This window comes from Polistes fuscatus, unplaced genomic scaffold (assembly GCF_010416935.1).
Source record: "Polistes fuscatus isolate 324 unplaced genomic scaffold, CU_Pfus_HIC Scaffold12, whole genome shotgun sequence".
Lineage (NCBI taxonomy): Eukaryota > Metazoa > Arthropoda > Insecta > Hymenoptera > Vespidae > Polistes > Polistes fuscatus.
In genome coordinates this window covers 3,841,617-4,096,038 of record NW_025113020.1, presented here as the reverse complement: position 1 = coordinate 4,096,038, position 254,422 = coordinate 3,841,617, and the positions used below count along the sequence as shown (strand labels likewise).

At 31.0% G+C, this 254,422-nt stretch overlaps 20 protein-coding genes, 1 long non-coding RNA gene and 1 other non-coding gene across 45 annotated transcripts in view; 10 read left to right on the top strand and 12 right to left on the bottom strand.

Moving 5' to 3' along the window:
- LOC122513243 (ATP-binding cassette sub-family G member 1) overlaps window positions 1–4,090 on the bottom strand; it is a 16,513-nt gene extending 12,423 nt beyond the window's left edge. The window contains exon 1 of the mRNA XM_043629510.1: window positions 3,762–4,090. Within this exon, the coding sequence (XP_043485445.1) occupies window positions 3,762–4,008 (247 nt within the window). The 5' untranslated portion in view covers window positions 4,009–4,090. The remainder of the gene's footprint in view (window positions 1–3,761) is intronic.
- Window positions 4,091–11,520: 7,430 nt separating this feature from the next.
- On the top strand, window positions 11,521–25,650 carry LOC122513456 (ATP-binding cassette sub-family G member 1). 2 transcript variants are annotated; one of them, XM_043629815.1, is made up of 13 exons: window positions 11,521–11,604; window positions 19,468–19,779; window positions 20,515–20,698; window positions 20,831–20,954; window positions 21,909–22,054; window positions 22,350–22,473; window positions 22,893–23,007; window positions 23,288–23,416; window positions 23,720–23,841; window positions 24,017–24,185; window positions 24,372–24,628; window positions 24,769–24,902; window positions 25,410–25,650. In XM_043629815.1, the coding sequence occupies exons 2-13, from the start codon at window positions 19,545–19,547 to the stop codon at window positions 25,630–25,632; spliced, it is 1,962 nt and encodes a 653-aa protein (XP_043485750.1). In that variant the 5' UTR covers window positions 11,521–11,604; window positions 19,468–19,544; the 3' UTR covers window positions 25,633–25,650. The 2 variants fall into 2 exon arrangements, with proteins under 2 accessions (XP_043485750.1, XP_043485749.1); XM_043629814.1 differs by lacking the exon at window positions 11,521–11,604 and adding an exon at window positions 11,830–11,992.
- Window positions 25,651–27,046: 1,396 nt separating this feature from the next.
- LOC122513455 (toll-like receptor Tollo) lies at window positions 27,047–30,126 on the bottom strand. Its single transcript, XM_043629813.1, has 2 exons — window positions 29,940–30,126; window positions 27,047–29,014 (listed from the first exon to the last, which is right to left on the bottom strand). The coding sequence occupies exons 1-2, from the start codon at window positions 30,124–30,126 to the stop codon at window positions 27,135–27,137; spliced, it is 2,067 nt and encodes a 688-aa protein (XP_043485748.1). The 3' UTR covers window positions 27,047–27,134.
- Window positions 30,127–35,532: 5,406 nt separating this feature from the next.
- LOC122513404 (heparan sulfate 2-O-sulfotransferase pipe) lies at window positions 35,533–57,803 on the top strand. 3 transcript variants are annotated; one of them, XM_043629739.1, is made up of 9 exons: window positions 35,533–35,795; window positions 35,872–35,935; window positions 42,415–42,563; window positions 51,962–52,032; window positions 55,703–55,903; window positions 56,106–56,185; window positions 56,487–56,768; window positions 57,246–57,400; window positions 57,568–57,803. In XM_043629739.1, the coding sequence occupies exons 2-9, from the start codon at window positions 35,886–35,888 to the stop codon at window positions 57,759–57,761; spliced, it is 1,182 nt and encodes a 393-aa protein (XP_043485674.1). In that variant the 5' UTR covers window positions 35,533–35,795; window positions 35,872–35,885; the 3' UTR covers window positions 57,762–57,803. The 3 variants fall into 3 exon arrangements, with proteins under 3 accessions (XP_043485674.1, XP_043485673.1, XP_043485675.1); XM_043629738.1 differs by lacking the exons at window positions 35,533–35,795; window positions 35,872–35,935; window positions 42,415–42,563 and adding an exon at window positions 43,933–44,278; XM_043629740.1 differs by lacking the exons at window positions 35,533–35,795; window positions 35,872–35,935; window positions 42,415–42,563 and adding an exon at window positions 45,987–46,047.
- A 6,487-nt stretch (window positions 57,804–64,290) lies between these two features.
- Window positions 64,291–77,531, bottom strand: LOC122526759. 3 transcript variants are annotated; one of them, XM_043650279.1, is made up of 2 exons: window positions 73,822–74,646; window positions 64,291–67,975 (listed from the first exon to the last, which is right to left on the bottom strand). In XM_043650279.1, the coding sequence occupies exons 1-2, from the start codon at window positions 73,894–73,896 to the stop codon at window positions 65,204–65,206; spliced, it is 2,847 nt and encodes a 948-aa protein (XP_043506214.1). In that variant the 5' UTR covers window positions 73,897–74,646; the 3' UTR covers window positions 64,291–65,203. The 3 variants fall into 3 exon arrangements, 2 of the variants coding, with proteins under 2 accessions (XP_043506214.1, XP_043506215.1); XM_043650280.1 differs by lacking the exon at window positions 73,822–74,646 and adding an exon at window positions 72,470–72,559; XR_006306211.1 differs by lacking the exon at window positions 73,822–74,646 and adding an exon at window positions 76,775–77,531 and having other exon boundaries at window positions 67,796–67,975.
- A 644-nt stretch (window positions 77,532–78,175) lies between these two features.
- Window positions 78,176–83,602, top strand: LOC122526760 (divergent protein kinase domain 1C). The gene is made up of 5 exons (XM_043650281.1): window positions 78,176–78,987; window positions 80,158–80,318; window positions 80,547–80,882; window positions 81,712–82,063; window positions 82,360–83,602. Exons 1-5 carry the CDS (start codon window positions 78,838–78,840, stop codon window positions 82,588–82,590), a joined length of 1,230 nt encoding a protein of 409 aa, XP_043506216.1. The 5' UTR covers window positions 78,176–78,837; the 3' UTR covers window positions 82,591–83,602.
- A 76-nt stretch (window positions 83,603–83,678) lies between these two features.
- On the top strand, window positions 83,679–85,205 carry LOC122513183 (tRNA:m(4)X modification enzyme TRM13 homolog). Its single transcript, XM_043629451.1, has 4 exons — window positions 83,679–84,176; window positions 84,292–84,518; window positions 84,952–85,048; window positions 85,142–85,205. The coding sequence occupies exons 1-4, from the start codon at window positions 83,995–83,997 to the stop codon at window positions 85,203–85,205; spliced, it is 570 nt and encodes a 189-aa protein (XP_043485386.1). The 5' UTR covers window positions 83,679–83,994.
- Window positions 85,206–86,071: 866 nt separating this feature from the next.
- On the top strand, window positions 86,072–88,412 carry LOC122513460 (rabenosyn-5). The gene is made up of 8 exons (XM_043629821.1): window positions 86,072–86,212; window positions 86,283–86,476; window positions 86,549–86,668; window positions 86,739–86,879; window positions 86,967–87,128; window positions 87,232–87,586; window positions 87,692–88,082; window positions 88,169–88,412. The coding sequence occupies exons 2-8, from the start codon at window positions 86,344–86,346 to the stop codon at window positions 88,391–88,393; spliced, it is 1,527 nt and encodes a 508-aa protein (XP_043485756.1). The 5' UTR covers window positions 86,072–86,212; window positions 86,283–86,343; the 3' UTR covers window positions 88,394–88,412.
- Window positions 88,413–89,055: 643 nt separating this feature from the next.
- On the bottom strand, window positions 89,056–91,223 carry LOC122513150 (hydroxysteroid dehydrogenase-like protein 2). The gene is made up of 8 exons (XM_043629423.1): window positions 91,130–91,223; window positions 90,729–90,892; window positions 90,430–90,643; window positions 90,136–90,341; window positions 89,830–90,027; window positions 89,520–89,735; window positions 89,325–89,453; window positions 89,056–89,234 (listed from the first exon to the last, which is right to left on the bottom strand). The coding sequence occupies exons 1-8, from the start codon at window positions 91,141–91,143 to the stop codon at window positions 89,122–89,124; spliced, it is 1,254 nt and encodes a 417-aa protein (XP_043485358.1). The 5' UTR covers window positions 91,144–91,223; the 3' UTR covers window positions 89,056–89,121.
- A 507-nt stretch (window positions 91,224–91,730) lies between these two features.
- Window positions 91,731–93,209, bottom strand: LOC122513147 (RING finger protein 212B-like). The gene is made up of 4 exons (XM_043629421.1): window positions 92,575–93,209; window positions 92,252–92,433; window positions 91,972–92,177; window positions 91,731–91,900 (listed from the first exon to the last, which is right to left on the bottom strand). The coding sequence occupies exons 1-4, from the start codon at window positions 92,681–92,683 to the stop codon at window positions 91,738–91,740; spliced, it is 660 nt and encodes a 219-aa protein (XP_043485356.1). The 5' UTR covers window positions 92,684–93,209; the 3' UTR covers window positions 91,731–91,737.
- A 69-nt stretch (window positions 93,210–93,278) lies between these two features.
- LOC122513146 (ras-related GTP-binding protein C) lies at window positions 93,279–95,585 on the bottom strand. Its single transcript, XM_043629420.1, has 7 exons — window positions 95,172–95,585; window positions 94,926–95,074; window positions 94,380–94,786; window positions 94,163–94,299; window positions 93,945–94,087; window positions 93,732–93,880; window positions 93,279–93,652 (listed from the first exon to the last, which is right to left on the bottom strand). The coding sequence occupies exons 1-7, from the start codon at window positions 95,172–95,174 to the stop codon at window positions 93,453–93,455; spliced, it is 1,188 nt and encodes a 395-aa protein (XP_043485355.1). The 5' UTR covers window positions 95,175–95,585; the 3' UTR covers window positions 93,279–93,452.
- A 72-nt stretch (window positions 95,586–95,657) lies between these two features.
- LOC122513149 (60S ribosomal protein L9) lies at window positions 95,658–97,203 on the top strand. Its single transcript, XM_043629422.1, has 4 exons — window positions 95,658–95,755; window positions 96,333–96,478; window positions 96,663–96,990; window positions 97,080–97,203. The coding sequence occupies exons 2-4, from the start codon at window positions 96,341–96,343 to the stop codon at window positions 97,184–97,186; spliced, it is 573 nt and encodes a 190-aa protein (XP_043485357.1). The 5' UTR covers window positions 95,658–95,755; window positions 96,333–96,340; the 3' UTR covers window positions 97,187–97,203.
- Window positions 97,204–97,293: 90 nt separating this feature from the next.
- On the top strand, window positions 97,294–103,087 carry LOC122513145 (anaphase-promoting complex subunit 5). 4 transcript variants are annotated; one of them, XR_006302692.1, is made up of 13 exons: window positions 97,294–97,750; window positions 97,830–97,879; window positions 97,983–98,359; window positions 98,431–98,590; window positions 98,667–98,848; window positions 98,920–99,033; window positions 99,095–99,224; window positions 99,285–99,587; window positions 99,670–99,791; window positions 99,879–100,146; window positions 100,227–100,601; window positions 102,680–102,818; window positions 102,883–103,087. XR_006302692.1 is itself a non-coding variant. In XM_043629419.1 (12 exons), exons 1-11 carry the CDS (start codon window positions 97,630–97,632, stop codon window positions 100,596–100,598), a joined length of 2,199 nt encoding a protein of 732 aa, XP_043485354.1. In that variant the 5' UTR covers window positions 97,294–97,629; the 3' UTR covers window positions 100,599–100,601; window positions 102,883–102,977. The 4 variants fall into 4 exon arrangements, 2 of the variants coding, with proteins under 2 accessions (XP_043485354.1, XP_043485353.1); XR_006302691.1 differs by lacking the exons at window positions 102,680–102,818; window positions 102,883–103,087 and adding exons at window positions 102,207–102,313; window positions 102,402–102,482; XM_043629419.1 differs by lacking the exon at window positions 102,680–102,818 and having other exon boundaries at window positions 102,883–102,977.
- Window positions 103,088–103,447: 360 nt separating this feature from the next.
- LOC122513144 lies at window positions 103,448–104,570 on the top strand. The gene is made up of 3 exons (XR_006302690.1): window positions 103,448–103,761; window positions 103,856–104,150; window positions 104,396–104,570. It is a non-coding gene; the product is annotated as an uncharacterized LOC122513144 (long non-coding RNA).
- Window positions 104,571–106,239: 1,669 nt separating this feature from the next.
- On the top strand, window positions 106,240–115,803 carry LOC122513445. 11 transcript variants are annotated; one of them, XM_043629803.1, is made up of 9 exons: window positions 106,315–106,547; window positions 109,086–109,134; window positions 109,347–109,422; window positions 111,647–111,749; window positions 112,160–112,291; window positions 113,124–113,566; window positions 113,835–114,060; window positions 114,496–114,757; window positions 115,067–115,803. In XM_043629803.1, the coding sequence occupies exons 3-9, from the start codon at window positions 109,348–109,350 to the stop codon at window positions 115,500–115,502; spliced, it is 1,677 nt and encodes a 558-aa protein (XP_043485738.1). In that variant the 5' UTR covers window positions 106,315–106,547; window positions 109,086–109,134; window position 109,347; the 3' UTR covers window positions 115,503–115,803. The 11 variants fall into 11 exon arrangements, with proteins under 11 accessions (XP_043485729.1, XP_043485738.1, XP_043485736.1 ...); XM_043629801.1 differs by having other exon boundaries at window positions 109,086–109,255; XM_043629797.1 differs by having other exon boundaries at window positions 109,050–109,134.
- Trnat-ugu lies at window positions 112,775–112,847 on the bottom strand. Its single transcript has one exon. It is a non-coding gene; the product is annotated as a tRNA-Thr (tRNA).
- A 3,090-nt stretch (window positions 115,804–118,893) lies between the features above and the next one.
- LOC122513143 (myosuppressin) lies at window positions 118,894–125,759 on the bottom strand. Of its 2 annotated transcripts, XM_043629417.1 has the most exons (4): window positions 125,645–125,759; window positions 125,297–125,383; window positions 120,033–120,234; window positions 118,894–119,119 (listed from the first exon to the last, which is right to left on the bottom strand). In XM_043629417.1, exons 3-4 carry the CDS (start codon window positions 120,226–120,228, stop codon window positions 119,025–119,027), a joined length of 291 nt encoding a protein of 96 aa, XP_043485352.1. In that variant the 5' UTR covers window positions 120,229–120,234; window positions 125,297–125,383; window positions 125,645–125,759; the 3' UTR covers window positions 118,894–119,024. The 2 variants fall into 2 exon arrangements, with proteins under 2 accessions (XP_043485352.1, XP_043485351.1); XM_043629416.1 differs by lacking the exon at window positions 125,645–125,759 and having other exon boundaries at window positions 125,297–125,455.
- Window positions 125,760–130,898: 5,139 nt separating this feature from the next.
- Window positions 130,899–137,906, bottom strand: LOC122513382 (acyl-CoA synthetase short-chain family member 3, mitochondrial). Its single transcript, XM_043629704.1, has 13 exons — window positions 137,830–137,906; window positions 136,447–136,567; window positions 135,131–135,296; window positions 134,558–134,847; window positions 134,391–134,487; window positions 134,071–134,279; window positions 133,768–133,996; window positions 133,562–133,672; window positions 133,287–133,486; window positions 132,854–132,999; window positions 131,970–132,192; window positions 131,125–131,300; window positions 130,899–131,045 (listed from the first exon to the last, which is right to left on the bottom strand). The coding sequence occupies exons 2-13, from the start codon at window positions 136,556–136,558 to the stop codon at window positions 130,950–130,952; spliced, it is 2,055 nt and encodes a 684-aa protein (XP_043485639.1). The 5' UTR covers window positions 136,559–136,567; window positions 137,830–137,906; the 3' UTR covers window positions 130,899–130,949.
- A 2,312-nt stretch (window positions 137,907–140,218) lies between these two features.
- On the bottom strand, window positions 140,219–142,307 carry LOC122513240 (muscle-specific protein 20). The gene is made up of 4 exons (XM_043629505.1): window positions 142,145–142,307; window positions 141,057–141,268; window positions 140,825–140,945; window positions 140,219–140,461 (listed from the first exon to the last, which is right to left on the bottom strand). The coding sequence occupies exons 1-4, from the start codon at window positions 142,172–142,174 to the stop codon at window positions 140,270–140,272; spliced, it is 555 nt and encodes a 184-aa protein (XP_043485440.1). The 5' UTR covers window positions 142,175–142,307; the 3' UTR covers window positions 140,219–140,269.
- A 6,448-nt stretch (window positions 142,308–148,755) lies between these two features.
- LOC122513507 (ATP-binding cassette sub-family G member 1-like) lies at window positions 148,756–155,279 on the top strand. 3 transcript variants are annotated; one of them, XM_043629905.1, is made up of 12 exons: window positions 148,756–148,959; window positions 149,119–149,874; window positions 151,068–151,381; window positions 152,105–152,278; window positions 152,368–152,578; window positions 152,684–152,794; window positions 153,403–153,548; window positions 153,685–153,853; window positions 154,174–154,274; window positions 154,356–154,511; window positions 154,722–154,840; window positions 154,909–155,279. In XM_043629905.1, exons 2-12 carry the CDS (start codon window positions 149,685–149,687, stop codon window positions 155,129–155,131), a joined length of 1,914 nt encoding a protein of 637 aa, XP_043485840.1. In that variant the 5' UTR covers window positions 148,756–148,959; window positions 149,119–149,684; the 3' UTR covers window positions 155,132–155,279. The 3 variants fall into 3 exon arrangements, with proteins under 3 accessions (XP_043485840.1, XP_043485839.1, XP_043485841.1); XM_043629904.1 differs by having other exon boundaries at window positions 148,756–148,977; XM_043629906.1 differs by lacking the exon at window positions 148,756–148,959 and having other exon boundaries at window positions 149,076–149,874; window positions 153,685–153,757.
- A 1,693-nt stretch (window positions 155,280–156,972) lies between these two features.
- Window positions 156,973–161,718, bottom strand: LOC122513506 (inner nuclear membrane protein Man1). Of its 3 annotated transcripts, none has more exons than XM_043629902.1 (11): window positions 160,946–161,710; window positions 160,156–160,814; window positions 159,996–160,101; window positions 159,722–159,900; window positions 159,014–159,231; window positions 158,817–158,945; window positions 158,567–158,696; window positions 158,022–158,295; window positions 157,691–157,912; window positions 157,401–157,585; window positions 156,973–157,332 (listed from the first exon to the last, which is right to left on the bottom strand). In XM_043629902.1, exons 1-11 carry the CDS (start codon window positions 161,128–161,130, stop codon window positions 157,181–157,183), a joined length of 2,439 nt encoding a protein of 812 aa, XP_043485837.1. In that variant the 5' UTR covers window positions 161,131–161,710; the 3' UTR covers window positions 156,973–157,180. The 3 variants fall into 3 exon arrangements, with proteins under 3 accessions (XP_043485837.1, XP_043485836.1, XP_043485838.1); XM_043629901.1 differs by having other exon boundaries at window positions 159,722–159,930; window positions 160,946–161,709; XM_043629903.1 differs by lacking the exon at window positions 156,973–157,332 and having other exon boundaries at window positions 157,402–157,538; window positions 159,722–159,930; window positions 160,946–161,718.
- A 7,392-nt stretch (window positions 161,719–169,110) lies between these two features.
- LOC122513505 overlaps window positions 169,111–254,422 on the bottom strand; it is a 339,389-nt gene continuing 254,077 nt past the window's right edge. Inside the window, 8 exon segments of the mRNA XM_043629900.1 lie at window positions 169,111–169,785; window positions 173,602–173,823; window positions 176,767–176,987; window positions 179,094–179,228; window positions 180,518–180,631; window positions 180,634–180,674; window positions 201,711–201,728; window positions 230,151–230,229. Coding sequence (XP_043485835.1) covers window positions 169,690–169,785; window positions 173,602–173,823; window positions 176,767–176,987; window positions 179,094–179,228; window positions 180,518–180,631; window positions 180,634–180,674; window positions 201,711–201,728; window positions 230,151–230,229 — 926 coding nt within the window. The 3' untranslated portion in view covers window positions 169,111–169,689.

The following is a 254,422-nucleotide window of genomic DNA, read 5'->3' as shown; positions in this document are numbered from 1 at the left end:
TAAAAAAAAAAAAAAAAAACGTAACATTTAACATTAAATATATATATATATATATATATATAAAACGTGTTAATTAATTACGTAAATATTCAACGAGAAATCTCGTTTAATATTTTTCGTTTAAAGTCGAATAAACAAAATTCTGTCGATGTAAAACAGGAGAATAAAAAAAATCAACGAAATCTATAAATAAAAAATTATCAATATCCGACGATTAAAATAGTTTCGAGGATAGTCGCGAATATTTTTTTTTTCACTTTTTTTTCTTTTTTTCTTTTTTTCTTCTCTCTCGATACCGAAAAATAAATGTTGAAAAGTTCCCATAGATTCGTTCCTTTGTTTGGAATCGTTAAAAATAAAAAAAAATAAAAAAAGAAAAAATAAAAGAGATGAGCAAGTGAAATGGGGTGGGGGAAATATAGGAAATAAAAATATTATGATAAAGAAAAAAAAATAAAGAGAGAGAGAGAGAGAGAGAAGATAAATAAACGTGACGTAACCAAAATTTTAACTCGAACATGGAACCACGTTAGAGTCGCGTTCACGCGATGACCTTTTTCAACCGAGACGTTCTAACCTAACTAACTTAAGTATAATTTGCCATTATGTGTTACTTTCCCTAGATAATTTCCGAGAAAGAAAAAAAAAATAAAAATGAAAGAAAAAAAAATTAAAAAAAAAAATAAAAATGAAAGAAAAAAAAATGAAAGAAAAAAAAAAAAATTAGAAACTTCTACCGACGAGAACGTAACAAAGGTCCTATCATTTTGAAGAAAAATGTTCCAAACATATTCTACACGAGTTCATCGATCAAACAGTTACACACACACACACACAGACACACTCATCGTTGAGATGATTTTTATTCAATCGTTATATATAAACGAGTATTATGAACGATTACGTGGGAAAAGAAAAAGAAAAAGAAATGTCTACGATAATTATTCTTAACGGTTACTAAGCGCCTGTTGTCTCATTTATTTTCTTATTTTTGTTTTTTTTCTTTTTCCTCCTTGCCCTCAATTTTATAAAGAAAAACATAAAACGTAACGTTATAAAATAATAATAATAATAATAATAATAGATTTCTCGTATTAAAATGAGATTAATTTTTATATCGGTTCGTAGTTCGAACTAAATCATGTTTTTCTTACTTTCATTTTATTATTATTATTAGTATTATTATTATTATTATTATTATAATCGAAATTGGATAATCGCACATATGCGTTTTTAATATTTAAAAAGAAGAAAGAAAGAAAGAAAGAAACGACAGATTAACAAGTTGCACACAATAAAATGAGCCGTTTATTTTGAAAGTGGCCTAACTCCATAACCTTAAATTGAGATATTTAAAGGTTTGCGTTTCAATGCAATTAAAAATATACGTAAGAATAACAATGAGTTATGTTGCTTAAGTGTATCTAAAGGTGTTCAATTTACAGTTCTATTAAAATAATGGCAATTATTAAGTGAATAATATGCGTTTTCTTACCAAGAATGGAGTTAGGCCACTTTCAAAATTAACAACCAGATTCGTTATAAAATTTGAAGGAACCGAAGTCCATTCAACATAATTTAAGATGCTTCAAATTGCGAAAAAACAATACTTATTTTATTTTACATATCTTTATAACACTTTAAAAACATAAATTATGCGATTCAAAATATTTTTTACAAACATAAATTACAAAACAATTTTCTACTCATCTACATTTTGTGTATGTGAAAGGGATTTAAAGAAATCATGATGTTCCGGTGGTATATATCGTAATAAGTCAATTATGTCCTTGAATTTTGCGGTTGTAATTTGTCTTATATTTTTATACAGTGGTGTCAATACAATATTTTCGAACTTTCTTGGTCTACCCCGACGTGGTATTAAATTCAGGACTTTCAAATTTTCGTTCTCATTCATTGATGTCTTATAGAAAATCTTATTCATTTTTGACAAAACGCATCCAACATATTTTTAACCAGTTTATTGGTTCTCCGTTAGAATTCTTGACCCTTTTAAAAATTGCGTCTTCTAATAATTTTGTTGATACAAAATCTTCTTGTCTCATTTCATGTACAATAAAGTTATTACCTTTCCGACACTTTTTGATAATATTGTAATACTCTCGGGGGACAAACAGTAAATTATTTTTTTTTAATGCCATTTCTACCACACCAAAATCTCTACTCCTAATGGAGTTAGGCCACTTTCAAAATAAACGGTTCAGTGATTCAACTAACTCTGAAAACTTATGTGTCCAGAATGACCGTATTTACTCGGAATATAAAAAATCTTAAATGCTTTATTGATAGATAATTTGAAGCTGTACATGTTACCGTGGGTAACCGGAAAAAAATGAAAAATGGAGTTAGGCCACTTTCAAAATAAACGGCTCAAATGTATGATTCAAAGAACAAACACATTTTAATATTATTATTATTATTATTATTATTGTTATTATTAATATTATCAATCTAATATAATATGAGTAATGGAAGAATACGTTTTAAAATAAAACAAATAATGGAAACAAAGAATTCTTTTAACGTTCAGCAATTGTTGTTAACAAACTCGTTATAGCTTAGATATAATAAAACCAATGAAATATTGTTGATTAGAATTTCATTCGAATTTAGATTGCATATATATTTAATTATTTACAATACATCTAACATTAATAAATATATATATTTAATTATTATAATAAAATCATGGACGTATTTCTTTCTAACTCTGATATGATATATATATATTTTCATATAATTTAATTATTTAAATATATAATATAAATATATATAATTATTTTTTTTTTAATCAAAATTAGGATATATTTTTCATTCTAACATTTGAATTATTAACGCATTTATAATCGAATATAATAATAATAATAATAATAATAATAATAATAATAATAATCATCATCATCATCTTTTCTTCTTCTTTTTATTAGAACTTTGTTCTGTTATAGCTTTTATTACTATTTCCGGGATAATAATAATAATGATAATATAATAATGATAATAATAAATTAATCGTAACAAGAGCACACAAAATGATGACAAACGTATAATACACTATCAATGAACTTGATACTATTTATTGGGTTAGCCAGCGGCGTAAGGGGGGGGACAGTGGGGCGTGGTGGGGGAAGACAGTTGTTGTGGGGGAAGCCAGTTGTGGTGGGGGGGAAGACAGTTGTGGCGGGAGGGGGGGATCCGGATAAACTATGAATCTATAATAGATTAAAACGAATTATAAATAAATAAATAAAAAAGTTCGAATAATAATCGAATAATAATTACGAATATCTCTCATTATGTGATTTCATAATTTGAATATAAAGAAGAAAAAGAAAAGAAAAAAAGAAAAAAGTAGAGAAAAAAAAAAAAAGGTAAAAGAAAAAGAAAAAAAGAAGTTGACTTTCGATAAGTGTCTCCTTGATCTTTCTCAAGGTTGACTATATAATGATTTATTTAAAAATAAACACCGATGATCGATGTCACTGCGTGTACGTGTGTGCATCTGCATGTGTATGTGCGCGTGCATGTGCATGTGCATGTGTACATATAATTGGCATGCATTTAATAACGTTGAATAAAATAATAATAATAATAAATTGAATAAATGGTAATAATTGTAGGTAATTAAACGAGAAGAAAAAAAAGAAAGAAAGAGAAAAGAAAAGAAAAAAAAGTAAGAAGTATAAGTTGAAAAGAAAAGAAAAACAATGATATAGGTTATAATTAGAATAGTGACTACTTACTAATTGACAGCTTCCTGAGGTTCCATTCCTTAACGCGAAATTTGATGTCCTTGAAAATAAGGTCAATTTCCGGTCTCCTTGGAAATGAATACTTTTCCTGTAAGACGTACGTGGTGGGGGGTGGCAAAGTATCGGTTGTAACCATACCAACTGCTTCTACATTTTCTTGACTATTATTATCAGTTTGACAACAACTCAAGGAGGATCTGGACGGCGAATAATTTCTCGTATTGCAATTTGTTGTCATGGTGAATATTTAGTCTTTTTTTTATTTTATTTTTTTTTTTAATTTATATATACATATATGTATATATATATTTTTTTTTTCTTAATTTGTTTTGCTTTCTATATTATTATTATTATTATTATTATTATTGTTCGTCTTTTATTTTTTATCTTTCACTTTTTCTTCTTCTTCTTCTTCTTTCGTTTCTTTAATCAGTCAATTTAAATTTATTTCGATGTCGAAATGGATAAGGTCATTTTTCTTTTCGTCCACGTTCCACCTGCGAATGAAATAAAATAAATTCGATGAATTAGGGCTAGGTTTGGTTTGGTTTTGTATTGTTTTGTTTTGTTTTGTTTTGTTTTGTTTCTTTTTTTGATCGTCTAGAAATTTAATATTTAATTTTATTAGCGTATGACTAATTAATATTATTATTAGTATTTAGTTAATTTGAATTTATATGTATTTTCGTATCTTAATAAATTTCGTCGAGAAAATTATTTGTACACTGTGTGTGTGTGTGGTGTGTGTTTGTGTGTGTCTACCTAGAGGGAGATATTATTTTTCTTTTTTCTTTTTTTTTTTTTTTTATAAACACGTCACGAATATATTATGAATATATACGATTGATTCGAATTTTTTGTTGTTGCTTCTTTTTTTCTTTTCTACAACAACGAGCGAGACAAGTGGTTTGAAATTTCAATCGAAAAATAATAAAAGTCAGCTCGACTCGTGATACTTCGTTCATTCGAATCAAACTTAAACGAATGAGACTCGTGGTTTGAAATTTGGACCGAAAAATAATGAACACGTGCCTGACTCGTGATGTACCTCGTTCATTCGAATTAAATGTAAACGAATGAGACTCGTGGTTTGAAATTTGGATCGAAAAATAATAAAAGTCAGCTTGACTCGTGATACTTAGTTCATTCGAATCAAACTTAAACGAATGAGACTCGTGATTTGAAATTTGGACTGAAAAATAATGAGCACGTGTCTGACTCGTGGTACTTCGTTCATTCGAATCAAACGCAAACGAATGAGACTCGTGGTACTTCGTTCATTCGAATCAAACTTAAACGAATGAGACTCGTGATTTGAAATTTGGACTGAAAAATAATGAGCACGTGTCTGACTCGTGGTACTTCGTTCATTCGAATCAAACTTAAACGAATGAGACTCGTGATTTGAAATTTGGATTGAAAAATAATGAGCACGTGTCTGACTCGTGGTACTTCGTTCATTCGAATCAAACTTAAACGAATGAGACTCGTGGTAAAAAATAATAAGCACGTGTCTGACTCGTGATACTTCATTCATTTGAATCAAACTTAAACGAATGAGACTCGTGATTAGAAATAATTTGGACTGAAAAATAATGAGCACGTGCCTGACTCGTGATACTTCGGAAAGAAACGTAAGCAACACGAGTCAGACTCGTTACAGATTCGATGTACAGTTTATCACGAGATATTATTTTACTTTAGTTAAATGTCATTTTTCGTTAGATTTACAGGTTTAATTTTTATAATTTCTTTAAAGAATTAATCATGTCAATATAAACAAAATAAAATCTAATGTTTATCAAATTAATGTTTTTGTTCCATTTCTTGTGGAATAACATTCGTAATTCAAGGTTGGCATGATTGTATTTCTGTGAAATTACTCGATATAATATATTCATAGGTTATCTGTGTTATTTCTTTCTTTCGTTTTTATTTTTTGTTTTTTCTTCTTTTTTTTTCCTTTTGTCTTTTTATCTTTTTTTTTGTAATAGGAATATATAAAATAAAAGTAATCAAATTTATATATTAAAAATTGATTGATCGTGCATTTACCACGTGTGTGGAGTGAAAAATAGAATTATAATAGAATTCTATATGTAAATGCAATTCACGAATATTTACATATTAGTATTTAGCAATGACTGTATTTAATAAAAAAAATATATTAATGCCGCGTTTTTTGTTTATTTTTCTCCTTATTACTAATCATTTAAAGAGCTAATGGTCTCTTATAAGAGTAACCGAGATTTACGAGAATCATAGGATAAATAAAATTACATAGAGAGGAATATTCTTTGATTTGTCGTCTGATGACAAAAGAAAATTTCTTTTTTTCTTTTCTTTCTTTTTTTCCTTATTTTTTTTTTGTATATTGTTATATTTCTGGTGGCCTTGAAAATGTCAACGTTCAATTTATTATAATTTTACGACGGTTTTTATTTTATATATTAATATAAAATATTATTATAATATAATTTTTTTAAATTATATTTTATAATATAATATAATTATAATTAAATATTAATAATTATTATTAATTAATATATTTATTATTTTTTGAATCATTTTCTTGGTACTCCCAATGAACGAGCCTACTGCAACGTGCAGCAACAAAACTGCAAATCCTTCACCTCGACATTTCGCTTGGATTTTTTTTTCCTCTTTTTCCCCCCCCCCCTTTTTTTCGATTACGAAAATTCTCTTTCACTATAAGCAAACTCTTATCACGTACAAGAGACGACATAACATAATTTTTTTCGATAAGGGTCACTTAAAGGTGAACGTATCAGTAACAACAATAGTTCAAAATGGAGTCTCACGATTGGTTACTCAATGCAGTTTGGTTGCTGCACGTTACAGTAAGTCTCCTCCTGTTCAGTAGGAGTACAATTATATGATTAAAAAAAATAATAATCGAATGAGTCTCTTTTTTTATTTGCAATTTCGGATGTTTAATTGTAACGCGTATTAAATTTTTCAATAATCATTTCGAATATAAAATATTTCAATGTTGTTGATAAAACATCTTAAAATTAAAGGTTAATAAATATTCGATGATATAGAAAAATTAAAATGAAAAAAAAAAACATATAAACAAAAGGATAAAAAATAAACAATAAACGAATCCCTCAACATTATCGTCAGAAGTTCGTTGTTGTTGTTGTTGTTGTTTAGGCTTTTATAACTTTCCTTTCTTATATAGATTCGATACGCAATATGCATGTAGGACATTTACTCGACACAACTAGAAAGTTTATTTCAAATAAAACTCTCGTTACTGTTAAATACTTTTTGTAAAAGTTGCCGCAAAGTATATCGTAAAAATGAAATAATAACCAACGCAGATTTATATTATTGAATTTAAATATTTTTAAAAATGGCCGTTAAGAAAACGGACAAAAATGATATTTAAATATTAAACTTTGTGTGTGTCCGGGATAATTTATAAAAAAAAATGTATAAATTGTAAATAAAAGATGAGAAAATATATTGTTCGCATTATCCAATACACTGAAATCTTTATTCTATGTATTATATATCGTACATGTATGTTTTTTTTTGCTTTTTTTAAAAAAGTGTGGTTAGGTTTAGTTAAATGGTATATATTATTATCTTTGGTATTACAGTGAGAGAAAATAGAAAATTATTGAATAAGATTAACCAGAATAAATGTAACACGAGTTTGCATAGCGATGATCTACACACCATTACGTCATATTTTTTTTATTATCTCTTTCCAATGTACTCTCGACGAGATAATATTAATTACAATAATTAAGCTATGATAAGACAAAAGAAAAACTGGTCTTTCTTACGAGAAAGATTTCTCGTAAAGTAAGAAAATGTGAATATGTTTTATAATGATTTTGTTATCGTGGTTATTTGTTTGTTTCTTATAAATAGGATTCATTTAATGGTCATGTGAAATCATAAAATGGTAGCTTGTAAAACATAATACAAATAATAATACACTTTTTATCCTGACGGGACGAAACCACAAATTCAGGGTCAAAACTAGGGCGCCACAGAGGGGGGCGGGATGAGTTCGAAGATGAAACGGGGGGAGGGGCTTGACACATTTGTTAATTTATTATTTTTATAATTTTGTACACTAAAGTTATTCTTAATACAATTAATTCAATTTACGAGTATAAAAGAAAATATACATAGTATTTGTTTGTTTGCCCCGAATCGAATTATTAGGAATTTTAATCGATTTAAAAACAATTGAAAAACATCGAAAGAAAAATTGGACATTTAAAAGCATCGAACAGAAATATTCCAAATTTTGCATTTAATATAAATTGTTTGTTTTTTTATGTAACATAAGTTTTCTATCTTTATATAATTTATAAACGTTGTTCCATTTCCCGGGGGGGTTCCCCAAAATTATAATTTACAGGAATAACGGAACATTTGTATATCCGCCATTGACGCAATTAAACTGACCAATAGAATTCCTCGTAAATCTGCGATTGCTTGTTTTTAATCATTTATTCTTTTTTATTTTTTTTTTTTATCTATTTTAATAGATAAAATATTCTCCAATGAAATATATTAAATATTTAGATTAAAAGAGAAATTGATTTGTTTTAATTTGCGTGTATTTATCTGCGTACAAAATACCACAGTTGACTATATAAATATTAATACGGAAAAGAGAAAAGAAATAACGACAAGAAATAACGACAAGAAGAATACCTTCATCATAATAACGACCAAATGTTCTACTTTCTCAATTACGAACTACAAGACGAATACGAAATATACAAGACGAATATATATATATATATATATATATATGTATCACGATTAAATACATTCACGAAAAGAGGTTAGAATGTTAGAATAATATTTTAAGGGAATGGATTACTACGTTGGTCAAGTTAACGTTACGCGAGTTACTACGTTGTTGTATATAATCGATATGTTCTATTCGAATAGAGATACTTTAACCAATGACAAATGAACGAAAATATTATATTGTAGGAATTATATATATCCATGAATACTTAGATATCTATTACGTACCAATCAATAATCGAAAAATATATCATATGATAGAAATTGCCAAAGAGATTCCGTCAGCCAATGAACAAGGAGCCAACACTTTAAATAATACTAATTGTACGAATTAATTTAACGTGTACGAAAAATGGAAACGTCACTTGACAAAACTTTTAATTTTTTTTCGATTAACTCGACGACAATCCGTCCATCATTGTTGAAACTTCATAGTCAACTGTAGGCAACGGTAAAAATAATTTTTCCATTCTCCTCGGTGTTCACACCCGACCCACCACCACCACCCGTTTTCTCCGTTATCCGCATACACGCATACATATGCATTCAATTTCTTTCTATCTTTCGCGCATGCGGTGGCGAACGATCAAATTGCCGCGATCCGTTCATTGGTCTATTTTAAATTACGCGCGGCTCGTACATCTAACGCGAGATATCGTTTCACGTTTCGCGCCATAATCGATAAGATACTCTGTTTTTTTTTCTACCATCGATAATCGAATATATCTCATATTTTTTCCATTAGATTTTTATTATCACTTTGTTTATTCTAACTGGTATCGTATACATTCGTATTACGATACATATGACGTTTAATTAATTTAAGAAAATATTATAGCTAACCTTGGATTGCGAGTAATCTCGTCCGTTTATGCGTGTTTCGTATATTTTGATTTTATAAACGAACTGTGTATTGAAATTCGAGAATTTTCCGTTTGCCTAACACATTCGTACTATTTAAAAAAGTTTAGATTGACTTGTTTAATTATCCGATTCATCTGATATTTCTTTCATCATGTCTTTCTTATATGACGAAAATCGTTACGATATACGTGTGTTTTGGACGAACTATGCACGCAAATGGTGATTACATCCTATGTAGAGACAAAAAACAGCTAACAAATATTATTAAAGTCGATAATATAGTTTACTGCAATCGTCTGTCGATAACACAGATTACTGTAATTGGTCGTCGGTAATACAGTTCACTATAACATCGGCCGATAATTCAGTTCGCTGTAATCAGCTGCCGGTAATGCAGTTCGCTGTATCACCGATCGATAATGTAGTTCGCTATAATCTTCTGTCGGTAACATAGTTTACTGTATCCATCCGTCGGTAATGTAACTTTGTCCTTTATCGACAGTTACATTATTAAAAGTTTCAAAGGATAACTCATTGATGGCCTTACATTATCGGTAATACAGTTTCCTTCATTTCCATCACTTTCATGTTTTAATTGTATTTCGTTAATATATACTAAAAAATGATTCATTTATTCAAATGAAGCGTAATCGTTTAAATACGATCGAATAAACATGACACGAATATAAATAGGATTATTAAAATTTATCTAAATGTAAATGTTCATTGAAATATTTCTAGAATTTTGCTAGATAATTTCAGCTTTATATTCCGACAATTTTCAATATCCATTTCGTTAATTCAATAAATAAAATATGAATAAGAGTATAAAAAAGAAAGGAAGTAAGAAGAGGAAGAAGAAACAAAGCGATCAACTTTTGGAACAGATCGTCTCGACTGCTTGAACATTGCCCTTTTGAATCATTCTCCGAGCAGATGATAAGGAAACGAGTTATATTTCGTTGTATTTTCGCTCGCGTTTCAATCTAATCCAACGGGATCGTTATTAAATCTAAATGGAAAATTTATTGCAAAATAATGAACAATAATTTGTTTAATCTAATGATTTATTAATACCGTTACATAAAAACATTGTATTATTATTTTCAAATAAATAAACGTAATATATAATCAAATGAATATCATTCGTATAAAATATATAGTTGTGCAAGTATAACGCGTGCATAAATACATATGCATAACGTAATAACCGCTAAACTATTAGATGAAAATAAATGCGCTGTTCGAACTAAACAAATTGTCCAATAGTTTTACTCGTTAAAAGTTGATACACTTATTCTATTATATTTATTATTCGATTATCGTTATCGATATCTAAAGAATGTAGAACAAAACAGGAACATAGTGGCGGCCGCGGGGCGGGGCGGGGGGGGGGAGGCTGGAGTGGAGAAGGTAAGAAAATCAAAAACAGAAGAAAAAATGGGAACGTGAAAATAAATGTCGGTAAGATTGACGATTATAATAGCCAACATTTTTCGATTAATTCTTATTGATGATATACAACAAAAAAAAGTTCAGCGCGTTGAAGAATATTTTTTGTGGGTTGTCGCGTTGTTGTTATTGTTGTTGGTTGAGAAATAAGAAAAGAAAAGAAAAGAAAAGAAAAGGAAAGAAAATGAAATGAAATGAAAAATACACGGGAAAACACGAAAACAACGATGATATTGATGATTAAAAAAAATAATCGAAGATAATGATGGACAATGTGTGCCAAGTAATACGTCAACTCCGAGTACAAAGTTTTAAATGCTGGTTTATAAGAGTGGGGAATGGAGAAGGGGGGCGAGGTTTGTGCGGGGCGGGGGGTCGGGGCAAGGGGGAGGGCGAAGGTTTTACAGCACATTGTTCTTCTTAAAGATCAAAATGAAAGAGAGAGAGAGAGAGAAAATGAATGATAGGGGGGCATGAAAAAAAAATAAATATAATCTAACGAAACAAGTTTCCTATGGGGAGAACAAGTTACTCGGGCAGGGAAGAAGTGGAGGGGGCAAAAGGAAAAAAGAGAGATTGGAAAAGAGAAAGGGAAAAATGATTTGTACGGATTCAGTCAGTAAAGAAACAACGTTTGAAGCGATTAGTTGGCTTATAGACGCGAGCAATGTTTCTTGGATGGAATTAATCACGATAGAGAATATATAATTACGTAAATAATATATTATAAACAGTAATAAATTTTATTTAACTTATACAAGTGCGTTTGAGAGTTTTTCTTTTTTTTCTCAAATTGAACAATATTATGCAATAAACATTTGAAAGTCATAGTTTTGAAACGCGCTGTTACACGTGTGACTTATGTTTTGTTAAATTATATTATTATTTTATTATTTATTTTTTTTTTTTTTTTTTTGTGTTTTTCGGAAAAAAATTTATACCTTTGTATATAGTAGTCCTTGGTAATCAAGTTTCTTAGAGATTTCGTTGTAAGAGAAGTATTACGTAAAGGAACAAAAAATATCAGAAAGAAAAAAAGAAAAACGAAAAAATTAAGATAATATTAACGAATGACATTGAACGAGGAGAATGCTAGAAAGGTAAGAATTATATTTATATTTTGTGGTTGTTTTTTTTTTTTTCTTTTTTTTTTTGTACTATTGTATTTATGTATATGGAATTTTGTGTTTATCGATTGAAATGCAATTATTTTTTTTATTATTATTATTATACGTGCGCGTATAATAATATAAGGAATATATAAAGATCTAAAAATTGATAAAAATTGAGTAGGAAATGAATCGATTAGTAATAATAATAATAATAACTAATCATAATAATACTAAAAAAAAAAAAAACAAAGGAAAAGTTCGTTCACTTCTCAATGACGTTTCTTAAACATTCACCTTTCTTTCGAGATGTAAAAGTTTATTTTATTTATTGATTTATTTATTAATTTTCTTTTTTGTTTTTTTTCTGTTTTCTATTGTAATTATCATCTTCTTACCGTCGAATTAATTTCGATGTGCACTTTTATTTTTTTTTTTTTTTTTTTTTTACAGTTTTACTGTATAAAATTCATTTACACGCGAAATATTTTTCCTATCAATGCGAGAGAAAAAAAGGAATAATAATTTTTCTTCTAAATTATATAATATTATTATACATTATCCTATCATACTTTTTTCTTCGTCGAGACGGGTGTGTGAAAAGAAAAACGTTTAATAAGAAAACGAAACGAAACGAAGCAAAACAGAACAATACAATACAAAACAAAACGGAACAAAAAAAAGAAGGAAAAAAATTGTAACGAGTTAATTTTCCAAACGATGTGTCAGATATTAATGAATTTTTTTTTTCGTTATTTAAATAAGACGTAGCATAATTAATCTGTTGTTTTTTTCTTCTTTTGTTTTTATTTTAAATTCTACTAATATAAGTATGACATCAAAAATTTCCCCGTGAGGAGATTGTCTTTATCCTTTTTTTTTTCTTTTTTTTTTCATTTCTTTCTTTTTAATTAAATATTAATGTTACACGTGACTTTTTTGAAAAAAAAAAAGAAAAAAAGAAGAATTAAAATAAAAAAACAAATCGTTTCTCTTCTACAAAACTATTCCAAGGATAAACAATATTTTTTTTCCCTTTCTTGGAGGGGGGTTTTTTTTTTTTTATAAAAAAAAAAATATTTTTATTTATTTTATTTATTAAAAATATTTTACATATTTTTTTAAAAATATAAATTCTTAATGACTAATAGTTTAGTTACAATTTGCAAGAATAATCTGCCCAAGGATATTACTAGGAATGTCTTTTTTTTCAACTATCCTGTTATCTTAAGTATTTTGACCTTGTATCGAAAAACAGGTTTCCTTTTTATTACATTTTAAAACGTAGGGCTAGATTAAATGTACATATTCATTAAGTATACTTGCCATCGGTTTGAATTGTTGATTATCATTAAAGTGCCTCTCCTCTCATATTTTTATTACTCAAATATCTTCTTCTTCATTCTTTAGTTTAGGCAAGTTGCCTGTTTCGTAACGACGTTTTTCTGCCTATTGCACTGTTAATTTCGTCGCATCATCTTTTTTGTGGGCGCCCCGTACTTCTGCGGCCAACGCGTGACTTTCCCGTGCAATTCTGACGATTCTTCTGTTTTCCATTCTGCTGCTATGTTCGTTCCATTCTTTTTTTTTTTACTTATTCCGAGGCAGAGTGTCGTTTCTATGCGCCGCAATTTTTTTTTTTACGTTGGGTAGGGGTAACCTGATCCAACAACTTTCCTCTTTTCCCGGGCTTAGGACCGGCAACATGATCGCTGATCTGCGATCATGCAGGCGGAGTTATTACTCAAATACAAATCTATTTATTAACTCAAAAATACGTAAATAAATATATTCATTAATTTAATTGGTTTTTATTTTGTCCAGTAAATAAAATTATTTAAATAGTAGTTTAAATGCTATAAAAAATTATTAAAATCTGACGTAAACGTTCAATAAGCTTTTTTAACCCGTCCAATCTTCCTACGACACCTACTATTAATATTCATTAATTTTAATTATAATTGTTTTGATGTATTGAAAATGATTCAAATGTATCAGACATTTTATTATTCAAGTATCGGTACTTGGTAAATAAAAATTAATTAAAAAATAATTAAATTCAATTAAAAATAATCGGATATAATGATCATACTTTTCATATTTATGCATATTCAATATTTTTATATCTGTGATCTAGTAGAAAATTTGTTCTCGCTTGATTCGCATCCCCCCTCCCCCCCTTCCCCCCTCCAAAAATGAAGGATAACTATATTTAAAATGAATATAGAAGCCTAACAAAAAATGTTGTTGAAATTTGTTGATTCATTTTGTTGTTCCATGCAATAGAAATACATTTCAATATTTAATTATAAGAATTACCTCATATTGTAGAAATTCAAGATAGTTTATGCATTATTAATATATACTAGTGACAAATAAGTATATATTATTTGCCAATTAAATGTGTTAACCGTAGATGCGTACTACATAATTATTTAATTTTTATTTATTATTCAAAATTATTACGTAGTTAATTGATTGGTTTTTAAATACATTCGGACAAAAATATATATATTGCTAATAGAAACGAATAAAAAATAAACATCTATATTGGTTTGATGTGTTCGATACGAGAACCGTGCAGTGTAGGGGTGTGGGGGGTGGTATTAGGTGGAATGGCTTGACAGAAATTAACAATGATATAATTTTTGTTTTGTTTCGTTCGACATCTTTCATCGTATTAAAAATACATTCTATAAACGTTCGTGCAAGTAACGTGCAATTATTTATTAATTATGCGATACCTAGTCTATGTAATAATAATGAGATTTTTATTATACGTCTATCAGTGCAAATCTGGAATTGATGGATGTCATCTCGAATTTTTTAACTTAATTACATTATATCATGTATAAAAAGATATTACTTGAAAGATCAGTTTTTATTCGTTACAATGTTTAACCACTACATCTACCGACAATACGTATATATCGATTCCTTAAAAATAAAAAAAACCATATATATCTTATTATAAAATGAGATTTTAGTCAATTGAACAGTGAATAAATTATTTTTATGAATAATATTTAGATTTTATATCTTTTTTCCCGCCTTTTTGTATAAATTACAGAACGGCGGCCATTTTACGTCACGTGGTACGCGTTTAATTTCAAACCGAATAGGTTAGAAACAAGTGAAAGTAATGTAAAATGGCGGTGTTAAAGTAAATACGAAAAATCTATAGGATAAAAATATATTTTGATTGACAGAACGAATATACGGAATTATTCTTTCTACCATGATCGTTACGAGAAGTATAGTTCTGTTGGTTAATTTTTTTTGCTCGTTAAATATTAATTCAGGTATAATCAGTTTTGAAGTGAATAAATTTATTGAAGTATCTTAAAGAAAAATAAACAATGATTTCATCCATTTCGCCGTTCCTTAGATGTTTTTTTTTGAAACTTTATTCATTCGTTGGGTTTCGTTAGGATTACACATTACAGTTGAGAAATAGGTGTACTTACATAACCCTTTCTAAGATATCAATGTCAAATAGCTGAAACCGGTTTCGAACAAATTTTCGTTATTTGGGACGTAACAGTGCAGCATTAAAATAAAATAATTCGCAAGAATTTCAAACATAAATGTAAATTAAAAAATATCTATATATATATATTTTATTTGTTGGATTTTATTACGAATGACATGATACTTACAAATTAGCCACGTTGCTTTTTATTTTTACAAATTGCCACGTTTAACAAATTACCCGTTCGGATCATTTTATTGTCAGTTTATCGTTTAAATTACGAATCTTTTATTTCGTTCATTATAATACAAGTTCGTTAACATGAAGAATTAAACGCATAGTTTAATATCATATCAAATCTACATAGGAATGTAAATAATAATTACGAATCTTATGTAAAATTCTAACCTCAATTTACAAAGGAGGAAAAAACAAAACAAAATAAAAAGTAACAAGCAGTTATTTAATCATATTTTTCCATAACATTTTATTATCTAGTGTTGCAGTAATATAATTTGTCCATTGATCGTTTACTTAATCCGTTTTATTAAATTACATGTTGCGTGTATGCATGTGCATGTGCATGTGCATGTGCGCATGTGTTGTGCGTGTGAGTAAGTAAGTGCGTACGGTGAAAATGCGTCAGAGAAGTTGTAAATGTTACAACAACATCAGTTAGAAAATAAATTATTAACGACGAAAATAAAATAAGATGAAAAATAATAATAATAATAATAATAAAAAATATATACACACACACACATATATATATATATATATTTTTTGTTATATTCTTCCAGAGACATGTCAACACGATAAAACTGAGCGATAATTATCGTCACTTGTATTATTTATTTCTTTTTAATACTCGGTTATTGCACATATATATTGAAAGTTTTTTTTTTTTCTCTTTTACGTTTTTATCGTATAATTTTTATTCTTTTGTTTTTCCTTTTCATTTATAAGAATACACATGACAAAGTTTGAATTGTTTCTTCCTTTCTTCTTGGTCGTTTTTCTTTTTTTTTCTCATCGTTCCTTTTTTCTTTTTTTTTTTCTTCTTCTTATCTTTTTCTTCTTCTTTTCTTTTTATATACTATTCGTATTATTGACGATGTTTTGTTGATGATATCGTGTACTTTGCTCGATTGTCGTCATCTTGATTATTCATTAATAAAAATTTATTCCAATTTTTTGTAAGATTTTATCCAGCTTTTATCCTTTTAGATAAATATTCTATTATTATTATTATTATTATTATTGTTATTATTATTATTATTATTTATGTTTTATTTTTTTTTCTATTTTACGTAGGAGCAAATTGAGCAAATCTGTGCGCCTGACGAATACAATTCTAAGCGTTTTTTTTTTTTTTTTTCTTCTTATCTCTTTATCTTTTGTTTTTTTTTCTTTTTTTTTTTTTTTTTTTGACGGGGTTCTTTTTTTCTTCGTTTGATAAATAAAGAAAGAAATAAAAACCACGCGCGAACGATTACGTATTAATCATTGATTGCCTCATGGTCACTCTCTTTCTCCTTTTTCTTTTTTTTTTGCCAATCGTAATGAAAAACTTGAAGAAACGTTTTTTTCTAGAATTTATTTTATTCTTTTTTTTTTTTTTCTCTTTCTTGCTTTTTTTCTTTTATTCCTATCTTAATTAATTAATTATTATGGGGGAGGGAGACTTGATTTTATTATTTTCTCGTCGTTTTCAGTTGAAAAAAAAAAAAAAGAAAAAAAAAGAAAAAAAAAAGATAAGAAAAAGGAAGAAAAAAATCTGGTTATAAAAAACACATTCGTAATTACGACGACGACTACGACGAAGACAATTTTGTCGAATCTTTTTTACGATAATCGAATTGACATAAATTATTTATCGTATTATTGGGTTGATAGAAAAAAAAAAAATAATTGTGATTCATGTAAACTTGTTTCAATGAATTATACATGTTCACTTAATGGACTGTTCTTTTCGTAGCATTTAAATATAATCATGGACACAAGAGTCTTTTGTAAGAGACTGCGTGTTACTGTGAAATCGTAGAAAATAAAACAAAAAAGAAAAAAAAAAAAGATTATTCTCTTATCTGGTAGTCATTCGTGGATGTGATTTTACGTTCCCAATAGTAATAACAATAACGATAACGAATTAAACGTTTTTATTTCTCTTTCCTCATTCCCCCTCAGAAAATTAATGTCTACGAGAATGGATCCTTTATTTAACTTTTTTTTTTATATTATTTTTATTTTTTATATTTTTTTTTTCTTTGATTCTAATTAATTTTAATCAATCAAAGTCAGTCATCTCGGTGATATGCATTTTTAAATTTACGATATATCCTTAATTGATAAATAATAATAATAATAATAATAATAATAATAATTAATTATATAATATTTATAATATAATTTTAATAAAAAGTAAATAATATATAATAAATAATAAAAAATAATATAATATATATATATATATATATAATATTTATTATAAATATTTAATATATTTATATTAATATATTATATTATATTATTATATATAATAATAGTAATTATTATTATTATTAGAGTATATAAGATAAATATGTAATTAATCTATATAATTAACCAATTGCGGTGCAAGGAAATTCTCGGTTGAACGTGCCACGCACGTCATTTATCTTTCTGTAACAATTGCTCAACGACGTGTGTAACACGTCGCTGGCGTTCCGGTAACAAAAGCATGTTGAGACGTGCGTGGCACGTCTTTCCACCGCAAGTGGTTAAATAATATATATATAAATATGTTGATATGTGTTGAATGTGTGATAATGTTTATCAAAATGACAATAGATATCATGATCTCTAATCTTCTATCGTGTTCATAATTAATAATTGAAGTTTTCTTTTTTTCTTTCAATGTTTGTGCGTTATTATCACATAAAAATCTTACTGACCTACGCAGATTTGTGATAAGTTGAAATAAATTAAAAAATAGAAAAGGTTTTTTAATTGTTAGATATTTAATGATAATATATAAAGAATAAAGTGATAGTTTTATTAAAAATTTTTTTAAATTATTTAAATAATATTGTTATAACAAAATATTGTATTTCATTTATAGAAACATAATTGATTTTCGAAATATTCAAAACTGTAACACCTTTACAACAACAATAACAACAACAACAAAGTAAATACATTGTACAATGTATTCCTTGAAATCATGCAACATTTGTATACAAAATACAAATTTCATTGCAATCCCATATTTATTAAAATGATTGGAAATGTGTTCTTTGATAAATCGGATTGTTTTTTTTTTATATACTTTTATACTTTTTTATATACTAATCAATATATTCATTAGTTTTAAATGTAATTATTTTCATATCATTTCAAATCATTAACGTGTTGATAATATTTGATTAGAATCTTAATTGACTATGAAAAAATTAATTAACAATTGAAAATATTTAATATTTTTTCATTTATTTATTTATTTATTTTATTTTTCATTTATTTATTATTTCATTTATTTTTCATTATTATTTATATTTTTTCATTTCAACGTAATATTCTCAGCAGGTGTGTTTTATTATCATATATTTTATAAAATACAACGAAATATAGGAAAAACTGGTTTTTACACTTTAAACTTTAATTCATCATCTTAAAATTAAATAATATTACTAAAAAAAAAAAAACAAAAAAAAAAGATAAGAAGTTCGTGTTGATTGTCGTAATCATTGGAGTACGACACAAGATTGTCGGAATAAAGAAGAGACAAAGAAAATACAAAGTCCATTGATGTGTATTGCAACGATTATTACAAATATTTTATCTAATCTATTTAATAATACGTCAAAATAATTGGCATACCGAAATATTTTTCGGATATGAAATTTTTTCCGATGATTAAACGCGAGGAATTACAAATGTGTGTGTGTGTGTTCTTTTTGTTTTATTTATTTTTGTTTTATTTATTTTTCTTTTTTTTTCTTTTATTCATTTCCAGATTCGCGTTAAAGGAATTAAAGGAGAAATAACGGCAAATAAAATAACAATATTGCGTAGGAAAATAAAAGACAGATAATGGAAGTTTTAATACACGAGGCCTCGAACAAACGAGAAATTATCGACGGAACTTCTTCCGTTAATAATCATAATGATACCAATTTAAATGGCAACAAAATGTCTACGTTGGATCGAATGGAAAAGGAAGAAAATGATTTGAACGTATCATATGGGAAAAAAATTAACGAAGTTAATATGGTTAATATTATTTTTGAAAACATAACCTATAGCGTTTCCCTTGGATTTCGAAAAGGTATGAAGATAATATAATTCATTTCATTGTTAAACGATATATATATATTTATATACGTGTTAATATATTTCGAATATGTTTTAATATTATTTTCAATTTATACAACACATACATGTAATATATACAAAAGTAATATTTATTGAAAGTATAATTATAATAATTAGATAAAATATCTTATTTTTAATAATTAGATAAAATATTTTATTTTTACTGCGATTAATTTCATTTTTAAACGATACAATGTCTTTTAATATATTTAAATTCAAACAAAATAATACATAAATATGTTTTTAATATTATATTCAATGTATACATCATACATCTACAAAAATTAATATACCTATTGATATTATAAATAATTAGAAGATTTATTTGTGTCGTTTAACAACGTATTTGTCGACAATTTAACGAGGTTCTTATAAATCGCGTAATTATATAATTTAACAAAAAAAGAAAATGAAACAAAGAAAATTGACCTGAATGTTTAATTACTTACATTTACTTGCTGCCTGGATAAAAAGAGAGAATAAAAAGAAAAAAAAGAGGAAATTCGACGAATCAAACGATTTAATTGTTTAAGTGTCTTACGTCATTTTTCTTATGTACGTGTGTATGTTATATCAGACCTTTTTTTCTTTTCTCACACCGCATATTCTATTGAAATTCATTCCGATCTAATCTTGATCATTAAATTTTTTTCCTTCTTTGTTTCATTATTATTATTATTATAAAAAGGTCGAAAGGAAATTCTTCATGGGATTAATGGTAGGCTAAATGCGAAACAATTGATTGCATTAATGGGACCCTCGGGTGCTGGAAAATCATCGTTACTCGACGTTTTATCTGGTTTTCGAGAAACCGGAGTAGACGGGGTCATTTATGTCAACGGACGAATCAGAGAACGTCGTTCTTTTTCAAGGTTAAACGATTATTAATTTCTAATTAAATCGTTGAAAATAATAATCAATTAATATTTAATAATCCAATGATTTTTTTTAATTTGTTTGTTTGTTTTCTTTTTTTTTTTTTTTTTTTTTTTATAAACAATCAGATATTCGGCTTACATAACTCAAAACGATTGTTTGGAACCATTGTTAACGGTTTTGGAAAACATGAGAGTAGCTGCTGATCTTAAATTGCCAACTAATACGCCTAAGTATCAAAAGGAGACTGTTGTAAGTGTTGGTTAAATGTCTACATTTATTCGTACGTTGGTTAATTACAATGAAAAATTATTTTTAATTAATTGAGTGATCGAATAACCTGTTTTAAACAACAACAACAAATTAAACACATATTTATATATCTTAAAACCTTTGCACTCCTGCTTCGAGTGTGACTCGACATCAATTTTTATCTCAAGTGATATCATCGTACACTTGATAATTACAAAATACAACAATAGTGTAAATAAAACTGATATTCAATTTGATATTTTTCTTTTCTTTCTTTTTACATTTCATTTAAATTGTTTTTATTTTTTTTTCGGTCAAATAAAACATTTAAAGAAGCGTTGAAATAAGATTTGATGCCAATTGGATAATGGAATATAATATATTTTCTTGTGTTTATTTATAAACGAATAATATATCTATTTTATACATTTACATTTCCAAGGAATTTTTGTAAATATTTTAGGATTGTTACAAATTATTTACAATTAGTTACATTAGTTGAAAAGATTTCTAAGAATATTTATATAGGTTATATAGGTTATACAAGAAATTGGAGAATGTCGAGACTCACGAGATTCGTTTGTTGGTACATGTCCGAAATATTAATGTACAAAAATAAACCTAAATAATTCGATCTTTCACCTAAACTATTGACATCTGTTAACATTTCACGGTAACACTATTATAAATATATTTCTTCAAAATGTTCTTTCCAATTTCCCTAGGAATATAAAAAATATCACTAGGGAACATTTGGCACAAATTGGGGAACAAAATGGCACCCTAATTAATTAAATCACTTTGCTTACTCATATATATAATAATAATATATTTTGTTAACATTTTTCTAACAACGAATTTTTGTTCAAATCGACTGACGTACGAATAATTAATTTTTAACATTCGTTGTATATTATCGCGAAAAAGAAATTGCAAATTGATGAAAATTCTTAGATAGAAGAAATACTCACGACGTTGGGATTGTACGAGCATATGAACACGAGAACGGAACAATTGAGCGGCGGACAAAAGAAAAGATTGTCCGTGGCATTGGAATTGGTTAATAATCCTACCGTTATGTTTTTGGACGAACCAACAACGTAAGCAAACAATTATTTTCAACGATTATTTATTTACATTAAGAAAAAGAAAAAAGAATAAACGGAACAGATCTGTCTTTGATCTGAATTTGAGTGGATCGATTGATATGAATTAATTTTATTATTATTTTACAATAATTTTTATAATAATTTTTTAAATAATTATTATAATAATAATAATATTTATATTTTTTATTTATATATTTTAATATTATATTAATAATAATAATGTATATAATAATAGTAATATTTATATATAATTATTTTATTATTATTATTATTTTTTTTTTTTCAGAGGATTAGACAGTTCGTCGTGTATGCAAGTTGTAAAATTATTGAAACTTCTTACCAAGCAAGGAAGAACGATAATCTGTACGATTCATCAGCCCAGTGCGTCCATATTTAAACTCTTTGATCACGTAAGAAAGAGAATAATTGTTTTTATTCTTCTTTTTTTGAATGCAAATAATGCAATGTAAAAGGTTTCCGAAGGGTGTTATGACCTACTTAAAAGGTTGCGTCAACGTTTTCGAATTGATGATAGAAAATATTTGTTGTGCACAACTTTTTCGGCCAATTATCTGTCCTGACTCTATGGGAAGAAGAAAAATGGGTAGGGGGGAAGCGGGAGGGGAAGGGGGTACGTTCTGTAAAAAAATAATTCTTTTCAGTATCCGTAAATTGTAATTTGTCAAAAACAAATTCAACTTTTGGTTTAATATCGTCGAACAACGTGGGTCACGACACCGTAAGGTTACCTTATTTGTCGGAGTATTTGTTTAATCTAAACGATTCTAACAAGTTTGTTTTTTGTTTGTTTTGAATTTTTATTTCATAGATTTACGTACTCGGTAAAGGGAATTGTCTTTATCAAGGATCTACCGAGAAATTAATTCCGTATTTGGAATCAATGAACTTTCATTGCCCGATTTATCATAATCCTACGGATTATAGTAAATATTATTTATTATTTATATTTATATATTTATACTTTTTTTTTTTTATTTTTAATTTAAAAATTCTCAAACGGGATTATATTCTAGCGCGAACAAATTCGTTTACGAGTTGTTGATTTTGGACAACAATTTATTTCTAACCTCCAAATTTTGTTCTAAATAAATTTTATTGCACATTGTACGCGCGAAAATCAACTGTTCGAATTATGAGACACGCTAGAATAATCCCTTAAGTTAACAATTAATATTAATATTTCTTCGCGTAATTATCAAACAGTGATTGAATTGGCATGCGGCGATTATGGCGACGATAAGCTAACGATATTGATAAACAATTCGGAAAATGGCCGAAATCTGCAATGGTTCGAAAATTATCAGGCATTGAAAGATGCGAAAACATTAAGAGGTGAGATCTGTTTACGCACATTTCATATATAAGTACACACCTATACTAGATTTAATCTATTTTACAACAACGAGTGAGACTCGTGGTAAGAAAATTGGGCAATAAAATCATAAGCACGGGCCTGATTCGTGGTACTTCGGACCAATAGGAATCAACACGAGTCATACACGTGTGGTTCAATTGTTTTCAATATTTTGACAGAATAAATGGAAAATATTATAAAGATAATGACTGATATTTGTTTAATTGTAATATATTAATTAACGTAAATATATAATTATAATATGATTTGAACGATTTTAGCGCTGCATCCATTAAAGGAATTGAAAATGTTAGACAAAACTACCAAATTACAGATTACACCGTTAAACAATCAAATCTATACTTTAATGAAAAGAGGATTATTAATGTACAAAAGAGACGTGGTAAATATTTTAATATTGATATTAATTTTTTTTATAATTTTCTAATATATTTTATAAATAATCTAAATTAAATAAAAAAAAAAATTAAAAATAAAAAAATTTCTAAAATATTTTATAATAAATGTATATATATAGATCCCAATGATTTTTTATTAATAATTTTTATACGTTACAGACATTGATTTATCTTCGTATAGTAGTCAACGTAATGATAGGATTATTACTTGGAATGGTATTTACTAGTTCCGGAAATGACGGTAATAGAGTATTGGACAATTATAATCTCTTGTTTTCTATACTTATACATCATATGATGACCACTATGATGTTGACTATAGTTACGTGTAAGTTTTCACATTTAAAAGTACCTAAAATATTAGGATGTATCAAAAAATCGTGCGTTCATTCTATTGAAACTTCAGCTTTGAAACTACATAATGGATTGTTTTTGTGAAAATGTACTTGTTTTAATTAATAATATTACATATCTTAAATATTTGTTAATTGTAATAATCTGTTTATTTTTTCAGTTCCAATGCAACTTGATAAACTCATTAAAGAACATTTTAATAGATGGTACAACTTAAAAGCATATTACACAACAATTACGTTATTAGATATACCAGTATCAACGATATGTTGTTTTTTATTTTCCGTTATAATATATCCAATATCGTCTCAGCCGTTAGAAATTGGAAGGTTTTTCATGTTTTTTACGATTAGTTTATTAGTTTTGTTCATTGCTCATGGTACTGGCCTGATGATTGGTGCTGTATTAAATGTAGTCGTAAGTTACAATATTTTTATTAGTTGAATTTAACATGATGATAATATAATTGATAGGTTTCATTCGAAATGATTAATTGTTAATTAAACTGTGTCACAGTTGGAAAAAATTATAATCAATGTAATAATAAATAATTGTAGAACGGTACGTTCGTGGGACCAGCTTTATCGGTACCTTTGATGATGTTTGCTGGATTCGGAGTATCATTAAAGGATTTGCCAAATTATCTCAAGTGGGGTAGTTATGTCAGTTTTTTGAGATATGGATTGGAAGGGTACGCATATTTATATATTATATATATATATATATAGTTAATCTATATAATGCCTTAGAAGGTTATGGTCAATCTATAATATATGCTTCAGTTGTTTTAAGCTCGTGTAAGTGAAACACACCATGAAATTTTAAACAATATCTTTAAACAGGTTTTAATTAATCTATAATAACCTATAAAAGCTATGGAAATTAAACAATTCTCCCCTCCCCCGGTGTTTCAAAAGCAGCCAATTGGAGTACGTTTTATAGATTGACCGAAACCCTTTGGGTATTCTATAGAATAACCAGATAATCTATGAAATACATGATCATTATATACATTATCTGGAATACATACATAACTTATAACATATATTATATGTTACAGGTATTATATATTATATGTTATAGGTTATGTATGTATTCCAGATATGTTATATTATGTGTTATAGGTTATGTATATTTGTGTTCATGTTGTATACATGTTCTACACTAATAGTTATGCAAATGATTTTGATAATTTTAGGTTTGTCAGTGCTATATACGGAATGGATCGTGCAATTTTACCTTGCAGAAAAAATGAGGAACTTTTCTATTGCCATTATAAATATCCTAGTAAATTCTTATCAGACATAGCAATGAAGGGCGATCAATTTTGGACCGATGTCATTGCTTTATCGATAATACTCATGATAACACGTGTTTGTGCATTTTTCCTACTCAAATGGAAGATATTTTCTCTAAGATAAAAATTTAGAGAAAATGTATTTTTTTGTTATTTACTTTTGTTAAACAACATCGTCTCCCCATACTTTGCGAACTCAAATGGACGTAATATAAATCTCGTCATTTATATTTTCAAATCATTTTTTTCATAATCATTATAGATAGGATTTTTTTTATTATATAATAATACTTTTTTAATTATCTATCTAACTTATATCTTCTCACAATAATTATATTATCAGCATCTCATAAATATGTCTCGTTTTCATTAATAATTTATTGTTGGGAACAAAAAACGACACATATTTGTTCATAAATTGAATAATTACGTATATCATTGGAATCATTCAAATATACTTATATATTATTTCAAAAGTAATTGTATTATATTAACAAATTTTTCATTTTTAATTGCATATATATATATATTTTTAACGTTTTATATATTCTCGAAAGTAATTGTATTATATGAACAAATTTTTCATTTTTAATTGTATTTGCACATATATATATATATTTATATACGTAAATATTTTTCTCTTATTTTACTATATTCCTATTTTTGTTTCCTTCGATATAAGAAATATAATTTAACTGTGATAATAACGTTAACATTTTTCAAATACAATATACGCCGGTCGATACATTTTCTTTGTAAATATTATGCATCTTGTGTTAATTGTTACAATTGAATAAGCAAACCAAACCATGTATTTATATTTCTAACGTCAAACGATTGGCCAAGTGAAGTATTTTTCTTGATGTTCAGTAAGTTCAGTAGGTTAAAACGAATCCTATCCAATATCATGGGCGTTCCTTCTCACATTCTAAATATGAAATTAGAGTGGATGGGATAAGGTTGCAAAGTTTTTATAATATTTTCAAGTTGTATCGTATATAATCTTTTTCAAAGTAGTTCATTATTTATCTACGACGACATCTTTTATTAATTTGTTGATAAAAAAGAAGGTATTTTTTAATCTCCTTGTCCTACAACAACGAGTGAGACACTCGTGGTAAGAGATTTCGTGATATCACAGATCAAACGTAAATAACACGAGTCAGATTCATGGTTCAATTATTATCGTCGCATTTTTTTTTACTTCAGTTAATTAATAATGATAATTAATTAAATTCATCGCTCATATGTTGATATTATTTTAAAACCTTATCGTCAATTTTTTTATGTAGAAAAAATAAAAATATAAAACATGAGAAACTATACGACATTTGTATTTTACGTTTGATGTGGAAGTTTTATTCTTAAATGATGAACTTGGATAAGAAAAAATGTCGCGTTATATTATAGATTATTTTATTTATCAACATTTCATTTTACAATAATAAAAAATGATGATAACAAAAGTAAACAAATAATATACATGGATATAAAGGTTTATCAACTAATAATATATATATATATCACATTTAATCTTATATATAAAACATTTTCAATTATAATTATCAAATGACATTATTATGATGTGTCTTCGAATCCAAAATATTATCAAACAATGTATAAAGTTTAAACATCTTCGAATATGCCAGCTTTCATAGATTTTAATTGATTATTCTCAACTTCAACGAAGTTGCTTTTGCCTATGGTTAAACCATAAAATGCAGCGTTGTCGAGTCGTTGGAAGGGATTACCAGAAACGTGCAAGTTTTGTAAACTGGCCAAATGTTTGCAAGAACCTTTTTCGATGTTGTCAATTTTATTATTAGAAAGGCTAAGTTGCAGTAACTTGGGTAAACCTTGATAACTGTCACCGTTTATGGTGGTAAGCGTGTTATTTCTCAGATACAAATTACGAAGATTTGGAAGTTGGAATGCACCAGGTGCTATATTAGATATTTGATTTTGATTTAAGGATAATGTGTGTTCCGGTGCATCGACGAAGCTACCCTTTTCCAAACTTTTGATTTCATTCGCGTCGAGATTCAAGGAGGCTAGTGACTTTGGTAAAATGGGAAAAGTGTCCTCGGATATGGTGGTAAATTTGTTCCCCATGAGATTCAATTCTTGAAGATTGGTAAGGTCGGTGAGTACATTTCTGGGTAATTTGTTGATAAGATTTTGATAAAGATAAAGTGTCGTCAACATTTTCAAATCGGAGAATGCTTTAGGTTCGATCTCGCTAATGCGATTTCTCGTTAAAATCAACACCGGTAGATTTTCTTGGCCCTCGAAAGTGTGATCTCTTAATTTAGTGATTTTATTATGTCCCAAATTGATGTAAGTCAATCGTTTAGGATACAAAAAGGTGCCACGTTCTATCGAAGCTATTTGATTGCTGGTCAAAACGAGATGACTCAAATTCGATGGCAACGTTTGAACGAAATCTAAATTGGTCAATTGATTGTCGGCTAAAAATAAACTAATTAAATTAGTTTTATCGAATGTATTTTTATCGATGTCTGTTATGACATTGGCCTTGAAATTAAGTCTCTTCAGATAAGGATTTTCGATAACGTCCTTGCGCAAATGATTTATTTCGTTATTGGCAAAATTAACGAATTCTACGTTAGCCGGCAAACCGTTTAACAATTCCTTGGTTATTTCGTTAATTTGATTTTCGGATAAATCGATCGAACTTATCGGCACATTTAATTGATACCAACCATTTTGAAATGATTTAATATTCATATTACGAAGATCGAGTTGTCCGGTATTTTGATTGATCGTAACTTGTTGACATCCTCTCGGTAAAGTTTCCTTATCGTTTAAACTGTTTACCAACGTTACAACATCATTCATCGTGCACAGTTTAACCTTGGGATTTTCCGCGAGTTGACCGCCGATATCTCTTTTAAACCTTTGATAAATTTCTTTTTCCTGGTTAGATTCTATCTCACGTATTTTCCTTTCTATCGTTTCAATCGTACTTTCTCCATCTTTATTTTCGTTAGTTCGTTTATCGTCATCGTTATTATCGTTAACGAAAAGATCTGTATTTATGCTCGATAATACGTTACCGGATGTTATTAAATCGGTATATTTGTTCAAACCGTACAAATTTCCTCGTTTCAATTGGTCGATCGGATTGTAAGAGATATCCAATTCGTTGAGTTTTTCCAATCCGACGAATGGCGTGCCGAGATTGTCGATTTTGTTTCTAGCCAATGACAATTTTATCAAGTTTTTCAAATCAGAAAAAATGGCGGGAGGCAAATTGGTCAAAGAATTGCTAGACAAGTTCAATATTTTGATGTTCGTAACGTGTTCGAAAGCGTTCCTATCGATTTCGCTTAGTCCGAGATTGGATAAATCGAGAGTATCACTAAGTTCGATGAATTTTACAGATTTTAATTTACCATTTTCTATGGTTAGATCATATTTATTCTGGGCACTTTGTAAAGGAATCGCTGCCACCAGCGGTAGGATGAGAAGTAACAAATGCATTTCTGTAAAAGATAAGAAAGATTATCGTGGAAAATTTTTGTAAAATAATAATTAACAATAACAGATAACAATCCTTATTGCAAAACAACGTATATATATGTATATATATATATATATTGATTTATTTCGACGTTATATATATATAATATATTATTATTATTATTTTATATATTTTATTTTATTTTTATTTATATTTAATATTTATACAAAAATCTATTGCACATATTTACATTAATTTGTTTTAACTTCACATATATAAATATATATTATTATATTATTAATATTATTAATATTATTATTTTATTATAATATTATATTTTCAAATGTACATATAACGTCAAAACTATATACATATATAGAATGTTGCTATAACTGTAATCACTTTGAACATCTTTTTTATTTGTGATCGTAAAAAAACTAGAAAGGAAAGAACTGCACTATTGCCAGAGGGGAAGTTCTATATATTGAAGGAATTTGTACTCAAGGATTTCTTTTTTATTACTAGATTTCAAAATTGTCAATGATTTCTTATTAATTCTAAGTAAATGCACCCGTAATTATATGAAAGTGATTTAATGGTAAGAAAAATTATCTATAATAATAATAATTATATTATTATTATTATAGTTTATCAGTTATTCAACATTACATTATTTTAAATTACAATTAATACGAATTGAATTTGAATGTTATGTGTCAAATCGTGTTTGTTATTTCAACACGCATTATTTCATATTATTTATTTATTCACATGTTATATATTCACACACATTATTTATTTATTCACAAATGTAATTCTTTTATATAATGTCTCGAGAAAAAAAAACAATAATATATATATATATATATATAATTTATAATTAATAATCACTTTCATAAAATTATATAAGCTTATATAATATATTTGATTAAAATAATATTACTTACCGTTTTTTTTTTTGTTAACAGTTTCGTAAAAAAAAATGGTTCGCGTAGCTTTGTTTTGAAGAAAGAAGGTAGCAACAAGAGAACTGGCTTGAGAATGATCAAACCCGACGAGAAGAATGTTTGCTTCGACAAAGGACAAGGTAATATCAGCAGAAAACAGGTCTTCCAAGCTTTTATACATATACATACTATATACACACACTTGTAAATCGTTAATACAAGCATAAATATTTTCATAGATAGGCAGAAATAGAGAAAGAGTGGTGGTGGTGATGATGGTGGTGGTGGTTAACACGTAACCAATGGTGGGAGCTTATTCAGAAGTTGAGGAAAGATAAAACGAAGGAAAACCAAATACACGAGAAGACGAGGAAAGTATTAAGAAGAAAAAATATATGAATCTAGATAAAAGGGAAGGTCATTAAATAATAAGTTTGATCTTTGGTTTATTTGGTTTACCAGAACGTTTGATATTAACATTTGTTTTTTTCACTTTTCTTTTCAGAATTTGATTATCTTTGTTGTAGTATATGATGCACATTCTAAATCGATGTCCAGTATCTCGTGTATCATACTCTTGACTCTACTTCAAGACGTTTATTAAAGTGCAAAGACCTTTTCCCTTTTCCCATCCTTTTCCCTTTCCCTTCCCTTCCCTTCCCTTCTCTTCTCTTCTCTTCTCTTCTCTTCTTTTTACTCCTTTTACTATTCCTGCTACACCGGTTTATTTTAAACTTATTTCTTCTTCCTGTTTCTAACATCGTAGCACGAAACGTCATTCTTATGCGATAACAAGCATTAACTTTAACGTTATTTAGGTCTAATCATGAGGAAAAATATCATTGTAATACACTTTCGATTATCATTCAATGGATTGTTTACGTTCATGATGGATTTGACCTTACGTAATTTCTGGGTTTAAACGTTGAGTAACATTTTGACCACTCCGTGTGAATAATTATATGAGGAAAAGAAAGTCAAATGTTGACATGTGGAAGGATTTGCGACGAATAAGAATTAACAGGGAAAACGTGTATGAAATAATAATAATAATAATAATAATAATTTTTAGTTAATCGAAATATAAAAGAGAGAGAGAGAGAGAGAGAATGAAAATTGTTTGAAATATTATATTCGTTTTTGTTGGATAAATTTTGACATGGAATGATAATAGTATGCAATAATCTTTAAACTAATGTTTACTCGGAATAACGCGAAGGTTTTTTGATTTTATCTTGATACGTAAACATTTAGACTGATTGGATTAATGTATTAAATGATTAAGTATGAAATGTTTGATTTTTTAACTGACAATTAAGTGGAGTAATCAAACGTTTTATATTTAATACAAATTTAATACGTTAAAATAACGTTTCATATTTAATACAATTCTAAATACAAACTTAATACAGAAAAATACGTTTCGTATTTAATACAAAACCTAAATATAAACTTAATGTAAAGAAAAAAGGTTCATATTTAATAGAAAATTAAATACGAAACTTAATACAAAGAAATAATTGATATTAACTATACAATCTGTTAAAAAACTGCTCAGATTAAATACAGTAATCTAACATTTCATATTTAATATATATTTTATACAGTAATCTAACATTTCATATTTAATACATATTTAATACAGTAATCTAACATTTAATATTTAATATATATTTAATACAGTAATCTAACATTTCATATTTAATATATATTTAATACAGTAATCTAACATTTCATATTAAATACATATTTTATACAGTAATCTAACATTTCATATTTAATACATATTTAATACAGTAATCTAACATTTCATATTTAATACATATTTTATACAGTAATCTAACATTTCATATTTAATACAAAATTAAATAGAAACTTAATACAAATGAATACCTAATTCAAATCATACAACTTACTACAAACCTATTTATACTTCAATTAAATGCAGTAATGCGAAATTTGTCATACTTAATACAAACTTAAATACAAATAAAACATATGCAATAATTACAAACTACAAAAAAAAATACCTAATAAATACCATGCATGCAAGAATGCGCATATAAAAAAGTATACAAAATAACCGTGCGTGTGATATCAGTGCTTAACGAACATATGACAGATTTTATGAGTGTGTGTGTGTGTGTGTGATATGATGAAATATAATATACGTGAGTCGATAATTATTGCAAGATACAAAATTGTACCTGGAAATACGTTAATTCAACTTATAACGATTTTCATTGGTCCATTAACCTGTCGCATAACTTCATTATAATTACTATACTTATATACAATTTTCACATATTTTATTATTTTTAATTTGATATTTCTATTGAAGTTCAAGGTACACGTTCGTAGACTAGTTAAACGTGATTACTATTTTTTCTCTCTCTCTCTCTTTCTTTAATTTTTCTTTTTTATATTTCTCATATAATCTTCTCTTAAAGAGGAGGAGGAGGAGGAGGAGGAGGGGGGTCATTGTACTTTAAAAGGAAACGTATAAAGAAGACACAACGAAGAATTATCTCTGAAAGTATCATAACTTATATTACGTTGTTGCTTCAGGGTCATAGGTAATCTTTCTCACGACGTTGTTTCGTGGGAGAAGGGAAAAAAATGATTAATAATTCCATTCCTAGAATTTTTCAAGTTAACAATTTAATATCTTCTTCGTGTTTTAATTATTCAATTTATTAATTAATTATTTAATTTATTATATATATATATATTTATATTATATTAATTATTATTATATTATATTAATTAATATATTTATTTATATTAATTATTTATATTATATTATTATATTAATTATTCAATTTAATTATTCAATTGTTTATTATTATTATTATTGTAATTAAAAAAAAAATAATTGTACAATGGTAATAATACTTTTATTGCAACGATTATCATATTAATCTCGTTAAAAGTAATCCTTGTAAAAATGATATTCAATTTAAATCCATCATTATAAGTTTATTCACGTAACTATTATAAAAATGATTTTTGATTAGAAAACATTTTATAACATAGATATCTATAAAAAGCCTTCTGAATTCTAAGAAAATCATAGTGATATTAATATACTGATAATAAAATTTCATATTAACTCACGGAATGAAGAAACTAATTCATCATTTGTTTTTCACTCTCACTTACATGAGAAACCAGGATATCCTTTCATTCTCTTATCTCTTTTCATCTTTTATTTATATACCTTAATAATATTTTTTTTTTCTCTCAGACACACACACATACTTTTATGTACCAATATACTTTGATTGTATCAACGTATTAATTATTAGAGACAAATTTGATATAATTTGCGTATTGTATCGATCAATTAATTTTATTCGTCGTGGGAATAAACGAAAAGAAATAAAAAAAAAGAAAAGGAAATAAATAGGAAGCCGATATTCATTAAATAAATGGTGAAAGGAAAAATTGAATAAAATAATAATAAAAAAAAAAAATATATATATATATAGATATCGTGAGTTTAGTTTTATGAATAGATGTTAACGAACTGTAAAGTGAATAAAAGTATTCATGGGTTAAAGATCGATTTTATGGGGGTCGGTCGTTTAAAGACAGCTGTGCATGCCGACAAAGCAACCTCGTACGATTCATCGTTCTTCTTTAGTTTAGTTCTTCCTATCACGGAACCAATCCTTGATTCCACTTCTCCCCTTCTATTTCTTTCATAGAAAAACAAAACAAGTAGAAGAACAGGTACTGGCGTAACGAATTTAGAGTAGAAATGGTCGACTTTAATGTAACGTTTACGTACAATGTTTTATCTTCTTGGAAAAATAATGAACAATAAGTAAAATTATGTTTATACGTTGGTTTTTTTATTCATATTGGGATCATTCATTTCATTTCATTAGTTTTGTTCGTATTAATGAATGAATTAAATGATTCAAGTACTAGTAGGATTCAATTATTGGTATTAATGAATGAATTAAATGATTTAAGTACTAGTAAGATTCAAGTATTAGTATTAATGAATGAATTAAATGAATTAAGTGATTTAAGTATTAGTAGAATTCAAATATTAGTACTCTTCATAACATAATATATTTATTAGTTCTAAGTATAATTGTTTTGATGTATTTCAAATTATTAAGGTGTATCTCACATTTTAGTACTCAAGTATGAGTACACAGTAACTCAAAATTTAATAGATCTACATATAAATTAGTTCTAAGTATAATTATTTTGATATATTTCAAATTATTAAGGTGTACTTTACATTTTATTATTCAAGTATCAGTACTTAGTAACTAAAAATTACATAGATTCATATATTCATTAGTTCTAAGTGTAATTGTTGAATGTATTTACAGTTATTAACCTCTCTTCACATTTTAGTATCAAAGTATTAATACTTAGTAACTCAAACTTAGGTAAATCTACATATTCATTAATAAGAAGTTTAATTGTTTTGATGTATTTCAAATTATTAAGGTGTATCTCACATTTTAGTACTCTTGATGAGTACATAGTAACTCAAAATTTAATAGATCTACATATAAATTAGTTCTAAGTATAATTGTTTTGATTTATTTCAAATTATTAAGGTGTACCTCACGTTTTATCGTTAAAAATATAATCGTTTGAATGTATTTAAAATTAAAAACCACTGTCCACACTTTAGTACTCAAGTATTAATACTTAATAACTCAAACTTAGATAAATCTACATATTCATTAATAAGAAATGTAATTGTTTTGCTACATTTAAAATCAATAAAGTATCATCAAAAATTTACTAGATCATCATAAATATAAAATCTATGATTTCTAAATAAAAGTAATTAAAATAATCAGACTTGTCATACTAATAACTACTTAATATTTCATGCACATGTGTTAATATTGTATATCTAAGATCTATGATATGATGGAAAAGAAAATGAATGAAATTAGTCATATTGAATTCAGCATTTAAAAATTAGAAAATAAAAATATATATTTGAAAGAAATGAAAATAATTAGACTGTGTTAGATTATTATTATTAAACAAATGTAGATAATTACACACAGAAGGCAAGAAAAATATGTTTAAATTTGTTTAATCTCATAAAAACGTAGTATTGAAATAAAATATTGACGTTTCTATTAGAGATAGGTGATAATTACGTAATGAAATGAAATCGATTGAAGATATGGGCCCAGAAAATCGGAACGCATAGAAAGAGAGGAAAGAAGAGAAGAGAAGAGGATAGGAGAAGAGAATGTGTGAGAGGAATCGTGTGAGAAGCACCTTCCTGATCACACACCGGATGAGACGAAACTTGGTATGAAAACGTCAGTCGCGTGCCGACCAGCAAACCAGTCGGATCATTCAACCTTTTTCTTCGTAACATACTCGTTCATCGTCTCGTCGTCCCTTCAAAAGTTTATTTATTACCGACTATTAATGTTTATTAACCAATTATTGAAAACAAAACAAAACAAAACAAAACCAAGAAATAAGAAATGTTCATCTCGTTGTCGATTGATTATTAATTGAAAAAAAAAAAAGAAAAAGGTGATTATTTAACCCAAGAAAAAAAAAGGATGAACAAAATTGTATCAACATTTGTGAAAAAAAGATTTGCAATTGTTAACGAATAAATAATATAATTATCGAATAAAATATAACGCATTAATGTAATTCGTGTTTCTCGAAAGAAAAAAAGAAAAAAAGTGTCAGTGAGAATAAATGATCGTTTGAATAAAACATAATTTCGATATATTCAGTTAAATTAAAAGTTTTTCATATAGAATAAAACAACCGGTCAGGATTAAACGAAGCATGATCGGTGATAATTCAATTATCGCGAAGTTGATAAATAACGTTGGATCGGTAAGGATCTGACGTTTGTATTATTGACAACGTTTCAAGGAGGACAAACGTTATCTTTCATTATTTTTTTCCTGAGGATCGAAGAAGAGGATGCCGAAGAACAGTATGTGGAGACAAAGGCGAGTAGTCGTTCCTAAGAGGTAAGTAAAAACATTTTCAAATTGTTCATCACGTTTACCTCTTTTTTTTCTTTTTACCTCCAATATCAACATATTATTAATAAATATAATTATATTAATTTATAATAAATTAAAAAAAATAAATAAATTTTATAATTAATAAAAATATAAAATATAAAATATAAAATATAAAAATATAAAATATAAAATAAAAAATAAAAAATATAAAAAATAAAAATATAAAAATAAAAAATAAAATATAAAATAAAAAATATAAAATATAAAATATAAAAATGTTATTATATATTAAACAAATTATATTCTTATGTAATTGTATTATTATTATATATATTATATATATATTTATTATTTATAATAAATTATAAATAATATATAAATATATATACATAATAAATTTTTAATAGTTTTATTTTCTGGACAAGATAAAAAATCAATTATATAATAAATTATATTGTTATATTATATATATTTGTTATAACAAAAAACTCGTAATATTTATACTGTAATTCATTGTTTCTTATTCATTAATCATTCATTCATTCCATTCGATGTAGAAATAAGAAAAGTTGGTCAAACTCGCGGAAGGAATGCAATTATTTAATAAGTAAATAAAAGTTAATATTGTAAAGAGAGAGAGAGAGAGATAGAAAAAAAAGGAAAGGAACTTTCTATGTAAAGATACTTTAAAAGTTAGGAATAAAAAGAAAAAAAAATAATTTCCCTGGATGAAAGCGAAAGTCAATGAGACGAATCGGTTGGAATAGGATAGATTCGGCGAATATTCCACCTTTCTTCTGTGTTAACCATGATCGCGTGTAACAAGGTTATCATTAACTAACTACTAGGTTCTTTTCTGCATGCCTGACTTTTCGCATAATCGTTGATTTTGCCGAAATCACGCAACTCCTTAATTATTGATTTTACGGGAAAACTTGATGGTATATTTATTTTCTAACATAGAATGCATTATTTTATACACATTTATGATTAACATTTGATTTACATGAACTTATTTGATTGATTTGATTAATTATTTCTCTTTTAAATTTAAATATTATTTTGTTAAAACATATATTTTGCATTTATTACGAATTCATTCCTAACGTTAAATTTCATTTAAAAATAAAACCTATCTCCGTGGATTGATTTTTAATTTTAATAATAAAATTAAATTATTATTTTATAATATTTATCTGTTGGTTTTTAATATACCGTTATGAAATATTACGTAAATATTAATTTACACCTTCTTCCACGTTTTTCTCACCCCCTCCCCCTTTTCGTTTGAACAACGTTTGTAAGTCTTTACAAAAAAAAAAAAAAACAAAACAAATAATAAACATACACGTTTTAATCTAATATAAATTACACAAATGATATATTATTTGAAGGTTACTAATTATTAATGAAATATAAAGTAGTTTAAGTAATACTGTAAAATAGAATAAAAGAGATGAAACCGGAATGAATACGCGTCCAGTGGTAATAGCAAAGTATTCGTTTTGTTTGTTTTTTTGTTTTTGTTTTTTTTTTTTCATAACAACCAAGCTATTTACGAGGCATGCGACAAGAGTATCGGTCTACTGCATTTCAATTTATCTTCTTACTTCTCGTAACTAATATCGATACCGTGAGCGAAAATAAAAGGAACGGTTAACGAACAAGTTCGAAACGTTTAACGGCATCGTTGTACGTTCCTGTGTTCGTTATTTTTCATTTCTTCGTTTCTTTTTTGTTCACAATTCTAAACTCCTCGTTAGTATTGGATCAAAATCTGAATCATCGCGACAGGAATTACGATGATAAAGAAAAATTTTTTAAATTGGCCGCTGTCGGATAAGAAATTTCTCTCGAAGTTATTTATTTTTAACAAAATATTAAAAATACAAATTTAACAATGTTCTTGGTTAACACCATAATACAACGTGTACTTAAAGTTCATGCAAAATTTGAAGACGATTGAATAAATAGAACTCGAGATATCATGTCGACCAGTTTGAAAAAAGTACTTTCGAGAAAAACGCATGCGGGCTGAAGCGGTATCCGATCTTACCGTATTGGATTGTTCCATTTCCTTTCGGGGACATATTTTGAAAGGTCTATACTTTCAGAGAACGAAGAAAGAAAAATAATAAAAATTGAATTTTGTTTAAAAATTCTAAACCAGACTAATACCTTCTTAAACGTCTCGTGCTAAGCATAAAAGTAAGGTAGAAAAAAGAAAAAAGAAATAAAGAGAAAGAGAGACCACAATTTATGCCGCATGAGAACGTTCGAATGATCGTCTACGTGTCTCGAAATAGAGATCAAGCTTGGCCCCTTAAACAACTATCGAATGGTATCGATACTCTCTTGTGCAATAGAGAGAACTTGAAAAATTGTCTGATATCGTGTATCATAATCTATTCCATCCATAGAAAGGATAAATAATAATAATAAATAGAATCAGATCTCGTGTATTACAAGGTATCGTGTATTATTACACGATGACAATAATAAAAAAAATTTTTTTTTAAATTAAAACATTCGTAGAAAATAAATTTTCACAGTCGGGGACCCGTTAATTATTCTAACAACGATATATATATAACAAATAAATAAGATAGAAAATATACAGACAGGTGATTAATTAAAGGTACGAGGATGCCTATTCGAAGAAATATTTTATTCAATCGCGTATCCCCGATAGGATGGAAATGGATTTTCCGGAATGTTTTGTTCATCAGCTGTTTTCTAGAAACGAATTGACCTTACGTGTCTCTGTACTTTCGTATCTATCTTCCTTCTTCTTTTATGTTTGCCGTTACAGAATAGGTACGCGTATATTATTACACGATGACAATAATAAAAAAAATTTAAAAAAATTAAAACAATTGTAGAAAATAAATTTTCACAGTCGGGGACCCGTTAATTATTCTAACAACGATAAATATATATAACAAATAAATAAGATAGAAAATATACAGACAGGTGATTAATTAAAGGTACGAGGATGCCTATTCGAAGAAATATTTTATTCAATCGCGTATCCCCGATAGGATGGAAATGGATTTTCCGGAATGTTTTGTTCATCAGCTGTTTTCTAGAAACGAATTGACCTTACGTGTCTCTGTACTTTCGTATCTATCTTTCTTCTTCTTTTATGTTTGCCGTTACGGTATAGGTACGCGTACCTTCTAGCTTACGGTTCCTTTCTCCCTGTGTCGTTGACACTACTCCGACCGATACCGTTCGTTTCTCGATTTCTTTTCCGGAGAATCTTTTTATACGTAACTATTCTTCTTTGTGCATGCTTACCTATAGTTAATCCATGATAAAAACTCTCTCTCTCTCTCTTTTGATTTTTAAAGCAACAAGAGCAAAACATATACATATGTGTGTGTGTATATATGTATATTTTGTTTTATTATTATAATAATAATAATAATAATAATATATATAGCGAACGTGTCGATGACAGATGATTTCCTTGCGTTAACATTTATGGGCAAAATCCTTCGCGGTGTTAAATAATTTTTTTGAAATAAGCCTTACGCCAGTAGAACGGGGCACGTGGTTGTAACCAATAAGGATTAAATTACGCGAACGAGTATTGCGTGTTACAAGTATGCAACCATATACGTAGGGTACTTAATAATACATTCGTAGTCGTGATTTAACTGTTGTCCGTGACAACGGGGGTTTTTTTTTTTTTTTTTTTTTTATTTTTCTTTCTCAAGTACTTTTTTCTTACTTTACTCTGTGTCAAATGATTTAATTTATTTAATAATGACATAGGTCTTATTATTTAGTTGAAAGGTTCGAGAATAATATGAATAATTATTTTCTAGTGGTTTATGTTTCAGGTCGTTTACATTTTATATTTTATATTAGAAAGCATGATGTCAAAAAGTAATTATCTCGAAAAGGTCTCGGAACGCATTTGACTTTACACCAAGAGTTTATAATTATTTTTGCTTTATTCTTGCCTTTCTACTCTCGATAATGAAGCTTCGTAATACCGTCAGTATTGCGGAAATGAACGACATATAATAAAGGTGTCTATGTAAATGTGTTTGCTATTGCATCAATATTTCTTTTATTTATTTTACCGTTATAACGCATATTTTCTTTACAAAATAATTATTATAATATATTATTATTATATATATTATAATATAAATATAAATTAAATTATTATTATAATATAATATAATCTTTATTAATTTTTTATATATATATTTTTTTACAGTTTTACAGTCCATTCCTTTTTCAATCGTTTAACAAAAATTCCAATACTATTTTTGCAAATATAAAACTATATTAACAAACAAATATATATATATATATTATATATTTATAATGAACAAAATTATAAATCAGATTTTACAGAAGTATTATTTAATTAATTAAATATAATTATAATAATAATTATTTGTTTATAATTTTATTATTACATGACTGATCGTACGAGTTCTGGATTCGAGTATTGTAAATTGAAAATCAAATCTAAATAACATAAAATACAAAAATTATAAACTTTCTAATTTTTCGTGGTCAATAAGTTGCAACGTTGTATAGTTCAATGGCAAACCCCAAAGATCTTCGAGAACTTGGATTAAAACTATAGAAAGAAATTACAAAGATGAAAAACTTCATCATCGTCCTAGAATTTGTTGATATTATAATAAACCGCAATGTTTCTCGTTACGAACAACTTCGAAAGTAGCATTCAGCTCGGTTTCCTTTTGGTATATCTCTCTCGTTGAAATACATCGGAGAAGTAAAATATCTTTCTATTGTATTACAATGATATACAAGAACACGCAATATATTTACGTATATGAAAGATTTCTGTAAAAGGAAAATACATTTGTTTCATATTTCGAATTGTATGAAATTTTGAATTACTTTTAATCGATATACACACGCATACAATGTTTTTAAATATAATATTCTGATCCCAGATATATATTTTAATATATTTTTCTAAATTTCCATACATATATTTAAATAAATATTTAAAGAAAAATTTTCAATTATTCAATATTATTAATAATTATATTTAAATAAATATTTAAATAAAAAATTTCAATTGTTCAATATTATTAATAATTATATTTAAATAAATATTTAAATAAAAATTTTCAATTATTCAATATTATTAATAATTATATTTAAATAAATATTTAAATAAAAATTTTCAATTATTCAATATTATTAATAATTATATTTAAATAAATATTTAAATAAAAATTTTCAATTATTCAATATTATTAATTATTAATTTAAATAAATATTTAAATAAAAATTTTCAATTATTCAATATTATTAATAATTATATTTAAATAAATATTTAAATAAAAATTTTCAATTATTCAATATTATTAATAATTATATTTAAATAAATATTTAATTAATTTGCATTGGTAACAATAAGATTCTATTGTAACTTCAAACGAAAATAAGAGTCGATAGAATGTAACGCAAAAAAAATTTTGTATACACGGGATATGAATATTAATTTTGTACATGAATGATCTCGTAAAAGTATGGTATTTTTCAAAACAATCGAAAATATGTAGTACCACGAGTTATTTCTTACATTCCCACGTAGTTTCACTGCGTTTTTTTTATTTCTATTTAACACATATTCCACACCTTCTTTTTCTACATTTTCTTTTTTCAGCTTCTCCTCGTCAGGGAAATATTTCTCGAACACTTTCGTTTTCTATTTTACGATATTTACGATTACACTAAACAAATAAATTTATTTATTTGATTTATGTACAATATCACCGAACAAGAATTATACGAATATTTATTTTTTTGATTAATTTTATATTATTTTTGATTAATATTAATTTTTTAATATTTATTAAATTAATTATTAATATTTTTGATTAATTTTAAACAACAAAATTTAAACACACACCAAGCACAATTGTGTGATTTTTAATCTTTCACGGTAACCATATAATAATATATTTAATTATTATTAATAATTAATAGTTATATATTAAAATATTAAGACCAACACAACAGTTAGATGATTTTCTACGTGAAATTTGCGTGTACCCTATGGCATAACCTTATTACACCATAGCGAATAAAGTTATACGTATTTCATGGTGGAACAACAACGAGTACCCTTAACGTGAAATTTATCTTACGAGGGTAATCAAAGTATCCTCGCAGTCTTGTAATTTACGAAAGGGGCCGACAAAGTTTTTATTTCTACATTTCTACATTCCTATTTGTATACGTAGAAACCTACAAATAATAATAATAATTCTCGAATAAGGATACTTTCGTAATTTCATTTATAAATGTTTACATTTACGGAATCCAAAGTTACGTTATATGATTTGAAAATTTGTTATAATTTTTTAAAATAAGATTTTATATATTGAAAAGGAAACCAAAAAAAGAAGACAAAAAAAAACAAAACAAATATATTTTATACAAATTACTTGTTTCATTGTTCGCTCTGATTGCAGAACCATCGAGCTTATCGCACTGGTCGGTATTTCCTGTACGCTTTTTCTTTTTCTACACACGAGAGAACTGCATTCGCGTCTTAGAAAAATGGAGGTACGTTTGCAACCGGGCGAGGATGAACTAATCTCTGGGAAACAATTGTCATCGGGTAAGTATGGTCATTTCTTTGATTTCAATTTTAATCGTGTAATGGATACTCATAGGTAGCGGGTAGATACTCAACTATGAACCCGATAGTTGACAGATCTACTTCAGGGACGCGCCCCTGCCTACGCGAGCCTTGGTTTATCTCCCAAAACCATACGGGTGAAACCATTGTCCTATCCCTGACTCTCCTTTCAAACCCACTAATTCTCCTTTCTTAATATCCTATAATTTTATACTCGCCAACCCGTATGGCCAGCGTGCCGAGTTATGGCCAAAAAAACCCTTAACATGCGTTAAGGGAAGCCTATGCTCAATATTGGGCGCAAACGGGCTACAGAAGAAAAAGAAGTCCAGAAATAGGTGCTAACAAAATACTAGAAAAGAATAATAAAATATTCCCATCAATTCGTCAAACCCACTTAACAAACTTAACCTCTAAATTCTTAATACTTCTTCAGAAATCAAATACGTCATATTTTAGACGTAATTAGAGGAAATTAAAATAGGCCTAAGTCCAGTAATAGGTGCAAACTAAATATTAGAAAAGAATAATAAAATATTCCCATCAATATGTCGAACCCACTGATCAAACTTAACCTCTAAATTCTTAATACTTCTTCAGAAATCAAATACGTCATATTTTAGACGTAATTAGAGGAAATTAAAATAGGCCTAAGTCTAGTAATAAATGCTAACAAAATATTAGAAAAGAATAATAAAATATTCCCATCAATACGTCAAACCCACTGATCAAACTTAACCTCTAAATTCTTAATACTTCTTCAGAAATCTAATACGTCATATTTTGAACGTAATTAGAGGAAATTAAAATAGGTCTAAGTCCAGTAATAGGTGCTAACAAAATACTAGAAAAGAATAATAAAATATTCCCATCAATATGTCGAACCCACTGATCAAACTTGGCCCCTAAATTCCCAATACTTTCTCAGAAATCCGTATGTCATATTTTAGACGTAATTGAAGGAAATTAAAATAGGCCTAAGTCCAGTAATAGGTGCTAACAAAATACTAGAAAAGAATAATAAAATATTCCCATCAATTCGTCAAACCCACTGATCAAACTTAACCTCTAAATTCTTAATACTTCTTCAGAAATCAAATACGTCATATTTTAGACGTAATTAGAGGAAATTAAAATAGGCCTAAGTCCAGTAATAGGTGCAAACTAAATACTAGAAAAGAATAATAAAATATTCCCATCAATATGTCGAACCCACTGATCAAACTTAACCTCTAAATTCTTAATACTTCTTCAGAAATCCAATACGTCATATTTTAGACGTAATTGAAGGAAATTAAAATAGGCCTAAGTTCAGTAATAGGTGTTAACAAAATATTAGAAAAGAATAATAAAATATTCCCATCAATTCGTCAAACCCACTGATCAAACTTAACCTCTAAATTCTTAATACTTCTTCAGAAATCTAATACGTCATATTTCAGACGTAATTGAAATAAATTAGAAAATGTTATATATTCGGTGTGGGCTAGGACAAAAATTAGGAAAGAAAAAGAAAATGAAAATGGTAGTTGCACGGCACTTGTTTGCCACTTCCTTGGCACTTGATTACAAGGTACGGCAAGGAATATTCTTTGTAATGGTAAACGTGAGTCTCGACTTCCCGCTTGAGGAAGGTCAAGGTGTGAGAGTGAACGTACGAAGGACTCAGACAAGTTCAAGAGACGCCGCTAGTGGTGAGTCTCCATCCCCGTTTTTCTTACCTTTCCCTTCCCCACCCCTAACCTTCCAACTTCCCCTCTCAACCTTCCGAACCCTCTTCCCTCCTTTCCCCTTTTGTGTACCTTTAATACTCGTTTCGCTTCATCGAAACGTAACTTCTCATTTATAAACAAACTAACTCGCTTAATATTCTACAATCCAGTTATGTTAATTCTCGATATGTTATAATTAACTAATAATAGAAAAAGAAGTAAACCGATATATCCGTTAGTATCGTTTAAAAAAGCAAAAAGGAAACATTAATCGAAATAAGTTTATATCATCGTTGTGTTTGATCGTTGGATTCGTAGAATTTATCTGATTCAAAAACTAGACTACTCGTTGACTTTGTTTTTAATGTATCGTTAAACTAGTTTTTTTCTTTTTCTTTCTTTTTTTTCTCTCGATTAATTAGATTACTTTTTTTTTAGCGAGTCTTCGTGAGAAAATTTACGCTTTAGAGGTTAGGTTTAATTTAAAACGTGTTTTTTATATGTTCGTACATGATTATATACTTATATGTTCGCAATTAGTTAGTATACTCGCGAATTTAATACTAATATACACGAGAGAAAAGAATATTTTATAATAATTAATAATAATAATAATAATAATAATAATAATAATAATTTATTTATTTATTTAGTTATTTATAGGCTTAAATTATCCGTTTAAAAAATTATATTGTAGAAATATAATTTAAAATAACTTTATATAAAATAATATAAAATAATAATAATAATTAATATAAATAAAAATAATATATAAATATAAATTAATATAAAATAATATAAAATAATAATTATAATTAATATAAATAAAAATAATATATAAATATAAATTAATATAAAATAATATAAAATAATAATTATAATTAATATAAATAAAAATAATATATAATATAAATTAATATAAAATAATATAAAATAATAATTATAATTAATATAAATAAAAATATATAAATATTAATTAATATAAAATATATAAAATACTTATAATTAATATAATAAAAAATAATATAAAATTAATTAATATAAAATAATATAAATATAAATTAATATAAAATAATATAAAATAATATAAAATAATAATTATAATTAATATAAATAAAAATAATATAAATATAAATTAATATAAAATAATATAAATAATACGATATCAATATATATAATACATAATATGATATATTTTACGTAGGAATACAGAAATACGATAATGGTGAAAGTAAGTAGTTTTTCTTTTGATGAAAATAAAAAAAGGAAAAACATGTACTGCACCCAACTAATACATTTACCAACGATGCATAGGTGTGTTCCTGTTTGAACAGTTTCTTTTTTAAAAGGAAAGCCTTTCACAGGAAACGTTTAATGATCGATAAACGCATCTTTCGATTCTTCCGTACCGGTTTAAGCGATATTCGATCAGAAAGTTGGTATTCATGAAAACCATCACGTACTCTTTATGATTATATCAAGTTTTATTCCTTGAGAAGAATATTTTTTTTTTGTTCTTTTTTATTTCCTTAATAGATACTGGAATTAAAATTCTCTCATCTCACCTGGTTAAGTTACTTGTGTGTGGATAGATGCAATTAATAGTTTCACGAATGCAAATCGTTGCAGTTACTTTGCCGTTCTCTTAACTAAGTATTAAATTCATTACAGTTAGACCAAGCGTATGACCTCTATTTATGACCGCAACTACCGATACCTTACCTTACGCTGCCGTTTTAATTAGCAATTAGGTAGGTGTTCGTTATGTGTTATTATGTTCATATATTTTGCTTTGTACCTTTTTTTCTGTTTTTTTTTTCTTTTTTTTTTTTTATTGTTCGTTCAACCGACCCAGTATACGAAATATCAACTATTGTCTTCGCATGTTTAATGATTAACAACACAATTTAACCTAACCTTCAAATTATTATACTTTAAAATATAATAAATATCGAAACAGTATGTTTAAAGTAATTTCATTGACGGTTACTTCGATTAATTTCTTCAATTAATGCTGTGAAATATATATTATTAAATTATTTCATTATTTCATTCGTTTAATTATTGTTCATTAACATTAAATGATATAACAATGCATAATTTCGAAATAAAAATGATTACTTTTCCATGTTTGTTCAATTTTTGTTTGTTTAATCGTTGTAATTGCATACGAACGAAGAAAAAAAATCTCAAAAAGGTTATGGGAACGTTAATAAATTTCTTGCGACAATTTTAATTCGATTTAGAATTATCGGAGAGAAAGTAAATGTATATTGTGAAAAGGTTATCAAGATTAATACTTAATACTTAAATATTATATTTTACAAGTACTCGTGAATGTAGGTTTCTCTTCGTTGAATTATTTCAACGATGAAAATGTAATAAGATTTAACAGTTAAGTTTAACGAGATAAATAAATCACATTTATATCGAAAATTCAGTGTCCCGATGGGAGTGATAAAACTGGAGCAAATCTGATACGGCAAGATTTAACCTACTTGTTGGTAGAGAAATTACCGACACGCGTGTGACTCGTGTTATAACATATTGCAAGTATTACATGTATATATGTATGCATAAGCAGTTAAAAAAATAATTTATATACCTATAAGGTGTTTTTTGTGAAATAATATTTTTGATATCGCATCGGGGAAAAAAAAACAACACGTTTTACAGTATACTCTACGATATCAACGATATTTGTTATTAATGCAAATTTTTGAAAAGATCATTCAATTGTACTTAGTGTCAATCAAAGATTCCATATTTATATGTTGAAATCGAACAAATATTAACTGCGCTGTGCGAGTTTAAACAGAGCCTAAATTTTGGGTTGCAACGAGTCACGAATACGCACGTTTCGATTAATAATTTACAAATTAAATGTTTATATATTTGTCCATAAAAAATGATCGATAAAGATGATGCAAAATCAGTTAAATATATTCCATGGTTTAAAAGTCAAAAGAAAAATGTTTTTTTTTGAAAATCGCACACGTTTACGTGCGCCATTGTGAATTAAACCATCATGTATATATGATGTTATTAAGTTGACCACAATTGACTGTATAATAAATTGAAACAACAAAAATCTTCATTTTATACAATAAGAAATGTAATTGTATTCGATACAATACTTTCCCTTCGTGACAAGATGTCAGCGTGGGTCGAATACGCCCTACATGGCACGGAACGTATTAAACGTTGACTTCCTGCAGCAGCAGCCAATCAGAAATTGTCTTTCCAATTCGTAATTTATTGCAAAGAAGAAAGACTTTTGAAGGATCGTAAAAATGTATGACGAAATAACGAAAAAATTATACAAAATGTCATCTATTGTAAATGATCGTACAAATGTGGATTTTCGTGAGTAATCGATTAACAAAATTTCATTGGTTGTTGTTTTTAAAATTAGAAAGATCAAAATCACTGAAATTCTCTTGGTCTCCATTTCTGAGAAAGGTCATTAAAATGTGTGCGTGGGTCTGTGTTCGTGAACCTTTTTGACTTATTCAGGTAGGAGACTACACAAACTATAATTAAACATAACCACAAAAATACCTTTGTTTGAGAGAAAGGAATTGGTATCGTGCAAACGAGTAAAAGGCGCATATAAACGCCAACACACACGCAAGAGCACAAACACGCGAGGACCATTTTTACGGACACGTCGCGTCGCTTTCACGACTTCTGGGTCAGTAGGGCTTTCCCTCTCTCTCCCTCCTCTTTCCCCTTCCCCTTTCTCATTTAAAAAGAGAGTAAAAGGTCGTCGGTCTGATCGGATCCGGTCCGGTCCATGATCTCTCGTGCAACGGCATGCACGTCCGTTACTTTTTTTCGAACGTCTCGCGGTTCAATTCCACGAGAGACATTCCGACTATCTCAATCTTTTCCTATCTATCAATTTTTTTCGATAAAATCTTTATGACAATCGATCGTACGTTTGACAATCGTTAATATATATACATTATTGTTTAATAATAAATGATTGACATCATATTATTTTATATGTATTCTAGGATTTAATACGATCATCGTAAAAAATTGTGAAACGTTTTTTAGGTTAGATTGAAAACTGCATCTAATCTCGTGGTCCAATTCCAATACGTTTCAATTGACTGGATTTTTTCCTATCTATCAATTTTTTTTCGATAAAATCGATACGATAATCGATCGTACGTTTTACAATTGTTAATATATATACATTATTGTTTAATAATAAATGATTGACATCATATTATTTTATATGTATTCTAGGATTTAATACAATCATCGTAAAAAATTGGGAAACGTTTTTTAGGTTAGATTGAAAATTGGATCTAATCTCGTGGTTCAATTCCAATACGTTTCAATTGATTGAATCTTCTTATCTACCAATTTTTTACATAAAATCTTTATGTTAATCGATCGAACGTTTTACAATAATTAATACATATTTTTCCGTTTAACAATAAATGATTGACATCGTATTATTTTATATGTATTCTAGGATTTAATATGATCATCGTAAACAATTGTAAAACGTTTATAGGTTAGGTTGAAAATTTGATTTATAAGAGACCATAGATTAAAACAATTTTTTATCATAAATTCTGAAAAATTATCTCGAAAATGAATGGTCACATTAAAATACGTCATTTAACAGCAATTTATTATTAATAAAATTCTTAATCGTTCATTTGATCGAATCGTCAATAAGATAGCATGCAATAAAAAAGACATTCAGATTATGATTTTGAAAGGCTTTCACCGACGTTTAACTCGTATCGTTTACGATCGTCTTCGATTTAACGGAATTTCGATTATGTGATTCATTTGACATTACGTATGAATATCCACACGCTTATTCGTTTAAAATGATTGATATTTTGTAGAAATGTTCACTATATTTCCAACAATTGATTATTATTACAATTACCTGTATATAGTTTATTATTTATTTATTTATTTATTTATTTATTTATTTATTTCTTATTCCATCCCTTTCGGGTTTGGAGGGTTTGTAGTTTATTATTACAAAGTATTATTATTACATACAAAAAAAGAAAAAAGAAAAAAAAAAGAAACAAAAAATAATTAGTTAGAATTTATTCAACATTTTAATAATATTTTATACAAACCCTATTTAATTATTTATATCGTCACTATAATTTTTTGACTCATCCTATTTTCACAATTTTACAAATCAAGTTGAAAAATAATAAAAAATAGTCTGATGATAATTATTCCGATACGTTAGATAAAATAAATACGAACTAAATCTTCAGTTAATAATTAAAGAAGCGTAGTTCCTTTCTAAGATTCACGTGCACGATTATGACCGTAATGGTCAGCACGAATCTCGGCCAAGATCAACGATATGCTAACCTTATGGGGAATAGTCCGGTTTGAGTAAGCTTCTTTTAAAGGCAAACAACGTACCCGCCTTCTTAACGGACCCATACACGAGAGTACATACACACATACAAAAGCAATACAATTTTTCATTCCCAGAGTTGAAATTCCGACAAAGGTAATACCGACTTATTCTCCAGTTACTAGAAATTGGCAAATTTTTATACTTTTTCTTCTTCTTCTTCTTCTTCTTATTATTATTATTATTATTATTATTATTTTTCTTCTTCTTTTATAATATCTTATATTATTTAATATGATTATTTAATATTTATTATATATATTTAATTAATTAAAATATTAATTTATAATATTATTATTAAATAATATTATTTTATATAAATATTAAAATATAATTTATAAATATTATTAATTTAATATTTATTTATATATTATTATTAATATATAAATAAATATTATATATATTATATATAATATTTATTATATATTATTTAATTATTTAATATGATGATTATAAATAAAACGAACGTTATTTACGTTTGGTAACGGATTAAATGGATAAAAGAAATAAATGATTCCCGAATAAACCACGATGTCATAAACATTTCTTTTAGGTTTCGAAAAAAATTAGTATTTTTTTTTCTAATAAATTTAATTAATGTTTTATAAGTATGAATTTTGTCAATACTTTTATTTTATGTTAATAAATCAATGAACAGCTTTTGTTGGTTTTTTTCTAACTTCACAGTTTAAGGACTCAGAAATTTGTACAGCTTTTTTTTGGGGGCGGGGGGGGGCGGGGGGGGGGGGCGGGGGGCTCAAATTTAATTCGATACGTCGAGAGATTAAATGTAAATTTAATGTTAAAATGTAAATCTCTCTCGACGATGAGAATATAAATCTGCAAAGAATACGAAAGTTTCGATTTATGTTTCGACGTGATAAAAAAAAAGGAAGAAATAAAATAAATAAGAGCGGAAAAAAATGAAATGAAATGAAATAAAATAAAATAAACATGATATAGAGAAACATATTTTCAAGATAAATCGGTCGGGCATTATTATTATTATGATATTATGAGAAATAATCATCGTGGATGTTAGATGAACAAAATTGAAGAGCAACGATGCAAATCTCGTTCACCTAGAAAGTTACCGACTCGGTTGCTCCGCAGTAATATAATGGAAAGGAAAAAATATAAGAAAGAAAGAGAGAAAGAGAGAAAGAGAGAAAGAGAGAGAGAGACAGACAGAGAAGTAAAGAAAAAAAAAACCCAATTGCTTCGGGGCACCAAGTATTTTTTGTTCTTTCTCCCCTTGATTGGTTGCAGTCTTTCCCTTTCTCTCGCTCTCTTTTATTTCAGCTTTCTTCAATGATCTCGAGCATCAATCGTTTTTTTTTCTTGCCCGATATCGAGCAACTTCAGAAAAGTGGATGATGCATTTACTGGTTGCATTTTTTTAAAGGGCTATTCCAATACGTTAGAGTTCTGACTCGTGGTTCAATTCCGATTACGTTCCAACTATCTTGATCTTCCTATTTTCCAATTTTTTCGATAAAATCGATACGATAAACGATCGTACATTTTATAATTGTTAATACATATTTTTTCGTTTAATATTAAATGATTGACATCGTATTATTTTATATGTATTCTATGATTTAATATGATCATCGTAAACAATTGTGAAACGTTTTTTAGGTTAGATTGAAAATTGGATCTAATCTCGTGGTTCAATTCCAATACGTTTCAACTATCTGAAACTTCTCATTTACCAATTTTTTCGATAAAATCGATACGATAATCGATCGTACGTTTTACAATTGTTAATATGTACATTATTGTTTAACAATAAATGATTGACATCGTATTTTTTTACATCTATTCTATGATTTAATATGATAACTGTAAACAATCGTGAAACGTTTTTTAGGTTAGATTGAAAATTGGATCTAATCTCGTAGTTCAATTCCAATACGTTTCAACTATCTGAAACTTCTCATTTACCAATTTTTTCGATAATATCGATACGATAATCGATCGTACGTTTTACAATTGTTAATATATACATAATTGTTTAACAATGAATGATTAACATCGTATTATTTTATATTTATTCTACGATTTAATATGATCATCGTAAAAATAATTGTGAAACGTTTATAGGTTAGATTGAAAATTTAATGTATAGAAGTATTCCTATAAATCAGGAAGTAATCAACTTAGATGAAATTTGTAAAAATCATCTCGGATGCGAGTTTTCATATTAGAATATCTCATTAACGATCGAATGTTATTTTGTTTTTTAGAAGGAGTTCAAATGGAATCTACACCGAGCGGGAACGATCATTATCCGAACTTGCAGCGCGTTACCGAGAAGGTAATATTTCACTTACAATTAAATTATCTTTCGAAGAAGATAAAAAAAAAAAAAAAAAAAAAAGCAATAAGACGAGAAAGATAAAAATACTCCGTCTATTTTATTCGTTGTTTTCAGAATAATTATTCTATGGTTTCGTATAGGTAATTAATTTTTTTTTCCATTAGGAATGAAATTCGATTATCATTCGGTAGGACGATCGATGAAACTTTTTTTTTTCAAAGGAAATAGTGTTACGCTAGGATCTAACGGGGAATTCTATCTTATATATATATATTCCAGTGAATGCACTCGAGTAAATACACGGCATCGAATAATTCAACGATACGATTCATTGCACTTGTAAAACGTTCAACCGATTATATTTTTTTCCAACTTACGATTTGAGGCTCTTTGAAAATCAGAATGAACGAATCGCATTAGCTGTGATTTTGAAAATAAATGCTTTAGACCAATTTTCAAAATGGATCCTTACATTTCTACCTTTCATTTCTTTTTACTAACCTCAATAGCTGTGATTTTGAGGTTAGTTCAACAATATTTTGATCAAATTTCTTTGTAAAATGGATATCAACAAATATTCAATATTTTAATAGAAAATAAACTAATCTGAAATACTTCACTCTGATTTCTCAACGTTTCAATTAGAATAATCTCGACAATCCAAAAAAAAATATAAAATAAATACTAATTAGAAGAGATAAAAATTGCCAGCATGATTGATGAAAACGGTGATCCTTGACGAAGGTCGAGGTAAAAAGAACATAGGAGAAAATGATTTGGAAAGTTTTTTTTCTAGTTTATTGTCTAGACTACTAACATAAGAGCTCGTTAAAGATCTTGGTTGAGGATGCATCTATGGGTGTAATTATTAACCGGACCACGGTTCGCAGGCTTTGCGACAACGTTGGTGAAAAAAAAAAGTCATTAGTGTACGTAGATAATAAGTAGAGCACGTGAATGAACCAGATTGAACAAAAGAATATCTCGATTTACTTAACAACCTTTTGTTTCATTACAATGATCTATTACAATTAAACAGTTAAATAATTAATATACCTCCCATTCGGTAGTTCCGTAATTTTACAAGAGGAAAATCAAGATGCCAGGATATCAATCTTTTTTTTTTTTAATTACAGTTGTAATATCAGTACAGGCATCAGAATCATACACCGTATAAGCTGTAAAACTCAAAATTTAACCATAGAAGAAATTTCACATACATTCTTATATAACATTTCATTCCAATTGACAAAATATATCATTTTTGCAGTTTAAAATTGAATTGTTTACAGTTTAAGCTCAAAACTTTTCAACCCTCCTGATGTTCGTAATCAAAACTTTTCAATGTACTTAAGTTTGGTTAGGTTAGAAAATTTTCAATCCACCCATGTATATCTTTTCTAAAATATCATTTCATTTTAATGAATATTTTCCCATTAAAATATAAAACATAAAATTAATATATAAAAATGCATGTGAAAATTATGCCTTCGTTTTCTAAGAGAAGGTTAAGTATTTACGTTTTATTACTTGAACGGTGTATAATCTTGATGGACCCAGACAACTGTGTAAATATAATAAAAAGAAAAAAATCAATGTCAACTTAACTTTCCCTATATAATTTTGTAAGAGTTGATAGATCATATTGTTAATAAAGAAAACGTAATGAATCGTAATATATTTGATTGATAATGTTACTTGTGAAATACAATATGAAATATTTTTTAGGTTAGATACAAAGTTAAGGTTAGAAAAAAACAAAACACAATTATGGTTTTAACTTTCCTTTTGCAATATTGTAAGAGTCGGTAAATATTATTGTTAGTAATGAAACGTAATGAATCGTAATATATTTGATTGATAATGGTACTTGAGAAATTCAAGAGCAAGTATTTCTTAGGTTAGATACAATGTTAAGGTTAGGAAAAAAAAAAAATAAGAAAAAAAAAAACAAGTGACGTTCTAAATCGTTTACGGTGAAAGCTATCGAGACACGACAACGACATCATAAAATGAAAAATAGTTTTACCAGTGGCCATTAATCGTACGAGTAGAAGACGTTCGCACCGTAATCGGAAATAATTCACTCGCTTGGGATTCTCTCACTTACATTTTAGAAAAAGAAAAAGACTCCTTGACTTTATTGACTCCTGACTGAATTAGTCTTTACACGATTTATGTTTCTTTCGTTCCATTGCAAGAAAATCTGCACCTTTCTATACTTTTCAAGAAGACACGCACACACTTTCGATCTTTCGAGAACAAGTAACCACGATTAATCGTAATTAATTAGAAAGTAATTGATCTTTAAGAAATAGATACTCGTTCTAGATTCTTAGAAAATAATCATTTGGAAAACATGTTCAAAATAACATGGAGAATGTTAAAACAAACATGGGTCAGATATTTGTTATACCACCCTATATATTATATACGTATAAAAATAGATCAAAGCGTAACTGTGCGATAACGATATCGTTTACCTAATGACTTCACTTTTCTTAATCCTTTCCACTCCTACGTCGAGTGTGACTCGACATTAGTTTTTTATCACGGGATATCCTTTGTCGAGTCTTACTCGACAATTTTACTTTTATCTAACCGATCGAATTACTTTATTTCTTTTAATCAAAATAAATTTCATATAAAATATTTAAAAACGTTTGGGAGCTGTTGGTAAAAACATATAATAATTGAATTATAATTTAGGATTGCAAATGGTTGAAAAATTAGAATTTTATTTGTCTATTTTTGCTTCTATGTTTCATTGCCGATATTTTTCTTTGAGTATATTGTAACGATACTAAATCCCATTTGTCAGGGATGAAAGGTTAGAAAGGGGAAAAAATTATTTCGAAGAGTCTGTTTCTCGAGTTTCTAAGTCAGAAAGAATGACTTGAAAGTTTTCCGAATGATAGTAAATGTATCTAGCTAGTAGTATAAAGCTGTTAAAACGCAACTAATGTAAGACACGCATCAAGAATGTACATACTTCCCTATGATCGGCATCGAGTACGTTGACCGATCGGTAGGACTGCCAGATGCTTGAGACTCTTCAGGAAGTGACTGTATACTGTTTTCTTACCTGTCTCTAGACTTACCAGAAATGGATTCGATCTTATTTTCATCTTTTTTCTTTTATACTCGAGTTGAAAAAGCTTTGCGAACTCTTACTCGTCACGATGCATTGACGTGTACCATCCTAATCCTATATTATCCCACGGTTTTCAATTTATTATTATTGTTAAGTGAATAAAACGTAATGGTGAAGATTTCAAAATTTTATCGTATTAAATTTGTATTTAGGTTTATATTAAATATGAAAAAATTTGATTACTTAATTGAACCGAATGGCTGACCGAAAATGGTGGACAAAAAAATGGTGGACAAAAAAATGGCGGATGGAAAATGGCGGACAAAAAATGGCGGAGGAAAAAATGGCGGACAAAAAATGGCGGACGAAAAAATGGCGGACGAAAAAATGGCGGATTGTTTTATTAAAAATTCATTCAGTCTTTTTGAACATTTTTGTTATTAAAAATTTAATTGGAACGAAAAATCCTATATGACTAAGCCGTTGAATTGATTTTTCTCGAATTAGGCAAATAAAAAGTCAAATAAATCGTATTACACTATTGTAAAAAAAAGTTCGTTATTTATTTTTTAGTACGAACAAACGGAGGACATCGATGGATTGAATAACACGAAGAGAACCGACAGATTGGTACTTTTCTTCAATCGCGTACCAAAAGTTGGTTCTCAAACGTTCATGGAACTTTTAAGAAGGCTTTCCATGAGGAATGGTTTTTCCTTCAACAGAGATCGAGTTCAAAGAGTCGAAACGATACGTCTCGCCCCGATTGAACAGGTACGAACCCCAACCTTCTCCTCTTTACCAAATATTCCACTCGATTATCACGAATCATTTCAACTGAATAGTAATTGTTTGCCTCAATTGAAAGTTGGATGTATGCTTGCTGTCAAAATCGCAAAAGCTCAGCTCGAATTGGACAGACACGTGGAGGATATAGGTAGACAAATAAACAATAACAATTTGTCATTTGTTTTAGCTTCAACTAGCCAGAATGGTCAGCAGTTATTCGGAACCATCGGTTTACGTTAAACACGTGTGTTTTACGAATTTTACCAAGTGAGTCTTAGCCGTTAACTCTTTAACCTTTTTTTAACAGATAAATTCGTCAACCATTCTTTTTGACATACAAATAAAATTGAATTGGAAAGCATTAGAAAAATACTATTTCATTAGTTCAACAATTATATTTAACACATTCCGTATATTTAATTGAATGCGTCAAAAATATGTCAAAGTCTACAAAGACACATGAAATTAATGAGATCTCGTCTGATCTTATTGTATGTCAACGAGGATTAATAATAATGAAAAAAGAAAAAATCCCTACCTGATTTTCAATATTTTTATAATTCCCTAGGTTCAATTTACCAGAACCAATTTACATAAACGTTGTTCGTGATCCAGTTGAAAGGGTTATATCTTGGTATTATTACGTCAGAGCACCCTGGTATTACGTGGAAAGGAAACAAATTTTCCCTGATCTACCCTTACCCGATCCGAATTGGTTAAAGAAAGACTTTGAGACGTGCGTGTTGAAGGGTGACAGGGAGTGTCGTTATTTGGAAGGAGAAATACACGAGGGTATTGGTGATCATCGTAGACAGACCCTTTTCTTTTGCGGACACAGCGAAAAGTGCACGTGAGTTGATTTTTAATTTTTCATGCATCTACAGGGTGTACAGGTCATCCCACCTAACTCATTTATTATCATCCGTTTTAATACACCCTGTATATGTGTTATCGTGAAAGACCGAAATTGAAGAATGTCAGGATTGACATGGTGAATGTCGACATATACCAAATAAATATATATAGGTGAAAGACCGAAATTGAAGAATGTCAGGATTGACGTGGTGAATGTCGACATATACCAAATAAATATATATAGGTGAAAGACCGAAATTGAAGAATGTCAGGATTGACGTGGTGAATGTCGACATATACCAAATAAATATATATAGGTGAAAGACCGAATTTATGAATTTATTCTCATAGATTAATGCTTCGGACATACACCAAGTGACCATGTGAATCCTGACATTGTCAAATTTCCGTATTTCGTTGTCACGTTTGTTTCTTTGATAAAAACCATTATAACCCGAATTGCTATTTAAAGTCCTTTCAACACGGTGGGAGCCTTGGAACGTGCCAAACTAGCAGTCGAGAAACATTACGCGGTTGTTGGTGTCCTTGAGGATGTGAATACTACGCTAACCGTCCTGGAAAATTACATACCTCGATTTTTCCGAGGTGCAACAGAAGTTTATCACGGTATTAAATTATTATAACGTGTTAACGTTAATAATTATCATTCATTTTCATATAATAATTCGAATTAGTCGTTATATTATATAAACGTATTGTATATATTCGTATATTTTGTTGTTGTTGTCTGTCATTATGGTAGTTTTTTTTGTTTTTTTTGGTTTTGTTTTTAGATCAAACACACGCGTTCACCAGTATCAACCGGAATTTCTTCAAGCCGCCCGTTAGCGAGGAAGTTAAGGATATAGTTCGTCAAAATTTTACTCGCGAGGTAGAATTTTATCAATTTTGCAGGCAACGATTGTACAGACAATTGCGTGCATTGAAGTTTACCAATCAGGATATAACTATGAATAATCGTTTATAAAAAAAGAAAAAAGAAATTAATAAAAATCAAATCAAGAAACAATTATTTTCGATTATCGTTCGGGTGAAAAAATAAAATTCGTTCGATTGTTTAACATTTAATCCTTCGCAATGTTATATTTATATTTCAATTTTGTTTACCAATTTTGTTTGACAAATTTACATCGAAACGTTTTATTTGAAATGTATTTTGATTTGAGAAAAAAAATAGAATTGAATTAGAAATCAAATTAAAATATGAATAAAATTGTCGAGTGAGGCTCGACAAGGGAGGGTTAGCATTCGATGGCGAGTCACGCTCGACATCAAAGTACAAAAGGGTTAGAAAACTTTAGAAAAAAATTTGATTTTTTAATTGTTTTAATTAATACGATGAACAATTGTCAACGGTGAATCCTGTCAAAGACTGACAAAGAGAAATTATTTTGGATCATGAGTTTTTGTACCGATTTATTAACTGGGACCATTTATAAACTTCATACACAGGGTAATATATAATTATTATTGATAATTTTATTAACAAATAATAATTCAATTGTCACCGACAATGTCCTCTTTCCTTTTTTCTTTTTTTTTTTGCTTTATTTTCCCTCGAACCCCCATAAATAAATGACTGCCATTTTTAAAATGTGTTCTAATGTGTGTTCGTTCGTTTAACAAAATTTCGCGAATATTTAACGTTTTACGTGTTGGTAAAAATATGCTAGAAAAAAAAAAGAAAGAAAAAATTGTATAATTAATAAAAAAACGTAGGCCAATTTTTTACGCAATAATGTTGAAATATTTTTCGTGTTGAAATAAAAAATGACAAATGATAATATGAATAAAATTGTAAATAACTTTTGAGAGATCGAAGTACTTGATAATGTACTTAAATGTTAATATTATGACATTTAATTATTATTATTATTATTATTATTATTATTATTATTATTATACTTATTTTCGATTATTTTCATCGAATGATATGATTTTTAATGTTAATCATTAAACGCTGTTAATTTGTTTTTTTTTTTTTTCAATTGGCCACACTGTATATTTGTTTCATACATAATTGAGAATAAATACACACACACACTTGCTTTTCGTATTGTTTAAATATTAAATTGTTAAAATATTATTTTCTCGATAACTGTTTAACGAATTACAATGAAAACAATGTAAAATTCATTTGAAAATAATTCAAATTATATCCAATCCAAATGAATATAAAACAATTGATAACATTTGATCGTATATTATTTAAATATTTAATTAGTTATTTAATCAAATCTGCTATAAAACAGCACGTAAATAAAATAAGAATTATAATTATAAATTGAAATAATTCGTACAAAATAATGAAACGAATAAATTTGAAATGTTGACGATAATTGTAACATTAAATGAGAAACATGTTCTTCAATTTTCGTTAAATTCTGACATAAGGAATATCAGGTGTTATTTTATTTTATTTTATTTTTATTTGTTGAGGAACCAACGTGAAATAAAAAATGAAAAAGCTGTAAAATCGAATATATCTCTTATTGTATTAATTAGCACATAGTACAACAATACAGAATACAGTTATTTATATATATGTACACATATTTTGTGTATATATATATATATATATATGTATGATGTATAATATACCTAAATTATCAATGTTAATGAATGAATAATGTACTTTTGACTCGTTAACAGTATTTCGTACATAATAACACTTTTTATTCTCCTTTATTACGCAACATTTTTGTTTAAATATCATATAACATTTATAATTCTCTAGGCACCGTTAAACGTTTGTTTAATCATTTAATCTACGAAAGGTAAGGGATTTTCTATGGAAAATTTATTTTCTTTTTTTTTTTTTTTTATCAAATGTCTATGGTAAAAAAAGAAAAAAAAGAAAAAGAAAAAGAAGATCGTTGTTTAATATATATATATTTTTTTTTTTGGCAAAAGTATATTCATAAAATTAGAAAGAGAATATAATATTTAATTAATTGTATTCTTTCGTCCAAAAAAAATTCTATAGAAAAATATTATATATTAGATCTTAAAATCTCCTCTACCCCCCTCCCCCCCCAAAAAAAAAGAAACAAAATACAAATATATATATATATATATATATAGAATAATATATTACAATATAATATATAATTTATATATATTATATATTATATATATTTTTTTTTTCTTTTTTTTTTTAATATTATAATATTATAATTTAATATATTATATATTATATTGTAATATATTATTATTATATATTTTAATTTGAAAAGATCTAAAGACATATTAGTTATAATAAATATATATATTTATGAAAAAAATATGTGTTTTGATTTATGTTTATATATATATTATACTTTTATTGCAATTACTTTTGAAAAAAAAAACATGTAAATGGTTCGTGATAAATAATCTTATTCTTTCTTGTGAAAACTATATATATATATATAATTTTTGTTATTATTCAGTTTGTTATGTTTTATTGTAACGCGTTACGGAGGACAAAATTTATGGTTGCAGTGGACAATCAGTCTTGACTAAATTACTTTGTTTTTTATATTTTGTTTTATTTTTTATTTTTTATTTTCTTTCTTTATGGTACCGTAATCCGAGAGATACGTAAGAAAAAAAAAAAGAAAAAAAAAAACAATTACGTTATCTCTCTTCTGAGTAAGCGCATTTGTTAATAATAATTAATTTCGTATAATATAATATAATATATTTTTCTTATTATAGTAACGCGATGATTTATTTTTTTTTTTATTTTTTTTTTTTTTTTGATAACGATTAATTACATTCATATATTTTATACATATATATTTATGATAGCGAGTTAACAATAATTATTTTCCCTCAATAGTAATATACATTATCATATTATTACGAACGATAACGTTTGTTTTCTTTAGATATAATTATATCAAATTTCGATAGTAATTTATATCTATATATATATATTTGTTTTTTCTTCTTTTTGTATTTTTTTATCCTTTTTTTTCTTTTCTTTATTAAATAAACGACACCGAGACACATCAATCGACTACCAGATAATAATAATAATAATAATAATAATAATAATAATAATAATAATAATAATCGATGAGAGATAAAATTGATTAAAAGTTATTGAAGAATATATATTTTTGGTTTTTTGTTATTATTGTTTTTGTTTATAATAAATAAACGAAATTTAACAATTAAATCATTCCTTCGTTTAACTCTTTGAGGCATGACAAATTTCAAAAATAACAACAATAACAATTTAATTTAATTATTATTCTTGGTATTCTCTTAAATTACGTTATTCTTTTATTTAAAAAAAAAACATAAACAAAAAACAAACTGAATCAACGTGGTAGTGCAATTTAAAAAAGAAAAAAAAAAGACAAAAAAAGAAATAAAAAATTTCTCCTCCACACGATGGGGGATTATTTTATTTTTTTTTTTTACATTCCAAGCCTCAATGGGTTAATCACACCATAATTGATATAAATAATTCATACATAATTAATAATATCCGAATTGATATCTCCGAAAGAAATAAAAAGTTCTAGAAAAATCAGTCTAACGGGGATCGCAGATTAAAATTACAATCACTTTTGAAAAAATCAAATTAACAAATTAAAATAACAATTAAAAAATAATAATAATCATAATATAACAATAAAAAAAAAGCAAACGACGAGTCTCGAGGATGCGCGTTAAATAAAATCGCAAATAAAATCCCCTTTCTCCCCCAACTCCAACTTAAACCTCAACCCCAACCCCAAGCCCGAGCCCGAGCCCCCCGTTTGTTTTTGTTTTTTTTTTCTTATTTTCTTTCTTTCGAACTTTAAATTTGTTTCGCATTTGACTAACAATTCCGTAATCGTTTCTTCTTTCTCATATTTTTGTTTTTTTGTATTCCTCACAGCCGCAAACAAAATTTATAACAATTTTTACTTTTTCTTTTTTTTATTTTTGTCTTTGCAATCTTTTATTTTGTCAATGCAATAAAACAATGTGAACGTCAATCGATTAATATTAAAACGTACGAAAACGAAACGGAAGAAAAGAAAAAGAGAAGAAGAATATTTGTTAACAAAATCTTGTGCTTGATTTTGGGGGGACGGGGGGAGGGGGAGGGGGGTTGTGGTGGGGTCGGGGTGGGGTCGAGGTGGGTTATAAAAAAAAGAAATAAAGTTAAAAGTGAAATCATTTAGGGAACAATTAATCAGCGAACCCTTTTGAAAAGAAAAAAAGGGTTCTAAGGACTAGAAAAAGGTACGCGACAGATGCGTTCCTTACGCGTATAAATACGATTAGAAAAATATTCTATATGTATATATATATTTTAATTATTAATAATCTATATATTATATTATTTTTTTACTGAAGACTCTTAGAAACTGCCCAACCCCCCCGCCCGCTTTATCGTATCCTTTTTTTTTCTACTAGCAAGCCCTACTCCTTCACTTTCTTTTTTTTTTATTTTTATTATTCTTCTCAAACAACCCACACATTTCGAATATATATATATATATATATATTTTTTTTATATATTATTATTATTATTATTATTATTATTGCGTTAGGGTGTAAAAAAAAAGAAAAACGTTGCGTTTGATAAAAATAAAAAAAAAGAACAAAAAAAACAAAAGAAATATCATCGTTTACGAACGGAAACCCATATCAATATCATTAACAAAATTAAATGCGTATTTTATTGATAGATATTTACCAAAAATTATTATTATTATTCACTCCTTGATATCCTTTTTTCTTTTATTCTTATCAAAAAAAAAAAAAAGAAATAAAAAAAAAATACGCGTAACCCTAACTCTCTCTCTCTCGATATAAATCAATCGTTTTAATTAAAATTTAATTATTATTTCATATCTTTGAAGGAGGGCTTTTATTTTGTTCCTTTTTTCGTTTAATTATTGTATATACATTTTTGTTTGTTTGTTTGTTTGTTTGTTTTCTCTCTCTCTCTCTCTCGTTGTTTTCCTTTAAACCGCGATTTTTCACGCATTTTCTCAATTCGTTCTTTCTTTCTTTCTTTCTTTCGTTTCATTTCGTTACGTTTCGTTACGTTTCGTTACGTTTCGTTACGTTTCGTTACGTTTAGTTCTTTCGATAAACGTTGCAATTATTCAAACAATAAAATAGGAATAAACAATGTTCGATTTCTCTCTCGGTTCGTGTTTTCATGTTTTTTTTTTTTTTATTATTTTTTTTATTTTTTTATTTTATTCTTTCCATGTCGGAGATTAACAAAAATAATTCGCTCTTTTTTTTCCTCGAAAAAAGCATATCACAGGGTGTCTCGTTTGAACCAGTTCGTCGTGTCATTTCGAATTTATAACGCTATACAATAAAACACCTTTCTTTTCATTTCTTCATCATCATCATCATCATCAACATCATCATCATCATCATCTTCTTCTACTTCTTATTGGTCTTCTTGTTTTTTTTCTTTATACTTTTTCTTTTCTTTATAATTTTTTTTATTCTTTTCTTTCTTTTATTTTGTTTAAAAATTGTTCACAGAGATATACGACTCGATAAACTCGATTTGTGGTTATATTTGTTTCTTTTTTTTTTCCTTTTTTATACTTATATATATATATATACGTACATATAATAATATATTATATTCTATTTACAAAAAATTTTACGATTACCTATGTAATAAATTATTCCTTCTATCCTTCCTTCCTTCCTACCTTCTACTTTTTCCTCATCATCATTATCATCTCGAATTTATCCACTAATATTAGCTCCCCCCCCCTCTCTCTCTTTCCATATATGGCATATATTATGTAAACATATATATTTGTTTCTTTTGAATCCGCTCAACTATACTATAGTGTATATGTTTCTATGTGTGTGTGTATATGTGTAGAATATTTTCCTTTTTTTTTATCTTCTTCTTCTTCTTCTTCTTTTTTTTTTTTATACTTATAAGTATATTAAAATATACAACATAATATTTCGACTACCAGATAACACTCTTTGTACTAATCTTCGATCCAACGGATATTTTTTTAAAGCCTGCAATTACAATATAATATATATATATGTGTGTATGTATGTGAAATCGTGCACTTTCATGTCAAATACATAAATACGTATTCGTGGGAAGGTTTACTACGAGCTCCGGATAGCTCAGTGGATAGAGTGGTCATCCACTAATTAAAAAATCTTGGGTTCGATTCCCACTGATTCCAGTTTTTTTTCACTTCCCAACAGTTGCAATTTTTTCACGAATTCCTACATACATATATATATAATATATTAAATATATTTGTCCCCGTTAGGTTTTGGACACGCTCGTGTGTTAATTAAAACATCATTAATCGGTGAATTAATTTAAAACAAAAATATTTGCATGACTTTTTGAACGATGCTAATTGTAAGATTAGTCATTAAATTGAAAAATTATTTATAATAAAATTTAATATACAATATATTATATATAATCATCATCATCTCATTTCCATAAACTATATCTTAAAATTTGCATTTAAACAAAATACGTTTATATTCGATTTTTAATACTCGCCTTTTACTATTTATACGCGTCACAATTTTATGGAACATTTACCGATAAGTATTGACAAAAAAAGTATGTGTTCGAGATAACGAACGAATCTACGTCTTTTTATTATCGATGCTTAATAATATTGTCATCGTAATGGGGAGAAGATTATCCCCCCCCTCCTTCCCGTGATTGATCATTGATTTAAAAATTTCTTCGTTCAAATCATTTTCATTTAAAACCTTGCCACAGAGAGGTACGAGTTACTCGCATGATATCGTACCCCCCAGGTGTGTTATGAACGATTATTCGAAAAAGGAGTTTGCTTTTGAACTTACAATTAATCGTAAAACAAGAAATGAATTGTATTTTTGTTTGGTGTGCTACCTTAGGCACATAGAAGAAAATGCAAATAATAATAATTTATCGAGAAGAAAGAAAAAAAAAACAACTATACTATGTAACCACCAGTCTGCTAACACTTGATAAAGTAAACCCCTTTTTCTTGTTTATTTTCGTCGTTTGAGTAAAAACGCAAAATGACCTTTTTTTTTACATTTGACATTTGTTCTTCTCAGTTTGTCAGTCTTCCTTTACAAATATATGTATATATATATATATATGGCATCGAATTTTTTCAAGAATATTTACGGATTCGATCGGACGATTAGTTGAGTATTTAGTATTCTTCACAAATTGGCAGGAAATAATAATTGACTATGTCGTCGTCGTCGTCGTCGTCGTCGTGGTCGTCGTGGTTGATTGAGTTGTTGAACGTTGGGAGACATTGCGTGCCCGATATATTATTTAAATATCATCTCTCGGTAATGTGTTTAACATTTATATGAAATGGTCAGGAACTCAAAATCAGTATTGAGTTTTTAAAAAGATAAAGATTATTATTTGATATCGTAATAGTAAGATCAATAAAATATAGGTGACCAGTCTCTGTCCCTTTGTTTTTCTCTCGCAGTGATCGGTACGTATTCGACTCTGGAAGAAACTGGTAAACATTGAAAACAATAATTCTTGCCGTCGTTATTGTCCCAAAATTGTGTACCCTTGCATTGAAAGCGTACTGCAAATTCCAATCTCTGTCCTATCGTTAACGTATGACAATAAAGTACGAAAGAAAATTTGTCGCTGAAACCGTCGCAGGAGTTTGATATGTAAGTTGCTTGTAAATCACTGAAATTCTTCCAAGAGTTCAAAGTATATCTAATGTGTACCGATTTGTGAAAGTCTAAATTGAGGACTCTAACCGTACCATGAATGCTTAAACTTATCGGATCCTGTACCAGAACATTTTCCAAACAGACTTTTCGTTCTCTGATGAGATCGAGGAAATTCAGAAGACCACCGGGTTGTTGGAACAACGGTACCAATGTTCTATCGACGATAGTTGGTACGGACGAGTTACGTCTGTCGGGATATCGATTGTCCCAACTCGTAGACAAGCTCAGATTTAACGGGCTGTTTTCTTTTTGAAAATTATCGTCGTAGATCAAATCGTTGTACGCTGAATTTGGTATCTTTGGTATCTCGTCTAAGAAAGTTCGTACATCGGCAAGATCCAAGCCTAAAACATCGGCAAATCTGACGATCTTTTTTCTTCCAGGTGTCCCAGGTGGAGTCTTGCCAGTTTTCAACGAGGAACTTCGCCTAATCCTTCGCGGTCTACCATTTAATTGTTCTTCCTCTTCCTCTTCTTCCTCCTCTTCCTCCTCCTCCGCTTCTATATTAACCTTCCCCTCTGGCTCCCTTTTCCTCGGCCCAGCCTCGACCCGTTCATCCCCATCCTCCGCTTCTTTTTCTTCCTCGTCTTTGATTTCATTCGAGACGACTCGTTCGTCCAGCAACATCTGTTTCCTCGTCGAAATATCATCACGATTATTACCGTTGCACTTGTCTCTGTTAAAAATAAGACACGTTTTCTCGTCCACCTTATCGTCTAATACTGTTTCATCCTCGATTTGCAATGTAACCTCGTTAATTACTAAATTACCCGATTTCTCCGTCAGTCTTTTACCCGTGGGACATTCGACCACGAGTTCATCGGCTAGGTTTAACGTGCTAACGTAAGTGGAGTGGTCCCCGTCGCATTCGACAACTTCCGGCACGGTTAACGAATCTTCCAAATCTGTTTCTGATTGATCGTTAACATCATCGGTAGGACTTAGGTCGTTAACGGTATCCGACAATTCCGTGCTGACATTTATAATCGGTTTGTTATTGATAAAATCGTTAGAAGAATGTAATTGTTCGATCTTCTCAACGTTGATAGGTTCACCCGAGACACTGGCAAAATCATTAACGTCGTATCCTTCATCCTCGTTTCTTTCAACGGTTAACGGTAACGTACTAGTTGCGGTTAACGTTTTAGTTAAGTTGTCCGGTATCTCGGAATCCGAATGGGATTTGATAAGACATTTTCGTAAATAATTGTAACTGTTTTTAGGCGTAGTATCATCTTTAAGGGATACGGTACTGTCGTCATCGAACGTACTCCAAAGTGATTCGTGACTGGGTGACGTTGTTTCACGAGAACTCCTACCGTTCAACGAATCTTCCGAACTGAAGACTGCTTCTTTTACGATGGTTTTATTCAGACGAGTGGTTTTATCGAAACGAAACCTATCCAAAGGTTTGTTCTTATTCGACGATAAACTAGAATCCGACGAATCCTCGCGATACATTGACGAAATATTCCCGATCGGTATACTCGACAAAGAATATTGTCCTTTTATCGAAACATCCTCCAAATTGTTGGAGATTAATTGTTCGCTTTCCGAACTGGTTATGGGATCGAAGTAAACCTCGTTTTTGTTCTTTTCAACGTCGGACGATTCGGGATCGAAATAATTTTCCGATGATTCGCTGACCGGCGAGGTACCACCGACCGGTGACACGTAAATACATTCGGATTCGGAATCTTGATCGATACCTAACCTAGGACCGTTAGGCGAACAATGACAAGTGTCGTGATGATTGGTCTTAATTATTTCGGTGTTTACCAACAGATCGGCTAATTCAGCTGCGGTAACTACTTCCCCGGGCGAACTAGGCTCGTGTTCGAAATCTGATTCGTCTTCGAAATCGTAGTAATGCTCGTTGTCCGCTTGGTGTCGCGGCTGCCGTTGGAAAACACGGCCTCCCATTGGATTGTTACCGACAGCTGGGACGGTATTGGTGGTTGTTTTCTCGGTAGGTCCGTGCAACCACGAAGCAACCTCGCGTGTTATCGGTTTTGTAATAACCGATGCACCGGCAACCGGTGATGATGGGTTGTTGTAACCTTCCGAACTGTCATCCGCATTGCCCAATGACGTAAGCCGTCGATGAAGGCGCCTGGCAAATGCTTCGGCACGTCCCCGACAACCACCGGAAAATATTGAACCCACCAATCCGCAAGAACTATCACCATGACCACCATGACCACCTCGTCCTCGTCCATATTCGGTACCTGCCGTGTTAGTACTACTGCTCATCTCAAACGTTTTATCTTCTTTTATCTCTCTACTCTCCGAATTATCACCGAATGTTGTTGCTGTTGTTGTTGTTGTTGTTGTTTTATCGATGTTAATAGTGGATAAATCCTTGACCGAGCTCGCGTCCAAGTCCAATCGTGAACTTGAACTCGAACTCGAACTCCCCGACCCGTCCAACTCCTTTGGTTCCCGATTACCCGTATTGATCTGAAATATCAAATTTAATCGTTTAATGGTAATGATTCGTTGTATCGTTGCACCGATTATTAGGGTCAAACCAAAATTCGTACGTTTATTCTCTCGTTGAAAGTTTAGCTTTGAAAATGTATAATGGATTGTTTGTTTGTTTGATTTTATTTTTTACTTTTTCTTGATACGGAAAATTTACTTCGGTTGGAAATATTAATGTTAAAACGAACGCGCGAATTTATTTTATATTGCATATAAAGCTAATAAAAATTAGCTTGAAACAAATTGCACTAACTGAAGCAACACAATCAATAAATGCACGTAACTTTTGGTTGTACCTAATAATTGCAATATTATTCAAATTATCTATCATTGATAACGAAAAACGAAAAAGATCAGGGAAACCTTTAGCGAGAGAAGAAAAAATTATAGACAGAGAGAAAGAAAAGTAAGAGAGAGAGAGAGACAGAGAAAGAGACAGGCTGACTGTTTTCGATACACACGTCGACAAGGAGAAAAGTGGAGCGGTATAAATACGTCTGGCTCGTAGTCAAGTACGCCTACATGCCGTACACGTGATTCGTACTTTCAAGAAGTCGTCGTAGTCGTCGTAGTCGTCGTCGTTGTCGTCGTCTGGCGTGTCTTAAATACCAAACATTTTGTTATCAACATTTAACGGAATATTACTGTAAGAAAATATTTAACATTTTTATAAGAAAAACTCGTATAAAAATTGTATGGTTATATCATTTAATAATAATCATCAATTTTTCTCTCTACTACTTTTTATTTTTATTTTCTTTTTTTTTTTCTTTTTTTTCTTTTTTTTACAATCGGCATGTTTGTTTGTTGTTTCGAATAGATCAGGACTTTAGCCGGTATCTGTTAATGCAAATAAAATTTATTTATCTATCTCTCTCTCTCTCTCTGTCTTTCTCGTGTTTAAAATTGCGACTTATCGATAGATGATCGAGCAAGGTTGTTTAAGTATTACGTAAATTATACATAATATAATATATATATATATATGTAATGTGTATGGATATATTTAATATTTTATTATTGTATAATATATTAAATATTATTTATTATTATATTAATAATATTTAATTAATTTAATTTATAATATTAAATATAAAAAATTTATATAATATTTAATTAATTTAATTTATAATATTAAATATAAAAAATTTATATAATATTTTATTAATTTAATTAATAATATTAAATTAATTATATATATATAATTTATTATTATGTTAATAATATTAGTAATATAATAATATTTTTAATTAATTATTAGTTACTCTATTAATAATATTTAATTAATTTAATTTATATATTAATTTCTAAAAAATTTATATATATAACATTTTATTAATTTAATTAATAATTAATTAATATAATATATTATATTATGTTAATAATTAGTAATAATAATATTTTTAATATTATATTATATTACTGTTATTAATATATATAATATATATTATATTATCGTAATTATCGTATATTATCGTAATCTGTTTTTAAACGTTGAAGAAATATTAACGTTTATAATAATTGATAGTAATCGAAAAAAAAAGATATTTTCTTATTAAATATATTCTATTAACATTTATATAATAATATTTTATTATAATTATTTTTTATTTATTTAATTTTTTTGTTTTTAATTATTTAATTATATAATATATTAATTCGATAAATATATTACTCGTTTAATTTTTTAATTATTCCGTATTTTTATTATAATAATTTAATAATATTAATAAATATTATATTTTGTTGACAATGAGATAACACGATTATCGAACCATCCTTCCTGTGTGATACTATAATTAGTTATTCTATTTATTATCGTCATCACACACTATGCATTAGATTTTTATTAATCGTTCGTATTATATTTATGACACATTAATCGATCTACGTTATTCACTTATTTACCGTCAATATCATCGATTACGAATTCTCCGATTAAACCTTGAACTTGTTCATTTGTTATTGATAATAATGGTAATAACGTTACCTCGTTAAAATCATCTATTCACTTGATAAAACTTTATAAACAAAACTATGTCAAACGTAACTTTAACAATATAACTTTCTTCTTGTTTCCTAACTTAATAACTTAAATAAATATTAAATAAATATTTTCAATTTAAAAATAATTAATCTGTATAATAATATTTAATTAAAATATTTATTAAATATTGGGATATTAAAAATGATGATGGGATAAATTGTTACGAAATAAGGGGGGCAGGGGGGAGGGTATAATAGAGCATAAACCAAACATTGTAAGAAAATATATAAGTAAAGTAATGATAAGATTAAAAAAAAAACCTCAACTAAATATTAAAATATATATTATTATATTATATTTATTATAATTATTTATATTATTATTTATTATTAATTTAATTCTATATAAATAACATATCTATAATTAAATTATATAAATTATATAATTCTATATTATATTAAATTATAAATATTCTATAATAATATTTAATTAAATATTTAATTAAAATAATAATTAATAATATCTCATAAAATAAAATAAAATAAAATAATTATTTAAACTTGGGATTGTATATATGAGTTTATCAGATTTTATAAACGAAATACGTGAAATACTTTACGAATGTCAAGTTTAACTAACGTTTCATTCTGATATGAATCAAGGAAGGTAATAATAAATGTATACTATATATATAAATGTATATATATGTGTATTTTGTTTGACGTATTACGACTTAATGAAAATTCAAGGCGAGACTACAATTCGCACGAGAAGAAACGTGCGTATGTATCATGCTCTCGTGTGCAAACACATTTCAACGATCATGTAATCTTGTTAATAAAAACATACGTGCCATGTAACCACGTGAGTATAGTTAATAACTAAATAAATGAAATTATGAAGAATAAAATTTATAATTTTGCAAGTATGTATGTGTGTGTGTGTATGTGTGTGTGTGTGTTTGAATATGTCAATGAAAAACACGATGATTAATTCTACAACGTATAGTTCATTCATTTCTTCGATATTTTTAGAGACAATATTTGCACGTTTATCATATCGTTTCGTAAACAAATAACAATTCGCGCGTGTGTTTGTGTGTGTGTGTGTGTGATAAATTATTTAATTTTTTTTTTATTTAAATTATTTCAATATTAAGTCGAATATTTTAAGATTGAATAAATACGAAATGAATGAAATTGAACGTTGATGAATAAAATAATTGTGTCGTATTGATTATATATCCTAATAAAAATTATTTACAATTGACGATTACATAAATAAATATTATATATTAATAATAAATGGTTTTGTCTTTCGACAAAATATGAGAATGGAAAAAGCAACGGAGGAGTCAGTCATACGATGAATAACGAAACGTTATACTAATAATGCTAGCGATTGTTACCCCCTGAATAATCGTAATCGTAAAACACAATACGTAAGGTTATCGGGGCTATTAACGCTTCACTTAGAACAACTACTGCAAGGGAAAAAGTATTGCAAAGAAAAAAAGAAAAAAAAGAAAAAATAAATCTGGAGAAATAAAACACATTGGCGAAGTATTTTTTTGAATAGTCGAGCTCGAACAAAAGTTTCGATAAGATAAAATCTGAAAGAAATAAAACAAAAAGAATAAGAAAAAAATAGAAATAAAAAATGAAAACGATAGGCGACGACGAATGGTTAATTATGCGTTTAAAAATCCTTATCGAACGAATTGTTCATCGCAATTGGAAATATTAATTAATTCCAAGTAAGGAGGAATGAAGATTTTTATAATGAAGAAAATTCAAACAAGTTAACAACGTTGTCTAGTTTTTTAAAACGACTTTTCTAGATTTCTTCTTATAAATTTACGTTATCGTGTCGTGAATGGATTAAATTTAAGATCAAAGTACACACACGCATACACACATAATAATAACAATAATAATAATAATAATAATAATAATAATGATCTTGTTGAATGTAAAAGTTTTGTTTTATACTTGACATTACTTTATTGAAAAAAAAAATAATAATAATAATTGTCGAATCAATAATACCCGATAATAAATAATGAAGTTATATCTTATAACTATTATTATATTCGCATCACTTAATTAACTTAACTTAACTTAACCGAACACTGACGCAATCCCTGTTCGAGACATTAGATAAACTAATAAAAATAACACAATATAAAATATCGTAACTGTAGTTACGAACGAACAAACAAATAAACTTCACATACATACACACACACACACACAGCACTCGTGGTCTTCTTCTATCCGTGCAATGTTGTTACGCAAAAAGGAAAAAAACCCGGAAGAAAAGTCAAGAGAGTATTTAAGCAACTAACGTTGGTAAATCCTCCTACTACTTTTCCTATCTATCTCTATCTATGTTTATGCACGTTAGATATATATAATTATTTTCTAAAAATGATTTGCCCTTTCGATCGAGAGGAAGGAAGAGGAATAACACTGCGAGCGCACCTGTCGAATGTGCAATGGCACTCCTTGCTGCCGTCTAAAGTGTCTCTCACAATCAGAAAGAGAAAGAACGATATAAGATATAACACACGCGAACTAACGAACGAACGAACGAACGAAGAGTAGTAGGAGACAAAAGTAGAGAAGAAGATCCTCTTCTTCTCTTTTCTCTTACTTCTCCTCGTTGGCTGATTGTGAGACGCAAATAGAATCTTTCTTCGGGCTCGCGAAGTACTACGACACACACATAATACTCGACGAAATGTGATGATGATGATGATGAGGAAAGCTCTGCTTTCCTGTTTGGCGATTCACCTAATGCAAAATGCCAACACGGATTATATACGGAATTGAAAGGGATCGATTTTTCATATTATTAATATTTCTAATGATAATTATAAGTAACATGAAATATTAAGTAAATTGAAATATCTCGTGTATTGGAGAGAATAATAATATGAGAAAGGGAGATTATAAAAGCAAGGTTAAAGAGCAAACACCCGAAGAGAGAGAAAGATTTTCCTTTCGGTGTCAAGGCATTTCAAACAAAAATCGCATTATCTTTGGCCGCAACCGAGTGCATCGTCATCATCACGACCTTCGGGGAGGTTCATGGTGAAATATTCATTCATTAGGACGGGGATGGAATAAAACAATTAGGGATTTAGATGAAATATTTTAATTATACAGATTATAATAATGATAATTATTATATTACACAGATTTAGGATTAATTATACAGTAAAATTATTTGGTTATAATTTCATATATTATTTTTACTTAATATTATTCATGCATTGTGTATGATTATCCGTGAAAAAATTAGAAACCGCTGGACTGAAAAAACTCTGGAGGACCGGGGGGATTCGAACCCAGGAAAAATCTTTTTTCACTTTCCGGTCAACTGCTCCTACCCATTACACTATCGATGACCACTCGTTAATTATTCCACGACTGTCTATTTAAGTATTTGGCATGGAAATACTCGATTCCAAATTATTTATAATCATTAATATATTATATTATTTTATCTAAATTTGTCTGCAATAATTTTATAAACGAAGGTCTTAAGCGCGTAAATAAATAAATAAATAAATAAATAAATAAATAAATAAATATTATTATTATTATTATTATTAATAGATTTTTTTTTATTCTATCGGAATAAAAGAAAAGATGGTCGACAGATTGAAAGAAAAATCAACCGATGTATTTTTACCCTCCCACCTTTTCGTTTCCGCCCGACCCCTCCCCCAATCGAGACTTCGAACTTTCATTGGCGTATATTTAGAAACTTGATCGCATACAGGGTCGATTTAAGAAAGAGAAAGAAGAGGAAGAAGAAGACAAATTACCGTCATACTATGTCCGTTCAATTTTCCCGACTCGAAGATACTCGAATTTCCTTCCATCGTAGGCGCTAAAATCATTTTTCCTTTCTGAGTCGGATAATACGTATTTAAAGTCGGAAGACAAGGAGGACCACCTCTGATTGGTTGGTTGAATGGTTGGTTGATTTCTTGCTTGCTTGCTTTCTTGCTTGCTTGCTTGCTTGCTTTTATTTTCCTTCACATTGAATTTTTTCCAATGTTCTTCTATCTTGCCAGGTTTATTTTAGTATATCGTAAAATCCGAACTTTAGGAAAATTTCATTGCCGAAAAAATTCAAGGAATACCGAAAGACGATAAGAGAGAAAATAAAGTCATTTCCTTGTGGGTAATTTAAATTTGTTCAGGACGGGATTCTCGAGTAATCGATAAACTCCGCGAGCGGGGGAGGAGGAAAGAAATAAAAATACACCGAGTTTATCGGATAGATCGTAAATAAAAGAAACAAACAAATAAACGAAAACATTTAAGAAAAGAAAAATCGAGGAGAAATCATAATTCTTGTCATCCGATCCGGACCCACGTCACCGTCACCGTCACCGTCACACTTTCGATCGCGTTGAAATTTTTCGTACACCGGTATTGCCAAGAGGTTCGTTGACGTTGAATACAACGATCATCCGGGATCATGAAAAATTCATGAAAATTCAATTTTCTTACGATCATTCGATAGATTCATCGTCACCGAGATATGAATGAACGATTAACCCAACCAACGAAATATTTTCTCGTCTGTTAATAATTAACAAATAATATTTAAATTTAAAAAATTAAAACCCACCCACCGGCACTATCATCGTCATCATAGTCATCATAGTCATCGGGAAAAAGAAAAAGGATAAAACTTTGAATAAAATTGACGAAAATGTTGTGATTTCCAATTGAAGTAAAAGAGACAAAAACAAAAGTAATAACAAGTATTGCAATTTTTGGGGTTGAGGAGGAGGGAAGGTGGGTGGGAAGGGGGAAAGCACGTAACGTTCGCGAACGAGAATACAGAAAAGGGGCCAGCACGACCGGCCGGTTCACGCATACTGACTTCTGACTGGTCGAACTAGTAGGTGACTCGAAAAGCCCCTTCCATATCGCATAGCAACCGCACGTAAGCCTCGCGACTGATAACCGCTTGCACTTACTCGACCGGAGTCAGCGGATCTGCTGAGACGTGTAATATCTTTCCTTCGGATGCCTAATTCATCTTCAAAGATGTTCGATTAACAAATAAAAACAAACAAACGAGAAATGAGGAGTAGGAGGAATAAGAAATGAGGAGGAGAGGGAACACGAAGCAAAACAATTTTCTTCACGTCAAACACAAATGTGTCAAACCTAGGACAAATATTTTATATTTTTCAACTAACCATCAAACAATCGTACTAATTAATCAGGCTTAATCAAAAGTTCGTGAGTTAATTCCGTTGAAACTCGTTAGCTTTGAAACTGCACGACCGATTAGTTTTTCTTCTCTTTTCTTTTTTTCAATTTTTTTTTCGTAACATTAGGGCAAACCAACAAAAAATTTCGTGCAGTTTGTGTTTTATTGTGTTAATATTACCGAAGTAAATGTTTACGAAAAAGAAAAGAAAATAAACAAAGACAAAAACAAAACAAAAAAACCAATCCGTCACGACGTTTCAAAAGTAAATGATCAAAACAATAAACGAACGAATAGTTTTTGAATTAATCGTGATAGTTAGCAAGGAATAATTCTACCGACGCCACGCGGGGTGGGGGGGGACTATGTTGCTGAACTTACGCGGGATGGGTTTAGTGACGATTGACCATAATTCACAATTAACGTTAACCGAGTCATTGTTCTCTGTTCGAAATACTTTCGTTTAAAACTGTTACCCTCCTTGTTTCTTTTTTCTTTTTTTTTTCTCCTCTCTTGCGAGCATTAAGAAACAAATTCTTTTTTTTATTTTTATTTTTATTTTTATTTTTCGATAGATGTATCGAATGTATCAGAGTCAACGCGTGAGTATTGATAAATACTATGATTCAAGGGGGCCAGGGGCCGCGGGCAGGGGGCAGGGGGTGCGGGGGAGGGGGTAACTATTAAATTTAATACTATCGAGTATTGAAGAACTTTAATTGACACAAACGATGAATGAAATATTAATACAACGACGACACAACTATTAAACATTAAATTGACACTATAGTGTGACCAATGACGTCACTAATCTCTACGTTTCATACTCGAATATTTTTATTATATATATATATGTATATATGTATGCATGATCAATTAGATTTTTAACAAAGACACATATTTTCAAATCCTAATGTTCATTCGAGAAATACAAGAGAGAGAGAGATACAAAAAATAGAAACAAGATATTTGCAAAATTATTTCTACATATATGTGTATATATGTATATGTATATTTTTATATAGATCGCGTTCTCTTTTACGCCGAGGACCTGTGATCGTGATTGAAATAGCTCAGAAATAGCCTATACTGGATGGCGCAAAGTCAAGAATTTTCGCGACGAGTTTTAAAGTGCGCGCGCAATTTGAAATAAAATGATCCCTTGCGTTAGATTTCGTTTTCATTTCTTTTTTTTTTTTCCTTTATCTGATTGGTTCGTCGGATTGTTTATTCCATTAATTCGCGACGAATGTATTCCAAAAGAAATATATTATATTTAAACAATTTGTCAAATAATTAACAATAAATAATGAGAGAATGATCGTGAAAATTGAATAAAATTGATTACTTTTTTTTGGTCTTATTTTGTTTCTCAAATAAACGTGTATCGTTTGAAAAGAGAATATTAAAAAAAGAAACAAAAAGATTTGACTCGTTTGACATCCCTGACGAATAGCACGTAGTACGCGAAATCCATTGGAAAAGGTCATGCGAGAAGGTCAAAGGTAAATGCAATGAAAATATACGTCAGAAGTATAACTCACCGATTTTTTAGATCAGTATTATTCCCCTAAATATACCCCTTCTCTCGAATACTCGAATCACCTAACCGTAGATTAAAAAAACGTTGTTTTTGTTCTTCTTCTTCTTCTTCTTCTTCTTCTTCTTCTTCTTCGATAGAATTTGAATGTGACTGCACTGAACTGCGCTGTCTATCAACGCACAGCGCCGCACGCACGGCGCCGTTTACTTTGCCCGCCACTGCACCGCACCGAACCGCACCGCACCGCACCGCACCGCACCGTATCGCACCGTAACTCACCGCACCCGTACTTTCCTAAATTATATTTTGATTTTTTCCTTTTTTTCCCCTTCCACTTTACCATTGAAACTTTTTCCCTCTCTCTTCTCTCACAAATAAATATTTTTTTCTATTGTATTTTTCGAGATCAAAGAGATCAATTTACGAAAAGAAGAAGAAGAAGAAGAAAAAAACAAAACAAAGAAAATAGAAAATTATCTTTATGAATAATTAAACGTGCGTGGGCGCATTTTTTTTTAATATCTCGAAGAGATAAAATATAATTAGAAAATATCTTATGTAGGAGGATATCGGAGAGTACGATGATAGCGAGAGTTAAAGATTGCGAGAGATAAAAGAGAATGAGAAAAAATAAGTAGAAAGAAAAATAGGAAAAACGTCGCAACAGCAGCAGCACCAGCAGCAGCAGCACCACGTTTAAGTGCGTCGCTCGTGAAAATGATGAATACGAGTATCTCTCGTACGGCATACAACCGGTGGGACAAGGGCGACGAAGGTCGCAGCTGCGCGTGGCGTTCGCGTCACGCAAGTGCGTCCTATCCTGTGAAAGATGAAAATAAAGAAAGGGAAAGTAATATGTAATTAAAAAAAGAAAAAAAGACAAACAAAATTCACGGTTAACAATATCTCGGTGAAAATAAAAAATGCACATTTTTTTTTCTCCCGATCTAGAATATAAATCCAATCAAATAATTCTTAAATTACAACGATCGTTGAAATTTGGAAGTATATGTTAAAAGAAATTCAAAATGGTTACGCGTTTGCGCTCGCACAATTATCGACTGATATCGAAGGCTAGGGGAGCAAATAATAATCGATCGGTCACATGACGTCGATACCCTCGAATCTTGCTTTGATATATTTTTTTTTCCTTTTTTTTCAATACGATTATACGTTATCGCCGATAACTTTCAATCCGTTATTTTGCGTATATTCATTTTGCGGAGAAAATTCACAGCTGACTCGTTGAATAATAAAAGAAAAATCAAATTTCTAGGAGAAGTTTGGAGGGTATGAAAGTAAGGTAGGGTGACAATTGGGGTAATGTACGATCCTGAAACGTACGGACCAATCGGAAAGAAGCAGTAGTACCATGAGCGCGCCACGAGAGGCGCTTTCGGCAGTAAGTGATGACGCGTTGTGGTGCGCGGTACACCACTTAGGGGAACCCGTGTCGCAGATTATGCCGCATTGCCACGAGTAGCCTAAGCTCTCGAACTATATCTCTCCTTCTTTATCTTAATCTTTCTCTTTCTCTCCCACTAGTTAATCCTTGTTATATATATATATATATATAAATCTATTTCAATCTATCTATCTCTATCTCTTTCTCTCTTATTCTTTAATTCTCCCACGCTTACTCTACTGGTTGTACTACACGGAAGGGGGTAAATTCGTGCGTGGAAGAAAAAAGAAAAAAAGAAAAGAATATAAAAGAAAAGAAAAGAAAAAAGGGAAACAAACAAAAAGAAAAACACGCGCGAGTTAGTAGCACTGGCAGACGACAGTCAGTCAGAAAAAGGGGATCATCATTGACGTGAAGAACTCGACATGAGACGACATGCCGGCAAAAACCATAACGATTGATACAACGATAAAGTTTGATAAATTTGTCGAAGAACTAAAAGGGTGCTGGTGGTGGTGGTGCTGGTGGTGTTGTTTTTCTCAATTCATTCTTGCCGAACAACAAAATAACATAATTGTTCGTTCTTGATACTAAAAGAAAATAATAATAATTATTATAATTATAATAATAATAATAATCAAAGAAAAACAAGGTTCAAAATGAACATCCGGCGATTGCCCGGTTTCTTCTATCACTACAAGATGCTAGGTGGTCTTCTAGTATCGGCATTCCTGTTTGTCATCTATCTTCTATTTCACTGGGGTATAATGTGCACGAACTTAGAAGCTTGGCGACACGTTATCAGCGTGGTAAGTTGTTTCCCAAATATTTTCTTCCAAAATTGACGAAATTATTCTTCTATAGAATTATTACGAAGAAATAATGGCGATGACAAACGAGAAGAAAAATGATAAACGTTTTTGATCATCGTTGTGTCATATGATTTTTAACGGTTTCTACGTTTTTCTTCTTATTTTTCTTCTTTCTTCTTCTTCTTCTTATTATTATTATTATTATTATTATTCTACATCCCTCTTACTTGTATTGTAAGTCGCGTGTTATTCGTTCGTTGTGTATTTGCTCACGTATAATACATAGAAGTGAATCTGGATTAGCGCGAATTTCGAGAACGGATGCAAGAACACGGGAATGGATCGAAAGAACGGACTATGCGCCAAAGACGATCAACCAATACGCACGCGCCTTTCCAAATTTTCCCTTTCGCAGAAGCGAACCACATTTTTTACGAGGGATGAATGAACCAACCGGGTAACTCCAGTTTTTATTCGGTTACGAATTAAAACTGGAACACACGGTTTAACAACATATTTTTCCAATAAAAATTAAACCCCGTTTATTTCGTGAGTCATTGTAGATTTAAATGTTTTAATATATGTTGCGTTTAATTTATTATCAGATTATTTTATTCGTTTAATTATGACCCCCATTAACATTATATTATATATTATATATTTTTGAATATATATTTTTTTACAATTATTTTTTTATAACTAAATTATTTTTCATCGCGATGACGAAAAATATATTTTTTTGTGTCCGATTACTTTTTACGAGAGATAAAACAAAACGTTGTTCGAGTATTGAAATATTGTAATTATATTAAAAACATTACTTATAGGGAATAATCATATTCACATTTTGTATGATTTCAAATAAATTTCATTATTTTTCCAATACAACATTTCAACAATGTATTTGTACGATCTTGAATATTTTCCAACAACGACTATAGTGTTCTATATCATAGTTGTTTGCATGCATTGTCATCGTGGTAATTACTATTGAAATGCTATGATATGATATTAAATGGAAAACATTTTACGTAATGAGAGACTTTTCACGTGATGCACGCGAGTATTATAAAATGTAATCTAATTATTATTATAAAGAATCAAATGTAAAAATGTGTAAAAAGAGGAAAAAAGAAAAAAACATAGAAATATCGATACGATTTACAGTGCAGAACACACAACGATGGCACGGCTATGGGAATTTTATGCCAACCGCTTTGCACCGAAAAAGGCATACATTCTTTGGCATGTGAAACATTGCATACCGGCAAGGAAGCTGTATTTTCTGCACACTGGGAAGCCACAAGACTCGTATTTAAAGCTTACAGGTTTTATTTTTAAATAGAAATATATTTTGCAAAGATATATATATATATATATATATTGTTTATTTATTATTCCATCATATTTTTAATATAATTATATAATATTATTATGTTAATTAAAATGTCATGTTTATAAAAAAAAGAAAAAAACAATGAAACGACTTATTCATTTACAACATATTATCAATTGTAATTATTATTATTATTATTATTGAATAATATTATTTATAGAACTAAAACTACCTCGGAAGAATACGAGTCACTTTTTTGGATCGACGCGTTCGACGCTAAACATTTTCCCACGGAAGAAGATTTCGGGACTATGATAAAGGATCTAGTTGCTAATAAATTAAATTACACGGTGACTAAGCAACAAATGCAAAGACTAGCGCGTTTGAGAACGCACAAGATCGAGGTTGACACCAAGAGACGACAATTAGAAATGGAAAACGTTTGGCCACTTTTACAGGAAAACGAATATCTGATAACAATTTTATTCGAAGATCATGACGTTTTTCCACAATTAATTGGCACCTGTGGAACATTTTATGCCGTTGAATACGTAAGGTAAAAGATTTATCATTAATATTACAATAGAATTCAATTCGGATTATTTAACTCCGGATAATTAACCACCACGGGTTGTTTTTGTTATTGTTATTGTTAGTTTTATATTAAAAATATTGATTTATTTTCTTTTAAATACACCATACGTAGAAATGCTTTAGGATCGATCGCGCACAGCTATAGTATTAGTAGATAACAAGTGCATGTTTTAAAATATATATATATATATATGCTTGATCACTTTATTCAAAACTTGATTATCGTCGGGTTAAATAAAAAAAAAAAAAAAAAATGAAAAATACCGTTATACATCCTCCACAACACAATAATGAATGGCTTTAAACCTCTAAATCGTGATTCGAAGGAAAAGAAAAAATAAGTTGGTAAGTTTGAAAGGGTGCTAGCATTGAAATATTTCGTAGTATGCACAATAATATGATCAATTGATAGGAAAAAGAAAATATGTCGTGTCGTTTACGATCAGAAAGATAAAGAAAGAAACTCCCCGCGTCATTGATACTGACCAAAGTGACATGGTAATTCTCGGTAGGACGACTTCTCGACGTAAAAGAAAAAAAAAGAAAAACAAAAAGAGAAAATAAAAGTATAAAACAATAAGTTCAGAGAAAAAAATAAAAGGTACACACAATCGTCCAGACAGGTGTCTTCTTCTTATACCTCGGTATTCTACACCGGGGGGTGGTACTACGTCGTACACCTACTTGATCACGAATTATCATATCAATTTCGGATGGCATTAATGACATTTTTCCGATCGTTTAGACATTAAATGACAGACGCGAGACTGAGGTTAGATCGCTAACGTCAGACCTATAGAAACACCTACGACGGCATTGGCACTATCCGACTCTAAACCAGAATGGGCCAAGAGATTGAAGTTAGCCGTTATGATCATGGATCTCTTGGAAGAACTCGACACCAATTTTCCCGAACCATTTTATCTCTGCGACGTGAAGATAAATCATTTCGGATTACCACTCGGCGGACAAAAGCTCAAGTTTCTGGATTTGGACGCGGTATTTCCTAAAACCATTATCGGACGCATCACGGCTGACGGGAAGACCTGCAAGAGACACGAGGATTGTGATTTTTTCGATTGCAGATCTTTATGCTCGAAAAATCAACGATGCGAATCACCGGTCGTTAATAATAATCTACAGGTACGACCTGTAACGAATATAAAACATTTGTTTAAATATATTATACTTTGAAAATATATAATATTAGGGTGAACCACAGACTAAATTAAAAAGTACGTACGTTTATTGTGTGTTACAATGAATTGTTATTTTTGTTTATTAATATATATTATATTATTATAAATTTATTTATTAATAATAAAAAAAAACACATACGAATTTTTGGTTCACCCTGATAATATATGTGTAGAACGATAAGTTCTAGTATTATTATTATTATTATTATTATATCGTTCACATTCTTACTCTCTTTCTAGATAATATGCGAGAAAATATTTCTCGGTTGGACCCTCTCAGGAACTATCATTCTACCTGGTTTATTGATGTCAGAACATACCACTAGTTCACTAGCTGTTCTTTTAAGACAGTGTGCCAATCCAGCCGGGGACACTGCTCATTTGCCACGTGCATCTGTTCCGGATAATTTGAAGACACGATTGTACAATACTTTGAGCGATATGGAACAAGAAGTATCCGCATCCTTGTGAAGTGAACAATTAAGAATAAGATACCCCCTGTTAAATAATAAGCCACGCACATTACTTTACTCCTCCCTTAGCACCCACCACCACTCCTATTTATTTTCTAATATAGAAACATTGTTGATAATATATATATATATATATATATTCGATAAAGAACAAGAAGAAAAAATTAATGACTCGATAATGAATATATCAAACATAGATACGTGCGTAGATTATCGCATAACTATTTCTATTTAACATATACAAATGTACCAAACATTTTTCAGGTCTATTATATAGAACGTTTATTGACCCATGCGTAAGGAAGAGTTTGACCTTGAAAAAATATTACCCAACTAACATTCTAAGATATATCAATTTCTTCAATTAATCATTCTCTTTCCTTCTTATTACGTATTTCAACTATTTCGTAGGCCTAACAAAGAAACATCACGAATCTTTCATTTGTCCTTTTGTTACCTTCAACAGGTTTCGTTGGTGTCCTATTCGTGGAAACCTAAATAGAAATATTCTTTTATATTTCACATACAAACAAATTAAACCTTCTAACAATGAACAACAGAGAATGATTGATACTTAAATGTAATATCTAGTCTTTCTGGTCCTCTTATTTTATACTTGGGTTAATAAACTTTAGCGGGCAGAAAAATAATGTATTGTTAATATTAAAAGTAATTCTAACATAGGGGTGGGCCAGGGAGGGTATGAGGGGTGTAATTGTAGAAATTATTTCAATTGAAATCTACAAGTATGGAAACGGCACTAATTCTAAATGATTTATAATACTATTTGAAGGACCATGAAAAAAACGTTACTTATAAAAACGTTTCCTTCCTCTATTTTTCTTCAAATAATGATATAATTAAATACCTGTTTCTCGAAACATCTTGTCTATCTTCTTATTGATATCACCACGAACATACACGTGAAATTTTTTGTTTAACTTTTAAAACACTTTATATCGATATTGTTATATTAATTTGCAATAAACGCGAAACCCAACTGACTGATATTTCTACCATCTTTTATTTTCTATTTAAATTAACAATTAATTTTTCCCGCTATAGATGGCGCTGCGATAGCCGGCCATTATTGGCGGCAAATTTGAAATTATTTTCGAAAAGATAACTCGTAATTGTTCTTTTGTTTTTAAAGGAAAAAAAAAAGAAAAAAATATTACGGTAGTGTTTTTAAAAATATCGCTACGATATTACTTCTCATTTCGATCTATTGTTTTAATTATGATCATTCTTGTCGCGCGAGAAAATGTAATAACAGGTTATATTTATTTTACTTTAATTTGCTTTCTTAACCTACACTTTAACACCTGTGCCATATCATTAAGACTACACTTAAGTTTATAACAATAATTAAATATTTATATATAAATTTAAGAAATTAATCATGGAAGAGGAAGAATCGAGGTGCATGTATTTTGTAAAACGAAAAAATCGATATTGTCGTATGACCGTTAAAAAAGGTAACAAATATTGTGGAGAACATCAACAGGATTCATTCAATTCCAATGATATAGAAATTATTGAAAATTGTAAGAAAAGGATACAATGTCCTCTTGATCCTACTCAGTATGTTTTCTCTATTGTACGATCTCCAATAATGCAATAAGAAATTCAATAATTAATTAATTATTATTATTATTATTATTTCTCTTTCTCGTATTAAATTATAATTTATTTTCAGTACATGTTATCAATCAAAATTATCTAAACATTTGACGATATGCAATGCCCGAAAGATGTTAGATGCTCGACCAGCATATATAATTAAAAATATTAATTTAGATAATGAAACGGAAGAAATACCAAGACTTTTACCTCTTTCTCGACTTGATATTTCTATTGTAGATAATGTAATTTTAAGAATTAACGAAGCGGGGAAAATAAGGCAGCTTTTATTAATAAATAAAAGTAAAAAAAAAAAAATGGGGGCGGTTAAAAAATTAAAAAAAAGAATTGTTGTTTAAAATTAAACAAAGTATTTTTTTTAGAAAAAGGGGGTTTTATATACGATTGCAGTTTAACTTTCCCATTATAACATCATGAGTTTCGGTGTCTTTATTTCAGCCCATTAACTGCACATTCCAAATGCTGTCTTCCATCGCACGATATATGCACCAATGCCCAGTGCCGTTTCATCCCTGTGGTCAATATGGTCCCCCCCCTTTCACACACACTTCTCTTTGCGGGCCGCCTTTAGAAAACGGCGGAAACTTGTACACCCATACTACTTAGTTCCATTGCAGTTTGCGCTGGCCACGGTGCTAATTTTAGCCACTGTGTGTCCGGCCTTTGAACCTAGATTGTTTACAACCTACAGATCATTGTGTTGTGTATTTCCCAGGTGAATTTACCTTCCTGTTAGCCCACGTTTGCCCAGACAACCCCAGAGGCTTGTCTATTGTTCGTACGCTCGTTGCGCAGTCATTCGGCAAAAACAGGTAATACACTTAAAAAAAGCAACAACTAAAATATGATATGTTAAACGAATACGCGCAGATATAGCAGATTTACAACTTGGTAATGATTACCAGAAATCAAACATTGTGTTATAAAGTTGGAATAGCTAAACTCTATGCGGGTACGAGGACCAGGTAATCTATCTGTTTAATCATATGCTGTATATTATGATGATTTTGCTAATGATTTATATATGAACTTTTAATAAAATTCGTACATCTGGCTATACGATGTGTGACCCAATCAATAGATAGAATCTATCGGCAGTAAATATAATGGATTAATCAGAGCTTTGCTGTGGCCATCAGCAATGTGCATATAAACTCATATATTGTCAAAGAATTTTGAACCAAGGTACGTCGCTTCCAACGAATTTCAATTTTAGGGAGCATAGCGAGTTTGGGCGCCTTTGTGGTTGTAATATAAAAAATGATACCGAATTGACAAGGATGGAAAATGAACACCCAGGTAATGCGACTCTTACACATGTTACTTAAACTGACGGTCATAATTTTTCAATTAAAGAATAATAAGTAAAACGTGTGTTGTAGCTCTAGCCGCCAGAAACATGACTATCTAAAGGAACGACCCTTAATTGGTTCCACCGTTCCACAGTAGTAAATGGGGGACGTTTTAGGGAATTTTTAACAAAACCGCTGGCTTGGGAAGGGTCAGTTCAAGTTCGGTACAATGTGCAATCAGAAGTTCCTTGGAGAACGGGTGATCGCGTGTGGCCAACATATTACGGGTGCAGATAATACAATGAGCGTATGTTATTCAAATAAATCATTTAACTATATTATGTATTAATTACACTAAAAACAATGAAATAGTCTTTGATCGTCTGTTTACATCGTGCGCAACTCGACTTTTGCTCAAGTGGATTGTCAAGATGTACACCGGACAAAAATGCGTAGGTTATATAGATAGACATATAAATAGGTTACGTTAATTTTTCATTGATTAAGATTTGAAAATATAGTTGATATTATTAATGCTTAACTTATATTTAATAATTTACTCAACGAAGTGTACTATTTAATTAAGCTTTTTGAATTAATGAAAATACTGTTAAAAAAATTATTGTATTTTTGACATTTCTATCAGCTGATCAAATTCAATATGGCCGATCATAATATACATATGTAAGTTTTCTTTCGATAAATTGCAAAACTGCCAACAATTGAATGTTTTAATACAATATTTTGTATGAAGGTAAAAAATATATCAAAAGAAAATCTACTCGTGTAAGAAATATATCTCTTGTTCTTCAAATATGGCTGGAAATGCTCAAATATTGGAAGGATTTCTATGCCCCGTATGCATGACCGATTTAAAAGCACCAGATAATTTGACTAAACACTTTGAAGAATTTCACAATAATGAACAATTTTTAAAATCTCTTAAAGGTATAAATCAATGAAATAATAAACACATCGTACAGACATTAATATTAACTAATTCGACAATTTCTTATGTAGATTTACTTGGCAAAGCTAAGAAAAAAATTTTAAAACAAGATGAAATGCCAGAAGTATTTTCATGTACGCCAAATAATCAAAAGCACAATATAGAAATTAGTACGGAACAACAAGAAGCAGGTATATAATTGCATATAATATTTATATTTATCTTATCTATCTTATATTTTTAATTACAATCTATCCATAGGTGTAATTAAATCACACACGAGATATTTCAAAGAAGTAAGAAACATGAGATTGGAACGTTATACATCGGAAACAAACAAATTATTAATAAGACTAGATAAACTATTAGATAATTTGCCCCTTGATCCAAGCAAAAGAAAAGGTATGCGATTAATATCCAAGACATATTTAATCTTATTAATTATTAATGTATCAATGCATTTGTATAAAATTGATTATCGTTAAGCAGTACACGAACAGAGTATCGTACCATGGATAGATGAAACTGATGTCAAGTTGTGTCCTACTTGTGCGAAAAGCTTTCATGTTGCAAGAAGGAAACATCATTGTCGGCTTTGTGGAGCTATAATGTGTCATAACTGTACCCTTTATTTGTCCCTATTGGATGCTCGTAAGTATCAATAAGAAAATTAAAATATGTTTCTGGCTAAACTGGAAAGAGTAATTTTACAGTTCTTACTACAGATGCTGGATATAAAAAAACTATTTTCTAGGAAAAATGACAAGTCCTGTTTCTATACAGGATGATTCAGCTGTTTCTCCGACATCGTCAGAGAAAGGTTTTTCAGAACGTGTTGTACGCGCTGGTATAGGACTTACAAAATTGGCAAGATCTCCATCCAGCGGTAGCTTGAACAGTGTTTTAGCTTTAGTCAATGATTCCACTGGGGCTGAACAACACTTCAAAGTTTGTACGCATTGTATGAATTTACTTGATGCGAGAGAAAAACAAAAAGAAAAGCAATTTCACAAACCGATAGTATGCCAATTTTATGAAAAAATGAAATTGTACATGGAAGAAACTATGCAGATATTAGCAATGTATAACAAAATGAGCGAATCTTTGAGGTATTTAATTCTATTTCTAATTCTACGTTCCTATCCAATTATTATCTATAATATATATATATAATAATATTATCTATAAATGCAATAATATTAATATCTGTTTAGAGAAGGAGAGTCTACCTATGATTTACAAGATGCTCAAACGTTACGTCTTAAGATTGCTAAATTGGGGGAAAATATAGATGCAATTAGTAAAAGAATTTTAGTTCTTGGTACAAGAGATGTTGATAATTCGCCCCAAGGTCAAGAACTTAGATTGCATCAAATGGTTAGGGCGAGTGCAATGATATTTTTAAAAGAACAATTACTCTCTATACAATCGTTACCTTCGATAGAAGAATATGCCACATTGAAAGAAGAACGTCAAAGACGAATAGAACTCAAGGCTGCCTATGAACAAAGATTAGAAGAACAGAGACAAAAATCTAGAGAACAGAACAAAAGAGACACGCGAAACTTGGAAGGTGTCGTCGGTCCATTAGTAAAAGAAAATCAAGTAAGATTTTAAATAATATTTCATTGCGCAATATTTGTTCAATAATTTTTGTTGATTTTCTCATAATCTAACACGTATTTTTCAAGCAACAAATGACTATGGATCAATCGCAAGGTTGGGGCCCATCTATTAAAGCTCCTATGATATCTTCTTCTACGAATCCGCTCATCGAACAAATGAATAATTTAACAGCGTATATCGAACAAGCTAGAGCAGATTGTAAATTTGATGAAGTGACCACTTTAGAAGATAATCTCAAAGAATTGCGCAGTGCCTATTATGCTAGTAAGGAAAGTAATAACAGCGAATAATAAAGGAAACTATAACACATTCCTTTTACGTTCCTACAACAAACTTTTAAATAATTCTTTTATACGTAATACGTGCTTCGTTTTTTTTTCTTGGCAAGCACGCTAAATGTTTGTTTCATTAGTAAAGTTAAAATGTACGTATTATAAAGGAATTATATTCTAAATAATTATGTTCAATAATTAGTAACATATTAACTTGATAATTGGGGAAGATGAGTTAACACGACGCAAAGATTTCGCATTTTTCTCATTATATATTAAAGAATAAATATTAATTTATTTATCATTTATCGAAAATTTCCCCAATAAACAAGTTAATCTTCGTTAAACTCGGCTTTATGAAGTACGTGATTTTGCAAATTGATACAAAATATATATTGTATTTCTTACTTTTGGAATATTTATATAATATGTTAGTGAAGTAATTGATATACTTAATGCGCATATAAGTATATAAAATATATATGAAAATTTAGTTAACCATATATATATATATGGATATATATATATGTGTGTATATGTATATATAAAATGTATTTTTCTCTCTCTCTCTCTCTCTCTCTTTATATATATATATATATATATAACAAATAATATAATTTTTTTAAATTTCGGTATATATCGTCTGAAAAAATATATAACCATATATGCATTCGATAAAATGCATTAAAATTTGTATATTCGTAATATTGAAAAAAAAGTATATAAGATGAAGAAAGATCTCAGTCTTAAAGTTTAGATTTTAAAGAAACCATTAATTTTTCTAATTTCATAGCTTTTTGAAGATTACCACTGATCTTCAACTTTCCTGTCATGAATGCAGTAGCTGGTTTTAATTTACCTAAAATGAAAAATAATAAATAAATGTTAAATATACATATAAGACAGAAAAATAATCCAATTATTTATAAAAAAAAGAAGTTTTGTTTACCAGAAAACATCTCAAAGAATTGTTCCGAATTCATTGTAAGAATTGCATCTGCTGGATCTTTTGGTTCACCTTTGCCTGTAGAACCAGTACCACTTTTAAGATCTAAATACCACGTACTAGCTTCCTCTCCTGAAAATTAATAGAGAATAAAAATATTATGCATAAGAAAGAATAGCAATAAATGAATCATTTTACCTTTAACATTGAATTGAAATACAGCTTTAGTTTTGTTTACAAGTTCTGCACTCAAATTATCATTGATAGCAGAAAATATATCTGCAATTTTTCCGCTACCTAAATTATCAGATTTCTGAGATGATTGTTTAGCGGTATCCTTTGCAGCATGCAAATTGAGTGGGAAATTAGCGTGATCATCCAAAAAGAAATCTAGCATCAAATTATCTGCATTATCTGTAAAAATTTATTCATACGATAATCCAAATAAAAATTGAATATTATTAAAAGAAAATATAAATGGCAAAAGATATTATGAAATAATAAATACCTGGATTGCAAGCGTAACTTTTAAAATCTGTAATTCCTTCTTTTCTTAATATTTCTTCGTCAACTAAAAATTGTCCAGTAACAGATTTACTATCTTTACAAATCAAAGCGTAAACCGCATCTGCCACAATATCAGGTTTACGACTGTGATTACTAGAGTCTGGACCCGTTAACATTTCTATTGCAGCAGTAAAGATAGCTGAATAATAATAAAAATACAATAATAATTATTTCATTGGAACAAATATTTTCAATTTTCTTCCAGAAATAAGATAACACGAGTAATTAATGCATCTTTATAACATACCAGTTTGTGGCCACACAGCATTAACAGCAATACCATCTTCTTTAAACTCTTCTGCCATACCAAGTACGCACATGGACATTCCATATTTGGCCATCGTGTATGCCACATGATTTTGGAACCAAATTGGTTTCATATTCAGAGGTGGACTTATATTCACTATATGAGGATTAGTGCTCTTTTTTAAATAAGGTATACACAATTTTGACCTAGACCAATTTCATTCTCATTATTACTTATTATTATGTAAAGGTATTATTATTATTAACAATGTAACAAGATAAATTAATTACTTACACGAGGAAAGTACCCCTTGCATTAATATTATTCATAAGATCATACTTTTTCATATCCGTAGCCAGAGTACCCGTTAAAGATATAGCACTGGCGTTGTTAACAACGATATCAATCCCACCAAATTTATTAACTGCATTTTCAACGGCAGATTTAACTTGTCCTTCATCTCTGACATCGACAATGCAAGGCAAAGCTTTACCGCCTGCTTCTTCGACTAAACATTAATAAATTAAAAGCATTAGCGCGGGGCAAATATATTTGTTAACATTTATATATTATTAATATCGTTATATAATTACTTTCTGCTACTGCTGTGTAAATGGTGCCCGGTAATTTAGGATGAGGTTCTGCGGTTTTTGCTGCGACTACTATATTTGCTCCATCTCTTGCCGCCTTTAATGCTATACTCTTTCCGATGCCTCTCGATGCACCCGTTATGAAAATAGTACGTCCTGCCAATTTCCTGTATTTATATACAATGATTCCAAAAAAACTTTAGATATTAACGCAGACATATACTACTAGTTAATTATAAATACAATGAATAGATAAATGTAAAAAGAACAGATTGTACATGTTTAACCATATACATACACATATATATATGATTTTAACCTAATATGTGTATATATTATATGTATATATATATAGATACTTGTATAATATTAGAATTATTAGAAAAATATATAAAAATGCATACCCAGAGTTTATCATGTTGCAGATAGTATATAAAATATAATTATAATTACGAAAACGAGTGATATAGCTACGCCCTGATATAGCAATCAAACTAAATTGGAAATAAATTCAAAAACTGTATAATGTTTCAAGAAATAAAATACACATTTAACGTTCTTGATAATCGATCAACACAATACGAGAATATGATAAAACTCGTTCGATTTTTTATATCTAATAAACATATTTATATCTATATTATGATCGACCTTTGATCGAAAATTAGCATTACGGTACGTATCTATCCACGCAATCACTTGTAACCTGAACTACAGTAATTTCATTTTATACATTACTTTTAACAATTTCAAATCTATAATCATATATTTGCACTCGATTATATCTATTTCTATATATAAAAAAAGAACAAAAAATAAAACTATAATGATAAGAAACTAAATAACCTCTACAAATACGTATTTACTATTGTCGTATAAATATAGGTTATGTAAGCATAATCGTGTAATATATTATACATATACGTATGTATTTATTTATTTTGTCCCTAGAAAAAATGAGAAAGTTTCGTTTAATATTGAATACATTTTATTATTGAGAGATTATTTCGTTTCAATTTTGTTTATTTTGATTATTATTGATTGAGGGTGTATTATAATAACGAATTGTTGGAACGCATGACGTTATTGTTGTTTTACGTAATTTTTCATATACGCTTTGATTAGTCGATGGAGTAAATCTTACACTCTTGTACGATTTTGAATTTGGAGTTATACTAAAAAATTAAACGTACATGTGTAATTATTTTTCTCTAACGATATAATGAAATAAAAAATATAATAATACCTATCATGATGCATTCTTCGTGCATCAATAAGCATCTCTCTGCGATTAAAAATAGTTTGAACATTGGAACATTGTTTATTAGAATTAATTAATTTCATATTAATTGTTTCCATTTCTTCTCTTAATTTGCGATATTTTTCAGTTATTACTTGCGTATTTTGAGCAAGCTTATGATATTCTTGCTTTAATAGATTATATTTTGTTTCCTTCAAAGTTAAATACAATATTAGATAAAAAGAAAAAAAGAGAAGTAAGATATTGAAGAATAAGTAAGATGTACAATTTGATAAAAACGACGTAGAATAATGTTATTTTGAGTATTTTGGAAATTAGCTATTTCAGGTAATGATTGTATAGCTTCATTTAATGGAATAAACAAAGATGATACTTTGGGTAATAAAGGTTCTTCCAATTGTAACGATGCCACATCCCCATTATTGCATCTTAGACAAGGTCTCAAACCTACAGTAATAATAATAATAATAATGTATAAACATATACATATGTATTTACAACTAAAGAAAGCACATTCATTTGTAGTAAAAAGATATTATCAATATATGCTTTCTTTTTTATATCCTGTGCCAAGTTTAACATGATTACCTTCACTTAAACAATTATCACAGAATATATGCCCACATTGAGTTATTCTAAATGGTTTCTTTCTTCTGTTTTTCGTAGAATAACATTTATTACAAATGTAAGTATTCATTTGTCAAAATAAAATATAATATATTTAACTCGTATAAGACAATTAGTATTTAGTGTTTTGTTAAATAAACTTACTTATTTTTCAAGAAATAATTTACATTTGAATGTTAAGCATGAAGTATCATTCGTATGAGATTCGATAATTCGATATTTTAAGCAACCAATCATTTGAAGCCAATCATTTCGAATTTTGACCAATTAACTATCAATATTTAGGCGCAATTTTATGAAATATTATTCATTTGTATTATACATAGTACACATATATAATGATAATGTTGTATGCGTTATAAATCGATACACGGTACGAAAAAGTTTCTTAATAAACAAAATTTAACCTCATTCCAATGGCAGAAAATGTAAATTCAATTTTTAAATTGAGAATATTTATCCAAATTTCATGTTTTATAAAAATTCTCAAGGTTTGCATTTTCTGCGATAGAAATTTGGTCATTAATAAAGTTAAAAAATTTCGAATTATAACGCCGTAGATACGTGATAAAGAGCCATGTACAAAGAAATACATAAAATTAATTTTATCATAAATTGAAAGTATATAGATACATATTAAAACTTAACAAAATAAAAGAGTTAAAGAAAGTTTAGATTTAATTGTTCAACTAATATTATTGCGGAATATCCTTAGCTACTTATATAAAATTATACATGATCGAAGATGTACACAATGATAGATCACTAAAATAAAATGAATATATTTAAAAGTAAAAGTACTCTAGTTGCGGGTAAAGCTCGCAATGAGAAAAACCTAGTTAACTTTGCGTAAGCGCTATGACACCATTTTGTCCGATCATTCCACCTTGTGATACTACTGACAAATTTGAAGATTCATTAATGCTAACAGGAGATGTAGAGTGATTATTTACACTAGTAGCAGCTAATGCTTTATTGCGCAATTCAAATACTTGTTGTATTGCTTTGCGAAAGCATAAGAAATTGTAATCTATAACACCTGTAATTCCATCAAAATTCATAAGCGATATAATATTGATTTATACATTTTATGCCATAAAAAGGAAATAATATCTTACCTTGTCTGTCAAAATTATCCTCTCTCAAAATGCAAACCAAGGCTAAAAATTTATTCACTTCGCGCAAGAATAAAATTGTGCCATTATTTAATTTAATTAAACTAGAACTTTGATTATCAAATGCCGCTGCTTCCAAATCTTCTCTCAATCTAATAGAAAAGAAACATTCAATATAATAATTATTAAGATAATTATAAAAATATATTTATTTACCCATATATGCAAGAGACATCGATAACTACGTCAATCATATCGCAGCAAAGTTCGTAACTTTGCATATCTACGGGAGAACTGTCCGTTGCAATATAAATTTTGGACACCACATCGAACAGAAACGCTTTCTCAATTGCAGAATTCTATAAAACATTATTCATATTTTACATTTAATAAAAGTAATGTTAAAATAATAACTATGACGAGTTTATACGTACCGATATAAGTATATTTAATAAATTTTCCAATGTTGGTAATTGCGGTATTAATTTTTGAACGACTTTACTGAAGGCCTCGAATATGCTGTGATCATATATAGACGTCAAATGAAAACTAAGATGTATCTGATCGCATCCTAAAAACAAATTTCTAACAATAGATTTACACGTCTATCAATAATAAGCGATATTAATTTTTTGTCTTTTTATGACTTACCAGAATCTGCTAAATCATCGTTAGCCCTGGTGTGTATGTCCCTTTGCGTTTCCATTTTACAATCATCAGATAGTCCATCAACTTTATGAATGAAAACTTCAAATTTAATAGCTTGATTGACCTTATATGCTTTTGTGACTGTTAAATGAAGTTTATTAAGAGCTTCCATATAGTCATCCTGCGCATCTATTACAAAGACTAATGCACCGCAACCACCGAATATCATATCGCTATCAAAAGTAGGATCAAAGAAATCAATTTGTCCAGGGAAATCCCAGATTTGAAATTGAACGAAGCTAGAATTACTTATATCGTCTTTGATCACTTTGTTTGTACTTTCCAAGAATAATGTTTCGTTTGGGGACATTTTGTGAAAAACTACTTTTTGTATAGACGACTTTCCGCTTCTGAAATATATCAGAGAGAAAATGAAATACATAAATACATATTGACGTATTAACATAAAGAAATATGAAAATTTTTATTACGCGTGGTAACAGATAAGTCAGATAGATTCTTGGGTGAGTTATTAAAAAATATATATACCTTCTAAGACCCATTAAAAGTATTCTAGGTTTTTGTTCTCCTGCTAAAGGATCCGTAGATACTTCGGCTTCCCCATCGAAGGGGGCATATCCAAAATCCTTTGGAAATGAATCAACATCATAACCTGATTGAAATTGATCGTCATCATCCTAGAGAATACAATAGATCATGATGAATAAATAAATAACGTCTATAATCTATTCGATAACAAAATAATAAATGATCATTTAGTATGTTCATTCTTACCATATTTATTTCACAATATTATTGCCAAATCTATTGAATTTCCTATAAGGTTAATTTTAGTTGATATCATTCAAATGTAAGAAAATAATCAGACTTGCGATAAAGAGGGCAAGCCCAATGTTGATAACAAAGAGAAACTACCAACTGACAGAAAGTACTGATCGCGCATATGATTCTTTAACATAATCTTCTATTTTCAGATGGTAAATAGAAAAATCAAACTACATGCAATATTGATGTTTTTCTACATTTATCCTGTTTTGCTATCTATCGATAATATACGGAGAAAAAAGAGAGATAATTTTTATAATATTTTCTTCTCAGAATGAATAATAAAAAGAAAAATATTATAATTATGATAAATTAATTGCTTCCAAATATTCTCCAATTATTTTACAGTATAGCTTTATGACGAACAATAATATAACACGATATTTCGATCTTTCGATACTTCGATATTTCGATATTTCGATATTTCGATATGTCGATGAATTTTAAAATGGCGGACGGAACGCGTGGTAGTCAACCAGAGGAAGAAAGGGCGCTTCATGGTTCTTTTCCGGTTTTGGAGTTTCGTGACGAAGGTAATGCAATTCGAACTAGTTTGAATACTTAAGAAAATCTATAATAATCCAACGATGCGTCGAGTCGAATGATCTGTGATTAATAATATTTGACGTATTTGTTTAGTATATTTTCGATAGAGTATAAATTTTTTGAAGAAAAATTATCGTTCATATGGAGATCGTTTTTAACCTCAACAAGTATCACTTTGTGCAATTCTCTTTGGTAGTTTTAGTTTATTATGTTATTCTATTTATAGGACATTTGTTTTTATTTAATATAGTTTTTTTTTTATGTGAATGAATCCTATTAATTGTTCGTATCGGTTGATGATTATTTACACGAAAATACGAACATTTGAAATATTGATGTTGTCTAATTAAAACTTGTATTGTTTTTAAACTTAATCCAAATATCGTGTGTGTATTATTCTTTGTTTATATGATTTATTAATTAATACGTATATACACGTATCCATTATCAAATATTCTTGAGATCCTTAAGAATTTATTTTGGTTCGATGTGATGGATTTGAAATACTCGTTACATATTTAAAAAGGAAAAAAGTTGCATTAAAGTAATTTTCTTTTTTTTTAGCATAAAGAATGAAGCAAATTGTAACCAACCAGACGGTAAAGATCCCTGAGGGATTGACCGTTACAGTCAAGTCTCGCTCTGTAACGGTTAAAGGACCAAGGGGTGTTCTTAAGCGCTCCTTCAAACACCTTGCCCTGGATATACGTGTAAGCATTATTTATTTAAAAAGTAGATCTGAGGAAGAAATATATTTTTTATGATGATTTATATTTGGATTCCCCTTCATTTTTTATAAATGACAAATTTATTCTGATACGAATGATTAAAAGTAATAAATGAATTTCTTGTATTAGAATATTATTACATATTTTTTCTTGATATTAATTATAGATGATTAATCCAAGGCTATTGAAAGTGGAAAAATGGTTTGGGACAAAAAAAGAATTAGCTGCAGTGCGTACTGTATGCTCTCACATAGAAAATATGTTAAAAGGAGTAACAAAAGGGTATCAGTATAAGATGCGAGCTGTATACGCTCATTTTCCTATTAATTGTGTAACAACTGAGAATAACACGGTAATTGAAATTCGAAACTTCTTGGGTGAGAAATATATACGACGAGTTAAAATGGCTAATGGTGTAACTGTTACGAACTCTGCCAAACAAAAGGACGAATTAATAATCGAAGGAAATTCGTTGGAAGATGTTTCACGATCTGGTATGCAATAAATGCATTGCACATTGATATTCTATAAAATTTTGGTATATAATTGAAATAATTTCTAATCACATATATTTTTATTTTAGCTGCGCTTATTCAGCAATCTACTACCGTGAAAAACAAAGATATAAGAAAGTTTTTGGATGGACTTTATGTTTCCGAAAAAACTACCGTTGTACAAGATGATGAATAAATGTTCTTAGACGAAAATTGACATTTCATTTTATTGTACTATTAATTAAAATAGATATTATTTATAATACATTTCTAAGTCCACATTGTAATATCTACAATTTTATTGTACTACTATGTCATTTGATAATCAATTTTATAATACATACGTGAAACATAGTAATTTATACAATTTTTAACATAGCAAAGATAAAATAGAATGCATTAGAATACATTGGATTTTTGAAAATTGGCGCTTCTTTTATTTAGTTGATGTACTTGCCACAGGAGAGCGTTGGTAACCTATTATTATTTCTACATAAATATTTGTTTGTTAACATCGGAATTCATAATTAGAATGAATTGAATGAATGTTTTATTTTTATAAATGTTTACCTCGTCGAAATAAATTGAGATATATATATATATATCTATATGTAATAAATTTCGAATAATATTAAAATTATGTCGAAAGAATTAGTGAATATTGACGGGAATGTTAAAAGAGTTCAGAAGGAAAACCTAACCCCATACAAAGTTGCTATTGTTATGTTGATAAAAGAATATTGCAATGAAAGTCGTAAAGGTAATTAATTTTAAAAGATAGATTTTATTTCTTTAAATGTTTATTATTGTAAAATAATACATGTTTAATTATGATTCAGCTATCGTGGTAAGACGTGATTTTTGTTTAGCAGCAGTAAAGTTGATTCAGGTAAGCTATATGTTTATTATAAAATAAACAGTAAATAATATAGATTAGATTTAAGTCAAAAATGATCTCCTCTTAAAAATTATTTTCTTTTTCTTTTTTCTAGTCACCCGATATGGAATTGTATACCTTATTAAATATATTATATAGTAGCGAACATATTTATTCTTTTGGACACGAGTTAGAACTTCAATTAAATACATTGTTAGAGAAAGGTATTGAGGGATTGTTAGATTTATTCGATAATCTTGGAAGATTAATGAAATCTACGTTAGATCATGCTATTGCTGTGCCTTTACTAAATAAAAATTCTGTTCTCGGGTTATATGTAAGAAGAATAATAATATTTTTTGAAAAATTGCCCTTCGATCAATCCATTTTGTTATATGAAGATCTTAAGAACTATGTTAAGAATAAATCTAAAAGCCCTGAAAATACCGATATATCCTCTTGTTTAAAATTTGACGAACCCTACATTTACAAGTAAGTTTTTCTTTGTTAGTATACGTCATTCGATAGATGAGAAATATCTCATAAAGTATTACAATTGATAGTGATAAAAGTACTACCGTATGGAGTGGAAGGCAAGCAGAATTATTAGTCGCGCAACAAGCGCAAGCATTAAAAATGGACGAACACAAGGCCATGTCACCGGTCGATCTACAAATTCTTATAAAGAAACTTCTCCGCTCTAGTCCTTATTACGCCGAAGCTGTAAGTATATTCTTTTATAATTATTTGATAAAAAGTAAATATTTATTATTTTTGCACACATATTTACTTTTTTCAGCATTATCTGAGCTATTTGAATTGCTTACGCATAAACGAATACTGCAGTGCAATAGATAGTCTTTATCATTGTTTCGACAGATTAGCACCATCCGAAAATCGTTCTACGCCTGAAGACAAATCGAGGATGCTGAGATATGCAGCGTTAAATCTTGCAGTACTCCATGCTCATTTTAATCATAAGTTTGTATAATATTTTGTATAATATTCTTACTTATTAATGCAATGATCAATGTTATATATTTGTTGCGAAGGAAAGTAGCGGAGGAAGCTTTGAAAGAAGCTATTATGATGGCGCAAGAAGCAGGGGATAATGTTTGTTTGCAGCTAGCGCATGCTTGGATGTATTACCTCACCAGCAATAAGAAGTATGTTTTCATAATATTATTTTTATTATAAAGTTTTTATAATATTTGACAATTTTTGTAGAGGTCCTTTAATAGAAAGATCTCTTGGAAAAGCTAGTATGTTAGGAATTACATATACCACGGGCTTAGGATTAATTGCTCTTTCTCATTATTCTGCTTTGGAAGCTAAGCCTCCTTCTCAAATTTTTGAGGTATGTAAAAGTTAAATATGACAAATGTTTGATATTAAATGTTGGTGCATTTATTTGTAGACATTAATGAAATCGGATGTGTTGAATTGTCAACATTCTATGATCGATCTAATGTCATTGACTTATTCTGAAAAATCAGCGCTCTGGGCGTATTATGGAAAAATGGAACTCTCTTCGGTTTGTTCTCAACTTCTTCTTTTGCATAACGCAGGAAGTAAAAGGCAAAATGTATTCAATGGAACTTCAACTTGTCAAGCGGTTGTAAACGTTGCTAATATTTTAGTAGAGTTTGGCGAATACAATCTCGTCGATATAGTATTAGCTCATGCAAAAGAAAGATTTCCTAATCATCCGTCGAACAAGGTTTAACAAATTATTGACTTTAGGTATATTAAAATAATTAAATGTTTATATTTTTTAAAATTGCATATAAAAATATTTACAGACATGGATGTTGTGCGAACAATTATATGAATTTACAAAAATGATGAGACGCGAAAGGTGGAGCGAAGCTGATGCAATAGCTTCTCGCATATCTAGTTTAGATCCATTGGAATCTAAGTTTAGGTAATGTGAATGATATGCTTTATTATATAAAGATAATAAAAGATTAATCAATTTTATGAAAATATTATTGATATCTCGAAATTGTAGGCAAGCAGAAGTTTCTTTAGCCAAAGGAGATTATCCAAATACTTTGCAGTTAATCGACAGTATTGAAAAGGTCTCCGATATAACAGCAGAAAATCGAGTACGCGCTATGATTCTTTTGAGTCAAATAATGTGCGCATCTTTCTTATCGGGAAATGAAACAGTGGGAATCAATTCGTTAGTGATTCTTAACAAAGCATTGGAATTAGCTACCCATAATAATTTATCCTATTACGAAGCTCTTATCAAAATGCATCTGGCAAATATACAAGTAATTATATACAAGTAACTTCATTTAGTTCGTGCGGATGCAAAGATAAAGAAATATACATATATTGTATTTTTTTGTAGTTACTCATGGGGCTACCTTCATTGGCAATGAACTTAGTCGATGAAGCTATCACGCATACGTTAGCTCATGGTGGATGTTATGAACAAGGGAGAGCACTTATTTTGTATGCTAAATGTTTAGTCAGTACTGCTACCTCAACTTTGACAAAATTACGAAAGGAAATAATCTTAAATGCTATCAAAGCGTTGTCTAAAGCAAAGGATCACTTCAACAAAGTCGAAGCATTTGGTAAAATACGTAGTGTATTGAGTTTACAAAGTATAATGTACAATGAGATAGATATGAAATTTGAACGGAATCAGTGTTCATTAGAATTACGCCGGTTTGAGGAACAATTTCCTACAAAATTGGATAACATTTGTTTATATTAAAACGTAGGTAGTGATTTCCACATTCTAAGATTGTTCTTTATACGTTTGCTTTTTAAACTATTTCTCCAAAATCTTGTCAAATTTTAATTAAATCCAAGTTAAATTGTTTCAATTGTAATTTTATCCTTATCGGTTGTTACTCATGTTGTTATTCATGTTGTTAGTCATGTTGTTAGTCATGTTTTATATGACAACGGTACTTCGGCGCTGTGGTCGTCTGTCACATGTCATGTGAAAAGTGATAAACGTGATATGTATTTGCATATAATCCGAAATCAGTTACAACCTAATGAGAATCGTATGAAAAAAGCTGATGACCGATAAGGGGGAATATATACAGTGTAAAAAAAGTATTATGTAAGATTTATTTATGCTTTATATATTTATAAATATATATATGTAAGATAAAAAATTAAGCGTGTATGTAATGCACTGAACAATGCTAGATTTTCTTAAGGAAAAAACTGAAGAAAAATGGAAGATGACTTCCTGTGAATAACGCGTCTCTTTATGAGCAAGCAGATGTTAAACAAAACAACGTTTGTCAAGTTTATATTTCAATACGTTATTAATTAATCATTTGAATAGTAGTTGTTTTTGTAAAAAAAAAAAAAACATGATCGGAAAAGCCAAGCAACAACGTAACATCGCTCTTTTTATTTCATCTCGAGAAAAGCCAAACAAAAAGTCAAAAGCAATAGCGTTTGTTTTAATACTATGTTAAAAGAAAAAGATCTCATTTAATTTGTATACCAAATAAAAAAGGAGTTCATCTACTAATACGTTGTGATAAACATCAATGTTTTAAATGACAAATATTTCTTTCAATTGAATATTGTTTGTTCTTAAGATTGAGTCATATATTTAATTTGTAATATTACTTAATGAAATATTATTACACATATATATATATGTTACCGTAAAAGCCGGAAATTTGCCATTGTTAGCAGTTCCTAGGCATTGTCAACAATGCAAAGCGTCTCTAGACAAAGTCGGAAACAGAAGAATTCTTACATCATCTCTTCAGCATTGAAAATAATCATTGATATCCTATAGAATATCAAATTACAATTTAAGCAACGTTGAAAAGAATTCATTATCGGGCACATGCACACACAGCATATGCACCCCCCCCATAAACACACATACACTTTTGTGTGCGTGTTAATTAAAATGAATGTTTGGAAAGAAAAAAAGAATGTATTAATGATTGTAAGTTTCGATAACTGAAGAATAGTATAAGTTGAACGAGCGGTAAGGAAAGAACTTCAGGGTTTTAGAGAAGTAATTAGAGATTTCAGAGAAGTATATCGAAATTTCTTTTGAAAATTATAACGAGTTGCGCGTATTGCTAGAATTTAACTTATTTGTGAAATTTATTATTCACATTATTTATATTTCAATAAATTTAATTCTACATATATATTGTTTAGAGGAACTGTTAATAGTGATAAGATTAAGAATAATATTATGTAATTATTGTACTATACTAATAATTCTTATACTAGCTAATCGTTTTCTTTTTCGTTATGATTAAAGTTCACTTTGTTTCGGGAACAAAATAGAATTTAATTTATGTTAGATTAATTTGATTCATTCTTTTCAAAGTTACAACAGGAAATAGGGGAAGGAATTAGTTTTTGTTTGTTACGTTTGTTATAAAAGATTCTTCAAATTGTTATAAGTGAAAACAAAATGACTATAAAATCAATTATGTAAGTACAACTTACATTAATTTTGATATTTATTAACTATGTAGATTTTTTTCTTATGTTCTCATTAGTAATTTTGTACCATTTTTAGCTGGTGTGAATCCCTTATACCATCTGATTTAAGGATTGCTCTAGAAAATAATTTAGAGATCAGTGAAAGAAACAGCAAAAATACTAATAGTTATATAACATATATAAAAAATTTTAGAAACATTAAGAAGATAAACAAACAAATTTATTCTTATATTTTTAAAATTTTATTATATATCGAACACTTTGAAAAATCTAAAATGAAAGCAAACATTTTAAAAGGGTGTAAATTAGAAAAGAAAAAAAGCAATGTATTTACAATATTTGCCCCAATTTTAGCTGATGACGATTCTCTTGTCAAATTGAAAGATATGATTTTATTGGAAGAAATAACTTTAAATGATATATATAAGCATTTTTATTATGCTAAAGTTGTAAAAATTTCTAAGAAGAATATTGATTTTGTCATAATTAATAAGTACGTATCGCAATGAATATATTTAAAATGTTTCATTTAATTTTACATTTAATTGTAATTACAGTTCTCTACTTGAATTTAATAAGAATAAGAGATATAACATCAGTTTAATAGAGTCGGAATGGCCTATGAGAATATGTCATTACGCTTTGAAACAAATTCGTTGTAATTATTTAACGTCATTGATATATCCAGAAATTGGAACGAATAGAAATTGTTCGAGTTTGTAAGTTTGTATTTGTCGTTATTAATAAACTTTCTTTAAAATATTTTACTTTTCTAAATGTTAATATAATTTTGTATAGAGATTTAAATTGGTTCAATGCATCGGTGAAGAAAAATTCCGAACAGAAGCAAGTAGTGATAAATGTTTTAAATATGACCGCTCATCCTGCACCGTATATATTATTTGGACCGCCCGGTACCGGGAAGACTGCTACATTGGTTGAATTAATTTGCCATTTTAAATAAATAATATTATTATTTATTGTAGGTTCGTTTATAAAACAGTAAGGAAAGATTATTTTTCTTATATAATTATTGACGAAGCCAGTCAAGCAACAGAACCAGAGACAATAATACCATTTTTGTTTGAATCTAAGGATAATAATAAATCACAAATTGACCTAATATATAAAATATAAAAAATATATTCTTTAGGTATATCAATGTTAAAGAGATTACTGGATCGTTCTTTGTATAAACAAAACGAACAAAATAATTATGATCAGAATTATGTAACCAAATTAAAACGAAATTATCGAAGTCACGAGTGTATATTACATGTATCTAATCAAGAATTTTATGGAAACGAATTAATTGCTTGTGGAAATGCAGAAACTGTTAATAGAGCAATTGGATGGTCAACATTACCTAACAAAAATTTTCCTATAATATTTCATTCGTCCGATGGTAGAGATATAAAAGCAAAATATTCGTACAGGTAAGAAATTGTACATAAGAATATTTTGTAAAATCATTTTTTCTTTAATCAATTATACGTATAATTATTGTAAATATAAATTATTGATTTATAGCATTTATAATCTTGAAGAAATATCTATAATAATGAAGTATTTACAATTATTAATGGGTAAAAAGATTGGAGGTTTAAAAATTTAGCAAAAACATATAGGCATTGTATCTCCGTTTAAACGACAAAAAATCGAGATAGTTAAGAGATTGAAACAGAAAAATTGGCAGTCTATAACTGTTGGTACCGTAGAAACGTTTCAGGGATGTGAAAAAGAAATCATTATTTGGACTACTGTACGATCTCGTATATTAAAGCACGATGGAATAGAAAATATTGGATTTTTATCCGACGAAAAGGTATATCCAATTATTTCTAATTATTAACACGTTCCTTGCCAAGCCATTTTTGCCTGACTTGTCGTTCAGGTCATTTGATGTTTAACGAATTAAATAAATATGATTACGTGTACCACCGGTGGTACACGTGGCCTGAAGATTAAGTTTAACGTGTACCACCGGTGATGCACATGGGACGGAACGTGTTAATTATATTTATTTAAATTTAATTAAATAAAATATAGATATATTTTCTCTTTTTTCAGAGATTCAATGTTGCTTTAACTCGAGCAAAGTGTCTTCTTATCGTAATAGGCAATCCAATTGTTTTAGAGACAGATAAACATTGGAAAATATTAATAGAATATTGCAGAGAAAATAAGGCTTTCATTGAAAGTCCTTCCGTATTAAAAGAAAAATCTCGGAGAAAGAGAAAATACAGGATAAGAAGGAAAATCAAAATATCTGTGAAAGAAAAAGTACAGGGTGGTAAAAAGGTGATTAAAAATATTTGCGAAGGCAAAAATAAAGAATAAAAAGGAAGCAAGCAAGAGATTTCAATTTTAACGGAGAGTGTTATAAGAGTATTTTTTATTAGAATAATGTTAATAATTCAAGGAGAGAACAATTAATATTGTCGCGTTTTTATATCAAATAATATATCTCTTGTTAATCTCTAAGTTTAATCAGCATTATGAACAAAAGATTTAAATAAAACTATGGACAAAGTTTTTATGAAAAAACCATACATTATACTTTATGTTAAAATCATTTCATAGAGAGAGAGAGAGATTTTCATATTTTAACTAAAATAATTAAATTAATCTTTTTGACGATTCATCGTTTACATTTAAACAATATTTTATTTTTGTATTAAATGAAGATAATGATTTCTCGTTAATTTATCGAAATAATAATACATTGAGTAGTATCCGTCAATACTGAAAATTGAAATAATTGTCGTGCACATTTTGTTGTGTTATATAAATAACATATAAATCAGAAAAGAAGTTTAATCGTGTATCGAACAAGACGAAGAAAACATAATCGCTAGATAATCATTTATTCAGCCAATCAACCCTTTGTTCCTACAACAACGAGTCAGACTCGTTTTTCCACTTGTTCTCGATATTTTCTTACTTTAATTTTACATATAATAATAATAATTATCATTATTATTAAACAATCGAAAATTGGCGAGTAGGACAAGGGATTAATAAGAAATCATATCAAACTGTTTACTATGTTTCATCGATCGTTCCAATTATCACAATATATATGTGCCCATGATTATGAAAGTGGTCTGAAGTGAAAATTAAAAAAAAAAAAATAAGTTTATCAGTTATTTCAAACCACACTAATTTAAACTAAATTAATTCAACGTAATCATTTTCACGATATTGTTAAAAATAAACCGTTAGATAGTGTTTGTTATTTCAATATTATAATAGAATTCATTTAATATTCAAATGTAATCCTTGAAATATCTCAAAACAAAAGATATAAGAATTAGACCACTTTCACAATTATGTGCACATATATACATTCAAACACGACACAATTTTCAAAGATAATACGCATTAGGAGAATAATAAAATCGATTTTCTCTTCTACATAATTTATTTGATTATAATGAAACACATACGTATACGAATGATAATGGCTGCCGTATAGAATCTTATCCATTACAAACAAACAAAATCTATTCTAATATAAAAAATACTTGATTTGACAATACCTTTCGTTAAATCTTCTTGATATGAAAAGTATCGAGTGAAAGTTTAAATGTTTTCTCATAAAAACACTCATCAAAACTGGGGTAGTTTCTGGTGGTTCCCAGTGGTTCCCGGTGCTGGTGGTTGTAAGTGTTAAGGAAGGACTGGATTGTCATTGATAAGAAAACAAGATAGAAATATGAATATATATATAAAGAGAGAGTGAGAGAGAGTGAGAGAAAGAGAGAGAGAGAGAGAGAGAGTGAGTAGAATCTTTATAGAAAAGCGCGCGCGATAAAACACATTGATTTGCGCTTGCGTATGCGCATTAAAGTGCACCTATCTCTCTCTCTCTCTCTCGATTTTAGCCCTTCACCCCTCGTTCAGATGGTCCAGGCCCGTGGCCGTGTCTCTCGACCCGTACACGAACGAGTCACGACCGGGATACGAACCAACAGGTGATGCTGGGAAGAGGCACTCCCTCGGATACGTCCGGATCCTCTCCTCACCTCACCTCACCCCCTTTTCTTAGTCTTCCTTCTGGATATATCCTCTCTTCTTCCTTCGAGTGTGATTTAGTCGGCCGACGGACGACGAGGCTTTTTCGTAGTCTCCTCTTCGAGCATTATTTTTTTTTTTCCAACCATTTGGGCGCGGATGTATCATTGGAGGATGATATATCATTGATAAGAAGAATATGATCGTATTAATTATTTTTATTTAACGTTTATCATTGAGAATTAGGGAGAGAGAGAGAGAGAGAGAGGGAAAGAGGGAGAGGGAGAGAGAGATGGAAACACGCGCGAAACTGATATCATAACGTGAAAAATCTAATCTCATATACGTGGGGAAAATTTGTTTCATTTGATTTGATTTGATTTGATTTGATTTGTTTGTTTGTTTTGTTTTGTTTTTTTGGGGGTGGGAATTAATATTTGGTGCAACGCAACAAGACAAGCCGGTTGATCTTCTGCACTCAGGATTATGCACCTTTATATTTCATCAATTTCTTCAACATTTGTATCCGTGAGTCAAGTTGTCTCTCTCTCTCTCTCTCTCTTATTTTCTCTTTTTTTCTTTCTTTCTCTTTCGTTCAGTTGTCAATCTTTTTCGTTCAGTTAATTTTTTTATCTTTTTTATCTAATTTTCTTTTTTTGGGGCATGTTATTATATTCCTGACTTTGAAAACTTATTTTTATATTGTTTCGTATTGTTTTACAAAGGTAAACGAACGACTGGCACCTTATTTTCATTCGAATTCATTAAATGTCGTTTAATTTGATAATTATTTTCTCATTGGTAATTAAGCATTTTGGGTTAGGTAATCGATGATCTTTAGGGACACGTGTGAGAAGATTTTTTTTTTGACAGGACGACAGTCAGGATTAAAGTTAGGAAAATGTTTGAGACAAACACTTGTTGGTTGTACAAACATTGTAACAGTATATAATATCTTTTAATATCAACTTAAATGATTCTCGTTCAGTTTTCTTTTTTCTTTTTTTTTTTCATTCCGATTATTGGGATTAATCATCGTACGTTGTTTTTTTTTTTTCTTTCCTTTTCGTGTCGATGGAAAAAAAAACAAATAAAAAAGAAATAAAAATGTATAAAGTAACTTTATTTTCCCTTTTTTTTTTTATGGTGTTTTTAGTTAAATCGTTTGTTCACGTTGTATATCCCCCTTTTTGTTAATAAAAAATACGAGGAATATATTTATACAAGGTGTGACAATAGAATAAATGGAAAAATATAAATTCATATGTGTCCCATTTGAAATAATTATGGTGTTTAATATCGATATGATTATTTCGCTAAACGAAAATAAGATGTTCAAATTGATTATCGGATGTCTTTGTTTGATTTACGATTGAACATCGTCGTAATTTTTTTTATTGACTAATCGTAAAAATTTGTGTTCAAAACGGTTACCCATTTCTAAACACGTGGATTGCTCCTGTTGGTCCTCTTGTCTGTGACCTTGTTGCTCCCATGATTTAAACTTGTTGAATTTTCACTACTACCGTTTTTTCTTATTTCGAAGTATATTTTATGATACAATACTTTCGATCCTATTTATTTAGTTACACCCTGTATAAGGGTCTTAAAGCTTTCGCATTTTTCAATAGTTGATGATATCCTTTCAACATACTTGAACACAAATATTCTTTTTTTTTTTTTTAATTTTATTCGTAACAAATGCGTTTATCCTTGCACGTGGACGAAAAATGGGAAAAGAAATAAAATAAGAAAAAAAAAAAAAAAAAAAAAAAAAGAAAAGAAAAAAACAAAAATGTAAACGAAGAAATGTATTTCCCATTTATTCTATGACACCTTGTATATGGTGTAAATCCGAACGACGTTTAAATAGTTAAACTTTAATTAAGGGTTTATTTATTAAAAAATGATTGTAATTGAAAATGCGAATTTCTGATACGGAATATCTATCTAAAATGGGTCAGACGAAACTGTACAGCAAGGACCAGAATAAAGGCATCGTCGAACAATAGTTCTTTAGTGGATACACCTCTGCATATATATATATATATATATCGATTATATCTTTAGTAAAGCGGACTCCGATCGTATTGTTTTCGATCAAACTAAATCTACGAAACGAATTGTTGAACAAAAAAAAAATATATACACATTTTTAAAAAATATATTCGATGCTACGCCAATGTGATAAAAGAAAAACACACGAAACAGAATTTTCTAATTTTATCGTTGCTTTGTGTCTGATCTTTTTCTTTTTTTTATTATCCTTTTTTTTTTTCTCAAACGAGAGGGTGAGAAGAAAGTTTCGATTCAGGTTGACATTCTCAAAGGGTTGTTATCCACTTCAATGCTTTCACGCGAACTCTTAGATGACTTATCTTCAAGATATCGAAGTTTTATGATCGAAATTTTATCTAGTACACACCTATCACATGTTCTTTTCGCTTTATTTCTTTCTTTTTTATTTTTACTCTTTTTAGTTTTCTTCTTGATTTTCTTCTTTTTTCTTATTCTATTAATAATTATATATTTTCAATTTTATTTTGTTCAGTTGAAACGTCTGTTAAATGATCACAATTCATTTCATTTTTGTTTATTATTTTTCTCACTTACGTTTTATCATTAAAATTGTTTAATTAATTTTATCATTGTATCTCATTCGTTTTATTTTTATGTTGAAATTATGATCACTGACACTGTGTCCTAGGTGTTTTAATGAGAAACACGTCGTTATGAAAATTAGGACGAAAGGATGACGACAATGAAGAAGGATGAACAAGAAAATCGAAAGTGTACGCGTGATTGATTGATTGATTGATTGATTGATTGATTGGTTGGCTTCGTTTTTACGATTGACCATAACGTTTCTATCTCTCTTTGAAAAGATTTGTTTTTTCCAATTTCTTCAGATAGGAAAGTATTCTATATATATATTTTCTTTTAAACGAGAACTATAAGTACTCTAAAAGGGATAATAAAGTTTTGAAATTTTTGAAAAGAACAGAATGCCTCAAGAAAGCATTCGTTGGCAAGGAACTCAGAGGAGAGCATGTGGCCCAGGGGCGCAATGGAACGTTCAGGTTCGTTTCATATTCTTCTATTTATTCATTTTATTACAATTAATAAATATAGTTAATTATTAAAACGTTTCTTTTCAAATGGTTAAACGAGACGTAGAAATACAGTAAACTTTCAATTTAGTCGCGTTTTCTATAATTATCATCTTTTTAGTTTTCCATCCTTTTATTTTTTCCCAAAACAATCGAAGAGAAATTAATGGCAGCCGATTCTTTTATACATGTAACCTAACCTTCAAATTAAAATTCAAATATAAAAATCTGATAAAAAAAGAACGAACAACGCGTAGTTTACAATTATTAATTATTTCATTTGTTATTAACGATATACTTTAAGTATTATTAATTTTTAATCTGTCGTTGTATTGCAATTACTCGTTTTAGACAATTTTTCAAATTTGGCGGGATTCCGTTTTCCCTGTGATTTAAAAATCATTTGATTGGATTAATAATTACAAGTATTTTGTCGCCATTGGTTTAAAAATCATTAGCCCCGCCCCTTGAGTTCCATTTTGAGACCGTAATTACATTGAAATTTTACTGTACAATTAAATATTAAACTACTTTGTTTCTTTTATTTAAAAATATCTAAATCGACGTACAAAAATAATGATAGAAAAATATTCGAACATTTAATCCTATAAGTTTCTTATCTTCTATCCTTCTTCTTCTTGTTTTATTTGTTTCTCGGATTCGTTCGATTCAATTTCCTCGTGTGTCGTCTCTCTTTTTCTCTCATTCTTTTCTCTCTTCAAACATTTTCTCTGTCCGTCATTTCCGCGTGCGATGCGAACGAATGTAATATCTCGTTCAGTTATTCTAACGACAAAGGACGTTACAAAGCTAGCGCATATTTGTTTAGGCACACATGAGAGAGAGAGAGAGAGACATGTGTCGTACGTTTGTGAACAAATTTAAATGGAATGTAGAAGACGTGATATATCGCATAATACATATTCTCATTTCTACCTTTTGAAATTCACTCGCTTCGACTATTTCGACTTTTAATCGTTCTCTGAAGCGTTACTTCTAATACTTTCCGGTCCCCTCGTGGGGGCTAGCCCCCCTCCCCCACCTCTCCGTACTTTTTTCTTCTTTTCTTCCATCTTTCTTCCTACCATTTGTTTCTTTTTAATCTTTTCTTTTCTTCTATGCATATCTTTAATCCTACGTATTGTAGTTCAATAGAACGTAAAAAGGTATTAAATTTCATTTTAATCCTGATATAATAGTGTATCGCGTTGTTCTACTTTTTTCACTTTCGTATCGTTCAATTTTTTGACCGATCCAAAATGAAAAGTAGTAGTAGTAATACTTATTTCAAATCCGATCGTAAGACATTCATTCGATTAGTTTAATTTCATATGTGGGGAAGGGTAGGGGAGAGGGGTGGGGGTGGTAAGGAATACAATTAGATTCGATAAGTGTTCGAGGAGGGTCTGGTTGAAATGAAATTTCTTTTTTTAACAATGTTGATAATCTGATCGGACTCAAACTCAGCAACAGGCGCAGCAGCAGAAGCAGCAGCTTGTGATTTTGAGAATAAATGTTTTAGCAAATTGTATAACAATGTTTTAGCAAATTGTATAAGATTGTAGAGGGGTCAATAAGAACGGATTTAAAAATGTATTTTTCATTAGAGAATTAAAAATCGGATATACCTCGCTAGTTCTAACGCTCTTTTCGACCATTATTTTTTCTCTTTTAACTTGTTATACTATTTCGTATTTTTAATTTTTTTGCGAAAATGTATTAATTTAATTAGAAAATATTAAAAATCTAGGATAAATCGATTTAGATTCTTAACGCTTCAATTTTTCGTACCATTATTTTTTCTCTTTTAACTTGTTATACTATTTTCGTATTTTTAAAGCTTTTTTTTTGCGATACGAAAACTTTACGTTCCTTAACATCCACATTCCTCATCAAGAAAAAATACCATTCCGAAGTATCAAGTATCTAAATTCTAATTCTAATTTACGATTGCGTTGCGTCGTATCATTGAGGAAAAATATGTTAACCATCAACTTCTCTTGCTAAAGATAAAGAGAGAGAGAGAGAGAGAGAGAGAGAGAGAAAGCTATTTGTGTTATCTTCTATTTTAGTGGCTTGAAATAGCATTGGAAAGTGGAAATTGAATTTCCGAGCATGATCGGACTCCTCGTCTCTTCTCTTTTGCACTTAGGTTGATCAATGAATCCTTAATGAATGAGATTACCTCGAATAGGTGGTCAGAGGGAAGGTGACAACGCGATGTTTGTGGCATGCCTGCAAAGCTCTTGGTATCGGACTTCTCTTAATGCTTTTGGGAGCTTGCATGGCGACTATTGGTGAGTTTGGAAAAGGAAAATAATGTCGGAACCAATCAGATGATCGATCGATCAATTTTCTAACCAAACTTTTCTAACATTTTTAACGATAATATCAAATTTATGTTGCTTCCTAGTTGAAAAGTTTTCTTATAGATAAGCGTTTTCTTAAATTATTGTTCAGTTTACACACGTAAACATAGTAAACATAATTATTTAATTATTTAATTAACGTATGTTATTTATTTATGGTTAGGAATCGTGATGACGAAATTGATCGATAAGGCAGGAATAATATACTCGTTTATGTTGCGTTGGTTCAATAAGAGAAAATCTTTTTAGTATTAAATATTATATTTCTCATTTTCTACGAAGATTGAACTTATTATTGTTTATTTCTTTCTTTTTTTTTTTCTATGTCCATTGAACAGGTTATTACGCGGATCAATTGTCGGTGGCGCAAGAGATAAGAGGTAATTTGACGATTAAAGTGAAAAATGAATCAAGAGAGTTTCATTTGAACAACCTCAGTTACGCCGGGCCGATAGTCATGGGTGTAGGAGGTAATTTTATTAATAATATAATTATATAAATAAACGATAAATATGTGTTTAACAGGTGTGCACAGGTGTTCGTGATCATTTCACATTGATATTATATTAGTAGATAATATTTGAATAAACATTTAACATACATTTACAAATACATGTTTATCGTTAATTTAATCTTTTCTTGTATATACCATCGTTTAAATGCACCGATACATTTTGTTCGTTTTATTTGTTCATATTAATAATATAAATTTTATTACATTAATTTAATATAAATCTCTTTGGAATATTCGAAACGAACGAAAGAAAGAAACAATTGGAAATGATTTTATTTTGTTCTCTCTCTCTCGCGTATCGATAAGAAAATCGATGTAAAAATTTATAAATGTTATTATTATTTATGAGAAAACATATTTGTAATTAATTATTACGCGGTATACTTGTATTATTATTGTTTTGTAAGAAAAAACGAAAAAAAAAATGAAAAAAAATATTTGCCCCCAGAGAGATTTGAACTCTCGACCCCTGGTTTACAAGACCAGTGCTCTAACCCCTGAGCTATGGAGGCTTGTGAAAGGAAGCTAACAATAATTCTACCAGAGTCCCCTTAGCCACGATTATTTTTCGATTATAACATTTTTCTAATCATTTGCTAAATTATAATATATTTATTTTTAATTAAACATTTTAACAAATTACGTGGATACTTTTAATAGTCGTCAATGCAACGGGTTTTCTTACAATTAAATTAGATACTATCTATATAAGAAATGATGTGTAAACAAAAACAAAAGAAACGTATTTAGAATATGACAGATATTATTTAAATCCTTTATCGTTTTAGGATTTATCGTTGTGGCAGTATGCGTGATGACCTTCGAGGCACGCGATAGCGCAGCTAAAGTGGTACCGGCACGTTTTAGATTCAATCAAAGTACGTTGAAAGGTGCTAAAACTCAACGAAATCGTAGATCCACGTCTTGTCAAACGACTAACAATAAATGGGATCATCAATATGGCCTCTTCAGGATAAATCGTAGCTTGAGCCCGAGCGCTCAGGAAATTTCTCGAAGACAATTGAAGGCAGAATTGGTCAGATTTTCACGAGAATTACAGGAGAAAAGTATATCCCATACGATCAAAAAGAGTCCCAGTGCTCCGATTTTGATAGATAAGAAATCACCGCGTAGAGAGGCTCCTCAATATTCAGGCTGTGCGCTTTTAAATCCACAATTATTGCAGAGACATGCATTGTCCGTTGATAATCCAGCTTACAGTCCACCTCAAGTAAGTAAAATCGATTAATATATATACATTATGGAGTAAAATTGTGAAGTAACTTGTTTAACGAGATCAACGTTAATCTTATCTTTCTCAGCATTAAGTATTACCTTTTTTTGATATCGTACTTTCTGCGTTACATTGATAAATTTATAACGTAATATATTTCATGCCGTAACTTAGGATGTTAGATTTATCTGTTCATTTAATATATCCATTTATTAAAAGATATTTAACGGCATTTGCATTACAACATTCGTAAATTTTGAAACAGGTCAGTCGGGAAAGTTTGGAATATCCAAAGTTAACTGGTAGTCAAGCTTCCATGGCAATGGATCTTCATATTCCTAATAAAGGACCGGTTACGTTAAGGGTCAGAGATCGATCTGATACAGCGAGACGCCATCAGTTGCTTCGGCAAACAAAAATCGAAGACGTCGAGGAAATCATGGAATCAAAAAGGCCAACTTCTGGGTATATATATTCACCTAGATTATCAGGTTAGTGTTTATTACGACGTATATTGGTTCCAAATCATAATCACCTATCTTTAATATTCTCAAATATTAATTTTCAAAGAGACTGAATCGATTTTTAATAAAACAGTCCGCCATTTTTCGACCGCCATTTTGGTTTCTTACAAAATCCACCAATAGCAATATTCCAAAAAATTAAACTGCATAGTCGTATGCATTCCGTAACCGATAATAGTAAAAACTTTAACAAAATATGAATATGTAGTTTGATGTTTAATGAAAATTAGTATTTGGGGTTTTTTTTGGGAGGTTATTATTTCATTGAAAAACAAAATGGCTGACTTACCGTTAGACGAAGATATTATATATTTATACTTGAAAATCGGTTAAATATTAACTTTACTATGCACGTTATTTTCTATTTTAAAAGTAAACTACGTTGAAACTAATATGTCCTAGGTGTATACAACAAGTATCCTGCCGAGTACGTAATTGGGAAAAGGAATTCAGTGGACGTAAGATATCTGGATGATCTCAATACCCTTTCTAGGGATTCATCAAAAGTATCACCGCGAGATTTTCGAAAATCATCGTCCCCGAATTTTCGTAAAATGTCGTTGGACAGAATAGGTGGTGAACATAGGTTGGACAAATCGATGGGCCATCGTAAGGCCAGTTTGGAATTTAGAAAAAGTCCGGATTTCCGTCGAAGTGATTACAGGTGAGTTTGATGTACAGGTAACCCTCCTACAACACGGAATCCTATAAGACGATAAAAAAATTAGGAAAATCTTGGTACAACATTGTATTCCTACAACACTGGATAATGCAATGGTTGCTTAATATATTTCAAAAGAAAATTACTTGAAAATAATGAACTTTAGATTTTAAACAATAAGGTTTCACTCAACACAAGGAAGGTTTTTTAGGAACCTATGAACCCTGTTATAGGAGGATTACCTGTATTACAAATATACTTAAAAATCTTGTGACATATTACACTTTCGTATTATATAAATATACTGTTTAGAAAACTATCGGTGGACAGATTCAGCGTGGATTACACTAGATGCGTAATGGACGAGGTAGAATTTAGATCAAAAGCAAACAGTGGAGAAAGTCTCAAGAGACAGCAACGTTATCCTAAGCTTCATCATGCTCGATCTGACGACAACAGAAGACGTTCGTTCGATAAAAGTCAAAGGGAGTCCCAATCGAGCAGATACTCGTTGAACACCCAAGGTGCCACTGAGAGTGCTGATTACGATTTAAGATATTTCATATCGACTTCATTGAGCACCGAGGAAAGTCGTACGGAAAATCCCGATGACAGTCACGGTTTTGACATTGACGAATCTTTGACCATTCCTTCGCCGTTGGAAGGACAAGTTGAAACTGATACGCTATTGGAGGAATCGGAAAGAAAAAGGGAAACTATTTTGTGCATAGAGGATGATGAAGTTTGAAATCTGTTACTTTATTAATATTATTATTATTATTATTATTATTATATGTTACTTCTTTAAACGGTTTTCTTTTCCTTTTTTTTTTTTTTTTTTTAATCAAAGAAATAAGAAGACTTCAGAATCAATTCTGCGAATCGATTATTATAGTCGAGTTTAACTAGTCCTCCTTTTTTGATCATTGAAATTTCACATGGTACAAACGATGAATATATTTTAAGCTGTATATAGGTTAAACATATATATATATTTGTGTAATTTCAATAAGAACAATACGTTGAATATAAGTATAAAGAGAAAGAGAGAGAGAGAAAGAGAGGAAGAAAATTATTATTTACAATTCGATGGTTGATTCATTACGCGAGCCGACTTTAGGCTGATTGTGAGATTGAATCATTTTGAGGACCATTGATTTTAAGTAGAGACTACAATTCTGTGATCTGTAACGCGTAGCAATGGTGTCAAACGATGACTAATGGGGAATCGTGACAAAAGAACGAGCTTTTTAAATTAAAGGAAACATTTTACAAAGTTTTACTACTAACCTTCAACGTTGATACGGCCTTCGAATTACTTATTGTATCATCGATGTTTCAAAATGTTCAATATTTATTGTGTAGATAAATTGTTGTTGTATAGGGAAAAGAAACAAAAAAAAATCAGAAAAAGAAAGAAGGAGTACAAGGTAATGGAGGATTAACCCTTTGTCCTATCAATTAATTTCCGATTGGTTGGGCCATAATAATCAAGAAATTACTATTATTAATATTAGATTGTCTTTTTTATATTGACATGATTAATTATTTGAAGGAATTATAAAGAAAAACCAATAAACGTAACGGAAGTTTACGCGTAATTGAAATAAGAAAATCTCGAGAACAATTGAACCACGAGTCTGACTCGTGTCGATTGCTATTGGTCCGAAGTACCACGAATCAGGTTCGAGTTTCATTCATTGTAGGACAAGGGGTTAAATGGTACCAAGATTAAGGCCTTGGAATATCGAAAAGGGTCCCCAAAAGGACCCCCAAATATTAAAATTACTTCTTCGACAAAATTTGCGTTTCTTTTTTACTAATAGTATTAATTAACGTATTAAGGTATGAAATTTTTCATTACTATAACTCAATGATAATTATTTTTTTGTTCTAACCTCATTTTGTGGACTCCGAAATTGTGATTCCAATTGGTTGGTTTCCCCTCCCCACTACTTCGAAAATAACGAAATGGGGCGTGCCAAGTTTTAGATTTTCGCTCAAACTCTGCAGAGTTGTTTTACTTTATATTATAATTCCCGATCGAATTAATTTATTAATCGATTGTCATTGTTTCGATGTCACGATGATCGAAGAATCTAACCGATTTGGTTTCCCCCCCCCCTCCCCACTACTTCGAAAATAACGAAATGGGGCGTGCAAAGTTTTAGATTTTAGCTCAAACTCTTCAGAGTTTGTTTTACTTTATATATTATAATCTCCCGATCGAATAATTTATTAATCGATTGTCAATTGTTTCGATGTCACGAATGATCGAAGAATCTAACCGATAAAACGGACAATAAAATACGCCCGAATATATCATCACGCGACACTCAAAAACTTTCTTTGGAGTCTAAATAGGTCGGCCATTTTGTTTCCCCCCCACCACCATCGCGCATTATTTGACTATATTCAAGTGTCAGTTATATATTATTATAAGAAAAATAATAATAATAATAATAATAATAATAAAAAAGAACAAAGATCGTACGCGAGCGATTCTTTGTTTTGTTTTGTTTTGTTTTTTTTTTTTTATATTTCTCAAGTAAAACGTATTTAATTATTGAAGTGTGAAACAATGATAAAGCGTCAATACAATCACTACAATACTTGTAATGTTAGAGCGTGTAAATGATAAGCCATTGTGTTATAATTCGAATTTCGAAGAAAATAAGACTAATTAGGTGACATCAAATGTCTCCTCATAGGCATCTTATATATATCTATATATATAGTTTATTAATTGTATTAATAAAGGTTAAAATTGCGATTTCGTAAAAAAAAAATGATTTGTTCACTTTGAAAATTGAAGATATTCTTATTATTATTCCTCTCGAAAGAAGGAAGGAAATTATATTCTACTCACGGAGTAACGAAAATTGAAACGAATTTGTTCTCTAATGCATTTTTTTTCTTTTTTTTCTTCTTCTTCTCTTTTTTTTTCCATTAGTTCGACATTGACGGATACATTTCGTGAGTATTTTTCTCACGATTTTTGGGGTAGCTTAAGAGATGCCGAGAAATGTTTAATAGGTTTATTACTAAAGAAAGATTCTTATATAAATGACAGACAAAAGTTGAAGCTGAAGATTTAACGATCGTAACTAACTGCTTAAAAAGATCAATGAATATGGAGGAAGGGGAGTAGGGTGGGGGTTATGGGATGGGATGTGGTGGTGGTGGGGGGATTGGTGTGACGAAAGATGCAATTAGAATTACGTGAGTATGGTAAAGTAGGAAAAAGTTAAGTAAATGACAATAAAGATGCTTGCACGATATATTTATATGTTATTATAAATATAAAAGAATTTGTTTATGGGGATAATATTAATGTAAATTGTCCAAAAAAACAAATATGTTGATATGTTCTTTTAAAATTAATTATTTTGTAAGTTTCAAAAATCAAATGCCATTAACGGAATAATCAAAAATCGATCATTTTCCAAATTTTTATAGGTTATGGTCAATAATATATACATAATATTAATTAAAACTGCAAACACACGTTTATCTCAAAATTATATTTAACAAATTGGCAAGTAAATATAATTACAATCATTTTTACATTAATTAATCTAAAATTTGAACAATATTTTTGAAAAATTAAATTTTGATAATAAATAAGTTGGATCTTTGTTTTTGTAAGTTAAATTTCATTTTCATTTATAATCGATCGATTTTATTTCCAATATTTAGCGAAACGATAAATATGTTCGATCATGCGTTTGCTAATATAATTTTTATTAACAATTAAAATTATTGCTTAAATGTATATTAAAAACTATATCCATTTCTTGTTAATTACGATTTATTGAGAAATAATAAGACGTAAGTGAAAAAAGAAAACAAAAAAAGAGAGAAGTTTTTATTCGATAACAGTAAGAACCGTGGCACATATACGTCCCACGTGGCCTGAACGGAAAGTCTTACGAAAAAAATACGTTACGCGGTGGACATTTTTTTTTCTTTTAAATACTCAATAAAGATATTACAATAATACGATTCGGTAAAAAGGAAATCAAATATTTAATTCCAATATATTGTCTTGGTGTGTTTTTTTTTCTTTTTCTTTTTCAACGATTTACATAGGCGGTGTTATCCCTTTAAGAAATTTATAAATCTAATTAGATGCAACATAGAGACCAAAAGGTTAGATTTTATTTTTATTATTTTTTCATAATTGGATAACGATAATAGCATTTCACAGGTGATAGGACAGAAGATTTACATTGAATCGTTTTAATAGTAGTAGCTTCGTTGATTGAGGTTAGCGTCGTCTTCCAAAGCGTAAAAAAACATGATCAACGTCTTGTCTTTTGACACCGCTCCCTGGCAACGGGTTGTTTTCTTGAAGTACTGAAACTTTATCGTCAATTATGTAACATTAACTTTTATCTTATTTCATTATTAAGACTTACATTTCATTTTTCATTTTTACTTTTTACTTTTAGGTTAGTTTTTTTCTTTTTTCTTACTTTTTTCTCTTTTTTTTGATTGGACAATCGAGATCATTATCCAATTAAAAGAAAACGAAACAATGATCAACGAAGAACGTATTGCTTTAGGGTATAATTATTCTCAATCGTAGTTACACGCGGTATTAACCTTAGTATACGCGTGATTATGTGATCTTTAGGTTGAAGAAAAGAAGAACAAAATAAAAGGTCGAGCATTTTTGTTTCGTTGGATTGTTAGACGATTTGATCTTGATTTGTTTTTTCCTTACTTTTTCTTTTTTTCTGATCGAATTAGCGTACTTTAGAATACCTTCATACAATAAAAAAGAAATGATAGAATTATCTGATAGGATCTTCATTTCTTTAACACGTTTAATGCCACAGTGGTCACCGGTGACCGTCGCTAAATTTGTCAGTGAGAATTGGGGAAGGGGGTCGTCACTGGTAACCTGACGTTATTATATTTTATATTAATATTATTTCTATGTGTATATATATACCACATTTTTTGTGTATGTGTTGTCGTGAAAGATCGAACTTGGAGAATGTTAAGATTCACATGGTGAAATGTCGACAGATACCAAATACGATCGGTGAAAGACCGAATATTTGAATTTATTAATAAATAATATTAATAAATGAATATTTCGAACATGTACCAAGCTAGCATTTGAATCTTGACGTTATCCAATTTCGGACTTTCACGGTAACCTATAGATTTTGTTTTACTTGTCAAAACACGTTGAAATTCGTTTTAAATTACCATTGGGATTCATTCCCATGAATCCTATGGGTAAATATAGATAAATATGAATTACCTTTGTCGTTGACGTAACTTTCCATCGCTGAGCTAAGTTGATATATGGTCGAAAGAGCAGCACAAATTTTTCGTACCCTGGGTGGTACTTCATCGAGTAAACCTGGACTACATTGGGCCGGGGGCATGGCAAAAATTTCTCCAAATAAAATCGAGACGGCTGCCAGGGACACGACGATCGTTAACATCGAGTTCATGATTACCTGAACAAAAAATTCAAAACGAATTGAAACAAGAGGTTTGAAAATTAAAGATGGTTGAGTATTTTTTCGTTCAATTATCAAAGTATCCGAAGATATATTATGATCCAGCTAAAGATCGGAAGAATTCAGAATTTTGTATCGAATAGAAAATATTTCTTTGCGAAAGATTTTTTGATCGAGTTGTCGTGGCTATCAGAGGACAAAAAATATGGGCCACCCGTAACTTGTAATTTGTCCAAAAATTGAATTCAGCTTCGAACCGTGATATCTTTGGATACATTAGTTTTCGTTTAATCAACGCAATAGTTATAATAAGATTTTAGTAAAGATTATATAAATAATCGAAGTTCATCTTTAGAAAGTTAGCCCTTGATCCAAAAATTTCTATGCATCGCGAAATCGATGCCAGGTATATATTTTTGGCATCGTGTCAATTCACTTAAATCGTATTTCTCGTATTCACTCGTACTGAACATTTTATCTTAAATTTCGCATTAAAAAATCTACATAGAAATTATTAATAATAATAATAATAAAAAGAAGAAGAAGAAAAAAGTAAACAAAAGGTACGTCATTGTTACGATGAAAATATATCTGATATTGTCAATTTAAAATTTGTAATTATTATTTTTATTTAGGATAAGAATCATAAACATTTCTTTCTCTTGTATATTGTTTATAAATGTCATTATTTATCGCGACGAGATAAAATCGAGATGAAAGAAGATTAACTTGGTAAAGAAAAAGAAAAACAAAAACAAAAGACAACAACTAAAAGCCAATAAAAGCAATCGGATTTTATTTCTCGAGCTTCCGTCTGCATGTGTGTGCATGTGTGCGTGTGTGTTGTCAGTAATCTGATTTTTATTAAAATTCGTTTCATTTGAAAATCGTTTAGAAATAGTTTGAAGTTTGAAAGAGGTTATGTTCGGTCAGTATGACACGAGATACGATGTGGATATCGTATTAGAAGAAGAAGAAGAAGAAGAAGAAGAAGGGTGTTCCATTACAAAGAACGGAACGTGAATAAGGGCAAGGGAAGGAAAAGGAAAGAAAATGATTGGATAAAATGTCGAGTAAATAAACCGTAGTTGATCCGAATGCGATCTTACAGTCAAATTCGATAATCCTTTACAGACACGAGTAGTGTGAAATGTGCACGTGCTAGGATTTCCCGATACTTTTTCTTGTCCTTCACTTTGCACGACCAATAAAATCGCGAAAACGTGGGCTTTCCAATATAACCTTATAACCTTATACTTAAATTATCTAGCGGTATACTTTTTTTCCCTTCTTTTTTTCTATTTTTTTTTTTCTATCATCTTTTCAGTATGATAATTCGAGGAATGATGTAATACGAATATTTCTACGCGAAAAGAATTATTTAATACCTTGCCGTACTTCGACGTGTCACATTCGTGATAACAATTTCGGATCGAATACGAATACCACGTGTCGCACTAATTATGATACTAATTTTGAACCGAACAACAGCAAACAACCATTTGGGGAAGAAATTTCGTCTAAACTAAATGATATATCAAAGGTTTGATGATACTTTTTTAAATTATAAAATTTACTTTTTTAAACAATAACAATATTTGTTGTATTTACGATTAGTTAAAAATCAAATCCTTCTTAACTCGATAATAAAATGATATAGGATAACGCGTAAAACGTAATAATTTGTGTTAAAGTGAAAGAAAAAAAATCACATACGTTATCCTAACGTTCGTATGATTGTCGGGGTTGGTTACAGGGTGGTTCAAATAATTTAAGAATTGAAATTATCGATAAAGGTAAGAATTTAAAAGCGGTTATTTCCTAGACAGGTAGGTAGGTAGGTAGGTAGGTAGATAGATGGATGGCTTTGAGACACGTAAACGTAACAGGTGGTTTGAATTCATAGCGTTTTGAAATAGTCACAAGACGGAGTTAGGTTTCCAACATGAATATATTCCAAGAACTCGATCAATTCTATTCGCGCATAGTACGTAACATTAGATAGATAGAGACACACACACACACACACAGACAGTTTAATTAGTATTCAATTAGAAATGTTAGATTGCAAAGAGAGAAAAATAATATGATAGAAAAAGAAAATGATTAAAACAATAAGGAAACGTTATACGACTGGAGGGAGGGAAGGAGGGGGGGGTTGGTTAATTGTTTATACACCGATAGGACTACTTTCACATTTACCTTCTTCTCAATTACCCTTTTATCTCAATCCTGGACGAAAATCGTCTAGGAAATCTTTACACGAGTTATTGCACCACTCTATTGCCGAGTTCTCCCCCTTTAATCGTCCAACCGCAATTAGACTTTTACTCGCTCACGTTTCCCCCAGTGACACACACACACACACCTGTGACACCGAAGCTACAACCGAGGAAGATTTTTGTTTTTTTTTGTTTTTTTTTTTTTTTTTTTTTATTACCTTTCCTAAGAAAGTTATATCATTTCTCTTACGAATTCTTCTTTACCTTTCATTCCACCCCCCCCCCACACCTATCTATCTATCTACCGAAATACCGAATAACATCCTATCTAGCGGAAAGGTGAATTATCTTTTCTTTTTTTTTCCTTTATTTTTTTTCTTTTTTCCTTTTTTCACCTCTCTTGCTAATAACAAATTCATTCGCGATAACAAGGAACAAGGAAAGAAAATCTTTTCTCTCTCTCCCTCTCTCTCTTTCTATCTTTCTATCTTTCTCTCTTTCTCTTTCTCTTTACGTCGCTAGATTTATTTTATTTCGATGGAATTTGAAATTTTTTTTACGATTTCGAGGGACCTCTTTCGATCAAATGTTTGTTTCATATGTATAGATTTTTTTTATTAACCCATTTCCTAGAGATTTATCGATACCCATCTGCGATATACATGGAAAAAGGTTTTTGAAATATTTCTCTCTTTCTTTTATTAACATTCGTTACGATACGCGTATCACGAAATGCCAAAAAAACGATGGGAATTTGATATATTTGATTATATTTGATTATATTTGAGGTTAGGTTCGATATCTAGAACGCGGAATGAAATAATTTGCTATAGTTAATGTTCGTAACGTTAAACAAGTATATTATCGTCTTTGAAACTCGTCTCTTTTTTCTTTTTTTTTCTTCTTTTTTCCTTTGTCCAACGTTCCTCTTTAATCTTCGAACTGTTTTGTAATTTGGTGTAACTTCGTTAATTCGAAAGTTACTTAAGCGCCATGATTGCACAAAGAATTACTGCATTGAGGATAAAGTTTGAGTAGATTTCTTTCCCTTTTTTTTTTTCTTATTTTTAGGATTATACGTTAAACATTGTACTTTAACCGTACTTTAAGTACCCTTTATTACAGTAAAATATATAATTCGCATTCAGGTTAGGTTGAGTTATTTGAAAATGGCAGACGACCGATGATAGTCGCGTTTCTTCGATACTGCGAACTTTCTCATTAAAAATTTGTAATTTCCATTTAGCTTCTAGGACGGATATTAGAAATCAAAGTGAAATCTCCGGCTTGGACGCGCCAAGACAGAACTTTACGCCAACTCACAATAACTAGTAAGTGAATTTAATGTCTTCTTTGTTTTTATCCGCTCTGCTTGAATATTCCACGAATGAGATTATTTTCTTTTTTTCTTTTTTTTTTTTTACCCCATACTTATACTTTTGAGAAACGATATAAAATAGGAAAGAAAAAAAGAATGTATATATAATTGATATTATTTAAATTATATATTATATTTATATATACTATTACCGTTATATTAACGTACTTTTTTGAAATATGAACACTTAGAAATAATAAATTTTGGATAAAAAATATCGTAATTGTTTTCTAAAGTAATGCGTTAATTTTTTTCTTTTCTTAAGTTTATTTTCTGTCAGTAAGAAATTGTTATATTTTATTTTTCAATCGTAAATATAATTTATCGCGTTTAAAGTATCTTTTCGAACGATATACGGAATACCTGTTGCGTCGAGATTCGAAAGGAATCGTTGGGTTTATATCCCACGAGAACCTTCGGTCAACACCGTTCTTTATCTTTCTTTTTTTTTTTTTATTATTTAATTATACTCTCGCTTCGATCGTAGATTTCTAATTGAACGATAACCCGTTGCTTTATTTTTAATCACGGAAGATTCTCATTGACTATAAATAATCAACAAAATTGTCTTAAGGGGTAACATTTATGTAAATTGTTGAAAAAAAAAAAGAAAAAAAGGACAACGTATGACAATTTTCTTTTCTTTTTATTCAATCGTGTTATTATAAAAATAACGTAGATTGAAAAAAACAAATAATAATAATATTCTTTTGTTTCTCGCTAAATATTGGAAATATAAAATCAATGGTAAATAAAAAAGAAGAAATTAAACTCGTAAAAGAAACAGATCCGACGTATTTTCTTTCGGAAATTCAATTTACAAAATATCATTTTAATTTCGATTTAAATTATTAACGAGAAAATGATTACAGTTTATACGTTTATAGAAAATTATACAGTTTATTAAAAATGATTACAGTTATATCGTGTTTGACACACGAAAGCTCATAAATCTTGAAAATCATATATTTTTAAGGATATTGACATTTAAATTTTGAAAAGTTTCTTAAAGTATATTTCGAATAGAAAATACAATAAGAAAAATAATGTAAATAATTTGAAAATTTTGACAATAACGTTACCCCAGTTAAAAATTTTCCATCTATATTAAATATCGTTCGACAAAAGTATACATTAAACAATATAAAACGATATCAAAAACACGTTGTAAATATTTTATTTCAAATTCAATAATATATTTGAAAAGAACAAATTCATTTCAATAAATTTCATAACGAAGAGAGAAGAAAAAAATATTCAAAGTCACGATCTAGATCGACAAATTGAATTTGAGGTTAGCCGATAAATTGACGTCACGTGATACGCATGCACACGTAAGTGGAAGGGGAAAATTGAAGAATGAAATCAAGAAAATCAAATAAAAGAAAAGAAAAGAAAAGAAATAGCAAGAATACAAAATGAAATCGAATATAAGAATATTTTCGTCGTATAAACTCACCCCTTTGTTTCGATGCAAAAAGAGATGCGCAACAGGCTGTTGTCGGAGGAGGATTCGCACACGACGATGCGAAAAAGCACGGGATTCCTTTTTGTTTTATTATTTTCGTTCGGAGAATTGAAAAATTGACGTCCCCAACAAAAAAAAGGACAAATAAAAAGATAGACAAATCTATATATATATATATATTTATATTCGTAAATAGAATTCAAACAATTTAAGTTATTTATAAATCAAGTAAAATAATTGAATAAAATACGCGAATAATGCACAAAATGAAATAGTTCAACGATGAAAAGAAGATTTTGTAAAATATATAAGTATATATATGTATGTGTATATTTTTACGTTAAGATTTTCGAGACAATTTATTTATCCTGTTGTTATATATATATATATATATATATATAAATATATATATATATATCAAGTAACTCCTCGAGTAGTCGATGATTGCAGTGATAGTGGCGAGTATCCTGAAGCAACAGCCCTTAAATACGCACGATCCTGACTGCCATGCGCGTTGTTCCATAGGACGACAGAGAAATAAGTAGTTCCCATACGCATGTGTCTTCCACCCCTTCCACCCCCAACCCCTACCTTCATCTTATTCTTTTACGTTACTTACGTTAACCTTCCTATCTTCTTTGACATTATTTTTTTCTTTCATTTCTTTTACAAATTTTATTTTAATTTCTCATACGCGGTTGGAATAGGTGTTGGGAGTGGTGGGGGTGGGTTGGGCTGGGGGTTTAGAAGAAGAAGAAGAAGAAGTCAATTAACGCGATCAGAGATACGTAAAAGTAAAACAAAAAACAAGAACATGCAAGTATGAAATGTTTATGATTGGATTTTAGTACGATGAATGATAATTTTTTTTCGGCTTTTTTATTCTTCATTTTAATATTTTTGTAGGTACTCGAATAGGGGGACACAAGGAAAATTTGATAATGAAGATTGAAGGATGTTTTGTCACTAAGGATGAGGGGGGGTGGGATTGGGGAGAAAAGAAAGATGAAAATGTGACATTTTTTGTCATATTTTTCGTAATTTATTTTTACGATCGGTTAAAAGGACCGGTTAATTTGTAGGACAGTTTAACGAATCCCATGGTGTGCTATCAATTAATAAAATAATAATCGATGAGCCATGGTGTTTGTACGATGGTATTGTTTTTTTACGCTTTCGAATCGCGTATTTATTATCTCTGGTGTCGTTAAAGTAATTACAGATATATTTCTCGGTAGGTTTTTTTATCGTATTTTATATTAAAATAGAATTAGGTAAGATTCTAATTAAACGTCGAGCAGTAAATTCAATGGGGAATATCGTTCAACGATGTTCGTTTGTTTTTCGATGAAATTTGTTCGTCAACACTTCAAAGATTTTAAATAAGTTCATTTTTTTTCTCGTAAAGTAGCATATCAAAGTCGTTGAAAAAAATGAATCATTCGTTCGTTCTTTATCGAAGGAAACATATTTTTTTTTCAGTCAATACTTTTTTCAATTAATAATAAATTTTAAAAAGAAAAATATAACAAATTTCATCTTAAAATGGAATAAATTCGTTCGTAAAACGCGTGGAGAAAAAAGAAAACAAATTTCGGAAACGGTTATCGATCTTTTTACAAGAACGAACTATGTTAATCAATATTTCTGTAAGAGTATGTTTACATTTTTCTTTGATACGCATGTAAACATTTGCAACAGTTACAGTTCGGCCGTCGTAGTGTACACAAGTCGGATTCGAAACGTGTCACGTAAGAATATTATTCGTTTTAATATTAATCGTAGATTTTAAATTATAATTTTTAATAATTATTTATTATTAATTATATTATTTATCGTTTTTTTTTAAACATATCGAATTTTATTTCCCCCACATCGTTTTCTATTACGTTTGTTATCGAATCAATAGCGAATTTTTTCTCGCAAATAATCGATTTATTTTACATTTAAACTAATTGTTTATTTAATTATGAGTGTGTGTGTGTTTTTTTTTCACGAAGTATTACTTGAATTTTTATCCCTCGCGTTGACGTTGAGAAATAGACGAAAATCTGTGTTAAACGTCTGATTAATTGTCAACGAATTAATTAATGTTTAAACAAATGTTTATTAATAATAATTTATTGTTTCATTTATTATTTATCAGGCATTCTACAAATCTTAAGAAGATTATCTTTAAACGTTTCATCGGTTATCAATAAATTTATGAATATATTTAAACAATTTTTAATAACCTAGGGTGAATTTTTTGGATTTTTTACATATCAATCTTTGGTAAATATAATATTTGCAAAAGAAAAAAATGATCTACGTATTAAGAAATAAAAAATTGAACAACGTTGTTTTAATACATTAATACTTTTGACTTACCCTATAGTTTCACACGCGTAAGATCTTTTACAAACGAATAGAAGGACGTGTAGGATCGAATAAGGGCTTTTCGTCGTTTAATAAATGGAACCTTCTTCGTCAATGATATACGAGCGGTCATTCGAATTTGAGTATAAATCATCCGTAGAAAAAATTAATATCTTTTCGTTAATACCCTTCCTAGAAATACGTAACGTCATTGATACGCATAACTGTTTGCTGCAACGGCTGATCATTCCCATGTATTATCTAGATTCTTATCTTTTTACCAATTTTCCTCCGTTTTATATAGAAATATATATATATTTAATCTTATCTTTATATATTTTTAATAACGCATTTAACGAAGAAAATATCATCGAATCAAAATTTCGTACGTAACTTTAATCCACCATCATCAATTAGTAGGGTTAGTTTTGCACGCGTGTTTTTTTTTTCTTTTTTTTAAATAAATATTTTTCTTTTTAAATTATAATTGTTAATAATAATAGTGATCAATGATTATAGATAATATTCTGACGTAATTAAATCTTAAAGATTGTTCGTCAATTTTTCTTCGAATTTATTTTTTTTTTCCGATAAAAGAAGTAACATCGAATAATATCGTCTCCGTGACGTTAGTCAAATCTACCGTCCCGACGGAGGATTTACGTGATTCACAAATATAACGTGTTAATGCAATGCTACTTCGTGTGTATATAATATTTGAATTTTTCATCTTGAATTAAATCGATTTGATATTTTTTCACCACAATATTTATAAGATTTTATTTAATACAGTAATAATATACAATCTTATAATTATGATAATTCAATTATAGGTTATATATATATATATCTTTCGTTTCGAAATATTGAAAAATAATGAACATTTTAACGCTAAAATAAATATATAAAATAATATTAAAATAAACAAACACAATATAACGTATAAAATTATATTGAATATAATTTCATTGAAAATAATATAAAGTAAATTAAACGATTAATTCGTTTTCTTTTAATTTTCACATAAATAATATTCATAATTACGATTATAAGTTTTGTAAGTAGCCTAAGTCGTATAATATATTTGAAGATATTTAAAGGATTACATTCTAACGTTAAACAAATATAAAATAATATTAAAATAACAAAAACAATTATATTGAATGAATTCAGTTAAAAAATAATGTAACGTTATAAACTAATTATATTTAGTTAATTTAAATTGTTCTCACATTAGAGATAACTTTTAATAATTATGGTTCACATACAATCGTTATCGTTTATAGTTTAACATAGAAAGTCGTTTAGGGGAGACATTTTGTAAGACAGTTAGTTGGTTGGGCAAAGTGGGTAAGCATTTTTTCTCGAAAATTCGAAACACGAGAACGTAAGTATTCCGTGTAGCCGACACTCGAGAATTAATTAACGCTAGTCGTTACATCCATCCATTCATCAATCCGTCCGTCCGTCCGTCCGTCCGTTCATCCATCGTCGCACGGGGATGATACAAGCTCGAGGTAATTAAATCGCGGATTTGTATTCGTTAAATGCGTTAAAGAAAAGGAGGAAAGGAACCTGTTTACTTATCTACCTATATACACAGTGTTTATTTATCTCTCCCTTATATTTTTCTCTCATAGATTTGTTAGGAAAAATGATTACGACTCTTTTTTATATTCTTAACTCGTGATAGAAAAATGTAATAAAATATATGGGAGATTGGTTGTTGAACTAACAAAAATATGATCGAACGGTAGATTAATTTATCGTCCTACGTTTTGATTTCACGATTTGGATAAGTATGCTTTGTTCAAGGTCTGTGATTCTCGTTTATGTTCAATTTTTCTTGCCACGAGTCTCACACGTGATATTCATCTTTGGTCAATTTTTCTTACCACGTGTCTCACACGTGATATTCATCATTGGTCAATTTTTCTTACCACGTGTCTCACACGTGACGTTTATCTTTGGCCAATTTTTCTTGTCACGAGTCTCACACGATGTTGTAGGGCCTAGAGGTTAATTGTTAATATCTTTTGACACCTAAAATCTAATACAATAGGATTTGTTAAAATAGATTTATGTTAAACAACGGATAAGACAGGCTGTTTGATGATGATGATGATGATGATTGACTTAGTTTCCTTTCGAAAAAATTCCATTTGAATGATTTAATTTTGTAAACGAAACGAAATAGAACAGCAACGAGGAAAATAACAATTATGAGAATAGGAATATCGTGTAACCATCTGTGAGTAATTTCTCTCTCGTTGGATGGAAATAATAGGTAACGCGTTTCGCGTCGTGTTTTGCTCTTGGCAATAAGAAAGAATCTCGAAAAGATGCTAAGATGCAACTCACACCTGTCACCTGTTACGTCGAGGTAAGCGTTGGCAGCGAATTTCACGCTGGGAATCCGATGAAAATGAATTTACGTGCCATGAACACGTGTGCGCGGACGTACACAAAGATACACGCGTAAATATATATATGTATTTGACGTATAGTATTCAGACAATTCGTAGGAAGAAAAGTTCATGGTTTCCAGATCGTCTTAGATTTTAAATGTGAATTTAATTGAATACCAAACAGGATTAAGAAACGCCTCCGGAACATTTATACGTTTCCTTCTTAATGTGGCATAAACAGAGCTTTTTCTTTCTAATAATAATAATAATAACAATAATAATAATAATATATTTACACAACTCGTGTATGCGTGTGTGTGTGTGTTCATATTACAATGAAAAGTTTATTTAAAATAAATCGGTTAAAAAAAGAAATTGGCAAATTTATTTCAATCAAATTTTATTGAATTTTTGTTTCTTCTTTGATTTTCCTTTTTTATTTGCCAATAATAAGAATATATAAAATATGTAATATGTATATATATACGCATACATATACATATTATTTATCAAAAATAAATCGTTGCGTTGAAACGATCGTTTTACAATAAAATGATCATCACATAATAATAGTTTTACAATTAAACAACAATATAATTATATTTACATATGTAAATGCGTTATCGTTGTACTTTCATAATGGAATGTAAGAATAACACTAACAATATTCTTGATCAAATATGTTTGATTCTTCGTTGTTGTATAAGCTAAAGATTAGATAATATAGTTAAAAAAAAAAGAACAAAAAAAAATAAATAAAAACAATCCTTGAATTATATATATATACTTATATGTTTATATAGGTACATATATGTATGATATGTATAAAAATAATCGAAAATCAAAAATAAATTTATGCGTATCTATTGGTAATGACGTCATTCCGGATCTGGCGCTTGATCGGCATAACCTAACTTTTGTAGAACCGTTTTTATATCATGGAACACTGATGGATCCTCGATCGTGCCAGGTATCTGAAAAAAAGATTCGTTAGGTTTGAAAACTTTGATCCCTCTCTCTCTCTCTCTTTGTCACTCTTTATTTTCAAATTACCTTAACTTGTTCAGAACGTGCCAATTTGGCAATGGATTTGCGCATAATTTTACCGGAACGTGTTCTGGGTAAATTTTTAACCGCACCAACGAGCCTAAATGACGCGATTGGACCAATTAATTGTCTAATATTAAGTATCAATTCTTCGTCGATTATTTCATCTTTCGTGGTTGTGTCTGAAAAAATACGAATTTATTTTTAAAGTTCATTCATTTCGATAAACGTTGACGTACGCCATTTTGTTCAACGAAATTCACTAGTCAGACACACGTGATACGTTAATATCACGAGTCACACACGTTATACGTTAATATTACGAGTCAGACACGTGATAATAATTTGGAATCAAACGTTAACGTCACGAATCGGATTCTTTGAAGTAAGAAAAATGATTTAACGTCACGTCAGTTTGAGATAAAGGAAATACATTGAGAAATAGATGGGTAGATGAAATATGCAATAAGTTAAAAACCTCGATGCTTATCAATTCTTCGTCGATTATTTCATCTTTCGTGGTTGTGTCTGAAAAAATACGAATTTATTTTTAAAGTTCATTCATTTCGATAAACGTTGACGTACGCCATTTTGTTCAACGAAATTCACTAGTCGGACACACGTGATACGTTAATATCACGAGTCACACACGTTATACGTTAATATCACGAGTCACACACGTTATACGTTAATATTACGAGTCAGACACGTGATAATAATTTGGAATCAAACGTTAACGTCACGAATCGGATTCTTTGAAGTAAGAAAAATGATTTAACGTCACGTCAGTTTGAGATAAAGGAAATACATAAAAATAGATGGGTAGATGAAATATGCAATAAGTTAAAAACCTCGATGCTTGACGTAAAGGCAAAGTGGGACTTCGCCTTTAGTAAGATCTGGAACACCAACTACTGCGGCATCAGCTACGTCAGGATGCGCTAAAATGATGTCTTCAAGAGCGGAGGTCGATAAACGATGTCCTGCAACGTTGATTATGTCATCGTCGCGAGAAGTTACATAAACGTAACCGTATTCGTCTATGTAACCGGCATCCATTGTATCGTAATATCCCTATAAATAATAAGTGTTATAATAAAGCATCAAAATAATAATAATAATAATAATAAAAAAAGGCAAGCTTTTAAAATAAATGCTGTCCCTGAATTTACGCGAGAGGAATTTCTTTTTTTTTTTCTTCCTTTTTCTTCTTCTTTTTTATACGCCTAAATTAAAACATTATTTTTACACGCTGCATTTACCTAGATGGATGCATTTTGCTAGAAATTATAATAAGTCACAAGCGTGTACATTTTTTTTGACTACTATTTTAATACCAAAGATTTTGTGGGTAATATTTTATTTAATATCTAGACGAAATATTATTCAATACTCAATTAATTCTTTTTGTTTTATCATACTTTTTTTTAGATTTATTATTTATATCGTAATTTGAACTTGATAAAAGAAATTTCAAATAATTTCGTACGATAAATGTGACAATTAAAAAGGAAAGCTTGATCGTTTTTAATTAAATGAACAATATAATGAAAACGAATGAAATGAACTTTTGTTTTTTTTCCAAACGTCATCATAATTTTCTTCTTATAATATGTATTTCTATATTTTATATAAGTTTTTATTTCCAATATATTGTCTTGTTAACTTATTCACGTGAATACGAGTAAAATTCAGGGACACTTGTATAAATAGTAAATAACTATGATAGGCTAACCGAATAAGTTGAGAAGTAAACTTCCTTGAACCTCTCGTCGGCCAGATAGAGGGTCGACAAGCAACCAGGTGGCAAAGGTAACTTTATAACGATCCTACCGAGTTCACGTATTGCCGCTTTGCTCCCATCTTTGCGGAATATCTCGACTGTAAAAGAAAATGTCTAAGACACGTCATTCTCGGACATCGAGAACGTGTTTATAACACTTCTGGGAAATGTTGGAGACTTTCAAACTGCAAACGACAATGTAGTTGCTTGCTTGGTTATAGTTTTATTTTTCTTTTATCAGAGTGATCCTCGCGTAAACGCGAAAAATAGAAAATTTAACATAACCTCTTAACGAACAAAACAACATAACCTCTTTTTAAAGAATAACCAACATAACCTCACTCGTAAACGTTTACAAGGAATTCTTATTGGTTTTGTAATTTACCTTGATAGCCAGGAACTGGTCGACCCGTGCTAAACTTTGGCAAATAACAATCGACACCGTATCCAAGACACAAAGCAGTTATCGGGTGTCCCGTTTCCGATTGCCACCAATGATTTATTACCGGAACATTGAATATGCTTTCCGCCCACAATTTCGTTTCGTAATCGCAATATTCACCTGCCACGAATATCGTCTGCAATCTAAATCGATCAATTGATTGTACGTAATTGATAAACGAATCAATCATTTTTTAATATTATAATTATCTTACTTACGATTTCGTAGAGTATTTTTTACCCAGGATACAATGAGGATCGGCATGTTTCAAAACTCGTAATACCGTTGGCACGCAGAATAATGCGTTTACTTTATGCTCGTCTATTAATCTGTAATTAAATAAAACAAATATTTATTATCAGTTAATAGAGATGAAAATTGATTACCGATTATTACGATACTATTGTTGAATATTTTTCTTGACCTAAAGTATTGGGTAGAGTCTGGCGTTCTGTCAGGTTTTCCTTCGTACATAACACTGGTAGCACCGAAAACCAAAGGACCGTAACAAATGTAAGAATGTCCGACAACCCAACCCATGTCTGAAGCAGCCCACCATACCGAATTTTCATTCATCCCGTAAATTGTTTTCATTGACCAGCAAAGAGTTGCTAGGTGACCACCGATAGGTCTTAAAATTCCTTTTGGACGATCTGCGTAATATCAAAGATATTTATTGTGGTCAATTAATATAATTTCAATTATTTTAATCGATATCTTTTTATACCTGTTGTCCCTGATGTGTATAATATATATAAAGTATCGTTAGCTTCTACCGGAACGCAGGGATGGGGTTTCGCACTTTTCACAATTTTTTCCCAGTCGTACTGATTAGGACGGAGGGGACAAGTCCAAACATTGCTCCTTTGAAAGATAATGCATTCCGGTTCTTTCACCGATATTAATTCCAGCGCATTGTTCAGCATCGTTGTATACCTGAATTAACGGTGAATTAACGGTGATCAAACGATCAAGATATTTACAATATAAAAATTAGCCTTTATCCAAAAGCCATTTTCAATTGATTTAACATTCAAAGAAAATTACTTAATAATCTTATGAGGTTCAAGACCACAGCTGGCAATAACGATGACCTTTGGTTCCGCGTGATCTATCCTATTGGCCAATTCGTTAGCAGCGAATCCTGAATTTACAAAAGAAGATTAGAAAGGAGAAATTTAGGACGATGTTCGTTGTAAACTAATTTGTATTACCTCCGAAAACAATTGAATGGATAGCACCAAGTCTAGTAACAGCCAAAATGGTAATTATAGTTTCCGGTATAAGTGGCATATAAATGATAACTTTATCGCCTTTAACGACACCCATATCCGCTAAAGCACCGGCCAGCAACGATGTCTTTTCCAATAATTCATTATAACTTATTTTTCTAATGGTAGATGTTTGTGGGCTATCATAAATGATCGCCGTTTTTTCACCATTACCAGCTTCAACGTGACGATCCACGGCATTGTAGCAAGCATTCAACTCTCCTCCGACGAACCTACCAAACGACAAATTTTCCTCGAGTTCGTATCATTTTTCTGGACGCATATATGCGCCCATCGTAAAACTTTGGACGCATATATGCGCCCTGCGTAAAATTTTGGACGCGTATATGCGCCCAACGAAAAAAAAAAAAAAACTTCGAAAACGAGAAATTTTATCGAAATAATATTCACGTTAGATGAAAATTGATCTCTCGTTGAACTCGAAGGTAATAAATTGTTATTTTATTCGTGTTCGTTTAATAAAATTAACGAATAAAATATATAATAATGACTTACCATTTGGTAAATGGTTCGTTGGAATTATCGAGAACTTTGGTCCAAGGTTTGAACCAATCTACCGATTTTCCTACTTCCCCCCAAAACTCTTCTGGATTTTCCAATGATCTTTTGTAAGCTTCCTCGTATAAAGGTGACTGCGGTTGATTCGAATTGAGGATATAATCTATGATATAAAATTAATATAAGGTTGTCTAATTTAAACGAGAGTTATCATTATCAATAACATCGTACGAAATATTCTATTGATTATAAAATTGATTTTATTTTTCCTAATCGCATGTCGGCGACGCTTTAAAGCACCTCTCTCTTCGACTTCTGTAATTTGCGTTATGTGACAGTAGCTCATAAATATTTAAGAGTGTCACGTAAAAGACGCCAACTTACCGGCATTTTTTTTACCTCTCCTCTTGAATAATACATGTCAAATTACTCGGTGTTACAGAGTTCCTAGTAATTTTCTACTTTACCCTCTCGCCCCAACCCCTACCCTTCTCCTATTTTTTTTTCTTTTTTTTTATAAGTCGCCTACGTGTTTCTGTTCGTGTATCGTCTATTACGTTTGCTGTCTCCCAATTCTTTTGCTTTAATAAAACTAAAACTACGACTAACTCGTCAACGTGCAACTTGTGGAATTTAGGCAAAATATATATATATATATATATATATATATATATATATATGTGTGTAGATCTATTTACATTTTTCTTTCTTTTTCTATAAATACCTTTTTCTTTTTTTTTTTAATTCAATTAATTCAATAAATAATAATAATAAAATAATAAAATAAAATTTAATTCAATTTTTTAAAAACGATTTTAATTTTCTATTTTTTTCTTTTTTGTACTTTTTTTTCTGTTCTTTTTTCTTTTTTCCTTTCATTAATATTCGTTTAGAATGTATTCATTTAAAAACCGGTATTAAACGTACGATAAAAGTATCAACGAATAGCAAATGACGTAAGCGATAAAATAATGATTAATAATGAATAATTTAGTTCTAATGAAATTACGAGATATTACGAGTTATATATTTATATATATATTTATAATACATAAAATTTATTAATTATTTACAATTATTTATATTTTTTAGCGAATCTTTTTTATATAATTTTTTTTTTTTCGTTTGTTCAATATTTTATTTGTCAATTAATTAATAGAGAAACAACAACAAAAAAATATAGCTCAATTGAAATTTTTATTGAAACCCATTTAACTCACCTTTTATTATTTATTTGTCAATTAATTAATAGAGAAACAACAACAAAAAAATATAGCTCAATTGATATTTTAATTGAAACCCATTTAACTCACCTTTTTCATCGATTTTCTTAGATACTTGTGTTCTCGTAATGTCGGACTCGTTCAAAACAAAGTTCTCAGCTTTAGAATCCAAAAGATCGGAATTCGTCATCTGGCGCGACATCTTTTCGACCTGCGAATATTGTGGTTGGAACTCGTTTAGCGTTGTGGTCAGTAATTACCAGTTGTAATTGCAGTTGGTTTTTAAGCTATTTTTTTTGAAAAGAATAAATTTTCGATATAATTACTATTCATTACTACGTATCAAATATCAATTTCGTATTTCGAAATATACTAATTATTTCTTCTTTTTTTTCTTTTGTTTCCTTCCCTCTCTCTCTTTTTCTTTTTTCTTTTTTTTTGCGCATTTGGATATACGCCAATCGAGAAAAGTGTATGTATATAAAATATAATTTTTTTTTTCATCCATATATGACGTATACGATATTTTTTATTTATTTTTTATTTTTTTTTTTATATGTATATGATTTTTTTATTTTATTTATTTATTTTTTATATTAATTTGTTAATATTTATTATGAAATTGTATGCGACATTATGAACATTTGTTTGTTCGGAGACACGCTATACTGATGATGTCAAATTTATTATACACTTTTTCTATAGTTTTACAATTTTCAATCAACATAACTATTATTAATCATATTGATATGATCAAACGTAATCAAATATATCATTTTGATTTTAATATATACGTTTCCCCTTATTTGTCAGATAATTATAGAAATGACAAAACTTTTAAACATAACCTATATGTTTGTAAATTATTATTTTCTTATCTTTTCAACGTAAAACATTACGTTAACAACGTTTTTACGAGACGAAATATCCTCGGACACCCTGTAGAAAACGAAGTTAGGATGAGTAATCTAAATTGTATAACCTAAATATATCTTTTGTTTACAATGAGATATTAAAACAAACTTTTATGGACGAAGTTGCACTATTGCAATGTGGAAGTTTAATGGTTTAGAAAAGAATGGTTAAAAAATCAATGTTATAATATTCGTATCGTTGAATACACGTTTTTTATCTTTACACATTGTATATATATATTTGAATTTAATACTCCTGTTGTATTTGTCATTATAATCAAGCAACTGTAGGTATGGTTAATCACATGAATTAGGATGATTCTTTCGAAAAAACAAAAAATAAAAATTGTATGCAGTTAAGTGTTTAAAAAAACAACTATTTTGGTAGTATTAAATAATTATGAATATAATTATGTTAATGAATAATTAATGAATAAATGAGTGTTTAAAAAAAAAACTATTTTGGTAGTATTAAATAATTATGAATATAATTATGTTAATAATAATAATAACACGGAACACGTAAATTGGAAAATAAAAAGAAACAAATAACACACACCAACGTAAATCTTATTCTCGCGATGAAGATTTTGTGCTTTTATTTGATCCTCGATTTTGTTCTTATTCCAAACAAATATTGCGACCAACTAAACGACTTATTTACCAATAACGTATGATTCTACAAAAATTTTTCCTTTGAAAGAAACATATAAGTATAAACAATATTTTATCTATGATAATTTCCATCCATTTTTATCTTATCTATGCTTTTATTACTTTTTTTTGTGTGCCAAGCAATTAAATGATTATTACGATTGACTGGCCGATTGTAAAAAAACCAATTTCATTATTTTTCTTTTTTTTCCTCGACAAGGTGAACCTTAATCGCTATTCGCGAATATTTCCTAACCTTAAAATTTGACAAATCATGCGCAAATGCGATTGTAAATAATTAATCGAGATAATTCTATTCTAATTATAGAAATCATTTTGAGAATTTGGAATTTGTGGAAAAAGAAAAAAAGAAAAAGAGAAAGGAAAAATTAGTTAAATCGTTAAATTGTACAAAAATATTCTTCGTTTTCCATCAAAAGAATCCATATTTCTTTTTTTGGTCACGAAAATTGGATAACCTAAAATTGTACATATTAACTTGCTCCCCTATATTGTTTTATATTAATATAAATATTGTCTTCGTTTAATTTTATTCATTTTCTTCTTCTTCTTCTTCTTCTTCTTTGTTTTTTTTTTCTTTAATCATTTCGCCGATATTTTTACGCGATTATTTTTGTTTTTCCACGTATATTTTCGCACAGTTAGTTTCGCCATAGTTCAAGAAAATTCTTTCGAAATATCATTTCTTCGTAATAATATATCTTACGTTAAAATTAATTAAAGATTCAGAATTTGTTCTCGGAATTCGTTCAAAATTAATAACTCGTTCAATTGATATCAAATCGTCGATACTTTTTCGTTTTCATGCTTAATTTTCTCCTAACGTTAAATATAAAATGCGTTAATAAATTAAATGAGTTACACGAAATGAATTTAGTCGCGTTGAAATTCAATATAATTTAATTTCATTTAAATTAATTTAATACATTCGTAAAGAAACATCCGCGGATTAACAATAGGACATTTATTTTAGAATTTCAAATGTTTTTCGATCATTTCAATATTCCAACACCTGTTAAATCTTCGACTTTGATATTGAAAAAAAATATAAAACCCTCAGAAATATAACAAGAAACAATATAAAAATTATTTCTTACAATACAATTAATTTGTTTTTGTTTTAACGTAACATTAACAAAAATTTATCTATAATATTATTAATTAATTATTGAATCTAAATGAAATATCGGTGGAGGAGGAGGAGGGGGAGGTTAGGATGAGTTAGTATTATTTTTCCCCGTGAATTTCGATTACTTTTTAAATTAGATTCGGATATACCTGTTCGTAATCACCTTCGTTGATATATTCCTTGATTAAAACAAAATAAAATAAATTGAACAATTTTAAATCATTGTAACGGCACACAATAAGCACATATTTAATCAATAGATAGTTTGAAAAGTGCGGGCAAACAAACGAACAAACGAACAAACAAACAAATGAGAACTACAAAATATTTATACTCAAATATTTCTTTCTAACAACACTTGCCGATGAAAAGTCAAAACAACACTGTACGATCTTACACAGTTGAAACTGATTATTATTTTAAAGATTGTAACGTAATGAATATGTAAAACTAGCGATCACATGATCTACCTGTTTCCTTTTAGCATATTGATCTATGGGTCATCGATTTAATTATCAGATTCATTCCACATAATCGTATTAGACCGCGATACGAAAGGAGGCAAAGGTTGTTCTTGTACGTATGTGAAAAGAACATTTTATATAACGTTAAAATTTGTACGAATCACATTTGACAATAACTTACCAATTAATAAATTTCTTCTTTTTTTTCCTTTTATATATATTTAATAATAATTTATTAATTTATTATTAATAAATTATTTAATATATAATTGTTCGATAATAATTAAGCAAATAACGCAATTCTAATAAAAAAAAAAAAACATCACATTTGACAATAACTTACCAATTAATAAATTTCTTGTTCTTTTTATATATATATATTTAATAATAATTTATTAATTTATTATTAATAAATTATTTAATATATAATTGTAATATATTTAATATATTTATTAATTTATTATTAATAAATTATTTAATATATAATTGTTCGATAATAATTAAGGAAATAACGCAATTGTAATAAAAAAAAAGAAACAGGTAGGATGTGATAAATAGAACAAAAAACTGACGACACGGTTAATTATATAATGAAGAATAAATTAATATCTCTGTTTAAAAAAAAGATACAATAATTACATACATATGTACATAAATATAAAATACAAATACGTGTTTTCTTTTTTTTTTGTTGTTCTCCTCCTGTTTTATTCTAATTCACAATAATCAAATTATTTTCCAAGGAGGATTTTACGAGTGGCACCGATACTTTGACCAGATTGGGTGGCACCTTTGTTGGAACCGGCTTGTAGACCAATCACAGATTCACCGGCACGCAATTGTTCTTCCGTAAATTCACGTTTGCATTCTTCTGATGGTTTAGGTCCTAGATAAGGTCCCTTCCATTCTGGGTGTTTGTAAGTCTACATATATAAACACATATAAAAACATATTAATGAATTTTTCGGTTGAATAGATAAATTTAATATTTACGAAGTAGAGAAATAATAATAAAATATATAAATAAAAAAAAAAATCTCAAATATTAAATAGATATAAATATATAAAACATATTAATTAATTAATTAAATAATTAATAATTAAATAAATAATAATTAAATAATTAATAATTAATAAATTTCATAAATTTAAATTATAATAAAATTAAATTTTAATAAATTTTTTTTAATAATTAATAAATAATAAATAATTAAATAATTAATAATTAAATAATTAATTAATTTAATTTAAAAATATTAATTTAATTAATAATAAAAATAACATACCGTACGACCAAGAGCAAATAAAGTGGTGATAACTTGGGCTATATCTTTTTTCTCCCATAGATCGACCGTTTGGAAAACATCAACGTCATCCACACCGTAATCCTTCAGTGCTTTCTGAAATCTATCGGTTCAAAAAAATAACAAACAAACAAATCAAAGCGAAAAATATGATATTAATTATTATTCCAAGATGAATTTTTTGTTGAATAATTATACGATCTCGTATGCTCACAGATTGATATTTTCCATCATTTTAAATTGTCCACCGGAAGTGTTGATCTTTGCGACAGATCCAGGTGAAATTTTGTTCATCAAATGACAAAGCACTTGGCCGTCCTTTAAAACATCCTCGAACAATTCGCCGGGTGGAAATTTTTTCCCGAGAACGCTCTCGATCCATTCCTGAGCTTCCCGTTCTTGTTCGGGATTACGTTTGGCTGCGATCTAATAGAAAAGAAAGTTTTTAACAAAATGTTCACTCAAATGCACTTCTATTTTACAAATGTTTCGAAAAATTTCGTTTTATTTTCAATTACAAATCGAATCAATCTAAAATCAAATTTTAGATGGGACAACGGCAAACGTTTATCTACTCTTTTTTTTCTATTTTTTTCTTCGATATCTAAAGAATTCATTAAAACAAAACAAAACAAAAATGAAACTATGATAGAAACAATCTCAAACGCTTTCAAATATTATTACAATTAATGAAATGAATTAGCAAAAAACGTATGATAAAATTATCCTCGGATTCAATGAATCCAATCTAAAGATGGCTGACACTTCGAATTACATGGCAAATTGATTTTCACAATTTCCGAAACCCTGTCCAGTTATCCCTGTCCAATTATTGACTAACTTTTGAACTTTAATAGTTAATGTTTACATTACTCAGGTAAAATATGTAAAACTGTCGATACCGTAACGTTAACGAAACGATAAATCGGTTAATCTGCAGATTAGTTAGGTTATGTTCACGTTAATGGTTTCCCAAGTTTAACGGTAACGTATATATAAAAGATAAGAAAGAGAAAGAAAGTGAAAAAAAAAAAGAGAAAAGAAAATGATCTGACGTAAACTGTGACACACATCGATCTAAAGATTCCCCATTGAATCTTTTTATTCCATTTAGCCAAGAGTTGATTCGGGGCACGTTCCTTAATGTTTTAAGGATTATCGCGATGTTCACTATTGCATCCCGATCGGAGTAGCAATTTCGTGGTTAACTTTAATACATATTATTTTCTCTTTCTTTCTCCCCGTTTCTTCTCTACTTGACTTTGTTTTATCCGACGGAATAAGAAGAAATACTAAGAGTACCTTAGCGCGGACTTGACGTTCTAGGGCCATCCTTGCGTGATATTTCTTTTCAGTATACTGAACTGTCGTGGTAAATCGACGGTCCCTCTTATATAAACCCGCGGTTGTTGAACACGCAATAGATGATGATGCAGCCCACGCCACGAAGGAATCTGTCCAACCGGAGTGGGTGGTGATTCTCTTTTAATACGAACCCCTCTTCTACTACCTTCAGTAAAACTGAGAAACGAAGATAAACGAAAAGCGTGTAGGATCCCCCCTCTTGGAAGGGGGATCGGGGGAGGGTTTGGGGAATGGGTGGATGCTTGGAAACCAAGTTTTAATATCCGTTGCTTTTACTGATCCCGTTCTTACGATCCCGATGATGTTGATTCTCTCGTTTTCCACGATTTTCAAACTCTGTCTCTAATATTAGACGCTTATTCATTTGTGGAATGAGTCGATCCTTCTAAAAGACTTTCCGCAAAGATTTCTTCTCGGCCAAAAACGTGAAACCTTCTCGTAGAAACTTACAGAATTTCTGGATTATTAATAGTAACATTTGTGTTAGCGCGCGTCTGGTACACAATCTGGATCAACGATGATGACGATGATATTCTTATATCTTCTATGTTAGAAAGATACCAGTATGGATACTTGCGTAATTTCTAATTTATCATCCATGAGTTTTCTTCTTTAACGATGTTTTAATTCTTATCGAAAGAAAACTATGATCTTGGAAATGAGGTTAGGGTTGAAATTTGATATATTATTATTGGTATAATCTATGGGTGTTATTTATTTCGTTATAATATATTCATTTAATGATCAAACAATTGTGAGAAAATAAAAAAAACACTGGTAGAAAAATATGATCTTAGAAATGAGGTTAGGGTTGAAATTTGATATATTATTATTGGTATAATCTATGGGTGTTATTTATTTCGTTATAATATATTCATTTAATGATCAAACAATTGTGAGAAAATAAAAAAAACACTGGAAAAAAACTATGATCTTAGAAATGAGGTTAGGGTTGAAATTTGATATATTATTATTGGTATAATCTACGGGTGTTATTCATTTCGTTATAATATATTCATTTAATGATCAAACAATTGTGAGAAAATAAAAAAAACACTGGAAAAATACTATGATCTTAGAAATGAGGTTAGGGTTGAAGTTTGATATATTATTATTGGTATAATCTACGGGTGTTATTCATTTCGTTATAATATGTTCATTTGTTCGCACAAATTGTTCAAACAATTGTGAGAAAATAAAAAAATACGTTGAAAGTTTCCTTTGCGTATGTAAATGTTCCTATGCGTTGTATATTTTTTTACGCGTTCAATAAATCGTCAAACGGCACGGTAATTCGTGGAGAGGAGGAGGAGGAGGGTAAAAGGTATTATCGTATTAGTTTGTTCAAATAAATCAACAATTCGGGGAATATTATATATGCAAATATAAATAATTGTTTTTGATTGTAATTCGGTAAAAAGAAAATAAACGACAACGCAACACAAGGAAATAATTATTCGTTCGTACGACAAATTGAAATTTACTGCAATATACAATTATTAAACAATTAAATAATTATATAGACAAAATAAATAATTAAATCACAAGACTCGTGTTGTTCTGGAAAGAAATAGAAAAACAAAAGGAAAGATTTAAAAATAAAACTGATCATACATCAATGATTAAATGTTTAATAATATTTTTCCGCTTGGTTTTCCTCAATAAATTCTAATTTTACATTTGTTTATTGTCTACCAATCGAATTTGATTCGTCAACAAAAAAATTACCTCGGTGAATCGTTCATTTAAATGAATCTCATTCGTATTTGCAATACCGATTGAATTTATTTTCACCACTTTAACTTTCCAATGTGTAATTTGGTTTCCTTTTGTTTTAAATAAATGTCAATCGAAAATAATTCCTAAGAATATTTTTTTTTCCATCGAAGAATTATATAAAATGAATCATCCACGATGAACTTAAATTCCATCGAGTGTCGACATCGGACATTTATATTTTTGCATTATTCGTAGGTGGTAATTCATATATATATATATATATATATATATATATATATATATATATGAATATACACTTATGAATGATTCTTGTTAATCACCTTCGAACCTATGAATCAGCTGATTATTTACATAAAGTACATTTATTCTTGACGTGGATTATTATATTTAAATTTCTTATCGTATTCGTAATTACATTGTTTTATAACACATTATTTTCCGTTCTTTAAATGTTCGAATTAATTCATTTACGCAATAGGTGTATCGACATATCTTTTGTTTTTTCTTTTATTTCTTTTGCTTTTATTATTTTTATTCTTTTTTTTTTTTTTTTTTTTTTGAAAAAAAGGACGATGGAAAAAATTATTTTCGAAACAATTCAATCGTCTTTTTAAAAGGGAGGGGGGTGAATAAAATAAAAACGGTTTTTCGGATAATTTCTTTAAAGAAAGAAAGAAAAACCTTTAAAGAAAGGTTAAGAAAGTTTAACCTTTTTTTTGTCTTTTGATATATAGGTCAAAAGTTATTTTCGTTAGGAGCAGCCGTTACTATAGCATTCACTCACTCACTCACTATACTCATTCGGGATCACATCGTCGTTCTTTTTTTTCTTCTGTTTCTTCATTTTAAAATGTATACCTCGACAAGAATTATTTTTTCTTGTTTGTTGTGGTTTTTTTTAAGATTTTCACCCTCTTTACGTTTCTTAATATAATATAATATTATTGAAATAACAATTTAAAATAAACAAATATATTTAAAAATCTGTGAAAAAGAAAAGGAAAAAAAAGGAAAGAAAATGTATAATATTAAAATATATTACAATATTTTTATAATATTATTATTATTATAAAATTATATAAATTATATATTAATATTTTTATAATTAATTTTTTAATTTAATATATTATATTAATTGTATATATTATTATAATATTATTAATATTAAAATAAAATAAAATAATTATATTAAAAAAAGATTATATTATCAACACACATGTCATGATTGAATAATATATTTTATTAATAATTATATAGATATATATATAATATAAATAATATATAATAAAAATATAATATATAATAATAATAATAAAATATATTAAAATATTTTTATAAATATTTAATTATATTATTATAAAATATTATATAAATTATATATTATATATTTAATTTTATAATTTTTTAATTTATAATATATTATATTAATTGTATATATTATTATAATATTATTAATATTAAAAATAAAATAAAATAATTATATTAAAAAAGATTATATTATCAACACACATGTCATGATTGAATAATATATATTTTATTAATAATTATATATAGATATATATATATAATAATATAAATAAAATATATGTAAATATTTTCAAAAGTCACTTGTTGTAAAAAAAAAAAACTTAACTTTCGCTTGAGAATTAAGCTTATCGTAAATAGTAATTGTTTTTTTAACAGATATGTCACATTTAACGTTAACAATTTAAATATTTAACGTAAATGAATCGGTGATAAAGTGAGCGTAATGGGTAAAGCATTAAATAAATAAAATACATAGTCGTTGTTAAAGTTATTAGAGGAGATATTATTTTACTAAGTAAAATACTTTGCCAACGAGTAATGTTTAAAAATATAATCTTAAATTGCATAGATTCTCTCTCTGGTAACGCATATTCACGACAGCTGCGCGTTCATAAATTTTCGCATACTCGAATCTTTCCAAACTCGCGAATTTCGTTAAATAAAATCGTTGAATTTTCTTTTGTATTTTTTTTTTTTTTTTTACAATAACAATTAATTAAAAATCTTTCTCGCTTTTAAACTTTTTATGTGGTTTGATTTAATATTACGTCGTGGTATTAACGATCGTTATCTATTTCATTTTTATAACTTATCAATTATGCAAATATATTCTCAATCCTGTTCTCGAATTTAATTTAATAATAAATTTAATTATTCATTACAATTTTGTAATAAAACACTATATCATACGTAAGAATAATTAAGCTAAATCTATTTTTATAGATTTGTTCTTTGCACTTGTTATTGCTTCCTTTTTGTTTTCTTTTTTTTTTTTTCTTTTTATAATAATTATTAGACCTCGAACCGTGAGGTATCATAAGTTCAATCGTTACTTTTGTTTTTCACTTGATTTAATCGTTTAACATCAAGTATAGAAGTGAACAAAAGAGTATGACGTATTGAAATAAAACACACACACACAAATAACCATATATATATATAATATTTATATACAATATTATATAAAGTAAATTTTCGTATAACAGGAGGAATATAAATATAATACAGATATGATAAATATATAAATTCTTTGACGTGACCTAAAAGATGACTTGAAATATGGCACATGTTAACCTATATTAGGTTATTTAAGGTTATTTAGGTTATTTAAGATATTAGTTGAGTACATTTTTTATTGTTTTATAAATAAAAATGTGTTCATCTCATTTGTTGCATCAAATTTGATATTAATTCGTATTAGGTATATGAAATTTTGCCCTATGGGAATCCATCATGGTTCCGAAATTTGATTTGTTTTCATTAAATAGACCGTTTATTTTGAAATTGCTATAAGTCAATTTAGAAATTTTCAGTAAATGAACTCAAACGATTTTTTTTTTAATTGGAACAGCATAAAATTACGACTGCAAATGATCGCATGAAAAAACAAAAAGAAAATCAAATCGTGATAATTCTGGTGATCATGGTGGTCAAGCAATAAAAACCAGAAGTGACCAACCAATGTTGAAAATATCAAAACTTTGTATTTGAGTAATTAAGAACGATTTTAGTATCATTAAATGAACAATCTTCTTGTTAAAAATAAAAAACGCTGCTGAATGTTCTATTTTTTTTCTATTCATTTCTTTGTTTTCAAGGTTATGGTATAAAACAATACTCGTTTTGATAGTGGTTGTAATAAGGTTAGGTTTGAAACAAACAAAATGTTATTTAAATAAATGAAGATCACAGCTATCATTTTTCATGAACACAACAATTCTTTTTCGTTTAAAAAGTTTGTTTAGTTTAATTGCAAACAATTCTTTTTTATCTGGCTACCGGAAGTATTACGAAAAATCGTTAAAAGTTTTACGTGGAATTTTATTTTCATATTAAATATTTATTAATCATTTCATTTGTTTAAACCGAGAGGGAGGGGAGGGTAATGTCTGTAACTTTGTTTGTTAATATTTTTGTTTCTGTTTTTCTTTTTTGCTTTAAAATATTAAATTATGATTTCATACGAATGATATTTACATTTATTTTGAAAAAAAAAGCAAATGAACACGTATATCTTGGCATCTTATCAACAAGTAATAAATATGTCATTATTGTCTATCTTTAATTCGTTTTTTATTATTTCGAACTCGGGCAATGGCATTTATTTATTTATTTTTGATGAAGATTCATTGTAAAAATAATAATTACAATAAGTAAACTGTATATAATTAATCGAGTAAATAAATATTCGATGAATAAAACGTACAATTTGTAAATGAAGTTTGAAATGAAGTTTGAAATGAAGTTTGAAATGAAGTTAAAGTTATTTGATAAAAATAAAAAGAAAATTGAACGATTTAATTTGAAAATGGGGTGTAAGTGTATTTTACAAACTTATTTTGTAAACTTTTTATTTATAACCAGTTAATAATTTTAATTTATCTTAAAAAAGGGATCCACCTTCTTTTCAATTAACAAAAAAATTGCGTAGTTATTGATTATAAAAGTAATGTAAGTTCGATTTCCACAGACATAGATGGAAGGTTATCGTCTGTTTAAAAATGTTTAAATTTAACTTAAACAAATTTAAGGAAAATAATATAAATTTAATGAACGAATGTGCGTGGACACATACAGGAAAATCTTTAAACGAAATTTCAAGTTACATTTCAATCGATATATTAATATAATTAACGTTCAAAAAAATATAATATACTATTTCTATTTTATTTCTTCCTCATTTTTTTTCTTCCCTTTTCTAATTATTTATAAACAAAATTAAATGAATATCAAATACATTTGTACAGTGATATCGAATTTTTCGTTTATTAAAATTAAACGACGATTAATTCGCCTAAAATAAATATAAAATATCAATCAATTAAAAATAACATATTAATATAAAACTTGATATAATTAATTAATATTTTAGAAACGATTGTGTTTGACCTTTTTAATTTGATCGAATTTTCTCGTATCGATAACTATGTTTAATAATAATTAAAAAAGAAAAAAAAGAAGAGGAAGTAGAAGAAGTATATAATCGAAATGAGATAAATCATATATACGCGTGAATAATACACAAACACACACATCTTTGCACTTTGTTGTGTCACTGTTATCTGCATTTAAAAAAAAAATGAAAAAAAAAGATAAAAATACTGAGATAAGCAGATTAGAAAAAAACAAAAGCGTGATTCTAGTTGTAAAGTTATTATACCATTGGTCTCTCCCACTTATTTTTCTCTCTCTCTCTCTCACACTCTTACCGATCACGATAACACATACGTCGTTTAATTCAAGTAGCAATTCATGAGGATGAGTTAACTCATTGACGTCTGGATACGAAGAAAATCATGCGTCTGCAGAACCTATTTCTCTCTCTCTCTCTCTCTCTCACACTCGTGTGTTAATATTATAAACAAATAAGGAAATATTTTAGTCATAATAATAATAATTTGCTCGTTCATTCGTATCGGAATGTTTTGTGCGTTCGTTTGGTTTAACAAATAAAAGTGAACAACTTGATCGTTTATAAATTGCGAGTAATTAACATTAAACGTGTAAAAAATTGTTTATTTAAAATCGATCGTTAATTTAATCTTAAGCGTAATTTTTTATTTAAATTTTTTTATTTATTATTATTATTAGTTTCAAATTTAAAAAAATATTTTTATTCATTTGTTTTTTTAATTTTTATTAAGTGGAATGGTTGTTGATCCCCCCCCCCGCCGACGCTATCACCGATACAGTGGCGCCTCTTAAAATCTGCGGTGAAATCGAGGAATTTGTGAAACACCATAACAGTAGAAGTAAAAGTAAAAACTGCATATATATGTTAAATACTGAATAGGGAAAGGGAAACAGTTTTATTCTCTGCATTCAACGTCGAACTGTTTATCGTTAAATTACTCTGATTTTGTTTGTTCTCATTTATTCTGATCAAAAAATTACTCTCTCTATGTGTGTCTATGTGTGTGTTTGTGTGTGTTAAAAATTAAATGGTGAAAAAATTATTCGATTAATTCATACAATCATCGTAACATTTTTAATATCAAAGTTCACGAAAAAAAAAAAATTGAATAATCGATTAAATTCCTCAGAATATATCTGACATTTTAAAGTGACTCGATATTTCGTGCCATCGTGATAGGAAATAAAATAATTGGCATATTTAATAAATGAGAAATATTTTATTCTTGAACACAAAGGTGTGAACGAGTATAAACCTGTGTGTTAAGCTTTTTTTTTATCTTTTTTTTTGAAAAATATGGATACTAGATGTAATAACGATAATTTCAACATGGATCAAATAATTAACGATCGTGATTACGTTGTCACGATGATCGATGATAATTCCGATGAAAATCAGTGCTTGAAATCTAATACGAGTAACAATGATTCGTCGGGTTTGTACATTGAATTCGAAAATTTGTGTTACGACGTGCCGGTTAATAAAGGTAAGCTTGTAAAGAAAACAAAAAACAAAAAACAGAAAACAAAATACAAAGAAAACAAAAGTAAAACTAATTATTTTTGTATTTATATTATATATATATATATATATATATATATATATATATATATATATATATATATATATATATAATATATATATATATATATAATAAAAATTAATATATATATATATATATATTAATTTTTATTACAATTAATAATAATATTCATTTTAATTATATATAAATAAAAAAAACAAAAATAATAACATAATATTCATTTTAATTATATAATTCATTATAATTGTTTCTATGCTTTTTTTTTTTTTATTCCTTTTTTTTGTATTTTCTTACCTTTACCCCCCCCCCCACTCTTCCTGTTGTAACTTTGACATTAAAAAAAAAGAAAAAAGAAGTTGAGAAATCGGTCGTGTATGTTGAATGCAAAATACCTAATAAGTAATTTTGCTGTGAAACATGATTCAAATAACGAATTAGTGAGTTATGAGTGTTGATGGGAGGAAGTATTACGATGCATCATTAATAAAAGATCGCTTCTATGAATAATTGCAGTTTTTTTTCTTCTTTTCTTTTTTGTCCTTTTAGTTGACCATCGTTTCTTAGCGTATAATTTATAAATTGTTATCGTAACTCTTAACAACTAAAATTACTAGAAAATATCATACGCGTATATTATCGCACACAATTGTAGGAATTATTTTTATAAAATATACTTTGGGCTCGTTATTTTGACTTTTTTCTAAATAATCGCAAGGGATTGTTACAAAATATATTTAATATAATTAAATAAATAAACATATTATTACGATATGATGAATTTATATAACGATAAAATAATATTTTTAATTTTTACTATTATTTTTATTGAAATAATATTTTTCAATTTTTACTATTATTTTTATTGAAATAATATTTTTCAATTTTTCTAAATAATCGCAACGAATTTTATTACAAAATATATTTAATACAATTAAATAAATAAACATATTATTATTACAATATAATGAATTTATATAACGATAAAATAATATTAGTATATTAATCATTTCCTTATTAAAAAAAAATCGATATAGAATTATATTTGATTATTTTATTATCGCATTTAAATAATAATTCGTATAAATATTTCGAGACAAATCTCGATAGAAATGATTGGGGACTATCTATCATTGCAGATAAACGAAAGCGAATATTGCAAAATGTAACAGGCTATTTCGAGCCTGGAAAATTGACTGCCGTGGTTGGCCCATCCGGTGCTGGAAAGTCGACTTTGTTGAACATAATATCTGGCCTTAAATCGTCTAACGTTAAAGGTTCTATTAAGATAAACGATCATGGGGAAATAAATGCGAATACCTTCCGAAAACAAATCTGTTACATACCGCAGGAATTCACGTTGCATCCTTTATTAACTGCGAAAGAAACATTTTATTTTGCTGCTCGCCTTAAACTGGGTCAAGGTTATTCGAAAATGAAGTCACGGTCTATCGTAAGTCTGCATAAATTATTTTTATAATTTATATATATATATTTTGTTTATTTTTAAAATCGTGAAAGTACACTTTGTGCTTGTTTAGAAAAAATTAAGAGGTTATGTCAAGTTTTACATCAATTTTTTCTTATAAATAATAAGAAGAAGTACAAAATATTAATAATATATATATATATATTATTAAACTTAATATAAAATATTAGAAGATAGAAACGTACAAAATTCCTATAATTTTCATCTATTAATCGAATTTAAATGAATTTCCTTACATTATTTGAAGTATAAATAAAACATTTGCGTCCATGTGCGTCTATGGAAATTGGATTTACGTCATTTTCGTAATCAATAGTTACGCGATATATTTCGAATAGGTCAATTTGAATTTGAATAAAATATTGGCATTTTTTTAAATAAATTATTATATAAATACAAAACTTGACACTAAATTAATCATAAATTAAATAATTCGTTTAAAAAAGAAAGTAGACTTACATTATTTTCAAAATAAACGGTCCACACGTTACCTTAAAAGATCGAAATTGAATAATATCAAGGTTCGCATGATCTCTTGTTGTATGTCCGAAATCTTCAAACGTATGAAAATCAAACCGAAATTAATTGAATCTTTAACCAACACATATTTGATACGTGTGAATCTAAATATTATCTAATTTGTAATCTTTTTTTATAACAATAAAGTGAAAAATAATTGATCGGTAGGTGAATAAAATCGTGGAAAATCTTGGATTAACCGAATGCCTGGAAACACCTGTAGGAAAATTAAGTGGCGGTGAAAAGAAAAGACTCTCGATTGGTATTGAAATCGTCACGAAACCAGCTGTTTTACTTTTAGACGAACCAACTAGCGGTCTCGATAGTTCATCGTCTAATCAGGTTAATATACAATGATTTATTAATTAATAATTTTGGTTTTTTTTTTTTTTGGTCAAAATTATTCGTTCGGACAAGTTTATACCCCATAGATCATCAACATGTTGCACTCGATGTCAAATTCAGAATGTACGGTAGCCTGTGTGGTTCATCAACCAAGCAGTCAAATAATTTCCCAATTTGATACCATGATAGTTATGAATCAAGGTACAACCATGTATTGCGGACCTCGTGAAAACATGTTGGACACTTTCAAGGACGCTGGATACGTTTGTCCAGATTTTTATAATATTGCTGAATTCGGTAATTGTTCTTTTTTTTTTTTCATCATTTAAAATCAACGAATTTATTGATAGTTTTTCTAGAATATATTAAAATATTTGGAAAAATAAATCTTTTTAATTATAGTTCTGGAAGTTGTGACTGATCAACGTGGGGGTGATTTAAACAATCTTAAGAAAATCAATTCGGACAAGTACAATGAACGTAAATCGAAAAGTTTATTGTACAATACGAGTGGTACGTTTTCTTTTTGTTAATATATAATTGTAATTTGTATTAAACACTATATTATCTTTTTTTTTTTTATATTAACATTTAAAAAGTGCGGAAAATAATTGTCGAAAAATATTCATATGAAATTTAATTGATTTTTTTTATATCTTGTCCAGAAAATGTTTAATAATATAAAATAGGTATAATTTTTATTTATTATAATAAACTTTATTATAAACTTTAATTTATTATGACCTTTTTTTTTATATATATATACAAAAAAATTTTTTACAATAAGTTAGAAGATGGTTATTTTTATCTTGTCCGTTATCGTTCGCAAATTATACACATTTTTAACTAAAAATAATATCTTCTAACTTATTGTACAAAATTTTTTTCTATATATATTAAAAAAAAAAGGTTATAATAAATTACAGTTGCTGAGTTACGTTCAACATTTCAAAATAAAGTTCGAAAAGAATTAACAACTGTCCAAAATTCCCTATTACACCTATTTTATTATTCATATGAAATGTAAATAAATTAAATACATATAAAAAAAATATATATTATAATTCGTAAAAGTGTGAAAAAATAAATGATACACTAAAATTAATTTAATAATTTTGTAGATAAGACTAATACGATTGTAAATACGGAATTATCGGAAACATATGAGAAAAATAATTTAAACGAAGATTCATATCGAGAACAATCTATGTGCAAGCAATTACAAATTTTATTATTACGGTCTTTTATATGTATAATACGTGACAATGTGAGTAAAGGATGACAAAATGTATGCAGAATGTATAATGCATAATCGTCTATATAAATATTAATATATAATACATATAATATATTATACATACATAAATGTAGAGATGCGTATAAAATATTCATTTGCGTTTCAGACTATGACAAAACTAAGATTGGCCGTGCACGTAATCATCGCACTTTTATTGGGCTCTATATTTTATGATTTTGGTAATGACGAAGATAAAGTCAGCAGTAACATTTCTTGCATCTTTTTCTTCTTACTTTTTTTATTTTTCGCCAATTCTATGCCAGTTGTACAGATATGTGAGCAATATTACAATATTAAATATTATACAATAGTAAGTGTGCACATTTTAAAATCGTAAAACGTTAACTACGTTAGTTCAATTTTTTCTTTGTCAATAATCAATAAATTAATGTGTTTGTCGTACACACACACACACACACACATGCATACGATACAAAGAGTACGTTTGTTTAAAAATTATGAATTTTTTTAATATACTGTGTATATTAAACAATTTTTAACGTATACGATTTTAAATGACCTTGATATATACAAGTTGATCTTTTTTTTTTCTTATTATTATTACATTTGTAATATTTTTGTTTTATTTTTACAGTTCCTACCGAGGCATCGGTATTCTATCGAGAACATTTAAATAATTGGTATCGATTAATGCCTTATTATATATCCAAAATAATCTCAGATTTACCTTTACAGGTAACAGGACTAAAATGTTCTTAACACGACTCGGTATTAAATGAAAAACCTTTAAACCCCTTTCATTTTTATGTTTTTCAGTTACTCTGTCCTACCTTTTTTTTTGCTATAGCATATTATCTAACCGGTCAACCAATGGAATGGAATAGTTGTATGAAAACCTGGGTTATTTGTTTCCTGCATACTATTCTTGCTCAATCAGTTGGAATAGCAGTAGGTGCAGCTTTTAATACTGATGTAAGTCTATGAGAATAATTAATTTGTTTTATCTATTAAATATTTAATTATTAAAACAATTATATTATTTATACGTACGTTCTTAAGTTAATGATTTTTGAAATTTTCCAAAAAAAAAAAAAAAAAAATCAAAATTAATAGAATTAAATTTACCTTTTACCCCCCCCCTCCCTCCTTTATATTTTATCTCAATTAATTTCTTTTTATCAGATCGGAACTTTCCTCATTCCTGCATTGAGCATACCGATGTTCCTATCCGCAGGTTTTTTTATAAAAATCAATGAAATTGCGTGGTTTTATCAACCATTATGCTCAATCAGTTTCTTCAGGTATGAATATATATATAATATTTAACAGATTTACTTTTGTCTCATTTTATTATTAAATATTGTTTCAGGTATGCATTCGAAGGTATCATGCAAAGCATTTACAGTATTGATAAAGAATCTTGCACGGAAATATATTGTCGTTGGCAATTATCGGAAAAAATTTTATCCGTAATGGGTATGAAATTGGTCAAGTTTCAAACTGTCGTCGGTATTTTAATTGCATGGATTTGTTTTTTACACGTTATAATATATTCCACGTTGCTATGGAAATTACATTGCGTTAGGAAATAATTGAATTTTTTGTTTGTTTTTATCTTCTCGGTATAAATAAATAGGCTTGTACATAACAACATACATTACAAGAAGTACTTAAATAGTTTTGCTAATGGTAAACACAAAAGGTATTCCATAATATATAATTAAAATAGAGAAACAGAAAGAGAGAGAGAGAGAGAGAGAGAGAGATCAAATAAAGAAAGAACAATTTATTTTTACAACGAAAAAAGAAACATTAAATGTTTTTAAATAAGATACATAGATGATGAAATCTCGTTATGGATACGTATAATTGAAAATTAGACGTTACCGGGACCAATTATTATTACAAATAATTATATTAACTATTAACTCTAAGATTTTATTTCTTTTTTTCCTTTTATTACAATAATTATATTTTATTCTTTGTTTTCTTTTTTTTTAAGGAGTATCACATGTTATCCTATTTAGAGCAATATATAGTTTTTGTAAAGTTCATTTTAATAGTAAAACAGTTTGAGGGGGGGATCAATTTTAAATACTCTCTCGGATATATATATATATATATTAAATAATACATATATTATTTAATATATATAATAATATATATATATTATTTAATATAATTTATTTAATATATATATATATATATATTATATATATTTATATTATATATATATTATATATATATATATATTTAATTATATATATTATATTATATATAATAATATAAATATATATTATAAAATAAAAGACAGACGACTATATGTACAAAGTCAATTAATAATGTTTTGTGCTAAAGATTAATTACATAGTGGTATATTTCTTAAATGGGAAGAAGATGGTGTATATTCCGTGTTACGATTGAACGTTTATTATATTAGAATAATATCGAATATCTTATTCTATAGATATTCAATTCTTAAATTAAGATTAAAAATTTGTATATCCGATTTTGAATTTTATTAAACATAAAATAAAAAGTTAGTACAAATACATTACATAAGACAGATTTATTTTATTGACTTCTGTCTTTATTTATAACTTAATCATAGTGTTCCTATTACAAGGGTGCTTTTAAGGACACTTTCAATACTTAAGCACCCAACTTGTAGGCTTCAAAGTTAAATATCAACCTGTTAACCGAGGAAATGAATGCATTAACATTTATCTTTCATATAACATAAAGAATATATCTTTCAAATGAATGCAAATGTATAATATAACGTCTTATTAATCTTCATGACAAACAAATACAAACGAATTAATTATATATTCATCCTTGGGAGGAAAAATGATTATTCGTTTTTTCCACGGTTAACAGATTAAATAACGTCCTTATATTATTAGTTATTAATCAGGTCCAGATATCAAACGGTAAATCGATTATAAAATAATAATTAGTAGAAAAAGAATCGTAGGAAAAGAAAATTGATTTGAATTGTGCATTTTATTGTTCCTTGAATAAAGCGTAGTAATATATATATATATAAAAACGAAAGAAAATATTTAATGTCGGAGATAGTTAAAAACAGAACAAAAAAAAAGAAAACAAAATGAAGTAATATAGGAGAAATAAATCTAAAAGATGGAAGATTATTTGTCTTTGATAATCTGGTACCCCAACCTATATTACTATACGAAGGTTCTATAATATTTTTTTTACATTACATTTTTACAATGACACATAATAAAAGTTTTTCTTTTGATAGATGAGAAAATGTTGTTGCTTTTTTTTTTCCTTTTTTTTTTTCTTTTCTTCTTTTTTCCTTTTTGCTTTTTTATTTCTTCTTCTTTTCCCTCTTTTTAAATAACGTCAGATAAATAAAAATGTAAAAATTACTTTTAAAGAATGACAATGAAAATGGTTTCTTTCCTTTTCTTATTTTTTTTTTTTTTTTAAATTGATTCTTTTTTTTTCCAAACAATCATACGAATTTTCATAATTTCGCATTGTATTGCTGTGAGATTATAGCGAAACATAAAAATATTCACATAGATTTCAGATACAAACGACTATATAAAATAAATTTTCTTTTTTTTTTTCTTTTTTGCAAGATATGATGGAGCACGTGGACAGTTTCATTAATTAGATTCTAATGGACTTTGCCAATAGTGTGCCTGCATGGATAACCGTTTATTATTGCTCGGTTTCAGAGGCGTCGTGCAGTGCACAGCGTCTGGAAATCTTTTGTAATATCTTTCAAGTCGCAAATATTTGACGGTTACTAAATGACCTAAAATATAACATAGAATAACCGTTTGTACGTTAACAAATATTTATTTAGATTTAATCTAAACTTACTGTCAAACCACCAGCCGTGCAATGCTCTGTAAGCTTTTCCAGCATCTTTCTGCGATGTGCACTTCATATAAACGCAACCTTCTCGGCTACCGCGATCCACTCGAATATGTAGTATTTGCACACCTTCTCCACACTTTTCTAAAATGGCATCTTGTATTTTGATCTCCCAGTTGTCGTCATTTTCGCTACATACGCGTAACATTATACATATACATATACATATACACACACTCACACACACAATATATATATATACACAGTCTACAAAAGACGTACAAAATAATACATACGCATCTGGATCAAACATATGTCTTATTTTTAAGCAGGGAGTCGGCGAACAAGTTAAACTATTAACCGATCCTTCCATAGTTTCAAATGCTTGTCCTTGCCATACTTTGGATTTTTTATTCAACGACGGACTTTGCGTGTTAGACACGTTAAGAGTATTATTAGGTAACCAACGCCATACGTGAAATTCTTCACCAGCAACTTGTTGAACTTCTCTCCGAATTCTACAATTGAAGAAACAATCATTTATGTCACACAATACGTGCAAATAAATTTTTTTAAGTGATCTAATTCTTATTTATTATTATATATAGAAAAGTAGTATAATTTTACCTAGATTCATTCTCGTCCAAGAATTTAACAGCTTTTTCCCATAAACTAGACATTCTTTTACGATCTTTAGGCAAAATCAAATTATCTCGCACGTGATTGATCGCAAGAAATGTATCTTGCGTCGAACCGGATGACGATAATCCAACATTTTGATGATGCTGTTCAACGACGTTAATGATTTCGCTAACTAGCTTAAATAGTTCTCTTTCCATTGATTTTTGATATCTTTTATACCAAACGAATAATTTCTGTGTTCCGATAACTGCTAAAATGCCTACGAATATATCATAAGTATCATATATATCTAAATAATATCTAAATAATATCTAAATAATATCCATATTCGGATAATTAAAAAAAAAGGTCCATATTTCATCAACACGATAATATATCATCACGTGAATGCAAAATATTTATATCACATGCACATATAACTTTGTTTTTTTTTTCTTTTTTGGGGGGGTTACATATAAAATAATAAACTCATGTTATTTGGAGAATTTTTTAGGCGCTTTCTTCGAATAATCTATCTGTCAGGAATTTACCAAGGGAGATTATCAGGAGAGTTGAAAAAATGGTGAATAACTTATTCTTGATATGACATTGCAATGGTCGGTCTGGATTCAATATAACCATTCCAATTTTTCCATTTATACGTGCTGGAAATATACTATCCTGTAACAAAACATTTTCTTTCAGCTATCCTTACTTTAAATATTACATTAACGGAATGTATATATGTATATATAGAATGATAGAGCGCAAGAAATAAGTGAACATTTTTTTAGAATTTACCAACGAATTTAATACTTCTCCAGAAGCCTTATCGCCATCGCTTACGTCAATAAGTGAAATACCCCATTGAGGATTCCTAATAATAAGAAGTTGTGCATTTTGTAAATCTTCTTTCACTTCTAGAGGTGTCTGTAAGATTGACTTGTATCATATATTTTAAATACGTTGTAAGTGTTAAAACAAAGTCAGAAACATACCACTTTAGTGTTCGAAAACATATCCACTATTTCAGAATCCGTTAAATATGGTATATCGCTAGAATTGTCGCATAGGACAGATATTGCTTTTTTCAATAAAATCGGTTGAAGTCGTTTTAATAATAGTAATACGGATTCTACATTTTCTTTCATTACGCAATTAACTCCTGGTGCTTTGAGATCAGGCGTTCCCATAAAACACAGCGGTATATCGCTATCTATAAATTCATAAAATGTTAATTCTTACAGATCATTATATAAAAGAGAAGATTTTCTTTGTTTATATTTATTTTATTAAAAGTAATTATATTATTGCGATTTAAAAAAAGTTCATTCGAGACAAACTTAAATGTAATAAATTGATCTTAAAATAAAATATTGAAATAATGGGAACAGGAAATAACGTGAAAACTGATAATATAATCAACACATTTATTAGACATTTTTAAAAAGGATGTACATTAATGAATTTTGAACACTTAATGAAGTTTGAAAGCAATATCTTTGAAATAAATTAAAGGAAAAAACCAAACAAAATAAATAGCCGGATATTACGTTACTTTAGTTTCTGTTTGTATCATAATATTAGTAAAATAGATATAAAAGTTAATTAAAATTATCTAATACAAAAAGTTGTTTACTTCTTTTTATCTAGCAATAATATGAAAATAAAATGATACTTAAAGAATTATATTTCTGCATACCTACCCATTGATAACGATGGGAAAGTTTCATTTTTACCACCCAGCCCCAAGTATATTATTGCCAGGATTGCAAAAAATAAAGCAAGTACCACCACTAGGAAGACAGAAATCATATTTTGATTGTTCCGTAAATCTTCCTTATTCGAGTTGGACTTGAACTTTTTGCCAACAGTTTTACGAGATCTGTCGGTAATTGCATCAACTGTTCTTAAACTGAACAAAAATGGTCAATGTCATCGTATCGATTAAAAAATTGTATTTTATTATTTTCTACATACCCCGCAGGCAAAGTTGAACACAACGATTTTAAAGAAGAGAAATGATGATTTAAATCCTTCTTGTATGTTTCAGGAAAAACTGAAGGTGTGTCTCGTATTACGGGACCTGTAAATGAAAACTAGTTAAACAATGTTCCGTTACATCATTCTAATAACTTACTATTCATCGAAGAGAGAGACGTAGAAGGGCTATCCAATGTTGTTCTAGAACTGAGCCTTCGTGTAAATTCTGATAAAAATGGAGTGTCATAGTTGGAAAGCAAATCTCTCGAATCTCTTACATTCGTATCTTCCTTAGTCGGTGATATAAAAGTATTATAATTTTTAAAAGAAGGTTCGACATACTTATTATCTTTAAGAGTATGTACAGGTCTTGACTTTGATTCGTATAATTTTGAAGATGGTTCTTCTCCAACCGTATGTTCGGTATGTAATTTAGAACCATACAATTTTCCGACGTTAGTTAAATATCTACTTTGCAAATAATTCGACTCGTTTTCTTCTCTAACATCGGAATCGGAACCAGTTTCTAAACCATCCGATCGATTGGTTGAATTATAAATCTTTGTATGTTTCTTTTGTAAATTTGTAACGTTACGATTAGAAAATGTTGATGAACCAACCGGCTCGGGTATAATATTATCAACAATTTCAACGTTGGGATCTTTCATCAAATTTTTACTTTCGGAAGGTGCTGGTATCGTAGAAGATGGTGGGGGCATAGGATTGGCCAAAGTTTGTCGACGAGTATTAGATGCTGATTTTTTTCTTTTAACGACGGTTGAAGCTGTATCCTCATCCGTCTCATCGCTGCTGTATCTGTAAATGAATTATATATTCAATATAATATAAAAATCTTCATATGTATGAAATCTTAAAGTCAAGTTCTATAATTAACATTCTGATAATTAATATAAATAGGAAGAGGTAATTTAGTGTAACGTATATACCTGGCAGCCAACGAATGACGCGTTCCAGCGAGACCTCGAGTTTCAATAAGAGTCTTTAGTTTCTTAGCAAGTATTTTTCTGGTTGTCTGTGTTACAGGTCCTACCGGGTATCCATATTCCATCAGTTTAGTACGTAATTCTGCATCACTGAGATTATCTACCGACATTTTGTTTACCAATACCATACTGAAATATTTAAACAGTTCGATCTCTCACACGGATCAAATTTACGCACGATGAATTAAAAAGAACTAAGAAATTCAATTCGGGATTGCCAATAATTTGTTTATCTTTGGCTACTTTTATTTGACCTATTTTATCGTGCAAACACGTGAAACTTTTTCAACCTTACTCTTCGTCACAATCTTCGAGAAATAGAATATTTAAGAAAGATTACTTTAATATATTCACTTTCGGAAAACAATTCACTCGTGAACTAAAACATGGCGCAATTTTCTAACGGCCATAGTTTTATACGCATCAGTCGAAGGCGTTCTATACACATTGTTTAAGTTCGTATCTTATTGGTCATTGATTCCAAAGTATGCTAACTTTTATGTTGCTTTTTATAATCCTAACCTCATTTGACAAGTACACGAGTCGACAGATGGCGCCACGAGCAAACGTTCGTTTTTCGTACGATGAGTTCGCCATTCTCGTTCGTCATATTTCGTGTTTCTTCGGTTGACGCCATATTGCCAGTAGGAACGTCGAGCAGGTAGACCTTGTTGAGGAAAAATTTAATCGAAAGTATACACAGCCAAAATTTTTTACAATGTTGGGACGGCAATTAATCAGAAGATTTACTACGAGCGTTGTACGAAGATCAGATCACAATGATGGCGTACCCGGTTCCGTAAGTAAAATACTTTCAAATCATTTTTCATTTGTAATAATGTTTCTTCGTTAATTCGTTATAGATATGATATAATCAGCTGTTTTTGTTACACAGAATATACCATTCCCCATAAGAAACAAATATGTGGTGGTGGCAACATTTTGCGTATTTTTGGGAAGTGGCTTCTCCATACCTTTTCTCATGCTTCGTCGTGCAGCATTGAAGTAAGTTATATAAACTATTACCTTCAATAACTATAACCTATTTTTCGATAGATATATTTGACGTATCGGAATTTTCTACGTTCCAATTTTTCGATTAATATTATTTAAAGAAATATTTAAGCGTATACAAATGATAATTTGTATTATCGAACGAATAGTGATATATATATAGTGAATATATAGTGATATTTAGTGATATATATATCTTACTAGTTTTTAAGATATTATTAAAAATCATAAAAATAAGTAGCGTGATTGTTACATCGTTTTATGTAATTGATGTCATCTTTTTCTTTCAGACCTTAAAAATATTTGATAAATAAAATAAACATTAATGATTTACGAACTGGAGAATGTGTAAAGAGTAGTAATTGTACGTTGATGTATTATATTCATCAATATTAAATTATTGTTAATAAACTCTCTGTTTGGTCTTCATATTATTATATAGAATAATTTATAAATATAATAGTTTTTTAGTTATGTAATATATTTTATCGACTGAGATAAATTAGTTCAGGTATTTCATGACAGAGGCGTTTTGAATTTAACCTTCTATTCTACAATGTGCATAGAAATCGATGTATTTTACGAGTCAAATTTTCATCGAGGAAGTAGCATTTTTAATTATTAACAAAATTATAATAATAATTGTTAGATTGAAAATTTCGTGATTATAATAGTTCGTATAATCCTCAGATACAAAGTATTGACCCACGTAGTGGTACCATTGCCGCCATATTAGTTCAGTTTCGATGCAATTTTGCGCATTTTTTTAAACGAATCGGAAAATGCGTTCAATTTAAAAAATGTCGAACGGATAACCGTGCAAAATTGTGTATCGACGATGAGAAAAAAACAAATAAAAGGGTCTAATTGAATTCGATTCAATAGCATTTATTTATGTTTGCGTTATCGACGAATGAAAAACCAATTCTTGCACCGGTACTGTTAGATAACGTAGGAAACCTTTTTTTCAAACTACATAAATTCATATCGCAGAATTTGTATTCACGTGAAGAGAATCAAAAAGAATAAAAAAGAAAAGAAAGAAATTGTACGTATCATTGTATATTTTCATCTATCATTCGGATTATTTTTAAATTATTATATATCCGACCAATTTTATACGATTGTTAATCATATTGGCAAAGCAAATTTCACGTGTAGGTGGTAGATAGGTAAGAAGAAAATAAAAGTAAGTAAAAAGTCTTCATTTCAACGTTGAAACGCCAATCCATATTTACAATTCAGGAGCAAAAAAAAAGGAAGCAAATTCGCATAACAAACACGTATAAAAAATAATACCGAAATAATGAAAATAGGGGGGGGGGGGGAGGATCTCTTTTGCAAAGGTGCGGTGGTTGCGTTATCCAACTAGGTAAATTTGAGGATTTGAATCTTTTGGTTGACTTGATTTTGATTTTGTTGTTTTTCGTTCATTAAGAGTTCGCGCTAGGTTGGAAGAAAAAAAAACTGATTTATTGTTCTCTCTCTGTTTCTCTATTTTATTTTGTTCTGGCAGGGTACTTTTCTATATTTTTATTTGTTCTCTCTCTCTCTCTCTCTAGTCGGAACTTACCTCGAGGATTTTTCACGGATTAAAGCAAAAGAGCCGGTGGTTTGTTATTACACACTATTTCAGCATCATTGTCGTCAGCATCGTCGTTGTTGAAGGACTCTTTTACCAGCCTCTCTTTCTCTCTCATTCATCTTTTACGTGACTACCCAACTAAAAGAAAACCGCGTACGAGTCGAAGAGGTGAAACTTAGCGTGCTTGGATGCTACCAAAAGAGGTAGCAGGTATGGTAGCGTCGGTAGGTAAGTTCTTTAGGTCAAGACGGCAACCACCGAGTAAATTTTTTTCTTCCCCCTTCCCCCCCCTTTTTTCTTTTCCCATTCTCGTCTAATTGGGGGGTAACACAGACTCCATTAGTCGTACCGGTTTTAGGCGAGTCGAGAAGAAAAAAGGAAAGAAGATGGGAAAGAGAGAGAGTGAGAGGGGGGAGAGAGAGAGAGGAGGCTCGTTTAACGTCGAGTGTGGTGGTTCGTGAAATCTTTTGCATAACGAGCGTCTCTCTTTTTCTCTCATTCCCCTTTATTTCTCTCTGTGTTTCGTTATTCTTGGCGAGAATGAAAGGCAAGGGGATGGGGATGGGGACGGGAAAAGGAAAATATAAAGTAAGAAGTGAGGTAATAGACGACGACCGTGCGAGCGAAAACGTTAATGGGCGGACGCGAACAGGAAGAACGTGCAAAGATACCGAAAAACCAACGATTGGTAAGAGACTCTTACGACACAGCATCGTCGACACCAATTTTTTTTAACTCGTACCTTCCCTCATCTCCCTACCCCCACCCTCATCCCCATCCCCATTCCCATACCAATCCCAATTTAGCTTGAAAATCTTTATTTCGTTTTTTCTCCGCTCGTTTGTTCGAACCAAAATTTAACACTAAACCTAACCACGCGTTATCATACGATCGTCTACTGTAATTTGTTAAACAATATAAAAGTATTTAAAATGTATATTATTAATTTATAAATAAATGATCATATTTATATATATATATATATTGTTCGCTGTTTTAATTGGCTGAAATATTATTTTCTCTATCGGGATATATATTTTTCTTTTTTTTCTAAGGGATTATTTGATCACTCAGGGTAGGATTAGGGTATACATGAAGTGTCGGTAGGTTTAGTGTTAAGATAGGTGGATAAAAGACGTAATATATTTTTTATTCAGATAATAATGTTCCATAAAACATTGTTTATATATATATATATATATGTGTATGTATATATATATATTTTTAATTATACGTAGGACTATGAACAAATATCTTTTTCTTCGCCTAGGATCCTAGTCTCGTAACTTAAATTTAAACGCGTGAAGAAAAAACGGACACGAAGCTTTGAGTCTCGTTGCGACTGGACGCAACGAAGAATTTTTGCATTCGCTTCTTCATTTTTTTTCTTTCTTTTTTTTTTTTTCCTATTTTTCCTTTTTCTTGTTTTTTCTTTTTTTGTTGCCATTTTTTTTTGTTTGTTTTTTTTTTTTTCTTTTTAGTATACGATACAGTCGACTCGTTTCGATATCGGATCAACTCTAATTAAATCAGGGTATACTCGATTTTATCGAGCAAATATAACGCAGCTTAAAACTACAAATTGATGAGGACGCGCTACATATAACTCACTTTTTATTTTCATACCAAATATAATTTTCTATGTTTTCTTTTTTTTTCTTTCTTTTTTTTCTTCCCTTTTTCCTGTGTCCTCTTTTCTTTTTTTTTTTTTTCCACCTTCGCCCATTGTTATTTATCTCTTCTTCTTCCTCTTTTTTTCTTCCCCATTTGTTTCTCTTTTTTTTCCCCCACCTTTTCTTTTTTTTCTTTCCTTTTTTTTTTCTTTTTCGTTTTAAGTTAAGTGTTTCTTCGTTTATTTATTCATTTATTTATTCTTTGTTTTCTCGTTATCGTAATCTCTCGTGGACATACTTTTTTGTTTTTTTTTTTCTTTTTTTAGGATTACTTTCGATAAAAAGAAAAACAAAAGAAGATAAAAAGAAGAAAAGTAAGAATCAATTATAAAAAAAAAGAAAGAAAAAGGGTATATTACGTGCAGGTAACATGATTCTGTGCATTGTTGTTAATTTTGTATTTTTATTAAATGGAAGCCACGTTTACGTTAACGGCCCTAAACAAAAAAATCATCATTTTTCTCGCTTTATTGTTAGAAAGAAGAATCAAGTGAACGTTAAACGTATTAATTATAGGAATCTTTTTCTTTTCTTTTTTTCTTTTTTTTTTTTAACATCATTTGATCGCACGTGTAATAATTCATGACTTTCCTTTATTTTATTTTTATTTTTCTTTTTCTTTGGTTTTGTTTTCTTGTTTTTCTTGTTTTATATCGACCATGTAAATTAATCGTTGGATTGTCAACTCTGTTGTTTAAGGGGTTATACGCAGTTAGAATTTAAAAAAAATCGATTTTTTTTTTTCATTTTCGGAATGTACATATATTTAAGTATATCTCTGAAAATTTCAAATCGATCCGACAAATATTCTTCACTTCGTGTAAGCTGCAAACAACAATTTTTAACTATGTGTAAACGTCTCTTTGAAACTTTAAACGCGTTTTCTCAAAACGGTATTTTCAAAGTCGGTGATCTCGATTTTTCAAAAACGGCTTAACCGATCGGTTTCGAATTTTTACACAATCTTCTTAGATATATTCCTCAGGTATTAAGTATAAGGAATAATTTTTAAAACATTTATTACATTTTTTGTAACAATTTAGAGCGAAAATTTTAGTCAAAAACAACAACTTTTTTCAAATAGACGCCATATTGTCAAAAATCAAAATTTTTATTATTCCTTGGTTTCAATACCTGCATTAATCTATCCTTTAAAAGAATCCACCATATTTTTTAATTTCAATAATCCAAACCGCCAAAATGAAGATCACCGCCAAACGTCTTTTTTAGAGGACGTTCAGGAAATCATCTACAGGAGCGGTGCAGATTAATATTTTTACATAATCGACGCGCTATTGTATTCTCAAAAGTTGGCTCTATTTGAATTACCATCACTTTTGTTTGAGAAATAAAAACTGTTTCTAGACAAAATTCATGAAATCTTTTTCGAGCCTCGCAACTGCGTATAACCCCTTAATACGATCATTTGTATAAAGTTACCAAAAACTTTCCCCCACCCCCTTCCCCCGTTACTACGATAATGCGACTTCACAGGTGAGACGAACGAACGAAAAGAAAAAAAGAAGAAGAAGAAGAAGAAGAAAAAAAAACAAGAATTAAAGAAAACAAATTAGCTAAAGTGAGAGGGTTAAATTGAAATCATGATTTTTGTTCTCTCTTCTTTCTATCTCTATCTATCTCTCTCTCTCTCTCTCTCGCACTCTTTCGCACGTTCTCTTTCTCTCTCGTTTTCTTAATGGAAGAAAATTGGATTCGTACATCATCAAAAATACACGTTTGATATATTGAACGTCTTAACAATTATTGCACGCTAATATTCCTCGCTTTTTATTTCCTTTTTTTTTTGTTCTCGATAAAACTTGAAGTGGTTTTTTTTTTTTTATTATTTTTGGTTTTTGTGGTTTATTTCTCTCTCTCTCTCTTTCTCATTGTTTCTTTATCTATCCTCTTTTCTCTATCTTTCTCATTCTTTCGTTCTTAGCAGCGTGTTGTATACACCTACGACGTATTGTAATATGTGTATTTGTGTGTGTTTGTGTGTGTGGATGGGGGTAAGTGGGTAAGTACTTAAGTATATTGTGTATACACGTGCATTGTATACTTTTTATTCGTGTGAACGCTACAAAAGGAAGAAGGTTCATATAATAATATAAGTGTGTCGAGGAGGATGAGGAGGATGAGGAGGAGGAGGAGGAGGAATCCATTTGCGAATCATGAAATAAATAATTTATTTTCACGATCAATCCTCTCGTAATTTTTTTTTATGCTCGACTAATAATATTTCATTTTAAAATACCCTTAAATCGATAATGATACAGGTGGTCGATTCCATGCACATAAACGTGGTGGTGGTGGTGGGGGTAGGGCTAGGGTGAGGGTGGGGTTGGGGGGTCGGTTAAGGGGGGAGAAATATTTTCGTCGACTTATTTACGGTTTTCCTTTTTTTTTCTCTTTTCATCTACGCACCGTTTGAACGAAAGAAAAAAAGAAAAAAACAACAAACAAACAAACGAAAGAAAACATTTAATTAAAAATGGCGTTTCGCGAACGTCCCCGAAGGATTTGTTTGATTTCTTTCTTTTTTTTTCCTTTGTTTCTTTTCTTTTTGCTGTTGTTGTTCTTGTTGTTGCTATTGTTGTTCTTTTTTCGTTTGTTTTTGCTTTTTATACGCGCGTATAAAATATTCGTTATTATCGTAATAGTAATCGCGATAAAATAACAACGGACCATTAGTTGTCTCTGGTTTCTCTCTCTCTCTCTCTCTCACTTTCACACTTTCTCATTTTCTTACTTTCTCTTTTTAAATTTTTTCTTTTTTTTTTCTTTTTCCTTTTTTTTTTTGTAAGCACTAACTTAAATTACAAGCGTAATATTTACAACTCTCTAAGAGGTAATTAATCTTTCCTTCTTTCTCTCTCTCTTTCTCTCTCTCATTATCTTTCTTTCCTTCATTTATTTTTCTTTTTTTTTAATTTTTTTTGTTTCTTTCTTTCATTTCGTTTTTGCGAAATATTTATTTAAAAGTAAAACGCAACAAAAATATTCCTTATTCTCTCTCTCTCTCTCTCTCTTTTCCTTCGTAAAATTTTCGTTTATCACGTACGGACGGCCTGATACCTCTACAATAATAATAACAATAACAATAATAATAATAACAATAATAATAATATACGTTCTAATTTTAAAATGATTTTTTTAACAATTAAATTAATCAACAAAAAAAATAAATAAACGAAAAAAGAAAAGCAATGGGGGGATAAGAGAAAAGAAAGAGGAGGAGGAGGAGGAGGAGGGGGGGGGCAGGTATAAGTATAACACTTAAACATTTGCTATTTCTTACTTTAAACGGATTGGGGTGACTAGAGAGAAGGGGTTGGTTAACATCGAAGAAATATTATCGGACTCGTTTTATTTCTTTTTTTTTTTTCTTTCCTTTTTCTTTCCTCGTATAACTTTCATTTCCATTTTTCGATTAGGTGGTATTGTCCAATTAACAAAAAAAAAAAAAAAACGTACGACGACAGACATAATAATATCGTAAGATCATTCGAAACAACACGATGAAATTGGGGAAGGGGGAATTGGAGGGGAGAGGGGGGGGCGGGGACGAGAATAACAAATACAATAATTGTCGTTAGTTTTGTTATTTTTCTGGGTGGTTGGGGGTGGGGTCGGGGGGTAGTGACAACGACGTTAATGCAAAAAAAAAAAATAACGCGTTTTATTGCACGTATTTAAATATTAACCGATAATAATAATAATAATAATAACGAATCGAGGTGTCCAACGATTGAACATTTTCGATAAGATTATACACAACACCATGATTTTTTCTTTTCTCGAAATTAAAAATATCATCCGTGTGATTTAAAATATTTGATTAGAATAAAATCAACAAATCGATTAACCAACTAACGCGTTCAAATTCCAAAAGGGGGGTTTAACATGGCAAAACCATGCTTTGATTTTCCATTCACCGATATTATCGCATTCTCTTGATAATATTTCACCCCGTCCATTCTTCCCCCATAAAGCCCCTTCCCCAATTGTCTTCGTTCCCTTTACTCAACGTGTTTCTTCGATTGATATTCGAAAATTCGCCAATGTTCGTTCGAAACACAGTGTTCGGACGATACATAGATTGTTTGTTAGTAGTAGTAGTAGTAGTCATGGTGGTATATATGGCATGGAACGATCCTGAATTATTTGTTAGGCATTTAAGCTATATACATGGCGATTTTCTCTCTCTCTCTCTTTCTATCTATCTATCTCTTTCTCAGTTTTAAGTATATGTGTATGTGTGTGTGTATGTGTGTGTGTATATCCTTAAAAGGAGATCGATATGTCTCGTTGGTGGGTTGGCTTGGTGGCGTGTTGGTTCGTGAATCCCTGGGTATAGGGAAGACCATATTATTCCTTTGGTGGTTAATTTTTTTTCCTTCCTCCCTTTGACTTTATTCCTTCGCGGACAAGGATCCATTAGTCAACGCCATGACCGGGCCAGAACTTCCCCTTGAGTTCGCGTCGGAGTTGAGTTCCAACGACGAGTCCTAAAACGAGAATACAGAGAAAGAGTTGAGTTAGAGTTTGAGTTAGAGTTAGAGTTAGAGTTAGAGTACGAGAAAAATATATTTTATTAGACGTTCGACTATTTAGTTGAAGAGAAGAGGAAGTGGGATGGGTGGTAGGACAAGACGGGGTGGGGGGTTAGGCTGGAGTGGTAGTGGTGGGGTGAGCTGGTGGAAGTCAAACTAAAATCTACAACTCGTTTCGAACTGCGATAAATCTGACCGTCTGTCGACCACCTTTCGCCTTTTTATCAATCCTTTTTCTTTTTTTTTTTTTTCTTGGTACTTTATAATTTTCTTTTTTTCCCTCTCTCTTCCCCCCCCCTCGGTTCCCCCCCCTAAACCACCAGTTTTTAATTCGACGAATCGGCGTCGTTTCTTTTTCTTTTCTTTTCTTTTCTTTTCTTTTTTTTTTGTTTCATTAATTAATTAATTATTTCCCGCAATGATGTATTTCTTTTCTTTTCTTTTTTTTTTTCAAATTTATTGTACGAGACGACACGAGATAAGGTTGTCGTGCTACGAATATATTTCGAGAATAGTATTATTATTATTATAGATTATATTTCTCGTAATTTCACTTTAGCGTTTTATTTCCTAATGAAAAATAAATTGTACTCTATTGGCCGAATAAATTATAATTAATCGAATGATCGTTAGATTTGTTTTACTTTGCCTAACGTTTGTCAAATGGAACTAAAAAAAAAGAAGAATGATTTCTGTTATAATACCTAATTAAATCGTTCAAACGTCTCGTCTGAAAAGTTTTCAAGAATTTCGTCAAATTCTATTTGAAAAGATGAAAAATAAAAAGAAAAACTAGTGTGTGTGTGTGTAGTTACGTACGCACGTAAGAAGTTATACTTCTTTGGAGTACCAAAACGAACATAACCTCAATAACCTCAAAAATAACTTCAAAAAAATAACTTCAAAAGAAAAGAAAAATAATAATAATATATAAATAATATAAGAAAGAATAATAAAAAAACTGGTGTGTGTACTTATGTACGCACGTAAAAAGTTATACTTCTTTGGCGTACCAAAACGAACATAACCTCAATAACCTCAAAAATAACTTCAAAAAAATAACTTCAAAAGAAAAGAAAAATAATAATAATATATAAGAAAGAATAAAAACAAACTGGTGTGTGTACTTATGTACGCACGTAAAAAGTTATACTTCTTTGGCGTACCAAAACGAACATAACCTCAATAATCTCAAAAATAACTTCAAAATAATAACTTCAAAAGAAAAGAAAAATAATAATAATATATATAAGAAAGAATAAAAAAACTGGTGTGTGTACTTATGTACGCACGTAAAAAGTTACTTCTTTGGCGTACCAAAACGAACATAACCTCAATAAACTCAAAAATAACTTAAAAAAAAAGAAAATAATAATAATAATATAAGAAAGAATAAAAAACAAACTGGTGTGTGTACTTATGTACGCACGTAAAAAGTTATACTTCTTTGGCGTACCAAAACGAACATAACCTCAATAACCTCAAAAATAACTTCAAAAAAATAACTTCAAAGAAAAGAAAAAATAATAATATAATATATAAGAAAGAATAAAAAAATATCTATATATAGATATCAGTTCACACTAAATATAAGAGAAATATATCGAATTACTTTATGCGTCAACAGCCATGGCGCGGTGGTACCATTATTTCCCGCTCGATCATTTAAGTCAAGCAGCGCTGATTACAATTGAGTACTTGGATGGGTGACCCGCTTGAGAAAAACAAAAGAAAGGAAGAAGAAGAGAAGACAACTTCATGCCGTAAATTTGAAATCGTTTTGCCGCGCATCGGTAAATATCGACAAACTTCGTGGTGTCGTTTTTACAGACGCTCGGAACAAAATCACTCTCATCACATTTTCCCAAACGCGCCAAAAGAAAAGTATAACTTTCAAAAAACAAGAAAAAAAAGAAATAGAAAAGATCACACTCGTATTCCAATATAACATGGAAACACACGGGAACGGGTAGTGCATTCCCGCAAAGCCTGCGGGCCAGGCGTCCCCATCCGACCCCATCCCACCCCCTTACCCCATTCGACGTTGCTTTACGATGATATAGGAAACCATAACTGGTTTATGCGGTCATTACACGCTTGTGGCCAGCTTCGGCGATACATTTGCCAATGATCGTCCGGGTGTACGCGTGAAACCGAACAGTTCGCCGCACGAATAGGAGAACAATACGAGTGAGTGAGTGGAGTGAGTGAGTGACTGCGAGAGAGAGTGAGAGAGATAGACAGATAAATAGAGAGAGAGAGAGAGAGAGAAACAGACTGCCGAACGTTTGGTTAGCTCGCCAGTTTGATTTATTGTCGCGAAGAAAGCTTTTCCGAACGATCCTTCCTCTCTTACACCAGATACATACATACATATATATATACATATATACATATACATAGATAGATAGGAATACCGTTGTTGATCGGTTTACGATCGTTCGTAATATGCTTTCCGCGTATTAGTATTAGTAATAGCAGTAGTAGTAGTAGTAATAGCAACAACAAGAACGACTGCTTTTAACAGTTTCGTCCTAGCTGTCTGGCATCCCTTGGCAAGCACCACCCCCATCCCTATTCTCCCGTTTCCTACCCTCCAGCGATTCTCACTCGCTAGCTCGCTCACCCGCCCGTTCGTGGTATCGGTCATTAGGAAGTTAAAGGGGTCCATTACAGTCTTTACGATCTGCCATCCCCTACCATCCCCACCCTCCATCCACCCTCTCCACCCTCCCGCCAGGTCAACGTAGTAGCAGCATCTCTCGTCTTACCACGGTAACCCGTGGAAGAGAACGCTTTACTTCCCCAATTACACACCGAACCCTACGGTCCAAGAAAATTCCTTTACTGACAAGCAGTTTCCACCGAGATTACTCTTCTCCCTTTTTATTTTTTCTCCCCCCCCCCTTTATGTCGCTAATTTTTTTTCTTCTTTTTTTCAACACTTTATGTTATTATATATTATATATTATATAATATATATAATATATATATACATCAATATATATATTTATATCAACCCCCTCCCTCTCTTCCAAGACCCCTGCCCCCCACGGCCCCCATCATCTCGCTCGCAATCTTATTCCCATGTAATCTTTTCTGTCCATCGTGGAATTTCGATATGGGGGGGGGATTCAAAGTTTGACTCGTCTCTATTTCTTTTTTTTCTGTTTCTTTTTATATATATTTTTGCTTGTATTACACTTTATTATACAAGGGTGTCTTTAATTTTTTTTTTCTTTCTTTCTTTCTTTCTTTCTTTCATTTTATTATCCGCTTGTTTAAAACACGTTTATACGACGTGGTTTATTTATCGTAGAAAGCCGCAAGCCTTGCTCGAGACTGGCGCGAATTAATTCCGTACACCGGGGCTCATGGTTTATCCAATTTCGAAACGTCTTTGCTCGTTTACGTTTGGCGAGGGTAGCGAGGTTAGGTGGGATGGGGATTGGGATAAGGGCGTGTCGAAAGAAAAGACAATTTTATCGTTCGAATCGTGTGTTACCCGTGAAAGATGAAACTTGGAACACGTCGAGATTATTCGCATGATCGTTTGGTGGATGTCCGAAATATTGATGTACACGAATAATAAATCGAAATATTCGGTCTTTCACCGAGCGTATTTGTTATAAACGGTTGACATTCACCGTGCGAATCTCGACGTTATATCCAATTTCAATGTTTCGCGGTAAACATCTATGAAAAATATAAAAAAATGAAGGGAAACAAAAAAAACCAAGAGTAGGGACAATTAAAATGTTAATTACTTACGATGCTAAGGGCGTGCATGATGCAGGCCTGAGCTGTGTTCTCGACCTGGATCAATTCGTCGCAATCCTCGTGATCCAAGCCATTAACGTCGGATCGTATTTTGATCGGAGATAAAGCGCCCTCGTTGTCCGTTGACTTGCCACTGTCAGGGGACGGTATTAGTTCATGACCGTCAAGATCCTCCTCTTCGACGCGTTCCTCACAATCCGTGGCTTTGATCTCCTGTTTGGACAAATTAATAATCGTTCATTCCAATAGAATGATGATGATGATGATGGTGATGATGATGATAGTATTGCTTTGTCATTTATATAATACATTGTTATATACACAAATACACACACAGACACATATTCTTGCGCATATATACATGTTACCGTGGAAGACCGAAATTGGATAATGTCAAGATTCGCATGATGAAATGTTAACACATACCAAATACGATCGGTGAAAGACCGAATATTTGGGTTCATTCTTAAACATTAATATTTCCTACATACATCAAGCGACCATGTGAATCTTGACATTATCCAATTTTGGTATTACACGGTAACACACACACACACACACAAACGCTAAAACAAATATTTCCGGTCTCGGCCTCATTTATATTTTATTGTCAAAGGAGAATTTAGAAAGATTCAATGTTCCCTCTTCCCCTTCCTCCCCCCTCCCTTCCACCCCCCCCAGATCGGTCGTAAATACCGTGGTAAAGAAATAGGAACAATTGATGAGAGACGACAGTCGCGTCAAATTCGTCCCAGATTTAGAAATCTTTCAGCAGATTTTGATGCCAGGTCAGAGGGGTTAAGAAAAAGTGAGGCTGGGGGGGGGAGGAGAGCAGAAAAAAGTTCTTCCATTCGGCTGAATAAGCTCAAATGACCTGGACGAGAAACGTCGATTCCATCGGAGTTGGCCATTCTGGGTTGACGTATCGACAGACACGACACTGAAACACATGGACCCGGGGGAGAGGGGTGGGGGTAGTCGAGGTAATATTTCTTTGGATTGCACGATTTCACCTTTAATTCTTTCTTTCTCTTTCTCTTTTTCTTGTTCTTTTTGTTTTTCTTTATGTTTAGCGATTATCATCGGGAGCCAGTAAAACCCAGTGACCCTTTTCGATTGACGCACTTGCTATCATCGGGTTTAACATTCTTCCGCGATTTCGCGAACTCGTAGATTACTTTAACTTGAAACGAGCCGACAAGACGTTCGGGGATTATAAAATTGTAATTTATTGCCGCTAAGGTAAGCTCGGATTACATTGGTGTGGTGTGTTGGGATGATTCACCGACTCGGTTACTCGATGAATTATTCGCTAACATATTGCTCTACCCTTCTAACCTTATTTTCTTCTTAATCATTTTCTATAAAGTAGAGATAGTAAGAGAGAGAGAGGAAGGAAAGAATACTTTACGTTCTTACTGAATGTCATTATTATCAGACGAGTAAAGTCGAAGAATAATGTTTCATTTCATGTTAGTAATGTTACCAGAGATATCTTCAAATTCACGTTATTGTCAACTTTATAATAGGGTTATAATAATATAAATGATATATTCCTTTAGAAAAAAAGAAATGAAGTAACCTTATATACGCGTTTTCTTTTCAAATAAAACCTTTTCGGATTAACAAACCAGCTGCTGTGTTAGGGTTTAAGTAGTCGGTAGAAATGGAGCCGAGGAAAAACGATAGAGGATAGGAAAGAAGTAGAAGAAGAAGAAGAAGAAGAAGAAGAAAATGCCTTTACCTTGGCACAAGCCCTCCCACCCCCCACCCCACTCCCAACCCCCCGTACGAAGAACTTGGATCGAAGGAAAAACTGTTAGCTACTTTCTCACCATGTTGGGCGAGGGGGGTGGTTGGGGAGTCTTTAGATTCCTGTTATCGGTTGGAATAAGTTGAACAGAGATAGAGGTAAGTATGCCTAAAGGCAAAGCCACATGAACGGCGACTTCCACTTAACTTTTTTCTCACCTCGAAAAGAACATAGAAAGAGAGGGAAAGGGGTGGGGTATCAGGGTAGGGGGCAGAAGGGGAAAGAGAGACTTTCACCATCGGGCTTGTCCATCTCGATAAAATCCGCAGCTGCTCGACTACTTAAGCTTCTTTTTTTCCCTTTTTTTTTGTTCTTTCTCTCTTTCTCTCTTTCTTTTTCTAAATCACGTAAATCGCTAGGATTTTTTTTTTTTCTTTCAGTTCAAAGAGAACCAGACAAGATGATTCTACATCGAGCTTGTTTTTACTCTCGACTCTCCTTTTGTTAACTACTTTGACTTTTTTCCAAAGTTATTTGTTTCTTTTTCTTTTTTTTGTTTTCTTTTTTTTACTGACGTTATTCAAATCATTATATTCGTTTGAACGTTATAACGATTACGAATGAATTCTCGTGAATGGTATTTAAGAATGCTTTTGTATTGGATACATTGTTCACGCGATTAAAATTCAATGGGTTTCGATGTTTGTTTGTTTAAACCTTTTGTCCTGTTCGATAATTATCGAGATTGTTTCGGTCGCAATAAACGAAACATTTGAAGTAAGAAAAAATCTCGAGAACAATTGAACCACGAGTCTGACTCGTGTTCGGTTGAAATTTCTTATCACGAGTCAGGCTCGTGCTTATCGTTTTTCGTCCATATTTTTTTTACCACGAGTCTTACTCGTTGTTGTAGAACAAGGGATTAAACTTAAACAATTGAATCACGAGTCTGATTCGTGTTCGGTTGAAATTTCTTACCACGAGTCAGGCTCGTGCTTATCGTTTTTCGTCCACATTTTTTCTACCACGAGTCTTACTCGTTGTTGTAGAACAAGGGATTAAACTTAAACAATTGAATCACGAGTCTGAATCGTGTTCGGTTGAAATTTCTTACCACGAGTCAGGCTCGTGCTTATCGTTTTTCGTCCACATTTTTTCTACCACGAGTCTTACTCGTTGTTGTAGAACAAGGGATTAAACTTAAACAATTGAATCACGAGTCTGATTCGTGTTCGGTTGAAATTTCTTACCACGAGTCAGGCTCGTGCTTATCGTTTTTCGTCTATATTTTTTTTACCACGAGTCTTACTCGTTATTGTAGGACAAGGTGGTTAAATTTGATAACATTTTTGTATCTAATTGAAAGATAGAAAAAATAGATTGATAGATAAAAAGTAAATTACTTGAAAGTCCGGTGGTGAAGGTGAAGATGATTCCTTGACGTGCTGACTCGGACTATGGGGTGGACTATGGGGTGGACTCTGCGTTGATCTCGGACTCTGTGGCCGTGTACCAAGTTCGTATATGTTTATCATATGAGCAGCTTGAGCATGAACCATCAGTTCCCATGCTGTTGGGAAAGATACCTTGCAGAGTACACAGAGCAGGGCCGTTGTGGAGTCTCCTATTTCATGAACGAAACAAACAATTTTTGTCACCAATTTTCTTAGACTTTTCCAAAGATGAGAGTTTAACTGTACACGCAAAAATCGGAATTATGACAAATTTCCATTTTACACATCGTTGCATCGAATTAATCGTTTTGTCGAACAAATTTCAAATCGATAATAATTTTTCTTGTTTTTTTTTTTTTGCGACGTAATTTTGTATAGTTTTACTTTATTTTTGATCTCGGATGGCAAATGGAAATTTCGTGTATACGACGAGTCACGTTAAATGAACTACTTTGATCTTCGAGTAAATATGTTAATAATATAAATGAACAAATTTAGATTGTTTTATTTAAGGAAATAAAATTGAACGAAAAGTTATAACACAGGTTTAGATATGTTTTTGTTGTTGTCTTTGAAGGTTCATATTTACGGAGATACATCGAAGTGGTTTCATTTACGTATAGAAAACATTTGATACGTATACGATACGCAGAGACACAGCTGTGCGTTATGATACTTTCGTGATATAAAGAAATTCTGTTAGACGCGAATGTTGCGCGTAGAGAAAAAGGATTGAAAAAAGATTTGATTTCACGGACGATATCAATTGGAAGTTTTCATCGAAATTTAATGAGAAGGGAGGAGTATTCCTTCTTCTTGCGATGATAATTCATTGGGAAAAGAAACAAAAAGAGAGACAGGGGAATAAAAAAATAAAATTATCGCCGAAAAACGTTGAACGTTCATTTCCCAAGATTATTCGGACCAGTATCCGGGAAAAGATATTTTTAAATGACAGGAATGATGATTAATGTAGATTGAAAATGATTTTGAGAAATTTGTCTCTTTTGTCGGAAGGAAAAACTCGATTTTTCATAAGATCAAATAATAATAATAATAATAAAAATAATAATGATATGAAAAAAGTTCGATAATTTGCTTGGTTGTATTTTTTGTTTGTTTAGTTGCTCAACTTTTCTGCTCTTTTATAATAATGCGACAAGGAAGTAAATTACCATTTTCCTTTTATAAAAGATTTTTTCTAATATAATATAAACTGAAAGAAGAAAAAGAAAAAGAAGTAGAAGAAGAAGAAGAAGACGGAGTTTCTTTATATGACAGGTTTTTTCATTTAATATTATTAAAGGAAATTAGAAAAAAAAAAAGAAGAAGAAGACAGTAAAGATATAAAACATATTTCCATCCTTTTGCTTGGATTTCATTTTAAAAAAAGATTTCCATCTATATATTCTATTCCTTTACAATGTGATGCAGATAAAGAAATAAAGAAAGAAAGAAAGAAATGAAGAATTCGTTTTCTAAAAGCTTTTTTTACCCTTTCGTTTGACGATGATTGAATGAGAACGATTGAATGAGTCTACTTTTTCCATATTTTTTTTTCTCGATTTAATGACGAAAAAAAAAAGAAAAAAAAAAAGAACAAAGCAAAAGTTAAATAAAACAAAATTGTCAAACAACCGAGATATACTTTCAAAGTACGAACAAACGTATACAGTTTTATCTGTTATTTCAATAATAAGGAAAATAAGTAATAGAAAAAGTTGATTTATTTCGTTGTGTTAGTGTTCGTTTGTATTTTTATAAAGAAATGGAAAGAGTAGGATTAAAAACAGGACCGTGTCGCGTTGGAAGCGTTACTTTCCGTTCGATAATTAAAGTCAAGCAGCTCTGGGCACGATTAGAACTTGGATGGGTGACCCGCTTGGGAATACCGTGTGCTGTTGACGCCAAGACTTTCGCCTAGTTTAACACTTAGCTGGTTTCAAACCCAGACAAAGGAGGAGAGAAGGTTCGAGGGTTCAAGGGGGGAGGTTTAACAAAAGGTTCGAGGGTTCAAGGGGGAGATTTAACAACCCCTACTCTTCGATAAAAATAATAAAAGTGCTCCCGGAAATAGCAATAAAAAATTATTACAACAGGGATGATGAATTCCTAACAAAAAAAGAAGAAAAAAAGGGGGGTGGATAGTAGTAATTTTTGAAAAGAAGGTGAGAAGAGTGCACCTCGCGAGAGGCGGTTGGTTGGGCACTCGATCGGGTCAGAGACGCGTGTACGTACCGGAAGGGCGCGCCTCTAACTTTCTTTCGAGTACATACTTGGGGCGGCTCCGTTGAAGGTGTGACATTTACATGTGAACCGCAGTTTGCAGTAGTTCCGCTTGTGTTCGAGCAGCTCCCCAAGATCGGAGAACATTTCCCTGCAGTTGCCGCATATAAGTATATCTGGATTACCTGGAAAAGGTATAAACACATTTGGATAAAATACAATGGTAGTGTTGTGTACTTGAATAAACGATATTATTTATAATAAACGTGTGTTTATTTTACTTTCATTATTATCGTTATTTTTATCAAATCCAAACTTTTTGGACCTTTATTAATGCGTTATCGTTAAAGTATAGAAATCATTTATTCTGCACGGATTAATTAAAGTTATTTGTTAAAGTATTGAAAATTGTTTTTGTTATTTCTCAAATTACTTAGATTATATGTAAATTATTTATTAGGGACTCGTTAAAGTGAAAATAAAATTTTTCCTTGAACAACGAAAAGGTTAGGTTAAGCTTTTCGAGGGTGCAATTGCCAATTACAATCTGCACTCCGTAGACACAGATCGTTGCATGGATGCCGACTATAGTCGGCGTTCGTATAAACATATCATTGTTCACTTAGATGCCGGTTATAGTCGGCGTCCGTAACGAAAAGGGCGAGGATTAAACTTTTCAAAGATGCAACTTGAATTTAGAAGGAAATTTCTAAACGACCGATCATTGGTTAAGTGCATCACGAGAAAGAAATAAATTGTGTGAGAGAATGAGAGAGAGAGAGAGAGAGAATCCGATTTGGTTCTTGTAGAAGAAGCCAGGTAAATGGCGAGTGAGGTTTTTACGTCGCAAAGATCGCGCTTTTAAAACTGTTAAATCAACGGCTTTAGAGCCTGACGTTCTTTTTCTCTCAACGATCATCCATTAAAAGGACTCGGGGCCATCAAAGGACTACGTTTGCGTTCTCTCTCAGTTGGTGTCTCTCCTGGTCAGCACTTTACGGTAGACTGCTCGTAGTAAGAAAATAATTCTACCTGTTCGGTGACTCTTTTCTTTCATTTCTTCTTTTTTTGTTCTTCTTTTTTTATGCTTTTAGGCTATTGAAACAAAAAAAAAAAAGAAAAAAAGGGAAGAAGAGAACCGTCAGCTTCTTACAAGGGCAATACCAGGAATTTTGTTTATTAAGGTGTTTCATTTGATTTTGTTAATTTTACGCACTGTTGAATTTTACACACTGCGTTGAACACCCTAGATTCGCACAATCGTTTACAAAATATTGAAGGGATGAAATTTTACATCTTTTCGTAATATTAATTGTATTCTTTTATTTCTTAATTTCTTTATTGTCTAGTAATCGTCTAGTATTGTCTAGTATGTTACACGCAGAAGTTTTTAAGGGTAAAATAAAAGAAAAGGATCGATGGTAGGGGACGTAGGGTGGGGGTGGGGGTAAAGATTAAAGGTAGTGTTACTCACTGTATACTTTGAGTTGATTCAAGTCCGGTACCGTGGCGGTATTGTTGCTCGGTTGTTGTTTCTGTTGCTTCGGATGTTGGGATCGTGCAGGTGGCATTAAACGAGGTCTCTTCAGGGCGGTGCCAAACGAGGTGGAAAAGCGGTGGACGCGTAGTAACTGAAAATCAAATTTCCATCAATTGTCATTAGAAACAAAATCTTACGAATATGTTTCGATCCCTTATTAACCCCTTGCACTATTCGGAACCTCAGGAAACGCCAGGCCAAACGCGGCTGCCTCGATCATCGCGGTGAAAGGCGAGCGGCGGAGCCCGCGTGCCGAAATTTCAATTCACGACCGAATATTTTCACGACCGGAACGCAAAATGTCGAGTACGAGTCGTTCTCGTGATATTCATGTTCGGCCTGAAATGTCGAGTACGAATCAAGCTCGTGGGGATATTCATGTTTGATCTGGAACTGAACAACGAGCCCGACTCGTGACATCCATGTTTGGCCTAAAATTTTCATCACGAGTCAGACTCGTCAAAATAGTGCAAGGGGTTAATAAAATAAATGATTATCATTCATGATAATAACGTAGGACAGATTATTATTAATTAAATGAATGGTTTCTTTTATCATATTTCAAATAATATCACACTTTCGTATTATTAACGTTTGACTGTGTTTTATTAACATTTGATAAAATTCTTTTTTTTTTTTTCTTTTTTTTTCTTTTTTTATATCGCAATGTCGAAATCATTTTCGAATGTTTCGAATGTATTCAAAGCACGAACCGATCGCAGGGTAAATAGACATTGATAAATTTACGTTATCGGCTAAAACATGCATTATCCATGCAATAAACGATGCTCGAATAACAATGAGCTATATTATATATATAGTGACAAATTAATTACAGATTATTAGGATATGGATTTGATTTTCCGTATCGTTCGTGAAATGATCCGCGCTTATTATTATTCTATGAATATTAAATTCAAGTGTTTTCCGATGACCTGGGTAATTAACTTATCTTTTTCATATTCTTAATCATTAATTTATCGTAAGTAAAATATATACCGACGATTTCTCTTTTTATTTATTATTATTATTATTATTATTATTATTATTATTATTATTATCATTGTATGGAATTATCAACGATTTTATTATCCTTCCTATTTTTTATTTATTATATCATTATTATTATTATTATTTTTTCGTGTCCAGAGTTATGTGGGACACCCTGTATATATGTATACATATTTTTATTTCTCTTTTGAAATTTTTAATACTATTCGTAACGGTGGTGGAGGTGGCGAGGTGAGGTAAGGGGTGGGGAGGTGGCGAATGTTTTCCTTTCGAAAAAATATTCGACGGGGAGCAAAAAAAAAAGGAAACACGTTGTTGACACACGAACGTAACTGATAATTAGCAAGCACGAAAATTTGCTATGATGCGACCCCAATTAATGTTTACGCGAAGGAAACTTATGAACTTGACATTAAATTTCTGAACTGAACGTGAAAACGTTAGCGCGTTAAATTTGTGCAACGTTTTATTTTTCGTCCTCGTTTAATATAATACAAAGCTTTTTATACACACACAACACACACACACACATATACACAAATTTATACGTACACAAATAGATATTTGTTTGTGTAACGCGTGTATAATTCGTAATTAAATATCACTCGAATAACAATATGGTATTTTATTTTTTTTTGAGGAAAAATTATTTTCTGTCTTAAACAAACGAATTTTACGAATGTGCTTAAATTATAGCAATTTCGACGAATTCATTTTTTCAGTTTGGTGCAATCGTTTGATTTGTATACGTTTGTTACTACGTAAATGTATGTATATATATGAGCCGTTTATTTTGAAAGTGGCCTAACTCCATTTTTCATTTTTTTCCGGTTACCCACGGTAACATGTACAGCTTCAAATTATATATCAATAAAGCATTTAAGATTTTTTATATTCCGAGTAAATACGGTAATTCTGGACACATAAGTTTTCAGAGTTAGTTGAATCACTGAACCGTTTATTTTGAAAGTGGCCTAACTCCATTAGGAGTAGAGATTTTGGTGTGGTAGAAATGGCATTAAAAACAAATAATTTACTGTTTGTCCCCCGAGAGTATTACAATATTAGCAAAAAGTGTCGGAAAGGTAATAACTTTATTGTACATGAAATGAGACAAGAAGATTTTGTATCAACAATTATTAGAAGACGCAATTTTTAAAAGGGTCAAGAATTCTAACGGAGAACCAATAAACTGGTTAAAAATATGTTGGATGCGTTTTGTCAAAAATGAATAAGATTTTCTATAAGACATCAATGAATGAGAACGAAAATTTGAAAGTCCTGAATTTAATACCACGTCGGGGTAGACCAAGAAAGTTCGAAAATATTGTATTGACACCACTGTATAAAAATATAAGACAAATTACAACCGCAAAATTCAAGGACATAATTGACTTATTACGATATATACCACCGGAACATCATGATTTCTTTAAATCCCTTCACATACGCAAAATGTAGATGAGTAGAAAATTGTTTTGTAATTTATGTTTGTAAAAAATATTTTGAATCGCATAATTTATGTTTTTAAAGTGTTATAAAGATATGTAAAATAAAATAAGTATTGTTTTTTCGCAATTTGAAGCATCTTAAATTATGTTGAATGGACTTCGGTTCCTTCAAATTTTATAACGAATCTGGTTGTTAATTTTGGAAGTGGCCTAACTCCATTCTTGGTAAGAAAACGCATATTATTAACTTAATAATTGCCATTATTTTAATAGGAACTGTAAATTGAACACCTTTAGATACACTTAAGCAACATAACTCATTGTTATTTTTTACGTATATTTTTAATTGCATTGAAACGCAAACCTTTAAATATCTCAATTTAAGGTTATATGGAGTTAGGCCACTTTCAAAATAAACGGCTCATATATATGTGTTACCGTCAAAGCCGGAAATCCGCCATTGCTAGCAGTTCCTAGGCATTGTCAACAATGCAAAACGCGTTTAGACAAAGTCGGAAAACAGAAGAATTCTTACAGCTTTTCCTTTGTTTTTTTTTTCAACGATTTTTAACTACGTTTTGTCTCCTACGAGACAAAAAAAGAAAAGAAAAAAATAATATAAATATATTATATAATTAAAAATAATTAATATAAATCGCGTATTATTAATCTCCGATATTAATAAAAAGCAAATTCACGGGTATCTCGTATCTCGCTCGTATTTTACGATTTTTTCCCCCGTTTCATTTTGATTTTACGAATTAATTAGCCAATGAACAACGTTCGCGTATCGAATCAAACCAAAAAGAAGTTAAAAAAATAAGCAGGGGCCTCGCGGGAGGGTGGAGGGAGCGGGAGAGAGAGGATAATAAATGAAATCGTAAAAATTCGAACGAAATTCTTTGTACGTGGAAGAAAAAGAATAAAAAGTAGAAGCAGAAGGATTGATATAATAATAATAATAATAATAAAGAAGTATGTAAATTTAAGAACATCTTTTGATCCCGCAGTCCAAATCGTAGGACAAGAACGTAGAGGGGGAGGGGAAAAGGGGGGGGCCCTTTTTAGGTATCGGCACGTAAACCAAGTGACGACGAATTTCTTTCCTACGTGTTCAGATTTCAGACGAGAAAACATTCACCCTACTTTATCGATTTGTGAGTTTAAAGAGAAACAGAGAGAAAGAGAGAGATAGAGAGAGAGAGAGAGAGAGAGAGAGAGAGAGAGAGAAAATGGGTATAGAAAAGGAAAGAAGGGGTGAAAGGGGGTTCGATCGGTTCATAAGCAGGAAGAAATAGAAAGGGGAACATAGAAACGCATAGGAACGCACACACATACGCATACATACAAATATACACTATTATTATTATTATTATTATTATCATTTCACGACCATAGAGTGAATTTAATCGCGCGTGTTTAGACTTCTCGATAAAATCGATCCTGGCATTGGCAAAGTGTTGTTTCCAAAATACGACGAATAGAAAGTTATACAGGGTGATGGTGGGGGCGGGGGGGGGACAGGGGGGGATTGCTGGGGGGTGTTCGTGAAATAAAATGAACAGTTTTTGTGGAAAGAGAAAAAGGTATAGGGATAAAAAGAGAGAGAGAGAGAGAGAGAGAGAGAGAGAGAGAGAGCGAGAGAGAGAGTAGAAAAAGGGAGAAATCCGCAAGCCCTTTTATTTATCCGGGCATGTACTTCCTCTGTCTGTCCCGTTGCTTTTTGCCCTCTGAAGCATCCCTTCGAAATAAAAGTCACCCCCCCCTCCTTCCCTTCCCTTGCCTTCACCTCAGCACTCTGTCTTCTTTGCATTAGTCGTTCGTGTTCTCTTATGAAAGCGAAAGGTGAGGATGAAGTTGCGATTTTTCTGCTTTTCCATCAGGTTTCTTAAAACCATTTGACTGCTCTGTGGGCGCTTATATGCGTTTGGTAAAAGTTGTCATCGCGAGCGTCGATGGATAGATGGATATCGACGCTTATACGTGATTTTTGTCGATATTAATGGTAAAATAATGTATTTTATTGATTTGTTTATTGATTTATTAATATTATAATAATAATAATATAATATTATTTATTTATTTATTTATTTATAATTTATTTAATATATATATATATATATAATATAATTTATTAATAATATTTTTATTTATTTATTTTATTATAATTAATATTCAATTATTATTATTATTATTATTATTATTATTATTATATTATAAAGTTATTATAATTTTGTATTGATTATTGTTTTGTTTCTTTTTTTCTTTTTTTTTAGTCTTTTGTCACATGAAAATTATATAATAAAATAGAAACAAAAATGAAATTTGAATGATTAAATATATAATTTATTATTAAAATAAACGCTTCAATGAAAACTATTCAATAATCAAAGCCCATAAATTAAATTAATTATCCTATCTGTTCGTCTATCTTTTAACCCTTTCCCCGTATATTTTTTCATCCCTTTAGAAATAAAGATGGACGCGGACCATTCGTTCGTGATAATATCATCAACGAAAATTCGTGACTTCCTGGCGTTGTTAAAAAAGTTTCGTTAAAAAAGGGACAACTCACTCTCTCGTTTCGAGTTTTCTTGGTGTTTCGTTTAGAAACTTTCGAATAATAGAGCACGATTCTAAGGGTGGTGAGAAGATGACGGCGGGTGCGTTAAGTACGAGAAAAGGGACGAACGAACCAACGAAAGAGAAAGAGTAAGAGAGAGAGAGAGAGAGAGAGAGAGAGAGAGGCGTCATCTTCACCAGCACTTCCTGTCGTCTCGACGATTTTCTTTTTTATATATTTTTTTTCTTCATTCCTTTTTTGTCCCCTCCCCCTCTCACTCTCTTCCCCCTCTTCTTCATCTTCTTCTTCTTTTTTCTTCAAATTGATTTCTCTTTCGTTGCTTTCTTCTGCTTGATTTTTGTTCTCTTCTTTTTCTTTATTTTCTTTCTTTTTTCTTTTCGCTTGGAAAAGCAAGGCCCCACGTCCAATTATCGGCGAAAGTTTAACGACGTTTGTCGCCCCTCGGTCGCCCATGGGCGCCCCTCGGTCGCCGCCAATGTCGCCACTATCGTCCATCGCCGTGGTATCATTTAATAACGTTTATTATTTGTTCGCGTTATTTCTTACGGTCATCTAACGAGGGGACGAAAGAGGAAGAGGAAGAGGGAATCGCGAATTTAATGAATTTCTACAAAGCCCCCCTTCCCCCTTTCTTTCCCTTCCCATCAACCGTACATCGTCTATTGTTTCTCTTCTTAAATAAGAATCGATCAAAGTGTCAACAAGGGTTCAAGGGAGGGTGTGTTACACCCATCCCTTAAATCTCGAGTTAACGTGTAACTTCCCCCCCAACCCCCTTCCCGATCCCCCTTGTTGCAAGTAAAGTAAACAAAAAAAAGGGTAAAAGAAAGCAAAATAGCCCCCAATGTTTTATGGGATGAAGAATCCGGTAGCCCGGATGAGGTAATGTATAAAAGTAAAGAAAGAAGAAGAAGAAGAAGAGGAGGAGGAGGAGGAGGGGGAGGAAAAGGATGGAGAATGAAGCGAATAAATCGACAGATTTTTTTTCATCAAGGTTGTATACGGTCCAACGAGTACTGTGATTGGCACCGGTGACAATTATTTGTTTTCCACAAATCACCTCATCCCATAGAGACTAACCATCCTTCTTTACTTCCTTACTTCCTCCTATCCTATCCATCCCAAAGAACATTGAGCTTTTCTTCTCGTCCGTCTGCGCCCCCCCTATTTTCTTTTTTTTTTTCCTTTCTTTTTCTACTCTTTAACTGTATACGAGTGTATACAACACGTACTTTACTTTAGAATAGGTCATGTTACCAACACACACACACACATGTAGACACATACAGACTCATAGATTCTTTTAAAGAGGTAAAACAGGAGTAACAAGTCTTGTTTCATTTCTCTTAAATCAGCAACTTGCACTGTCCACGACATCTTTTAGATATTTCAGAAACTAATGAGTCGTTGTTAAGTCGTTGTTAGAACTTCTTCAACATAACCTAACATATTTTTATCTTCATATAACTATATATATATATATCTATGTATATATACGTTTTATTTCAGATATGTCAATTATTTGTTATCCAATGACGATTTTTTTACCTAAATCATCGAGACAAATTAGACAGGGTGGTAAGGTGGGGGAAATTAGAAAACAATATGAACGACAATTAAGACCTTTTCTCTTCTTCTTCTTTTTTTTTTCTTTTATTTTAAAAAGAAAATCTTGTATATGAAATTCTCATTCTTCGTACGTGTTATACTCGTTTCTATCTCGTTACAATTTGGTTTCTGTTTCTTTTTTTTCTTTTTTACTTTTGTTTCGATAATGCAGATGGTATTGGTGTGTTTTTATTGGTAAAAAGATATCCCCACCGTTTCCTTCCCACCCCCACTTTCTCTCAGCTCTTTCACGTGTGTTTTTTTTATTATTTTTATCGAATTATCTACGTCGAATGATATTTTTTTTTTCCTTTCGTATACGCAATTAAAATCTCACCCTTTTTTTAAATATTGTTCCGCCCAAGTAATATTATCGATCGTTGTTATTATTATTATTATTATTATTATTTATCGGACGTTAAATATGGAAAAAAGGAAAAAAAAATCTACTCGTGGAATCTTTTTTTTTATAGAAATATTACGTTTCGTCGTCTACGAATTTGTTGTTCTCTACTTTTTTTCCTTTTTTTTTTTTTTTCGTTGGTCAGGTTAAACGACAAGAACAATAATGATATTTATTTTATTCCCTATAATACGTAACAATTATTTACGGTTATTAATTAAACGCAAATAATCGAAATATTCTCGTAGACTGGATAGAAACGCGATGATATTATTATTATTATTATTATTATTATTGCGAAACGCAAGTAAAATTCCAGCAAGGAAGGGGTGGGCTGGGTTGGGGGTGGGGTTATAATAATATATAATATGGAACAATGGTATTTTCGTGGTTCGAGTTTCCGAGAACGTTTCTTTTTCTTGCGCACCTGCGTCCAACCATTTTCTCTCTTCCTCTCTCTCTCTCTCTTTCTTTCTTTTTTTTTTATACATTTTTCTTCTCTCGATTCTTTTTGCAAATTGACGATCTTGTTAAATATCCTTTGACGTAAAAGAATAAGAATAATAATAAGAAAAAGAAAAAGAAAGAAGAATATAATCAAATTTGTTAACAGCGTAGTAACGTTATTAAAAAAAAAGTTCCTAAGAACTTTTGATCAACCTGTACATTATTATAGTTAAAAAAAAAAAAAAGAAGAAGAAAACAAGCGTCAACTCTCGCGATATAATTCGATTTAGATGATAGAATAATTAAGATTTCCCGTCTAACTGTGTATGGTGTGTTGCGACAAACTTGACGTGTTTTTATCCCCATATTTAGAATTCCCCATAATTTATGTACTTCCCAAGGGTAATACTTAAAACCGGGATAGAAGAGAGCATCCTACAACGGCGAGAAATTGCAACATTTTTTTCCGGAGATAACGTTGTTCGAGCGTTCGTTTCCTTTGTAGAGAAAAAAAGAGAAAAAAAAGAGAGAGAGAGAGAGAGAGAGAGAGAGAGAGAAGATCCTATAAGCCTATTATAGCATCTCTCTTTCTCTTATGGCTTTTTTCATTTTTTTTTTTATATCTATCTCTATCGTTCCCCATTCTCTCATTCTCTCTCTCTCTCTCTCTCTCTTTCTCTCTCTTTCTGTCTCTTTTCATGTATATATATATATATAGGAGGACGACACGTATAACAGCTGCACTGTCTGAATGGATTTTAATGAAATTTGGTATTAGAGGCCCTTGACTAGAAATTCATCCTCTGAATTCTAGTTGGCTCGTTCGACGTCGAGTCGGACCAATCCCGAATGCATATGCATGCACTGCATTCATCCTCCCTACGTCTACCTATCTGCCCGTTCGTAAACGTTTTCATCCTAGTTCTCTTTCTCTTTATTACCGACCGATCGTGTTTCTCTCTTTATTACCGACCGATTCGTTTATTTTTTTATCCCTATACTCTTCTTCTTTTTCTTTTTCTTTTTTCTTTTTTTTTTCTTTTCATATGACAGCTATTAAGATAGCTGTTATATTAATTTTAGTTCATTGATATATCATTTTGGTTTTTAATTTGTTTTTGTTTGTATTGTTATTGAACAGATTTAACAGATTTAACGTTAAGTATAGGTTATCTTAGAAAATAATGTGTTGTATGAAATTGTGTTATATTAGACACAGAATTTATTATTTTAAAGTAATTTCATTTTTAAATAGTATATTTTAAACAAATATTTTATTCAGTATTGTAAAAGTATAGTATTGTAGAAAGATTTGTCGAAATTTTCTTTCGTGTTTCTCTCTTCATTACCGATCGATTCGTTTATTTTTTTATCCCTATACTCTTCTTCTTTTTCTTTTTTCTTTTTTTTTTCTTTTTATATGATAGCTATTAAGATAGCTGTTATATTAATTTTAGTTCATTGATATATCATTTTGGTTTAATTTGTTTTTGTTTGTATTGTTATTGAACAGATTTAACAGATTTAACGGTAAGTATAGGTTAACTTAGAAAATAACGTGTTGCGTGAAATTGTGTTATATTAGACACAGAATTTATTATTTTAAAGTGATTTAATTTTTAAATAGTATATTTTAAACAAATATGTTATTCAGTATTGTAAAAGTATAGTATTGTAGAAAGATTTGTCGAAATTTTCTTTCGTGTTTCTCTCTTCATTACCGATCGATTCGTTTATTTTTTATCCCTATACTCTTCTCCTTTTTCTTTTTCTTTTTCTTCTTTACATATCACAGCTATTACGATTTTGTCATATATATATTTTAGCTCATTTTAATAAATCATTTTTGTTTAATTTATTTTTATTTTTATTGTTATTGAACAGATTTAACAGATTTAACGGTAAGTATAGGTTATCTTAGAAAATAACGTGTTGTGTAAAATTGTGTTATATTAGACATAGAATTTATTATTTTAAAGTAATTTAATTTTTAAATAGTATATTTTAAGCAAATATTTTATCAGTACTGTAAATGTATAGTATGTAGAAAGATTTGTCGAAATTTTCTTTCGTGTTTCTCTCTTCATTACCGATCAATTCGTTTATTTTTTATCCCTATACTCTTCTCCTTTTTCTTTTTTTTTTCTTCTTTACATATCACAGCTATTACAATTTTGTCATATATATATTTTAGTTCATTTTGATAAATCATTTTTGTTGAATTTATTTTTATTTTTATTGTTATTGAACAGATTTAACAGATTTAACGGTAAGTATAGGTTATTTTAGAAAATAACGTGTTGCGTGAAATTGTTTTATAGTAGATAGACATAGAATTTATTATTTTGAAGTAATTTCATTTTTAAATAGTATATTTTAAACAAATATGTTATTCAGTATTGTAAAAGTATAGTATTGTAGAAAGATTTGTCGAAATTTTCTTTCGTGTTTCTCTCTTTATTACCGATCGATTCGTTTATTTTTTATCCCTATACTTCTTCTTCTTTTTCTTTTTCTTTTTTCTTTTTTTTTTTTTTCATATGACAGCTATTAAGATAGCTGTTATATTAATTTTAGTTCATTGATATATCATTTTGGTTTAATTTGTTTTTGTTTGTATTGTTATTGAACAGATTTAACAGATTTAACGGTAAGAATAGGTTATCTTAGAAAATAACGTGTTGTGTGAAATTGTGTTATATTGGACACAGAAATTATTATTTTAAAGTAATTTCATTTTTAAATATTATACGTTAAGCAAATATGTTTTCATAATTTTCTTACCAAATTCTACTTTAGTTACTCTTACAGAGACTATTAGAATTGTTCATTAGATGTATAAACGTGTCATAGTTTTCAAAAATTTTAGTAACAAATCAAACATATTAAAAACAAACAAGCCCGATTTACAAATAAACAGATTCCCTAATTGTAATAAGAGATCTCAAGCATTATGTATAAATCTATCAATAAATAAAGTTATTACCAGAAAGATTTAAAAAATATATTGTTAATAAATATTTTACAAGTCTCTCAGACAATATATTAATATTCTTAATAAGATAACGTATTATTATATTTGACATTATGTTCATTTGAAGGAACGAAAAATATTGTAGACAAAAAATGTCTGCCAGTTGTCTGACCGTTTAAACTTTGGATTTCTCTTAGGAAAAATGAAACGAGTTCAGGATCAAGGAGTTATTCTGAGGTTCTTCGTTAAATTTTTAGCTTTCATCTAGGACAGAAGAATGGTGGGATGTTACGGAGGTAGACGCGTCCCAGGACTACCTACATTTCACCGTCGCAATTATTACGACTTGGTTGGCTTGTTGCTCCGGGACAAAAAAAGAAAGGAAAAGAATAAAAAGAAAAAAAAAAAAGAAAAAAAAGAACGAAAAGAGAAAAGATAGCTGGCTCTCTCGTCCACTATCATAAATAAACTTTCTGTCAGTGTTTACGGTACTTTCACGAAATTATTGCTTTTTTTCTCTTGACCGATGCCGCGCGATTTTATTTCGCAATGCCACACTTTTCTTTCCCCTCTCCACCCCTTTTTTTTCCCCTCAACGATATTAGACGTCAAGATTACGCAAGGGGTGGGCGGAAGTAAGAGGGAAGGAATGATTATTATTATTATTATTATTATTATTATTAAGCTTATTACAAAATGATTTAGTTTAAGATTGGATCAGACAAGCTAAGGATGATTTGAATAAATGCGATCACGTCTCGCATATAAAAAGAACATAATTTAATATATAAAACATGAGTTTAAGTCTTATCCCTGATAAAAGTAACGACCCATTTATGTCAATCAGTAAGCGACGAATTAGAAACCTTATAATCTCGTGTATTACGTTTCTACTGATACCTAAGGCATCATAAGATTGAAGATAAATTTGATATATGCGCGATCGATAATGTAAATTATATTTTTTTTCGTATTTTAATTGACTCGCGTATTGATAAGACACGTTACAATGTTTTTGTTAAAAAAGTTGTCCATCGATGTGTCGTACACGATGTCGATGCCCAAGTTTCTCGTCGTAGAAATATAAATGACGTTCTCGGTATACGTCACCTGTGCAATGAAATTGTTTATTGTGAAGTACAGTTTCATATTGCACGGCGTCCTCGCGTGCACAATTTTCGACGTTCGCAATATATTCTCCCTCATACGCCAGTCAAATCAAATAATACATTTATTTGTCCTGTCTTTTCTTTCTTTTTAATACTTCTAACCGATATTGTAAAATGGAAAATGACAACGATCGAGGAATACATTTCATTTAGAAAATCAATTTTAATTAATTTAATTAATTTCTTTTCTAAAAATGTATATAAAACTTAAATTAATCGTTTATCATAGATCAATAATAAATATCTTGAATATGTATATCAGTCCACGCGTTAAATTTAATGGAGATTTATTCACTAATTTCATGCTGTTAATTTCACGTCGCTGTGCGCGCGCATCGTAAATAACAACTAACTTCATTCTGTTAATTTCGTGTCGCTGTGCGCGCGCATCGTACTACCGGCTAACTTCATTCTGTTAATTTGGAGTCATTGTGCGCGCGCATCGTAAAAATTTACTCTCCGCCATTTTTTCTCTGACGCGCCAAAAGAAATATAACTTAAGAAATAACTTTCTATTATCCTTGACGCAAATTGGTATTCCAAATAACACGATTCTAGTGATTCCGGTTGTTCAAATGTGCGATACATCCCGCATTCTCGTGACGTATATGGATACTGATGACGTCTAACGATCGTCATGATATTCACGCGAACAGTTCGAATGACATTTGCAAGTTTTACGATCGTACGAAGTGGTGATCGTACCTAACGCCCTTTAAAAGCCGGTTTACGTGTTATTTTATTGCATCGGCAGGACATTCGTTCTCTCTTTGTCTGTCTATCTCTTCCTCGTTTGGTCATTGTAGCGATTACCCTCTTTCAAGAACATTAACTAGATCGAAAATGGCCCTTTTATCGACAGTTTATTACGTTTTATATGTTTGCCACTAATTGTGAGTATATCATTAACGTATTTATAGGACAATCAAATTAAAATGAACGTTTGATTTTTCTCTTAAATATTATATGACAACGAATCGTGTTCTACGAAGATTTGATTTTTGTTTTTGAATATTAGATAAAGACAAATCGAACGAACTTTTCAACGTTACTATATATATGTATATAATATTGAAGAAAATTTTGCAATCCCTCGGGGAGGATGGGAAGGTGGGGAAGGAGAGAGAGAGAGAGGGGGGGGTGTTGCAAGCCATAGTACGCGCATCACTGGCTTAGATGATCAAATAAATCGTTCGGTCTATCGGATCAATTGAATTTTTCGTTCGGTTCGTTGAATCAGTATCGAGTACAAAATTTATATTAATTACTCAGATGAATTTCATAGAAAATAAAAAAAAAAAAAAAAAAAAAGTAAAAAAAGAAGAAAGAAAGCTAGTAAAAAATAAATAAATAAATAAAAAAAAAAGATGTCTAAATGAATTTGATACGAATTTCATTTGTGTATATAAAAACAAATCTATCTCTGTCAAAAGATCACAATGAAATCGTTTTTTTTTTCTTTTTTATATTTAGTAAATATTATTATATTTTTATTCAATTAACCTCGTAAACGTAGTAACGTATTGCAATCCGAACAACAAATATTCCTTTGGAAAATCGTCTACGTTTTCGTTTGAAAAATGAATTTTTTTTCAGACGGTGAATTACGACGTGGAATTTATTAACACTGATGTTTTTACGGACATTTCTACCTGGGGGAACACGTGTGGGTCAATTTGACGCATGAACGAATATACCACGTTTTCATTAAAAAAGAAACAAAAACAACAACTTCGAAGAAAGCAACATAATTATACATTATAAACTTGAAAAATGAAAATATCATATTTCAGATATGTTGTATATAATAATAAATTAATATAAATATAAAATTAATAACTAATCACACTATATATAGTGTAATATGATATTGTATAAAATATTATTATACATTAATGATAGTAATGTTATATAATACATAATTATATATATTATTATAACGATATATTAATATTTATTCATATAAAATTTCTTATTATCCAATAATATTTTATTACTAATAATTTTCTTCAATATATTTTATATAATAAATATAATAATAACAATAATAATAAGCAACCAATCTTATAACAAACAGTATAATAACAAGCAAACTGTCAATAAATGAAATTGTTAACAAAAATAATATACCAATCAAAGTAACGAACGTGCAACAGATGTTGACGAAGAAAGTAAGAAATAGATAAAAAAAATAAAAAATAAAATAGGACAAAAAATAATTCTATCAATTCTATCTATTTGTTAATCCTTTTTCTTTTTATTCTTCATCTTCGAGAAGGTCCTGGTAATATCTGATCTGTTTGGAGACTTTTCGCTTAAGCACTTCCGTTTCCGTCTCATTCTTCGATACGTAATTAGAAGGAACAAACTTCTACTTCTTCCCTCTCTCTCACTCTCTCACTGTTTCTCTGTCCAACCCCTTACCGGATTGTCTTGCACTAATTTGCATTGGTTTAACAGCCAGTTTTAGGCTGCTTGGAATTACGTTACGGTGGGAACCCTTTAATTTCGACGAACGTAACTACCTATCTTTCTCTCACCCCCTCCCCCTCCTCTTCCCTGCCACACCAACCCCCTACTTTCTCTCCGTCCTATCTCTGTCTCCCTTTCTCCGATGATTCCCGCGTTCTCTCAACGTCACAAAATTGTTGTTGCGTACAAAGCTGCAAAGCCAACCCAGTCTTCAGCCCTGGCCCTCAGCCCTTTCAGTACTCCTCCTCTTTACTGGACGGTCTACTCGCAACCCGACTCTCTCGTTGGAGTTAGTAACGCAACTGTTACGTCGAAACGTAACGTGAAGAGAGAAATAGAGAGAGAGAGAGAGAGAGGTTTGTAACTATCCACGTGTGATCTGATTTTTCGACAAATATTCGAAATTTTTGTATCGTTTTAAAACGAAAATTAACTGTAGGATGAAATAAATCGTTTGTTGTATGTATTTTTCCTATTTTTTGTTTGTTTGGTTATGTTAAACTACTTGTAGGAATCTGTTGTGAAATTTTTCATTGCAACATAACCTCAAAATACTAATATTCTGTTCCTCAGGATTGTTTCACAATCAGCCAAACTTTGACATTCTGTGAGAATATGGTAAAAATGTTAGTAAAGAATAAATAAAAGTCAGATTTTCTTTATATTACACAAATATAACTCTACAAATCTATCAGCTTGACATATATTAACTACAACTGATTTAAATTGAACTTAACCTCTTATAATACCAATCATTTTTCTTTTACATTTTTCTCTACCGTTTCCAAAACTTCCCGACCATTCCCGATCATTACCGAACACAACAATTGTAGGAATCTGTTGTGAAATTTTTCATTGCAACATAACCTCAAAATACTAATATTCCGTTCCTCAGGATTGTTTCACAATCAGCCAAACTTTGACATTCTGTGAGAATATGGTAAAAATGTTAGTAAAGAATAAATAAAAGTAAGATTTTCTTTATATTACACAAATATAACGCTACAAATCTGTCAGCTTGCCACTAATTTACCTACAACTGATTTAAATTGAACATAACCTCTTATAATACCAATCATTTTTCTTTTACATTTTTCTCTACCGTTTCCGAAACTTCCCGACCATTCCCGATCATTACCGAACACAACAATTGTAGGAATCTGTTGTGAAATTTTTCATTGCAACATAACCTCAAAATACTAATATTCTGTTCCTCAGGATTGTTTCACAATCAGCCAAACTTTGACATTCTGTGAGAATATGGTAAAAATGTTAGTAAAGAATAAATAAAAGTAAGATTTTCTTTATATTACACAAATATAACGCTACAAATCTGTCAGCTTGCCACTAATTTACCTACAACTGATTTAAATTGAACATAACCTCTTATAATACCAATCATTTTTCTTTTACATTTTTCTCTACCGTTTCCGAAACTTCCCGACCATTCCCGATCATTACCGAACACAACAATCTAAACTATTTTTTCGCTTTCGTTAAGAAATATTCGTGAGGTCGTCACGTTATCTGTTATAAATAATACTTCAACCCTTAATATCCATAGCATAATATAAATAAAATATTTTCATTAGAATCCGTGTAAAATCAGCGTGAAATTTAACGCGTTAAATACGATCATCTCGTATTCGTATTTATATTTCTATGATCGAACAAATGAAAAGTAAAATAAATTCTTAAAACGAGATCGATTTTTACTTAAATGCTAGTTTCTTAAATTTTTCGTACGAAAGATAGACGAGCGGGGGGGGGTGAGGGGAGGGGAGAGGAGAGGAGTACGAAAAAAAGAAAAATAAAGTAAAAAAAAGAATTTAAAAAATAGAAGACGAAGAGGAAATATAAAAAAATGTATACGCCAAGAAGCAAGTAGTAGTAGTAGTAGTAGTAGTAGTAGTAGTAGTAGTAGTAGCGCCATGTCATACGAACACAAAATCGTGCAAAGTTTTTCTCGTGAAAGGAAATGAGATGACGAGAAATATTCCTCCTCCTGTATACCGGGTACACAAAATACGCGCACGTGCACACACACACACACACACGTACACATACACACACAATACACTTACCAGAGAGACCTAGACGCGCTTATAAAGCTTGAGAAAGTTTTCCCTCGTTCTCCGAAAATCTTTATTATAGCTTTCTCTCTCTCTCTCTCTCTCTCTCTCTCTTTCTTTTTCTTTCTTATCATTCTTGGTTTTGCTTTTGTTCGTCTTTTCCCGTTCTTTCTTCATTCACGTCCAACGATATAACCTATTATATCATCTCTTATACGTTCACGAACGCAAACCACATAGAAAAATGACGCGCAGGCGTTAAAAAAGTGCGAGGAACCTCGCCAATGCTCCCATCCAACCCCCCCCCCATAAGATTTGTTCGATCAATCTCACGCGATGGATGTGTGAGAATGGAAGGGGGTCGAGGGGTTTAGAGGATACTAAAAAAAATCACGTTCCATTTGCAGATATCTGAAAAATTGTTTCTCTCATTCTATGTGGTTTTTTTTTTTCCGTTCGATGAAAAAAAGCTGCTTTCTTTTTCCTCTCTCTCTCTCTCTCACATTCCTAAACGTCGTTATTTTTCCATAGAAATTTATTTATCTGTTGGAGTTTCACAGGAATCGTCCCTCCCCCCCCCTCTTCTCCCATTTACCAATACCAGAATGCTATTCCTAAATACATGGATACAACACGCAAAGAAGAAGAAAGAGTAGAATGGCGATGAGGTGGAGGAAGAGGAGGGGGAGGAAGAAGAGGAAGCTTCTTGCCGAGCAGCATCCACAAGAAATTAATGCGTCGGGTTTTCTGCCGTTACACAAGTAGTAGTGGTAACGATCCTGCAAACCAGATAGAGTTCTCGTTCTTTGCTTGTATTATCGAAAGAATTATTAATGGTAGATAAGAGCTCTAATGCCGCAGGTGTGTATTTACTGCTGCCTCGCAAAGAGATAGGAAAATAGTTAGAGGTTTAGGTATGTGTCTGTGTAAAGGTTTGGGGGTAGAGGTAAGGCTGGGGAATACTGGACTCAACGATATTCAATATAACCTACAATCAGTGTCTCTTATCATCCCATTTTCTTTGGATACTTAACTGATATATCAGTCATCGAATTGATTTTCATCAAATGAAGTACAGGTAACCCTCCTACAACACATCATCCTATAACCCAATAAGAAAATTGCGACTAACTTTTGTACAACATTGTACTTCTACAGCATTGGATAACATGATTTTGGCTCAACATATTCGAAAAATGAAATTACCTCGAAGTAATGACGCAAAGGAATAACGAATTCTGAATTTCATACAAAACAGCATTTTCTACGAACCTATCTATCGTGTTATAAGAGGGTTTACTTGTATCCGAGAATGTTTATAAGAATTTTAAATCGAGACCGTGAATATTTTGGCCAAACTATTTTTCGTTTGTTCAGTTAATTCTAGTCATTAAAAATAGAACAATTCGATTGTTAATCGTAATTTGTGAAAAAGCACCTTCAGCACCCATTCGATTATTTTATTATTTGATTTTTTTTATTTAACCCCCGTTTAGACATACGTTAGAAATAAATAAATCGTTCCGATTTAACCAACGTGAGCTGGGTGAGGATTAATTTTAACAACAGTTAGAGGGTGTATGGTTAATTATGGACATTCGTCGTACCCCCACCCTTATCCAAGAGTCAAGACATCGTCGTGTTACTTGTATCCGGATTAATCTAACACGCCCTGACCCCCTCCCCTCCCGGTTTCCACTAAACGTAGGGGGTTCACCGAGTCGATATGCTTAATCCCAATCGACCAACTGCACGGGTAGGAGACGGCCGTCACTCGGCCGTCAAATTAAACACCGATTGACTTAGGATTGGAGTAACTAAAGAGTGACGTTTAATCGGAACACAATTGGGCTAACATAACGTTTCTCTCGTTACGATTTCATTTCCGCTTGACAACCGGTAATAGTCACTTCTTGTTTTTTTTTTTTTTTTTATTCCACATTTTGCAATTTGATTTAATACAACGAGTGTCAATTAATATTAGAAGATTTTTAATTGATATTTTATCGACGAGTGTATGCATACGAAAATATATATATGTAAGGACAGTAGTTTGAGCTATATTGAATTTAGCGCGTAAATAGGTTAGGGATTAAAACAGGTGGCGTTAGTGCTACAAAGAAAGCAGGAGTGAAAAGATATAGAGATTAAGAAATATATGTAAGAAAATTAATCAAGAAACAACGGTGTGGATATTAGCATTGAATGTTGTTTCTTTGTTATTACAGGTAGGATAAATAATTAGTCTAAGTTGCTACATTATTATTTGGTTCAAAATAAAATAAAATCTTTGTTATTACAGAGAAACAATTTTACCTATTATCTACCCATAACCTGCACAATAAATAAGACATTATATATATGTTTGTTTGTATTAAAAAGGGTAACACGATGTTAAATAAAAATGAAAAAATATCGATGAAAATATTTCGAATAATATCCTACTCCCTCCTTTCGAGTATGTTTTCAATTTGTTCATTATGAATTTTTCTCGTACGATTTGTTATCCCTTTTTTTAGATTTCGCAGTCTCGACGAAAAAAAAGAAAAAAAAAGAAAAAAGAAGAAGACAAAAAAGAAACAATAATAGAATGGGGGGGGGGAGATACAATCGACGCGTACGGTTTATCGACCGACTTCATTAATTTACTCGCTGGAAATGGGAATTAATTTGTTAGTGGGAAATTTTATTCGTCGTTCAGCGAATGGAAAATTATTCGGTCTCGGCGCGCGGCAACCGGTGTGTCTCAAAAAATGTTCATTCTGTTATATTCAACGTGGCCTAATTTTCTAACGCGTTTCACTTCTACGATAATCAGTAACAACGGGATTTTAATTTAATTCTTTGATTAGCGAGTAAATAATTTTGCGACGTATATATATATATTTAAATTTAAATTTAAAAGATAGCAGGAACACAATTTGCCTTTTTTTCTTTTTTTTGTGTCTCTTGTTTTTTCCTTCTAATGAATTTGTCCATTCACAAATTTTGCCATTCGCGGAAACAGCAGCTCTTTTACCAATGAAATTAAGAACTTTCCATTAGGTCGATTATCGTTAGATGCAATCAAATTAACTCCGAGCTTATAAAGTTTTCCTAACAACCGGATATTCGTGTTACAATTATTTTTACATTTTACAATAATAAACCTCCCGTTTATTTCGTATTTAAACAAAACCGCAAGCTATATTATTACAATACATTTGTAAATTTCAAAGAGGTTATGTAATATTTTCCCCGTTTACGATTCGTTATATAATATTATCAATTAATATTCGAAGATAATTAATTATCTTGATTAATTCATTCGTTATAAACATTGGTTCGTTATAAACGTTGGTTTGTCGACGTACACGTAAGTGATACAACACTTAAAAGAATTAAACTTATTCAACATTTGTCCTTAATCCCCGTTAACCTACAACAACGAGTGATACTCGTGGTAAAGAAATAAAGAAAGACCAATAAGCACGAGCCTGACACGTGATACTTCAGTAAAACCAAACGTAAACAACAACGAGTAAGACTCGTGGTAAGAATATTGAATAAAAAGTCTCATACGAACGAGCTTGACTCGTGGAATTAGAAGAGGCTTGAAGGGGGGGTTTAAGGAAGGAAGGAAGAGGAGTAATACGTCAGACATTTTATCGTTGAGCATTTTTTTCGAAAGAAAAGGCCACCACCTGGGCGTTCATATTTCGTTGTTTTAATTCAACGCGTTTCCAAGTCAAAGCCGGGGGTTCGTCGTTCGTTTGTTCGTTCGTTCGTTCGTTCATTCGTTCGTTCGTTTCTACGACCAACGGGTTCTCCGAGTTTATGATTTTTATTTGGTAAAGGGGCCGGTACTACTACTACCCCATGTTTTCACTCTTTCGTTTTCTACGGAATATATCCGAATGGGTTTTTTTTAGGCTGGTCACGAACCGTCTCTGAATTGTGACAATTAAAGCAAAAGAAAGTCCCTCGGTGTGTGTTTATGGTGTGCTACTCGCCACTTTTCTCTCTCTCTCTCTCTCTTTATTTTCTGTCCTCTTTCCTCGGTTCTCGGGCTGCTGCACATGCGTGTTAATTTATTTTAAAATTCTGTACGCGGATACTCCAACAAATAGAGAGAGAGAGAAAAAAAGAAGAAATATTTATATGAAGAGAAAGAGAGAGAGAGAGATAGAAACGTTTCCTATTTCGTGATAGGATGAAGAAACGGAAACGCAGAGACTCGAGTAAGTCTCGAGTTAATAATTATTATCTATGGTCACGTAAATACGGGATTCTCGTTTCCCTTTCAAAAGTCATAGAACTCGGTCGGTGAGTCCGATGTTTATATTCAATCTATTTCCCGTTTTCTATACGAACGGGCTAGGAAGTTGGAATGGAGTGGGGAGTGGGAGTGGGAGTGGGGATGGGGGTTGCATACAGAAGCCATCTGAAAAGTTCCTTTCTCAAACGACAATACTTTTAATCAGGAACATGTTTCGTAAACGAGCACGTTGTCTCTTGGATAATCTTTTCTATGGGGTTGTATGGCAATTCATGAGAAAAAGAGAGAGAGAGAGTGAGTGAGTGAATAATATTTGAAGAATTTGAAGAAAAGAATATTTGCTAGATTAATCGAATGATATTTTTTTTTTTCAATGATATATTTGCGTACCCCGCATGTAATTATGATTATTATTTGAACAAGCTATTTTTTTTCCATTTTGTATCGAATTTTTGTTTATTTTTAAATATGTATTGAGATAATAGAAAAAATTCGTATTTTTTTTTCTCTTAATTTTGTTGTTTTATATTTTTTTTTTTTTCATTTATGATATATTTTTTCTTTCGAATTACGTAGGAGGGGGGGGGGTACGATAAAAATGTAATTTATTTGTTTATACTGTACCGAGTCACGCGTTTTTTCCACCGTATCAAAGGATAATCGAGGAAGCACACTCACCTGTCGTAGTAGTAGTCCCTGTAACAAAAAAGAACACGATCGATCAGTATGGAAATAGGGGAAATAAAATCAAATAAAAAAGTCAATGTTATTAATGTTCGGACAAATTAGTTACGTACACGCGAGATTATCTCATCTTATCGTTGTGTCATCTAATCGATCTAATTTCCTTGAAATTATGTGTTCTTTCCCTGTTAGATAATATTTATAATACATCCCTCGAACGAATATATTTTTTTTTAACTTAATTTTATTATTTATCATAATATTATTTTGTCGATAAAATAAATTGAAAAATTTCTTTCGAATATCATATTTAATAATACAATATTTATACAATGAAATAACATTTTTCATAAAAGATTTCATAAAAGGTTTAAATATGCCCCCTCCCTCCCTCCCCCTCGCCCCCTTTCTCCCACTTTACAACGGAAAAATTCCGTCTCTCATTGAAAGGTTGATTTATTTATCAAATAACACGTAAATAATAATTAATATAATTAAATATGTTACGTCAAATTAATTTCAAATAAGTAATAATTAAAAATAATAATAATAATAATAATATATATAAGTAAAATATAATATGAGAGAGAGAGAGAGAGAGAGAGAGAGAGAGAGAGAAATAGAAATACAAATAGAAAGAGAGAAAGGAACAGAAGGACATGCGTTTATGACGAATGTTATGTTGTAATTGAAATTGGAATGATATATTGCCGTTTCCTATCGGATCCAACGCCGCTGCTAAATCGTCGAAGTCAATGTATCATCCTGCCTGTCGGAAATATCGATTATATAATCGATAAAAGCGTCTAAAAGAAAGAAAGAAAAAAAAAAAGAACAGAAAAAATAAGAGAAAACAGGAAGGAAAACGAAATTTGTCCCTGTTTGTTTCCGTACTTAAAACTAATCGTCCATTTCTGATATCGATGAACAACGCGCCTAACGATTTTTCTTACACACACACACACACACGCACATATACAAGCAGTTACCCCCCTTCCCCATCTTCTTTTAAATAAAATAAAATATTAATAAATTTAATCTTTTAAATAAAAGCAAATATTAATCCATTAATAAATATAATTCTCATATTATTTATATTATATATTATTTATTTATAATAATTTCATTGGTCTCTCAACTGAGATTCGAGAATAAATAATTTAAAATACTCTTGATTCGTTATTATTTGGAAACGTGTTTGACTCGCGTCGTCCTCCATTTTCTTTTTCTCCTTCCTTTGTTTTAATTTTCCCTTTCTTTTTTCTATCAGAAGAAAGAAGAGAGGAGAAGGGTGGTGGGGGTAAAGACGTCAACTGTGATTCGAAGATAATTTAAATACTCGTCGAATTACGCGTTGATTCGTTGATATTTAGAAACACGTTTGACGTCCATTTTCTTTTTCTCCTTCATTTGTTTTAATTTCCCCCTTTTCTTTTTTCTATCAGAAGAAAGAAGAGAGGAGAAGGGTGGTGGTGGGGGTAAAGACGTCAACTGTGATTCGAGGATAATTTAAATACTCGTCGAATTACGCGTTGATTCGTTGATATTTAGAAACGTGTTTGACGTCCATTTTCTTTTTCTCCTTCATTTGTTTTAATTTCCCCTTTTCTTTTTTCTATCAGAAGAAAGAAGAGAGGAGAAGGGTGGTGGGGGTAAAGACGTCAACTGTGATTCGATGATAATTTAAATACTCGTCGAACTACGCGTTGATTCGTTGATATTTAGAAACACGTTTGACGTCCATTTTCTTTTTCTCCTTCATTTGTTTTAATTTTCCCTTTTCTTTTTCTATCAGAAGAAAGAAGAGAGGAGAAGGGTGGTGGGGGTAAAGACGTCAACTGTGATTCGATGATAATTTAAATACTCGTCGAACTGCGCGTTGATTCGTTGATATTTAGAAACACGTTTGACGTCCATTTTCTTTTTCTTCTTCATTTGTTTTAATTTCCCCTTTTCTTTTTTCTATCAGAAGAAAGAGGAGAGGAGAAGAGTGGTGGGGGTAAAGACGTCAACTGTGATTCGAGGATAATTTAAATACTCGTCGAATTACGCGTTGATTCGTTGTTATTTAGAAACGTCTTCGATTCGTTGTTCGTCGTCCTTGTCCACCATTTTCTTTTTCTCCTTCATTTGTTTTTTATTTTCCTTTTCTTTTCGTAGTTCTAACAGAGATAACAGAAGACGAACGAAGACGTATTAGATTCGTATAAATAGAAGTTAAGATTTTATCGGACATTTGAAACGACAGTTTTTCTATTCCCCCTCTTCACAACCCCCAAGTGTTTTTCTTTTTCCCCCCGTTTCATTTTTCTTGTTCTCTTTAACCCGGAACCTGGCGACGAGAGAGAATCACTCCGTTCTCAACGGAATAGAATTTTTGATAAGCAAGTAGTGGTACATCCTTTCATCCCATTTCCCCCTTACCCCCACCCCTCATCCCCCCACCCCACCCCACCCCCACTTTGTACCAACGACACGAGTATTCCTTTCGTTTATTTCGAGAAAATAAAAAACAAGAAAAGAAATAAAAGAAAATATTAGAAAGGTTCTCTCAAAAAATTCGTCTATATTTAAATCTTTGACATATTAATCGGAGAATTAAACGAGATTTTTGTCTCGTTGTTGAAGGTTAGTCAGTTTTCAACCTACTACAAATCCCCCTGGGGAGATGGGGGTGGGAGATTCCAACACTTTTCTTTTATCCTTCAACAAGCCCTTCCCCCCCTCTCTATTTCTTTGTTATTTTTGGCATTTGGGGGGGAGGGGAATCACAAAAGGATCGTTGGTAGGTAAAAGTGGGGGTTCAGGGGGGGTTAGGGGGTGGGGTGGTTTTTTTCAGGCATTTACTCGACCTGGTAAAAATAACAATTTCAATCGTCCGAGTGAGTGTCAATTCCAATCGAGCATTTTCTGGATTTTTCACTGGATTCAGGCGTATGAATATTTCAATGTAACGAATTCGTCGGTTTTGTTGTTTATCGATCCCGTCTGGCCATTGGATTAAGTTTGTTCGTTCGAAAAAAATACTCCCATATCGACTCCGTCTATCCTTCGTTTATTGTTTCCTTTTTACGTGTATGTATGTATGCGTGTGTATCTGTTTTCGTATTCTTTCGTTAATGCAGTGGATGGACGATCAAATTTTCGTCATTTCGGTTAAACAGAATTCGGTAAAACACACTTTTACCTTTATTCCAAATGTTTTCTAATTTAAATTTGAAAATACAGTCATTTACTAATCGATTAGTAGCTTTGGTTCGAGTATTATCTTCGATAAAATGGTCTATTAACCTTGTTAAACGTCATTCTAAACAAACGACGTTGTTCCTTTTCAATTCTCTTCTTCTTGTCAGAGGAAACGAGAGTGGGAGGTAGGGTAGGAAGACTGGGGGAGGGAAAATTGTTGACGTTCGAAGGATAAATTCCACAAGAGAGGTGGAAGGCTTGGATAAAGAGAAGTGTATGTGTGTGTGTGTGTAAGAGAGAGAGAGAGAGAGAAAGAGAGGCCTGGTGCCAGAGAAAATTGCCAATTAACTTCGATTTCGTCTTTACCGTTTCCAGCAAACTTGATCCAATCTTTGAGCGAACCCTTCTAAATTGTTTGACCTATGTTTGACGATTTACCGACGATTAGTCGAACCACTCGAGAATAGCGAACTCGCATAAAGAGAACGAAAATAGGGGTAGGGGGAGGGGAGGAGGTAGGATATTATTTTCTTTTCATTTTATCATTGAAAAAAAGTAACATTTCATTTATCATCGTACGATTTATTTTGTTATTACGTAAAAAAATATGCTCGGTCAAATGGGTGGGGATGGGGGGGGTTTATCAAAGAATATTCGTACAAAATTAATTTTGTTTTAATCATTATTATCGGTTCCTTTGTTTTATTTTTTATTTTTTTTATTTTGTTTGATTTATTTTAATATGATAATAAAATAAATTTGTCGGTGGTAATAGCATTTGGATTGTACAGTTTGAAAAATATATATAAATATATATATATTTGTGTAATTATAATTTATATTAAAATGAAACTAAAAAGAGGTTGAAATATAAAAATTAATTGACACGTAAACGGTGACGTTCTCTATTTTATTTGGATAATTAGCGGATAAATTGACTAACTGCCGAAAATAATTCCCTTTATCTATGAAAGAACGGACGACAAGTAAATAATTTATATTACAAAACTGAAAATAAATGACGGAATACGAAAGTAATTGGCACGGCAACGCGACGTTTTAGTTTTTTTGGATATATATAAAAGAACAATTGGTCGTTATTCGAAAATACTCGGATTTCTAGGAAAGTATAAAAATAACAAGGTTAAAAAAAAATACATATATACATATATATATGAGCCGTTTATTTTGAAAGTGGCCTAACTCCATATAACCTTAAATTGAGATATTTAAAGGTTTACGTTTCAATGCAATTAAAAATATACGTAAAGAATAACAATGAGTTATGTTGCTTAAGTGTATCTAAAGGTGTTCAATTTACAGTTGCTATTAAAATAATGGCAATTATTAAGTTAATAATATGCGTTTTCTTACCAAGAATGGAGTTAGGCCACTTTCAAAATTAACAACCAGATTCGTTATCAAATTTGAAGGAACCGAAGTCCATTCAACATAATTTAAGATGCTTCAAATTGCGAAAAAACAATACTTATTTTATTTTACATATCTTTATAACACTTTGAAAACATAAATTATGCGATTCAAAATATTTTTTACAAACATAAATTACAAAACAATTTTCTACTCATCTACATTTTGCGTATGTGAAAGGGATTTAAAGAAATCATGATGTTCCGGTGGTATATATCGTAATAAGTCAATTATGTCCTTGAATTTTGCGGTTGTAATTTGTCTTATATTTTTATACAGTGGTGTCAATACAATATTTTCGAAGTTTCTTGGTCTACCCCGACGTGGTATTAAATTCGAGACTTTCAAATTTTCGTTCTCATTCATTGATGTCTTATAGAAAATCTTATTCATTTTTGACAAAACCCATCCAACATATTTTTAACCAGTTTATTGGTTCTCCGTTAGAATTCTTGACCCTTTTAAAAATTGCGTCTTCTAATAATTTTGTTCATACAAAATCTTCTTGTCTCATTTTATGTACAATAAAGTTATTACCTTTCCGACACTTTTTGATAATATTGTAATACTCTCGGGGGACAAAGAGTAAATTATTTTTTTTTAATGCCATTTCTACCACACCAAAATCTCTACTCCTAATGGAGTTAGGCCACTTTCAAGATAAACGGTTCAGTGATTCAACTAACTCTGAAAACTTATGTGTCCAGAATTACCGTATTTACTCGGAATATAAAAAATCTGAAATGCTTTATTGATAGATAATTTGAAGCTGTACACGTTACCGTGGGTAACCGGAAAAAAATGAAAAATGGAGTTAGGCCACTTACAAAATAAACGGCTCATATATATATAGATGCAGAATTTGGAACGATTACGATTTTTATTATTCACCCCAATATTCCTTGACTGATTCATTCATTTCTCCCATAATAATAAATTCATCGATGATTTCATGGAAAAGAGTAATAACTCGATCGTTTTTTATTAATTCACACTTTTATCTTGTTTCTTGTTAACGCGATTAGAAGTTCTTAGAAATAATAGCAAGAATACAAACGATCGATATAGAAAACACATTTATTCGAATAGATATAATACTAGCAGAACACTTATTACAATCCAATAAAACAATTCGTGTCATTATTTAAACAAGATCCAAAATTTCAAGCAAGATTTCTTTCCATAAATAACGCAGCATTTAAAAAAAAAAAAGAAAAAGGTCGAGAAGAAGGTAGAGGTGGGATGGGGGGATGGGGGTTTGCGAAGGAAAAAACGAAAAACGAAAAAATATATGATGTGACGTTAAAGTCGGGCAAATGAAAAAGAAAAGGAGAAATAATAAAAAAAAAAAAAACAAAAAAAAACAAAAACGAGGTTACGGCCGAGGTTCGAGCGATCGAGCCAATTTTCGTCGAAGGGGGATAGAGTGGTGGGGGCGGGGGGGGGGGTAGGGGGGATAGGTAGAAAAAGTATCTCTACTCGCGGGCACGAACCGAGCCGTGACAGAAATTGAAAAACCATCGTAGGGTGAGGACAACGGATGGGTTAGAGAGAGGGGGGGAAGGTTCAACGAGATATTCGCGAATGGTATTGCGGGACGGTGGAACGGTGGTGGTGGTGGGGGTTATCCCCCACCAATCAACCAACCAACCGGTCACGGTTGAAACGAAAAGCTGGCTAGCGCGCGCAATTTAAAACTAGCCCCCGAGAAACGTCGAAACTACTCTGAAACGGTCACGCGTATCGAAAAATGATGCTGGCAATTACGTCGGCGGTGACGTGGCTTGCCCCCCCCCACTGCCCCCCGGTCCCCCCTCCGCCCCCTTATGCATGCCACGTTAGACTTTTTGTCGATGAAACTTCCGGGACGGTTTTTACGCCGGTTACATATTTCATTCGGACAAATTTTCCTTCCCCCTACGGTCAAAAAGGTACGGGTTTTCGAGGGTTTATTGATTGACGGTGTCGCTGTTCGCCTCTCTCTCTCTCTGTCTCTCTTTTTCATTTTCAAAAATTTCGCGCCAACCGACGACCCGAATTCCCCGTTTGGCCCTTTATCCCTTCAGCCCTTCCCCTCTGCCCCTCTTCATCCCATTTTTTATTCGTTGACCCCCGCCCCCCGCCCCCCAGATCTAACGCACTTTTTTTCTCCACCGTTACACATAAAAATATTTCGTAACCAAACACGCGCAAGCGTTCATTCGTTCGTTCGTGAAGGTGGGAGGGGTGGTAAGGGTAGGAGAGGTCCCGACACACAGAGAGGCTAGTTTGTTATTAAATTAAATATAAATTCATTTATTCATAATATATTTTCGATTGACGGGGTACATTGAGTTAACGTTAATAACGCAAGAGGAACGAACGATCGATAATTCAGCAATCGAAATAACGTTATCGGCCTAATGGTGCCCATCACATCGTTTCATCGTAATTACGATGTTCAATTTTTGTTTTTGTAATTTTTATTTTGATTCTACATCTTTTTTTCTTTTGTTTATTTATAATGTAAAAATCATTATAATAAAGAGAACGATGATTGAAATCTGCGTTAAGTACGTTCTCGCAATTTTGTAATATCGATTACATTGGTACAATTGTTTAATCGGATTTTTAAATGGCCATTTGTTTAAACATTGCACACGATTGTGTACGAATATAAATTATGAATTTATATCACCGTAAGAGTAGTATAATTCAATATATAAAAACAAATGATAGAATAGTTTCATTTGCATTTTTATATACACATTTGTTTAATGTTTAATTGGAAATCAAAATATTTTGCGTACAATTTAATATATAAACAAAAGAAATGATAGAAAATAGTTTTGAGAGTATAACGAACGATGTTTGGTCGAATAATTTTCGAGCCTAATGCGTTGGGAACAATTGTAAAGCTCAATACTTTTCAACCTACCCTAACCTCAAAACTTTTCAAACACCTCTCGTATCAGATTCTAAACTTTTCAATTAACATTTATTTTACCATTTGAAACGAATTGTTATACGTGAGAGATAATGCACGTGAAAATGAATTGAATTATTTAGAAATATTTAAGTCTCATCGCTTGCACAGTGTGTACGATCCAAATGAATAATTCCTACAACTGTGTAAAATTGACTAAAAAAAAAGAATTCATCGTTTTCGAGGTTTGATGTATAATCATTTTTATTATCTCGTATAGGTAAGTCTATTAAAATTTTCCGAGGTTAAATCAAAAAGATCTAACGAAAACAATGAAAACAATGTAACCCCGTGTTATTTGAGTTTATCTTTTAAAAGTAAATCCAAGTAGTATAATAATAGCAAACGGGGTATTGGTCTTTATCGTTAAAGTAGTTAAACTGTTCTCACTAATCTCTTAAAGGAGTTTCAAGTTTTCGAGAGAGAGAGAGAGAGAGAGAGAGTGAGTTGGACTTTACAACGGATTACATACGTTCAATTCGTGAGTGTTGAAATAGAACGTGTGGTATCGGGTTCAAAGAGAGAGAGAGAGATAAAATGATTGAAAAGTCAAGCTATTTGAAGTTTTCAAGCAACCTATGAGAGAATTTCCAAACGATACTACCCACTTTCTAACATAAAACTCTCGTTCCATTATTTTTCACGTGAAATAACGTGAATCTCTTTTTTCCACACAAATATACACACACACGCATACACACACACACACATGCACGGAGATTTTCGATTATTTTCTCTTGACCATTGGTAGTAGATGAAGAGAGTGACGCGACCGATCCCTGAGAACATTCAATCGACAAACTATAGGGACAAAGAGACCATGATAACAAAAGAGACTACTCCGGATGACGTAAAACGGGAAAGTGGAAAGAGATTTGTAAGGGTTGCGTCAGGACGAGTATTGGGTTGTGGTTCGACCTCAAGTATACACTTATCTCCATCAATATAAATATATATATAAGCTATTTATATATAATATAAAGGATAATCCTACGAACGCGAAATTATCTTCAACGACGAAAAAAAAAAAATGGTTGCATTACCTTTTGACCTATTATTACGGATTAAACAGTTTAATCGTATATCCCCCGAAATAATTACATTCCCCCGTTCTCATTATTTATACATTATTTCGTATCTTAATTTTTAGTTTAAAATGAAGAAGAAGAAGAAGAAAATTAAACTGTTCTATTTTGATTTCTAACTAGGAATTAGAAAAGAATGTACGGAATTGATGGAAAATAACACGTTTCGCGAGATTAATCGATTGATCGAGAGTTAAACGATTCACCCTGTACATATAACTATAGTATACTTATACACAATATGCACGTGATTTGTATATGTGTCTGTGTGTGTGAGAAAGATGCGCGAATCGGTGTTTTCTAGCTGAGTTCAGCGCGAACGTGATTTTCGAGCACTCAAGCGAAGTGGAGAATGGTGTCCACAGCACGTGCCTCTGGGCTAATCCAGGCATCGTCATTCCCGTCTGACTATCGCCCTCCTAGTCCTCTCCCTTTGCCACCCCCCTGGCAACCCTGACGCACCCTGCTGCCACTGTATATCCCGTGATTCCTGCAGGGCACGCACCGTTCAAATGGAGAAGGGAAAGAACCTTTCGTTGCTTATACCGTTTTCTTCGAAAAACAGTTTGTTGTAATGTTGGTAACAGTGTTCATGAAGAATATTTTCATGTAAACGTATCAATTCTTTTTTCTTTCTAACGACTACTTCTTCATACTCTCGCAATTACACGTAATTAATGTAAGAAAGTATCTTGAACGACTGTACCACGAGTCTGACTCGTGTTATCCGAAGTATCACGAGTCAGACTCGTGCTTATTGTTTTTCTTTCCAAATTTCTTACCACGAGTCTCGCTCACGCGTTGTTGTAGGGAAAATGAAGTTAAGTTTGTTTGATTTTCAGATACTTTTGTCTCATACCAAGTGCGTATACCATTGCTGATATTCTTTTGTTTATTCTTTCCCTTCAGACTTTGTTTCGTTGCTTATACCGTTTCCTTCGAAAAAACAGTTTGTTGTAATGTTGGTAACAGTGTTCATGAAGAATATTTTCATGTAAACGTGTCAATTCTTTTTTCTTTCTAACGACTACTTCTTCATATTCTCACAATTACACGTAATTAATGTAAGAAAGTATGTTGAACTTCTGTACCACGAGTCTGACTCGTGTTATCCGAAGTATCACGAGTCAGACTCGTGCTCACTGTTTTTCTTTCCAAATTTCTTATTACGAGTCTCGCTCACGCGTTGTTGTAGGAAAATGAAGTTAAGTTTGTCTGATTTTTTAGATACTTTTGTCTCATACCAAGTGCGTATACCATTACTGACATTTTTTTGTTTATTCTTTCCCTTCAGACTTTGTTTCGTTGCTTATACCGTTTCCTTCGAAAAACAGTTTGTTGTAATGTTGGTAACAGTGTTCATGAAGAATATTTTCATGTAAACGTATCAATTCTTTTTTTTTCTAACGACTACTTCTTCATATTCTCACAATTACACGTAATTAATGTAAGAAAGTATCTTGAACGACTGTACCACGAGTCTGACTCGTGTTATCCGAAGTATCACGAGTCAGACTCGTGCTTACTGTTTTTCTTTCCAAATTTCTTACCACGAGTCTCGCTCACGCGTTGTTGTAGGAAAATGAAGTTAAGTTTGTCTGATTTTTCAGATACTTTTGTCTCATACCAAGTGCGTATACCATTGCTGACATTTTTTTGTTTATTCTTTCCCTTCAGACTTTGTTTCGTTGCTTATACCGTTTCCTTCGAAAAACAGTTTGTCGTAATGTTGGTAACAGTGTTCATGAAGAATATTTTCATGTAAACGTGTCAATTCTTTTTTCTTTCTAACGACTACTTCTTCATATTCTCACAATTACACGTAATTAATGTAAGAAAGTATCTTGAACGACTGTACCACGAGTCAGACTCGTGTTATCCGAAGTGTCACGAGTCAGACTCGTGCTCACTGTTTTTCTTCCCAAATTTCTTACCACGAGTCTCGCTCACGCGTTGTTGTAGGGAAAATGAAGTTAAGTTTTTTGATTTTTCACATACTTTTGTCTCACACCAAGTGCGTATACCATTACTGACATTTTTTTGTTTATTCTTTCCCTTCAGACTTTGTTCGTACGCGTGTATAACGCGTTCACCTTTTTGTCTCGGGGTAATAGTAGGATTCGAATTTAATTAGGAAGGGATCCGGATGATTTTGAAGTTACCTTTCAGGGATAACCTAGAGCTTCTCTCATCTCTCTTCTTTTTTTTTTCCTCTCCTCTTCTTTACCTTCTTGATCGCGAACGATTAGTCTGAAGGGGGATCCCGACCACTTTCTTTTCCAACTTTTCTTTAGGCGTTTAATTGAAAAAGTATTTATCGTGGGGGTTTCCTTTTTCTATCGTTAATACTTATTCCTCTTCTTCTTCTTCTTCTTTTTTTTTCTTTATCTTCTTTTATGTTTATCAATTAAATAGTTAAAATACATTTGTGTATTTTACAAATGAGCCGTTTATTTTGAAAGTGGCCTAACTCCATATAACCTTAAATTGAGATATTTAAAGGTTTGCGTTTCAATGCAATTAAAAATATACGTAAAGAATAACAATGAGTTATGTTGCTTAAGTGTATCTAATGGTGTTAATTTACAGTTCCTATTAAAATAATGGCAATTATTAAGTTAATAATATGCTTTTTCTTACCAAGAATGGAGTTAGGCCACTTTCAAAATTAACAACCAGATTCGTTATCAAATTTGACGGAACCGAAGTCCATTCAACATAATTTAAGATGCTTCAAATTGCGAAAAAACAATACTTATTTTATTTTACATATCTTTATAACACTTTAAAAACATAAATTATGCGATTCAAAATATTTTTTACAAACATAAATTACAAAACAATTTTCTACTCATCTACATTTTGCGTATGTGAAAGGGATTTAAAGAAATCATGATGTTCCGGTAGTATATATCGTAATAAGTCAATTATGTCCTTGAATTTTGCGGTTGTAATTTGTCTTATATTTTATACAGTGGTGTCAATACAATATTTTCGAACTTTCTTGGTCTACCCCGACGTGGTATTAAATTCAGGACTTTCAAATTTTCGTTCTCATTCATTGATGTCTTATAGAAAATCTTATTCATTTTTGACAAAACGCATCCAACATATTTTTAACCAGTTTATTGGTTCTCCGTTAGAATTCTTGACCCTTTTAAAAATTGCGTCTTCTAATAATATTGTTGATACAAAATCTTCTTGTCTCATTTCATGTACAATAAAGTTATTACCTTTCCGACACTTTTTGATAATATTGTAATACTCGCGGGAGACAAACAGTAAATGATTTTTTTTTAATGCCATTTCTACCACACCAAAATCTCTACTCCTAATGGAGTTAGGCCACTTTCAAAATAAACGGTTCAGTGATTCAACTAACTCTGAAAACTTATGTGTCCAGAATTACCGTATTTACTCGGAATATAAAAAATCTTAAATGCTTTATTGATAATAATTTGAAGCTGTACATGTTACCATGGGTAACCGGAAATGAAAAATGGAGTTAGGCCACTTTCAAAATAAACGGCTCAAATATTTTTTTCTTCCTTCCTCCCCCCATCCTCCCCTCCCCTCCCCTTCCCACTCGTTTATCAATATGTTTTGTCATTCATCGCAAAAAGTAATCTTTTAAATGAGAAGACATTCGCGAGTTATTGGTATCATTTCTTCTATCCCTTATTTGACTGCCTTTCTGTAACTTCGTTAAACGTCCTTTGCTTTCGCGACACGTATCCTGTTTGAAGCGTGAAAACCGGAGATAACGCTAGAAATCCTCTGGATATCCTAAAATTGCTTCGAATGCCGTATACGTTTTCTTCTTCTCTTATACACGCCGGAAAACGCACTTGGAATATTTTCTTAGACGCGTTTTCCCCGACGCTTTCCCCGAATGATATTCGATACAAAACAACAGTTTTTCTCTGCTTCACGACAAACACTATTCTGCGTTTATTTTGTCACGTGGTTGGATCATCTTTCTTCGGTGGTCGGAATAATAATAAAAAACGACGTTTACAAGGTTCTACGTTTCTTTCTTAGTATAATCTAACTTTTTTGTCGAATTAAACCCCTTTTGAATGATATGGGCGCATATATGCGCCCAGCGAAAGCAATCCCCGTTGACTTAGGACGCATATATGCGCCCAATGAAAGCAATCCTCGTTGATTGAGGACGCATATATGCGCTCGTCAATTATTTTCTACCTCCTCCCATTCGCTTGAAATTCTTTTCTTATCTTTTATTTTTCTTCTTCCTTTATTTAATCCAAACAGTTAAACGTTAACGGAAATATCATTCCGTCCCCAAAAATCATTTTGAAATTTTTAGGAAGAAAATTTCAATTTATACCTGTATCTACGCTAATTATTGTAAAAGATAAAAAGTTTATTGACAATTACGAGATTTTACGATATAATTATAATAATAAAAGTAATAAAGAAAGCTTCAGAATTTACTTATTGTTTGTTGTTCGTTATCTATCGAAAAGAAAGTTATAGGAAACCCTTTTATGATAGATAACACATATCTCATCGTACAGCCAACAAAGAAAAATCAAAAGTTCCTAACCCATTAACCTACGATAATCGACACATAATTATAAACGATCATCCAAATGAATTTTATCAATAAATAAACGATAACGGACGATGTTTCATTTGTCCTATTTTTCATCTCTTTCGTTTTTCTCATCGGGACAAATAGAGAAAGAGAGATAGGAGAGAATGCAATTAGGGAAAGTCTGAACTCCATGCATATCCAAGTATTTACATCGAAGTATATTTCGGTTTCGCGAGATATAACACAGAGAGAGAGAGAGAGGGAACTCTCGGACGAAGCACGAGCCCAATTATCGCTGAGTATTCATCAATCTGGTAACGTTTCCAAGTCCTGAAATCCCTAGACGATGCCACGCGCGAATTCGTAGAAACTGACGTTCGTCGGACAATATTGACGCCGGTTGCCACGCCAGGGAAACTAACTCTTCTCGCGTGTTGCACGCGTACACACTAATGTTCGCCAAACCGGAAAATTACCTCTTCCTACTACTCGTAGGATGCTACCGAGTTCTCTTAGAATCGATTTTCCTACCATAACCTCGAGATAATCGACCATCTTAGGTTTTATTTATACGCTAATCAATATTACCTCTCTAAACTTCATTTCTTATACCAAAATCAATTACCAATAATATCGAGAAATTAAAACAATTGACTATCGAATGATTATTATTTTCGTAACTTTAATGGGACACTTCATTTTGTCGGGTACTTTGATTTATAAATCGTTTTATTAACAGGAACTAGCCTAACCCATTAGCGAGAATGATTTTTCTATTAACGTTTAACTGTTTTGATTAAATAAAAGGAAAATAATTTTCAAGCGCGTGGGAGGAGGTAGAAAATAATGTACGGGCGCATATATGCGCCCTCCCTCGATCAATGCGGATTGCTTTAGTTGGGCGCATATATGCGCCCGTAGCATTCTAAGGGTTAATTAATTACATTTTGAAGTCAACAACGACAAGTCGCGATTGTTTATAATATTTTCTTATGTTTTTTTAATCTTTCTAAAGGCATCGTTTCTACGTTCAGGTAAAATTCAATCGATATTCTTCTAACTAATCGAAAGAAATGAAGTAAATTGATAAGGAAACAGATTTAATTATTGCTAGTATAATATCGTATAATATGTTTCTTTTTCTTTCTCTCTCTTTTCACTTCTTCCTGGTAGCGACTTGAGTGCCAAACAAATTTCCAATGAAAATGTCGCTTATATCTCGTTCGTGTATTTCCTTTTGATAGCGGAGAAAGAACTCTAGTCGAATCCTCTCTTCCGTAGTGTAGACGTTCACGAAACGCAAACACAAACACGACGTGGGTAAAATCGAATTTTCTTCTCGATCGCCGGTACATCTTTAAAAAGAAAAAAAAAATAGAAACAAACGAAAATAAAAATAGACGTAGAAGAGACGTACAGAAGAAAAACTAAAAAATATAGAATTTTATATCTGAGGAAGAAAAATTTGTACGTAATAAAAGATGTTTAAAAATATTTATGCAATCGTGAAATTGATTTTTATTTTTTAGCATAAAGTGTTATAATAAAATACAGTTGATCCTTTATATAACACGGTAGATAGGTTCCTAGAAAATGCTGTGTTATATGAGACCTAGAATTCATTATTTTAATGTAATTTAGTTTTTAAATATGTTAAGCAAATATCGTGTTATCCGGTGTTGTAGAAGTAATATGAGTGTACGTCATTTATTGTTATCAATTAACGCGATTGGTATGTTTCAAAGATATATACGTGCAATATTTAAATAAAATTTATGCTAAATTATCAATTATAATAATAATTATGATCGAAGTAACTTATATGTCATTTTTTTTATAATTAACAAAAATTCTATTACGTGCGTTAATTTATAATTCCAAATAAGAACATAAAATAATATTTCCATATTAATATTTTCATTCAAATAACAAATCCGTTATGAATAAGTTCTAGAATTCCCCTATAATTGTATTATATAAAAAAAAAAGAACTAGCGTGTCCTAATTCGTCGTCTCGCAAATCGTCACTCGTTTTCACGCGACACAGCACACCCTATCGGCTAATTGAGGAAATAAAATCGGTATACCATAACCTAACATTTCTCGCACTTGTAACATAAATAGTTATTACTCGGTATCTTTATGATACAAAATAGAATAGGTTTGAACATATTGTGGAAGACTGTTTCAGGAGATACTCATTTTGGAGTTCTGATACACAAGCAAGCCGCGGTAGCATAAACAGTATTCTCTTTCTCTCCCTCAGTGTGTTTCCGTCGGTGAGTCTCTAGTGAAACACCGAAGAGCATATTTGCAGACCAGTCGAGCGAGTTCTATCAACATTTCAGTATCGTTAACGTTCAATTATGTGATTATTGAGAGACTCCAAGCATCTATGTGGACTTGTCTCTTCCCTCTCTCTCTTCAAACGATCGACATGTGTCTTTGTTCTCAAGGTTTACGGGTAACATGTACGAAACATCAGCTAATTTTGATTACAAACGGGTTTCCCCTTATCGGATACTGTTGAAACGTCTATCAAATTGTTTTTAATTCTACGTGATTTTTGTATTTTTGAAAAAAATAATATTATCGAAGAGATATATATTGGCAGGGACATTAGTTGTTATAAATAATAATAATAAATAATAAATAAATAAATAATAATAATATTTCGAATGAAAATAAATTAATCATGACGAATAAATGGACGTTGATATTATAATGACTGATCGTACGATTACCCCCGATGTTGGATATGTCAAATAATAAACAGGAGAAGAGTGGTGGTATTGAAAAGGTAATGTTTAACATTAATTATTTGTGTATAACTGATGGACATTGTTTAACACGTTGACTTCCATTAAAATTATCGGCGGTAGTATCTGTTTGGTAATAATTAAAGCTTGAATCTCGGGAGTGGGAATTATTCGAAGATGATTAATTATACTTTGAATTTGAAATGGTACAAATGGATGGTATTTATAAGTACGTAGGTATGAGGTAGTTAGAAAGAGAGAGAGAGAGAGAGAGAGAGAAATTTTTCATTTTCAAAGGATTTTCGTTAGGTACGATCTTTCAAACGAAAGATCATGCCTTTCGAGAGAGATAGAGAGAGATAGAGAGAACACTGATCGATATTTTGGCTTTAATACAGTGCGCGAACGAATGAGTATTACGAGATGCGTTCAATGTCGAGTCGAGTACTAAGAAATAATTTGGGTCAGAGATACCTTTACACGACAGCCGTTAAAAAAAACAAAAATGAACACACACATACACACACATCTGTTTGCAATTGACTCGTCGAGTTGAATTCTGAGAATTTATTTGGGCCAACGATCTCTCTCTCTCTCTCTCTCTCTCTGTTTTTCTACAGGTTGTAGGTACATATCGAAAATACACACCTTTATATTATTTACCACAGACCCACATTCTGAGAAATATTTCTATTTATTCGTACGATAAATAATATTTGGCAACGTTTTCGATATTTATTTATATAACACATGACGTAGCGTTACAATTTTGTATAGGGGTTTCGATTAATTGTTTGAGTTAAAAATAAAACGAAAGGTACGTTTCTCTTTTTGCTAAACAATTTTCTCTTTATCTATTTTATATTATTATTTATTATTATATTAAATGGTTAAAATTCTTTCGGTATATTACAAGATTATAACGACTTCTCGTATAACGAGAAGTAAAAGATACGAAGCAAGAACAAAAAACAAGCATAAGAATAATGATACAATAATAATAATAATAATGATTACTAAAGTTTCTAATTAAAATTATACTAAAATAAATCAACAAATGGGGAATTAAAAATTAAACGTTCGACGAATTATTATAGTTAATTTTGTAATAACCACATTTGTAATATTTAATTAAATGATAGATAAATACAACGATTTATTAAACGTTTATTATCGTAAAGAGGTTAGGTTAACATGCACACACACACACACAAAAACCTATACATATATATGAGCCGTTTATTTTGAAAGTGGCCTAACTCCATTTTTCATTTTTTTCCGGTTACCCACGGTAACATGTACAGCTTCAAATTATCTATCAATAAAGCATTTAAGATTTTTTATATTCCGAGTAAATACGGTAATTCTGGACACATAAGTTTTCAGAGTTAGTTGAATCACTGAACCGTTTATTTTGAAAGTGGCCTAACTCCATTAGGAGTAAAGATTTTGGTGTGGTAGAAATGGCATTAAAAACAAATAATTTACTGTTTGTCCCCCGAGAGTATTACAATATTATCAAAAAGTGTCGGAAAGGTAATAATTTTATTGTACATGAAATGAGACAAGAAGATTTTGTATCAACAATATTATTAGAAGACGCAATTTTTAAAAGGGTCAAGAATTCTAACGGAGAACCAATAAACTGGTTAAAAATATGTCGGATGCGTTTTGTCAAAAATGAATAAGATTTTCTATAAGACATCAATGAATGAGAACGAAAATTTGAAAGTCCTGAATTTAATACCACGTCGGGGTAGACCAAGAAAGTTCGAAAATATTGTATTGACACCACTGTATAAAAATATAAGACAAATTACAACCGCAAAATTCAAGGACATAATTGACTTATTACGATATATACCACCGGAACATCATGATTTCTTTAAATCCCTTTCACATACGCAAAATGTAGATGAGTAGAAAATTGTTTTGTAATTTATGTTTGTAAAAAATATTTTGAGTCGCATAATTTATGTTTTCAAAGTGTTATAATGATATGTAAAATAAAATAAGTATTGTTTTTTCGCAATTTGAAGCATCTTAAATTATGTTGAATGGACTTCGGTTCCTTCAAATTTGATAACGAATCTGGTTGTTAATTTTGAAAGTGGCCTAACTCCATTCTTGGTAAGAAAACGCATATTATTCGCTTAATAATTGCCATTATTTTAATAGCAACTGTAAATTGAACACCTTTAGATACACTTAAGCAACATAACTCATTGTTATTCTTTACGTATATTTTTAATTGCATTGAAACGCAAACCTTTAAATATCTCAATTTAAGGTTATATGAAGTTAGGTCACTTTCAAAATAAACGGCTCATATATATTTATTAAAACGTGAATCGTTACGAGAATATAAGCAAAATGATATAGGAAAGTGATGATATTAAATTTAACGTAATATTAACTGTACGCGTGTCACTAATCAATGTTGTTTAACACCATACTGGGGGACGGGGGTACGGTGTGAGCGGGGTAGCGGGGGGCCTACCGAGTTATGCTGCGGTTTGTGGTGGACCGAATGTTATCGAGCTACGGCGTATTCGGGATATGAATAGCAGGGAGAAGGAATGATAACGTGTGAGTGGGTGAATGTGCGTATACGTGCGTGCCTGAATGCATGCGTGTACGTATGAGGTAGCGGAAAGGGGGGAAAGGGGAGTGGAAAGGGGGGTGGAAAGGGGGAAAGGGGGTTTACTAGCGTACATATCTCTCTCGTCTACGTTCCTACCGTGAAATTAGATATTACTCGTAGTACCGTACATATATATATCGGGTTCGTTTAATTATCGCTTCACCTTGCCGATTAACCGTGCGTTTAACGCGACGCAAACTCGTTTTATAAACGAAATAAGCAAATCCACATTTTCTCGGGGATAAGTAGCGAGCGCTGTTTGGAAAGGTAAACGAATTAATACGACGATGACAACCACCACCACCCCGCCCCACTCCTCCGCGACATTTTCTATTCGTGTATTGCCAAAGATGCGTGGCGGTGGGGGGGTGGTGGTTTTGGAGAGGGGTAGGATAACTACGATTATTAGTATTCGATATAATCAGAGGTATAGGCTCGTTTAATTAAAATTGTATCTATCGTTTGCGGATGATCTCGTTCTAACTGGGGAGGGTGGAGGGGTTAGTTCGATTCACGAATTCTCGTTTCTCGTTTTCGTTCCGAGTGAGAGAGAGAGAGAGAGAGAGAGAGAGTTAAACGACGTTAAACCAGTCCCCGTGTGATACTAATTCTAATAGCATTGCGAGCGTATCTTTGATATTACACGTCTAACGATTAAAACCAACACGACACAGTTTTCATATTATTCTAGACGTTATCTTTTTTCTTTTTTCTTCTTCTTTATTCCCCTTCTAATGTATATCGTATTTGTAACGCGATTCTGTTTAATAACTACGGGGGTTGTACTATTTTACAAAAGGAAACATTTAAATGTCAGTTAATATATATTATATCATCTGTATGGTAAAATATTCTTCGATCTAAGAGAGAACACATTTCTCCACCTCGAGGTTTTCCTGTGTGGAAACGTCGAAACGTACAATTTCGATGTTTCTAATCTTGAAGGAATCAACGAGTGTTTGAATAGGGGTAGGGGGAATGGGGGAGGGGCCAGGAGAGAGCCGGTAATAAAGCTTGCGTGATATCAACGGCGATAGAAAAGTTGAGACTGCTAAACGATCCTCCTAGTTCGCTTATCCGACCGGTATATGTAAATGTTGACGTGTTTCCTGTTGGAAACACGCACGTTACCTCTCTCAACTCACTCCCTCCCTCCCTCTCTCCCTCTCTCTCTCTCTCTCTCACTCTCTATTTCTCTCTCTTTCTCTTTACTTGTACACGCTCGTGAACTTACACACTCGGGTTTCAAAAGGAAAGTCGTGTTATCTCATGTAAATCTTCACGGTGGCACGATAAGCGTGAATTTCACCGCTTGCTTATTAATATTTATGTCCGCCATGCCAAGTATTATATACGTTAGGACGAAAGTGTAACTATGGGGCTAGCAAATAGAGTAAAAGAAAGAATAACAGAAGAGTTAGGCGGACCGTACAGGTCCTTACAAAAATGTCATACTCAAATTATATCATTCATCCGTTTATACGGCTAAGAATAAGATAGATTTTACAACAACGAGTGAGACTCGTGGTATGAAATGTGAGTTAAAAACATAATAAGCACGAGTCTGACACGTGGCAATAAATTTCGACTAAAAACAATAAGCACGAGTCTGACACGTGGCAAGAAATTTCGGCTAAAAACGATAAGCACGAGCCTGACACGTCGTTAGGATTAAACGTTAATCAACACGAGTCAGACTCGTGCTCGAAAGGTTTAAACCTTAAACAAATTTCACGCGTTTAATCGTTAAGAGATCACGATTGTCGGATCGTTAAAATTAAATATAAAATGATGTAATAACGCGTCGGTCACCGGTGGGCCCCTGTGGCGTTACGGGCAAATTAATATTCTCGATAATCGGTAAATTCCGCGTGATATTAAACGTGTTAACGATCTCTGTATGCATCTTTGAAAAGTAGGTGAAACTCGTCGTTAACGTTCTTGTCATTGGGTAGACGATTATCGTTTAGATTCGTGCTTAGGAGTGGGGAAGGGGGGCGGGGAAGTGGACCAATTAGGGGAATTTAGTTCTCGAGGGAGCTGATTGGTGTATTAATGTGTTCCCATTCTCTCGATATATTATTTTTCTTTAAACTATTGTAGGTCAGCCGTGTTAAAAATGAATTTTCAGCGAGCAAGATGCTGTGTAGCCTTTTATAACCTGGTTCTGATTTTCTCTCTCTCTCTCTCTCTTTCTTTAAGGAGGTAACAACGAGAGGGGAGGAATTAGTTAACATTGATATTGGAGATGCTCCAAACACCTTTCCCGAATCGATTCAAGCTGTTCCACGGACCAGCGGACTATTTTCAGCCCCTTAATTACTCTCATCCGTCGTTAATCTAAATTAATCTAACGTAACCTCTAGATATATTTAGACGTGTATCCTCGTGAATGAAACTAACGTATGCGCATAAAGGGAAACTTGGCGTCTACGCGGATTAATCGTCATTGTTGGCCGTTATGATCGCCAGTTATTTGTAATGTCTACATTTGTCTAATTTAAATCAGTATCATATATAAAGTATTATTCAACCGGATAAGGAACAATTACTATGATAATATCAATGGCTCTCATTTAACACCCTTTGCGTTCCACTTTAACCGTCTCGAAAAACACCTAAAGAAAAATTCAGGTGAACGTAGCGTTGAGAGGGGGGGGGTGGTGGAAGTGGTGAGAACGGTGAAGGGGGGAGGGTAAGCAGAGAAAAGCGAGTAGAGAAAATCGTTTAGCGTAGGAAAAACGCGAAGAAAACGTAGTGTTCCGTTAAGAGTGCAATTAAGCTTGGAAGGTGGTAGGAGGGGGTGGGGTGTGGGGGGGGGGGAAGGGGGAGGTTCATCGGTTTCCCAACGCGAATTCTTCTCGCGCGCGTTCGCGTTCGCGTTCGCGTTCCTTTTTAAATCTTCGCGAAGCACGGCAGCGTAGCTTGTTCTTCTTCTCTTTTTTTTTCTTTCTCCGCGCGTCGTTTAACAGCTTGGCCGTGTTCTACTGCGAAATAAGATGTGAGAGATAAAGAGTTAAATGGTGTAGCGATGTTGGTAACCGTTAAGGTATAGGACGTGATGCTACGCTTCAGTTAACATCCCCATCGTTGAGTTTTCAACAGGGAGTAGGGTGGAATAAGTTGGGAAGAAGGAAAGTGGTCCAGTAAAGTAGCGGGGGTGGGTGGGGGGAAAGTGGGTGTTTGGTTCCTCGGTAAAGGATATAGTTTTGTCTCTAGGGAAAAAGCCAACCGTACTAAAATACCTAGACCATTAGGTTTATTACTCGGGCCTACCTTCGTTAGTTCTAGGTCAAGAGCATTAGTGGAGATTATCGAATCCCCTAGGCAGAGGAATCGCCGATGAACGTTCAGGATCGGTTCTGACCCAACTGAAATATTAATCCCTAGGCTATTACACACATTGGGCAACCGATCGTTTCCTTGATCGTCCCATGGTGCCCATGTCTATACTCTCCTCATCCTCATCCTACTTCTTCTTTATAGTTCTCTTTATCTTTACCCGACTGATCTACACCCGTCAATGTTTAATCGTATCGAAGAAAATTTGTTTCGGGGGTTCTTTTTTTTTTCCTCTTCTTTTTCCGTTTATTTATGGTAAGAGTTAGGAAGTTTTGAATCAACCGGTAGAATTCGGCCAAGGATTCGGGCGCAACAGTGCCTGCCAGGGATAATGGTGCGTGCCAGTGACGTTAATTATGTTCACGTTTCACCCTCTCTGTCTGTCACCCTCTCTCTCTCTCTCATACTCAATCTCACTCTCCCTCTCTCTCCGACTACCTATCCTCTTTGCAAGTATAATTTTTAAATGTTACTCCCCCCACATCCGATACGCTGCGAACACGCATACGCATTAAAATGTTGCGCTTAATATGCAAATTTATTTGCCGTAAAAGCGGCGAACGGCATTTGCATCTTCGACTGGAATCGAGTATGCCGGATAAAACGCGTGTGTTGGTATTTACATTAGCCGGCTCGAAGGTTTTCATTGGAAATATACGTACGCAGGTAGGTAAAGTTTCCTTTTACGGTCAAGGAAAAATGTTCATCTTTTATTTTTCTACCAATCCTTCGTTCGGCAGTTAATCGATCTCCTTTTTTTTTCTTCCCCCTTGGGTAGAATTTTGCTAAGAGCAAATATATTGCCACTGTTGTTCACTTTTTCAAATTAACTTTTCCTTTTTTTTTTTCTTTCTTTTCGATATAAAAAAAAAAAAGAAGAAAAACGTTCCCTTTTTTTTTCCCGCCCGTAGATAGAACTCGCGCTGCTCGTCGGACCATGGATGGGAAAATTACAACGTCGAAAATCACCTGGAAAACTGGATGGAAGAGGAGAAGGTGTGAAAGGTTTGAGCGGCCGTCGTTCTGAAAATCGTCGCGAAACTGCTTTCTCAGCGGCCGGGAAAAGGCTGATAGGCAGTCGAAGAGGAGACGTCGAGGATGACGAAATGGGAGGAAGGGAAAGAAAAGGGGGGAATGGGAAGAATGAGGAAGGGTTGTCGGAGTACGAAGAACCAAAAAGGGTAAAGCAAGAAAGAAAGAAAGAGAGAAAGAGAAAGGGAGAGAATTGAAAGAGTAAAAAAGGTGTGAAGAACTTGCTCTGGCAAAAAGGGTATCGACGTTTCCCACGATGCTATCTGTCGCAGACATCTTACGGATAATGCATCAACCGTTGGAAAATATGTTTTCCACTTTCAACGTTCGTTCCTTTTTTCTTTTTTTATTTTTATTTTCTTCTTTCTCTATAACCTTTTTTATATGCTCGGGAGTAAAAAAAAAAAGAAGAAGGATAGAAAAAGGAAAAAAAAAAGGTAAAAACGTCAACCTTTGTTCAATAAACATTTTGTTTCGTCCATTCGTCAAAAGTATCTTTCGATAGTTTCTTTATCGAAATTATATTTCTATTGGCGCGTTTTGGGAACAAATGAGAGTGAATTCTTACGATGCGCGCGCATCGCGACTAATGTAAAAGCGACACCATGAAGTTGGTCGGTATTTACGATGCGCGGGCAAAACTATTTCAAATTTACAACATGAAGTAATTCGATATATCTCTTTTACATTTAATGTGGACTGATTTCTATATTCGGATATTTCAATATACACAACACGTGTCTTATATCGATACAAATAAAAATGATTGATGTGTGTTTTGAGGTTATTTATTATAATTATTATATACTCTGGTAATTGATAATAAAAAATTATTAATATCTTCACAAATATCTTCAAAAACATTGATTATTTGTGAATATTAGTAATAAAAGTCTTTTTTGAGGTTAATTAAAGTACGTAGTATTATTATTTATTAGTTTTTTGAGGTTAACTCTGAAGTATGTATTATCATTTATTAGTTTTAATTCGTTTCATTTCTTCTCTATAGTGATCACCAATTTAGATTGAAAATGAATCAACTAAATAACATGCTATCGTTATAAAAATGTATCTAAAAGAAAGTATCTATCACAAAAACAAACGCGGAACGTTGCGAGGCGTATAGGTTATGAAACAAACAAATGTTTTCTTACTCAAAAGAATTGTAGCAGCTTTTTTTTTATTAACGAAAAACTAATAACGAGTACAAGAAATGCGAGAAAAGTTAGAGAAAGTAAGAGAAATAAGGAGAAAGCATCGTGGGTCTGACTGATATCGGACTACATCACTGTGGCTGGCCGTATCGTCGGTTTTACTACTGCAAGTAGTAAGTAGTACGAGTCGAGTAAGACGAAATGGTTCGCTATCGCACCCCCCTCACTCCACCCACTTCTCCCATTCGTCTCCGCGACCGTTTACGAGCGAGGAGTGTATTCAAAGAAATGCATATTATCGTAAAATCTAGTATGGCAAATAAATCCACGTTAAAAATGGCTCCTATCTTTCTTACGATACCATCTTTATACAGTCGATACTAATTTTCTTTAGGCTATTCGAACGAACGTGACGATTTAACTGCTATTACTATTATTAATAAAAACAATAATAATAATAATAATAATAATATTTATTTATTGAGATGAGCTTGTTTTTTTACAAAATGATTGTAGAAAAATTTCAATTCATTTCAATTTCAATTTCAGAATAGAAAAATAAACTGATTTGAGGAGTCTAATTATACTAAGAAAAAAATTCATTCCACAACGTTTCATATTACGCGAGGCATAATTAATCAAACGTATTGTTTGTTTGAATATTCAATCGAAACAAGGCGTCAGATTGTTCAAGAATTACGATTAAATTTGTTCATTCTAATAGAAAATACGGGCGTGTCCAAGGGAAATAACTCAATGTGTCGAGCGACGGAAAGTTTGAGAATAAAAGAGGAGAGAAAAAGAGAGAGAGAGAGAGAGAGAGAGTATTTGATAGGACATGTGCCGTATCGAATAAAAGTAAAAGACAGTCGATGGAACGTCGTTTAACTGTACGAAACAAAACAAAAACGAAACGAAAGCCCGTATTTCGTTTGGTCTCGGTTTAACGTCGAAAGATCGAGAGTATTTTCACGACGAAAATACCACCGTGCTAGGGGAAAGTTGAAAAAAAGTTTTATTCGATCTTACTACCAACCACCACCCCTTAGGATTTTCTCTCCTCTCCCTTTTTCCCCTCGGATAGGTCCATCCCTTTTTCAAGCACACGTACCGTTGGAAGAAGCTTCTAGGGGCTAGCTACGAATTTCACGATGTTTTCGAACGTGCAGTTATTTCCCAGATACCAAAGTGTGTTCAACTATCAGAGATACAGGCTGGAACACGTGTGTGTGTGTGTATATGTGGGTGTATGTATTCTATATACACCATATATGCACAGACCCACCCTCCTCATCCTACCCCTTTCATCCTGTTGATATTCTCAATACGTATTGCATGTACATATATGCAAACCCGGATAGGGATCTATATACGAGTATGGTTCTTCTAAGCTCCCATGCATATGTTTGTTCTATCTATCTTTGCACACACACATATATATATATATATACACACATACACACACCAGATGACGAATACAATAGACCCCACGCTCGTGTGTGGCGATTCTAGCCGCGTCAAGTGTCTTTGCCCCTCGAAGTTCTCTCACCTAACCGAAGACAATTCAAACGACGATGACGAAGACAACGGCAATTCTGTGTCCCGAGATGCTTCGGTATTAAATGACCTGACGTTATAAAGCTCTGACCGGTACTTTAACGAACCGTTTGGAATACAATCCATGGTGGTGGCTAGGAGGGAAAACAACGAGGGTTCCACCTTATTTTCTTCGATCTTATGTGTTCATAGTAAACGAGACAGACATAAAACTGGATTATCGAACGTTTCTACGAACAAACGCGAGTTCCAGATTCAGGATGTGTTGGTTAGAGATAAAATAAGAAAAATAGGTAACAGGTTTTATTCATTTCTTTGACTGTCATGGACGCATATATGCGTTTGATGAATGTTGACAAACAATGATATTTTTATGCAAATAATTAAATTAAAAAGAAAAGCCAAAAATCAAATCCTTGGTGATTGTAACATTTCTAAAGCAATGTATATTACATATTCCTAGAATAATTCTCTAGCAGTTTAGTATGATTCACTTGTTAAATATCACGAGAACGTCTCGGTAACTTAGGTCTCGTAATTTGAATGATCCACTTTACGGTCCTGTAGTAAATTCATAATCCTTTTGATTAGAAGTCACCGACTAGTGTTAACTACTTGCAACATTTATCTACGATTTCTTAAACCCTTTTAAATACATCTCTCTCTCTCTGTTTCTTTTCATGAGTTATTCTTATTAATGTTGACAAAAAAAAGAAGAAGAAGAATACACGAAAATAGAACAGAATAGACGCAGTCTCGTAATGCTCGTTATAATATTTCGTAAGGATTAAATTTTATATATATAGGAGGAGAGTGGAATGGCACCGTCAATGTGCTTCGCGAAGTGAACTTTATCGTTATCCGGTGTATCAATAACAACACTGATGAATCAGGATCGGATTAAAAGACTTTGCGTTCATCGATGCGCACGGATGCACATTATTTGCTTAACACGATAGTACGCGTTATATAAAGGGTGGGGGCTCCGGGGAGTGCTCGGGGAAGAAAACAAAAATCATTTGGGGGGAAAAATTGATTTATCCAGTCGACTGTTCCCCTCCTCGACAACCCCCGTTCACCCCCTTCCAGTGTTCATCCGATTCGTACAGAAAGTTATTACGATAAATATGATTTTAATCAAAAAATGAGATAAAATTACTTACTTACTTAAGGGGTTATATGCAGTTGGAATTTAAAAAAAATCGATTTTTTTTTTTTTTCATTTTCGGAATGTACATACATTTAAGTATATTCTCTGAAAATTTCAAATCGATCCGACAAATATTCTTCACTTCGTGTAAGCTTCAAACAACAATTTTTAACTATGTGTAAACGTTTCTTTGAAACTTTAAACGCGTTTTTCTCAAAACGGTATTTTCAAAGTCGGTGATCTCGATTTTTCAGAAAACGGCTTAACCGATCGGTTTCGAATTTTTACACAATCTTCTTAGATATATTCCTCAGGTATTAAGTATAAGGAATAATTTTTAAAAAATTTATTACTATTTTTTTGTAACAATTTAGAGCGAAAATTTTAGTCAAAAACAACAACTTTTTTTTCAAATAGACGCCATATTGTCAAAAATCAAAATTTTTATTATTCCTTGGTTTTAATACCTGCATTAATCTATCCTTTAAAAGAATCCACCATATTTTTTAATTTCAATAATCCAAACCGTCAAAATGAAGATCATCGCCAAACGTCTTTTTTTAGAGGACGTTCAGGAAATCATCTACAGGAGCGGTGCAGATTAATATTTTTAATAATCGACGCGCAATTGTATTCTCAAAAGTTGGCTCTATTTGAATTATCATCACTTTTGTTTGAGAAATAAAAACTGTTTCTAGAAAAAATTCATGAAAATACGTCTTTTTCGAGCCTCGCAACTGCGTATAACCCCTTAAAGAAATAGCTCGAAAATTTGCCGTTGCAGTTGGGCTAACATTTAAGTTATATATATATGGAGTATAGTAGCTTTTTGGTCGAGTGTACACGTCGTTTTGTTCTACCCACATTCACGGTCACGTATTTCCAGTAAAACACGTCTTCGGGTTGGTTGGCAAGGCTTTTGGTCGAAAGTGGGTAGAGCTTAACGGCATCAGAGAAACGCGGGGAACGAACCACCCCCCTACCACCCCCCTACCACCTATCCCCCACCCCCCCAGAGTTTAGCGTCTGTTTCGCGACTATCTTCTCCTCTTCTTGTTACCGAAAAGCAAAAGAGAGAGAGAGAGAGAGAGAGAGTGCGAGTTTATTCTCGGATAAGGCCACCTTTCACGAGAGGGAAAGGTGAGAAGAGGATTTATGTGTTGGCTGTGACAAAGTTCTCGATTTCGTGACTCAACGCGAAAGCTCTGATCCACGTGATCCTTGACTAGATGGCAACGTGTGTTGCGAGTCAACTCGATTGTCTTTTCTATCTTCTTCTTCTTCTTCCTTTTCTTCTAGCATTTTATTCATCTCTGTTTAGTTTTTGTATTCGAGCAAACAATCATTCTTAAACCTTTTGACACTAGGCTGTATCAAGAATCGTGATTACGTTTAGATGACATTAATGTTTATTCTTGGATACAACGAATGAATTTATTTTTGATAGTAATTTTTTGAAAATGAAACAATTTTTCCCTATAATTTTCTATGATATGATTCGTCAACATATAGGACGAATATTTTTCTAATGAAAATTTGTATGAAACATTTGTATTCAATTAACTTACCAATCGTTTCCAGTTTTGGTAACGTTTTGACGCTTTCGTCCGGTCTGATGAGGTTTCGGTTCGGCCACCATATTGACGTCTGAAAACATTAAATACTTCATTTATATTTATACGCATAATTGAATTGCGAATTTGTTTACGCACAAATGCATATTGCATATTAATATTTAGATAATTTATCGCCTATGGTAAAAAACATTTAACCAATCGACTGGGAAAATTATTTTTTGAATATTGAAAGTCTCTTCACGACCGATCGGAAAAATTTTTCATTTTTACTTCAGTCACAAAAAATTGGATAATGTCAAGATTCACATAGTCGCATGGTATATGTTCGAAATAATGATGTAACAAGAACAAATCCAAATATTCGCTCCTTCACCGACATATTATTCGGTATATGTCGACATTATTCGACCAGGTGAATCTTGACATTATCCAAAATTTCGGTCCTTCACCGACATATTATTCGGTATATGTCGACATTATTCGACCATGTGAATCTTGACATTATCCAAAATTTCGGTCCTTCACCGACATATTATTCGGTATATGTCGACATTATTCGACCATGTGAATCTTGACATTATCCAAAATTTCGGTCCTTCACCGACATATTATTCGGTATATGTCGACATTATTCGACCATGTGAATCTTGACATTATCCAAAATTTTCGTTCATAAATGTCATATGATATGTATATTAATCGTACATAAACATCAGCAGTGAACGTATTAAATAATCACATCTATATATATATATAGGGTGGGTATAGTGAAGAGGATTCGTTTCCATTTTACGTGTTAAGCGTCAAACGGGGGATAAAATGGAGAATAATAGCTTGAGAGTAGGGTGGGGGGGGTTGGTAATTAATACCGGCTGACGTTATCTAGGAAACGTTTGAAAATTCTCTTCGTCATTCCGACGAACGTGAGATAGTACGAGCATAAGAGGAGATCTTTAAAACCAAAAGGCAAATGACCGAAACACGAGACATTACTATGAAAAGAGGATGACGTTGGCTGTCGTGGTCCTCATTCTGGTGTTGGTGCTGGGTACCCCGGGTGCCGGTTGTACGTATGCAGACGATGTTTTACCGGATTCTCATTTCATTTATGAAATACGTGTCGTAGGGTAACAGCACCAGCACCAACAGCACCAGCACCAACAGCACCAGCACCAGCAGCAGCAGTACGATAACGCAGAAATTTTCTCCTCTTGGTAGAAAACGCGACAAGAAGGGCCGAGGGCAAGGGGGAGGGGAAAGGGGAGGGGCTAGGGGGTAGGAGAGGGAGGGTACAGGCCCGGCAAATTAATAAAGTGTAAGGCGACAGGAACGCTTGAGAGTTTCTGCAAACAGTTATTAATTTCGTCCCTTTGAAACACGATTGTGTACCGTAGTCGTTGTGGAGATACCACTAAGGTGGATAATGGATGCGCTCAAGTGATCAGAGAACCGGTTGAGCCATTCTGTCACCATAATATATCCTTTTTACTCTCCACTATACTCCGACGAGAAAAATAAATGACAAGGTTGGTGTATTCGTATTATATAGGTGTGCCTTTTTTATACGGCTACAAGTATTATACGTAAATCCGAGTACATACTGTATTTATGTATATACATAAAGGGTGCCGTTTTATATTTTATTCCATTCGTATTTTTATGCTAAAATAATACGAGAGATTTTGTCTATGTTTTTTATTTATTTTTTTTTGCTTTTATATAAATATAAAAACATTATATATACACTGAAATAAGAATTCATTTCCTCGACGATTATTAATTATAATTATTACTTATTAATTCGTTGGTTATAGAAAATATTTCTTTTTCTGTACAATTTTTACATTGATTTATTTCAATAGATTTAATGTTATATAATAAATTGCGTATTTGTTTCTTTGTTTCTTTCTCGTAATGTTTTTCAATGACCGTCAATTTATTTCTTTTCGGGCCGAAAATTGGCCGACCAATCACAGTTCGGTAAACTTTGCTATAATGATTACCCTTATTATATTTTTCTAATAAAAAGAAAGAGTATCATAAAGAGAGGTAGATCGTTAAAAAGTCTCTTAGGCAATATCGTTTCTTTATCCTCGTTCATAAAAGATGGGTGAAAAATTTCGTCGAGTGAAAATATCTCGAACACCCTGTAGATATAATACGTATATACCTATATATACACGGTCCATTTAAATCCGCTTTCCCTGCAATCTCCCTCATTAAATCTTTCCTCTCCCTCTCCCCCTCCCCCTCTCCCTCTCTTTCTCTTCTCCCCATTATTTTTCGTCCTTTTCTCTTTTATGGCAATCATCGATGATGACCCCCCCACCCCCGTCTCCCTCTCCTCACTTAGTAAATATCAAATAAAACACGGTATTTTCCAAAGTTAAGAACCTTCACGTTGACCTAATTTCTTTTATTTTGTTCCCTTTCCTCCCCCCACCCCACCCCACCCCCGATACTAGCAAAAGAAGAAAGATTACTTATCGTTTGTTTGATTTCGAATTTATTCGTATTTCATTTTGATTTTCTTTTTCTGTCGTAGTTGTTGCATCGACGATACGAATAGTAGCTTAATTTACTATTTTCAGTATTTCTTCCCCCACCCCTACGACCCCCTGAAAGAAGGATAACGACTCGATGAAATGCAGCAGCGGCAACCATTTATGATGGAATATGGTGAACTCGAGTAGAAACGAGGATCGTGTTTAACGATTTAACATTGATCGGAAGAAAATATAATGTGGACAGTATCTAAAATGTATTTTATCTTCTGTCATTGTATGCAAAGAGTCAAACCAATCCCCCCACCTCAACCCTCCCCCCACCACCACCAGCACCTAGACACGGGAATCTAGTTTCTGTTGATTCGTGGCAGCACACGTACTCATCTTTGTCTTTAATTAAATAACGAAAATCTATATTGTCTCTCTAAAAACCATTTACTCGACCTCGGCCACGTTTATTTACCTTTTCTTCCATCACTTACGTTAATTAATTGAAACGCCTTAATTGGAAACGCCTTTTAGGTCATATTCCTAGGAAATAAATTTCCATTGAAAAGTGATATTTAATCGTAAACGTGAGATACTTTTGGTTTTATATGTTGGAACGGTCACGAAACATTTTTTCATTTCTTTTTATCTTTTTTTTTTATTTTTGGTCTGATTATAAGATTTGATTGGTTTCAAGGTTTGAAGGTTGCAAAGGTGGAGAAGAGAATAATATGGGAAAAGATATCAGTTCGATCATTGTTGACCATTTTGTTACGGGTGCCGGTTATAGCCGGCATCTGTGCAACAATTTGTGTATACGAACGCCAAATTATCAAGAATTATTATTTGATATATTAATTATCCTAAATTGTATTTTTATTTATAATAATTGTACAATTATTAAATATGAAAATGGCCGAATATGCATTGAATGTATTTATTTCTGTTTTTCATACGAAACGTTGAGAATCAAATTGAACTATTATAGAATTGATTATTTTCTACACAAAACATCCAGTTATTTGATATAATAAAATGAATATACTTAAAGCTAATCGATCAAAATTTTATTCTCAAAATCAGAGCTTGCGGTGTTGGTCCACTCTGGTTTCCAACGCTTCAATTATGGGGCCCCGTTCAGTGGTATTACTCCTACGAAAGGGTTAAGTAACGATATATTTTGTTACCCTGTTATTTTGTTAATACAAAAGATCATCATAGTGTTCAGTTTCTGTTACAAGTTTTAACTGTTACCTCTGACAACCTTCCATACACAACACTACACACTACTTTTATCTTTTATTATTATTAATTAACTTGCCCAATTATATTTTGTATGCATTTGAATTATAACGTGAAACCAATTGTCTCAGATTAAACGAAACTAAGATTTTCGATACTTAGATCACTTACGCGTGACACTGATTTTGTTTGTCCACCATTTTTGGTTACATGGTTACCATTTTGTTATACATTATGGCTATTAATTATATAAAATATCTCATTATTTATATTTCTTTCTTAATTCTTAACGTAACATCGTTAGGTGAAGAAACCTAAAGGAAATGACTTTTAGCTGACACCATTGGCCAAACATAATTTTCGAGTAAGTAACCGTTCTGAATAATCCTGATTCTACGTTGTACGCGTTGCGGTGTGACCACAAAACGCGTGCCACCATTCGAATCCCTTATCCTACTTGTAACCTAACCAAACATGTTGTACACACGAAATTTCAAGAGTGAAAGAGAGAGAGAGAGAGAGAATGTATAGAAGCATACGCTTGAAGGGTCACGTCGTCAAAGGTTAGCTCGATTATCGTGAAATACTATAGTGGATCTAGGTTAGGTTAACCCGTTTACAGGTTATGTAACGATGACGATGTTGACGAGAAGCCTGCAGATGTTGTTTTTACGATCAGGATTAACCATCCTAGCAGTTTCCTATTCGTAAAACGTGAAACTTATCCCTTTTTGTGATGAGAAATCATTGAATTATTGTTAATTCGATAAACACATTTATCAGTATCGTGGGTATAGGATTCAACGATGACACTGCTACCAGAACACTAAAAGTTAATTCGGCCAATAAATTTGAACGAGTTATTAATACAATTGTGTTCTAAATAATGCGGATAGCATATACGAATATCGAATAGTATCAACGTAAAATCTATCGTTGACCGTTTAATAGTCTATGAATTATTAACACGCCATTTGTCGATCGATAAATTAGTTGTTCAATACAATGATGTAAAAGCTTACCCTTTTATCTAACAATTAAACATGTAATAGTTGACATTCCAAAATTCGTCGGATAGTTCTATCAACGGATTAGTAATTGATTTATGATAATTATTAAAAAATAACGATAATTATATTTCATTAACGTTATCAACTATTTTCTTTGACAATAAAACAATCTTAACAATCGCGATCGCGCGGTTAAGATGTTTTTCAAGATGAAGATCACGGGATTCGAACATTTCGGTCTATCTAGACGAAAAAGAAAAAAAGAAAAATAGAAAAGTATCCTACTCCAGTGGGATAAAACCGAGTTTCAACGATGGCTTTATAAAACCCTCGTTAAAAGGAATCCGTACGTTTATCAGTACGATTTCAAAAGTAGAAATGAAATTCCTAGGTGGGTGGGGGCTTGGAGTTAAAGGTTAAAGCGTACGTGGCAAAAAGGTGGTGGGGGTGGGAGTTGGGTTGGCGAGGGGGCCCTGGGGGGGTGGGGGAATGTGAGGTTGAGAGTTTGCGTCAAGAAATCGGAACTACTTGCCTTAACTGCATAACCAATTGGCAAGCCAAGCCAAGCCAAGCCAAGCCAAGCAAAGCCAAGCCAAGCAAAGCCAAGCCAATGTTCGAGTGAGTGAGAGAGAGAGAAAGAAGGGGGTGAAAGTGTGTGTGAGAGAGAGAGAGAGAGAGAAACTTCCGATAATTCTTATCTTCGAAAGCCGGAGTGTGCAGAACGTTCCAACGAAAGCCGAGAAAGGCGCTTAACTTTGGCGAATGTTTTACCAAACGAGGCCGCTATCATCCCAGTCATGGTTAAATATTCTCCAAGTAACCTTTTTTTCTCTTATTTCCCCCCCTTCCCCACCCCTATCTCGCCCCTCCTACCCCTCGTTCTTTTAACCGTTCTCTCAACGACCATTAGAAATAGTATTCCGCGATTTTTCCTACCTTTGCCTACTTTTCGTCGTCGTTGACCTTTCTTTTTTATAGTTTTCTTCCATTCGCGAGACAAGGGAAGAATATTTGAATGTTATGACACACGTGTTTTTTTGAGTTAACCTACGTATATACCTACCTACGTATATACGTAACTTTTTTCTTTTTTTCGTATTTCTTTTTTATTTCTTTTAAAAAAGAATTCTTTTAAAAAAATATATTTTAAAGTATTTCTCGTAGCCGTGATTTTTTACGGAATCGTATCGATCTAGATTACCTTAACGAATTTCGCTTGAAAAAAAGAAGAAAACAGAATAACAAAAATTATTTCCGCGCGATACACGTTTAAAATCTCAAACTATAATATAAAACGAAATAAAAAAAAAGAAAAAAAATCACGCAAGGAAAAAATCAATTGTTTTATTTGTTAACAAACACACCACGCTAATAAATATTATTTATTCGCGATGAATATTATTTTACAGTTAACGCAAACGTTTACCAAAGGATAAATTATAATCGAACGAACGAACGAACGAGTGAGAGTGAGAGAGAGAGAGAGAGAGAGAGAGAGAGCAAAGAGTTTGTTATCGTAGAGGAACGAAAATCGTTTGAATTGACAAGCTTAACAGTCGAGTACGACAGATTGTCGTGCAAATTCGATTTGCCGCGAATCGAATTGGCGATTAGCGAATGAGACAAGAGAGTTTACGTACGTTGGTAGGAGGTAACGTTTACGCTTTACCAAGTTTTAGGTATTTTCGACGAACATGAATGGATAATGAGTCGGAGGATAAATTCAATTTGGCTGGTGAGAACGTTCGTTCAGTGATTCTCTCCTACGTTCCACTCTCTTTCTCTCTCTTTCTCTCTCTTTCTCTCTCTTTCTCTCTCTGTCTCTTGGTTTCTTATATTCTGTAGGTGTCTATATCCATTCTCTCGGATTTAACCGTTCTTATCACGTACCTTTTGTTTCCAACGATTTTCTGATCAACCCAAAGTGGGTTACGATCGTTTCGAAATTTTTCCTTTACATCCTTTTCCCATTTGTTTTTTTTTCTTTTTTCCTTCTTCTTTTTATTTTTCTTTTCATTCTCACGATACATATATCGTAATGCAGTTATTGTTCATTTCATTTTGTATTTTACGAAGATAGATAGTTTTCTCGTATCAAAAAGTTTCCCCTGCTCTCTGATGCCGTTTCGAACATATATCGAGGATTTTATACGTTATAATGGATTTATTTATTCCTTTTTTTCTTTTTTTTTTAACAAAAATAAAAACGAATGTTGTTGATCGAAAATAAATTGAATAGAGTTAATTCTATTCGTTTTATTTTTTTTTTTTTTTTTAAAATCGTTTCGTTTTTCACATAGATTCAAATAAATATTACATAATAATAATAATAATAATAAAAAATCTGTAAACAATAAATTTGAGCCGTTTATTTTGAAAGTGGCCTAACTCCATTTTTCATTTTTTTCCGGTTACCCACGGTAACATGTACAGCTTCAAATTATCTATCAATAAAGCATTTAAGATTTTTTATATTCCGAGTAAATACGGTAATTCTGGACACATAAGTTTTCAGAGTTAGTTGAATCACCGAACCGTTTATTTTGAAAGTGGCCTAACTCCATTAGGAGTAGACATTTTGGTGTGGTAGAAATGGCATTAAAAACAAATAATTTACTGTTTGTCCCCCGAGAGTATTACAATATTATCAAAAAGTGTCGGAAAGGTAATAACTTTATTGTACATGAAATGAGACAAGAAGATTTTGTATCAACAATATTATTAGAAGACGCAATTTTTAAAAGGGTAAAGAATTCTAACGGAGAACCAATAAACTGGTTAAAAATATGTTTGATGCGTTTTATCAAAAATGAATAAGATTTTCTATAAGACATCAATGAATGAGAACGAAAATTTGAAAGTCCTGAATTTAATACCACGTCGGGGTAGACCAAGAAAGTTCGAAAATATTGTATTGACACCACTGTATAAAAATATAAGACAAATTACAACCGCAAAATTCAAGGACATAATTGACTTATTACGATATATACCACCGGAACATCATGATTTCTTTAAATCCCTTTCACATACACAAAATGTAGATGAGTAGAAAATTGTTTTGTAATTTATGTTTGTAAAAAATATTTTGAGTCGCATAATTTATGTTTTCAAAGTGTTATAAAGATATGTAAAATAAAATAAGTATTGTTTTTTCGCAATTTGAAGCATCTTAAATTATGTTGAATGGACTTCGGTTCCTTCAAATTTTATAACGAATCTGGTTGTTAATTTTGAAAGTGGCCTAACTCCATTCTTGGTAAGAAAACGCATATTATTCACTTAATAATTGCCATTATTTTAATAGCAACTGTAAATTGAACACCTTTAGATACACTTAAGCAACATAACTCATTGTTATTCTTTACGTATATTTTTAATTGCATTGAAACGCAAACCTTTAAATATCTCAATTTAAGGTTAGATGGAGTTAGGCCACTTTCAAAATAAACGACTCATTTATATTATCTATCTTTCGATTTAAGATATTTTAACACATATGATATGATGATTGTAATGTTAGTGGTGGTGGTGGTGGGGGAAAAAAAGAAGAGACAAAGATTGTCTGTAACGTTAAAGACAAAAACGATAAGGGGAGCGGCGGGGGGTAGGGTGGGGGGTATTCTCCATCGAACAGAATCGAATAATATGAAATTTATTTATATAAGAGAAGAAATGATATCGTAGTTTCTGTTCGGAATATATTCGCGAATGGGGTGGGGATGGGGGTAAGGGAAGGGGGAAGAGGGATAAAAAAAAAATCCACGACTCGCTTAATTACTTCCGCGTTGGCAAGTCGGTTCGGTAGAACAAAGAGAAATCTCTCTCTCTCTCTCTCTCTCTCTCACTCTCTCTGTTTCTCTCTCGTTCTTTCCTGTTTTTCTCGTCGAGCTGTCGCAGAAATACGACTTATTTGACGTGAATGCAAAAGCAGAAAGAGAACCCGAACCATTACTTGTCTAGGTACGCGTACCGTAGCATTCCTTTGAACCAAATTGACGTACCTTTTCGTGTTTTTTTTTCTCTCTTTTCTTTTTTTTCTCCTACTCGTCGATTTCTCTCTCTCTCTCTCTCTCTCTCTCTCTTTTACCCAATGGCATAACCGTACAACGATCAAAGGTCGTTGCGTGGCACCTTTAAATTTTCCGACGTTTTCTTCCGAATAACAAAGCTTCGCAAAAGCTTCGCAAAAGCTTCGCAAAAGCATCGAAACTCGTTTACCGACAATCGCAGATACGATTGCTTCAAGATCTTTCTCTTTCTAACTAACTAACTAACTAACTAACTATCTATCTATCTATTTTCATGTTCTTCCTTATTATAGAACTATTCTATCTATTATTAAAAGCCTGGCTCCTAATTAAAATGAATTTTCTTTTATTCTCCACGCGTTATAACGACGTTTCATTATGGGGTTGGGGGGGGGGGTTGGGGGAAAAAAGATTTCATTGTTTTTAACGTTCAATAGACATTTTTTTCAACGGAGATTTCATTTATCTTTTTTATCCTTGACACTGACATTTCTTTTCAACGTTGGTTTACGATCAAAGGATTATTATGGGTTAGTATATGGTGGTTTAATGACGGATAGTTATATCTTCTATAGTAGAAAAGGAATTAGAATTAATTATTATCTATACGTAAAAGTAGATATACTTTTATCTGTAATCGATACGAGTAAAAATTTCAACCTTCCCCCCCCCACCAATCCCCTAACCACGAAGGATTCATCAAAGTTGTTCATTTTGTTCCGATAAACGTGCTCGCGTATCGAATTATTTTAGGGTTTAAACGGAGATAGATATTTACGAAGGTTGGAAAAAAGTATACACGAAAAGGGATGAAGAAATTGAACGTTACCGTAAAGATTTTCCAGGGAAAGAAAAAAAAGAGGGGGAGAGAGAGAGAGAGAGAGACAGACAGAGAGATCAGTTTCCTCGTTAAATCTTATAACGATGATGCTTCCAAAGTTAACCTTTTCTCTTTACTTCTATCTCTTTCTCTGTCAGTTTTGCATTTACCTATCCCATTTATTCTTGGAAAACAGCAGCAATATTCCTGGCATAATGAACTTCCCCGTTCGAATATAGAATTCATTTCTCCAAGGTAGTTACTAATTTTATAGACGCATAACAACGAAGATTATTCTCTTCTTCTCGAAAACGATCGATTCGTTAACGGTCCAAAGTGCTAATTGCTGTACCTGTACCTTCCTACAACCTTCTATGAGAAATAACAGTATATTCGAACAACCTGATATAGTCTCGTTTTATGCTCGTTATAATCGACCCCACGATTCCCATTATACTTAATTCATTAAAATGTGAAAAGGTATATTTACGTTTGATGATTTTCAAAATATTTCTTAAACTACTATCGCCTCACGATATGGTTTGAGACTCGTGATACGCAAAAAAAAAAACATTAGAATCGCGAGTGAAAGCTGTGATACGTCGATCGGGACACAGACGACACGTTTCGGACACGTTATTTGTTGCCACGACTTAACGCGTTAAAATTAAAATCTAAGATTTTCATAATTTCGAATTTGTATTCGATTGGCAACTAAGTTCCCGTCGTTTGATTAAATTTGTTAAAAGTTTATCTATCGATAAACTGAATGATTTTTCTGTTAATGTTTAACTGCTTTGATAAAAAAGAATTTCCTGGCAAGGAAGGTCGAGAAAAATTGATAGGCGCATATATGCGCCCTTAGTCAACGCCCATTTCTTTCATTGGGCGCATATATGCGCCCTTGGTCAACGCCCATTTCGTTAGTTGGGCGCATATATGCGCCCATAGAATTCAAACGATTAATTTACTTTGTATTATTCACGCGGAATGTTAAAATTTGAAAATAAGATACTTGTTGCGATTGAAATTCATTCGAATCGAAATCATCGAAATACGGTACAGATAATTAACCATTGGATCTTCTACCGGATGGTGGGAGTGGTGGTGGGAGGTACAATAGACGTGATTACAATTATCTAACAGGCCTCTACTCATAGTACTCGATCTAACGAGCCCGTGCATCGAGAAAGTTTCCACGCGTGTGTAAAGGTATATTAACAACCCCCCTCCCCCCTCCCCCCACCAACCATTGTCTTCGAAATGTTAATTGGCAGGTTTATACAATAGTAAAGTTGAACCGATAATTCTCTTCGCACCCTATCTCGTTAACTAAAAGATAACAAATATTAATTGTAGGAGTTTATACGTTGAAAATGTACGACACACCTAGATCGGTAGGAACAATTTGATAGTATACAGTGATGATACCATTTGCAAGTTCCTTACCAACCCTATGGGATTCGTATCAATTGGGATAATCCGTTGAACGAATAAGTGTGGACTAGCAGAGAAAATTTTACTTGCCACCATCACCACCACCAGCACCACCGCCCATCATCAACCAGAACCGCCGACTCGTTTCGAATCACAATTCGGTATAAAGTTACTATGGATTGTTGTGATACGCGACTACGACGAGGAAGAGATAGGCAAAGGTTACTGGATAGGAAAACGAGCGACGTCAGATACAAATCCAAGGGTCTCTCGTTTTATTACAAAGTTTGGTAAACGAGTAAGCTATGCTTGATTATTATGCACCTAACGTAGCAATATTCTATTACCGTTTCTGCCGACAACAGAGACACGAATCTCTTCCCTTACCAACATTCTTGAATGAACATTCCTTGATGTTATCTCGTAGTAGTCTATGCGTCAACCTTCGACTATTCTAAAACAACAAAAAGACTACTACTACTACTACTACTGCTAGGATAGGGGCTGAAGATGACATCGATATTCTCTCACTCGTTTATTCTACGTTCGTTCTGTCTCTTTCTCGTTCATGTAAATCTGTCGGAACAGTCTTGCGTGAGTTTTCCATGCCTAGTTATATCATCGGAGAAAGTTTAGCGAACATTTGTCGGGACATTGGCATACAACACGGATCAACGATTGCACCTGATTATCGCCAGACTTATGTTTGACTTATGCCAAACGTTAAAATCGTGCGAATACGACGGCTGTCAGGATCGTTACCACTTTCCGCAACTTTTAACCTAACCTCTTTTACCAATTACACTATCCCCTATTCTAATAGAACCTTTGATAAAGAGATAATTATCTACCAAAAGGACCTTTTTTTTCTAAAAGATAAATGTAAACCAATATCGCTTCATTTCCTACTAATATATTGAAATTATTTTAACGGGACGCATGACGGGAAACAAAAGATTCGTTCAGAGAATTTAGGAATAGGTTAAAACTTAACGAGGGTTACAGTTAAGAATGAACGAAAAGAAATGAAAGCAATTTGTAAGGATGGTAATAAATAACATGGTAGTAAGGTAATTAACCGGGAACGAAGTCTCGAGGAAGAAGAAAAAAGTAATGTAAGAGGGGGGCTGGAGTAGGGGGCGGGGTACTGGGGGGTTAAGGAAAGAGACGGGAAAGGATGTCGTGTCGCTAGCTAATAGTCCAGTGCGTGCGTGCAACGCCGAGCTAATCGAACAGGAGAGACTCGGACTGACTGGTACGAAAGTACGAAGTTCCTTACTCTTCCACCCCCCCCTCCCCCCTCCCCCGACCTCCCCCGCAAAGAGGAACGTAGTCCTACAACTTCGTCCATATGCCACGGCACGTGAACCAGTTTTGAATTTTCGAGAGTCTCGGAAACGTTGCTACGAACGAACCTAACCTAACCCCGATAATGCAACGAAGCCTATGTTCTTTCGTATTTCAAATTTAACCTTTTCAACATTTCAAAACAATTTCGCGATAAGGATTAATCGAGATTTTGTTTTTCAACTTTCTTTAACCAGTAGACAATCGTGAAATGAATTAGGTACGTTGAACTATGGTTAAAAGTATTTTTTGTTCTTTTTGTTTTTTTTTTTTAGAAACGTGGTTTAAAACGATTATTATTCTTTTCGTTTTCTTCGTTATTTCTTTCTTTACTCCCTCCTTCCTCCTTCTCCTTCTCCGAGTTGTAGTAAGATTTTATTTTATTTGTTTTTCTATCTACGTTACTACCCGGCAGTTTCATGTTTCTTAATTACATCTACGGTAGCTCGTGTTTTACAAAATGTTCAAGTTATTACATTACTTTCGTGACCATTAGAAGAAAGTATAGTTTTTCAAAATGATACTGCGCCGAAACTACGAGTATTATATTTCTAAATATTGTTTCGACAATCCTACGGAATAATACAACGTATCGTGCACGCGAATTTGTTCTCTTAAAAATACATAAATAAAAAAGTCATGAAAAATATATCCACTCGCGTTTTTCGTCCCTTCACGTTTATACAACCCCAACTATAGTATTTTTTTTTTATTCGTTACTTATCTTCCTATATTCTCGTACGAGTTTCTGAAATATTGCGAAATGATATTATCTGATGATATTTGTCCATCCCGTTGTTTATTTTGTTTTTTCTTTTTTTTTTTGTTTCTCTTTTCCTTTCTTTTTTTTCAAGTATACACATAAATACACACCATGAATTTTTATATTAAATTTTGTAAAACTTATATGTTATATATTTGTTACATCGTTATAAAGAAATTAATATAAATATATATATAATAAAAAACAACAAATTATTATTTACCTAAGTATAATAATAACATTAGTTCTAGTTAACTTAGACAAATTTTGTATCGAACGAAATTTGTATCATTAATTCATCGGATGTTCGTCAAATTGTTCGTTCGTTCGTTCGTTCGTTCGATTGCCGGAGACCGTTCATTCGTCAAATTGAAATTAGTTAACGCTTTGATAAAATTAATCCACGAATACGGGGATATCAATACGCATGGATATGTCCAATGAGATTACCGGAGAATCATTGAATTATGATTGATAATTAGCAACGAATTTGTTCCTCTTCCGTAAAAGGGGGCTTGCGTTTTAGATTCAATAAGTTCAAGAGTGGGGGGGGGGAGGAAAGACATTTAAAAGCTCAACAATTTTTCTTTTTTTCAAATAAGAAGATTTGTCCGATATTCTGACTAATTTTCGACACTTTTTCTTCCGTATTTACGTGTTTTATTAATAATAATGACGAATCTACGGTGTTTATTGATTGTTTCCGAATTGTTGCAACTATAGTATTATCTGTAATTGTACGTAATAGTTTTGAACTATTGCAAATGAATTGAACGTTGCAAATGAATTCAAACAATCGAACAATACGAAGGATTAGAAAGATACCAATTCAATTCCTTGTTTCTACGTGTAAGTAAAGTAAGAAAATATCTAGAACAACTGAACAATAAATTAAAAATTGTCCTCAAAATCACATGACCTAACATTCATCTGCAGTAACATCGAAAACACTTGGAAACATCGTTCCGAAAAATTTCATCTAACATTAATAAACATTTGAAATCTATCATTTAACGAACAGAAAATAAAATAAAACACAAAACCAAGAAATATTTGATATTTTGAAGCTGGTAAATGGTGTTCCCTTTCATAAAAAACGAAATCATTGCTAAAGAATCGATCGTTCATCGTTACCATCGAATAGCTTGAAAATAGTTTCGAAAAGAAGAAGAAGAAGAAGAAGAGAAGTCGATCGACTTTCCGACGTTTACGAATGCTTTCGCGGTTATCACAATGAAAAGGAAAGCAAGAAAGAGATAGATAGATAGATAGATAGATAGATAGGATACCTGACCACAAAGAAATGAGAAAAAGAGAAGGATGGAAAGATAGAAAGATAGAAAGAGAGAGAGAGAGTGGTAAGCTTTGACGATGAAAGTGCATTTTAAAGGAAGGAATCGAGCTGAGCAAAACTAATTTTTCTTCCCTTAACTTCACTTCTCCTTTCACCCCGTTCCCCCTTGCCCAACCCCCCAACCAGTGTATACGTACACACAGTGTACAAAGCAAGAAAGAAAGAGAAACGGGGTCCAGTTGTATAAGAGTGCGTGGGCAGAGACGTGAAAGATACTAAAAAGAGATAGATAGACAGATAGATAGATAGGTGAAACAGAGAAAGAGAGAGAGAGAGAGAGAGATAAAGTACAAGAGCCGTGGCAGGAGCCATTGAAAGCGGCGCATTCAAGCGTAGTGTATTGAACGGCAGCCACATTTCGAGCTCTATTCCAACGGAGAGTAGAAGTCCTTTTATATGCTTCGTGTGCTCGGCTGGGTTCGTTGGTCAATCCGTCTGCGGATGAGGTTCTCTCTCTGTCTCACCCCCAACCCCCAACCCCAAACCCCCCACACACCTCACCCCTCTATAAGTTTTTCTTCCTGTGACTTCCAACTCCCTCTCTAGGATTGCTAGTTCTCTCTCTCTCTCTCTTTTTCTCTCATTCTCACTCTCTCACACACCCCCCACCCCCTTCTCTTTCATATTCTAAGCGAAAGAAAAAATAAGCCCCGAGACTATTTTTTCTTTTGTTTACAGCTCACCGTAGTTAGCCGTTAAGCGGCGTAAGTAACGTCGTGCTGATTTCTCGCGACAAACTTTTCGAAATAATCGAACTTAACAGCAGACGAATGCGTACAAGTATTATAGGTTAGGTATATACGTAGGATTAACACATTCACACGGCTCGGCGCCGATATTCATGTTTTTAGCCGCGAGACAACGTTCGAATTTATCCTACGCTTCGTACGCGCACTGTTATTATTATTATTATTATTATTGTTGTTGTTGTTATGTTTTTACTTATTGAATTATTGTTTTATAATAATGTTTTAATAATGTTGAGATAAAATGAAATAAATTCTACTTGTTCTTTTTTTTTCTTTCCCTTTGTTCAATTAATATACGTTTAATTTCTATTATATTTTTCAATTTTTTAACCGTACGGCAATATTTTTCTAATTACCAAAACGAATTATATTTTTCATGGTAAGCAGATGTTCGATCGAGTATTCAAGCGTGACCCACCGGTGATGCACGCTGGCGTGAGCGTGTTTAAGAACCTCGAATGAAATCGTGTATCTACGATTACTGAGCTTTAACGATTTGAAAATTTGTGTGTGTGTCTGTGTGTATTTGAAAACGAACAGGAAAACGTACAAGACACTCTGATTTCGAGTTTTATTCGTGGCGACAAAGATCGGCTTTTCGATTATCCATAGTATTGTCTCTTTAACGACGTGGCAAGAAGAAATGGTGGATAGTCAACCGACAATAGGGCGGAGGGACGCGGGGGAGGAGAATTTGTTCGCGGTGAATTTTTCTACGCGACATTACTTCCCCCACTCTCTTCTCCTATCCCCACTCTACTCCGTCTCTCATCCCCCCACTCCACCTCCCGCTTGCCGTCTTCTTTTTTTTTTCCTTATCGGTTCTTTGCGATCGAAGCTAAAAATAGTAATGTACTAGTTATGTCACGAGTCCTGCGTTTATCGTACTTTTCTCAAAACGTTTTCTACCACACATACACACACACATACCCATTCCCGCTATTCACCTTTGTAACGTTCTTCTATACGAGATACTATCTCGATATATTATCTTTTATCTTTTCTACCAAATCGTCGAGGTCGTTTATTTTCTCTTCGTCATTACTATTCGTATTCTTTATGAGAATCTGACAAGTTTCTATATATATATTTTTGTTAGATTTATGTATGCTGAAGATTTTGATAATATGGAGTACTCTCGTTGTTTCGGATAGGTTATGTTGAGTAACTTAATAAATAATAGGTTATGTTAAGTAAGGAATAATGAAATGTAATAAATGAAGTGGTTGAGTTAATAGAAATAACGAAGAATTTACTGACTGACTCGTTAGGAAATAATGTTTCGATGAATTATTATGAATATAATGGTGTAAAAGTACCAACAAGTTTCTATACATATATTTTTGTTAGATTTATGTATGCTGAAGATTTTGATAATATGAAGTACTCTCGTTGTTTCGGATAGGTTATGTTGAGTAACTTAATAAATAATAGGTTATGTTAAGTAAGTAATAATGAAATGAAATAAATGAAGTGATTGAGTTAATAGAAATAACGAAGAATTTACTGACTGACTCGTTAGGAAATAATGTTTCGATGAATTATTATGAATATGATGGTGTAAAAGTACCAACAAGTTTCTATATATATTTATTTTTGTTAGATTTATGTATGCTGAAGATTTTGATAATATGGAGTACTCTCGTTGTTTCGGATAGGTTATGTTGAGTAACTTAATAAATAATAGGTTATGTTAAGTAAGTAATAATGAAATGAAATAAATGAAGTGATTGAGTTAATAGAAATAACGAAGAATTTACTGACTGACTCGTTAGGAAATAATGTTTCGATGAATTATTATGAATATGATGGTGTAAAAGTACCAACAAGTTTCTATATATATATATTTTTGTTAGATTTATGTATGCTGAAGATTTTGATAATATGGAGTACTCTCGTTGTTTCGGATAGGTTATGTTGAGTAACTTAATAAATAATAGGTTATGTTAAGTAAGTAATAATGAAATGAAATAAATGAAGTGATTGAGTTAATAGAAATAACGAAGAATTTACTGACTGACTCGTTAGGAAATAATGTTTCGATGAATTATTATGAATATGATGGTGTAAAAGTGCTAAATTCGGTTGTAGTGCATATTAGTACCAAAGTTGGTTATTGCTCATAATACTGATGCAAAATTTGATTGTTGTTATGATGTTTTTACATCATAATTAATTATATTAAATTAGATATGGTTAAATTAAATGATAATATATAATATTATATATTATTAGATTATATTAAATGAAATATGAGTATTATAATATGTGTATCATGATTAAAATTAAATAAAAATACTTATTCGCTTATGTCAGTTCTCGAGGTGTTCCGACATGAAAATAGAACAAACACTTTTAGAAAACTGGCCCACAAAATACGCTGATTACAGAACCGTTAAAAATGGGGATGCGCTAATTTTCTATTTCGAAAAATTCCGAAAGAATTGATTTGCACTTTTTGAATGTAAATTAAATCTACTTTTGTCATTGAATCTACGATACACTCGTAAAAAGGGCTTGATATTTATTAGAAGAAAAAACAACATCGAAGAATAATGAATATATACGTCTGGCAAACCTCGTTTATTTAGAGTTTGGATATGGTGCCTAGTACGGTAACTGCAATTATTATTGCAGAGTTTCGTCTGGATTAAGTAAGAGTCGAACTACGGTGCTAGACCGTAGGAGAAGATAATTAAATCGACGCAAACTAGAACTCGCTATACAATGCGGTCCCTATTGTATTATACCAAAGCTTTTCCATCGATCTTCGGTCTGGTTGGTTCTTCTTCGTCTTCTAACGCATATCGTTGAATATACCACTGACTCGAAACTGCATCGGTGTTCAAACGATTTTACCTTATTCCTTTTTTCTTCATTTTAACGATACTTAACGAGTTATTCTTTCAAGAAATACAAATGGAATACTAACAGGATTCTTGAAGTTCGAATATATGAATAAAATACAACTAAAGTGATCAACGTATCACTGACACGAAATGATTTTTGATATACATTTAATATTGCAAGAATATTTGTCAGAAAGTATAATAATAATTCTGGTAAACGGATAATTTGAAAATTCATTATTATTATTATTATTATTATTATTATTATCTCTTTGTTTGTGTATACATTAAATTATGAGAGATTGGTTGGTAATATACGGACGAATACCTATATCTCATTGATTATATTATAAACAAATAAAATTCAATCTGTACTTTATTTTTAAGTACTTTTTAATTAATAAATATATTAATAAATTACCAATAAATATTACCTCAAGTGGATTCACGTTAGATTAAGTCTTGATCTAACAATAATATAACGTATCACGAACAATAATCTTGTCGTATCTTAAAACAAAAAAACAACAAATAAAAAAGTAACATCTACCGTTGAGTCTGAAATATTGTTGAATTGGTCGTTGAATGAAATTTTCAATAAATTTCACCTCGATATAAAATGAATTATCATTTTGATAGTTTATTACTGCATAAGTCACATATTTCAACGTATTAAACGGTCAGATTTTGAATATCAAACAGTTTTTTGTATCAAACGCACAGTTTTAGTATGAAAATTTGATTTTGTGTAAAATAAAATTGGTCAACCCATGGAATAGTCAGACATGGAAAATAAAAAAGGAAGAATCCTGACGTAGTCTTAGATCATATTCGAACGAACGAACGAACATGAGTGAGCGAGAGAGAGAGAAACTTGTTCGAAATTACCCCGAGAGGGAGAATTTCAAACGGCACGTAGCAATTCCGATAAAGCTCCCATTGTTTGGTCATCGCCAGCCCGGTTTCCGCTCGGATTACTCGCTGAACTTGATGTGGTTGCTCTCGAGGATTCTCAAAGTTTCCTCGTGATTTATATTTAACGTCAGCTTAACACTCATTCCTAGCAACGGTCCCCGTTCAAATCTACGAAGTAGACAACGAACGAACGAACGAACGAACGAACCAACCAAGAAGAAGAAGAAGAAGACAACGAAGACAACAACAACAACAACGGTGACAAGAAAGATAAGTAAGCGTTTCATTCGAAATAATAATCAAACTAAATGACATTTGGATTATTATCTTTATTATAAATTGTCATCGAAAAGTCTCCGTGACTTAAATGTCATCCCCCATCCCAAACCCCACCCCCATTCTTCGTTAAATCGTAATATTACTTACGAAAAGCTTCAACGTATTGACGGGGGTGGGGTGGGGGGGGGGAGGCAGGCAAATGAAAGAATTTATTCAGCGTATTGTTGTTTGCTGACTCATAGTATCCCATCTGACGTTAGATTGCACGATTACGATGGGAAAATAAATATTCTATGGGGGGAAGAAAGTAAGTTAGGCAAAAAGTATGGGGAAGTGGGGTGAATGAATATAGCGCAGCGCGTACGTGATTGGACATTTATTATTAATATTATTATTATTATTATTTATTGTGACGAATGAAAATGTTTTTATTTATTTCTAAATTATTCAAATACGAATTTTTAATAATATTCATCCTAATCTAATCAAACACTTTTACACACTTTTATAAATGACTTTATGGTGTTCATGCAAAAGAATCCCCCGCCCCTCCCCGTAACACAGGTCTAAAGAAAAACAAACAAACAAACAAACAAACAAAGAAAAGAACTAAAATATACGAGAAAAATAGAATAATAGTAGAACAGAGCGAGAAAGATGGGTGCCGCTGCCCCTTCCCCCACCCTTCCCACCTTTATGTGCGAGGGTCGAGAAAAAAAGGTGGCAAAAGTCGAGAAACGAAATGCGTAATCCTTCGCGACTGGAATAAGCATGCATGTTGGTTCGCATAATAGTCAAATCCCCACCCCCCGGACGGGTTTTTCTACGATTTACCGCGTTGAAAGAAAAAACAAAAATCTGTTACGTTTCTTTCCCGGTATCCTTTTTTTCGTAGATTATCTCGCTTTGGCGCCGCTACGAGGGACAAATAAAATGAACGTACACACACACACACACAAACACATATCTACTAAAAGCGTACGTGGATGATATTAGTGCGAGAAAGAGAGAGAGAGAGAGAGAGAGAGATAGAGAGAATAAAAAAACAAAACAAAGAAACAAAGAGAATAAAAATAAAAAATCCAAATAAAAAGAAGGTAGAGAAAAGGGACCCCTTTGGAAAGGGAAAAGGTTGAGAGGTGGGTCGGTCGCGGATAGGGTGGAAAAGAAAAGAACAGAAAAGAAGGAGGAGGAGGAGGAGGAGTGGGGGGGGAACCGCATGGCAGCACACGTTCTAACACATACACACATATACGCACACGCACGCACACACATTTAAATGGAATCCCTCGTACGACGGACACGGAAGGTTTTTAATTAGCCAGGTAATTCCAGAAAGCCTATTCCTGCATTGCTGGAGATTTGTTCCGCTGCAGAGTGGGGAAGGGGGGGAGTGGGAAAAGAGAAAGAGAAAAAGAAAGAATAAGAGAGAGAGAAAGAGAGAGAGAGAGAGAGAGAAAAAGGGGAAGAAAAGAAAAGAAAAGAAAGAAGAAAGGAATGGCGGGAGGGGGAGGGGGGTGGGGGTGGGGTTAGCGTGGTTTAGTGAATGCCACGGCTAAAGGCCGCTTCTCGGCCTCTTAACCGCCTTTAACGTGGAAAAACGCGGCTACTTCGGCGCTTATACGCACACACGTACATACACACGCACACACACACACACATATATATATATGTGTGTTGAAGTTTACCTCGCTAATTCAGCACCGAGCCTCGTGGAAGTAGCTGAAAAGGGGCAGAGAAAACGGGGTAGGAGATTTGACCGAGGCACCCTCTTTTTATCCCCCCCTCCCCCTTTTTCTTTTGCTCTTTCTTTTATGCCGACTTTACTCTCTGAAATATCTGTATATATATATATATGTGTATATGCATACCTTACGTACACATTTATAAAGAAAAATTGTGTTTGCTTTTTAGCGTTCATAATTAGAGTGTGCATAACACAGACCCACTCGAAAAGTCTAGAACAATTGTAGGAGGAAAAAAATAGAACGGGGGTTGGTAAAAGGCAATCGTGTAACAGGGCGTGTTGATTTATTTAGGATTATCCTTTGATGTCGAAAGCGACGGGAAGCTGATTTCGGTAACGCTTAGCAACGATAAGATTTTTTTCGGCTTACATGATTCAATCGGTTTGATAAACAGGTAGGCAGGCAGGCAGGCAGGCAGGCAGGCAGGCAGGTAGACAGGTAGCAAGGGGTTGTTAACCCTATTCTATCTCTCTCTCTCTCTCTCTCTCTGTTTCTCTTTCTGTTACAGTTAGAGAGATCGTGAGCACGCATAAGGGGAGCGCTTGCATTTGGCACACTCCGCCGGGGCCGCTTCTGTGCGCGGGTTTGCGTCTTTTGTAACTGCCAACGGGCCAATCTAAGTGACGTACGGGCTTTTGCACGACCTCACGACCTCATACCGCATCCGGCCATAATCATTTCATACACAATAGTATAGTCGTCGCGCTATTCCTGCCGGCAGGGGTGACTCCAACACACCAGCAGCACCAGTCCGTTGTTGGCAACACCAGATTGGCCGAATCGGGGCCGGTTAACATTGGTGTTGGTTATGGTGGTGGTGGTGGTGGTGGATCTGGTGCTGGTAAAGGGAGAATGGGGTTGATTCGTAGAGAGAGAGAGAGGGAGAGAAAGCCTGGCTCGTGGCAAGAGTAATGGTTGCAATTTGTACCTACGCCTCCGCATTCCGGGGGGTCCGGACAAGGTACACGCGTGATCCTCGAATTTACACGGCCACGTTTTCAACCCGTTCAAAGTGGGTCGCCTGGCTCTGTTTCAGTAACACGTCCAAACACAACCCTTCCATTTCTACTTGCGCTACCTATTGTGTTCGCGTTGTTAGCCGGTGTGTATTGCTGTACCCCTATTGGTTGTATACTATTTCATTTCATCTACCTAGTCGAATCTTCACTTGACTCTCTCGTTGAGAAATTGCATTCCTATTTTCCTTTTCCATTATCCGTTTCTTGAGCAAATCGTTTAACTCGAAATCTCATTCCGTGTGTTTTATTATCTCTCGTTTAATCTTTTGAGTATATTTATAGGTTATGTCACAGTCGTCGATATCTATGAAGTACGTAAATACAAGCTATTTATATTTGTCCTTACTTTAAACATTTTCAATGTTTTATCAATTAATTCAACGTGGGGTTTTATCTCGTTTTACGTAACATTATAATTGAATATAAATAATCGTTCGAATATTATTCTCAATCAATCTTCTCTTTCATATCAATTATAAAAATATGATAGATAGATAGATAGATTTCATTATAACGTTTATATTATCGTTATCATCGTTACGTTCAAATAATCGTAATACATTTGCTTTTTTTCTTTTTTTTTTTGTTTATATTTAATTACCAGTTATTCAAGCCATTTGACGTTTTGACGTATTAAATAAATATGTCCGGTGTGTATCATCGGTGATACACGTGGCACGAGACACGTGTTATCGAATAAATAAAATATTATTTATGATTAAAGAAAATTAATTGAAATAGATAGAAAAAGAATATTTTACAATTTACATATTTGTAATTATTTATTTTTGTTTAACCCTTTTAAGAATATTATTAAACATGCGAATATATCATATGGTGAGTGTGTCAAAAGTTGAAATAATATTTTATTAACTGTAAATGATGTAAAAAAAGATTCGATATCAAAGTTCGGGATCAAAAAGAACAAAAAAATCATTCTTATTCTCGTCTTTTACGAAGCATCTATTTAATTCCCTTCAAAGTGATACTCGAAAAAGTCACACACACACACACACACACACATAAACAATTCACGTAAATCTCTCTCTCTCTTGAAAAAAAAAAAAAAAAAGAACTTCCACTTATACGGTTCGACATATTGGCTCGAATTTCGGTAAAAACTTTTCAAAGCTCGTCCGAGTAGTTTCAACCACAGTTCTCAAGGTTTTTTTTTTTTTTTGTATTTATATATTTCTCTCAATTTTTCTCTCCCTTTCATTACCCAACCAGAACAATTTATCTTGCCACGTCTTTTCGTCTAGTTTTTTACGTTAGTCGTTTCAGTTTAAACCCCCCCCCTACTCCCCTTCCCTGCCCCCAAAAAAAGGAAAACCAAAGAAACGGAGAAAAAAAAGAAAAAGTCAAAACACCTAGACGCAAAGCAGCCGAAAGTGTGTGTTGCATACGCCCAACAACCAAGACTTCCAGGTTTTAGTCGTAACACCAGTAGAGGTGGAAATAAATTGACCGAGAATCGAATTTGCAGTAAAACAATGTAACCCCCGTTCGTTAGATGAATATTCATAAGAAGTGTGAGCATAGTAGCTACCGTGGGCGCAACATCGTTGCGGACCTTTCGGAAAATGTTCGCCGGTGGCATTAAAAAAAAAAAAGAAAACCCACACACATACACGCGGAAGAAACAAACAAATAAAATAAAAAGGAAAAAAAGAAGAATAGAGAAGAAGCGAGGACAGAACAGAACAGAACAGAAGAGAAAAGAAAAGAAAAGAAAGTGAATCGTTCTACCCCGTATTTTTTGGGCTGGGGGTTGAGGGGGGCTTGGGGTAATACGAAGGAAGAAAAGGAAAGGGTTAGGTTAAAAAAAGAAATAAAAAAAAAGAAAGTAAATAAAAGAAAAAAATGAATATAGCAAACGTAATGCGAAAACAACGAACGACAATGCTAGGAATATGAAGTGTAGACCTATAAACCTTTCGTGCCGGACAGCGGCCTCGAGATAACGTCAGGCATAAGTTATGGCACGTGTAAATAAATAGAATTACCAAATGGAAGTGAAAAATATCATCCCACTCGCACCCCGGGATGTGTACCATAGAAAACTATTTCGACGAAATTTTATGGACGTCATTGGGAATAGATTGTTTATGATAAAAGATGATACTTCGTTCATTTATAATCCCTCCTTCCACCCAATTCTCTACACTGTTAAATAATATTAATATCCAATACGATTCGATTTTA

Bases quoted from the DNA above. Each gene is read 5' to 3' on its own strand.
- LOC122513456 (XM_043629815.1), top strand. From the start codon at position 19,545: ATGGAAGTTTTAATACACGAGGCCTCGAACAAACGAGAAATTATCGAC. The intron at 20,699-20,830 runs GTTAAACGATTA...ATAAACAATCAG, and splicing joins GAACGTCGTTCTTTTTCAAG to ATATTCGGCTTACATAACTC. The intron at 23,417-23,719 runs GTGAGATCTGTT...GAACGATTTTAG, and splicing joins AGATGCGAAAACATTAAGAG to CGCTGCATCCATTAAAGGAA.
- LOC122513455 (XM_043629813.1), bottom strand. From the start codon at position 30,126: ATGTATATGTATAAAAGCTTGGAAGACCTGTTTTCTGCTGATATTACC. The intron at 29,015-29,939 runs GTAAGTAATATT...TATCTTTTACAG, and splicing joins TGTTAACAAAAAAAAAAACG to AAATGCATTTGTTACTTCTC.
- LOC122513404 (XM_043629738.1), top strand. From the start codon at position 44,050: ATGTTATATATTCGGTGTGGGCTAGGACAAAAATTAGGAAAGAAAAAG. The intron at 52,033-55,702 runs GTAATATTTCAC...TTTATTTTTTAG, and splicing joins TGCAGCGCGTTACCGAGAAG to TACGAACAAACGGAGGACAT. The intron at 56,769-57,245 runs GTGAGTTGATTT...TGCTATTTAAAG, and splicing joins GGACACAGCGAAAAGTGCAC to TCCTTTCAACACGGTGGGAG.
- LOC122526759 (XM_043650279.1), bottom strand. From the start codon at position 73,896: ATGATTTTAGCGCCTACGATGGAAGGAAATTCGAGTATCTTCGAGTCG. The intron at 67,976-73,821 runs GTAATTTGTCTT...TTGATATTTCAG, and splicing joins TGAACGGACATAGTATGACG to ATCAATACGGGTAATCGGGA.
- LOC122526760 (XM_043650281.1), top strand. From the start codon at position 78,838: ATGAACATCCGGCGATTGCCCGGTTTCTTCTATCACTACAAGATGCTA. The intron at 80,883-81,711 runs GTAAAAGATTTA...CGCTAACGTCAG, and splicing joins TATGCCGTTGAATACGTAAG to ACCTATAGAAACACCTACGA. The intron at 82,064-82,359 runs GTACGACCTGTA...CTCTCTTTCTAG, and splicing joins TCGTTAATAATAATCTACAG to ATAATATGCGAGAAAATATT.
- LOC122513183 (XM_043629451.1), top strand. From the start codon at position 83,995: ATGGAAGAGGAAGAATCGAGGTGCATGTATTTTGTAAAACGAAAAAAT. The intron at 84,177-84,291 runs GTATGTTTTCTC...ATTTATTTTCAG, and splicing joins TGTCCTCTTGATCCTACTCA to TACATGTTATCAATCAAAAT. The intron at 85,049-85,141 runs GTAATACACTTA...AATGATTACCAG, and splicing joins CAGTCATTCGGCAAAAACAG to AAATCAAACATTGTGTTATA.
- LOC122513460 (XM_043629821.1), top strand. From the start codon at position 86,344: ATGGCTGGAAATGCTCAAATATTGGAAGGATTTCTATGCCCCGTATGC. The intron at 87,129-87,231 runs GTAAGTATCAAT...ACTATTTTCTAG, and splicing joins TTTGTCCCTATTGGATGCTC to GAAAAATGACAAGTCCTGTT. The intron at 88,083-88,168 runs GTAAGATTTTAA...GTATTTTTCAAG, and splicing joins CATTAGTAAAAGAAAATCAA to CAACAAATGACTATGGATCA.
- LOC122513150 (XM_043629423.1), bottom strand. The intron at 90,028-90,135 runs GTATGTTATAAA...ATTATTATTCAG, and splicing joins TGCTGTGTGGCCACAAACTG to CTATCTTTACTGCTGCAATA. The intron at 89,454-89,519 runs GTAAAATGATTC...ATTAATTTTCAG, and splicing joins ATTTCAATTCAATGTTAAAG to GAGAGGAAGCTAGTACGTGG.
- LOC122513147 (XM_043629421.1), bottom strand. From the start codon at position 92,683: ATGAATACTTACATTTGTAATAAATGTTATTCTACGAAAAACAGAAGA. The intron at 92,178-92,251 runs GTACATCTTACT...TTAACTTTGAAG, and splicing joins TACGTCGTTTTTATCAAATT to GAAACAAAATATAATCTATT. The intron at 91,901-91,971 runs GTATTATTATAT...TTAATTTTTTAG, and splicing joins CGAAGAATGCATCATGATAG to TATAACTCCAAATTCAAAAT.
- LOC122513146 (XM_043629420.1), bottom strand. The intron at 94,088-94,162 runs GTACGTATAAAC...AATGTTTTATAG, and splicing joins TATTAAATATACTTATATCG to AATTCTGCAATTGAGAAAGC. The intron at 93,653-93,731 runs GTAAGATATTAT...ATGGAATTACAG, and splicing joins GGATAATTTTGACAGACAAG to GTGTTATAGATTACAATTTC.
- LOC122513149 (XM_043629422.1), top strand. From the start codon at position 96,341: ATGAAGCAAATTGTAACCAACCAGACGGTAAAGATCCCTGAGGGATTG. The intron at 96,479-96,662 runs GTAAGCATTATT...TATTAATTATAG, and splicing joins ACCTTGCCCTGGATATACGT to ATGATTAATCCAAGGCTATT. The intron at 96,991-97,079 runs GTATGCAATAAA...TTTTTATTTTAG, and splicing joins GGAAGATGTTTCACGATCTG to CTGCGCTTATTCAGCAATCT.
- LOC122513145 (XM_043629419.1), top strand. From the start codon at position 97,630: ATGTCGAAAGAATTAGTGAATATTGACGGGAATGTTAAAAGAGTTCAG. The intron at 99,588-99,669 runs GTTTAACAAATT...AAATATTTACAG, and splicing joins CTAATCATCCGTCGAACAAG to ACATGGATGTTGTGCGAACA. The intron at 99,792-99,878 runs GTAATGTGAATG...TCGAAATTGTAG, and splicing joins CCATTGGAATCTAAGTTTAG to GCAAGCAGAAGTTTCTTTAG.
- LOC122513445 (XM_043629795.1), top strand. The intron at 113,567-113,834 runs GTAAGTAAAATC...ATTTTGAAACAG, and splicing joins CAGCTTACAGTCCACCTCAA to GTCAGTCGGGAAAGTTTGGA. The intron at 114,758-115,066 runs GTGAGTTTGATG...TATACTGTTTAG, and splicing joins TTCCGTCGAAGTGATTACAG to AAAACTATCGGTGGACAGAT.
- LOC122513143 (XM_043629417.1), bottom strand. From the start codon at position 120,228: ATGAACTCGATGTTAACGATCGTCGTGTCCCTGGCAGCCGTCTCGATT. The intron at 119,120-120,032 runs GTAATTCATATT...TTGACGATAAAG, and splicing joins AAGTTACGTCAACGACAAAG to TTTCAGTACTTCAAGAAAAC.
- LOC122513382 (XM_043629704.1), bottom strand. From the start codon at position 136,558: ATGTCGCGCCAGATGACGAATTCCGATCTTTTGGATTCTAAAGCTGAG. The intron at 133,673-133,767 runs GTCAAGAAAAAT...ATTTAATTACAG, and splicing joins GACTCTACCCAATACTTTAG to ATTAATAGACGAGCATAAAG. The intron at 131,046-131,124 runs GTAATTTGAAAA...TCTTTTTTTCAG, and splicing joins CACGTTCTGAACAAGTTAAG to ATACCTGGCACGATCGAGGA.
- LOC122513240 (XM_043629505.1), bottom strand. From the start codon at position 142,174: ATGGCCCTAGAACGTCAAGTCCGCGCTAAG. The intron at 141,269-142,144 runs GTACTCTTAGTA...CTTTTCTATTAG, and splicing joins AACGTCAAGTCCGCGCTAAG to ATCGCAGCCAAACGTAATCC. The intron at 140,946-141,056 runs GTGAGCATACGA...TTGAACCGATAG, and splicing joins ATGATGGAAAATATCAATCT to ATTTCAGAAAGCACTGAAGG.
- LOC122513507 (XM_043629905.1), top strand. From the start codon at position 149,685: ATGGATACTAGATGTAATAACGATAATTTCAACATGGATCAAATAATT. The intron at 152,279-152,367 runs GTTAATATACAA...TATACCCCATAG, and splicing joins ATAGTTCATCGTCTAATCAG to ATCATCAACATGTTGCACTC. The intron at 153,854-154,173 runs GTGAGCAATATT...TTATTTTTACAG, and splicing joins TATGCCAGTTGTACAGATAT to TTCCTACCGAGGCATCGGTA.
- LOC122513506 (XM_043629901.1), bottom strand. From the start codon at position 161,130: ATGGTATTGGTAAACAAAATGTCGGTAGATAATCTCAGTGATGCAGAA. The intron at 160,815-160,945 runs GTATATACGTTA...ATTCATTTACAG, and splicing joins CGTCATTCGTTGGCTGCCAG to ATACAGCAGCGATGAGACGG. The intron at 158,946-159,013 runs GTATGTTTCTGA...TCAATCTTACAG, and splicing joins TGTTTTCGAACACTAAAGTG to ACACCTCTAGAAGTGAAAGA.